The following is a 288,358-nucleotide window of genomic DNA, read 5'->3' on the forward strand; positions in this document are numbered from 1 at the left end:
CCGTAACACCAGTAAATATCGCGTCTCAGATAGCAATTCTTCCTCGTTGCGTTTTCGAGTGGAACAGAAAAGGAAATGGCTTGTGGAGTATATATGTAAATGTAGATGTAGAGAGAGAAAGTAAGCTCACGTAAAACGTCGAAACCGACACACTCTAACAAATATTAAAGTAAGGCAACATGAGTAATCATAATATGAGGTTACGAAGCATTTGAAATACAGCGGTTGGCAGATCATATACTTGAAAAGAGGAATAACATGGTTAGGGCGTAGCACACAAACCTTTGTTTGTTCTTTTATTGTAGGTAGGTGTCCAGCCCCACATGTATCTTCAGTGTTTTCATCACACTTCTCTAATTACCACTTAAAATGAAGGTTAGGTTCCCAACTGGACATTGAGATTCACCTCTGTAGGCACATTAAACATAAGTGTTTGAAATGACCCAGACTGGAACTCTTCTGCCTCAGGAGATGCAGGATATTTGTTCCTCCCACAGAGGGAGGCACCACGTCTGTCAAAGGGCATGTGTGTGTTATTCTTAGAAATTACTCGAGTGACCTTTAGTGACTGCGAACAGGTTTGTACGCCATGCTTTGACGAACTCAGGTTTATTTTACACTTCCAGCCAGTCATTTTCCCATTGACGCACAACTTTTCTGTTGAGCGGAAAGGTAATGATGTCATGCGGGAAGGCACACCGTGCCAGTTTGCTACAATCAAGTATGCATTAACTCAGTAACAGCTTCCTCGTTTTATTTATTTTCTTGTTTCCTGCTAAACAGTAGAATGCCGTTTTCTTCCCTCACTCATGGTCGCATGTTACATTTCAATACCGCATGTTGCTGAAAAGGCTGTGCTTACATTAGATTCGTATAGATGCGTATACATTAGATGTGTCAACCGGACATAAATCCCATAATTTATCTAGTATTATAGGGTAAGGCGGTTGCACGAAAGGAGATTGTGTTGACAAATAAGGTTTTGTAGCCAAAACGTTGGGGAGTAATATGGTGTATTGGAACCACAATGAGTTGCATTAGTTATTGAACCCCTTGCACTACGCTCACGAGAAGGGTTCCATAGTTACAAATATGTTACTCTTTAACAGCAACACTACCATGTATTCCACTCAGTGCCAAGACCACAACTCAAATGGTATTGTGCGGCGCACGCACAAGCAACAAAGTAAGGAGGGGTAAGGACTACACAGCTTTCCGTTGTGGCCGCGTTGTTCAACTTCAGAATATGATATTATACCATTTAAAAGTCGATGCAAGAACCATTACCTACATATTATACGATAGACAACACTCACTATTTATGAGAATTTTACGTAATGGAACGAAAATTTTGCTCCGGCTGTTGAAGGTATGCCTGAATTCATAAAGGAAAGAATTACTTACGTCAAACTTCATCGTTTTGGTAGCCTGATATCAGTATTTTAAGCAGAACCTTATATGACGTGGGCTTAAAAAATCTGTGAATGATCCAGAAAAAAAAACGAATTGTCACCGAGGTGCAGAAGACTCACGTAACTTACCACCTACGTAACACTGTATCTAACAGAACTTATGGCTACGATTACAGAAACATTTATCCATCCCAAAGGGTTGCACGTCGTATGGGGCATTGTCCGAACGACAGTGATGTTTGTTTACTTCGTAATTTTGTTCATATATGAAATCCGGGAAACAAATACAGCAACCAGTCATTAGTACTCCAGTTTTGTTATACATATTGCAGTCAACTGTCTGTGCGATATGGAGCAGAGCTTAAGACGTGGATGCCTGTTGCAAGTAATGGAATCATATTGTCCTTCACGACTTCCTAATTCACACATCCGATGTTTCTCTAGGTACTCGTACTTACAGAAAAAATTGGGTATAATTTCTTAAATGGGCCACGGGCTTTTTCTGCCACATTGTTCTACAAACATTGTAAGGGGAACCTTCCACGTGAAAATTATTGAACGATTCCAGGACGAATGACGCAGTTCATCTTTATTGTCTGCAACGTCCTACATTATTTCGTCTGATAAGGATCACTCAAAAAGCACTAGATCACTCAGAAAACACATGAGGAATATTTCAGCTACAGCGGGCTAATTTATCTGGGGCATAGTGGGCATGATAAGATATGTTACCAGTTGTAACCAGATAGAGGACAATTGCATACTCAACAGGTGAAAATGCAACTACAGCAAAGTTATCGTTGAGGACTCAGCAGAAACCAGAGTTACATAGCTACGAGAAATCCATCGTAGAACTACTGACACGTTTTAATATCAATATGTAACCAAAGCGTTTAAGCACTGCAACTCCCAAAGAATTGGAATTCACCATTTTTTAAGAAAACTTTAGTGATGTGGGGTCAGCAGGTCTTAAAATTCCATTGGGGAGAGTTTTCTATTGACTGCATCGTGGCGTATTTAGAACCAAGCAAATGTTTATCAATTTTATCGTCGTTGATATGTTTAACATGACAATGCTTTCGGCTGATTATATTCTCACAGAAAACCTCAAGTGTTTAGAAAGATCGTAAGTGAATCACTAGTGAGTTTAAAAACGTCTCTAGAGGAAGTCATATGAAGCAAGTTTCTAAGTGTCTTTCAAAAAATTGAAATATCTTAGCAGTGGCTAAAGAAAAACGTTTACATACACAGACACGGCAGCATGAGACCAGCTTTGCTGCCGCTGGCGATACACTATCTTGCCTTTCACTTTCTCATCGTGATGAGTGTCACAACTGTAAAACATCCATTCTTGACAGTTGTGATGTCAGCCTTTCCTCGCCTGTCGTACTATTTCTCTACTCTTTAAATGGATCAGCCGGTCGAACGCATGTTATTAGCTAATCGTTTGTGCTCGCACAGCACCTCCATCTGTCACAGAAATCGCTCACCGGGGGAGATCGTGCCTCAATGACGTGTATCGTAACGAAAAAACGGTTTCCATACCATTACGCGTACGTCATTGGTACAAACTTAGTGTTTCACCGTAAACGCTAAAGATCTCCGCTCCTAGCAATAGGTGTGTGGTTTTCCCCATCCTCAACTCGCCAACCTCAAATGAACAACAGCTTTCAATTTTTTTTATTTTCCCTCGTACGAGGGGCGTTAAGTAAGTATGTAACATTCAAATAACTTCCGGGAATTCAGCCAGGTGGCTGAATTCCCGGAAGTTATTTGAAAGTTGTATACGCCATGAGAAACTCAGGTATCACAAGTATGTAACACTTTTTTTTCTGGAAGGAGATTGGTTTTATTCAGGATTCCAATATACCATAATATTCCCCACTCTTTTGGCTACAAAACCCCGTTTTTTAACATAATCTCCGTTTAATGCTTTACTCCACTTTACTGGCGGGGGGAGGGGGGAGGGAAGAAGGCGGCGGGAGGGCTGTATGTCTGCATAGCATCACTCGACGTCGGAACCAACGTATTGCTGCATCAGTAACCTCCCACGCATCCACGTACTGCTTCCTGCGGAGTGCATTCTTCATTGGGCCAAACAGATGGAATTCGGATGGTGCGAGATCCGGGTTGTAGGGAGGATGACGAAAAGCGGTCCAGTGAGTTTTGTGAGTCCGTGTCGAGTGCGCAGACTTGTATGAGGCCTTGCGTTCTCATGGAGCGAGAGAAGTTCGTTTGTATTTTTGTGGCGCCGAACGCACTGAAACCGTTTTTTTCTCCATTTCCTCAAAGAGACACAGTACACTTCAGAGTTGATGGTTTCACCATGAGGGAGGGCCCGCATCCCGTGGTCGTGCGGTAGCGTTCTCGCTTCCCACGCCCGGGTTCCCGGGTTCGATTCCGGGCGGGGTCAGGGATTTTCTCTGCCTCGTGATGGCTGGGTGTTGTGTGATGTCCTTAGGTTAGTTAGGTTTAAGTAGTTCTAAGTTCTAGGGGACTGATGACCATGGATGTTAAGTCCCATAGTGCTCAGAGCCACCATGAGGGAGGACATCAAACAGAATAACCCATTCAGAGTCCCAGAAGACGGTCGCCACGACCTTGCCGGCTGAGGGTGCTGCTTTGAAATTTTTCTTCGCAGGAGAGGTGGTGTGGCGCCACTCCATGGAGTGCCGTTTTGTTTCCGGTTCGAAGCGATGAACCCATGTTTCCATGGTCTTCTGTTAGACGGCGAGGAAACCAGAAGGCACACTGGTGGACGAGTGTGTCAATACTGCTGAGACGTCCAGTCGAGCAGCGAGGTTTTCGTGATAAGTCGATCACCTCGAATGAGAGCGTCCGCACTTTCCAACAATACTGGAGTCATATTGTGTACAGCCGTCCGGTCCGCTGGAGATCGGACAGTTTTGTTGCCATGATGGCAGATGCCTCGCTCAACGGCTCACCGTGCTTTTGTTCTCTGCCAGGACTCCTTAGACATTCTGCAAGCACCTGTGAATACCTGCGATGCTCTGATTTTCCGCCAAATGGAACTCCATGACAGCTCTCTGCTTGGTACGCTTCTCCGTTACAGTTCGAAGGCTACGAAACTTCGTGTAACTATAGGTGCTAAAGTGGGAATTTTCCACGATGTCCCATAACAAATTCCTGATTTTTTTCAACCGAAATTGGCCGAGAAAAGAATATATTGCATTACTTACTGAATGCCCCTTGTGCAAGCAATGGGGGAAGCTGAAAACTCAGCTGATAAAGCAAAGATCACAACGGAAAAATTTGCAGTGACATGCTCTCGAAGAGCATGAAAGGGCAGTAAGCACAGAAAATCCCCCTTCCCCTTTACTAACTTTAAACTAGCCAGCGTGTCCTATGACGGCTTTTGTGAACTCGCCGCCTCCGTAAGCTCGGAGACTGACTCTCGACGCTCCACCGCCGCCCGTTTAACTGAAAACTCGTCACTTGAGCCTGTTGTTCGGTATAACTGGACTGTGTCAGGGTAGAGAGGAGAGCGAGTGGACGAGTCCGCAATAATAACTGTGGATTCTCGTTATTGTCGCTACTTACGCTAAATTTGAGCATGACCATTATTATACAGAGGGGTCCAAAAAAATGTATCCACTGTTTAAAAGTCCATAACTGGCAAACTAATTTGGTAGTGTAATAGTTTGTAGTTCCGGCAATCTCCACACAAGCGTTGTATTACGTTGTTTTGTTTTGTCAGATGACAGTCGCCAGATAGTCAGTGTTTTGTTCGTACTTCCACCTAGTTACTCGAGTAAACATGGCTGGCGCAAGGCTTACATTCGATTAAAGGAAGTCAGTTTTGAACTGGTATTTTAAGTACGAAAACATTAATGAGGTTAGACGGCAATGGCGAAATGAGTATCAAACAGAGCCACCGACACGTTTAACGATTCGTCGCATTCGAGACAAATTTGAAGCCGAAGGCTGTGTTAAAGATGTACACAAACAACTATCTGGACGACGTGTAACAGTAAGAAGTCTAGCTAACTCCCGTCGTGTGTTACTACAATTCACTCGCTCACCAGAGAAGTCTGTGGGACAGTGTGCCCGTGAAACTGAAATGAGTCGCTCAAGCGTTCGGCGAATTTTGAAGACAGCAAAGTGGAAGTGCTACATCCCACGATTGCTACACGCAATGAACGAAGACGACCCAGATCGTAAAATGGAGTACTGCGAGTGGTTTACTAACATGGTGCGAAACGATGAAGAGTTTGCAGAGATGATTGTGTGGTCTGATGAGGCACAGTTCAAACTCAGTGGTACAGAAAATCACCACAATTGCATCTACTGTGCCGCCGAAAATCCGAACGTCCGTGTAGACAAAGCCGTGAATTTGCCAGCAGTAAATGTGTGGAGTGGGTTGTCATACCGGGGCTTGATTGGGCCGTTCTTCTTTGACGTCACATTTACCGGTGAGGTGTACCTTCAGAAGCTTCAAACGTCCATTTTACCTGCCATCCGAGACTTGTATGGAGACGGAAGAGTGTACTTTCAACAAGATGGTGCCCCAGGTGTTAGGGCGTATCTCGACGAAAATCTACCAGGAAGATGGTTAGGCCGTAGAGGTGCTATGGAGTATCCTCCACGTTCCTCAGACCTAACTCCTCTGGACTTTTACCTGTGGGGAACACTAAAGGGCGTCGTTTATCGACAAAAGCCTCGCATATTGGATGAACTTCGAGAATCCATCGTACATTCGTGTGCAAATATCCAACTGAACACATTGCAGCCAGTAGTTCGTGCTGCAGTTCGGCGGCGCCGTTTGTGTGTGGATGTTAATGGCGACCATTTCGAACACCTACAGTGATATCTTTAAGTTAGACTTTAAGCTACACTTTCACCAAAAATGAGACAACTCCGTCAATTAGTTTGCAAGTTATGGACTTTTAAACAGTGGATACATTTTTTTGGACCCCTCTGTATAATGACTGATTTGTTAGCATGGAATATTGCTCTTGTAATATATAGATTTATAAAGATGAATGTGTATGTATGTACTTATGTATGTATATGTATGCGTCTATGTATATGTATACATTCGTTTGTGAACGTGTTACTTTTGTGTGTGTGTGTATAAGACCTTCTTGAAAACTGCTGTAAATTTATTTTAATATGTAATCTCTGTTCAGAGAATGTCTAACAATTACGTTAACATACACACACCTTCAAAAAGTTATCGAGTCTGCGACGACAGTAGAACAAAACAGGACACGAGAATGAAGTATATTCTCTAAATGGTTATTATTTTTTAAATTAATCTGTAGGAATCCTAGAAATAGTTACGGGAAATTACTGGTTGGCTACACAACTTACTATTAGCCCATAAAGGTGGGTTGCCACGGCTGAAGGATTACACAAACTGTTTGCACTGAGAGAAGAGTGTGTTGCTCTGTGCCTAGTTCTCATCTGACTGAGCACATATGTTTTCCTTCCTACGGTGCAGGTGGAATGAACAAGCATGTAACCATTTTCTTGTCATTGGACGAACTTTGTATCCTTTTCGTCAGATGCATGGACCACAGCATCGAAGTCTACCTCTAGTGGAGCACATTTGCAGTTGAGTACAATACGTCACTGAATTTTATGCATTACACAAAGAACAGTTTCGTTAGAGTCCATCTGATCGCGACAGTCGGTCATTTCGCTCTGTCACTTCTACTTTCAAACAGCAAGATTGTACCCTCAATATCCATACGACTAGTTTCATTCGAGCACGCCTCAGTAAGAGAGAAAGAATCGACGAAGAAGTCACCGTAGCGCAGGTGTTCTCATTTTCGTCATACCTGCGGAACAATGCGGGAAGGAAGGAAGCCGATATAGCACCGGATTGACAGTGGAACCTTGATTTCTAATGTACGCAGCCGTCAACATTAGATTCGTAGTTGCTCCGTTTCTGGTTTCTAGAATACATGTGGAAGTACTGTAGAAAGAATAGACGACCTATCAAAATTATTTACTCGATCTTTTAATCGTGAAGCATGTTCAAGAATTAGGAAAATTTATACACAAATCACAGAGAACAAAGTTTTACCACTTGCAGGAGATTACTACCAGGTTACAAAAGAAGGCGTCAGAGAATCAAATTGGTTCTAGCAACTCGTATTCGGAAGGACCAACTTTCAAAACCCTAGCCAGCCAATCAGGATTAGGTTGCCTGTGGTTTCTCTAGATCAATTAAGACAAGTGCCGGAGTGCTTCATTTGACAATGACATGGCTGATTACGTCTGTCCCCGTCTTTCCTGAGTCAGACCCCGTACTGATCTCGTTACCTTGTCATCGATTAGTTGTTAAGCGCTAACTGTCCTTCCTTCTTGCATATCGAAACAAGAGACCATTTCTGGATAAGTGATGTCTGGGGACTGACTGTGCCAGCCATAGAAACGCTTCTTGACGGCAGAAGAAGTCGCGTCCCCAGTGAGGCAGAGCCCTTGCTGAGGGGGTTATTTAACATCTCGCTTTCAAGGAAAACGGCCTTCCTGCATAGTCAACCTAACTGCACTGTTTTTAGCAATGTGATTTCTTGAGTAAGTTGCCTGACACTAGCTTCATATAACGGCCAGAAACTATTCTGTGGCGCTTCTCCATTGTATTAATGCACGAAGGAGCGTTTAACAGCTCAAAGGGCTCCCTTATAGCTAGAAGCACCATCTTGGGCAAAACTACCATTCTCTGCATTAGCTGAAACTACGGCCAGCAAAATTTACTGGCAATACCTCTGCAACGTGACATGATTGCGTATTTGGTATCTTTCGTTCGCCCTCGCAACAAATGTAAATTCACTAATCGAAATAATTTATATCATTGTTAGTATCAAAGACTTGTTAATCTCTAATTAGTATAATTCTGATATGGTGATAATACCTTGCAACCCATGGAGAATGTGGCATCGCAGTCTCCATGACATTAGCTTTCAATGACATAACCCAAGTCCGGATGTTTCCGGCTCTGTCCTCACCTACCTCAACACAGAGGGTGGTCGACAGGTCCAAGCCAGCACGTTCTCCAAATCTCTCATCCACTGAAAACAAATGAATATAGACTGCCGAGTGTCTGGCACACCACCACTCGTAAACTACTACCATCTAAGACTATTAGCGTCGAGATGAAGCAGTCTGGAATAACGTAAGAGCATCTACAGGGTGTTTCAAAAATGACCGGTATATTTGAAACGGCAATAAAAACTAAACGAGCAGCGATAGAAATACACCGTTTGTTGCAATATGCTTGGGACAACAGTACATTTTCAGGCAGACAAACTTTCAAAATTACAGTAGTTACAATTTTCAACAACAGATGGCGCTGCGGTCTGGGAAACTCTATAGTACGATATTTTCCACATATCCACCATGCGTAGAAATAATATGGCGTAGTCTCTGAATGAAATTACCCGAAACCTTTGACAACGTGTCTGGCGGAATGGCTTCACATGCAGATGAGATGTACTGCTTCAGCTGTTCAATTGTTTCTCGATTCTGGCGGTACACCTGGTCTTTCAAGTGTCCCCACAGAAAGAAGTCACAGGGGTTCATGTCTGGCGAATAGGGAGGCCAATCCACGCCGCCTCCTGTATGTTTCGGATAGCCCAAAGCAATCACACGATCATCGAAATATTCATTCAGGAAATTAAAGACGTCGGCCGTGCGATGTGGCCGGGCACCATCTTGCATAAACCACGAGGTGTTCGCAGTGTTGTCTAAGGCAGTTTGTACCGCCACAAATTCACGAAGAATGTCCAGATAGCGTGATGCAGTAATCGTTTCGGATCTGAAAAATGGGCCAATGATTCCTTTGGAAGACATGGCGGCCCAGACCAGTACTTTTTGAGGATGCAGGGACGATGGGACTGCAACATGGGGCTTTTCGGTTCTGTTTATTGACGAAGCCGTCCAGGTAAAAATAAGCTCCGTCAGTAAACCAAATGCTGCCCACATGCATATCGCCGTCATCAATCCTGTGCACTATATCGTTAGCGAATGTCTCTCGTGCAACAATAGTAGCGGCGCTGAGGGGTTGCCGCGTTTGAATTTTGTATGGATAGAGGTGTAAACTCTGGCGCATGAGACGATACGTGGACGTTGGCGTCATTTGGACCGCAGCTGCAACACGGCGAACGGAAACCCGAGGCTGCTGTTGGATCACCTGCTGCACTAGCTGCGCGTTGCCCTCTGTGGTTGCCATACGCGGTCGCCCTACCTTTCCAGCACGTTCATCCGTCACGTTCCCAGTCCGTTGAAATTTTTCAAACAGATCCTTTATTGTATCGCTTTTCGGTCCTTTGGTTACATTAAACCTCCGTTGAAAACTTCGTCTTGTTGCAACAACACTGTGTTCTAGGCGGTGGAATTCCAACACCAGAAAAATCCTCTGTTCTAAGGAATAAACCATGTTGTCTACAGCACACTTGCACGTTGTGAACAGCACACGCTTACAGTAGAAAGACGACGTACAGAATGGCGCACCCACAGACTGCGTTGTCTTCTATATCTTTCACATCACTTGCAGCGCCATCTGTTGTTGAAAATTGTAACTACTGTAATTTCGAAAGTTTGTCCGCCTGAAAATGTACTGTTGTCCCAAGCATATTGCAACAAACGGTCTATTTCTATCGCTGCTCGTTTAGTTGTTATTGCCGTTTCAAATATACCGGTCATTTTTGAAACACCCTGTATCAACAAACCTCAGTCCGAACTTATGTTTATTTGGGTTAGAGCCATGGTTGCAAAGTGAAATTCCTGTAGCTCCGTGTAGTAAATTCCCACCTTGTATACCGCTAATCACCTCGTGATTAATGATGTATTCTTTCTAATACACGTAAGCACACAATAAGTAAAGCCTCATTATTTCGTAACATTCACTGATGCAATTTTAATGAGGAACCATTTAGTTCAGAACTTCTATGGCTAGAGGTTGAAATAGATTCTGTACCAACTTTTTAAGTAAAGAAAGTTTAAATAGATGTTCATCTTGCACCTTCTTAACATAGCAACTAAGATATGTGAATTTATGGATACAGTGAATAGTATCATATCAGTGAAGAAAACACTCATCTTTTCGAATCCTTTTATGGAAGTCGTCTTCAGGATTATTTGTGTGGTCCTTGGGTGGTAGTAATAGCGAAAGAGAAACCTATTAATTAATCTTTTTGAGAATTTATTGAGATGAGAAAGTGAAGACATTGTCATAATAGTTACTCCCGCTATTTCACATCACCTCTTTCCAAAGCACTTCCACAGCTTTCCAATCACGATAACAATTGCGTAACAAAGAGCGTATACATGTTTTCGCTAGGATAAATGTGAAAGACGTTGGAAATCTACATGAAGACTATCTTTGGGGCCGAGCGCTAGTATTTATAATGAATTTCATTGTTCTAAAATATTCTGGGATAATGCTATCAAATTAATTTACATATTTAATATCTGGTACTTACAAACATTGAAGAGAAATGAACAAAGTGCATTGCTGGTTCTCAAACAGTCCGCAAACCATACTTGATATGATAAAAAGTGCAAAAAACGTTAGAATAGCAATTAAAGTGTCCAAAATACTTGCCTCGGAAAATATTTTTACTTTCGACAAAATTACATTTTTTATGCCTATCACGATTTTGTGTGAAGTCATATACGGTGTTACTATCAGGTGATCAAACGTTAACTAGTGAATAATTAAATGCTGATGAATGCATTATGGAACAGATTTGGCGAATTCATAAGTACACTTGCTTTCCTTGAAATAGATCATTATCAAACTGAAATTAAATTACATATTTTTGGTATTGTAATGTATTTCAAAATTATGTTTTCGGACCTTTTTAGTGAATAATTTATAGGATGGTTATTGTCTTGAGACTTTCTGTCAACTTCATAAACAAACCTGAAATTTTTGTAATTTGGCAATTTAGCTCTGTAGATCAAGTACCTCATTAGCAATCTGGTATAGAACTGACATCGTACGCTTCATTATATCAGTTTCCCCCGATTGTGATTTGCTGTTAATGCCTAAAAGATGAAAACTTGAGACTTATGATTTAGAGTACATTAACATCACGAACAAGACTAACATTCCATTTTTAGGTCGTATTAAGAAACACTTTTGCTTGTGGAATAGAAGAATTAGATAAAAATGTAAATCAAGAATTAGCGGTGAGGAGAAGTGTTACCTGAGGCAATGTTATGCTACCACACCAAAAGTGCGAAACAGGTCTGATGAAATTAAACAAAGACGATTTAACTGAATAGAGAAATATCAGAAGTTTTGGTACGGCTACATGAGAAAGCTACATGGAGAAAGAGGGCAACAAAATGGAATGGAACGAGGTACCTGCGCGACGAGAACCAGAAAAAGACAATACAATGGGTAAATCTACTAAAACAGATGTAAAGAAAAGAATGTGGAGAAAAAGAGTACAAATATATAAAAGGAATTATAGGAACGGAAAACAGCGAATAGAATAGTAAAGTCATTGTTATTGTTGTTGTTGTTGTGGTCTTCAGTCCATAGACTGGTTTGATGCAGCTCTCCATGCTACTCTATCCTGTACAAGGTTCTTCATCTCCCAGTACTTACTGCAACCTACATCCTTCTGAATCTGTTTAGTGTATTCATATCTTGGTCTCCCTCTACGATTTTTACCCTCCACGCTGCCCTCCAATACTAAATTGGTGATCCCTTGATGCCCTACCAACCGATCCCTTCTTCTAGTCTAGTTGTGCCACAAATTTCTCTTCTCCCCAATTCTATTCAATACCTCCTCATTAGTTATGTGATCTACCCATCTAATCTTCAGCATTCTTCTGTAGCACCACATTTCGACAGCTTCTATTCTCTTCTTGTCCAAACTATTTATCGTTCATGTTTTACTTCCATACATGGCTACACCCCATACAAATACTTTCAGAAACGACTTCCTGACACTTAAATCTATACTCGATGTTAACAAATGTCTCTTCTTCAGAAACGCTTTCCTTGCCATTGCCAGTCTAAATTTTATATCCTCTCTACTTCGACCATCATCAGTTATTTTGCTCCCCAAATAGTAAAACTCATTTACTACTTTAAGTGTCTCTTTTCCTAATCTAATTCCCGCAGCATCACCCGATTTAATTCGACTACAATTCATTATCCTCGTTTTGCTTTTGTTGATGTTCATCTTATATCCTCCTTTCAAGACACTGTCCATTCTGTTCAGCTGCCCTCCAGGTACTTTGCTGTCTCTGACAGAATTACAATGTCATCGGCGAACGTCAAAGTTTTTATTTCTTCTCCATGAATTTTAATCCCAATTCTGAATTTTTCTTTTGTTTCCTTTACTGCTTGCTCAATGTACAGATTGAATAACATCGGGGAGAGGTTACAACCCTGTCTCACTCCCTTCCCAACCACTGCTTCCCTTTCATTAGAGGATGAAAATCTAAATATGCTTATTACTCCATGTTCGAACCACCATTGATCACTTTACATATTACTACAGTACGTGAAGGAACACAGTTGATTCAGGTGTCTCTCGTTTATCGCCGAATTTCATGATGGGAGAATAGTTGTTAAAGCTATCTTGACGCAATTGCAGTTCAACCATCTCTCTTTTTCATTGATTCGACATATTGAGAAAGACTAACAATGAGTCAGTCGTTGGCAATTTCAATGTGCAAGTTTGATGGTGCCCTTTTTCACAAGTCTTTCTGTACTTGTCTAAAGAATGGTTGTGCCAGTGACCCGAGAAGTACCTCATATAAATTCACTGCCTGAAAGCCTACTTTCTTCCGCTTCTGTTGCCACACTCTGGTGCAAAAGCCTTGCCAGTTTCGCTTGCCCTGAATCGTCGCAGATATCCGTTTCTCAGCGCCTGCTTCCGCCTGTACCGCCGCCAACAGGTGCGTCCGCAATTTTCCGGGGATTTCCTGCTGCCTCGTGGCCTCTAAGGTGCAAGATATCCTCACTCAGACGACGCATGGGAGAAGAAGCGTCAGTGCAGCGGCGGGAGAGACGTCAGTAACACCGTGTCAGCAACATCAGTGACGTCAATAACTCCACGTAGGCAACAGTGACGCTCCAGCACCCCAGGTCGGCTCACATCTGATGGGAGCCTACGCCTGCTCTCGCTTCCCGCATCTGTCAGTGGGAAGGAGTGGGGGGAAGGAGTGGCCGTGCGGATGGTGGGAGTAATTCGCGGAACCGCAGGAGTCCGGGTTCATCTCGCCGGTGCCTCGCCGGGGAACCTCAGTAGCCCACCGACCGCCCGCCTCCTCGTAGCCCACGTGCTCGGCTGCGTCTGGACCACCTTGATAAAAGCGCTACAGGTCCCTCGTTGCGCTGCGTGATCCCGGGTCACTGGTGTGGCTTACCCTGTCCACTGAGAACGGTGAAGCTTAGGTTTTATCTGGTAAGTGTTACCACTCACAAATACATCATTTCATGAGACTGTCGATGAAATACTGAGGGCCTTGGGGCGCACACGATTTTCATTGTTTCTGTAGATATTTATTTTTTATTTTTTTATTGAAAATTATATACTTGTTACCTGATGCTTAAAACAGGTCGTACATCTTACAATTTTCGTTTTTCATCTTTTTAGAGTTTTCTTTGGTTTTGTTTTATCTACAACATTTACGAAGAATGATACTTTTCAAAATAATAATAATTTAAGGTTGAAATACAAATAAATTTCGTTGTTTTTAAGAAGAATGTAAAAATAAGGTAGGATAGAGGAGAGATTTGTTAGTACCATCACCGAATGTGACTGACGGTGAATACCTCGGAATGGTTTCTTCGAGCCGTTGACCGCCAGTCACACACACACACACACACACACACAAATGGTTGTTAGTAGAGAAATAAAGTTGCTTATCCTCTTTATTACTAATCCTATGTATTAACTACTTTAGGTGCCCATCCATGTACAGCATTTGGTAATTTCTTGGCTAGATCGCCAGCACCTTATGCTTATTTACTGTCACGTCTCAGCTTCCTCCTCCTGTTCCTCCTCATTTTGTAGATAACTGAAAGTCGTATCGGACTGTTGCCACATGTACTTTCGACTCGAGTTGAATTAGAGCTGTGTCTCTGTTCAGGATGATTCAATGGCCACAGAATATTTTGTTTCATATGTTTCACTATACATAACATAACAATACTTTTACTTGTAAATAGTGTCGTATTACAAATGCAAAACACAGTAGCGAAAACGAAACGTTAAATTGAGACAAGCGCTATGTTTTATTGTAAAATAATTTCACTGAAAATGTGAAACAACTTTGGTGCTGCTATTATCTCTTTTCTGGTTCTTGATACCTTTACACTTATTCAGCTACGACTTTGTCGCTAATTCTGGAAGTGTAGGAGAACGTGAGTGAAGATAGAGTAAGACAATTTTTTATATACTTCGCTACTTGCGGACTAGCAGGTTATCGTAGCAATTGAATACTGTGACACAATATTTCATAAGAAATTTACCGAAAACGGCCTTGCCGCAGTGGTAACAACCGTTACCGTCAGATCACAGAGCTGTAGGGCTTAGCTAGTACTTGGATGGGTGACTGCACGGGTCTGCCGAGCGGTGTTGGCAAGCGGGGTGCTCTCAGCCCTTGTGAGTTCAATTGAGGAGCTACTTAAATGAGAGGTAACGGCTCCGACCAAGAAAAATGACAACGACCGGTGTTGGAGGGAGGGGGTTGGAAGGGGGCCAGTGTGCTGAACACATGCCCCTCCTTATCCGCATCCAGTGGCGCCTATCGGCTGACGATGACACGGCAGTCTGTAGGTACTGTTGGATCTTCCGAGGACTGTTCGTACTGGGTTTCGTTTATACATAAAAAGGAGGGACCCAGAGTAACTTTCAGTGAACCAAAATATGTAACAGGTGGAGGAATACAAGTATTACAATGTATTACTTTCTAAAGAGGGACGTAATATGAAAGAAATCTCTCTAAGGACACCTCAGGAAAAATTAAATCAAATTCAAATGAGTTCTGTTTTACTGTCGTAAACAATTACGAAGGCGACAAAGAAAAGATTGAAATGGAGTATCATTCAAAGTATGTTACACTGTGAAGGATAAATATTGACAATGACGCAAAAGGAGCCACGAAGATTGGCAGCTGTATAAACCGATTTAATGACAAGAAGTTGCCGATTGTCGAGACTGCAAAAGAAGACAAATTGACGAAAAAGGGTGGTGAGAATGTAATACGGTACGGTGGAAGAAACAGAGAACCGGAAGCTGAAGTGAAGTGGCCGTATAAGGAGACTGGCCTAAAATTACCCCCCCCCCTTTTGGTAAAGAATCTGTGTACCCAATCTGTCCATCTGTCTGCACCTAATGCAGACCACATATTGACGTGTGGTAACATTTTCGAATTATTTGCTTACTTTATATCCGAGGTGGGGACGTGAGAACCAGACCATTATTTACGTAGAAGAATGTGGGAAACCACCAAAAATTACATACAGGTTAGCTAGCTCTCCAGCCCTTGTTGTTAATAAGAGAGGCGGATTCCACTCGGGGCTGGATCGACTCCCCGTATCCCGGAAGCGAGTGCTTATCGGTGTCGTCTATCCCAGTGGTTCCTCTATGGCTATAACTGTTAGTACGAGAAGAAAATTGTTGTTTTATCTACCAGACAAAGCCGTACACAGTAGTCAAATAACGGAACAAAGAGTTGATTGTAAACCAGTTTAAGTTAAATAATGGCATGGCTGGTACGCGTGCTTCCAAACAGCGAACGACTGTTACAAATTGCAGAGCTCTGCAAGTGTGCGCTGTAGGGCACGAGTAAATATAATTCATTGATTTTACGAAGTATCTGAGAGGAAGAAACTACGTTACACACTGAGGTGGCGAAAGTCAAGGGACAGCGATATGCTCATATGCAGATGGCGGCAGCATCGCGTGCACATGGTACAAAAGGAGTTGCCATTTGTCCTCAATTAATTCGAGTGGAATGGTTTCCTACGTGAGTATGGCTGCACGACGTGAATTAACAGCCTTTGAACGTGCAATGGTAATTGGAAAAAGAAGGACGGGACGTTTCACTTCAGAAACCGTTAAGGAAATCAGTATTCCGAGATCCGCAGCGTTAAGAGAATGCCGAGAATACGACATTTCAGGCGTTACCTCTAACCTGAACAACGCATTGCCTAATGGTCTACGCTGAACGACCGAGAACAGCAGCGTTTGCGTAGAGTTCTCAGTGCTAAGAGACAAGTAATATTGTGTGAAATACCTGCAGAAATCAATATGGGACGTACGACGAACCTCTGTGAAGTTTCGAAGGTAGGAGACGAGGTACTGGCAGAACTGAAGCTGTGAGGACTGATCGTGCGTCGTGCTCCGGTAGCTGTCAGTAGAGCACTTACCCGAGAAAGGCAAAGGTCCTGAGTTCGAGTCTCTGGCTGGTGCACAGTTTTAATCTGTTAGGAGGTTTCGCATCAGCTCACACTCCGCTGCAGAGTGAAAATTTCATTCTGATAATTTCACTTGTGCGTGGACAGTATAGAAGAAAGAATACATTATTAAATTTGTAGACGATATGAAGATAAAAAGGGGCACCATTTAGTACACAGGTATGGCAGCAACAACGGCTCCAATCCGTCTGGAATTCTAGTTGGAGTGAGCTTGGAGGACAGATACGGGTACGTCATCCCATTCTACTGCAACTTTATGCCAAGAGTTCGTGAATCATACAGCCTGGTGAGTGGCGGCAGGCCAGTCCCTCAGCAACCCACGACCAATTGCTTTAATGGGTCAAGGATCTGCAGATCATGGAAGCCAGTTCGCCAGTGGAACATCTCCTGTATCCAGATTGATCAGAACAGCTGAGACAACATGCGGTCTGGCGTTATTTTGTTCAAATACACTGAAGGAACAAAATCGCAACACCAGGAAGGGGTTGTGCGACATCTGAAAGATGATGTCTACTCCACTTTCCTGTAAGAGTGACACTAGTAGCGCCACTATGAGAATCCAAATCAGGTTTGCTTTAAATACGCGCTGTAACGGTCATGGGCGTTAGCTATCGTTCAGATTGGAGATGGTGAGTTGATGTCAATCAAGAATGCCTTTAAGGCGACAAAGTCGCCGCTATCAAGCCTTCACTGAGTCTGATCGAGGTCGTGTAATAGGGCTACAAGAAATTGGATGCACCTCTGGCGATATTGCCGAAACACATTTCAGGAATGTAACCACTGTACATGGTTGCTGGCAGCCGTGGTGACCAGAATTTACAGTCGCAGGAAGATCGGGATGAAGAAGGTCTTGTCTCACTACCGAGTGGAAAGATCATCGTGTTCGGCATATGGCTCTGACGCATCGTACTGCACGTGCAGAAGCAATTTGAGCAGCAGCTGGCACCACCGTGACGCAACGAACTGTTGCAAATCATTTACTTCAAAGACAGCTCCGATTCAGATGCCCTGTAGTGTGCATATCACTGACGATAAATAACCGCCTTTTGCGACTTCAGTGGTTTCAAGCGAGAGCTCATTGGAGATCAGGGTGGACGTCTGTTGTGTTTTCTGATTAAAGCTGATTCTGCATCGGTTCCAGTGATGGCCGTGTGTTCGTTGGACACACCGTCTCCGTGCTGGTCACACTGTACCTACCATATGTTACCTAGAGAAATGTATTCCCTAAATGTCACTACTCTACATCAATTATATTTTGGTACTACGATTTTTTCCCGTTTGTGTATATCAGGGAGACATCGCAGATTGGGCACAGCCGCCGGCCTTAACGTGTCAGAAGGGTAACAGTTACTGTCTAAATTACCAGCTACTAGAACCAGAGAAGATCGTCTTGTGTACAAAATGGCACTTCGTTCCTTTGTACCAGGTGGCGGTCCCGTTTGGCAATGTTCGTTCTCATCGGATCCTCTACACACGGCTGTGTCTATCGTGACGCTGAACCCAGGATACGGACTCGTCTACTAAAACGACGGTGGTCCGTCGTGGCATTTATTACATCAGAAATGGAAAACCTTGGGGAACCACTCTGAACTATGATTATTTAATAGTCGCCATTAGTTCACTATGAGAGTTTGAAGCTGTGCCGAAGGGTCGTTTTTCTTACATCTATCTACATGGATACTCTGCAAATCACATTTAACTGCCTGGCAGAAGGTTCATCGAACCACCTTCACAGTTCGCTATTATTACAATCTAGTACGAGGTGCGGCTAGAAAAAAACCGGACTGATGCTGGAAAAAACATTTATTTACAATTATTTACAATTTCATGTTATCTCCTTCAATGTACTCTCCTCCTCGGTCTCTACACCGCTCCATACGAATTTTCCACTGTTCATAGCAATGCTGCAGATCATTTTCGGTAAGTCCATACATTACTTCCGTCGCTTTTTCTTTTACTGCTTCAACAGTCTCAAATCTAGTTCCTTTCAAAGCTGACTTGACTTTAGGGAAAAGAAAAAAGTCACAGGGGGCCAAATCAGGTGAGTAGGGTGGATGATCTAAGATGGGAATGTTGTGTTTTGCCAAAAACGTCTTCACTGACAACGCACTGTGAGCTGGGGCATTGTCTTGGTGAAGGATCCATGACTTTTTTCTCCACAAATCGTTCCGTTTTCTCCGTACTCGCTCACGTAGGGTAGCCAGGACGCTAATGTAGTAATGCTGATTCACTGTTCGTCCCTCTGGTACCCAATCAATGTGCACAATCCCTTTGATGTCAAAAAAAAAACAATCATCATTGCCTTGAATTTCGATTTTGACATTCGTGCTTTTTTTTTGTCGTGGAACCAGGAGTTTTCCAATGCATCGATTGGCGTTTAGTTTCGGGATCGTAAGTAAAAAACCACGATTCATCGCAAGTAATAACATTTTGTAAGAAGGTGGGATCACTTTCAATGTTTTCCAGGATGTCAGAACAAATCATTCTTCGGCGTTCCTTCTGTTCAATTGTGAGACACTTTGGAACCATTTTTGAACACACTTTGTTCATGTTGAAACTTTCATGAAGAATCTGCCTAACACTTTCCTTGTCAACTCCTGTTAACTCAGACACTGCTCTGATTGTTAAAAGGCGATCTTGTCGAACAAGTTTACCGACTTTTTCGATGTTTGCATCAGTTTTTGCTGACAATGGTCTGCCAGTGCGAGTGTCATCACTGGTGTCTTCGCGGCCATCTTTAAATCGTTTAAACCACTCAAACACTTGTGTTCGCGATAAGCAATCATCGCCGTACACTTGTTGTAACATTACAAACGTTTCACTTGCAGATTTTCCTAGTTTGAAACAAAATTTGATGTTAACACGCTGTTCTTTCTGTACACTCAACATTTTCCGACGCACAGACAAAACGTCAACTACTTAAAACAGACGCCACGGGCAGACTGAGTGCAGGAGGCAGATGAAACTCGAGCAGTAGGCGGAGCGAGAGTCACGTGACAGGCCACGCGACTTTCAGCCTTATTGCATTCGTTTTATTGTTTCACCAGTACTAGTCCGGTTTTTTTCTAGCCACACCTCGTATAGCACGCGGAAAGAACGACCACCTATATCTTTCTGTACGAGCTCTGATTTCCCTTATTTTATCGTGGTGATTGTTTCGCCCTATGTAGGTCGGTGTCAACAAAATATTTTCGCATTCGGAGGAGAAAATTGGTGAGTGGAATTTCGTGAGAATATTACGTCGCAACGAAAAACGCCTTTTTTTTAAAATGATGTCCAGCCCAAATTCTGTATCATTTCTGTGACACTCTCTCCCATATTTCGCTATAATACAAAACGTGCTGCCCTTCTTTGAACTTTTTCGATGTACTCCGTCAGTACTATCTGGTAAGGATGCCACACCACGCAGCTGAATTCTAAATGAGGACGGACAAGCGAAGTGTAGGCAGTCTCCTTACTAGATATTGGTGCATGGTTTCCTAGATATGCTCAGTTTGAGTCACGTGTAGTTGGCTGTGATGAGCCGCCGAAGCACGCTCATTTCAATGGGAAAGTTCCTCGAGCCATTGTAACTCAATTCAAAACCGATTGACGGCACAAGTCGCATCCAGATTCCCTTCGATGAACGAACTGCCGGTTGCGGTGGTAGATAGTTCTTGATTTCCCGCTGCTAGTAAGGGAATGAGGTCACGGTGGTTGGAAGTGGGTAAGTGTGAGTGGCAAAAACCGTTTTCTCACACACTGTGTTTATGAACAACGTCTAAAAATTGTTTTAGAATTTTCTAGCAAGTTCCAAAATTTAATCTCGCAGAAAATTCTAAAATATTCAAAAAGTTTTATATTTCCGTCCTCGACTATGTGTAAGACTAAATTCTCGCAAAATTTCTTCAAGTTCCGAGATCGAATAAGTTCAAATGTTTTACTGCAGAATCTAGATTCGCCGAAACTGTGTAACGGAACAATGCTCTGCAGAATAATATCATCGAAGCCTAATGACTGGCAAAGAAAAAGAGCAGACGATATTTACACTGCCCTTCAGTTTAAGGAGATAGCAATTTCCAGTATAGTTGGCTTACAGGACGACTATCATCGAAACACATGGCCAGACACTCCGATATTGAGGCGTTAACCTAAAGGAATCATGTTTTTCGCACGACCCGTTGTACATCGCGTTCTCACTTGTTGGATCACCTCAAAATTTATTCATTTATAGTTCGAAAAATACAATTATAAATGTTGTGTATAAGCAAGTGCTCTGAAAAAATTAAAATATAATACGTGCATACAATAAAAATAAAATTTCTTATTAAATTAAGTAACATTTTCATTTTGACATGTTTTATTTAAATAATAATACTCGTATTTATCGTATCGTTGGTTAATTAATTTTTTATACGGTACACTAGTTAGTTAGTTGGTTGCGTGTTCCATTGATCAATCGCACGGTACGGTGGCGGTTATGATGTAGAACGTGTCAAGTGCACAAGAAATGCACATATGAAACAAGATTTTTTTAATATTATATATTACAGTACAGTGTTAAAGATTAATATTTCTGTTATTTAACCCATTCCCTTAAATGGCACACATGCATACACTATATTTATAGATTTATTTATTCCTCTTCAAGAATTCATCTATGGTATGCAAATAGTTGTCAAGGAGATAAGATTTTAATTTATTTTTGAAGCTATTACTGCTGTCTGTCAAACATATTATTTCATCTGGTAATTTGTCAAAAAATTTTATAGCAGCATACTTTACCCCTTTCTGTGCCAAAGATAGATTGAGTGAAGGATAGTGTAAGTCTTTCTTTTTTCTGGTAGTATAATCTTGAACGCCACTGTTATTTTTAAACTGGTCCATGTTGTTGAGAACAAATTTCATTAGTGAGTAAATGTACTGTGAGGCTATTGTAAGAATTCCCAATTTTTAAAAAAGATGCCTACAAGATGTGCGACTATGAACCCCACACATTATTCTATCCACTTTCTTTTGAGCAGAGAGTGAAAGTATGCAAAGTATGCCAAGTATGTTAGCTTACTAATTTCTATATCCTCAAAATTGGTAATTATTCTGATTTCAAAAATTGCTGAACCTAGTCTCTTTAGAAGGCCCAAAGCATGAATTTTCCAATTAAGATTCTCATCTATATGTACACCCAAAAACTTCGTATGCACTACCCTGTCTACTGACTTCTTTTGATGTGTTATATTTATTGAAGGAACTTTACTTTTTGCAGCAAAAAATTGGATGTACTGTGTTTTTTCAAAGTTTGAAGCAAGCCCATTTGCAGAAAACTAATTAATGACTTTTCCAAAGACCTTATATGTATCATTTTCAGTTGGAGTTAAAGAAACTACTGGATTAATAATGGTATCATCAGCAAACAGTGTCAGATCACATATATCAAGAACGGAAGGGGACCCATGATTGAACCCTGTGGAACACCTAATGTAATTTCACCCCAGTTAGATGAAGTGGAAAACTTATTCAAATCACTTGACCCATACAAAGAAACTTTTTGTTTCCTGTTCTGTAGGTATGACTTAAACCACTCATATGCTATTCCATTTACACCATAGAATTGTAATTTCTGTAACATAATGTCATGGTTCACACTATCAAATGCTTTGGACAAGTCACAGAAAATTCCTATTGGTGACATTTTACTATTTAAAGACTGTGTTATGTGGACAGTGAAATTGTATATTGCTGCCTCAGTGGAACAGCATTTCTGAAATTCGAACTGTGATTTACTAAGTATCCCATTACTGCTGAGATGGCTAACCACTCTTGAGTACATTACTTTCTCAAAGATTTTTGAAAATGCTGTAAGCAAGGCGTCCTCTTTTTGTAGAGAGTCCTGACAATGGCATATTTTAACCTGTCTGCGTGCATCGTCCGTTTAATTGAATATGCGTCTGTATGTGTTATCTGGAAGGGAGAATGGTCCCACCCTATCAACCGTGCGACCTATTCTGATCGAGACAACACCATAAATTGCAGCTAGTATAGAAATAAAATGTACGTACTGCAAATCACTGCAGTTAATCTTGCGACATTTTTAGTTGTCGAGCAAGGAAACGCAGTCTCTCGCCATCATTCTGCAGATGTCTGAACACCATTCAGAACGTAAGTTTGATGGTAACAATACATCTATAGTGTAAGTAGGCTGTTTAGGTTTTTATGTTGGTAACGCCACGTAGCGCTCTGTATGAAAGTCACTGACTGTGCTGTGTGCAGTCTGTGGCTGGTTTGCATTGTTAGAATATTTGCTATTGTAGTGTTGGGCAGTTGGATGAGAACAGCGCGTAGCGTTGCGCAGTTGGAGGTGAGCCGCCAGCAGTGGTGGATGTGGGGGGAGAGATGGCAGAAGTTTGAGAGCGGACGATCTGGTCGTGTGTCCATCAGAAAGAGTAAATTTGTAATACTGTATATCATGAACTGATATATATATATATATATATATATATATATATATATATATATATATATATATATATATATGATGACTTTTGAATATTATTAAGGTAAATACACTGTTTGTTCTCTATCAAAATCTTTCATTTGCAAACTATGCCTATCTGTAGTTAGTGCCTTCAGTAGTTAGAATCCTTTATTCAGCTGGCAGTATTGGCGCTCGCTGTACTGCAACAGTTCTAGTAACGAAGATTTTTGTGAGGTAAGTGGTTCATGAAAGGTATAAGTTATTGTTAGCCACGGCCATTCTCTTGTAGGCATTATGGAAAGTCAGATTGCGTTGCTCTAAAAAATATTGTGTGTCATTTTAGTGACGATCAGAATAGGTAAAGAGAGAAATGTCTGAGTACGTTCAGTTCTGCTCAACTGTTTGAAAATCAAATAACGTAAGGGGTTTACCAGCACAGTAATTCATAAATTTTTATAAGGGGAGGTTTCAACAGCCGTTAAAATGTTCAACTGTATCGCATTTACCAAAGAACTAATCAATTGTTGCATGATGAATTCGACAGAGCAACGTCATGTTTAAGCTTAAATACTGCAAAAACACATTGATGAGAACAAAACAGTATGGCCACCCGCTTGACGGAGTGTTGATCCACTTTTCGAACGCAATACATTAATGGCTTTGCGTGCCGAGGATTCGACAATCCTTGGTAGTTTTGCAGTAGCATTCATCTACACCAGAGTTCTCGCAGTTTCCGTAAATTATAGTCCAGGGGTAAGTGGAAGCGGAGCTGGGGCACAATAATGTCCCATATGTGTTCCATAGGATACAGGTCAGGTGAACGTGGTGGCCAAGACATCAATGTGAGTTCACTTTCATGTTCTTAAACCACTTAGCGTGATTCTGATCTTGTTACACGATTAACCTGTTTCCCCTGTCGGAGAAAGCATCAAGCATAAAAGGAGCCTCACTTAGACCCCAGTTTCTCCCGGCGTATACAGTGTTAAAGTAACTTTCAGGAATATAGCCGGGTGGCGTCGTCGACAACCGCCGATATTTTGCCAGGAGCACTACACCCTTTATTTTCTAGGTCTAACTGCAGCAAGTAAGCGCTGTGCAAGGGAATAAATCCTCGGTTAATAGAGAAATTACGGAAAGATAACACTCACAGATACTGTAAACACTAGCGCCATCGCAAACCAAAGACGATCGACATCAGAAGTTGTCGATAGTAAAATTAGTAACAACGGGAAAGGTAGCATTAACTCTGTGACTCTTTTTTTGAGAAGGGAGAGAACAGGATTCCATGTAGAACTAAAACAAAAACCACTTTCTCTTTTTGTAAGGTTACTTGCTAATTTAATTTCGGCAACTTCCTTAATAACAATGACGCCAACAGCTGTAAGTGCATGCCAGAATCTCCGTGTTAGCCGGCCGCTGTGACCGAGCGGTTCTAGGCGCTTCAGTCCGGAACCGCGCTGCTGCTGCGGTCGTAGGTTCGAATCCTGCCTCGGGCTAGGATGTGTGTGATGTCCGTAGGTTAGTTAGCTTTAAGTAGTTCTAAGTCTTGGGGACTGATGACCTCAGATGTTAAGTCCCATAGTGTTTAGAGCCATTTGAACCATTTCCGTGTTGTAATATTCCAAAGGATAACCGGTGACAAGACAATGTTTTGCAATGTGCGGATTTGCTCGGCTGTTGTAAGTGTGTGTAACGTTTATGCTCAGTACATCGGTCCTCCACAGTCCTGATAGTCTGATCAATATATGGTACGCCACAACTGCAAGGGATACGGTAGCCACCCGTCTTACAAAAATCGAGGTCATCTTTTATGGAACCTAGGATCCTGATCTTAGATGGTTGTCGAAAAACACACTTCACATCATATTTCCGCAAAATACTACCAATCCTATTCGAAATGCTCCCTGCGTAAGGCAGAAAGGCTGTAGACTTCGGTGACAACAGATATTATCATCACTCACCCAGTGTGCATTTGATCGATAGCTCAACGCACGTCTAATCTGTCTTTCACTGTAAGCATTAAGCCGAAATGTGACTTCGAGATGGGATAACTCAGCTGGCAAACTCTCAGAGTTCGAGATGACAAGGGTCCTGTGACCTTAGGTACGAAGTTCCCCTCAACGTTGAGTCAGATGGTGAAAACTATCAGCCTGTAGATACAAGTCAATGTGAGGGGGCTTCCCAGAAACGGCAAGTCCCAACGTGCCGTCAGCCTTCCTCCTGACAAACACATCAAGGAAGCGAAGACAGCCATCCTTTCCCACTGTCACTGTGAAGTAAATATTCGTTTGGATTGAGTTCAGGTGTTCTAAAAAGTCGTTCAGATTCTCACTCCCATGAGGCCAATTTACTAAAGTTGTTGTTGTTGTTGTCTTCAGTCTTAAGACTGGTTTGATGCAGCTCTCCATGCTACTCTATCCTGTGTAAGTCTCTTCATCTCCGAGTAACTACCGCAGCCTACATACATCTGAATCTGCTTAGTGTATTCATCTCTTAGTTTCCCTCTACGATTTTTACGCTTCCCTCCAGTATTAAATTGGTGATCCCTCAGAACGTGTCCCACAAACAGATTTCTTCTAGTCAGTCTGTGCCATAAATTCCTCTTCTTCTCAGTTATATTCAGTACCTCCTCATTAGTTACGTGATCTGCCCATCTTATCTTCAGCATTCCTTTGTAGCACAAATCGAAATCCTCTGTTCTCTTCTTTTCTAAACCGTTTATCTTCCATGTTTCACATTCAAACATGGCTACACTCCATTTAAATACTTCAGAATAGACGTCATGACACTTAAACTTCGACCACACTCCAAATAACGAACTCATGTCCTACTTTAAGTGTCTCATTTCCTAATCTAATTCCCTCAGCATCACCTGATTTAATACGACTACATTTCATTGTCCTCGTTTTGCTTTTGTTGGTGTTCATCTAATGTCCCCCTCTCAAGACACTGTCCATTCCGTTCAACTGTTCTTCCAAGTTCTTTGCTGTGTCTGACAGAATTACAATGTCACCGGCAAATCTCACAGTTTTTATTTCTTCTCCCTGGATTTTAATTCCTATTCCAAATTTTTCTTTGGTTTCCTTTACTGCTTGTTCAGTGTACAGATTGAATAACATTAGGGATAGGCTAAAACACTGTCTCGCTCCCTTCTCAAGCACTGTTTCCCTTTCGTGACTCTCGAATCTTATAACTGCCTTCTAAAGTATCATCTACATATCTCAAAAAACACAGTTTCATGTTTCAAAGATGACGATTGCAAGGCACGTTCCTCGAAGTCTTCCAGAAAGAAACTAGCAATAATAGGTGACAACGGAGTTGCCGTCGCAACCCCATCTGTCTGCTCATAGTACCGAGCAGTGAATAAAAAGTAATTGGAAGTCAGTATACGTCGAAATAGGTTCGTTAATTCAACGTCTAACCAATCAGACAAGGGAATCGAGTGAAGAGAGTGAGACCACATCACAACTTACTAGAATACCTACATCTACATTTATACTCCGCAAGCCACAAAACGGTGTGTGGCGGAGGGCACCTTACGTGCGACTGTCATTACCTCCCTTTTCTGTTCCAGTCGCGTATGGTTCGCGGAAAGAACGACTGTCGGAAAGCCTCCGTACGCTCTCGAATCTCTCTAATTTCACATTCGTGATCTCCTCAGGAGGTATAAGTAGGGGGAAGCAATATATTCGATACATCATCCAGAAACGCACCCTCTCGAAACCTGGCGATCAAGCTACACCGCGATGCAGAGCACCTCTCTTGCAGAGTCTGCCACTTGAGTTTGCTAAACATCTCCGTAACGCTATCACGGTTACCAAATAACCCTGTGACGAAACGCGCCGCTCCTCTTTGGATCTTCTCTATCTCCTCCGTCAACCCGATCTGGTACGGATCCCACACTGATGAGCAATACTCAAGTATAGGTCGAGCGAGTGTTTTGTAAGCCACCTCCTTTGTTGATGGACTACATTTTCTAAGGACTCTCCCAATGAATCTCAACCTGGTACCCGCCTTACCAACAATTAATTTTATATGATCATTCCACTTCAAATCGTTCCGTACGCATACTCCCAGATATTTTACAGAAGTAACTGCTACCAGTGTTTGTTCCGCTATCATATAATCATACAATAAAGGATCCTTCTTTCTATGTATTCGCAGTACATAACATTTGTCTATGTTAAGGGACAGTTGCCACTCCCTGCACCAAGTGCCTATCCGCTGCAGATCTTCCTGCATTTCGCTACAATTTTCTAATGCTGCAACTTCTCTGTATACTACAGCATCATCCGCGAAAAGCCGCATGGAACTTCCGACACTATCTACTAGGTCATTTATATATATTGTGAAAAACAATGGTCCCATAACACTGCCCTGTGGCACGCCAGAGGTTACTTCAACGTCTGTAGACGTCTCTCCATTGATAACAACATGCTGTGTTCTGTTTGCTAAAAACTCTTCAATCCAGCCACACAGCTGGTCTGATATTCCGTAAGGTCTTACTTTGTTTATCAGGCAACAGTGCGGAACTGTATCGAACGCCTTCCGGAAGTCAAGGAAAATAGCATCTACCTGGGAGCCTGTACCTAATATTTTCTGGGTCTCATGAACAAATAAAGCGAGTTGGGTCTCACACGATCGCTGTTTCCGGAATCCATGTTGATTCCTACAGAGTAGATTCTGGGTTTCCAAAAACGACATGATACGCGAGCAAAAAACATGTTCTAAAACTCTACAACAGATCGACGTCAGAGATATAGGTCTATAGTTTTGCGCATATGCTCGACGACCCTTCTTGAAGACTGGGACTACCTGTGCTCTTTTCCAATCATTTGGAACCTTCCGTTCCTCTAAAGACTTGCGGTACAAGGGTGTTAGAAGGGGGGCAAGTTCTTTTGCGTACTCTGTGTAGAATCGAATTGGTATCCTGTCAGGTCCAGTGGACTTTCCTCTGTTGAGTGAATCCAGTTGCTTTTCTATTCCTTGTACACTTATTTCGATGTCAGCCATTTTTTCGTTAGTGCGAGGATTTAGAGAAGGAACTGCAGTGCGGTCTTCCTCTGTGAAACAGCTTTGGAAAAAGGTGTTCAGTATTTCAGCTTTACGCGTGTCATCCTCTGTTTCAATGCCATCATCATCCCGGAGTGTCTGGATATGCTGTTTCGAGCCACTTACTGATTTAACGTAAGATCAGAACTTCCTAGGATTTTCTGTCAAGTCGGTACATAGAATTTCACTTTAGAATTCACTGAACGCTTCACGCATAGCTCTCCTTACGCTAACTTTGACATCGTTTAGCTTCTGTTTGTCTGAGAGGGTTTGGCTGCGTTTAAACTTGGAGTGAAGCTCTCTTTGCTTTCGCAGTAGTTGTTGTATCACGGTGGGTTTTTCCCGTCTCTCACAGTTTTACTCGGCACGTACCTGTCTAAAACGCATTTTACGATTGCCTTGAACTTTTTCCATAAACACTCAACATTGTCAGTGTCGGAACAGAAATTTTCGTTTTGATCTGTTAGGTAGTCTGAAATCTGCCTTCTATTACTCTTGCTAAACAGATAAACCTTCCTCCCTTTCTTTATATTCCTGTTAACTTCCATATTAAGGGATGCTGCAACGGCCTTATGATCACTGATTCCCTATTCTGCACTTACAGAGTCGAAAAGTTCGGGTCTGTTTGTTATCAGTAGGTCCAAGATGTTATCTCCACGAGTCGGTTCTCTGTTTAATTGCTCGAGGTAATTTTCGGATAGTGCACTCAGTATAATGTCACTCGATGCTCTGTCCCTACCACCCGTCCTAAACATCTGAGTGTCCCAGTCTATATCCGGTAAATTGAAATCTCCACCTAAGACTATAACATGCTGAGAAAATTTATGTGAAATGTATTCCAAATTTTCTCTCACTTGTTCTGCCACTAATGCTGCTGAGTCGGGAGGTCGGTAAAAGGAGCCAATTATTAACCTAGCTCGGTTGTTGAGTGTAACCTCCACCCATAATAATTCACAGGAACTATCCACTTCTACTTCACTACAGGATAAACTACTACTAACAGCGACAAACACGCCACCACCGGTTGCATGCAATCTATCCTTTCTAAACACCGTCTGTGGCTTTGTAAAAATTTCGGCAGAGTTTATCTCTGGCTTCAGCCAGCTTTCTGTACCTATAACGATTTCAGCTTCGGTGCTTTCAATCAGCGCTTGAAGTTCCGGTACTTTACCAATGCAGCTTCGACAGTTTACAATTACAATACCGATTGCTGCTTGGCCCCCGCATGTCCTTACTTTGCCCCGCACCCTTTGAGGCTGTTGCCCTTTCTGTACTTGCCCGAGGCCATCTAACCTAAAAAACCGCCCAGTCCACGCCACACAACGCCTGCTACCCGTGTAGCCGTTTGCTGCGTGTAGTGACTACTGACCTATCCAGCGGAACCCGAAATCCCACCACCGTATGGTGCAAGTCGACGAATCTGCAGCCCACACGGTCGCAGAACCGTCTCAGCCTCTGATTCATCGGGGTCATTCAAACGCATTTCTTGTAATCGACGTAACTTACTTACTGCAGTTATTCCATGAAAATTGAAGGGTATGCTCCTTTCCAAATATCGGCGGTTGGCGTTTCTCGAACAATGCTCGGGTAGTTCGTGGCTTTCATGGTGCCATGGATTACTATTACATATTTCATGGCAGCCTCACGTCATAAAACTGCCCCACTGGCATGCGCCCATGGCACAGTGCATGTTTCGAAGCTGTTCGCCTGGATGATGGCGTATAACGATACGACATTTGACATTGTGTAACGATAAGTATGATTTATCCCGTCAATGAACCCTCTTTCATTGATCCAAGGTTTGGTCTCAATGATGCCGTCCGTACCCTCCGCAGTGGTAATTGATGCTGTTGTTGGGTGAACATGGGAACACGTAGCGGTCGACAGAGGCGGATGCGTATGTTCCACAATGTGCGTTGAACGGTGAGTTCCGAAACAGTTGTACCTAACCAGCTTTGTACTCTGTTAGCAGATCTGCCATATGTCGCCGACTGTCGCGCTTTACAGAGTGGGAAAGTCTCCGACCTCCACGTTTTGTGATTATGCCTGTACAACAATTTACTTGCCGCCTATTTGTAGTTTCATCGTCCACCAGTCACTCTCTATATATGCTGGCGACAGTAGCACGCAGGCAGCCAGAAGCTGCCCCATAACCAACTGCCCCGTTATTTTCAGGCTGTATCGACATTAGAATGGTTCCCCGTTCGTCTCACCTCCGCATGGTATTGTTTCCTTACCGCGACACGTGCACGCAACGCAACCAGTCCCGCTGTGGCCAGTAGTCATAACGTTTTGGATCATCAGTGAGTTTCTCACTGAAAAAGAAAATAGACTGTCTGCAATAGAACTTTCACAATTTAATTTCAGTTGATTAATTGAAGAGGTGTTTAACATCTATATTGACAGACTTGAGGAAGAAGCCTTGAATAAGTAGACGGAATAAAAGGAGAGAGGGAGACACAGAGAAAATAAATAAATGTGCTAGTATAGAAAGTGAAGAAAATGAGAAAATAATGAAGGCTTTAAGACAAACTGGTGAAACGTTCAGATGCGTACGAATGTGTCCAAGATAAGCATTGAAAATACGCTAGGAGCACAAAGCAACACGTAAAACAAGGAACTATATGTGTACAATTGATAGTTACGCCGAAGAAATAAGGAGAATGACGTCAGGGAAAAGGAAGACGTCATAAGAATACAAGGAATACTGATAACCTAAGCAGTGAGATTAGATGTAAGAAGAATATTTATAGAATGCCTTTTTGCAGTTTCATTATTCAGTGCTAAAAACTGAACTCCACCCGAACAGGTCATGAACGCCCAACGGTACCGACCGGCTGCCGTATCACCGTAAGCCCACAGGCGTCACTGCACGCGGATAGAAGAGAGACGCAGTCAGCACACCGCTCTCCCTGCCGTATGTCAGTTTACGAGACAGGAATCACTACTTCTCAATCAAGTAGCTCCTCAGTTTGCCTCACAAGGGCTGAGTGCACCCCGCTTATCAACAGCGCTCGGCAGACCGGATGGTCACCTATCCAAGTGCTAGCTGAGCGCGAAGGCGCTTAAATTGGCTAGCTGACGGGAATCGGTGTTACCACTGCGGAAAGGCCGTTTGCAATCATTCAACGCTGCTCGGGCAATAATGTAGAACGTGGAGATACAGGTGAAAATTAAGCGGGTAGCCCGGGCAAAGAATAATTGGTTGAAAGAGTGAAGGCAACAGTAACTTTCCTGAAGAGACTAAAGTACACTGGCTTTGCACATTCTAAAGAAAAAGATTGCAGAAATTATCACTGGAGGAAAAATGAGCAGACGTAGGAGAAAATATGGAATTAGGGCTGAAGGGAAGTGCCAATAATAAGTCAGGGAATACAAACTCCAGCAGAAACCTGATTTTTGACAAATTTAAATATGATGACAAGCAATGCGATTTTAATTTGGGATTTATCAAAAAACAATAACCTTCTACAAATTCTTCAGACTTCAGTCAGCTTGCCTCATCGATGAAAGTGGACAAAAAGTTAAAGAAAATGTCAATACGTAAAACGACTATTTCGGCTATGTGAGGTACACTGCAGTGCAGATCGAGAAAATTATCAATCCTCACTTTAACACCAACAAACAGCTACAAGCGCACCCACTAGGGTGTGCAGTTTTGTGTGAAACCCCATTTCCCCCAACAACGGTTTAGAAATTGTTGCAATTTCCATCCCGATCAAGGTTTTCCAGAGGTTTTCTTGGTTGTAAGACAAATTCCAGTTGTTACCAACTGGGAATCTCCCCACTCCCTGCTTCATAGCCAGCTCTCTGGAACTGCACAGAAAAATTATTGTCTGAACCCAGTATTCATTCCCTTCATTTTCTTAAATATTTCAGCCTCTGGAACCAGTTGAACTATTTTGTTGTTCCTTAAATTAGATTTGCAGTGCAGTTCGTGTGCGTTTGGCTGTGTATAATTTAACAGTATGCGTAAAAACATTATTTGTGTGTTTACGTTGGTAGCGGTAAGCTGTATGTTGTCCAGATACATTTTCCTAGTTGTTAAGCAGCGTTCCGCACTTAGCTGTACACCTTCTGAGTGGTTGCCGTGTCTAGCTGGGACCTCGTCGGGATGGGGGTGTAGAAATGAAGTAAAAAATTTATTTAATATAATTACTTTTTATTTGGAACACAATTACACGGAACATGTTGAGGCAGAAGTAGATGGTACACGATAATTTTCGGAAGATTTCACCTTTTTCGCCCGCATCTCGTGGTCGTGCGGTAGCGTTCTCGCTTCCCACGCCCGGGTTCCCGGGTTCGATTCCCGGCGGGGTCAGGGATTTTCTCTGCCTCGTGATGGCTGGGTGTTGTGTGCTGTCCTTAGGTTAGTTAGGTTTAAGTAGTTCTAAGTTCTAGAGGACTGATGACCATAGATGTTAAGTCCCATAGTGCTCAGAGCCATTTGAACCATTTTTTTTCACCTTTTTCAACAAGTTATTTTCCCTTTCACGTAGTTATAAAACTCCATGCAAGTCAGCTTGTAGTTAAACTGGCACTGTAAGATTGATTCCACAGTCCCTGGTAGCAGTCAGTTTCTTTTACTAGTTCACTGGGCCGACGTCAGTGAAAATACTCTTTCGACAGTGGCGTTGTGCACGCATATAGAAAACAGATGCATAGTTTTACCAGTTGGCATTCACGTTCAGGATTTTTGGTTTCCTTAAGAAAGTAAAGCCACCTTTCTTCCACGGAGTATTTGGACTTCCATTCTTTCGACTCATGCTTAGTTTCTAAAAAGCTCTTCAATTCACATATCCCTGAAAACAAATATCGCCTGAAATCTTCAAACCATATTTAGTCAGGTATACAACAGCGTTTTCAACCAGGGTTTCAAATAGCGTCATCGAATAAAATACTTGGTATTTATTAACATAAATAGCACATTTCTCTAAGTAATCAAATAGAGTAGTATAGAAAGTCATTGTCTCTTCCTCATATTTCGAAATGAAATTATTTCTTCGTTAGGATTCTCTTTCTTTAATTTGTTCAAATTCATCTTGGTTTGCATGCCAATAAAACTGGCACTCTTCCTTCCATTCAGACATCTTTGAGTGTCGCTTATTCTTTATTTCATTTATCGAGACTTTATTCTTCTCCATGCTTTTTAAGTTTTTTATTTTCAAACAGAGCCAATTTTGGCTGCGGAAACGTGAAGTAAATTTCACTGACAGGATTACCGAAAAAATCTGAAATTATTTTAAGTGGCCTGTTCATAATCGTCTTGGTTTACATGCCAATAAAACTGGTAGTCTTCCTTCCATTCAGTCGTCTTTGAGAGTCGATTATTTCATGTTTCATTTATCGAGAATTTATTCTTCTCCATATTTTTAATATTGTTTGCAAACAGAGCCAAGTTTGACTGCAGAAACATGAAGTAAATTTCACTAATAGCACTACTGAGAAAGTCTGAAATTGTTTTAGGTGGCCTGGTTTCGGCGTCAAAAATTTGTTTTAATTTAATTCGAAGCATAAGAATTCTCTCAACTGCGGGCATAACGACAGCCACCCTGTTTTTGAGTGAGACAGAAGAGTCTGGTTATTGACATCAACCTACAAGCAGAATTCTTTCAGCTTCTCTGTCCTTACAGCGTATATTGAAAATGATTAAATATTTTCATGGCGCTTATTTCAATGACGACAGTTAAGACTCCGGCAGCGCTTGATACAGTATTGTGGAGAATATTGGCAGAGCACGAATTCCTTCTACATTTTTTTTCCTAGTTCTCCTTTAATTTGGGGCTGGCCGCACAAAAATCGATTAATTTATCTAATAGAATTTCCGGTTGTCTTAAAGCATCTAGACAAAACTTTGCAACTGTCTCCAATGTTTCATTATTCAGCGAATCAAACTTCAACAGCTTCTGTTGGATTTCGTCAATTTCAGAAAAGCATTGAACAACTAGAGGAAAGAGCTTCTCATCCTTATGGTTCGATGTGTCTGTGCTTCTGCTGTAAAATGAAATTCCTAGCAACTGTTTTATGCGTTCGGACACGGAATATGATGCGAGAATTTTTTTTTTAAACAATCGCTGTATCTTTGGTCCTGGCTATAGATCGCTTTGCGACGACTTTGGAGTCAGGATACACCGCGGCCTTCAGTTTTACGGTATAATCAAGTGAAATGAAGGACTGATGATACTTGACAACTTTATAAGCTGTTGGTAGTTGACCGGCCGCTGTGGCCGAGCGGTTCTAGGCGCTTCAGTCCGGAGCCGCGCTGCCTCGAACATGGCTGTGAGTGATGTCCTTAGGTTAGTTAGTTTTAAGTAGTTCTAAGTCGAGGGGACTGATGACCTCAGGTGTTAATTCCCGTAGTGTTTAGAGCCATTTGGTAGTTCTGCAGCAGCAACGAGCAATTCTTCTTCGATATTTTCTTTAGTCATGAATGTAGAAATAGGTTTTGATATCGATGCTACCGCGAATCTCTTTGTAAGACTCTTCGTAGAAATGTGATGCCTGACATCTGCCTTGCCTCCATGAGTTACTGAAACAGCTACAAATCTGACACTACGCTTCCTGGCCGGCCGCGGTGGTCTAGCGGTTCTAGGCGCTCAGTCCGGAACCGCGCGACTGCTACGGTCGCAGGTTCGAATCCTGCCTCGGGCATGGATGTGTGTGATGTCCTTAGGTTAGTTAGGTTTAAGTAGTTCTAAGTTCTAGGGGACTGATGACCACAGATGTTAAGTCCAATAGTGCTCAGAGCCATTTGAACCATTTTTGAACTACGCTTCCTGGTCCGTACATCCTTTTTACACTCTTTTGTGTAATCATCCGAAAAGTGACACTTTCATCTACATCTACACAGATACTTCGCGAGCCACCATACGGTGCGTGGTGGAGGGTACCCTGTACTACTACTAGTCATTTCCTTTCCTGTTCTACTCGAAAATGGGGCGAGGGAAAAACGACTATCTATGTGATTTTGTGTAACCCTCAATTTCTCGAATCTTATCTTCATGATCCTTACTCGCAATGTATGTTGGTGGCAGTAGAATCGTTCAGCAGTCAGCTTCAAATGCCGGTTCTTTAAATTTTCTCAATAGTATTTATCGAACAGAACGTCACCATCCCTTCGGAGATTCCCATATGAGCTCGCGAACGTCTCCGTAACACGTGTTGTTCGAACCTACCGTAACAAATCTAGCAACCAGCCTCAGAATTGCTTCGATATCTTCCTTCCATCCGACCTGATGAGGATCCCAAACACTCGAGCAGTACTCAAAAATAGGCCGCCCTACGGTCCTGTATGCGTTCTCTTTTACAAGTGAACCACTGTTTCCTAATATTCTCCCAATAAACCGAAGTCGACCATTCGCCTCCTCTAGCATAGTTCTCACACGCTCGTTCCATTTCATATACCTCCACAACGTTACTCCCAGATATTTAAAAGACTTGAGTGTGTCAAGCAGGACACCAGTAATAGTGTAACCGAACATTACAGGTTTGTTCTTCCTATTCACCAGCATTAACGTATATTTTTCCACATTTGTAGCTAGCTGCCATTCATCATACCAACTAACAATTTTGTCTAAGTCACTCAACTTCGGCACCTTATAGTGCACCACAGCATCACCAGTAAACAGCCACAGATTGCTGCCCACTCTGTCCGCTAAATCGTTTATGTATGTAGAGAACAATAGCGGTCCTACCACACTTCCCTGGAACACTCCTGACGATACTCTTGTGTCTGATGAACACTCGCCGTCGAGGACAACATACTGGGTTCTATTACTTAAGAAGTCTTCGAGCCGCTCTCATATCTGTGAACTTATTCCATACGCTCGTACCTTCGTTAACAGCCTGCAATGGGACACCGTGTCAAATGGTTTCCGGAAATCTCTTCCCATCCTTAAGCATTTTCGCAAGCTGTGATAAAATAAGTGTATTAGACGGTAAACAGTCGACAGTAACATTTTAGTCTTCGAAGTACACGTCACTTATACACTTCACGCTCTATACACTTCAAACGTTTCTAACTTGCACCCGTAGTTCGTATTACGTTTAGAAAATATGTTCGTCTTTTTAAACCGCTGTTCAAATGGGAACTGCCCGATTCTTCCGCGTTGCGGTGCTTAAGTAGCTCCAGCCCCGTTCTATCAGAGAAATCTGGTTCAAATGGCTCTGACAAGGGAACCTCCCCATCGCACCCCCCTCAGATTTAGTTATAAGTTGGCACAGTGGATAGGCCTTGAAAAACTGAACACAGATCAATCAAGAAAACAGGAAGAAGTTGTGTGGAACTATGAAAAAAAATAAGCAAAATATAAAAACTGAGTGGACCATGCGCAAGATAGGGAACACCAATGATAGTGCAAGCCCACGAGCGCCGTGGTCTCGTGGTTAGCTGCGGAACGAGAGGTCCTTGGTTCAAGTTTTCCCTCTAGTGAAAAGTTTAATTTTTTATTTTCAGACAATTATTATCTGTCCGTCCGTCCGTCCGATGCGAGGTAACTGCACCGTAGTATGGGGACGGTACACGTAAACGGAAAAATTTGAAAACGTTAAAAACATATGTTTTGACAGAGCACAGGGAAAACTGTGCGACTGTGAAACTGTTGCATTCATGTGTTGCAGTTTATGTGACAAACTCTTATTTTCATCACTTTTTTGGGAGTGATTATCACATCCATAAGAAAACCTAAATCGGGCAAGGTGGAAGATTCTTTTTACCCATTCGCGAAGCGTACAAGTTAGGTGGGTCGACAACATATTCCTGTCATGTGACGCACATGCCGTCACCAGTGTCGTATAGAATATATCAGACGTGTTTTCCTGTGGAGGAATCGGTTGACCTATGACCCTGCGATCAAATGTTTTCGGTTCCCATTGGAGAGGCACGTCCTTTCGTCTATTAATCGCACGGTTTTGCGCTGCGGTCGTAAAACACAGACACTAAACTTCTTACAGTGAACAGAGACGTCAATGAACGAACGGACAGATCATAACTTTGCGAAAATTAAAAATTAAAGTTTTCACTCGAGGGTAGACTTGAACAAAGGACCTATCGTGCCGTAGCTGCACGCGCTAACCACGGGACCACGGCGCTCATGGGCCCAGAATATCCTTGATGTTGCATATCTTGCACATGGACTACTCAGTTTGTATATTTTGCTTATTTTTTCATAGTTCCACACAACTTCTTCCTGTTTTCTCGATTGATCAATGTTCACTTTTTCAAAGCTTATCCACTGTGCCAACTTATAACTAAATCTGAGGGGGGTGCGATGGGGAGGTTCCCTTGTGAGCACTATGGGACTTCACATCTATGGTCATCAGTCCCCTAGAACTTAGAACTACTTAAACCTAACTAACCTAAGGACATCACACAACACCCAGTCATCACGAGGCAGAGAAAATCCCTGACTCCGCCGGGAATCGAACCCGGGATCCGGGCGTGGGAAGAAATCTGGTATTTTCTCGAATGATAACGCTGGATCTAGAAGGTCCATGCACATTCGATAAAAAGTACGCAACATGCAACGCCATCTGTGAGGCGACCTTGTCAACATAAACTTGTTGACGTAAATAAAAATAACAGAGGCTGAATTTACATGTTGCGCTAATTCAGTACTTGAGTCAAGTTAGTAAAAGTATTCTACAAAATATGGGCAAAATTGGGTCTTGTAGAGATGGCGGGAGAAGGAGGTCCATAACGGTGATGGTCCCAATACATCGGGACGGATGGCAACCGTGCTTGATGACGAATTGCCTCTCAAGGTTAGGCCATACCACGAGGTCTGGCGCTGAATGTAGCGAGCTCGGCTAAACAATGCAGTCGCTACTTAGCTCATGCAGAACTGTTTCACGTGCTCTGTACGTTACGTAACGGCGCTTCTAAATGTTTACAGAGCTCTGTGCCTGTAACATTCTCAGACGGCTTTGAGGGAAATGCTGGTACCATCATATAGTGAACCTGTGGCCGGAAAAATCCTGGGTCCTTAGTCACATTTCGGATACACACAACAGTCATTGATGTTAGGGTTAATAGGCAATTCACTTTAATAGTAATGATGGTTTGTTACCTTTTATTTATGCTTGAGCATGAAGAATTGAGTTAACGCATCTTCATGGCACTTTTATAGAAAATGCAATTCCAGAACGAAGTTTATTGGGCTTCCAGCTGTGTCAAGTGGTTATATAGTCACAAGCTTTTGGGCGAATGCTCCTCAGCCATTGACAATGGCTTAGGAGCACTTAGCCGAAAGCTAGTGGATATTTAACACACTGGAATGGCTGGCACCCGAGTAGATTTTATTCAGTCACACAGCTGCGAGACCATACGTTCATACACAAAGTTTTATAAGCTACGCCGGCCGGGGTGGCTGAGCGGTTCTAGGCACTATAGTCTGGAACCGTGCGACCGCTACGGTCGCAGGTTCGAATCCGGCTTGGGGCTTGGATGTGTGTGATGTCCTTGGGTTAGTTAGGTTTAAGTAGTTCCAAGTTCTAGGGGACCGATGACTTCAGAAATTAAGTCCCATAGTGCTCAGAGCCATTTGAACCATTTTATAAGCTACACAAGTATAAATAACGAATTTTTTATCTGTTTACTTAGCTCTTTTTACAGACACTAAGGCAAATGAGAAAACTAGAAGTGACAGCATTGTTGATAACAGCCCAAAAGATTTGTGATTTCTAACCAAAAATCAGAAGACAGATGGTGTCGCTTTTCTAATTGTCTTCCTCTTTATTTAGCCAAATCTGATGAGGCTTTCCAGTCTTTTAATATCGAACTATGAAAAGTATTTCTCAGATTTTTCAAACATTAATGTGATCCAGATTCTCATCCTTAACTCAATCTATTCACAAAACCTATATAATGAGCTAAGAATTAATGAATGTGATACGTGCAGTGCAGGAATAATAATTTTTCCAATAAATAAGTAATCAAATTCGTAACCTCTAATTTTTGGAAAGAAACGTAGGTAACGAACATGTAATAGTTAAAAAAAAAAGAACGTCTGTAACGTTTGTGGAATAGTAAATAAAACCAATAACAAAATTTTTAAACGTTTTAAGCAGTATTACTAGCACAGTGACAACTAGAGATCGTAAACCTACACTGAGAACAGTTATGACACAGACTGTAAGAAGTCGGAGGACAAATTCAGGATATGTACAAAATGCGTATTTGAACATCAGATGCTTTTATTTTAAAGCCAAATATCAACCGGTTTCAGTCTTGGACCATCTTCACGGATAAGTGTTAAAATGGTTTAAGCCACCACATTACATTACTTGTTACTTAAATAATGTGTAGTGCATGCTATGAACATCAATATACGACGCAGGACTTTTAGAAGTACACATACGAATAGTAAACGTACATAGAACAGTACTAAAGAGAAGATCAGGACTATCAGTATAACCACGATTGGGGGTTACTTATATTCCTGATCTTCTCTTCAGTAGTGCTCTGTGTACATTTATTATTCGTATGTTTACTTCTAAAAGTCCTGTGTCGTATATTGAAGTTCATAGCATGCACTACACATTATTTAAGTAACAAGTAATGTAATGTGGTGGCTTAAACCATTTTAACACTTATCCGTGAAGATGGTCCAAGACTGAAAGCGGTTGATATTTGGCTTTAAAATAAAAGCAGCTGATGGTCAAATACGCATTTTATACATTACTTGACGGCTGTTGACAGTAACCTTCCAAAAATGTTTAAATTCAGGAGATAACGACTGTTATGGGAAGGTTTCTAAAGGCGAAAAGATGTATATAACGCAAAATGTAGGGTAAAACAATTCCAGAATTAGGTCAGCTTAACATGGAGGGATGGCGACAACACTTTTTTCCTCGATCCATATCTAAGAGCGACATAACAGGGGGGGGGGGGGGGGGGGCACCCTCCGATGAAACTGTTTGCTGCACAAGTATTTTGATTACATGCTCACGAGAATAAATTCAATAATGCATAATTAGGTGATGAGCTAGAATGAAATTTTCGCTCTACAGCGGAGTGTACGCTGATACGAAACTTCCTGGCAGATTAAAACTGTGAGCCGGACCGAGACTCGAACTCGGGACCTGTGCCTTTCACGGGCATGAGCTCTACCAACTTTTTTTTTTTTTTTTTTTTTTTAAGGAAGGTAGGAGAAACAGAAACCTATATTACTAGTACCTCCTTATACATTATAACTGTCCTGGAAGGAACCTCGGTGCCGTCCTACCCTGCAGCGTGAAATAACAACAAGGTCAGAGTGGGGCCACCTCCGGCACCCGAAGGAAAAGTATTTATAGACATGAAAACAAAATTTGAAGCACATTCATTGCTAACTGGGAAAGCGTTAGTTTTTCCTAGGTCGCATTCTCGCATAGTTGTTCTTAGCTGATCACTTTACTTGGTCGGCTTCACAACAACAGCACGGCCGCTCATCTTTGCGCACCCGGCACACCCCAAGTATATGGCGGGTCCGCAAAAACCGTTACTAGGAAATTGGCATACCAATCCTTGTACTTTTGTAGCCGTAACAGTTTTGTATGTCCATCTTGCAAGTATTGCCAGTAATCCAGTACGTTCCGTAAGTTCAGACGCGTGTCTCTATAGATGTAATTGACCGTTACACCTGTGATCCACGCCACTGCGTTCGTCTTATGACGCGGAAAAGACGATTCCTCTGGAAGAAATATTATGTGTGAAAAGACTGCTGTATAGATAGTGCGCCGCATGAACGTTATTATCTTCCTTGCGAGAGTCCAGGCAGCCAATGCCTCGCCGCAGACCAGCCGATGGCCGTCCGTATCCAGCACGCCGCATTGTTGACACATGGGCGAATCCGCCAAACGTATTGCGTACTTTTTATCATTCGTAGGGTATTTTCGATTCACTACAATGTACCATGTTGATCTGGCTGTTGTAGGGAGGTGGGGGTGGTGTACCGTGCGCCACACCATGTGCCAATTAACTGCTGGATGTTTCCGCTCCACCCTATTCCGGGCGATCTGTCGAAGAAGCAGATGATACACGTCCTTCGATGTCGACTGTCGGGTCGTCGGTAAACGCTCTAGAACGTAACTGTGTTCCACGATGAACGTGCGCACATACGCTAACGGGGGCGATATATGGCCGACGGCTGAGCTACCCAAGCACGACTCACGCCGCGTCCTCACATGTTTCCGAGTTCGAGTCTCGGTCCGGCACACAGTTTTAATCTGCCAGGAAATTTCAGATCAGCGCACACTCCGCTGTAGAGTGAAAATTTCATTCTGAAAACATCCCCCAGGCTGTGGCTAAGCCATGTCTCCGCAATATCCTTTCTTTCAGGAGTGCTAATTCTACAAGATTCGCAGGAGAGCTTCTGTGAAGTTTGGAAGGTAGGAGGCGAGGTACTAGCGGAACTGAAGCTGTGAGGACGGGGCGTGAGTCGTGCTTGGGAAGCTCAGTTGCTAGAGCACTTGCCCACGAAAGGCAAAGGTCCCGAGTTCGAGTCTCGGTCCGGCACACAGTTTCAATCTGCCAGGAAGTTTCAGGTTCAAAAATGGTCTGAGCACTACGGGACTTAACTTCTGAGGTCATCAGTCCCCTAGAACTACTTAAACGTAACTAACCGAAGGACATCACACACATCCATGGCCGAGGCAGGATTCGAACCTGCGACCGTAGCGAAAATGGCTCTGAGCACTATGAGACTTAACATCTAAGGTCATCAGTCCACTAGAACTCAGAACTAATTAAACCTAACTAACCTAAGGACATCACACACATCCATGCCCCAGGCAGGATTCGAGCCTGCGACCATAGCGGTTGCGCGGTTCCAGACTGTAGAGCCTAGAACCGCTCGGCCACACCGGCCGGCGAGTTTCAGGTGTTGAGCGTTGTTCACACAAGAACCGGATGGGAAACGGTTGTGAGCGGAGTTGGTGTGGTACATCGGTCACGAGCACGTCTAAAACGGCTATCCGCCCATTGTGATGTGCCACGGAAGACCGAGACGGTGCGAGAAAAGACGAGAAACCAACATCGTTGCTCTGTTGGCATCTGTCAAAGCGCCTCCACTACTCGGCGTCCTACCACTTGCTGAGTGCTCGCCGAATGTGACATGTCTGACGCCGCCTTTATAGCTCTCCAGGGAGCCTACCGTGACCAGGGCTTTCCCATTCCAAAATAGAAAATATCCCTGATCAACATCAGAAAATTTTGTTAGTGGAGTTAGGGTTCACGCTAACAAAAGCAGCGGCGGCGGCCCTCGCCCAGGAGATGCCGACGGCCGGACTTCGGCCCCTGTTGACTCAGACGTCGGAGTCGCGCGGCGCAGTCGCCGCTGCTCGGTATCTGGGCCGCGCGCGCTGTTATCGCTCAGTGGCCCGCGACAGCTGACAAACGTTAGCAGCTGCCAGCACCGCTGACAGCCCCGCGATATGCTGTAAGTACCATCCCAGCTCCTTTGTCGTTTCTCTCTGTTGGGCCGCTACGTATGTTGGTGCTCACATGTGATACCTCTGCGTACACATCCGTATTCTTACCACTGGCTTGCGAGTCCTATCTCAATGCATTCGATCTTACGCGTGGTAAAAGACACCTGCATGAGCTATCTCTTTACCGCGCACCCACTGTACCGAGCCATTCCGCGATTATGAGCTCCTCATTAAGTTAAAGGGGAGAGTAAGTTAATCTCGTCAGCATCGTTGTCATTAGTAATGGAATGTGCGACCATCGACCTCGGAAGTTTGGATTTTAGGTAATTTTCATTTTGAGTCTGATCACGTTCTTTTGCTGATATTTTCATGGCAACTCCGAAATAATTGATATTAACTTCACCATGGTGAGGAAATTTTCTCCCATCTTCCCCACGTGTGCGTGGTAGTTCCGTCTACTACTGCGCTCGCGAGGGTCAGATTTCGGTTGCAAGAGAAAGGATGTTTTTGTTCGCTCTGAAAATTATAGACCACTCCAGTGGTCGCATCTCAGTATTTGGAAAGTGGTTGGATTGCTACAGGGTATTAATTATTGCCTTGGGTGTTGTGAGAAGTTTAACCCTGTCTGGCGGGTCAAAGCGAGGCTACCGACCCTCGGTTCCGCCAAGTTTTCTATTAAAGGCGCAGAGCAAAGCTTTGCACAGTTTGTCCCGCATGCCTCGCATCTTCCAGTTCTTGGATTCGGGCCGTGACCGTCAGCATGCTACGCCAAGGAATATTCGAGGTATGGGTGGCGCAACTGCAGTCTGACACGGGATGTAACGGGTGCTTCGGAAATGTCTAACAATTTTTTTTCTAATTTTTTACGTCCTCTATCCCAAGGTAGGGCGGCATGTTTGAATTCACCTCTGCTGTAGATCTCGATTCATTTCAGTTAAGCGCAGTGAACTAGCAGATTTATTCTGATTGGGAATACATGTTCCGGCATGTGGCCTTACAACCAACGGAAACCTCTTAGTAGGCTTGGTCAGAAACACCGAGCGAGTTAGCGCATTGCTAAGACACTGGACTCGTATTCCAAAGGACGGGGACTCAAACACCTGTCAGACCATCCAGGCAAACGCCTGGACGATTCCTTTGGAAGGGCAAGGTCGATTTCATTACCCCGTCCTTCGCCAATATGATCTTGTGCATCTTTTCTAGTGACCTTATCGTTGACGGGACATTAAAACCTAATCTTCCTTTCTTTTCTTCGTCTGATCCTGGGAATTGGAGCTGTTGTTAGTGGACAAAACGCCATAGACATATGAACGCCAGGTGTATTCTGTGCGTCTGCGAGTGACGGTAAACTGAGGGAATTTAAAAATTACGTGGGTGCTTTCATTCGCGAAAGTAACAGGGAATGGGGCAGGTCAAGATTTCGGAACTTAGATGTAATACATGCTATAAAGTCGTGTGTTAGACTTTAGGCATGATAATAACGCTAGTTTTGTGGAATTATCGTGGCAAGATACATGTGAGAGATATAAAACGTTAATAATATCTCAACAATAAAGTTATTGTTGTAATTAATCCAAAAAAATATCAAATTGAAATGCTTCAACACATGATTTCTTTTTCCTTCTGTTCCTCTTCACATCTGACAAGAATCACTGAAACAATCAGTTGAAATACAAGAAATCCTTCAAGGATTCGAAGAATTATTTTCCTAAAATAGCAAAAAAGAAAAAAAGGAAAATCGACACATCTGGATTAGAATCGACCGAGAATTCCTCCCGTTTCGAAGGTTCAGCCGCCATCACGGCAACAGCAGCTGTTTACATAGCGGCATGCCTCCACTGCTGGACGATTCCATCCCGTTGCGATATCTGTTTCAGTCACTTGACGCGCTTTCTTGTCTTTGTGGAAGAGGACTGCGACGCAATAACAAGATTTACCAGAGGAGATTAACTGATATCGTGTACCTCTTATTTCCTTCAGAGTACACAATTACTATTAGGAAAACGATACTTTCAAAATTAACTTTTACTTTGAGGACAATTTTCTAAACGAATTAAAGAGGTTTCACTGTTGTTGTTGTTGTTGTGAATATTACGAATCTGTAACACAAAACTTTTTTAACGGAATATTTTCTGTTTCTCCATTTCATCAGACCTTTTGCCATATTCTTGAACATGAGCACAAATCTGTTTCTTAGAACTGCTGCGAATTGCAACGCCTGCTTTCTCGTACGAAATCGTCTGCTGCAGATGTGTTTTACGTGAATATTTCGCATAACTTTTGCTTATTCTTTACAGATAAATGATATTTTCGTCAAGGGCTTGTGTCTCTGCGATCAGAAATGTAAGATGATGCTATCCTTAATTGTGCAGATTTGAGTTTTGACAATATTAAGTTGAGGGTTAAAAGTAAAACAACTGAAAAATTGTATCTTATCGCATTATTTTTCTAAATATTGGCAATGTTAGCGCTACAGCCAGTAAAACACATATTTCTATTTTTTTGTCATTTGAATTAAAACACAAACTTTTGTAATGCATAATACACCCTTTCTTTCATGAATTGTTCAAGAAATCAAAATGTCAAATGGTACGACGCAGAAGTATACGTAATTCTGTTGTATGTTTAGCCCTTCTTGAATCAGCAAGATACTGAAGCAAGTAGTTGTTCATTGCGGCCAACCTCGACTCTGGCTTCTGTACAAGCTGCAAATAGCATTTCATTCCCTTTGTTTTGCACCTGTTACCTTGAGAATTTCAAAGTGAGTATTCCAGTCAACATTGCCATAAGCTTTCTCTACCACAAATGCTGTAAACATAGATTTGCCTTCCCTTAACCCAGGGGCGGGCAGGAATCCTGCACGTGTGCGGTGCACTTGCACGCGTGCAGTAACAGGTGTTCTGCGTGCACACAGGGGCAAGTTGGCCACCCGCTTATCTCCCCTCCCCACCATACATTCTGTCCGCTCCTTCCTCTGAAATGCGTTTTGTTTCCTAGCTTGCTTTATTGAATGAAGGAATAAGATAAGTAGGAGTGCTTGAAAGATATCGTGGTTTGAAAGAGTACCTATTACCTACGATACGTTTTATTTAATTATCACAGGTGGAGTGCAACAAAATAAGGTTAGTAGGAGTGCTTGAAAGATGTCGTGTTTTGAAAGAGTACCTATTACCTACGATACGTTTTATTTAATTATCACAGGTGAACTGGAACAAAATTTCTACATACAGACAAACACAAACAGTTACTTAAATTTTCATCACTGATGTTTGCTGTTAACCGACACTTACTAATTCAGCAAATGGTTTTCCAGCTCTCGATATATTAAGCGCAATCTTATAACTTGCACGTACCGCTGGGCTATTATTGTTGTCGTCCTGAAAAATTGAAAACAGTGCTCCATAAAATGTTAAATCAGTCAGATGAGAGACATGACGAAAGGAAGTCGCAGATCTCTCGTGACCACAGCAACTACGACAGATTCATCTAGTATCGTCAGATCGCTCTTCTTAAGCTCAGTCGATTTCCCCATCCGCTCAGAATCCGACAATAAATTGTACTCGTCCTTGTGAAATTTGTTATAATGGCTTTCAATACTAAACTTCCGCTGACCAGCGAGAATACTGCCACATATTAAACATTTCGAATTTTCACGTTTTTGCACAGAGAAAAAAATGATTCTCCCATTACTTTTTAAAAGATAGCAAATCTCCACTTCTCCGTTTCCTTGTTTCACTCTGTATTTTCCGGTTCTTGAAATACAACGTTCACTACGTAGTGATCGCTACGCATCAACGTCCGCAGCTTTTAGCCTGGACCCGCATCTCGTGGTCGTGCGGTAGCGTTCTCGCTTCCCACGCCCGGGTTCCCGGGTTCGATTCCCGGCGGGGTCAGGGATTTTCTCTGCCTCGTGATGGCTGGGTGTTGTGTGATGTCCTTAGGTTAGTTAGGTTTAACTAGTTCTAAGTTCTAGGGGACTGATGACCATAGCTGTTAAGTCCCATAGTGCTCAGAGCCATTTTTTTTTTTTTTTTTTTTTTTTTTTTTTTTTTTTTTTTTTTTTTTAGCCTGGCCCTACACTGCCGCAACCTGCCTGCTGTCGCCACTGCCCCAGCCGACGATTGCACGCGAGCAGCACAAGTTCAGCGCTGTGCGCTCATGAGCCGCGTGCAACGTTTGCCCGCCCCTGCCTTAACCTATGTTTTAGGATAAGCCGTATTGTCAGTATTGCATCGCGTATTCCTGCATTTCTCTGGAATGGAAACGGATCTTCCCTGATGTCGGCTTCGTACAAAATTTATATGCCAACTAGCGTCGCAACGTTGTTATATACCACAAAAAGACAGGACGACGGCCGGCCGCGGTGGTCTCGCGGTTCTAGGCGCGCAGTCCGGAAACGTGCGACTGCTACGGTCGCAGGTTCGAATCCTGCCTCAGTCATGGATGTGTGTGATGTCCTTAGGTTAGTTAGGTTTAAGTAGTTCTAAGTTCTAGGGGACTTATGACCACAGCAGTTGAGTCCCATAGTGCTCAGAGCCATTTTGAACAGGACGACGCCGATATCGTAAAACGTATTTCATCTTGGTCCCACTTCATACGGCCTAGACACAAAGTCAACCACAAATCTTGTATTCTTGTAAACGGGGCTATATGCTGACTTCTAGCATATTATAAGAGACTTCGTAAAACTACTTCCTAAGTGAGTATGTTCTTGTGCTGAAGCGAACAGATTTCGTGAAAGCGCGTAAGCACACGAAAGACTGCATACAACGACATAGTCGTGCGTGAGAGACATACTACGCGGTGGTCACAACGCAGTGAACGAGTCCGCCCACCTTTCCTATCAGTTTTAGTGCATTTCTGGGATTTTGCAAAAAGTTTCAAACTTTCAACGTCACCGCTAACGAGCGTTATCACTGTAATAGACTCATCTCGAGTTTTCGAATGCCGTTTCTTGAAGTGAATAAGTCTAACGAACGGAAGTGTTTCAGGTTTCAAAGGTATTCTCAAAAAGATGCATTGCTCGTAATGTATATTTGTAGCATAATTGAAACTGGCACCAATAAACTTCCACTTTCGTTGCAGTGTCTTTTGTTAACAATGCTACCTGTTTCGCAGGACTGATCTTGCTTACCCAGGCCAGTAAACGTAAACATTAACATGTCTCGAAGTGAAGGAGCAAAAAGTTAAAGTACATAAATATGAAATGAACATTCCTAACGAACGGAAGTGTTTCAAGGTTTAAAGGCATTCTCAAAAAGACGCATTGCTCGTAATGTACTCTGTAACTATAACTGGCACCAATAAAATTCCACCTTTGTGTCAGTGTCTCTTATTAACAATGCTATAAATTTTGGAAGATTAACCCTCCATATCCAGGCTAGTAAACGGTAAAATGCCTCAAAATGAAGGAGTAATGCTCCGAAGTTTGTAAAGGACGTTGCGGCGTAAGTACACAGGGACAGCGGTTATCGCTGAAACAATAGGTTTTCGGTTACACCGGCTTTTTCATCTCAGGTTAACCAGATTGTTAAAACCGCTCACAATAACCAGTTTCTGAAATAACCGATTTTCGGTTTCTTATTGCTGGTATATCTAGTTGTAGAAAGTTTTTCGAGTTAAATTGTGCTTTCCAAGGCCTACAAGAAGATGAAGGCCCTTTATGCAGACACGAGCGGCAGATGAGCTACTTTCTCTTTTTAGTCTATACTATGAATGAATTATTAAGTTTTCACTTTATTACTAATTTCCTTTCCCTTTTATTATTTCATAGAAATGGTAGACCAATAGTAAGCTTTTGTGTAATATTTGTAGCGTTCATTTTCTATTAAAAGACTCGTTTTATAGTCAACTATTTTTATTTATGACGAATTTGAGTACGACTGACTTCAAATTAAAATGTTCTATCAAAAAATTCAATTCAGGAGTTTAGATAGTTAGTTAAATATAACACTTACCAGCAACAGTTACACGACAGTAGATAAAATTTCAATAATGACATAATCCATTGGCCATTATTTATTGTCCAATCTTGTAAAGTACAGGGAACATTTTACTTCATTGCTACCTAAGTTCATAAAATACTTCAAGATCAGGGATGAAGTCATTCTGAAACGAAAACACCGTCCGGCGACGGCAGAGAGAAGCTACTGTATAGACCAGGTGGGAACAAGTCTACAAAACTGCACGGACACGTGCATCGTATAATAGCCTACACCACAATGCAACACATACGTTATGGTTTCAGCAACGTGGTACCGATTCTTATGTCTTAATTGCTCATTTCTAATTGTTGGTGTTGTTATTAAAACAGCACTGATCGCTTTTTCCGTTTTCAATAATAACACAATATTTCAAAGCAATGGCAATAAAAATTGCTCCTCTTTTTTTTTAAAAAAAAAAGTTTTACTTAAAACGCCAAAATTTTAGCATATTTTATGGCAGTTTGGTATATTGGGTTTGGCAAGTTATTAATAAATAATAAATCAAATCTTGTTATATCCGAAACCAAAGTAATACTGTATCGAAAAACAGCTGTTATTCAGGATTAAGATACCGGTATTAGTTTCAACTGCAACCCAGGGAACGTTGGTAATGTACTTCCGGTGACTCATTAATCACGCATTTTACGATCCGATCTCTCAGTGCCTTAGAACCAAACTACGTGGTGGCATATCTGCCATCGTATGTGGTTATGTGGACCCAGTAACTATTGGGTTGGTGCATAAGTTCGTAGCGTTTCACCATAAGTTTCAGATACAGAAATAAAAGACTTTGGTCATCAATAAATATTCTCCTTCATTATTTGTAACAGTCTGCCAATAATGGGGTAACTTTTCGAGTCAGTGATTGTAGAAATCACGTAGTTTTAAAGAGAAGAACTCGTCAAGCCATGTTCTGAACACATTTTCATCCGGATATGAAGTTCCTTGAACGTTATTAAATAGAGACTGGAAAAGGTGAAAATCTGAGGGCTCAAGATCAGATGTACAAGATGGGTGTGGAACGACTCCCCAGTCACACTTCTGTACAGACTTTTTTTTTTTGTCAGTCTAGGAGAATGCAGACGGGCGTTATTGTGGAATAGCATCGCTTCACGCAGTCTTCCTTGTCGTTGCTCTGCTAGACGTCTCGGTCGGTCAGCAGTGATGGTTACACCTCACACCCCGGGATAAGGAATTAGTGGTACACCACACCGTTGCTGTTCCACCAGATGCGTAACATTATGTTTTGTGGATGCATGCAGGTCTTTGTAAGGGGTGTTGCTGCTTTGTTTGGGCTCAACCACTCCTTTCTTTTCCTTGTGTTAGCGGAGACTCACCATTTCTCGTGAGCAGTAACGATACAGGACAGGAATGGTCAGTGTTGTTCACAAGCCAATTGATGACGAAAAAGCAGAGATGCACAAGTGCCTTCCCGCCGATTTTTGTGATTTTGGCTTAGAGCATGCTGAGTCCACAAACCACTGTAAGAAGCTTTGTTAGTGTCACGTAAATCAACTCAAATTTCGAGGAAATACATGATAGTTTTACCTCCAACAGGTGAATGACTATTAAAACACAATGATGTTCAAGCCTACCTTTTAGATTGATGACAACTTAGTTTCGACTAGCTTTCAGTTCTTACATAATCCTATTAAAATTTATGCTGCATCTTCATTCACGCGGTTTACAACGGACTATGGCGTAATCATATATGTATCGTTTCTTTATCTGATGAGTAGACGCTTGTTGCCATCGCAAGCAAAATTCGTCAGTGTAGATCGACTGCGACGCCATTATAAGAACCATTAACTTATTAGGTAGTGCTCTAGAGTAATACAAAATATGGCCCACATGGCACAGTGTTTCACTAGAAACCTATTTTGTATCCGAAATACTTTGCCACAAATTACAACTTAGGCGAAGTCAAAAATAAAAATTTGCAAGGTACACCAACTTGTGTGTTCTGCAGGTGACTAAAACCTCCCAAAAAGATCTGCGATACAGGACAAGAATGGTCAGTGTTTTTCACGAACCAATTGATGACGAGCAAGATGCAGAATTCCGCTGAAGATTCAACAAAAGCACTGATTATTATCGCGTGATTTTTTTAACCTTTTGTAACTTTCAGGGAAATGTCATGAGTGGCGAATTTGGATTAAATCGTCGATTTTTCTCGTTGCCAAGTTAAAATTTGTTTCTTTTGCCAAAACACAGTAGAGTTTACACAATGTCACCTCACTAAAATGTTGTGCAGTCGCAGTTGCGAGAGAATTGGGAAAAAGTGGCTCACGAAGTAAGGTCAATAGCTTATGAAAGAACACAACATCGGTACAAAAATAAATATGCAATGTCTTCACTTATTTTGTTCAAAAACACACACTATTTCTCACTTGACCAGCTATCAATGGTCCTTAAAAATTACATTCTTCCGTATAAAGACTACGGTTAGTGAAATAACATAACAGATAATGAAGTTTCGCGTAATGACAATTTGGCAAAATACTCTCCTCTTTGCGTGTTATCATTTGCCAAAATTTCATCTCAATATCTCAAACCCTTCGTGAGATACGCAGAATGTTACGAATATTTCATTCTGGCTTCATCGCGCTCGTAAATGAGCCAGCTAAATAAGGTCAGTTTTCTCAAGATTGGTGTCAGAGACCTCAACACAAGTATAAAGAAAAAATCTGTATTTTAACTAAATTTCATATGCAGCAACATACTGTGTAATATGCACCAAATGCAACCCTATTTTTCATTGAAAACTTTTTCGAATTTCACGCAGTGTGTTACTTAAATTAAAATATCACAATCACTACGACCATTAACGAAATGATGGGCACTTCATCATGAAGCTAACATACAAAAGAAATAAGTAATGCGAAAATGATATTTTTTGCCGAATAGTTTCTGTAAAACTGTTTGAGAAAGACTGCAGGGCGGGCGCCTCGATTCTTTCATCGGATCTGCCAAATGCGGGCAAACAACGTCGGCCTTCCCTTCCGAACAAGCGAATGAAGCTTCCCAGCGCTTCTGACGTAAGTTATTGGTCATTGCGCACCGGCTACAGTATTCTGCGTTCACGCTCCGGCCGGGGGGGAAGGGGGTGGGGGGGCCAATGCTTCGTCGTGAAGATGGTTGCAGTCACTACGCCCAGAACGACCCAGCATCGTGGCGACCTCGCGTGGACGTCATTCCTGAACGGCGGCTGCGGAACTGTGTGAAGTGCAGTTACGGCGATCTGGCGCGGCTACGCTTCCGCGAAGGTGTGCTTCTGCTGTGGTGATGTCCGGGTATGAAATCCAGCCTTCAGCGGACGCCCTGCTGATCAAGTATTAAAACAGCCTCAGTTCGACCCGTCACCCACTGTTGCTGCTGTTGGGCTCTTTGCATGGCAGACGGAGATAACTGCTCCAGTGGATGGCAGGTGAGCATCGACCGTCTCGACGCTAGCCCAGTCTGCAGCGGTCGACTATTCGATGCCACTTGCTGGTTGGACAGCTAGTGTTACGCATTATGGTGGGCTTCTTGTTGAAATGACGCCCCAGGTGTCACGTACTTCACTTTCCACAAGGCCACCGAAGCATCCCGGGTTGCGGTAGTGCTGTTGGTCAGTGAGCAAGTGGTTGTGTCAGCGTACTGGGACCAGCGTGGTGGGTAAATGCTGTGTTAGCTGATCACAGTGCGCAACACAATTACAAGAACGAACACTTGCACAGACCCACACCGCTAAAGTCTTCCTCTGTAGATAATTCAGCCCTCAGAATCTGCTGCTGCGATTATACCTGTAATTGGCCTATTTTTCACACATTTCGTACTAGACAGATTTTCATTCAGCTTTTGGCTCACACTACGGAAAATTCAGATACACACGCTTGTAGCTTCCCAGCATCGTGAGTGCCGACATTGATTCATGCACGTGAAAGGAAAGTAAGGGCGGAGTCTGGGCGACTTTGCACAAACTAGTCCATGCTGATCCCTTTTGTGGTACTGCCTTTTATGCCTAAACGGTTGTTCCATTCAAATCCGACCGTTCTGGGTGGCTAGCATATGGTAACAGGAACGCGAGAAGTGTCAGGCCAAAGGTAGCGTTCAGGTAGGTCAGGTGTTCAATAGGAATGGTTTTGGAAAGAAAGTTTAGTAATGCAAGAGATAATCCTCAGCATAATGGAACTCCTCGTGATTTTAGGGCATACAGGTAGGCAGTCGCATCTGCAGAGGCATTTCGCTGAGCGTTACCCTCTCCCTCAGTACTGCCCCACTCCATGAGAGCTGCTGGCAACTAAAACAAAACTTCACGAGCGCCCTTAAGTGACGAACTGGCGCCATGATAGCTGTCATATTTTTAATCATTTAGTATGGTGACCAGATGTCCCCATTCTCTGAAGACAGTCCTCAGTTATCACACTTTGTCCTCAGTTTCCTAAAACTGATTGAGGGCAACAAATGTCCTCAATTTCTAATTTTTTCTTCTGTTTTTGAAATTTCCCAAAAATCTTGACATAGGAAGAATGTACTGGACATTTTAAACTAGAGTTCAATTGAATATACCAGTGCAAACCAAATTTCATATCAATTACTAATTTTATTTAATTACCAGAAAAGGGACTAACAAAGATGTGGATCTATTTTCGAGCGTGAATTAACTTCTCCATGAATTTAGAAATTATTCTGTTCTGGTTGGAGACGTGCTGAAGCATCAAAATGGGTCATCTGCACAATCGTGGTGTTATTTAGTTTCTGTTGTAATTGAAATATTTTTAGGATAAGGAATAAATCTCATCTTTTTCGGCATTCACTTTCCTGTGATTAAATAAATAAATGACGCCTTGTTTGAATTTTTTGTTCAGAGTTCTTTGTAGTGGCAAAGTGGTCGAAGCGGTTGGCTTCTGATCATTCATTCAACATGGGTCCGTGTTCGAAACCTGGTGACGCATGGATATTGAGTATGCCTAAAGGCACTGGCTCTTTCCTTCCATTTTGCCGACTCTACAATTTTGCCGGGCTAGACGGCCACCTAGTCTTGCCTAATGATAGAAACGGCCCTGAATGCAAGTAATATCATTCCTCACAAATTCACAATAATGTTCTCGATAAGCATTACACCTTGATGTTCATTTTCGTTTACGATAAAGAAACCACATATTGTAGTGAACACCAAGAATTTCACGAGTGGACGAGTGTACTTGGTAACAGTAGCACTATCATAAAAAATAGAGTTATTGTTGAAAAAAAGGTGCTGCTTTCTTCGACTGAGAGTTTCTCGAACGTATCTGAAAATTCCAAGTAAGAGTACAACTGTTATACAGTACCAGTTTAGCACCGCCTACAGTTTTCCCATTAACTAAAACAAAATTGATCCTCAACGTTCTCAAATCTCATCGAAGGGCTGGGTTTGTGGTAAGGTACCTTGTGATTTCAAAAGAAACAGTTTAGTATTCTTAGGGTGCTAATGTAGAGCCCTCGCATCTACATTTGCGTGCGGTACTACATATGCACCAGATCCCCGTGCATGCTCACGTGCGAGCTGAACGTTTCCGCGCTGAGTCATTCGGCCATTGAGGAAAAACCTGCTCGCGAAGACCGGTGAGTGTGGAGCGCAGCAGCCGCCGGGGAACCCCGTCTCCTTGAGGTCGGCCGGCAGCCCGGCAGCTCAAGGACGAGGCGACTGCACATTTATCAGCCATGTGCTTCTGGCACCAATCCCTATTCCCGTTACGCGGTTTCTTGGCATTTATCACATACTTCAGTTGTCTGTTTTCTATTTTGCTTGTATCCTGCTCCTTCATCGGTGGTTCAATGTGCGCAAGTTTACTGAGAAGAAGGATTTTCCTTCTGTCTGCTGGATTCTGATTGGTTTTTTTGCCAATTTAAACAAAGTGATGCAGAGCCTAACTTTTCTGCTTGTGGCGCTATATGCATTCACTGTTGTGCTCATTACACAGATATTTTTGTACGTAATAGAAAGCGAAAAATAAGTCGAATAGCACTAAATTCTACAAATGAGTCATTTCGTCTATTGCTTCTTGTGTTTTGTTGGTTTCCTAAGACAGCGAATTTCTCACAGATATCAGCTGAATATACCTGAACTGAATATTTAATACTGTTATCGAGGTTCTAGGTACAAAAGAAGTGAATTTTAATAGTTGAAAGAAAATGAAGGCTTTGGTTTTGGAGCAGTGATGCCACTAGCTGTCTGCAATAATATATCAGTGTAAACAAATCAAAGCTGTGAAGAAGAATTCGAAGCATTTAGTCCGCATCAACCATACGGTAAAAGAACTTGAGGAAAGGCGAGTAAATCACACACTAATGACCCAAAACATTATGACCACCTGCTTAATATACTACTGGCCATTAAAATAGCTACACCAAGAAGAAATGCAGATGATAAACGGGTGTTCATTGGACAAATATATTATACTAGAAGTGACATGTGATTAGATTTTCACGCAATTTGGGTGCACAGATCCCGAGAAATCAGTACCCAGAACACCCACCTCTGGCCGTAACAACGGCCTTCATACGCCTGAGCATTGAGTCAGAGCTTGGATGACGTGTACAGGTAAAGCTGCCCATGCAGCTTCAACACGATACCACAGTTCATCAAGAGTGACTGGCGTATTGTCACGACCAGTTGCTCGGCCACCATTGACCAGCAGTTTCAATTGATGAGAGCTATGGAGAATGTGCTGGCTAGGGCAGCAGTCGAACATTTTCTGTATCCAGAAAGGCCCGTACAGGACCTGCAACATGCGGTCGAACATTATCCTGCTGAAACGTAGGGTTTCGCAGGGATCGAATGAAGTGTAGAGCCACGGGTCGTAACACATCTGAAATGTAACGTCCACTGTTCAAAGTGCTGTCAATGCGAACAAGAAGTGACCGAGACGTCCACGCCGGGTGCTACGCCGCGTTCACCGCGATGTCGCCAAACACGGATGCGACCATCATGATGCTGTAAACAGAACCTGGATTCATTCAAAAAGAAGACGTTTTGCCATTCGTGCACCCAGGTTCGTCGTTGAGTACACCATCGCAGGCACTCCTGTCTGTGATGCAGCGTCAAGGGTAACCGCAGCCGTGGTCTCCGGGCTGATAGTCCATGCTGCTGCAAACGTCGTCGAACTGTTCGTGCAGATGGTTGTTGTCTTGCAAACGTCCCCATCTGGTGACTCAGGGATCGAGACGTGGCTGCACGATCCGTTACAGCCATGCGGATAAGATGCCTGTCATCTCGACTGCTAGTGATACGAGGCCGTTGGGATCCAGCACGGCGTTCCGTATTACCCTCCTGAACCCACCGATTCCATATTCTGCTTACAGTCATTGGATCTCGACCAACGAGAGCAGCAATGTCGCGATACGATATACCGCAATCGCGATAGGCTACGATCCGACCTTTATCAAAGCCGGAAACGTGATGGTACTCATTTCTCCTCCTTACACGAGGCATCACAACAACGTTTCACCAGGCAACGCCGGTCAACTGCTGTTTGTGTATGAGAAATCGGTTGGAAACTTCCCTCATGTCAGCACGTTGTAGGTGTCGCCACCGGCGCCAACCTTGTGTGAATGGTCTGAAAAGCTAATCATTTAAATATCACAGCATCTTCTTCCTGTCGGTTAAATTTCGCGTCTGTAGGACGTCATCTTCGTGTTGTTGCAATTTTAATGGCCAGTAGTGTAGCTTGTTTGTCCATCTATGAAATGAAATACATCACTGATTCTGCGCATCAGGTATCCGACAGTTTGTTGGTAGGTTTATGGAGGTATGCGGCAATTAGATGTCTACTCACAGAAAGTGTAATCCTCGTAAATAATGGGGCGCTGATTCGCGTACGCCGTGATGGCTCCCGATAGCGACCCAGATAGGTTTCATAGATTTAGGTCAGGTAAATTTGGTCACCGAGACATCAACGTGCGTTCGCTATAATGCTCCTCAATCCACTGTTGCGCCGGTCTGGCTCTGAGACACGGGCAATTATACTTCTCAAAGATGGCATCGCCGACGGGGAAGACATTGCGCTTGAAGGGACGCAGGTGGTTCGCAGCTGTCAGCATGACTTCGATTACTACCACAGGCCCCATGCAAGTGCACGAGAATGTCTTCAGATCACAATACTGGTCCCATCAGCCTGCGTCCGTGGCGCGCTGCACGTTCAGAGCTGCCGTTCACCTCGATGACGTCGTTTGTGGAGGCAGCCATTGACCTAGCCAAAACGTCATTCACCCGAAAAGCTGAACCGTTTCCACTGATCGACGGTCGAATCCCTATGGTCCCTTGCCCACTATTTCGTGGCATGTGAACACATTGGGGTGGTCTGCTGCGGAGCTCCTTATTCAACCATGTACGAAGAACGCTGTTCTCCGAAACACTTGTGCGTGCACCAGCATTGTGCTCTTTCGGCAATGACGCTGTAGATCACTGTCTATCCTACTTTACTGAGCAGATAAGCCTCAGAACTCCACGTTTTGTGAGGAGTCGTGGACGTCCAACTACTTAGCGCCTAGTGATAGTTTCACTGTCCTTCTTTCCCTTTCCGCAGACCCTCATCACAGTAGCACGTGAACATTCCACCAGCTTCGTCGTTTGCGAGATACTCGTTACGGGCTCTGCTTAATACACACATTAAAAAAAAGTTTGCCGCCTGCGGTAACTGCGCGGTCTGAGGCGCCTTGTCACGGTCCGTGCAGCTCCCCGCGTCGGAGGTTCGAGTCCTCACTCGGGCATGGGTGTGTGTCGATGACCTAAAAAGTTTGGTCCCATAAGACCTTAGCGCAAATTTCCAAAAATAATTTTGCATTACCTCGGTTCCGAGAGTTCCGGAACCTGTACAGAAAATTGGAGTAGTGATCAACATAAACATAATTTTCGCCCTTTTTATTGCTCATGAAAACCACACACTGCATGTTGTATCACCACGCAGCGAGACCTTCTGAGATGGTGGTCCAAATTGCTGTACACACCGGTACCTCTAATACCCAGTAGCACGTCCTCTTGCATTCATGGATGCCTATATTCGTCGTGGCGTACTATCCACAAGTGGATCAAGGCACTGTTGGTCCAGAGTGTCCCATTCCTCAACGGCGATTTGACGTAGATCCCTCAGAGTGGGTCACGTCGTCCATTAACAGCCCTTTTTAATCTACCCCAGGCATGTTCGATAGGGTTCATGTCTGGAGAACATTGTGGCCACCCTAGTCGAGCGATGTCATTATCCTGAAGGAAGTCATTCACAAGATGTGCACGATGGGTGCGCGAATTGTCGTCCTTGAAGACGAATGCCTTGCCAGAATCCTGCCGATGTGGTTGCACTGTCGGTCGTAGGATGGCTTTTACGTATCGCACAGTCGTTACGGCGCCTTCCATGACCACCAGCTCACGATAGGCACTGATGGCGAAGGGCATGGCTCACATTGTAGTGGTGTCACATGAGTCCATCAACAGAACAGGTTTCACCAGGCAAGGCCTACAACTCAATAGGTATGGGGAGGGGAGGTTGGAAAAGCTTGAAGGTCAGAGTGTGGTTGGCAGTGCCGGGATCATTCATGGGAAAACCCCTGTAGTAGTTGGTATTACAGCTACACCCCTTTTAGATTGAAGTCAGCTGATATGCATCCCTGTTTGAAGGAAGCTTCTTTAACAAAGCAACCAGTTCAGAGAAAGTCAGATACCCAAGTAGTGAAGGAATTAGCAAATTTCATCAAAATATAAGAGGTATTAAAGTTAGTGAACTGCTTATGGATATTAACTGACATTATTGGTTTACCAGAGCACCACTTAAATAATGTGGCAGTTCAGAGGCTTCCTTTACCAGGATACAGATTAGCTGGCTGTTTTTCAAGGATTTCTTTGTGGAGTGGGGGTATGGCAATGTACATAAAAAACAGTATTCTTTTTCAGATCGTAGATCTATCAAAGCACTATGCTGAAATGATATTTGAATGTTGCGCAGGGGCAGTGGAACTAAGTGAAACTAAACTTTTAATTTAGTTATTTATAGGTTCCCTAATTCTGACTTCAAAGAATTTCATCACAAGCTAGGGATGATTCTTGGTTCACTTTGTAGGAAGTACCACAAATTAGTTGTATGTGATGACTTCAGTATTAATTTTGGACTGATTGTGCAAGAAAAAGGATGTTGGAAGATCTAAGTTCATAAGATCTGATGCAGACTATATTTTTTCCAGTTAGGGTGCAGGGTAGCATTAACACAACAATAGACAATATTTTTATTGATTCTTCATTACTAGATGGGTATTCTCTTACAAGGATGGATGGCCCTTCAGTCCATGATGCACGAATTTTAGCACAAAAAGGGTTTTGGACTCAAACAAATGTTATGTATAATTACAAACTACGTAGAAAAGCTAATCCAACGGCAATAGAGAGTTTCTGAAACCTCGTTAAGGAGCAAGAATGGCACGATGTTTGTCGTATTACTAACCTAGATGACAAATGTAATTATTTCCTTCACACATTTCTCATGCTTTTTGAATGTTGCTTTCCATTAGTTCAAAACTAGGCAGCCTGTGTGGCTGACTAGTGGGAAAGGATATTATTTAGAACAAAACCGGAATTATATCAAAATGTGAAAAGGTATCACAATCGAGCTACAGTAGCGCATTACGAATTGTACTGCAAGGTGCTTGAAAATGTTATTAGGAAGGCAAAGAGTGTGTGCGTTACGCAAATAAAACAGCTAACCCATAGGATAAAGTTATAATCATTTGACCATTCGTGAAGGAAGTGTCTAATCAGCAGCGCAAGGTCGAGGAAATAAAGGCAGTAGGCAGTAAAAATGTTTGTTACTGGTGAATCAGATGTAAGTACACTTTCTGAACATACAGGAGAGAGGAAAAATGTCAGCAGTGGTACTAATGGGATGGTTGTGTTTGACGGTCAACAATGCAGGTAAGGTACGTGTCGCGCTGGACTGTGCGTGTTCAGTACGGACTAGGCATCAGTGCAGGTTGTTTACCAGTAGTGCACACTTCGTATTACCATTCAGAGGCCGAGGTTGGCGTGCAATGAAAGACCTAATACAGTTCCAAAGAGAGCAGATTATAGCGGCCCGATTAGCTTGAGCATCGGTAACCAAGACAGCCAACTTATGAGTGTTTCAAGACCAACTGTTTCAACACTCATGACAGCCTACACAAAACATGGAAAGACACCATCATGTAAACGTAACAGTGGGCCCAAATCAAATCTAAATGATAGAGATCGTCGTACGCTAACACGTATTGTGTCAAAACAACACTGAGGCATCTAAAGTGACTGCAGAGCTGCATAGCCATCTTCTAGACGCCGTCTCTGTGGAGACTGTCTGCCGAGAACTCCATAAATCGAATATTCACGGACGAGCTGCTATACCGAAACCATTAGTGGCGACAACCAATGCAGAGAAGCGTAAAACATGGCATTAGGAGCGTAATCCTGGACGGCTGATCAGTGGAAAAATGTCGTAGGGTTCGACGACTCAACGTTTTCTTTATTTCCAGCAATGGGCCGGGTTTACGCTGTAGGTAGCCAAAAGAAGCCTGCAATACTGATTGCTTGATTCCAATGGTTAAACATGGAGGGGGAAGTGTGATAGTGTGGGAAGCCAAATCATGGTATTCTACTGGTCCGATCATTACTCTCAAAGGCCGTGTTACCGCCAAAGATTATGTGAACATTTTAGATCAGCTGCACCCCATTATTCAAATGTTGTCCTCCAACAATGATGACATATTTCAGGACGATAACGCATCCATTCACACAGCCAGTACAGTGTAATCGTTGTATGAGGAGCATGTAACTGAACTGCAGCGTCTTCCCTGGCCAGCACAGTCCTTTGTGGGTGGTATTGGGGCTCAGACTGCGGGGCAGATTTCCGCCTCCCTCGCCGCTTCAGGAGTTTGAAGAGAACCTCGAAGAACGGCATAACATTCCACTGGAGACTATACAATCATTATATGCCAGTATTCCAAGAAGAATCGCAGCTGTATTACGGGCAGATGGGGGCCCAACAACTTATTAATAAACCATTTCCAAGTAAGTACTGGTGTTCACATTATTTTGGCTATCCCATGTAGTTGGTGAACTAAATAAAAACTTAGTTTCTACAGTGAACTATATAACTCCCTTGGAAAATGGCTTTCCGATAATGATACCTGAAATTCCTCCTTGATAACGACAAGGGGGAGATTGAGTCAATGATAAAATCAATGAAGACTAAGGACTATCATAGATATGTTGGAGTATCTAGTAGAACAGTGAAATACTGTGCTGCACATATTGGCCCTTTACTTAGCCATACTTGTAATTTTTCCTTAAGGAATGGTCAATTTCCTGAACCACGAAAGAACTCATTAGTAAAGCCGCTTTATAAAAAGAGGGAAAGGGGTAATTCAGACAATTTTGGACCTATTTCTATGCCATCAATGTTTGCTAAAGTTATTGAAAAGGCTGTGTATGTAAGAATAACTGATCCTTTCATTTCACATAACTTGCTGTCAAATGTACAGTTTTGTTTCAGAAGTGGTTTAATAACTGAAAATGCTATTAATTTTTCTCTGTGAGGTGCTGGATGGATTTAACGGGAGGCTTAGAACGCTAGGCGGTTTTTTTTATTTAACTTAGGCGTTTGATTGTGTTGATCACAAAATATTGGTCCAGAAGTTGGGCCATTATGGAATGTGGGAGTAGCTCACAATTGGTTCACCTCATATTTTAAGAACAAACAGCGTAAATGTGAGTCTCCATAGTATTGAGACTGGCTATGATGTGGGGTTCAACTGGGGCACGGTTAATTGGGCGGGGGCTGTCCCAGGGGACCACTCATGTTCCTTATTTATACAAATGTATACTTCTAGTATTATAGATGATTCCAAAATATCTGTTTGCTGATGGCACTAACTTGGTAGTAAAGGACGTTGGGACGTTGTGTTCAACCTTGGCATGTTTGAAATAGTGCAGTTCAAGTTCACGGCTTGTAGAAAATAAAACTAACGCTAAATCACAGTAGAACTACGTTTTTACAGTTTCTAAGACACAAGTCGACAAAACCTGACGTTCTAATGACACATAATTGGCATATGATTACTGGGACTGAATATTTCAAACTTCTAGATGTACAGATAGATAGCAAACGGTCATGGAAAGCCCATGTGCTGGATCTTGTTCAAAAAGTTGATCTGCCATTTTTACTGTTAGAGCAGTATTTGAAGTAACTGATAGTTTGACATGAAAAATAGTCTAGTTTGCTTATTTCCATTCGCTTATGACGTACTACATTATATTTTGGGCTAACTCTTCCCATTCTCAAATGGTATTATTGGCTCAGAAGTCACATTCTAGTGTTCAGGGCGTTGTTCTTTCTCTACAATACGTTTTATTAGTTTAAATATCGTCTGACTGCTGATGTTTGAATGATCATTTATTATGTGTTTCTGGTCTATTATTGATTTTTGAATTTGTAAGATCTCTTGTAGGTTCAGAGATGTTTCTTCTTTCTCAATATAACTATTTTCATGTCCTTTTCTATTGTGGTGGGGGTGGTGGTTTCCTTGCCTGAGGTGTTCTGAAAACGTTGAATATTTGGTGCCATATTTCCACGCTCTTTTGTATCCCTTCTTTAAAAAGTACTACCCGTCTGTCCTTTTTGGTACATATCTATGTGATCTTCATTTTATAAACATTTCTATATAGAGTTGTTTTTGCATGCCTTTTTTATTCCTTGTTTCTTAAAGATGTTCCCAGTTCTGTGCGTCAGTTTGTTTTCGTGTATGTATGTGTACCAGCTTGCCAATTGAGTTTCTGTGTTAGAATATGTATGGAAAAATATAGATGAACAAGACGTATAGCCAGTGGTTCAAATGGCTCTGAGCACTATGGGACTTAACATCTGAGGTCATCAGTCCCCCTACTTAAACCTAGCTAACCTAAGGACATCACACACATCCAGGGCCGAGGCAGGATTCGAACTTACGACCGTAGCGGTCGCACGGTTCCAGACTGAAGGGCCTAGAACCGCTCGGCCACGTCGGCCGGCGTATAGCCAGTGTATTGGGTAGTTAATATGAAAAAAAGATCTAGAGGACGATCTGACGAATGTTACTCTGGAACCACTTAAGTGCATGGCTGAGGGTACATCCCGTTTTACTAGTTATTATGGTTTCTTCCCGTTCGATACATGTATAGAATAAAGATGTAATATAATCTTGTCCTCACCATCCCTTCGGTAGCGATACATAGGTGAATCTAGTACATTCTTAGAGTCCTCATTTAAAGCTGGCTCTTGAAAGTTTGTAAGTAGGCTTTCTGGGGACAGTTTGCGACTATTTTCAAGTGCCTGCCAGTTCAGTATCTTCAGCAACTCTCATAGGTGAGCAGTCGTATAATCATTCGTGCTGTCCTTCGCTGTACGTGTATAATATCCTCTGTTAGTCCAAAACTAAGGTGAAAGAGAGAGATAGAGAGAGAGAGAGGGAGGGAGAGAGATAGAAGGCATGGAATAGCGATATGCACATATGCACATACACAGATTGCGGTAGTATCATGTACACAAAGTATGAAAGGGCAGTGCATCGGCCGAGCTGTCATTTGTACTCGGGTGGTTCATGTGAACAGGTGTCCAAGGTGATAATGGCCGCACGACGGGAACTAACAGACTATGAAGGCAGAATGGTAGTTGGAGCTAGACGCACGGGTAATCGCCAGGGAATTTAATACGCTGAGAAATTTAATATTCTGAGATCCACAGTGTCAAAAGTGTGCAAGAATGCTAAATTTCAAGCATTGTCTCTCACCATGGACAACGTTGTGGCAGATGGTCTTCATTTAACGACCGAGAGCAGCAGCGTCTGCGTAGAGTTATCAATGCCGACAAGGAAACAATACTGCGTGAAATAATCGCAGAAAGCAATGTGAGACGTACGAGGAATATATCCGTTAGGACAGGGCAGCGACATTTGACGTTAATGAGCTATGAAAGCAGTCGACCGACGAGAGTGCCTTCGCTGACAGCACAACATCGCCTGCAGCGTCTCTCCTGGGCTCAGGACCAAATCCGTTGGTACCTAGACGAATGGAAAACCGTGGTCTGCTCAGATGAGTCCCGATTTCAGTTGGTAAGAGCTGATGGTAGGATTCGAGTGTGGCGCAGACTCTAAGGAGCCATGAGCCCAAGTTGTCAACAAAGCACTGTGCAGGCTTGTGATGGCTCCATAATGGTGTTGTCTGTGTTTACGTGGAATGTATTGGGCCCTCCGGTCCAACTGAACCGATCATTCACTGAAGTGGTAATGTTCGGCTACTTGGAGACCATCTGCAGCCATTTATGGACTTCATGTTCCCAAACAACGGCTGAGATTTTATGGATGACAATGCGCCATGGCACCGGGCCACAGTTGTTCGCGATTGATTCGAAGAATATTCTGGGCAATTCGAGTGAATGATCTGGCCACCTAGATCGCCAGATACGAATCCCATCGACCATTTGTGGGAGATAATCGAGACCTCAGGTCGTGCAGAAAATCCTGCACCGCCAACACTTTAGCAGTTATGGACGGCTATAGAGGCAGCATTGCTCAGTATTTCTGCGGGGGACTTTCAGCGCAAAAGCAGGTCCAATACGCTACTGGGAGGTATCCGTTGACTTTTGTCACCTCAGAGTATTTGAAACGGGTACCAAGCACTGGAGCAGTATTCTAGGAAGGGTTGCACGAGTGATTTGCAAGCAGTCATTTTTGTAAGCTGACTGCGTTTCCCTAGCATTCTGCTACCAAACCTTGGTCTGCCATTTTCTGTACCTACGACTGAGCTTACGTGACCTTTCTATGTCATGTTCTTACCAAGTGTTAGTTTCAGATATTTGTAGGAGCTGTCCGATTCCAGCTTTGACCTGTTGATGCTATAGTGTTAGGATACTGCGATATTTCGTACCGCGAATGCACTATTTTACATTTTTGAACATTTCAAGTAAGTTGCCATTCTTTGCACCACCTCCAAATTTTATCAAGATCTTACAATATTTGTGCAGCTTCTGTCTGACTTCGTTACAAAAAACTGGATCATCTGCGAAAAGTCTGAAGTTACTATTAATGGTGCCTGCACAGTCATTAACACACAACAACGACAGGGGTCTTAACAGAACTCCCTGGAGCACAGCCGATGACTCTCCATAAAAGAAAACGTTAAGATCATGTTCTATATCTTCCCCACCGAAAAATGTTTAATCCAGTCATAAATTTCGATTGATACCTCTACGATTATACTTTTGATAATCAGAGTAGGAGTGGTACTGAGTCAAATGCTTTTCGGAAATTGAGAAATGGTGCATCTACTCCAGTGCCTTGATTGATGGCTTTAGGGATGTCATGTGAGGAAAGTGCGAGTTGGGTTTCACATTATCAATGTTTTCGGAATATATAGAGGAAGCCCTTCTGTTCGTGGTGATACATCAGGAAACATGCAGGAGCGTCCGTGATGCTCATACTTAATGTCCATAAAGCTGGAGAAATCTGATGGCGGCATTTATGCAGCATTTATCCGGCATTTGTTTCCATCATGATGATGATCATAATGAGGACAGAATTGCTTACGGGAGAAAATTAGTAAAAGCAAGCGAATTGTCGATATAACCGAACGGAGTGCCATTTGCGATCTACATAAACGATAGCTCAACAGTTATTTCCCGATCAAGAAGGAAGAAAGTATTTTCTGTTCTCAGCTACTAGTCATTCCTCTGAAATTAAATATTTCTTACAACGCCGGAAAAAAATTATCGTCAGTGATCAAAATGACGTTGGAGACTAATAAGAACTTCAGTCTCTACGTCTGAACACGCAGCTGTGCCCCACCACTCCTCACACGCTGTTAGCATGTTTGCCGCTTTGAGCCGTTGCGCTTTCGAGGAAACCTGCTCCACGATAAACCGGAGTAGGTATGCTGGAGCACAGTGGATGTCGGGGAAGTCCAGTTTCCCCGAGGCATTGCGAGGTTCGTGCTGTACCTCCTCAAGGACGTGCTAACCGCTGACAGTACTTATCAGATCTGCTCCCGCTATTGGAATCCGAGCTGCACGCCACGGCTGTTTCCCTTCGCATGCATACACATGCAATATACACGGTCTGTCTTTGGTGGTTTCAAGGTGCATCTATATCTACATCGATACACCACAAAACGTAGTGAAGTTTATACACACATCAAAAAAAGTTTTGCATCACTTCGGTTCCGAGAGTTCCGGAACCTGTACAGAAAATTGGAACAGAGATCAACATAAACATCTCCGCCCTTTTTATTGCTCATGAAATCCACACATTGTTGTACCACCATACAGCGGCAACTTCAGAGGTGGTGGTCCAGATTTCTGTACACGCTGGTACCTCTAATACCCAGTAGCATGTCCTCTTGCATTGATGCCTGCCTGTATTCGTCGTGGCGTACTATCCACAAGTTCATCAAGGCACTGTTGGTCCTGGTTGTCCCACTCCTCAACGGCGGTTCGACGTAGATCCCTCAGAGTGGTTGGTGGGTCACGTCGTCCATAAACAGCCCTTTTAAATCTATCCCAGGCATGTTCGATAGGGTTCATGTTTGGAGAACATGAAGGCCACTCTAGTCGAGCGATGTTATCCTGAAGGAAGTCGTTCACAAGATGTGCATGATAGGAGCGCGAACCGTCGCCCATGAAGACGAATGCCTCGCCAATATGATGCCGATATGGTTGCACTATCGGTCGCAGGATGGCATTCACGTAAGGTACAGACATTACGACGCCTTCCATGACCACCAGCGGCGTACGTCGGCCCCATATAATGCCACCCCAAAACGACAGGGAACCTCCACGTTGCTGCACTCGCTTGACAGTGTGTGTAAGGCGTTCAACCGGACTGGGTTGCCTCCAGACACGTCTCCGACAATTGTCTAGTTGAAGACATATGCGACATTCATTGGTGAAGGGAACGTGATTCCAAACCTGAGAGGTCCATTCAGCATGTTGTTGGGCCCATCTGTACCGCGTTGCATGGTTTCGTTGTTGCAAAGATGGACCTTGCCATGGACGTAAGGAGTGAAATGGTTCAAATGGCTCTGAGCACTATGGGACTCAACAACTTAGGTCATAAGTCCCCTAGAACTTAGAACTACTTAAACCTAACTAACCTAAGGACATCACACGCACCCATGCCCGAGGCAGGATTCGAACCTGCGACCGTAGCAGTCCCGCGGTTCCGGAATGCAGCGCCAGAACCGCACGGCCACTGCGGCCGGCCGTAAGGAGTGAAGTTGCGCATCATGCAGCCTATTGTGCACAGTTTGAATCGTAACACGACGTTCTGTGGCTGCACGAAAAGCATTATTCAACATGTGGCGTTGCTGTCAGGGTTCCTCCGAGCCATAATCCGTAGGTAGCGGTCGTCCACTGCAATGACTGGGTGTTGTGTGCTGTCCTTAGGTTAGTTAGGTTTAAGTAGTTATAAGTTCTAGGGGACTGATGACCATAGCTGTTAAGTCCCATAGTGCTCAGAGCCATTTGAACCATTTTTTTCGTCCACTGCAGTAGTAGCCCCCGAGCGGCCTGAGCGAGGCGTGTCATCGAAAGTTCTTGTCTCTCTGTACCTTTTCCCATGTCCGAAAAACGTCGCTTTGGTTCACTCCGAGACGCCTGGACACTTTCCTTGTTATGAGCTCTTCGTGGCTCAAAGTAACGATGCGGACGCGATCGCACCGCAGTATTTACCGTCTAGGCATGGTTGAACTACCGACAACACGCGAGCCCTGTACCTCCTTCCTGGTGGAACTGATCGGCTGTCGCACCCCTTCCGTCTAATAGGCGCTGCTCATGCATGGTTGTGTACATCCTTGGACGGGTTTAGTGACATCTCTGAAAAGTGAAAGGGCCTGTGTCCGTGATGTAATATCCACAGTCATCGCCTATCCTCGGGAGTTCTGTGAACCGGGGTGATGCAAAACTTTTTTTGATGTGTGTAGAAGAGGACACATAACTTTGTACCGCGTATTCCAGTTCCACTCGCGTATAGAGTGCGGCTTCATTAACTGCATAAATATTAATGAACACGCAGAGATCTTGTCTTCACTGTCACTACGGGAGCAATCTATGGGAGCGGTGCTGTAGTATATTATATGACTCCTGACTTCATACTGTTTCTTGTGACTAATCTTTCACGGCACTGATGGTGTCCATCTGAAAGCGTCTGCCATTCCGGTTTTCTCAGCATCTCCAGGCCGCTACCTCATCAGTCAAATCTGTGACAGTTTGCGCTGCCCCTGTCTTTGATACAGGTCTCACACACTTTAACATTATTCTAAGACTGGTCGCACGAGCGTTTAGTAAGCCATCTCCTTTGCAGACCGACTCAGTTTTCTAAGTATTCTACCAATGAATTATAGTCTGCCACTTGTTTTGCCTACGACTGAGCATTTGTGATCACTGCATATTATACACCCACAAACTGTTACACCCGGGAATTATTATCAGTTGACTTAATCCAGTTGTGATTTAGTGATATTGTATTCAACGGAAGCTACGTTTTCTAACACTGTAAAGAGCAAAATTGTACGTTTCTGAACATTTAAAGCAAGTTGCCAATCTTCGCACAACTGAAATCTTATCACGATCTCACAGTTTTTTTTCCGTTTTTTTTTTTTCACTCAGCACTTCATTATAGATAATTGATAAGTTTGATGTTACTGTTAAATATTGTCTGGCAGGTCATTAATATACGACATGAACAGCAAGATAGTCAAATTAATCGTCTGAGACACGCTTGAATTTCTGGATCGATCGATGACTTTCTAACCAAGATAAAATGCTGTCCCCTTCCTGCAAATAAATCCTCAATCCAATCACAAATATCATTTAACCCTCAAAAACTGAGCTGAAAGATAGAAAGTCATGGGATGGCGATATGCACGTATCCGGATGGCGGTGGAAACGAGATATAAAAGGGCAGTCCAATGGCGGTGGTGTCATTTGTACTCAGGCGATTCACGTGAAAAGGTTTTCGACCTGATTATGGCCGCACCACGGGAAGTCAAAGATTGAACGCAGATCGGAAGTTGGAGCTAGACGCATGGGACATTCCATCCCGTAAATAGGGAATTCAGTATTTCGAGATCCAAAGTGTCACAGTGTGCCGAGAATACCAAATTTCAGGTATTATCACTCACCATGGACAAAGCAATGGGCGACGGCCTTCACTTAACGACCAACAGCAGCGGCTTTTGTGTAGAAGTGTCAGTGCTAACAGACAAGCAACACAGCGTGAAATAACTGCGGAAATGAATGTAGGACGTGCGATGAACATAAGTGTTAGAACGACGCAAAAATTTGGTGTTAATGGGCTGTGGCAGCAGAGGACCGACGCGATTGCCTTTGTTAGCAGCACGACGTCGCCTTCAGCGCCTCTCCTGGTCTCGTGACCATATCGGATGGGCCCTAGACGACTGGAAAACCATGGCCTGGTCAGATGAGCCCCGATTTCAGTTGGTAACAGTTGATGGTAGGGTTCAAGTGTGGCGCTGACCCAACGAAGCCATTGACGCAAGTTGTCAACAAGGTTGGTGGTGGCTCCATAATAATGTGCGCTGTATTTCTATGGAAGGACTGGATCCTCTAGTCCAACCGAACCGATCATTAATTGGAACAGGTTACGTTCGGATAGTTGGAGACTATTTGCAGCCATGGACTACCTGTTTCCAAATAGCAACGTCATGTCGCCGGCCACTATTGTTCGCGATTGGTTCGATGAACATTGTGACTACTGGAGTGAATGATTTGGTCACCCAAACCGCCCGACGTGTATCCCATCGAACATATATGGGACATCTAGAGGTCGGTTCGTGCACAAAATCCTGCAACACTCAATTACCGACATCTGTAGAGGCAGCATTTCTCAATGCTTCTGCAGGGGACTTACAACGACTTGTTGAGTCCATGCGACGTTGAGTTGCTGCACTACGCCGACACGACTTTTGTAACTTCGGTTATGATTGTACTCACGCTAATAAGTGTTGGGGTTGTACCGAGCGATAGGGTTTTCAGAACTCAAAAAAATGCTGCTTGTACGTGACTCTCGCTATGTGGCTTTAAGGATGTCGTGTGAGAAATGCGCGATTGGAGTTTCGCATGACCGATATTTTCGGGATCCATACTGTTGGCGTGGAGAAAGCCGTTGTGCTTAAGATATCTCATTAGGTTAGAATACGATCTGAGATTCTATAGTTTCTAGAAATTTGATGTGAACGTGCACTCAATAATTGTTGTTTTGATTATTAATTGCAAAAGAGATAATTATGGTGATAAATAATAAATTTTTGAAATAATAGTAATGGTGACTCATCTGTATGAACAGTAGCCCATGCGTTAAATTTCGAGTATCTGTTCAGTAGTTCTCTGTAGTTCATAGGAGAAGAATATTTTGTTTCTTTTGGCCTTTTCGTGTGGCAGATGAGTACTGACCGAACACTTTCAGCTCTCAGGAACCCTACTTCGCTTCCACCTACAACTTCTGATTCCTCTTATTGTTATTCAAGGTCATCTTCACAATAATCTCCGCAGAACATCAACTTCCGAGGCACCAAGAATAAAGAGGTTAGGGCTCGACGCATTAGACTGAGACTACCAAATCCCTTTATCAGTGAACACTCGGTCGTTGCTAAGCTTTGTACTGTCGCTGTTTGCTTTACGTCACACGCTTTGCAAATCTCACTGAAAATTCGCTGTTGCTATGCTGATTCTGACTGGAGCAATTATCAGGCACTGAGGAGAGAAAAAGGAACGCGTGAAGAAAAGTACGTTAAGGAGAGGTGTGTCCCACCAACCATCTGTTCCAAAAGACAGTAATGTTACAGACGTTACCCCCACGTGTTTGTCATAATTATTGCTGTTTATTGTGATTAGCAGTCTCCGCCTCAGAATATATATCGAATATGACATGGCCGGCCGCGGTGGTCTAGCGGTTCTGGCGCTGCAGTCCGGAACCGCGGGACTGCTACGGTCGCAGGTTCGAATCCTGCCTCGGGCATGGGTGTGTGTGATGTCCTTAGGTTGGTTAGGTTTAAGTAGTTCTAAGTTCTAGGGGACTTATGACCTAAGATGTTGAGTCCCATAGCGCTCAGATCCATTTGAACCATTTTTTTGAATATGACATGTTTATTTTCAGTAAAATAATTTCAATTTCAATCAAGAAAATTCCTGAGTTTTTGTTTCCATGAGACTCAAGTTGGGTGTAGTTATGGCCGCACATGTAGCATATCTTGCCATTCGTACATAAATTATTAATTTTATTTTTATTTAGAATGTTACACTTTGATAAGTTTACAGAAAGTTCACTAATGTATAGGTACACGACGACAGTTTTTCACTTAGCACTTGTTGACTATGTTTACGGTTTCCTGGAACTTTAAAAGAGTATACTCATGGAGATGATAGAAACAATTTTTCGACTGGTTTTGTAAAAGTTGGAAATGTATATGTTTTGAGATAATACGGGCATAATCTTCAAAAGGAATTAACACTATCAAACATTGAAGTGCCCTTCATGAAAGCCTACGTTGCGTGTTCAGCCGATTAAAAGGAAAGGAGAAAGATTTGTGTAACGTCCCGTCTACGAGGACATCAGAGACAGAGCACAAACTCCGATTACGGTAGGATGGGAAATGAAATCGACTGTACCCTTTTAAAAGGAACCATCCCAGCATTTGCCTTAGACGGTTGAGGGAAATCACGAAAAACCTAAGCCTGAATCGTCGGACGCGGATTTGAACCGTCGTCCTCTCGTATGCTAGTCCATTGTGTAAACCACTGCGCCTCCTTGAGCGGTGATTCAGCCAAGTAATAGTTTCTGTGTAGTATATTGCATATGGAACCGCCCATGAACATTTAGTGCTTTTATGAGCTGCCTAAGGACCATCCTAGATCACACCCAACACAAAAGAACCGATTTTCTCAATTTACCTGGTCTAGAGGAAGTGTGTAATGTTTAAGTGTTGACCCAGCATCTACATGAAGAACGCCCGTTCTTCCGATAGGTATACAAATAGTCGTTAGGCCGAGATCCATCCAAAACACTTGATCCCTTATCTCTGTAATCAATAGAACCCGACGTATGACCCCCTGAAAAACCACACTTTCGCGCTAGAACCACTCTTTCACGCTTAGGTTGTCGGGTTGTTTTTGGGGAATGAGGCCAGACAGCGAGGTCATCGGTCTCATTGGATTAGGGAAGGACGAGGAAGGAAGTCGGCCGTGCCCTTTCAAAGAACCATCCCGGCATTTGCCTGGAGCGTTTTAGGGAAATCACGGAAAACTTAAATCAGGATGGCCGGACGTGGGATTTTACCGTCGTCCTCCCGAATGCGAGTCCAGTGTGCTAACCACTGCGCCACCTCGCTCGGTCTTTCAAGCTTGGCTTATATATACAGGGTGTCACATTTATGTTGACCATCCTAAATAACTGTTTGGCCGGATGTAAATTACAAAATGTTAAAAGTAAATGTTCTTTGGCCATCAGGGGGACATCAATCAACATGATTGCCTTCTTTGTAGATTTGTTTTTTACAAAGATACGAACAGCGGTATGACTTTTTTTTAAATGGCACCCTGTATTTTTTATTCGGTAATTCATTTCCCCTCCTAAAGACCTATTCAAAAATGTATCACAGTGTACCATTCACCGAAACACAACGTTATTAATTACATAACACAACACTGACGTTGACGCTGCCAGCGCTTAGTGCAGGTACACGGGGTAATGGAACACATCCACGTGCTGACGTTGACTGAGGACAAATGTAAACATAAGTAGAATGTACACCCATCATTCCGTCAACCATCGTCAGTTGAAGAGTTGTGTGAGTAGAATGTACACCAATGAAGAGAAGGTAGAAATGGTACTTATCTGTGGGGAATATAAGTTAGCAGAACAGTAACTCCAATACTGTTTTCTTATCTACGGGTACATTTAGTACAACAGTTTAGTCCTTTTAAATACTGTTGTGTAGAGTAGGCATACAGTAAAGTCCGTCCTTTCTACAAACTGCATCGACGTATCATTTCTTTTATTATTGTTGTTGAAGGTAGGCGAACTGCTATGCAGGCAGCGGAACTGTACAGAGAATGATATCCTGAAAACAATTACCTTCCCAACGAATGTTTTCTCGTCTTGTTGCGACGCTTCAGAAAACGGGAAGTTTCAGCCCACAACAACGTAACCGTCGTAGCACTCGCACAGACAAAGCTGGCGAAGTTACTTTTCTCACTTCCGATACTATAAATCCACATGTGAACACATGGCAGCTTGAACACGAGATTGGCATTCCTAAAACCAGTGTACATCGCATTCTTACACGTCACCGGTTCCATCCTTACCACGTACACATACATCAAGAATACCTTGGGAATGATTTCTAGAATCGTGTACAGTTCTGTCAGTGGGCACAGCAGCCAATCCTCGCCAACCCGAACTCCTTCTCCAACGTTCTATCTACTGATGAATGTTCCTTCTCAAACAAAGAACAGGAAAACACAAGGAACATGCATTATTGGTCCAGCGACAACCCACGATGGCTTAGACAGGTAGAACATCAGCGTCAATGGAGATTTAACGTCTGATGTGGGATGCTGCACTACAATTATTGGCCCTTATTTCATCAATGGTAGTCTAACCGGCACAGCGTATGCCAACTTCCTCAGGCGAATTCTTCCTCCTCTTCTGGAAGAAGTGCCGCTAAGAACCAGAATCCTTATGTGGTATCGACACGATGGATGTCCAGCACATAATGCCTTGCGTGCACGTCGTGTTCTGAACCGAAGGTATCCTGCTAGGCCTCCTGATTAAAATGCTCTGGACTTTTTCTTTGGGGCTGTATTAAAAACATTGTCTATCGCGATATTCCAAAAACTCCAAAGGACATGCAGGAACGTATCGTGCTTGCTTGTAAGTCTCTTCAGCAGGCAACACTGGAAGCAGTAAATATTTGTTTCATTCAACGAGTGGACCAGTGTATCGGTGTCCAGGGCCACCACTTTGAACACCTTTGAATGTTCTACTCCTGGGCAGTGATACAGGAGAATCAAAGTCAATTTTGTGTTGTTTTTACTTGGTTTTCATTTGTTTTCTGACAATTCCAGCAAGTGGACGAGATTGTGATTCTGGGCTCAAAGTCAGTGTTGTGTTATGTAATTAATAACGTTGTGTTTCAGTGAAGGGTATACTGTGATACATTTTTGAATAGGTCTTTAGGAGAGGAAGTGAATTACAGAATAAAAAATATAGGGCGCCATTTAAAAAAGTCATACCGCTGTTCATAACTAAGCTACAACGAAGGCAATCATGCTGATTGATGTCTCGCTGACGGCTAAAGAACATTTGCTTGAAACATTTTGTAATTTGCAACTGGACAAACAGTTACTTAGGGTGCTCAAGATAAATGGGACACCCTGTATATATATGCTAATGTCCGCGCCGCAGTGGTAACACCGGTTCCCGTCAGACCACCGAAGCTAAGCGCTGTCGGACTTGCCTAATACTTGAATGTATGACCGTCACTCTACCGAGCGATGTTGACAATCAGGATGCACTCAGCGCTTGTGGGGTAAATTAAGGAGCTACTTGATTGAAAAATGGCGACCAGGAGAGCGGTGTGTGTACCTCACGCCCCAATGCATGCTTATCCAGTGACGTCTAAAGGCTGAGGATGACACGGCGGTCAGTCCGTACTGGTAGGGTCTTCCGAGACCTGTTCGGACGGTATTGAGGGAGGTTCGTGTTCATTATTTATAAGTACTTCCTGCAAATTGGATGAATTTATCTCTTGAGAACTTTCCTGGTGTGTGTTGCGTAAGTCTCTTAAATTATGCGAAAGTTACCAGAGCTTGGAGTTGATATTCAGTTAGTTAATGTTGTTCACTGAATTTTTTTAATGGTGTTCTACTGAGTGACCCCTAAACAACATTACCGCTACGCCAGGCAAATCGTCCGCTCATGGACACGTAGCGCTTCCAGTGTGAAGCGGAGCGGGTCAAAAAAGAATGGTTCAAATGGCTCTGAGCACTATGGGACTTAACATCTATGGTCATCATTCCCCTAGAACTTAGAACTACTTAAACCTAACTAACCTAAGGACATCACATAACACCCAGTCATCACGAGGCAGAGAAAATCCCTGACCCCGCCGGGAATCGAACCCGGGAACCCGGACGCGGGAAGCGAGAACGCTACCGCGCGACCACGAGCTGCGGACACGGGGCGGGTCGATAGTATGTATACAATATTTATTTTATTTCATAACCTCACACGTGTTGTTCATAACATGTGCTCAGAATGGTTGCCCTGTTCTGTAGCCCATGCAGGAACTCGATTTATCATGTCTGAGTACAGTCTGACACTGACGTTTTTAATGGCTCTGAGCACTATGGGACTTAACATCTATGGTCATCAGTCCCCTAGACCTTAGAGCTACTTAAACCTAACTAACCTAAGGACATCACACAACACCCAGTCATCACGAGGCAGAGAAAATCCCTGACCCCGCCGAGAATCGAACCCGGGAACCCGGGCGCGGGAAGCGAGAATGCTACCGCACGACCACGAGCTGCGGACTGACGTTTTTAATCTGCATTGTTATGTTAATATTTAGTTTCTCCAGTGTGTGTGGCATGTTTTATAGACCCTTTTAAAGCATCCACACGGGAACAAGTCTATAGACGTTAAATGTGTGGGACATAATCTTTAAGACTCTATCACCGTAAAAGTCGTATAAGAAATGAATTGTTTGATTTCATTTGTGAGAATTGGCACCGTTTTTGCAGCCAACAATAACATTCACCAGTCTCGAGACTGTACAGTGTAGCGATGTTTTAGTACACAATACAGTTTCAAAGAGACAAGGGCCCCATTATTCGACGATGTGATACGCACATGACGTTCCAATTTTCTAGAAGTACAGGGCAATTTTTGAGACATGTTCATTTTCGGTAGACCAAATTCTTGTGTTTTGACTATACACGTATCCAGTAAGATGAAACCACTCATCATTAGTAAGGAAAACACAGCTGACACTGAAACTTGCACAGAACATCTTTGTTGAGACCGGTTAAAATCAAACAAATGGATTTGGATAACCTGGATATGATGCTCACTGTTATACTGGAATCTTCATTATTAAACGGTAGATTGCCTTCTGAAAGTGATGACTAAAGTATAAAATATAAATAACAGACAACATATTCTTGTCTTCTTTCAAGTTACCGGCTGTGGATCTCTTGCCATTTCACTGTCCACCATGCCCTATTCCAATTGCACAGTATTATTGCTGCGAGTGACATGTCCAGTAAATTTCCACTCTGTTCTACTTGTCATTCGATCTCCCTTCAAAATATGCAGCTATGCTACACCAGAAATACGCCGTTGGCCATTAAAATTGCGGCAAGTAATCAAACTTTAATTGTTGTTTAAATACAGTATGGTAGAAAGAATAAAGATATTTAGTACCTAGAGCTGTCACCTCTAGCATCAACAAAAGGCTTTAACTCGGCTCGGCATCAAGCCAAACTGATTTTACATCATTCAGTTTCACTTTAACTCCATCCCATGTTCATCTAATGTTGTGGCTGGTGCGTTGTGGTGTGCTGATCCCTGACCAGATGTTTTCAGTGGGAATACATCTGTAGAACGTGTTGGTCGTGGTAACAGCTGAACACAGTCTGTATCAAGTTAGAGAGAAAGCAGAGAGCTCGAAGTTAAAACACAGCCGCTAGTTTCTGTACTTTAGAAATATAAAGGCTGCTGTCCAATTTAATGCCGATGCAAAACAGAGGCGCTTGTGTTGTGTACCCAGTGGCACTCTATACCATCACAACAGGTGTAGGACCCATAAGATGGTAAAGAATGCAATATGGCTACGTCTGTTCTCCGTGGAGCCTCCGCACACGGGTGCTTCCTTTATGATATGCATAGGTGACTGGTGATTATTTGCTAGTAAATATCGCACTATATTTACACAATTTCTCTTCAAATGTGAGCTGGAAATCGGATTAGAATTACGTTATTTCTCTTCGAATGCATGCTGGTATGCAAACAAAATGGACGAAAACATCATTTGTAGAACCCTTTCTGCAATAACTAAGAAACACAGTGATGAGTTCTGAAAAGATTTCAGTCGCATTACAATTGACTCAGAGAAGAGGTGCAGCTGTCTGTGTGTGAGCATGCTCTGATGGGATGTCATCCCTGCTGGCACCTGGCACTAACTGTACTAGAATCGTCTCAGCGCTACATCAGCAGAGCAGCAATGAAAATAACACGAATCCTAGCAAAGTCCCCACCACAGTGTCTGAGCTCTAACCAGGGGACCAATGGAAAGTCATAAGTGGAAGACCAACCGAAAAATGCTGTGTTCCACCCATTTTCAAGTTTGTATTACTAATGTCGTTTCTGGCACACTGTAGATTTATCACAAACACGTGACCCTTCTTACGATTTCTCATAATTAAATGTCGATTAATGATGCATTAGCGGTAAAAGCCTTCAGCAGCTTCTTATATAAATAATTATATTGTTCAATGTTGCATGTGTCCAGCATGGCCGTGTGGTTAGAGACGTCGATTTACGGAACCAAAGGAAGCAGGTTTGCACCCTGTTGTATTCTTCCTTGTCTCAAATATTTGGCCGTTTTATTAGAATTTGTCGTGAATTCCCGGGATGATTAGGCAGAAGAACTGAAGAATATGGTAGCCTACGCTGAGGGCTTTAGCTCCAAAGTTATAGCTAAATTCTACAACAGAAAACAGCGACATATGGATTATAGTTTTCGTAACTGGGTGAGGACTACTTTTCATTTTAATATACCTTTTTGTGAATTTGCTTTCTATTTATTTTCGTAATACTGTAGCACACTGGTAAACTTTTGAGCAAACCGCTACTAGTGACATAGTAAACAGAACAGGGACTCAATCTGAAGACATTATGTGAGGCTACTACTGTGTCCAATATTGTCGCTGGGCGCTCCACTTTTGGCTGTGTCAAAGGGAGCTATAACAAGGGTCACCACATGACAATGTTTCTCCCTCTTACGAGAGGCACAACATGATCTTCTCGCAAATAAACACTGAAAGCGATTTCTGAGTAGTAAACCCAGTGCATAATCATTCCTTATAATACTGAATGAAGATGGCATTACTCCTACCTGCTTTCATGGTTGCGCTGAAATTCTGATCATTTGCATATCCAAGCGTGTAGTACACTTCATGCCAATCTGACGTCCGTTGCATTCCACATCGATCGTGTTGCAGTTGTAATGGATAGGAGTGTATAAACACCTAGTACAAAAAATTACTCATCCCCAGGACACATCACCGTGTGCTTCAGTAAAGGCATCAGTTTGGCGAGAAGAGAGTCCATATCCGCTTGAAACCATCCATTGATGATTAGAATCCGTAGAGCTACGAGGTAGGTCGGTTGTTGATTGCTACGATCCATCCACTGTTCCACACAGACCCAGAAATTTTCCGTGGGATTAAAATCGGTTGGTTTAGCAACACTGTCAAGGTGCCATACGGCGCTTGACTGGTCGCCAAGGACGTAAAGTATGTAAGTAGCTCTGCGAACATGACTGTCGTCATATTGGGAGAGTGGAGCTCCACAACATAAGATATAGAAGAAGTTATAGAAGAAATGCAAACACTTAGTCAATGGAACTGTTGAACTGAACATCCTGGTTCATGATTACGATATCCTAAAAGTATCGCCCTCAAATCATCACAGAGTCCCCTCCGGCCGGAACTACACCCTACACACGCTGAGGGTTAACCACATTATTGTAGCGTCTCTTGCACTCAACGCCTCGCATCATTTGAAAAGAGGCGAAATCGTGACTCGTCGGACCACATTACAAGCCTCCATTTATGTGCCATATGGTCGATTTAGGGTGTGCAATTTCATGTACCGCCGTGAGCAATGGCCTTACCCATTGTCGTTTACGAGACGACACTCGCCTCTGATAGCTGATCTTGGAGCTCGATTCTTACACCGTGTTACATGGCTGAGAGTATTATAGTTGGACACGTTCAATAATCCGCGTTGATACATCAACAAATCGGGATACTTGATTCACGGTGTGGTTATGGGCACGTGAAACACGACACGCCTCTCTGTCATTCTGTTGCAATCCATCATACTTACTCTGATTCCGACTGACACACAGAACTTCACTGCCGTAGCTTACGTCAGGAGTGACGGGTCAAATAGCCGTCTGTTACCAGTTCTACACCATCCACATCGGCCCAAAGTGACGAGTGTGCTCTTTCTAGCGACTGGCCAATACGATGGCGTGCTCAAAAAGTAATGCCTCCATATGATTGATTCTGTTCTAAATATCATTTTATGTAGTACATGCCACGCATATCATTCTGTCGAGTTTCGCGAGTTGCTGCAACACTCTGACGCTAGAGGTCTCGAAATTGTAGCGTGTAACATGGCGGTGCGCAACATAATTATGTTCGAGTGTACTGTAATCGATTCCTAACCGCAGAAGAGTTCATCCATCCATGGAGTACCATCTCCTTCAAGCATGCAATACTGGGTACAGTGTCATCGATGATCCTACACTGAAGAGCTAAAGAAACTGGTACACCTGCGTTTGCAACACAACGTGGCATGGACTCGACTAATGTCTGAAGTAGTGTTGGTGGGATTTGACATCATGAATCCTGCAGACTGTTGATAAAACCGTAAGAGTACGTGGTGGTGGAGATCCCTTCTGAACAGCACGTTGCAAAGCGTCCCAGATATGCTCAATAATGTTCACGTCTGGAGAGTCTGGTGACCAGCGCAACTGTTTAAGCTAAGAACGGTTTTCCTGGAGCCACTCTGTAGCAATTCTGGACGTGTCGGGTGTCGCGTTGTCCTGCTGGAACTGCCCAAGTCCGTCGGAATGCACAATGGACATGAATGGATGCAGGTGATCAGGCAGGATGCTTACGTACGTGTCACCTATCAGAGACGTATCTAGACGTATCAGGGGTCTCATATCACTGCAACTGCACACGCTCGACACCATTACAGGGCCTCCACCAGCTAGAATAACTCCCTGCTGATATGCAGGGTCCACGAATTCATGAGGTTGTCTCCATATCCGTATACGTCCATCCGCTCAATACAATTTGAAACGAGTCTCGTCCGACCAGGCAACATGTTTCCCGTCGTCAACAGTCCAATGTCGGTGTTGTCGGGCCCAGGCGAAGTTCAAATGGTTCAAATGGCTCTGAGCACTATGGGACTCAACTGCTGTGGTCATAAGTCCCCTAGAACTTAGAACTACCTAAACCTAACTAACCTAAGGACAGCACACAACACCCAGCCATCACGAGGCAGAGAAAATCCCTGACCCCGCCGGGAATCGAACCCGGGAACCCGGGCGTGGGAAGCGAGAACGCTACCGCACGACCACGAGATGCGGGCTCCAGGCGAAGTGTAAAGCTTCATGTCGAGCAGTCATCAAGGGTACATGAGGGGGCCTTCGGCTCCGAAAGCCAATATGGATGACATTACCTTGAATGGTTCGCACGCTGACACTTGCTGATGGCCCAGCATTGAAATCTGCAGCAACTTGCGGAAGGGTTGCACTTCTGTCACTATGAACGATTCTCTTCAGTCGTCGTTGGTCTCATTCTTGCAGAATATTTTTCCGGCAGCAGCGATCTCGGAGATTTGATGTTTTACCGGATTCCTGATATCCACGGTACAGTCGTGAAATGGTCGTACGGGAAAATCCCCACTTCATCGCTACTTCGGAGATGCTGTGTCCCATCGTTCGTGCGCCTACTATAATACCACTTAAATCTTGATAACTTGCGATTGTAGTAGCAGTAAACGATCTAACAAGTGCGCAAGACACTTGTTGTCCTACATAGGCGTTGCTGATCGCAGCCCGAGTTCTGCCTGTTTCCATATATCTGTATTTGAATACGCGTGCCTATAACATTTCCTTTGGCTCTTCAGTGTATATATGGAGTTTCGATTTGGCCCCATCCGATTCTCATCCTTCCAGACATTAAAGAACACCTTCAAGTACTTCATTTTGATAGTGAAGAAGTGGTGCAAGCAGAGGTGAGGTTGCGGCTGTGTCAAAAAAGCAGTGTTTCCGGTTACGATTTTGGTTTTACCCTGGTTTCTTCGAAATTATCCCTAAAATATCCTAAAAATCTTAAAAATTCCTAGATTTTGGGCCGTATACTTATAATAATGAGCAACATATGATATGCCGAATTTAACAGCATAAAATACCTATAGTACAGTACACAAAACATTCACAGATAAACGGGATCAGAAGCTGAAACATTACTTTTACATGTTTTCGCTGCGTTTAGCATGCCACTGTTGGGTTCCAAAATTGATCAATTGATTACTGACAGTCCCAGTTTTGTATAAAGCAACCCGATAAGTGTTTCGATGTTAAGTCTATTTTTACATTTTTGAGAACACTGAATAATTTTTATACCTCAGTATTTGAAGATGAAACTAGTAGTATAAATGAAATACCCACTTTGAGATTTTCGTAAATAAAATTGCCACTACGACCTTAGAAGTTTCTTGCATAAAATTTGTTCATTTCTCCTACTGGTGCTTTTGTCTTTAAATCTTCCAGTATCGCATGTTCTTCCAGTACAACATAAATATGGCCGTTACTTAGGTGAATTTCTGTTTTAGTGACATCCAATATCATAAGGCTGTTTAAAACTGATCTAGGGCTCAAGTACACTTTTTTGACAAAGCTGAAGATAACAGTTTACAACTTCTTCCGAACCACCCCAGACAGTATATAAAATTGTGATGATTATGACTGAAGAAAGGTATTAAAATTGTTGGTTGCAGAGGGCACCTAACTCGTGAAGTGCAGTGCCAAACGAGTTCTTAAGACTGTTTAAGATAGTCTTGAATATGTGGGTATTAGAAGAATCGTCAGAAACTGCTTTCGTGAAAAATAACTTCAGGTTATCGTCCTGCTCTAGTACCCTATCGATACAAACTTTAAATGACAGCCGTCTCGTATTAGACGCAGAAAGTAAATTATGATCATCAATCCTCAGAAAATCATGAAACTGCTTTGACTATTCTGTTCCCTTTGGCCTCATATGGAAGTATGCAGGTATTTTACGACACAAATCTTCTAAATTAGATAGTCTGTGGAAGGCATGTGATGTCGCAAGCTGAATTAAATGATATGAGCGCCTTACAAGGGCAAGATGTGGCATTTCATTTTTATTAAGGCCTGAACCGAATTGTACTTTTCCATCATAACGTTCATTGTATCCGTTGTGTATATGAAGACGTGAAGAAGTTCAAAAATGGTTCAAATGGCTCTGAGCACTATGGGACTTAACATCTATGGTCATCAGTCCCCTAGAACTTAGAACTACTGAAACCTAACTAACCTAAGGACAGCACACAACACCCAGCCATCACGAGGCAGAGAAAATCCCTGACCCCGCTGGGAATCGAACCCGGGAACCCGGGCGTGGGAAGCGAGAACGCTACCGCACGACCACGAGATGCGGGCCGTGAAGAAGTGGTATTTCTTGTTTTGCAGATTCACCTTTTATTGTCTGGAAGATGCCTTTTGCCCTCCCGTCAATTACGTCGATTATATCAAAAAAATTGCATTACACTTTTCTTGTCACACCGTTAAAGAATGTTCTAATGACTGGGTACTGTTTTTCCGCAGCCTGACCTGTTGTCTTATCTGTTGTAAATGAGAGTAATGGTTATTCATAAAATCAACAATTTCTTGTTTATAGGTCGATCCTGTGATTTGACGTAAAATATTTGTTACTTTTTGCTTTCCTAGATTTACATCTTCTAAACATTTAGACTTTGGAAACAAGTTTCGTATTAGTGCGATGCCACAAAGTCATCAGCTAATGAAATAGGTAGATCCTATTACGGAAGAAATCCTCATATTTTTAATTCTACTTCTGATACCTTAGTGGCATGAGGCAGATTTTTGGTTAAAATGTTGATTTATTCCCACATTCTGATATAACATCCATCTCTTTGGAGTTTTTGGCACTTTTTTGTGTCTTAATAATTCAGTCATTCCACACACAAGATCACTAGCACAAATTTTACTACAAGCTTTTATTGTCAGATCCCTTCAGCCAAGTCTTAAAATCAGAATGCTCCAACCAAGAAGTTGTAAATTTGTCACCATTTTTTTCTTTATTTACTGTGATCCGGAATCTTGAGACGATGTAGGTGCATGGTCGTCATTTTCTTCAAATTTTAATTATAACAGCACTCAAACGAATGAGTAATCGAATATTATATTGCTATTGTTTCGCGATGCAGAATTAAAATCAAACTAATTCTTACAATACCCGCACGAGAAGTTGGCCAACTTCGCAAAGAAACTGTCACATGCTGAACCACTTCGAGACGACAACTTTTCTGCCCATGGCAGCCAACGTCAACGACCTTACTGTTGTAGCATTACCAATAGCATAGTATTACAACAGCTTTATTTTAATTTAATATTCGTTCCTACAGATGAGTACCACGTTTGAAGATGAGAGTCTGTATAATCCACATTCACGAATCCTTGTTACTTACATGTGCTATTTGTTGTGTCCAGTTCATACAGTCTAGACACAATGAGGTAGCTAGGTGCACGCTAAACTAACGCAGACGGGCTTGAAGTTCTGGAACATGAGACTTATTAATGAATAAGAAGAAAAGTACGTAGCGTTTTAATACTTATCTTTAATTCTCTTGTTGGAATACATCTCTCTTGAATATTAGTAAGCTATTAGCACTGATACAATTGGCGCCTTGCTAGGTAGTAGCTATGGACTAAACTGAAGGCTATTCTATCTGTCTCTCGGCAAATGAGAGGAAAGCTTCGTACGTCTGGTCGCAAGCTATGTCTTCCGTACAACTGGGGCGAGGTCTATTCCGTGTCTTGTGACCTGCCATGTGGTGGCGCTAGGTTTGCGCTTACACAGTGGCGACACGCGGGTCCGACATGTACTACAGGACCGCGGCCGATTTAAGTTACCACCTAGCAAGTGTGGTGTCTGGCGGTGACACCACATTCCTCCCCCGCAAATCGGCGAACGGTCGTGAGATAAGGCTTCCGCCCGCCGTGGGGAGGACCCCATGTTGACGTATGCGATGAGGTGGGGAGCCTAACAACAGGCGAGGCTGTGCCACCCGCACCCGGCCATTCGGTCCGAGGGGAGCTAGGAAACGCCTGCAAACCTAGTCCAGGGTGCACGTCAACATGAGGTGTATGCGCACGTAATGAGACAAGAGGGGCCGAAGGGTCGACCTCCATGTGGTCGGAGCACCCGACGGGCGAAGACGACATCTGGTCCGGAGCGGGCAAGAGGTCCATGGCGGAGGACGGCTGGTCACGGGAAGCGAGCGGCGGCGCGTGACCCAGGGAGGCGCCAGGCGGCTGCAGCGAAGCGTCCGCTGCGGGCGGCGCCGGCGGCGGCGGCTGCGGCGGCGGCGCGACGCCATGAGGCAAAATGGAAGGCAGCGTCGGTAACACCTGGGGATGAGGCGAGCCAGTAGATGGGTCCCCAAGGCGCCGACCTGACGGCACCGTCGCTGAAAGCAGACGGGGAGCGGCAGAACCCAGGCGACGACAGAGGCGCAGCTGATTGAGATGCCGACGCACCTCACCAGAGGCCCCCAATACCAAATACATCGCGCGGCCGAGGCAGCGAAGAATGCGCCCTGCGAGCCAACGCCGTGAACCGCGATAGGTGCGATAATAGACAACGTCGCCAGGAGCAAAAGCAGGAGTCTGCCGCTGCACAGGAACCTGATGTGGCGGATGCAGCAAAGACATCAAGGTGCGATGAGAACGACCATGGAGCAACTCAGCCGGCGAGCGACCATCGCGGGGCTGAGAGCGATACGAAGACAAAAAGAGCAATAATGCGTCCTCCCGAGAATGCGACTCTTTCAATTTCAACATCTGGGACTTGAAAGTCCGGACCAATCGTTCAGCGGCACCGTTTGACTGAGGCGAAAACGGCGCGGAAGTCAGATGTTGAATACCATTGGCTTTGCAGAATGACTGAAATTCTGCGGACATGAATTGTGGTCTGTGATGATGGTAAAGTGACGACCATACAAGAAGTCATGGAACTTGGTAACACCAAACACGAGAGCTAAAGCTTCTTTCTCTATTTGTGAATAATTTCTTTGCGCAGATGAGAGCAATTTTGACGCAAAGGCAATAGGGCGATCATGCGAGCCATCTTTGTGCACAAGCACAGCACCGATCCCGAAATCCGATGCATCTACCATCAACAAAAGGGGTTTCTGGGGATCGAATGGCGTAAGGCAAGTATTTGAAAGTAACGCCGATTTCAACTGGCGAAAGGCGCGTTCGCATTCCGTCGTCCAGACGAACGGAACACCTTTACGGCGTAAGCTATGAAGCGGAGCTGAAATGGAAGAAGCATTGCGCACAAACTTTGCATAATAATTAATTTTACCCAGCACACTCTGTAGCTGTTTCAAATTCTGCGGAGCAGGTAAATCCTGTATGGCCCGGAGGTGCTCTGGACTCGGATGTATACCTTGGGCATTTATGACATGCCCCAGGTAAGGTAAGTCCCGAGCAAAAAACACACATTTGTCCTTCCTCAAGCGAAGACCATTCTGACGCAATACCTGAAATAATGTTCGGAGATTTTGCAAATGTTCGGCTTCTGTCGTTCCTGAGATCACAATATCGTCCAGATAGTTCGCAGCAGTAGGGACCGACGCACACACAGTTTGTAAATATTGCTGAAACAAAGCAGGTGCGGATGCACACCCGAATGGCAGTCTTTTGAAGCGATACAAGCCAAGATGCGTGTTTACCACCAAGACGCGCTGGGATTCTTCGTCCACAGGTATCTGCAAGTACGCATCTGCGAGGTCCAATTTGGAAAAATATTTTCCCGGGCACAGTTTGTCAAAAAGATCTTCCGGGCGGGGCAAAGGAAAAGTTGCAGTCACAAGTTGTGGATTCACAGTGGCCTTGAAGTCCACACAAAGTCTCAGTTTTCCGGAAGGTTTTGGCAATATTACTAAGGGTGAGGCCCAGAGAGAAGCCTGCACACGTTCAATTACACCTTGAGATTCTAAATCGTGCAATGTTCTTGCGACCTCATCACGCAATGCGTGGGGAACATTGCGCGCTCTGAAAAATTTCGGTTGCGCGTTGTCTTCCAATTCCAAATGTGCTGCATAGTTCTTAGCGCAACCAAGGCCCGGTGCAAAAATGTCTGCAAATTCTTCACAAAGACTAGAAACACTGGCGGAAGGCACAGTCTGATTCACTGAAAGGACCTGATTTACTATAGACAAATTAAACAATTGAAACAAATCTAAACCAAACAAGTTCACTGCAGTAGAAGAACGAAGAACGTAAAATGACACAAGTTTCGTTTGTCCCTTGTATGTTGCAAGAAGGCTGCACTGTCCTAACACAGGGATCTGTTGTCCTGAGTAACTAGTTAACTTAACATTTGCGGCACGCAACGGCGGGGCACCCAGTTGTTTGTACGTGTCGTGATTGAGCAATGAAACTGCAGCTCCGGTATCGAGCTGGAAGGGGATCACTTTGCCTTCAAAGTCTAAGTCCACAAAAAGTTTATTGTCCTGCGGACGACAAGAGCGACTGTCACGTGCAATTTGAACTGATACATGTACAGAAGCACTTGCGACTTTACGGGATTTCCTGCGACGTCGACGCACACTGTTTGTGGGACGAACACAGTCACTGTTAGCTAAAGTGTCACTGGACGGGTGGGAATGAACCACATGAATGTCCATGGGCGAAGGTCCACGAGCCTGATTGTCCTGGGGTCGATTCCGGCGCGAAGCAAAAGGCCTGGAATTTGTGTGATTGCCTGATCGAAGCTTTTTCTGGCAAACACTTTGAACATGTCCTTTCTTTTGACAGTAAAAGCAAATAGCTTGGCGTGACGGGCAATTTTCACGCGAATGTCTAGTTGCACACCTCGGGCATGATTTCACTGCAGTTGCTTGCTTACGCGGCGCACGTGTTTGCGAGCTAGGCTGCCGCTGCTGTGCGGACGGGCGCGAGGGCCGTGTAGCGTCCCGGGCAGCGCGGCCGGCGGGCCGGTTAATGTGACACACGGCTGGCGAAGTTTCAAATGATTCCTGAGCAAAGTCAAGTGTGTCTTGCCTATCCAATATGTCTATCACTTGTTGAAGGGAGGGATTTACGAGTTTCAAAATCTGTTCCCTTATGCGAACATCAGAAACGTACTGTGCTATTGCATCACGCACCATTGTATCTGAATAAGGAAGTCCACATTCGCATTCAAAGGCACACTCCCGAGTAAGTCCTTGCAAAGTTGCTACCCACTCCCGATTAGTCTGACCGGCCGTACGTTTTGTACGAAAGAACGTATACCGTTTTGCAACTACATTTACTGTTTCTTTGAAATAGGCATCTAAAGCAGACAAAATTTCTTCGTAGGACAGAGTTGCTACGTCGCGTCGGGGAAACAATTTCACAATCACACGGTAGGTAGACACATCGACACAAGAAAGCAAAAACGGCTGTAGGCTGCTAGATGAAAGTTGAACTGGCGAGACCACTCGTGCCAGGTCTCTTCGGCCGCCACGTATGGCCGAAAGGGAGGTGCAACAGCGTTTTGTGGTAGCGGGAGCGAAGAAGCGGCGGCTGCCGCATCGTTTTGCAGCGCACGTTGACCCTGGACGAGCTGTCCAAGGGCTTCCAATAACGCCTGCGTCTGCTGATTCTGCAAGCGAAAAAAGTCGGACAGTACATCTGGAGATTGTGGCGAAGCCATGACACAAGAAAATTAATACAAACTCTTTTACTCGTCGCCAATAATGTTGTGTCCAGTTCATACAGTCTAGACACAATGAGGTAGCTAGGTGCACGCTAAACTAACGCAGACGGGCTTGAAGTTCTGGAACATGAGACTTATTAATGAATAAGAAGAAAAGTACGTAGCGTTTTAATACTTATCTTTAATTCTCTTGTTGGAATACATCTCTCTTGAATATTAGTAAGCTATTAGCACTGATACAATTGGCGCCTTGCTAGGTAGTAGCTATGGACTAAACTGAAGGCTATTCTATCTGTCTCTCGGCAAATGAGAGGAAAGCTTCGTACGTCTGGTCGCAAGCTATGTCTTCCGTACAACTGGGGCGAGGTCTATTCCGTGTCTTGTGACCTGCCATGTGGTGGCGCTAGGTTTGCGCTTACACAGTGGCGACACGCGGGTCCGACATGTACTACAGGACCGCGGCCGATTTAAGTTACCACCTAGCAAGTGTGGTGTCTGGCGGTGACACCACACTATTTTTCCCATTCTAGATGATCGGAAAGAGACGCGCATGGCTGTGGGTTGTCAGCCTTGAAGATAAACACGAAAACATTTCCCTTGCCGCCTCCCGACATCACGCTGCGGCGTATCGGGTTTTCCTTTATACTTTACACACCCGGTGTAATCGGTCTGCGTTTCGTGCGATTACCGTAGGTATAATACAATTGAAGTCTGATCTCGCCCTTAACAACCGTGATAGTACAATAAATACAATAAGATAAAATTAGACAGATTACATTCAATAAGAATTTGAGGGAATCCTCTTTAATAAGTCGGTGAGGCCATAAAACATACATCGATTGGTACATGTGATAAATAATAGTGTTACCATTTTAAGTTCAATTTTGCCCGAAATTTCCCCAAATCTCTGTCAAAATAAAACAGCCTTAACCACGTTTAATATAAAACGTTTTGTCGCAAAAAAGTGGAAACATTGTAACAAAACCGGTGTGAGGCGCCTTGCCACGGTTCGCTCGGTTCCGCCCGTCGGAGGTTCGAGTCGTGTGTGTGTGTGTGTGTGTTGTCCTTGGCGTTAGTTTAAGTTACATTATGTAGTACGTGAGCCTAAGGAGCGATGACATCAGCAGTTTGGTCCCATAGGAACTTACTACAAATTTCCAAAATCATTCTACAATGTCGATATCAACAAACTGGTCTTTCGTTGGGAGAAATGTGTTCGTCGTCAGGGTAACTGTGTTGAGAAATAAATATGTAGACATAAAGAATAACGATGTAGAATTTTAATAACATTTGTAGTCACACTGGACGCGCATTTGGGAGGGCGAAGGTTCAAACCCGCGTCCGCTCATCCTGATTTAGGTTTTCCGTGATTTCCCTAAATCGCTTCAGTCAAATGTCGGGATAGTTCCTTTGAAAGGGCACAGCCGACTTCCTTCCCCGTCCTCCCTTAATCCGATGGGACCGATGACCTCGCTGTTTGGTCCCCTCCACCAGACCAACCAACCAACCAACATTTGTTTTATTTAAAATGCTTTAAGAGTTTTCAGGTAACAAATTCGAAGTTATTACTTTTCAGCACCCCCTCGAATGTTTTACGACGAGTTTCTACGTTATCCATGTAGTAGAGTACCCTTAAAGTGCCAATGTGTATCTATAACATATACAAATCCAAATCCCACCATTGTCTGTGGGTAAGATTCGAACCGATGGCAGTATGATCACCGATCACTCAGTTCAGTGATCAAAGGCAATGGTACCTAAGAAACATTGCAGTATAGTCAGATTTATATGGAAGAATTCATTGTTTGAAGGGCAGTATTTGTCGCTGAAAAGATGCAGTGTATAACTCGTAAGAGCTGTTGCGAACTATCCCGATATGCATAGCCACGTGTACGAACTCCCGATATGGTTGCCTAGTATCACTGACGTCCCTGTACAGTGTCACACCATTCGGTACAATATGCGCCAAAATAAAGACAGTGTTGCGGAAGAAGCACGATGGTGTATTGATGACAGAGGACGGTAAGTGGCAAAATGAAAGTGTAGAGTTGTGCACTGTCCACCGACGCCTGACCCGTTGGCGGGTGGCAGAGCAAGCTGCCTCTCGCGCGCGGCAAACGTGAATGGGTCGGGGCGTAACTCCCGCCGTGGCGGCTGATTGGCCGTGTGGAGAGGCGCGAGGAAGAACCCCATCAGCAGCGTTACGAGAACAGAGGCACGCACGTGGACGCAATCAGCTAACTGCGTGCTGTGCTGGCGTGACGCGTTTAGGTGGAGGGGGCATGGGCTGACTCAACCTATTAAGACTGAGCTAGTGGCTCCTACGTAACTCACTGTATCACTCAGAAATGTTTATTGGGTTACTCAGAATAATAGGGTATTCAATCATAAAGGTGACTCAAGAGGCCAATCACATGAGGCACGCCACAATGGAGTTCTATGCGATAAGAAGACGTAGAACGAGCAGTATCTCTAGATGAATACGCAGCAAGTGTGGCGGAATGTACTTCTGATGTCATTTATCTAATAGTCCCTTCACGGTTCCATTAGCGTAAGGCGCTTGGGAAGAATTATTGTCGTTAAACCTCTGTATTAACTCTCTTCAATGTTATACAACGACTACCGGTATTCTAATCAAGACTGCAGGAGCATGCAGTTCATCAAATGTACCCTATCACCTCCCACTGGAGTCTGATCCTGTAACCGTGGAATTATTCGTAATCCTCAGTACTGTAGGGATCTGTGGTCCAAGTCATTTCATTTGCTGCATATGAAATCCTGTGACGTTTGCGTCATGCATTCAGAAGTTGCTTAAACTTCAGAATGGGTAAATGAACTTCTTAATTTCGTTCTTTAAACTGGAACTGTAAACTCCAGAGTTGGTGCATTTTGTTCGAAATCCGCCGGCAAGACAGTGAGGAGACCTCCCCCCTCATATCCGCCATAGGAGGCGGACATAGGAGGTACACTGTGGTAATATCACCTCTCACCTTGCTACGACAGCGTAATAAGTTCGAGGAATAAAAAGTCATCAGTATTTTGAATTAGTCTATCTTCCGTAGAATACAAAGACTATATGAAGACGTATCCTCTGTCCTCCTTACGACATTGCATTATTATTCTTTCGTTTACAAAGGAGTACGAATGTATTTTGTTCTTTAACGCTTTCCAGAAACAAATGGAGACTTCAGAAGCAGTTCTTAATTTTTGTCATACCCCGCAATAATTTTGAAATTCGATCTTCGAGTTCTGTTTCATTATGTGTCAGATCTCCTACACACAATGTTGCTACGAGGACTATCCAGAAAGTAATAGTCGATTTTTACGAAAAAATTAACAATATTTATTATATAAGTTTTAAAGTTACACTCTTAAGCTATTTTTCTACTGACTGCTATTCAAATTGAGGCACTTATCATACCATGGCACAAGGTTTTCAGTACAGTCTCCGTAGAAATAAGTCGCCTACGATTGGAACCACTGGTTTATACCGGCATTCAGTTCGGCGTCAGTATCAAAGCGTTGTTTAGCGAGCCATGTCTTCATTGCTGGGAGGAGGTGGTAGTCGCTTAGCGCCAAATTCCATCTGTATGGTGGATAATCAAACACCTCCTATCCAAAACCCCGTAGAAGCTCTCAGATGCGATTGGCCGCGTGTGGACGTACCTTGTCACGAAAAAAACAAAACGTTCACGCTATTTTTTCCCTGACACTTGTTTTGTATGGCCCGCCTTAAGTATGCCTGTGTTTCGCAATACCTCTCTGAGTTAACTGTTGTGCCACGTTCGAGTAAACGAACGAGAATCACTCTCTTAGTCCCAAAACACAATAGCCATGATCTTTCTTGCTGACATTATTTGCAAACGTTTCCTCGGTTTCTTGGGAGAATTTGTATCCCCATTCCATTGACTGCCTTTTTGTTTCACAGTTGACATGCTTCACCCAGTTACGATCGAGCAATTTTATTAGCATTCTTCTCGTATGTCAGTCCTGCAGCCAGTCTCGGTTCTTTGTGGTCTTCCGTCAGGGTTTTGGGAACCTACTTAGCACAAAAATTGTGGTAAACCAAACTTCTCCGTCACAGTTTCATGTACCAAACTCCGTGAAATTCGGTAAAAATGTTTCGAAAGTTCCGTAATCGTGAAGTGACGATTTTCACGAATTTTGATGCAGATTTTCATCGCCAGTTCCTCAGTCACAAGGCTAGGCCTACCAGTGAGGTCCTCGTAGTGAACATTGGTACGGCCTTCTCTAAACTGAATGAACCACTGCATCACTCGTCTTTCACTCATTATTCCTTTTCCGTACACATCACAAAGATCGCAATAAATTTGGCTCTGAGCACTATGGGACTTGACATCTATGGTCATCAGTCCCCTAGAACTTAGAACTACTTAAACCTAACTAACCTAAGGACATCACACAACACCCAGCCATCACGAGGCAGAGAAAATCCCTGACCCCGCCGGGAATCGAACCCGGGAACCCGGGCGTGGGAAGCGAGAACGCTACCGCACGACCACGAGATGCGGGCGCAATAAATTTCAACCGGTCTGTAGTCTTTTGCCAACAAAAACTGTAATCACAGAGCACACTTCATAAGTGGCGGGATTTTCTAATGAAACACACATTTTAACACTTCAGACGAAAAGTAGCAGAGACACAGACCACACGCTACCACCGCTGGATGCGTACCGAGTGTAGGTACATTAGGGCACCAAGACGGGGGCTGTACTCCTGTAAACCGCTGTGATGGACCGAAACGTCTGTTACTTTCTGGATAACCTCCGTATTTAAACTTTTCTGTGAGTCCCCTGGCAACATCGGAAAGTCTGTACAGGATAAGAACAGTGATGCGGCTTCTGTCGCAGCTGATTTTATCTCAGATTTGATTTGTCCTACACAGATTGCCTTCTATACAGCTTCGAGATCTTTCCTCCCGTTGTTCTAGTTTATTTAATTTCCCCGGGACCCGCCATTTCTAGGGAGCATTTTCGTATCTGCCACATGGGAAGACGCCAGATGGGAAACTAGCAAACTCCGAACGAAAACCATAAAACTGAGAAATGGAAATGCCTGAATGAAAAACTCGGACAATCTTATTACCGTCTTCAAATAGCCGCCTAGAGTGTATGGGTAGCAGACTGTTGAAAAGCATCTTCCCGAAAAATAGTAATTGAATTATTGAATTCGACCACTAATGATTTTCGAGACGTATGGGCTAAGTATTGGTTTCGTGTTTCATGCTCTCACTTCATTTCTATGTAACGTAACACTGCAACATTAATTGACTCAGTCCCTTGTACTGTGTCCCTCACTGTATAGGTACCATTCTGCCACATTGTGCTTGCGAACCGCGGGAAGCTAACAGAGGTTGCCTGCAGCGGAGCCCTGCTGCAGTGCAGTATGAATGTTCCTACCTCATCAACATATACAGCCACTGAACGCCTTAATTCGTTTATGCAGCCGTACAAATACCAGTTGCATAATTTCACCAATCAAGAAATTAGAAAATAGCCAGACAGTAGTCACCAGGACTTAAAAAGTCTCTTCGAGACATTGGCTGGTAGTAAACACGACCGACATCTGTGCCGCTTGTGACGTTTTACAGCGACGATATACGCGGCAGCAGTGCTGGCATCGACCCAAAAGGAACATCGGAAATAACGTGGTTCTGTGTCTTGAGCACCTCAGGGGTCACTAGGCTGGTGGCATCTGTCGACTTAGCTACTCTTTGTCTCACTTGAGTTACTTTTTAATGACGGGGCTCTTCAAAGCATTGCGCATTGCGAAATATCTTGGGATGACGACGGCATAGATTCAGCTGCGCCTATTTCGCGGACTCACGGGCTGATTCCGCAAGAGCGTGACATTTGATATTGAGTCACACATCTAATGTAAAAAAAGGAGAAACGTTCCTTTTCAGTTCCTCCTTCTCCAACAAGGAAACATCACCAACTTGACCTCATATTTTAAAGAGGAAAAGGCAGCACTGCAAGATACCAACTGTATAAATATAGATTGCTACTCACTGTAAAGATGACACGTTGAGTTGCAAGCAGACACAACGAAAAGACTGATATATATTTAGCTTTCTGCCAAAGACTTCTTCAGAAAACGAAACACTCACACGATCATTGACACAAGCACGCATACTTCTCACGCACATTACCGCCATGTCTGACATTGGTCTGCAATTCAGCGTGTCACCTCCTACGGTGAGTAGCAATCTGTCTTTTTCCTTACGTTGTTGATACTGAAGCCTGTAGTTACACTTACAAGACATCAGCGACAGAAATCGATCCCAAGCGAAAATTTGGGCCAAAATTTAGCATCTACTTTACGCGAACAAGAGGTAAGTAATAGGCGTACATAATATATCAACTTCATATACGGTATAAACCTAAGCAACAGTGTCAGCTTTACAATCCAAAGAAAATAACACACGACAGCGATGTTAATAACTATATAGCGCTACGCTACATTTTTAATGACGCACTCATTCTAAATGGTTCAAATCACTCTGAGCACTATGGGACTTAACATCTGAGGTCATCTGTCCCGTAGACTTAGAACTACTTAAAACCGCTAACCTAATGACATCACACACATCCATCCCCGAGGTAGGATTCGAACCTGCGACCGTAGCAGCAGCGCGGTTCCGGACTGAAGCGCCTAAATCCGCTCGGCCACAGCGGCCGGCAAGGAATTACAGACTTTGGCCACAATTGAGCAGTAATTTAAATCAATGGGTAAGGTTGAATATTTGTGCCACACTCGTGTTCCAAACCTGGTCTCCTACTTACTAAGCAGATGCACTGACCAATGCGCCATCCGGACACAGTGGTCATTGCGAATACACGGACTGCACGCCTTCTGTCAGACCCAAATTGTCAACCTATCCACACATTACGTATGTACTCGTAATGCATATTGCCCATTACCCTCATTACTTGCAGCATTTGACCGATTCCCGTAAGCGATAGGCTTGCTGTGCAGCTGTAGAGAAGAGATCATTGGCAGTCTCGGCATTGTTGCTTGTCCTTCACCGATATTATGAACACAAGCCTTTTACTCACCCCATTATACAGTATTTCGCACTCGACATTATGCAGCAACTGTGGGCGGAGCGAATGACAAACTACCGAAGTTTGTGAGAAATTAAAACCTGTGATTTCAGGTCACAAGGTGCACTATCAGAATTATGGCCTAAATTTTCACACGGGATCGATTGCTGAGGCTGACATCTTGCAAGTGGCCTTTTTTCCCCTCTCCTTAATATGTGACACCAAATTGGTGATGTTTTCTTGTAAGACATAATATGCCAGTTCTGATTTTGCTAGGGAATGATAAAGGGCCTCATGTTTTCGACGTATCAAGATCAAATACACTACTGGCCATTAAAATTGCTACGCCACGAACGTGACGTGCTACAGAATGCGAAATTTAATCCACAGGAAGAAGATGCTGTGATATGCAAATGATTAGCTTTTCAGAGCATTTACACAAGGTTGGCGCCGGTGGCGTCACATATAACGTGCTGACATGAGGAAAGTTTCCAACCGATTTCTCATACACAAACAGCAGTTGACCGGCGTTGCCTGGTGAAACGCTGTTGTGATGCCTCGTGTAAGGAGGAGAAATGCGTACCATCACGTTACCGACTTTGATAAGGGTCGGATTGTGGCCTATCGCGATTGCGGTTTATCGTATCGCGACATTGCTGCTCGCGTTGGTCGAGATCCAATGACTGTTGGCAGAATATGGAATCGGTGGGTTCGGGAGGGTAATACGGAACGCCGTGCTGGATCCCAACGGCCTCGTGTCACTAGCAGTCGAGATAACAGGCATCTTATCCGCATGGCTGTAACGGATCGTGCAGCCACGTCTCGATCCCTGAGTCAACAAACTGGGACGTTTGCACGACAACAACCATCTGCACGAACAGTTCGACGATGTTTGCAGCAGCATGGACTATCAGCTCGGAGAACATGGCTGCGGTTACCTTTGACGCTGCATCACAGACAGGAGCGAATGCGATGGTGTACTCAACGACGAACCTGGGTGCACGAATGGCCAAACTTCATTTTTTCGGATGAATCCAGGTTGTGTTTACAGCATCATGATGGTGGCATCCGTGTTTGGCGACATCGCGGTTGGAAGCGTGTATTCGTCACCGCCATACTGGCTTATCACCTGGCGTGATGGTATGGGGTGCCACTGATTACACGTCTCGGTCACCTCTTGTTCGCACTGACGGCACTTTTAACAGTGGACGTTAAATTTCAGATGTGTTACGACCCGTGGCTCTGCCCTTCATTCGATCCCTGCGAAACCCTACATTTCAGCAGGATAATGCACGACCACATGTTGCAGGTCCTTTCTGGGCCTTTCTGGATACAGAAAATGTTCGATTGCTGCCCTGGCCAGCACATTCTCCAGATCTCTCACCAATTGAAAACGTCTGGTCAATGGTGGCCGAGCATCTGGGTCGGCACAATACGCCAGTCACTACTCTTGATGAACTGTGGTATCGTGTTGAAGCTGCATGGGCAGCTGTACCTGTACACGCCATCCAAGCTCTGTTTGACTCAATGCCCAGACGTATAAAGGTGGTTGTTCTGGGTAGTGATTTCTCAGGATCTATGCACCCAAATTGCGTGAAAATGTAATCACATGTCAGTTCTAGTATAATATATTTGTCCAATGAATACCCGTTTATCTGCATTTCTTCTTGGTGTAGCAATTTTAATGGCCAGTAGTGTACTAACACGTGCCACTTGTCATTATCTCGTGTCTAAAAAGAAACGTTGGACTAAGTAATAAACTCTTCAGTCACCAGCCCTAAGAGTGTGTAAAGAATCAGTGTGTTTAGGGAAATCCGACCATGAGCAGCGTCGGCAGCTGCTGGTGAGGATGACGCAGTTGGAAATGGTGGCTTCGCGGGGGATTCCCCAGAACGGCTGCGTGCGCAGCCTGCTGCGCGAAGAGGCGGCCAACCTGACCACAGATGACGCCCCGGAGGAGAAGGCGCTGCTGGCGCAAGACGACGTCAGGGTAAGATCGCACTCGTTTTCTTTTGCTTTGGTGATAAGTTATTTACGAGAGCCGATTTTACGTCTCAAAGTGTGCAGTACTGTTGTTGTTGTTATGGTCTTCAGTTCTGAGACTGGTTTGATGCAGTTCTCCATGCTACTCTATCCTGTGCAAGATTCTTCATCTCCCAGTACCTACTGCAACCTACATCCTTCTGAATCTGCTTAGTGTATTCATCTCTTGGTCTCCCTCTACGATTTTTACCCTCCACGCTGCCCTCCAATACTAAATTGGTGATCCCTTGATGCCTCAGAACATGCCCTACCAACCGATCCCTTCTTCTGGTCAAGCTGCGCCACAAACTTCTCCCCAATCCTATTCATTACTTCCTCATTAGTTATGTGATCTGCCCATCTAATCTTCAGCATTCTTCTGTAGCACCACATTTCGAAAGCTTCTATTCTCTTCTTGTCCAAACTATTTATCGTCCATGTTTCACTTGCATACATGGCTACACTACATACAAATACTTTCAGAAATGACTTCCTGACACTTAAATCTATACTCGATGTTAACAAATTTCTCTTCTTCAGAAACGCTTTCCTTGCCATTGCCAGTCTGCATTTTATATCCTCTCTACTTCGACCATCATCAGTTATTTTCCTCCCCAAATAGCAAAACTCCTTTACTACTTTAAGTGTCTCATTTCCTAATCTAATTCCCTCAGCATCACCCGACTTAATTCGACTACATTCCATCATCCTCGTTTTGTTTACTATCTTGTGCAGTACTATCGACGGAAATTCTCAAAATAAGCGCTTTCTGAAATAAACAATTATCGAAATATAAGCTCTCGGCCTACAAGGCCCTTGTCGAAAACAGACGACACACACACACACAAATGCAACTCACACAAACAGGACTGCAACCTCTGGCAGCTGAAGCCACAATGAAGGCCTTATTGGCCGAAAGCTTTGTTGTGCCTATCTGCGACCAAGCACCTCCAATATATGGTGAGTAGCTACTTTCCTTTCAAAATATTGTTACTTTCCATCCTGGATTTTCCACTGTTTGATAACCAATTATCGGTTTTTAATTTCTGTTATTTACAGCAATAAACGTAGACATCGAACAAAGGTTGAACAATTTCGCGTTATATGTTGAAGCAAACGTAGAATCAAAATATCAGCATAAATAGGTAACTAAAAAAGAACTTAGTCCGTCCACTGTTCGCTGCTTTGCTCGAAAAGTATTGAGGGGTTGAGAACTACAAAAAAGTTCTCTAGTATTCTCCCACTGTTTCTAATTTTTTATATTTCTGTTCAAAAACCATGTTGCAATCGAGGATCATACCACTTACTGGTATTGTGAATGGTCAGTGCTAAAGCGTAAAACTGAGACTGCAGAACGGTATTTTTCGCGTTAAATTGTCTATTTTTAAGGGCTACAAGCAGATAAAGGCACATTTTGGAAACACAGGCAGCTACTTTCTGTTTTTATTAAGCTATGAATGAGTTGTTCAGTTTTTCGTTTGTCACTGTTCTCATAAATCCCTTTCTCTTTCATTATATCACAAAAATGAGAGAATAATACTATGTTTTTGAATAAAATTTTTGGCGTTGTTTCTGTTTAATTATTTCAACTGAAGAAGTAGTTTTTAATGAAATATATATTTTTACTTTTTAATGGGAATTTAATTTCAATTGACTTTTTACTGACTAAACCAAAAATGCTTTTTCAAAAAAGTAAAGTGAACAATTAGACAGTAAGCAAAATATACCATTTATTAAGAACAATTACAAGGCATTAGTTAAAATTTCAATAATGAATTAATCCACTGACCAACATTTACTGCCGAATCTGTTCATAAACACTTGTGTCGATATACACTCCTGGAAATGGAAAAAAGAACACATTGACACCGGTGTGTCAGACCCACCATACTTGCTCCGGACACTGCGAGAGGGCTGTACAAGCAATGATCACACGCACGGCACAGCGGACACACCAGGAACCGCGGTGTTGGCCGTCGAATGGTGCTAGCTGCGCAGCATTTGTGCACCGCCGCCGTCAGTGTCAGCCAGTTTGCCGTGGCATACGGAGCTCCATCGCAGTCTTTAACACTGGTAGCATGCCGCGACAGCGTGGACGTGAACCGTATGTGCAGTTGACGGACTTTGAGCGAGGGCGTATAGTGGGCATGCGGGAGGCCGGGTGGACGTACCGCCGAATTGCTCAACACGTGGGGCGGGAGGTCTCCACAGTACATCGATGTTGTCGCCAGTGGTCGGCGGAAGGTGCACGTGCCCGTCGACCTGGGACCGGACCGCAGCGACGCACGGATGCACGCCAAGACCGTAGGATCCTACGCAGTGCCGTAGGGGACCGCACCGCCACTTCCCAGCAAATTAGGGACACTGTTGCTCCTGGGGTATCGGCGAGGACCATTCGCAACCGTCTCCATGAAGCTGGGCTACGGTCCCGCACACCGTTAGGCCGTCTTCCGCTCACGCCCCAACATCGTGCAGCCCGCCTCCAGTGGTGTCGCGACAGGCGTGAATGGAGGGACGAATGGAGACGTGTCGTCTTCAGCGATGAGAGTCGCTTCTGCCTTGGTGCCAATGATGGTCGTATGCGTGTTTGGCGCCGTGCAGGTGAGCGCCACAATCAGGACTGCATACGACCGAGGCACACAGGGCCAACACCCGGCATCATGGTGTGGGGAGCGATCTCCTACACTGGCCGTACACCACTGGTGATCGTCGAGGGGACACTGAATAGTGCACGGTACATCCAAACCGTCATCGAACCCATCGTTCTACCATTCCTAGACCGGCAAGGGAACTTGCTGTTCCAACAGGACAATGCACGTCCGCATGTATCCCGTGCCACCCAACGTGCTCTAGAAGGTGTAAGTCAACTACCCTGGCCAGCAAGATCTCCGGATCTGTCCCCCATTGAGCATGTTTGGGACTGGATGAAGCGTCGTCTCACGCGGTCTGCACGTCCAGCACGAACGCTGGTCCAACTGAGGCGCCAGGTGGAAATGGCATGGCAAGCCGTTCCACAGGACTACATCCAGCATCTCTACGATCGTCTCCATGGGAGAATAGCAGCCTGCATTGCTGCGAAAGGTGGATATACACTGTACTAGTGCCGACATTGTGCATGCTCTGTTGCCTGTGTCTATGTGCCTGTGGTTCTGTCAGTGTGATCATGTGATTATCTGACCCCAGGAATGTGTCAATAAAGTTTCCCCTTCCTGGGACAATGAATTCACGGTGTTCTTATTTCAATTTCCAGGAGTGTATAAGTACATTCCTTTCATCTGAAACGATGTCATTCAAAGGCAGTAGTAATCCCTCAGAAGCCACAGAACCACCTACCAAGCCAAAAAAATTGTGTTTAGAAACTGTTATCAGGAGAAATAAAAGTAGCTGTTATAATCGTAGCCAAACAAAAATCGAAAAATATTGGTTATACTAGTATCGATTTTAATTGGTTGGTTTTTTCCATCCCCACTTCATTCCTCTTCATTGTCAAAAAGAATATGCATCAATATTATATGCTTCAAGGAAAATGTGCGTACATTTATTAAAAAAAAAAGTCATTTCACAGATATATTGGCCACCCTATGGTAGCGTACAATACAGTTACTCTTACGAAGAGCTTATGTTTGGGGCAAATCTGTGGGAATAAAAAATTTTGAAACATCCAGCACTACTCTAGTTCCAAACTGTCTGAAGGAGAAATTTGGAAAGCGAATTAAAGCTCAGGGGGAAAATCTTTAGGATTTCCACTGACGTAATAGTGTCACAGACGGCAAACGACTTTCGAGAGTACTTTAACGGAATGGACAGCGTCTAGAAAAGACGTTGTAAGATGAACATCAACAAAAATAAAACAATGGTAACGGTACATACTCGAATTGAATCAGGCAATGCTGATATAAATCATTTGGGATATGGGGCACTGAAGTTTGTTGATGTGTTTCCGTATTTGCACTGCAGAATAACTGACGATAGCCGAAGTAGAGGGTATATAAAATGCAGACTGGCAATTGCTAGAAAGGCGTATCTGGAAATGTAAAATTTATTAGCATGGAATAGGAATTTTAAAAAAATTGTTCAAATGGTTCTGAGCACTATGGACTTAACATCTGAGGTCATCAGTCCCCTAGAACATGAATTTAAGTGTTACGAAGTCTTTTCTTAAGGTATTGGAGTGGAACGTAACCTAGCACGGAAGTGAAACGCGGGCAGTGACCAGTTCAGAGGCTTTTGAGATGTATTGGTACAGAAGAATGCTGAAAATTAGGTGGGTGAGCCGAGTAACTGATGAAGAACCATTGAATCGAACTGGGTGAAAAAGAAATTCGCAATCTCACGAAAAGACAGGGTCAGTTAATAGTGCATACCTAAGGCATCAAGGAATTGCAGTGTGGTAATGGAAAGTGGGGGGGGGGGGGGGGGGAGGACGTGTAAAATTTGTAGAGGGTGACCAGGGCTTAAATACAGTGAACAGGTTCAAATGTATACACATTGCAATAGTTACGTGGAGATAAATAGGCTTGCACAGCATAGATTAGCGTGGATAGATGTATCAAACTGAAAACCACAACTGTAAGGTACATTGCAGTTTACTCATTGTTATTTGATTTTAATCTCCTAAGTATTACCGTCTTCTATCCCCATTAATTCCGTAGGCGACAACTATTTACATCAAATTTTAAGAGAGGGCGGAATATTGCAGTTTAACACTCAGCTGACAACCTAGAGATTAAAAACGGAACACTGGCTCAACTTGGACAAGAACAAGGAAAGGGATCGGCTGTCTTTTTCAAAGTATCTATCTCTCAATCTGACTTAAGGAAAACACATACAACGATAGTATGAGTGACCGGAGAGGATACGAACCCTTCTCCTCTCAAATGCGAGTCCAGGGCCATTAACCAATGCGCCATCTCGCTTAGTCATTTCGTTTTATGTTTCGAAGCGAATTTCTGCTTCTAAAAGTTGCAAAGACAAAGTGGCCTATTTACTTTGTAGTAGGTAATGAATTATAGTACTATATTGAAGATTTGTGCACCATTTAATATTGGTGCAACACTTTTCAAATGTGTCCTTTTCCAATGAGATAAATATACTTTAGTAAAATCTCCACACAAGAAAGTAGAAAAAGAGTTTGCCAATAATGGGAGTTCGTAGTAATTGTCATACGTATTCTCAGAGAGAGATGGCGCAAGGCATTATACTCGTATACGGAAGACTGCTTGTTCGAATTCCCTTTCAGCCATCCACATTTTGGTTTTCCGTAATTTACCTAATCACTTATGGCGAATGCCAGCATGTTTTTTTGAAAGGAACGATTAGTTTCGTTCCCCATCGTTTCCACTTTATTGTGCTCCGACTTTCTGACCTCGTAGAATTTTTTCATACACTTCCTCTATTATGGGTTCTCTATATTATATTTTTCCAACCGGGTTTCGTGAGATATTGTCTTGCAAAGATTTCTGTTTAAGTTCTCTGAGGACCTCTCTTACACAAATAAGTTATATTGACGTATTACGATCCTATTAGTACTCCTCTGAATTTGTTTGTTTTTCGCTATCTTGCCTACTTGCCGATTCCAAACGATAGAGCCGATCTAAGTGTCTGAAGTAGACACTAAACTTTCGTACGATTGTACGAGTAATGCCGTCAGTCAGTACTGTTACTCTTGAAATGAATCTTAAGGTCAGGGCCTTTGAATCATTCTGGCCTGTTACTCTTCGTCGACTAGCCACTAATGACCTGGATGCAGTTAGCGTTTGCCGGCTAAATACTCCACTGACGTGTACAGAGCGTCATGGATGATGCGACTTTTGTCTGCTTGAGCTTCTACGACAGACAAGTTGGGTACTGTGAAGTCCACATCTCAACTCGTGGTGGTATCATGTACTGTGTCGTTAGTATGACATCGGTCCTAGACAGCGCCCTCAGTCGCGAACGACGTCAGCAGATGGTGAGTCTAATTGAAGTATAACACTAAAGCGATCTAAATGGCGTGGTGATTCACACACAGGTACTGCCAGAATGGGTTCTAACATTTAGAATGTGGATGAGCTTCCGACTAATTTGCTTCAGACTCTAAGTAATTGTACGCTAAAAAGTCCCCATTTGCAAATGGGGAATACTTAATCGTTTTAGTTACGTTAAGTAAGCTGAAAACTAGTCTTCGGATAACAGTATGACATATATTTCAGAAATCCGTTACTGAATTAAGCAAAACTAAACTAAAATTTTGTTTTCAATATGTTGTTATTGTCGTTGTGGCCGTCAGTCCGCTGGTTTGATGTATCTCTGCACGTTAGTCTATCCTATCTTCAATTCCGTATAACTATTGCTACCCACATCCGTATGATCTGCTAACTGCATACATCCCTTGATCTCCGTTTGCAATTTTTACCTCCCAACACTTCTTACTATTACAAAATCGACGATTCCTTGGTAGCATAGAATGTGTCCTACCGACTGATTCCTTCTGTTACAGAAGTTCTACAAATTACTTTTCTCCCAAATTCGAGTCAACTAGATCTGCCCATCTAATCATCAGTATTCTTCTGCAACCTCACATTTCAAAACCTCGTAGTCTCTTCTACTATCAACTGATTACTGTCCACGTTTCACTGACGTACAGGGCTACACTCCAGACAAATACATTCAGAGAAGACTTCCAAACACTTCGATTTATGTTCGATGCTAATAAATTCCTCTTTTGAAGATATTATTTCCCCGCCATAGCCAGTTTGCATTTGATAACCTCTCTACTTCGACCACCGTGAAGTATTTTGCTCCCCAAATAGCAAAACTCACGCGCCAGGTACATGTTCGGTAATCTGCGTCCGCGAGCCCGACTTTACTCCACCATCAGCAATGGAGGTAAAGCATTGACAATGCCAGCAACTCATACTGGCGAAATATCGAAAAAATCATGAAACAAACGTCGGCCGAAGAACCCGAGACAGAAGCCAACGGCCAATTTGTCAACAAGTGGCCACGAAAGCCTTAACAATTTAGTTTCTCTTTCATATCCTTGGACTGCTATAACTACAGTCTGGTTTCTGTACAGATTGTAGATAAGTTTTCGATTTCTACATTTTCTCTCTGTTAACTTCAGAAATCAAACAGTGTGTTCCGTTAAAATTTCTAAATCTACGAATACTATAAATTTAAGTCTTCCTTTCTTCAGTCTAACTTGTAAGGTACTTCGTAAGGTCAATATTGCCTCGCATGTTCCCTGGAACCGAAGCTATCTTCCCTTTGATCGGCTTGAATCAGTTTTTCACTTTTATGTAAGTAATTTGTGTCAATAGTTTACCCTCATGACTTATTAAATTGATAGTGCGGAGTGCGGTAAGATTTACAACTTTCAGTACCGCCTTTTTTTTTTTTTTAATTGGGTTTATAACATTCTTCCTGAAGTATGGGGATATTTCTTTTGTCTCACATATCTTGCACAACTGGTGGGATAATTTCGACATACAGTCCAGAATCATGACATGTATCTCTGATTTCGAGTAGCACGACGAATAGATATTGGTCGTATACAAACAGTATAAATACATTTGTAATTTAAGTCTAGGAAAAACGTACCTAATATTGTTCCTGAATGGCCTGTACTTTCTGAAGTCAATCAGGCGCCTGGTTTGTTATTAATTTAAGATGCTGACATGGGACTGCATGAAATTCAAAAGAGTTGTATTTTATAGGAGAAGTGAAAACCGTTTGTGAACGTATTAGACAGGAGTTTAATTTGTATAAACTCTTTGCGGAATGAACAAAACTCATGTGAGCTAATTACTCTCACGTAAAATGAATTAAGCAGGTTCACTGTGTGAATTATAAGAAGATGAATAAAAAATTTAACGAAAAGTTTTAGCTGCATCGGCGAAATTGAATAACGGAAGTCTGTGTGTAATACGTTGTATTTTTCATCCAAAACTTCAAAAATGATAGATCTTTCATTTTAGGTTCGCTAGCAGATGTTCTGGCCTTGAGAGATTGAAGAGGTTTCATATCAAAGATGTTGTCAAAGGAATAACTATGTAATGTTGATCCTTCTGTCTAAGAGAATTTAAAGCGTACTATTATGAAGGGAAAATCAGTTTTTGACATCGCGACCCAAGAGTGGGTGTTGGTAGTTGTTTTATTTACGTATGGTCACTTGCATTTGCCACATCCTTGTAATCTTAAGGCTCCATCGCGACAACTCTGAATATCTGTACATGCTTTCTTAGATTCATATCTGTCTTCTAGAAATTTCAGATTTCGGATCATTACTGGAAAAAGGTGTATTAGCCCGAAAACAAATGCTTGATATTTCCACGTTTGTTTCCTAACCTCACCATATAGTTTACGTCAATTGAGTCCTTTTAGGCGTAGGACACTTGCAGAAGATGCTCTCTTGAGGAGCCCAGCCACGACGACTGTTACCTCATACGACTATAAGAATGATATAAAAATTAAAACTAATGAAGTTGCTCTTGGTAGCATAGTTTTCTCTATGCCAAAGCCTTCACATTTTCCATTAATACTATATTTGGAGTGCTGAAGTTATTCCATCAAGCGACTTGCCGGCTTTACCATCTGTTGCCAAGAGTCCTTGCTGTGTTATCCGCCAAAAAAATTTTCATTTCGTGACTTACTTGGTTACTGAAGCATCAGTTGTTTCATAAAAGTGTAAAATCCCCACAAAATTAATGAATCTCTTTCCCAGCGTTGAGCTTCGGAAATAAGATCGGATTCTTACTCACTCTTGCCAATGAACTTCTGTAGAAAGCTATTACCTTTTTCGTTATTGTAATGAAATTATAAATGTGTATCCTACGCATGGATGACAGTCACGTGTGTGTGGGTGTGTGCAGAATCGTGACGAGTTTTTATTGTTATGGTCGTTTCTGAGAGACAAAAGAGCGATCTGATAAAATCCTGTGCCAGCACAAAGGCTACAACACTGAGTAACATCAGTGGAGTCGCCGCCGTCAATGTCTTCATCCCGTCCGACGGACGGTATGAGAAAGCCGACGGTTTAATTAAGGGGCTGTCGATATGGACAATGCGCGACCTAATTATTTGTCGGATTGACTGGTCGTGTTGTCTAACAGATTGGTCCTGCACCGTTGCTTCAAAGCCCGTGCACACAATACATAACTGTTTCTCAAACCTTACTTAATAAGCAGACACGTTAAAGAAAAAATAAAGAAACATAATAACCAAAAATTTAAAAAAAATGGGTAAAATAGTTGTATAAAATTCTATAGGATAATGATGCAGACTGAATCAAATAGTTTAAAACTAAAGCCAATGGATGTTCCTGACAAAATTTCCGTATACAGTGCCTGAAAACAAATCGCAACACAAAAAAATGATTAATGTAGAGCAATTAAATTTCGGAAATACTGTTATCTAGGTAACATACTTAACTGATTCATGCTGCAATATCGCAGGTTAATGTAAGCGTGAGGTAAACCATTGCAAATGTGAAATCCTGGTACGTTAATAAAAAGTGTAACCGCCAGAATCTGGAATGCCAGCGTGCAAGCGTCCATGCATTGTATTCTAACCGTGCTGGATGTCAGTTTGTACGATGGAGTTGCAGGCCTGTTTCACTTGGTCAATACAGGGACGGTTAATGCCGTTTGTGTATGAAGCTGTAGCAGCCGTCCGATGATGTCCCATATGTGAGCGACTGGAGACATATCTGGTGATCGAGCAGGCCAAAGCAACGTGTCGACACTCTGTAGAGCATGTTGGGTTACAAAAGCGGTGTATGGGCGAGTGTTATCCTGGAATGATGCTCTTGAGTGGCAGAGGATGAAACACCAGACTGACCTACAGATCTGTAGACATGCAGTCCGGGTGCGTGGGATAACCACTACAGTGTTTCTGCTATCATACGAAATCGCGTCCTCATGCATAATTCCTATTTTTTTAACCCTTTACTCACCTGGCCAGAGATCCTGTTCTTCCTGCCACACTACTTTACAAATCGCACTACATCTGACCTCAACCTATCCATGTACCTTTTTAAATTCTTTAACCTCCCTACCCGATTAATGGATCTACATTCCACGCCCCGATCCATAAAATGCGAGGTTCGTTTTTCCTGATGACGATATCTTCCTGAATAGAATGAGATTTTCACTCTGCAGCGGAGTGTGCGCTGATATAAAACTTCCTGGCAGATTAAAACTGTGTGCCAGGCCGAGACTCGAACTCGGGACCTTTGCCTTTCGCGGGCAAGTGCTCTGGTAGAGCACTTGCCCGCGAAAGGCATATCAGCGCACACTCCGCTGCAGAGTGAAAATCTCATTCTGGAAACATCCCCCAGGCTGTGGCTAAGCCATGTCTCCGCTATATCCTTTCTTTCAGGAGTGCTAGTTCTGCAAGGTTCGCAGGAGAGCTTCTGTAAAGTTTGGAAGGTAGGAGACGAGGTACTGGCAGAAGTAAAGCTGTGAGGACGGGGCGTGAGTCGTGCTTGGGTAGCTCATGGTAGAGCACTTGCCCGCGAAAGGCAAAGGTCCCGAGTTCGAGTCTCAGCCTGGCACACAGTTTTAATCTGCCAGGAAGTTTCTTCCTGAATAGTTCCCGCCTGGAGATCCGTACGGGGGACTATTATAACTAAGTAATATTTTACCCAGTACGAGATCACTATCATTTGGCCACACAGAAGATTTGCATACCCTTGAGCAAAATAATGGCTGTAGTCTCCCCTTCCTTTACGTCGTTCGCAGTACAAGCACAGAAAGACCATGTCGACTAACATTACAACATCAGATCAGTCATCCATACTGTTGTTCCTGCAACTACTGAAAAGATTGTTGTCCCTCTTCAGGAATCATATGCTTGTGTGGACTCCCCACAGATGCCCCTCTGTCGTCATTGCACTTTCGGGTCATATACCTGTATCATTGACGCATGACGTCAACTAACCCCGGCAAGGGGGACTATACATTTATACGAGTAAATTAAAATCCCGTACAGCGTTTGTGTCTCTGTATGTAAAGGTTAATCTCAGGAACTTCTGTAGGTCTTTTGTTGCAGTTTTCACTAGCAGATAGACGAATTCACGAGAAAGATTTATGTAATTTATTACCGCTGCACCAGGCAAGTCGCCCAGCTGCAGTTTCTTAGTGCTACTTGTGTCTAATTCGGGGTGACCGCTTCGGTAGATTCTAATTGCATGTACTACAAATTATCGCACCGTGCACTGCAGCTACTCGTCTCATAAAGATACCGTACGTATAGGTACCTAAAATTCGCGGGGATCTACATCTACACTCCAAAAGTCACAATACGGTGTGTGGAGGAGGGTACTTTGTGCACCACTGTCACTTACCCGCTTTCCTGTTCCGGTCACGAATGGCTCGTGAGAAGAACGAATGTTGGCAAGCTCCCATGTGAACTCGAATATCTCTAATTTTATCCTCTTTGTCTTTTTGTGAGGTACAGGTAGGAGGAAGAAATATGTTGGTGAACTCTTCTAGGAAGAACTTTAAGAGTAAATCACATCGTGATGCAGAGCGCCTCTCTTCAGGATGTGACACTGGAATTCGCTGGGTTTTTTCATGACCTATAACGAAACGCATTACTCTTCTTTGAATCTTCTCTCCTTTCCCTATCAACCTTACGTGGTACGGATTTCAGACAGACGAGAGATACTCAGGTATTGCTCGAACGAGGATTTTGTAAGCTACGTCATTTATGGGTGGAGTAAGTCATAAGGCACCCATATCCATCTCGACTGTACCTCATTTTTTCTCAACAATGTCTGCGTTACGAGATATTTAGCATAAGCCAAAAACCCTCATGTCTTTAAAGTAGAAATATTTTGACACATTTCCGTAGCTAGTTAATGGTATACCTACTTTCTGTCAAGGGCTGGAAATTGGTAGGAAAAGAACGGCGGCATAAGCTCTGCCGAAGATCTTGCATCGTTTGCTTCTAAGGGATGACCAGACATCCCATGTGACCCTATTCCATCCATTGTAAGCTTTCCTCACATTGGCACACATGTTTCTGAAGCACTCGTACTCGACCATCTTTGTGTACCAACATGAGCGAAGACTTTTTTTCCAGACGACGTGTGCCCATTCTTCTAACGGCGAATAGCGACATTCTTGAACCCATGACAACCCCTATAACCAGTGAACTATAATTAGCACGAGTATTCGTACAGAAAGTTATTCCCTGAACCCCAGAGCGACAGCTGAACAGGTGTTGTTGACATAACCCTAAGTAGGAAATGAACTGATGAACAGTTCCTCGCTCATCGTTGTTATGATTCGAGATGGACGATAACGATTCCTCTAGTCGACAAGCTATTCACGTTGGTAATAGAGGCTGGTAGTAATCAATTACCCAGAACTGAAGTACTAAAGGCAAGATTTCAGTTGACGATAAGGAAAAGAGAATTAAGGGAATATGGTGACAAAAGAGTGGTAGAATTTATTGACTTAAACCGAACCATTCACAATCTTTTACATGTTGATGACAGTAGTTTTAGTGTATCACATGAGAGTAAACTGAAGCATGACCAAAATAAAGTAGGTACTTACGCTTGGTAGGTGTCACGTAATACCTGTCAGGATTTCGGACGTTTATCGTCCGGATACCAGGTGTTTCACTGACACTGAGATATCAAGCAGCCTACAGCGAGGATTGCTCCGCAGGAATCCTAAAAATTCTGCAGTTCTTCCCTCGCTAGGACTTTTAGAAGATGAACATCACAATAATATGTGTGATAAATTTACGTGAGCATTCTGCGCCACTTCCATTCGCTGTCGTGTAGCTGAGGCGGATACAAAGTTGATGGTCTTCGCAGCGTGCGCTTTCTGAGAGTCGATTAGCGCCACTTGCCAGAAGTGCTTCAAGTGGTGACCTTTCCACGAGGTATATGACCTACGCGATACCACCGGCTAACGACGGATGATCGTACGGATGCCTCTAATGACCAATTAGCAAAAGATCGCAGACCAACGGCTTCCTGTGAAGTGCTGACCAGGAACATCTATTTCCGCTGCTAGACTGTAACAATAGGTACTATGTTCACAAGAATTTCCCTGCATTCCTCTGTATAAAATGTGCGCCTAGCCTGTTCACAGAATCTTTAACAGCCAATTTTCATTATTTTCCATTTACAGAAAAAGACTGTTTACAAACCCTGTGTGCGTCGCGAAATGAATCGGGTTTGCTTTCTGCAAATTTTAAATTTTTGAATTCTGTCTTTAGAGTTACCGCCCTACTATTCCTCAAGACAAAGAAGTATTTGGTAAATAGTGTACTTTCCTGATTTCTTTTTTTATCTCATCAAAAGTGGAAAAAAGATTTCGTGAAGAGTTTTTGTTCGGGGCGTGACAACAAGTAGATCAGATATCTGGATCTTCCTGAAGGAGGAAAGAAGCGATTAAAGCAACGCCAGCCGGCCGGAGTGGCCGAGCGGTTCTAGGCTCTACAGTCTGGAACCGCGCGACCGCTACGGTCGCAGGTTCCAATCCTGCCTCGGCCATGGATGTGTGTGATGTCCTTAGGTTAGTTAGGTTTAAGTAGTTCTAAGTTCTAGGGGACTGATGACCTCAGAAGTTAAGTCCCATAGTGCTCAGAGCCATTTGAATCATTTTGAAAGCAACGCCAAAGGTGGTGCTGAAACTCAATGCTTTCGTTCTCTGGGCAAGTAGAAGAACGTATGAAGAGATATGGAGAAACGCAGAAAAAGACTAACCTTTAATGGCAATAACTGAAGAGCGTCACAGCAGTTATATCGGAAATTTCTTACTTCACTCGTCTTGGTGGGAAAGTGTGAGAGTAAAAGGAATGCTATTATCATAATTCGTAGAGGACGTCAGAAGATAAAATTCATATCAGCAAACAGCAACACGATTAGTCGGGGAACGTTAAAACACAATGCTGCCTGTCAGTTGTAGGGACAAGGAGAAAGAGAAGAAGAAGAAGACCTTTTGAGGGTGATCCAAAGTCGTGCTCATAAAGACTTACACAGAATGCCACTTAGTTTCGGAACTTCAGATTCGTAGCATCCCTCTTGTGCAGAAAGCTTACGCTTGCGCTTGAGTCTCCGTCACGTGTTCTCATGTACAACTCCAAAAGATGTTCTTCGTATCCTACTTGTTTTGCGCCCAAACAGCCTTCCTCTTCAAATTCCTCCAAGAAATTTCTTGATGAACAACAAGGCATCTGTTGCGTTGAAGCGTTAATACTACGCACGCAACTATTGGTGAACAAATGTCCACATGCGCACTGTGAATCTTGATAATATCTCGTACGGACGTCTCGGCGTAACACAACTTTCAGCTTCGTAGCGCAAGTTAAATGCAAGAAATCCAGTTTCATTAAGCACTGCAACATTGTTTCATGAGTGACAGATCAATGTCAGCAGTCGCTCGCTGCATGACGAACAAAGCCGAAATATATAGGATAGCCAGAAAAATCTGAGAAATTGTGTGTTGGAGGGTAGGCTGTGTTCAGAATAATTGTTAAGAAGACTTTCGATACGTTGCACCGTTTCTGAGTTAAATAGCATAGAAGTTACTTAATCAGGCCATAGCGCGAACAAATTCAAGCGGCCCGCCAAGGATTGTGTCGACAAACGTGTTCTTCTTTTGGTTTTCTAAAACCCTTCAAGAGAGAGATACAAAAACTGGACATGAGATCGAGCTCGACCAAAAGGCTGAGCAGTCTCGTGCGCTATCATCTACGATTCTACGGTAGGAGAGCAACTGACGCTAACTGTATCTGGCGGGGCGCTTGAATTCGCACACACAACGGCCTGATTGGCTGGCTTCAGTGCTAATAAACTCGGAAACGACACAACACTTCGATCTTTTTTCTTAACATTGACTTCTCAGCACAACCAACCCTGCAACACCATTAGAAGCTTCTCAGATTGTTTCTGACCACCCCGTATATTTAAACAGCAACAGACAAAAGTCCTGTGACCCCAGAGGATCAGCTGCTGGTAAGAAATAAAACTCGTATGGCAGCATCTTCCCTTATTAAATTAGTCACGTAGCATACTTATGTTGAATAAGCTTCGGGCTACTAAAGTAATAACTTTACACAATCTTTTTCACAAGGAAGAAGCCAAAATAACGAGTATTATAGGATTACACGCTTCGCCCTTCACTGTTCTCTTACACATTATTGATCCTCCACAGTATTCACTTTTCGTAACGTTTCTCACGTTGATGGAATCATATTTTACAAAAGTACAAAGTTACGCCACGTTGTGTCTCCTGTGATTTTTATTCACCATTTCTGTACCCAGAAATCGAAGGCTGCTGGTATTTCTCTGTGCGAAGGGGAGCATTGTTATGATGGAGGCGCCAATTGTTGATCGCCACAACGCAGACCGTTGTCTTTCACAGTGCCTCAGGCAATCTCTTTAGCATGTGAAAGTGTTAACACTGGTAAAATATGTAACCTAGGAAGACAAATTCATAGTTTCTGCACCCTTCAGGTTGAAAATGAAAATCAATATCGTTTTACATTGTTTCTCGCCTACTTGACATTGTTTGATAGAGCGAGGAGCATTGCTCCATAGTGTCAGTTGTTTCTTCGTTTCTGGGTAAAACTCATGGCACCATGACACGTATCCGGCAACCATTACCGTTGAAACGCGCATTCGAAGCCGATGTTGGTAACATACGCCTGTGCTGTAGTGCACGACTCGCAGGTGGCCATTCCGATTCCTGAAGCAGGAAGGAATTTTCACCATCAGTATTTTGCCGCCAGGGGAAGGAGAGGTGACGGTGTAAACATCCTGATCACTATATTTTACGCCAATGTTCTGAACTAAATTTCAAGCCCCTCCGCAGTGTCACACGAAGTGAAGGTATATGACACTATGGTGATCAGTCCATCGCATTGGGACGTTGATCTCAGCGGTCCCCCCTGCTGCTACTGGAGAGCAGTAGGCTGTGTATCAGCACCAAGTACAACACCTTCCCTTCTTTCATCATTCAGCACAAACACTACACTATACACCCAAAAGATATAGACTGCTCTCAAAGGGAACACGGTGAGCGGAGGAAGCGGAAATTCATACCATCAACGGCTGACCGGCCGTGGCTCGGTAGCTGTGTTAGAAATTTGCTACGAAAGGAAACAGATTTAGTTGCAACGCCAGGAAGTCGTAGCGAAATCTAGGATGAACAGCAGAAGGTCTGCAATTGGTGCATGGACAAGCAGTTGACCCTGAACACAATTAAATACACTGAGGTGACAAAAGTCGTGGGATATCTCCTAATATCGTATCTCTGTTGGTCCAACATGGACAGGGGACCGGCTGGTTAAGTAATTGGCAATGTCAATGAATTTCTCCAACAGCCGTGTAACTTAAGATGCTATTTTATTTTATTTTGAAGACTAACCATTTAAGCATTTCATTGTGCCGTGTTCAGACCCCATATGCATCTCTCAAAATAAACAATAATGCCATACAGTGCTATATATCCCTGGATTTCGTGAATTCAAATCGTTTCATAAGTGCTTCATTCGAAGACGAGGTAGGAACTCTGAGTTGTTATCAAGTCTTCGAATGAAGCACTTTAGGACTAAAACAGTAGAATACTAAAGCACTAAAAACGTTAATGTAGAGTAATGAAATTTCTGGAATACATTTGCCCAGATAACATATTTGAGTGATTAAAATTACAAGATCACAGGTTAATGCAAGCGTGAAATAATCCATTGTAACTGTGAAATATTGGTACATTAATAACCGGTGTTACCGCCAGAATGTTGAATGCAAGCATGCAAAAGTCCATTGATTCGTAAAGGTGCCAGATGTCAGTTTGTGGAATGGACTTCCAAGCATTTTCCTTTTGGTGGATCGATCGATATAGGGACGGTTAATGCTGCTTGTGGACGACGCTGAAATTGTCGCCCTTTGATATCCTATATGTGCTCTATAGGAGACAGGTCTGGTGATGGAGTAGGCCAATGCAATATGTCAACACTTAACAGAGCATGCTGAGTTTCGCCAGCGGTATGTTGACGACCGTTATCCTGTTGAAAAATGCCCCCTGGAATGTTGTTCATGGATGGCAGCACAACACCAAACTGACGTACAAATTTGCAATGACGGCACATGGTGTCATACGAAATTACACCCCAGACCATATCTCCAGGTGTAGGTCCAGTGCTTCTAAGACGTATACAGTTACAGCGTGTCCGGCTCGGAACTGTTAACCGACTTGTAACAGTTCGTTGTGTCACTGTGGTGCAGACTGCGGCTCAAATTTCTGCTGCAGATGCAATACGTTGCGCTAGAGTCATATGCCGAACACGATGGTCTTCCCTCTCAGTAGTGCCACGTGGCCGTCTGGAGCCCGGTGTTCCCGCGACCGCCACAATTTCCAGGAATCATGTACACTGGCTACATTGCTGCCAAGTCTTTCAACAATGTTTCAGGAGAAACATACAGCTTCTCGTAGCCGTAAACACGTCCTCATTCAAACTCAGTGAGTTGCTGGGGACGTCTTTGTCGCCTTAATGGTATTCTTGACTAACATCAATTCACCAAGTGCCGTCTCAAAGGCAGCTAACGCTGACGATCGTTACAGCATGTATTAAAAGCAAACCTGATTTGTATCCTCTCAGTGGTGCTACTAGCGCCACTCTTAAGCGACTGGTGCGAAATTTGGATTCAGATGTAGAAGCACGCCTACCAACTTTTGTTTGTACCACACAATTCCTTCCTGGCGTTGCAATTTTTTTTTCCATCAGTGTAGTCCATCCCCAGTAGATGCTACAATTTACTAAGGTAAGTATGCACCGAGGTGGCCAAAGAACAGTCGAACTTTATTAGTCTTCTGAACAAATATCGTAAAGTATTCTTAGAAGATATGAGCTGTATCGTTTATGTTAGTTGTAATCATTGCCTTCCATTGGTCTGTCCTAATAGAGCGTCACTTACATATCCAGAAAGTGCTTGTACGTTGACATAGTCCACGATTGAGGCACTCACAATGACTCAGTGGTTTGGAAGTGGCAAGTGAGGCAGTGCTCTCCGATTGGTGGGCTACAGATGTGGCCTGTGTAAAGCCTGGAGTGTATTGCACGCTCAGTAAAGAAACTCCGATTGAGGGACCACATGATTCTGTCTCCATTAAACCCAGAGAACCGTGAATTGTGAACTCCCAATGTCTACTGATCAGAGAGCGGCCGGGTGGTTCGCTATAAAGCCATCGGGCAGAAGGATACCGAGAAAGCCTGGTGATGGTATCTATCCCGTGGAGGCGAGATAGTGCCAACAATAGCAGCGCTGAAAATAGCGAACGTAGTGCCACCTGGTTGTGAGGCAGCTGTTGGACGTGTGATATCCTATGGCTGTGTTGCTGGCATACTAGAAAAGCGGCAACCCGCAATACACAACTGTGTGGCTGGGGGCTGCGCCACAGGCGACAGCTGAAGCTACAGCATCTGTTTTTCCTAATGCTGCATGGCCAGCGGCTGTGACGTAAGACATAGGTGACAACCATGGATACAGCAAAATATAACTTAGAAAAAACACTAGGTTTTGATCATACCAAATTACATTTAAGAAAACAAGGCAGGAAACTAATGTAAGGAGTCGTAAGCTGCACGCCACTCGATTCAGCTATCGGTAACCCACTGTTAGTTTCACATTTGTTTGTTTGGTAGACGGTGGGTGGTAGTTACCACGTAAATCAAGAGACTGTTGGAATCCTCCAATACAGAGAGATGGAGAAAGCTGACTTGCTCATCTGAGCAGAGGCTGGAAGTGAAGTTAAAAGATTTATTTAAGTGGTAAAATGGCAATCATTCGGTGGTGCATATGTGTTTATGTCACACACTTGCAGAACAGTATATTTCAGTGCACCACTTAAGACAATTTGTGCATGTTGCGACTTAAATTCGTATACATTAGTCAAGTTTTATTAACTGAGCAATGTGTTTGAACGGTGAACTTTATCATAGGAATTAACTATGGAAACACTGTGCTGTGTATTATACGTGCACTGTGATTGGATTATTTTGATATTTAGAAACGAATTAAGTGATTATCACGATAGGAGGAACTTGTTACCGCTCATGAAAAAGCAATTGATAGTCTTGTATGGTTTAGCTCTAAAAGTGATCCCACTTTATGTACTGGGATAATGTGTGAACAGTGCAATACTGTGAAAGAAAAGCTTTCACAATATAACTGATACTATCATAACTGTGATAACTTATCTCGTATAGCAGCACCCATTTGTTGCCCTTCATATTGAACTTTTGTACTGTGTTGAAACATTTCAGCATTTCTACGAATGACATTGTAATGGAAGAAGAAGCAACCCATGGTGAAACTTCAGGTTAACGAACTTTTCTATCACCCACCTTCTTCCATATGCTTCCAGTTGTAAGCCTACAAAGTACATCAACATGATAAGATTTGGAGCTTTGTAAGCAAACCAAGTGGCTCAAGTACAAAAGTTGGAAAAAGGTTTTTTTAAAGTTTATGCTATGTTTTCACCCTTTACATACATTAATCAATGGTACTTTTTACTAGTCGTTTTTCTTGATATCCGTATTACTACTACAGTCGTTCTCATTTCTTTTTATATTTCAAATTTTTATTTTTCAGCAACCGTTAACATTAATGATTAATCAGTGAAACTATCTTTCGTGGATATTTCCTAGCTTTATTTTCCAATTCGACAGATAACTCTGCATTTATTTACTGAAGGATGTAATTTAGCATCATTAAGTCAAGAGCTATGTAATCCATTATTATATAAATAATATGTAAGAATCTGTTTTGCACACCCTAATAAAATATACTTGTCTTGAAGCTATCAAAAAACTACTGAGTGGACAACTATCTCTCATTTGAGAAGCAGTGAATTTTCTCTATACCCATCATAACATAGTTCTTGGGCTGATTCAGTTATGTGCATTGCCTGACAAAAATGGACATGGTCAGATCTCAACATAAATTCATACACGTGCACACCATCGCTGGATATGTAAATGATCAGCGATGCAATTCTCTTTGACGCAGAGAATGGCCACCACAGGAGTGCATTAAAGCTGTTCATGTTTAGTGTTGTTTGAGTAGGTGGGGTACATAAAGGGTGTGAACAGCATCAGATGTTGAGTGATGACTGTGAAGGACAAGGAGATGCTGCGTATTAGTGTGAAACGGCATTGTCTGCATTTGACAGAGTTTGAAATGGGCATCATTGTGGGTCTCCATTTGGCCAGCTGATTGAATCATACATTGTTCACATTCATGGGGCATTCGGTTGTGACAGTGGCGCAATGTTGGACTGCATGGGAACGTGAGGGCAGGAATGACGTTGTCAAGATTCCAGTCGACCACGTCTGACCACAACAAGGGAGGATTCTGCACCAAGTACGTCATAATACCTTAACATCTCCACCCGCCATCCGAGAACGCGAAATGGATTCCCTGCAATATTCTGTATCATTCCGCACCATTCGTCTAAGACTAGTAGCAGTCAGGCTAGGGAGGTACGGTCCCATGTGTAGCCTGCCGTTAACACCCAACACAAACAGCTGCGTCTGCAGGGATGCTATGACTAGGAAGTATGAACTGTGAATGAACGGCGTTGCACTGTGTTCAGAAAATTGGAGTTCTGCACTACTCTGAATGACCATCGCTGGCGAGTATGAGGGTGACCTGGCCAGAGGCTCCATTCTTCCAATGTTTGGGAGAGACACAGTGGAGCTGTTTGTGACGTCATGGTGTAGCCAAATATTGTATGACGTCAGGGTAACAGCTCATAGTGATTTAGGTAAACCTGACGGCACAACAGAACGTCAGGGACATATTCCATCCTGATGTGTTATCTCTCATGAGATAGCATCGTCGTGCCATTTTTCAACAGGTGAAATCTCATCCACACGTGTCACATATCAGGATGACCTGTGTGTGATGTTGTATCCCTATGGCCAGCAAGGTCCCCCGATCTGTACCCAACAGAATATTTGAGGGACTAGGTCAGACGTCAACTCCATCCATGATATCAAGGATCAGTTATAACAGTTTGGGCAAGCTTGCCTCAGGAGAGGTTATATAATGGCTTTATGACACTGCTACCAACCAAATCAGCGCTTGCATCCAGGCAACATCGTACTGATAAATGGCCTCGTACTGGCAAGTTCTTCATAAATATGATTCGATTGCGTAATCACTGAAACAACATCACATACCCTTTCAGCCAGTGCAGTTTCATTCGTTTTCTCGTCCACTTGTTGGTGCTTCACATTGTTTGCCACGCAGTGGAAAAGAGTGGCGATTTAGAGAACCCCATCCTCCCTGGGACGACATATCTACTTACGCCCATAATTGGGAGAGAATTCATAGCTGCCTCTCCCTCGGAAGTGGAGGATTTCTTGTTTCTTTTAGGTCCCCCCTCATAATAGATTAAATAAATGTACACGAAGATTAACACTATTGCAGAATTTAATATGTTTCTCGTAGCGTTAAGTTGACGTAGCTTAGTTGACAGCTGAACCGCAGTACCTTGAAGCAGCTGCAGTGTGAGTTGATACGCTACCTGTTGTTAGGTGAGGATAGAGACTACGGCGGCGGACCTGTGCAGCAGCACTGGGGTGGTCTCCACCTCTTGTGGCCTGGGATCGTGGGCGCCGCGCTGGTTGCAGCCGCTCGCCAGCGATAAGGCCTATGCTGTGCTACACGGCTTGCTCGGCATGTCCTCCTTCGTGCTCGGCTCGTACTTCGTCGGCACCATCAGCACGCTAGAGAAGAGGTTCAACATCCCCAGCAGGACCACAGGTAAGCAAACAGATACACACACACACACACACACACACACACACACACACACACACACACACACAATGGACAACAATACCTGTTATCAAGGAAAAAAAAAGCATAGTAGGCCATGACCAAAACCCAATTAGCAGGATTATGAGAAGATGTAAGTAGTGGGGCAGTACCAGTTCAACCACAAAACCTGTTATATACAGTTTCTCATCTCAACGTCACGGATAAGACATCAGGGGGGAGAGGAGATCTTGTTACACCTGAAGCAATTTGTGAGGTATAGTCAAAGTCAAGTCAGCTACCTCTGCTCCTTCCCTCCCCCCCCCCCCCCCCCCCGCCAGCCTGTCCACCCACCCGAGACGATTAGGATTGTTATCCTCAGGGTGAGGATGTAACTCGATACCCTGCCCATACCTGTTGGGCATTTGTGTGTGTACAGTAAGGGTCAGTATGTAACCTGATACCCCACACCCCACCCACACATCTTTGGCGATAGCATGACACAAAATTGGTGGGAAAATGTAGGTCATATTCGCCCTACCCCCTTTTCCACTGAGCCAATGGTAAGACATTAAAATGGCGGAACCCCCCACTCGCCTCCTGTATGAGCATCATGATACGAGATCTCTTCACCTTAGTGATAGCAACAAATAATAATAAATTAATATCTGAATTATTGGAAATAATTTCCGACTTTTTGTCTCTCCAGCATAGCTGCATGAGCGTAGTGCACTCTGAAGTGAAGGGGTTAGGTCCTTTTCCAAATAATACTTCATGGTTTATTGACAGAATTTTTTTCTTTTTGTTATTATTTTTTACATATATTCAATAACAATATTTTTTTTAAATTTATCGTTAGTTATAAAATAAATGCAAAGCTATTTTTCACAAAAGTTTTTTTGTACTTTGAAAAATTGTTTGTACATACATATACACCTTTTTTAATAAACCAATACTATCAGATACAGCGGAATTATCTGTACACGTTAAAATTAGCAAGGAAGAATAAGAACCAGTATACTACATTTCCCATACGATTATTACTTTATAATTGGGATTTTTATGCAATTTAATTTTATTTTATATATAGAAGTTTCTTTGTATTATTGAATATTTGCAGTGCACAGGTAATATCCACTTGCAGCAGCAGGTAAAGAAAACCACACAAACAGCCTTACACCCTAAGCGAAGAAAACGACGCACCACAAAGGAATTATCCGAAAGGGACGCAAATCGGTAGACGTAATGAACATTTGCAGGCAAACAAATGATTACAGCTTCAGAGAAATTGGATTATTTAGTCAAGAGAAAGAGCTTCATAAACTGAACATGTCAATAACGCGGCGGTCCACGTCTGGCCCTTATGCAAGCAACTGTTCTGCTTAGCATTGATTGATAGAGTTGTTGGATGTCCTGCTGATGGATATCGTGCCAATTTCTGTCCCACTGGCGTGTTAGAGTGTCAAATTCCCGATCAGGTTGGAAGGCCCCGTCCATGCTCCAAACGTTCTGTATTGGGAAGGGACCTGGCGACTTTGCTGGCCGATGTAGGTAGGGTTTCGCAATTAAGAGGACAAGCAATAGAAACTCTCTCTGTGCATGGGCAGCATTGTCTTGTCGAAATATAAGCCCAGGATGGCTTGCCTCGAAGGGTAACAAAACGGGACGTAGAATACCATCGACCTACGACTGCGCTGTAAAGATGCCACGGATGACAACCAAAGGGGTCCTACTATGAAAACGAGTGACATCCCAAACCATCACTCCTGGTTGTCGGGCAGTATGGTGGGTGACAGTCAGGTTGGTTCTCCGTTGATTTCCTGGGCGTCTCCAGACACGTATCCAAGCTGGAATCTGATTGGAGAAGAATTGGCTTCAGTGATGAACCCCGCTGACGAGTATCTGTAGATGCCCCGGACATTGGTGGATATCAACACGACTGTTGCCCGTCGTGCGGCCCGAAAACCAGGAGTGATGGTCTGAAGAGCCATTTCTTTTCAAAGTAGGACACATGCAGCACAGCGTTATGTCGACGATGTTCTACGCCCCTTTGGTTGGCCTCCATGGCACGCCACCCTGGGCTTCTATTTCAGCAAGAAAATGCCCACCCGCACACGACAACAGTTTCCACTGCTTTTCTTCGTGCTTTTCAAACCCTACCTCAACCAGCAAGGTAGCAGGATCTCCCCCTAATTGATAAAGTTTGGAGAAATATAGGCAGGGTCCGGGATTTTGACAACTAATGCACCAATTGAGCAGGATTTAGCAGGGTACCCCTCAGGAGGACATTAAACAACTCTGACGATCAGTGCCAAACGGAAGAACTGCTTCCATAAAGGCGAGAGATGGACCAACGAATTATTGACTTGCCAAATTTGTGAAGGTCTTTCTCTTGAATAAATCGTACAGATTTCTGAAATTGTTATCATTTGTTTGCACGTGTAGATTAGATCTACGGATTTCCGCCCATTCAGATAATTCCTTCGCGGTGCATCGTTTATTTGTATATACAATATCTGTGTCTGTCGCCTCTCTGTATTCTGGGGTCTCACTGGTCGCCTTGTCCGCCACATATCTCATGCTTCTGTGTTAGGCAACCTTCCGCCTGGTTGTGTGTGCTACAAACTATGTGCTGTTGCATGCCTTCACCCCCTCCAGCCCCCATAGAGTAACATTCTTGGTAGCTGCTTTTCGACCGACATATTTACGTAACGTATTTACAGTATTGCTTGTTTCAGAATATTGTGGAAACACCATGTGACAAAATCTTCTCGGGTTGACCGCCGAGTCAATGTGTTGTTTTCCAGCAACGTTTCAGCAAGTTTCTTACTTTCCATCTTCAAAAAAGTGGTTCAAATGGCTCTGAGCACTATGGGACTTAACATCTGTGGTCATCAGTCCCCTAGAACTTAGAACTACTTAAACGTAACTAACCTAAGGACATCACACACATCCATGCCCGAAGCAGGATTCGAACCTGCGACCGTAGCGGTCACGCGGCTCCAGACTGAAGCACCTAGAACCGCACGGCCACAACGGCCGGCCGCCATCTTCAGGCGAAGTGTCGGGTTCATGTCTCGTCCGCATCTTTATAGCCGCTGGACCATGGGCTTCTCTGCATCCTCGGCGCCGGTCGGGCCAATCAGGCGCGAGCGGAATCGGCGCGTCGGGTCCTGGCGTCTCGTCTCGGTGCGGTCTTTTTATTCCATCCGCCGCCACCGACCTGCCTCCGTCGGTGCGCTCTCGTCTTATTCTTGACAATGCTGTGTTCCACGCGCTGCTGAGTTGGAAGCCACTATCCCGATTGACCAGGTTATCACTGACCCGTATCTCCTCTGCCTCTTTAATAATAGTCCCAGAAACCTTTCGCTTTACACAGTCTCTTGGTTTCTTCAAATTTAAACGTGTGTTCTTCACTGAGGCTGTGGTCCGCTACCGCGGACTTTTCTTTTTGTCCGAGGCGGACGCTTCTCAGATGTTCAGAGATGCGTTGTGTTATGCAACGCTGCTTCTGTCCGATATATTGTTTCCCATATTCACAGGAAATACTGTAAGAATCCGGACGAGACATGAACCCGACACTTGGCCTGAAGATGGCAAGTAAGAAACTTGCTGAAACGTTGCTGGAAAACAACACATTGACTCGGCTGTCAACCCGAGAAGATTTTATCAGCATGTACTTACTGTGTTTAAAATAAAACATTACAGTCCTATTTCGTTACTAAATTTAACACTTAAAGAGTTTACCAAATAACATAGAGAAGTGCCGTTTGAATCTGCCTCTGAAGTTTTCTACCAGTGACAGAGTTCATGTCCATTTACAGAGACACTCAGTCATCTACATCTACATCTACATACATATTCCGCAATCCAACATACGGTGCGTGGCGGGGGGTACCTCGTACCACAACTAGCATCTTCTCTCCCTGTTCTACTCCCAAACAGAACGAGGGAAAAATGCTGCCTATATGCCTCTGTACGACCCCTAATCTCTCTTATCTTATCTTTGTGGTCTTTCCGCGAAATATAAGTTGGCGGCAGTAAAATTGCACTGCAGTCAGCCTCAAATGCTGGTTCTCTAAATTTCCTCAGTAGCGATTCACGAAAAGAACGCCTCCTTTCCTCCAGAGACTCCAACCCGAGTTCCTAAAGCATTTCCGCAACACTCGCGTGATGATCAAACCAACCAGCAACAAATCTAGCAGCCCGCCTCTGAATTGCTTCTATGTCCTCCCTCAATCCGACCTGATAGGGATCCCAAACGCCCGAGCAGTACTCAAGAATAGGTCGTATTAGTGTTTTATAAGCGGTCTCCTTTACAGATGAACCACATCTTCCCAAAATTCTACCAATGAACCAAAGACGACTATCCGCCTTCCCCACAACTGCCATTACATGCTTGTCCCACTTCATATCACTCTGCAATGTTACGCCCAAATATTTAATCGACGTGACTGTGTCAAGCGCTACACTACTAATGGAGTATTCAAACATTACGGGATTCTTTTTCCTATTCATCTGCATTAATTTACGTTTATCTATATTTAGAGTTAGCTGCCGTTCTTTACAACAATCACAAATCCTGTCCAAGTCATCTTGTATCCTCCTACAATCACTCAACGACGACATCTTCCCGTACACCACAGCATCATCTGCAAACAGCAGCACATTGCTATCCACCCAATCCAAAAGATCATTTATGTAGATAGAAAACAATAGCGGACCTACCACACTTCCCTGGGGCACTGCAGATGATACCCTCACCTCCGATGAAAACTCACCATCGAGGACAACGTACTGGGTTCTATTACTTAAGAAGTCTTCGAGCCACTCATATATTTGGGAACCAATCCCATATGCTCGTACCTTAGTTAGGAGTCTGCAGTGGGGCACCGAGGCAAACGCTTTCTGGAAGTCAAGGAATACGGCATCCGTCTGATACCCTTCATACATGGTTCGCGAGGTATCGTGTGAAAAAAGGGCGAGTTGCGTTTCGCAGGAGCAAAGCTTTCTAAAGCCGTGCTGATGCATGGACAGTAACTTCTCTGTCTCAAGGAATTTCATTATATTCGAACTGAGAACATGTTCGAGAATCCTCCAACAAACCGATGTTAAGGATATCGGTCTGTAATTTTGAGGATCCTTCCTTCTATCCTTCTTATATACAGGCGTCAACTGCGCTTTTTTCCAGTCGCTCGGGACTTTACGTTGGGCAAGAGATTCGTGATAAATGCAAGCTAAGTAAGGAGGCAATGCAGTAGAGTAGTCTCATCTATGCCTTTGGCTCGTACAACAAAGATGTGAAGTCATCCGCCCTAGCACCCAGACTGCAGTATTGCAGCACTTTGTATCACTTTGAGAAAAAATGTTACACTAACATACAGTTTTAAAACAGTCACTATCTCGAGGCTAGAGAAAGCTCCCTTCCCCAAACAGCGAAAATCGGCTGTGGCGTCTGCAATAGCCAAGAGGACAAACCCGTGCGTTACTCGCCAGAAGCCACGAGATGGCTGCGGACGGAGGAGGCTGAGCGCTCGGGCTGCCGGCAGGTCTGATCTACGGCGCGTCCGAGATGGCCTCGACGGTGTCGGTGCTGGCGCTGAGCTACCTGGGCAGCCGCGGGCACCGGCCGCGCTGGGTGGCGGCCGGCACGCTGCTGGTGGCGCTCTCCTGCCTGCTGCGGCTGCTGCCGCACGCGCTCTACGGGCCCGGACACGACGCGCTGCGGCTCACCGTGGAGCACGGCTCGCCCGACGTCGTCGCCACCGCGCTGCACTCCGGAGGGGGCACCACCGCCGGTGAGTCACCGCGCCCAGCTGTCGCGCTCACAGGCTCGTGCTCACACCATTCGTACAGAACCAAGATCCACTACAGGATTATACAGTCAACTGGTTGCGCAGAACTCGTAGGTACATTGACCCACGTTTCGACACCTACTGGGGGAGTCTTCATCAGAATGAAATTTCGCTAAATGGTAAAATTACATTGCTAAAAAAGCAATGGTCAGATTTTAGAACAGCTATGCTCAAGTCAGCCAGCGGCCTTGCCGCAGTGGTAACACCGGTTCCCGTCAGATCACCGAAGTTAAGTGCTGTCGGGCTGAGCTAGCACTTGGATGGGTTACCGTCCGGTCTGCCGAGCGCTGTTGGCAATCGGGGTGCACTCAGCCCTTGTGAGGCAAACTGAGCAGCTAGTTGACTGAGCAGTAGCGGCTCCCGTCACGAAAACTGACAACGGCCGGGAGAACAGTGTGCTGACCACATGGCCCTCCGTATCTGCATCCAGTGATGCCCCTGGGCTGTGAGGATGACACGGAGGCCGGTCGGTACCGTTGGGCCTTCCAAGGCCTGTTCCGACGGAGATATGCTCAAGTCAAAAGTGAAATAAAACGTTATAGCCTTTCCCACGTCTGCCTAGCTGGGAACATCAGCTGCTCTAAATAATGAACGTTGCTTTTTAGCAATGTAATTTTACCATTTATCAAAATTTCATTCTGATGAAGACACTCCTAACAGGTGTCGAAACCTAGGTCAATGTACCTATCAATTATGTGCAACTGGTTGGCTGTATAGACCTATGTTGAAACTACACTCATGCCCATAATTAAGGATAATGCAGATACATGGTGAAACAACGCTCTGGTGGGCGGTTTGCGGGTTTAAATCACCTCAGGGTATGACAATGCGGTGCATTTGAACTGCGGTCGTTGCACATTGGCGCTGGCAGCAGTCCACATACGCAGAGGTCTGTTGGTGCATGTCAGAGTACGGTGCAGACGTTTTCAGACGTGCTAATGGTGACTGTGTGTTGAAAATGGCTCAAAGAACACACATTGATGACGTTATGAGTGGTAGAATACTAGGGCGACTGGAAGCTGGTCAAACACAGCAGGTCGTAGCACGGGCCCTCCGTGTGCCACAAAGTGTGATCTCACGATTATGGCAACGATACCAGCAGATAGAAAAAGTGTCCAGGCGCTACAGTACGGGACGTCCACAGTGCACAACACCACAAGAACACCGATATCTCACCATCAGTGCCCGCAGACGGCCACGGAGTACTGCAGGTAGCCTTGCTCGGGACCTTACCGCAGCCACTGGAACAATTGTCTCCGGACACACAGTCTACAGACGACTGAACAGACGTGGCTTATTCGCCCGGAGGCCTACAAGGTGCATTCCACTGGCCCCTGGTCACAGCAGAGCCCGTAAACCTTGGTGTCAAGAACACGGTACATGCTCATTGGAAAAGTGGTCCCAGGTTATGTTCTCGGACGAGTCCAGATATAAGTGATTCTCACCGGGTTTTCATCTGGCGTGAACCAGGAACCAGATACCAACCCCTTAATGTGCTTGAAAGGGACCTGTATGGTGGTCGTGGTTTGATGGTGTGGGGTGGGACTATGATTGGTGCACATACACCCCTGCATTTCTTTGACAGAGGAACTGTAACAGGTCAAGTGTATCGGGATGTCATTTCGCACCAGTATGTCCGCCTTTTCATGGGTGCAGTGGGTCCCACCTTCCTCCTGATGGATGATAACGTAGGGCCCCACCGAGTTGCCATCATGAAACAGAAGATGTCAGGCGAGTGGAGTGGCCTGCCTGTTCTCCATACCTAAATCCCATCTAGCACGTCTGGGATGCTCTCGGTCGGCGTATCGCTGCACGTCTTCAAATCCCTACATTTCAGGAGCTCCGACAGGCACTGGTGCAAGAATGGGTGGCTATACCCTAGCAGCTGCTCGATCATATCATCCAGAGTATGCCAACCCGTTGTGCGGCCTGTGTACGTGTGCATGGTTATCATATTCCATATTGACGTCGGGGTACATGCGCAAGGAACAGTGGCGTTTTGTAGCACATGTGTTTCACCAATACCGTGGACTTAACAGATCTGTGTCGTGTATGTCCCATATGTGCCTATACTATTAGCGCCAGTTTTGTATAGTGCCACGTTTTGTGGCACCACATTCTGCAGTTATCCTTAATTTATGAGCATGAGTGTATTATACGAGTGCTGAGTAACAGCCATGTTGAAAACTGTAAGAATCAAAATCTTTTATGGTCAAACCTCAATTCACAAGCATTGAATGTGATACATTGCGGTATAGCAATGTTATACATACATTTTCATTAAAATAACTTCGTGATTGACCTTTGTCAATTAAAGTGCTGGTTGCCACGCGCCAGCCAACCGCATTTCTTTGACGTACACCACGCACTTGCTGTGTTGCTTGTTTCAAGCTGTGTATGCACTTCGTAACCAACGCGCAGACTAGGTGTTCGTGGGCGCCTTGTAAGCCATCCCTCGATACTATTTATCGATTTATACTTCTTGTTACTTGCTGTGGTCTGTCTCGTAGAAAAATGAGGCATCAGTTATTCAAAAGTAGCCAGTTTTGAGGGCAAACTTACTCCCAAGGTACATGTGCCGATAAAGTTCTGACTGTAATCCTAGAACACATGCCCTACCTATTATCCTATGCTGTTTACAGCTCAGTCCCTTCCAAAATTTTCTAATGATAGTGAAAAGATTGCAATATGTCAACACTTCTGTATGATACAGTTAATTTATTTCACTTAAATTTCCAATATGGCGTCCCTACTTGTTCTGATCGCACTCATCATTACAATCACTTATTTGCCACGAGCTCATTTGAGTTTTATGTAAGTCTGCAGGTATTCCTCGCCTTTGTCACTAAAGTTAAATTCTGGGTTGTTAGACCGCGTCATATTTCCTTCTAAAGTAATCGACGTTTCGACCTCTCTGTTGGGATCTTCTTCAGGATGTTTCGGTGTTCACTATTGTTCGAGCGGTGGCAGACGCCACTTGACGTATGTAGCCGCGGGAGGCGAGACTCAGCGAGTGTGCACCATTGGGTCCGCCGGATCCCACACAACTGCTGTCGGCGTCTGATGGAAACTTGCAATTCCGTTGTCAGCTTTGAGACGCTGGTAGGGTGGTTTTGGTACGTGATACCACAGAGTTTACCACTGCTGATTCTTTTTTAATTATACAACAGCTTCCCGAGACGAAATTAATCCTGTGTTTCAAAATTATTAATTTAATCGCAATCGTTTTTGTCACATACATACGCGTCCTACTCGCCTAATAGCCCTCGCGTGACTGACTCATCTCTCTGCGCCAAACGATCTCCAGGCGCCAGGCTATCCCTTCTGGAACAATGGGACATCCCCGTTAGCGATGCCGCTACGCTGTAGCAAAGAAGCGTAAAGCTAGATTCGATACATCAAGACAGGTCGATATCTGTACGCTTACCAGATCTGGGAAAACACACGCACACACCCACGAGAGGACGCCCGCGTGCAAACTTATGTGGGAACAATTGAACATCGATAATGACTGGACTTACAGCGGCAACATTAATTATGTGTTTTGTGAAGTGGGAAAGAGTCATTTATGAATGAAATGCCGCGAAATATAAGTAGTGCTTATGTGTGCAACTCAGCAATAGCTGAGAGTCCAGATGAGAAAGAATTTTCGGAAGCTATCTGTAAGCAATCGGCAAACACATCTGCAAAACATTTTCGCACAACGAAATTACGTTCAGAGATAAAATGATATATTAACTCACCAACCAGACTTGCAGTAATATCATTTAAATGCAAATGACAAGTTACTAGTATTCATTATTGCGCAGAGGATCCTACACAAACCAAGAATGTAAAAAATTAATGAAAACAAGAGACAAAAACTGTCTTTAGGTCTAATTTCATTAGAATAATTATCGCTTACAACATTATTACATTTTACAGAATTGGATAAAGAATAGACAATAAGTATGGATCGAAGATGCTGAACGTGTTAGAGTTCTATGTCAACAAACAGTTGTTTGCTTAGCAGGTGGACCTGCAGTAATTTTGTTTGCAAAAACGATTGCTGCAAGAGTTATTAAACTAAATAAACGAAATGATGAATAACTAAAAATAAATGTTTCTGATTTTAAAAAAGCACACACAAATCCTCCATCGAAGACAGCATTTCTCATGCAGCCACGTATGGTGTTAAAACTCTCTGGGGTGTCTACCACCACCAGACTCTCTTGGAGTACAGGACACTGCACTATAGTTTATTTCGATGTTTTTCCTTGTTGCTTCAAACATTTTTGTCCCATCCCGTGCAAATGCTTGTCAATCGACATCAGTTTCATAGCTGAGCTTCTTAATATGCTTACGTTTTAGTACTGTGTCCTTTCCTATTTGTTTTGGCTTAATGGATCACTATTTGTTCAACGTCCCGATTCTTCAGTTTTCTCTGACTTATGCAATCAGGAGGTTCATTAAAAGTTTACGTGGCAGGTCGTAAGTGCTGTAATATGAGCAGGAGCATTTTCAGTTTCGGTATAGGCCGTAACGAGAAGAAGATCTGAATTTTTCGGCACAGCAAATTGACATTCGTTAAACACAAAACAGTCATAAAGTTGGATCTCACTTTCTGCGAACTCATTAACGACTGTAACTGTAAGAAGCATAGCTTATTACATGACAAGGCCGACATCTGGACCCATTCAACTTCCGTGTCGCCTTATGTTAAACGTTTTTGATTTTTGGAATAGGATTAAAGGAAACATGAATATACAGTGACTGTGAAACGCATACTGTCTGCGGTAGTAATCTACAGCAGAGCGTAACCAAGTATCCTACACGTTGTATCACAAGATCTCATGTAATATCTTGAGACTTGTACCATCAGACAACACACTGGAACGCAGGCAGCGGCTTCACTGTGCAAGTTGTTAGTCTCTCATCGTGTTAAAGTGTAAAAGTGTTAAAAGCATCCGTATGGCACATGAGTTCCAAAAGAAATCCGTTGGAATACGATTACTCGATAAATAGTACAATTGTCAAGGCTGTCAATTCAACTAAGTACCTGGGTGTTAAAATTACGAACAACTTCAGTTGGAAAGACCACATAGATGATATTATGGGGAAGGCGAGCCAAAGGTTGCGTTTCATTGGCAGGACACTTATAAGATGCAACAAGTCCACTAAAGAGACAGCTTACACTACACTCGTTCGTCCTCTGTTAGAATATTGCTGCGCGGTGTGGGATCCTTACCAGGTGGGATTGACGGAGGACATCGAAAGGGTGCAAAAAAGGGCAGCTCGTTTTGTATTATCACGTAATAGGGGAGAGAGTGTGGCAGATATGATACGCGAGTTGGGATGGAAGTCATTAAAGCAAAGACGTTTTTCGTCGCGGCGAGATCTATTTACGAAATTTCAGTCACTAACTTTCTCTTCCGAATGCGAAAATATTTTGTTGACCCCAACCTACATAGGTAGGAATGATCACCAAAATAAAATAAGAGGAATCAGAGCTCGAACAGAAAGGTTTAGGTGTTCGTTTTTCCCGCGCGCTGTTCGGGAGTGGAATGGTAGAGAGATAGTATGATTGTGGTTCGATGAACCCTCTGCCAAGCACTTAAATGTGAATTGCAGAGTAATCATGTAGATATAGATGTAGATTTAGATTACGTAGAAATATGAATTACGTTATTACTCAAGCTGTCCCGCTCTTCAGTTTGTCCCAACATCTCCTACATAGTTTAAGGTATATGTCTTTTCTTACTAGCACTGCACGCCACATCAAGTGTATTCTGCTTTCAGCTGGTCTCGAGCGGCAGATTCGTAAACTACTATCACCTGTTCGAATCAGGCCCTCGAATGATGCACTACACGCATAAACTTCTGACATTCACCTGTTCCTCTGGAAGAGTAGTAAGCGGTTGAACCCTGAAGAAACGTAACGCTAATAACTTTTGTGGCTGTCCAACGGAGTCAGACACTTGATGTTTCTAAGCGACCAGTTGCTTCTTGCGTTCTGTCTGAGATCACTTGTCACTCAGTATCGATAAAGTGGTCGACACATTGGTATCTGGCGTGAATCCAGCTGAATGAGGAAATTTTCATCATCAGTACTATCAGACGACGAGAGTAGAAATACGAGGGCTATCCACAAAGTACATTACATTTTGGAATTAAAAATAAATGAAGTATTGGAAATTTTTTTTATTATATACAGATGAAAGCCACCCTTAAATACTACTTTTGTACATAGTTGCCATTTAAATTAAGGCACTTATCGTAGCCATGGACGAGCTTGGAAATTCCTTCGTCGTAAAATTCGGCCGCCTGCGCCTTCAACCACGTAATGACTGTCTTTTGGGACAGAAAAGGTGTGATTTTAGTGGATTTCCTGGAAAGAGGCACTACAATAAACTCTCAAAGGTATTTCCAAACTCTGCACAACCTCAGAACAGCAATACAAAACAAGCGCAGGGGAAAGTTGGGCTCAAAGATCTTGCTGATTCACGACAACGCCCGGGCCCACACGGCAAATGCCACTCGTGAAGTTCTCGAATCTTTTAAGTGGGAGTTGTTTCCTCATCCGCCGTACAGTCCCGACCTGCCACCGAGCGACTCGCACTTATTCCCAGCAATGAAGAAGTGGTTGGCTATGCAGCGTTCTGATGACGACGCACAGCTTCAAGAAGAGGTAACCACGTGGTTGAAGGCGCAGGCGGCCGAATTTTACGACGAAGGAATTTCCAAGCTCGTCCATCGCTACGATAAGTGCCTTAATTTAAATGGCAACTATGTACAAAAGTAGTATTTAAGTGTGGCTTTCATCTGTATATAATAAAAAATTTCCAATACTTTATTTATTTTTAATTCCAAAACGTAATGTACTTTGTGGATAGCCCTCGTAGCACTGGTCATGACAATCCGCCTCTGCACCGCTGTTTTGCATCAAATATGAAGCACCTCTGCCGTGTCTCATGAAGACACGGCAGGTGATCCGCCATCGGATAACAATAATTTCAGCCAATTAAGTGCTCGCTAATTGAGTAGAGTATGCTATGTATGGCCTTCTATAATATAAAATGAAGACATATACAATTAACTTTATTTCCTCATTGTTTCAACGAATGTCGCGAAAAGCCATAAAAATTAATCGCCAAAGTTTAATACGAACTAATGGTTAAGCGCCAGGTGCATCTTACCAAGTGCGTCAAGTAACAGAAACGGAATAACTTCTCTTCACGTATCTAAATGTACATCTACGTGACTACACTGCATTCACAGTAAAGTGCCAGGGTAGGGATTCACCGAACCACATGCAGACTCTGCCGTTCCGCTCTCGAACAGTGCTCAGGAGAAACGAACACTTAATTCTTTCCGCGAGAGCTCTGATTTCTCTTACGATGATCATTTCTTCCTTGTAGGTGGCTGTCAACAAAATATTTTTTCAGGAGGAGAAAGTAGGTGATTGAAATTTTGCTAAAATATCTCGCCGCAGCAGAAAACGCCTTTGTCTTCGTGACTACTGCCCCAATTCGCAAATCATAACCGTGTCACTCTGTTCCCTACTCCGCGATGTTACGAAAAGAACTGCTCTTCTTTGAAATTTTTCGATGCTCTAAAATAAAGGAAAATACATGAATTGTTAACTTGCGTTGCTGTTGTTATCATTTAGTTCTAAAATATCCTGCCCTTATGAAATTGACGATTCCTTGATGCCTCACGATGTACCCTATCAACCGACCCCTTTTTTTTAGTGAAGCTGTGACATAAATTCATTTTTCCACAATTATATTAAGTGCCACCTCATTAATTACTCGATCTATCCAATTGATTTTCAGCATTCTTCTGTAGCACCACATTTCAGTTTATCATTCAAACAAGTAGATGTAAAAAGACTTGTTAGCAGTCAAATGTATATTAGACGTTAAAAAATTTGTAGTTTTTTTAGGAACGCTTTTCTCGCTATTGCCAGTGTGCTTTTTATATCCTGACTACTTTGACCATCTTCAAATATTTTCCTGCCGAAATAGAATTCGTCTGTTACATTTCGTGCCTGATTTTGTAATCTAATTCTCTCAGCATCTCCTGGTTTCATTGGACTTCGTTCCAACACCCTTCTATTGCTTTTGTTGATATTCATGTTATCACCTCTTTTCGAAACATAATAGCGTAAGGTAAGGCAATTTCGTGGTATAGGTAATTCAGCTGTATTTTGTTAAAAGTTGGCTGCGATGATCTCATTCAGAGTAGTTTTCCTGGTTTTTCCGGCAGATGGCATGAAAATGTGTTCAATAGTAGCACTACGGCTGCGCTCTCCCGCGATCAGAAGTATGCGCTGACAAAACAACTTACTGTCGTGTGGCACATTTGACGCTTGAGCAGAGTAACAAATCGAAATTTCGCGCCGTTGTCCTCTAAGTTAGTAAGCATGCTACAAACAGCGTGCAGAATGGCCTGTAGGTGGCAGCATAGTGCAGATGCACACATACCGTCGCAGTATCAGTATAAAGATGGCCGCCCCACTTTCGACTTGGACCAGGGAAGAACAGCGTTCTGTTATTCGGTTTTTGCGTAGTGAAGATGTGAAACCTACTGAAATTCATCGACGAATGAAGGTTCAGTATGGTGATGCATGTTTGTCACAGCAGCAAGTCTACAAATGGAACAGGAAGTTCGTAAATGGTGTGACTTCAGTGGAAGATGCTCCTCGTCCAGGTCAGGCACAACGAGTTGTGACTCCACAGAACATTGCAGCAGTGACACTGAATGACATTACAGCATGTTTACAGATTGGTCATGGGTCAGCACACCACACTGTGCATGAGGTGCTCCAGTTTCACAAAGTGTCTGCAAGATGGGTGTCACAGCAGCTGACTCCTGAAATGAGAGAACGACGTGTGAAGAACTTCTTCGGCGCTTTGAACAAGAAGGTGAAGCCTTCCTTGCAAGAACCGTTACTGGGGAAGAAACCTAGGTTCACTTCCACCAACCGGAAACGATGAGAGCGAGCAAGAAATGGCGCCATTCCTCATCACCAAAACCAAAGAGGTTTCGAAAAAACCATGCTGACTCTCTTTTGGGACGAAAAAGGGATCATTTTGGAGCATTACACGCCTAGAGGGACCACTGTCACCAGTGCATCATACACAGATCTCCTAAAAAATCATCTGCAGCCTGCAATCAAATCAAAGCGACATGGATTGCTGTCAGCAGGTGTCCTTTTGCAACATGACAATGCAAGGCCCCACACTGCCTGTGCAACAGTTGAATTTTGAGTGTCTTTCTCATCCACCATACCCACAAAACCTTGCCCCGAGTGATTTCCATATATTTGGACCACTCAAAGACGCAATGGGAAGAAAGAAGTTTCGTTCTGATGAAGAGGTAAGCCGCGTGGTGCATGAGTGGTTGTGCGGACTACCAAAAGACTTTTTTTCTAAAGGAATTTGTGCACGTTGTAAGTGCTGGAGGACTTGCATTGAGCGTGGGGGAGATTATGTTGAAAAGTGATACCGCTTGTTACCACTTCTGCACAATAAATAATATTTTAAAAAAATTAATGTTTTCATTTGACTCACCCTCGTACATTTTATTGGACACAATAGGTGCAGTGAGGGCTATGGTGATGTATAAATAATTTGGCTTACTTATTTTGTGAAGTATTGGCGACAGGGACCTTAGGAAGTCAACGCTTAGCGTTACGACAGTCGAACTCCATCTTGGGTTACTCATTTGGACGACTGTAAACGATACTCCTACGTCAGTGCTAGACTTTTATGTAAGATGTTTATAGCAAATATTGGTGGAGACAAGTATTTCAAAAAAATGGTTCAAATGGCTCTGAGCACTATGGGACTTAACTGCTGTGGTCATTAGTCCCCTAGAACTTAGAACTACTTAAACCTAACTAACCTAAGCACGCCACACACATCCATGCCCGAGGCAGGATTCGAACCTGCGACCGTAGCGGTCGCGCGGTTCCAGACTGTAGCTCCTAGAACCGCTTGGCCACTCCGGCCGGCCAAGTATTTCACACGCGTAACTGACATGAAGAGAGAAACAGGTGCATGATGGAGACAGTGCTCTTTTTGCTTCGTACCCTGCCATGGCAGCTGCCAAAACAAAACAAAAAAAAAAAAAGAAAACGACTAAGGAAGGTGTTTACTTGTGTGACAATTGTTGTGAACATTCAAGTTCTGAAGATGAGGACTGATGCAATAGGATGAATGAAACTTTGTGTTGCTAAGTTACCTTACCGCTACTGCCGAATGACCTTACCTACTGCAAAATTACATTCCTGTGTATGCTTGAAGGTTGCGATTATGAGCAGTGCCGATAACAAGAAGAGTGTAATACATTTATAAAATGAGGCTCATGTAAGCAGTTACTTAATAAAATTAATTAAAACGTTTTTTGTTATTTTTCTCTAATAAAACAATACGTCTCTTCGAAAATATTGCCAAATTACTGCACCTTACTCTACATTCCGTTTAACTGATTTTACATTCCTTTGGCATCGCTGATAGAAGTGCAATGGCATCTCCTAACCTTACTAAAAATATTATTTTAGGTAACTGAATTCTGTAGCTCGTTATTTGCAAATTTACCGTGCCATGGAGATAAGAGAGCAGGCATGATTGCAGCTACGAAGACGAGCCTCTGCGGTGCGGTGGGCGAGGGCAGCGACGCGGAGTCGTGCGGGCAGCGCGGAGGCGCGGCGTCGCTGGCGCCGGCCGCCATCTTGTTCCTGGCCAACGCGCTCACCGGCGTCGGCAACTCTCTCTACTACACGCTGGGGATCGCCTACATGGACGACAACGCGCGCAGGAGCCAGTCGCCCATACTGCTCGGTAAGGAAACGCACCCTGCCACTTCTTGTGTCCTTTGCCTAGGCCAGTGAACAATCTCTCTTAATTCAGGGAGCCTTAAATTCGGTGTCAGTATGGTGTGCCAGTAGTAAGGGAGCATCATGGAAGAGAAGGTCCCTTGACGGTGGCAGTTTGGTTGGCGGGGCTGCTTCGGGAGATCGCCTCAACCAATCATGTAATGATATTTTGTATACGTCTCCATGGCAACACATCAGTCTTTCTGCGGCTCTATAGGTGGCAATAGTTATCGTCTGCAGCCATTTCCTCTTCGTAGTTGAAAGCTGGCAACAGAGCTGCCAGCTGTATGGGATAATCCTTCACCAATTCTGCTACAGCTCAGGTTGGGTGCGATGAGAAAAGGAATTGGCTGTGTCCATGTTAATTAAATAAACATGTCCATATACGAGTAATACCAGGTCTATTCTGAAAGTAAGGTCCTATCGGTGCGGAATGGAAACCACAGCGAAAATCCGATAAAGCTTTGCACAGATGTGTTGTGTAGTGTCTTAAGTATGCCTGTGACGTCGCTCTTTTCACGCACATTGAGAACGTAATCATACCTAAAAAACAGTGTCTTCCACCAAGCATGAGCACCCGGTGGGAGATTTCGCCCGTTGTCCCACTCCCTGCGCAACGTACCAACTGTCATAGTTTCCTTCTTCATAACAATTCTCTGCTGCACTCTGAAGGGCAATTAAGATGCTCCTGCAGCGTTTTCGACGGGAAGTGTTTGATCACCCACAATAGAGCTCGTAACTGACTCCCCCATAGTAACTCCAGGTGGCTGCCTTCAATGAGGAGGGTATTGGGCGGTTGGTACAACGCTACGACAGATGTCTAAGTTGGAACAGTGAGTGTGTAGAGAAGTAGCTGGGAGATGTAACTAACTGTTGCAAATAAAACATTTTCGATTTTCACAGTTGTTCCCATTTGTGAGTGATGGGACCTTACTTCCCAAAAAACTCCCGTAGTTTAGGGAAAGTCCAAAAACACCTAAATCTGGATGGATAGACTGAAGTTTGAACTTCGCTGCCCCAAATGACAATTTTCCTTCCCACCCCCCAGTCAGATACTACAAATGGAATAAGATTTTTCTTTATTTTCATCCTTGCTTTACATGGAGCAACTGAAATGCGGTTGGGAAGTGGAAGTGCAGCAGTGGATTCTGTTCAGGTGTGGGTTCTGTACCTAGTATCGATTTCACCATTAGTTTGCAATAGATGGCAGTGAAAATAATGCTGGCCAAAGTATGTAACATAGCATAGTACAGAATCAGTACAGTTTATTGAGATGGTGCATTGAAACGTTTTAGGATGTAATTTTTTGAGCAGGGAGTTGGAAGATGCTGTATTGGAACTGCAGTAACCTATGACATAGAGGTACCTAATAGAAACGGTAGTCTTAGACAGCTCTTAATGGATAACAAAAAAATATAGTTCGGAAGATTTCAATCAAATCTGAGTTTATAACTTAATGAAGACATTTGGGACCTTAGTTAACCTTGAATCTAATCATGCCTCGGCATTAGTGGTTATGCTGTATTGTGTTTGCGATACTTCAGGTGCCAAGTTTACAATATCACGTTAAAACAAACATTAAATACCAATTTTTTGTTAGCAGTTCAACAAGGTTCTAACTACACAGTTCACAGAAAGACATTATTTCTACATTATTAAAGCAAAATACGGCAATTCTAACTCCACAACGCATATGATATCATCCATAACATACTGCAAGAAAGATGAAGTATTTGTAAAGCCACTGGATTCGTATTCAGCGATGATTCAAGTCTAAAATCCTGGCTATCTATTTTCTCTACGGTCTCCGCATTCATCCTCAAAAACTTTACGTTAAAGGTGGAACGGTATCTTTGGCAAGCACACAGCAGATTCCCTTCCCCATCTTTGTCAAATTCTAGCTTGAGATCCATTGTCGCGAGAATATTAAACCCTCATTTCTTTCTTCTTTCCTTTGGTAAGGTACTCAAGCACAAGTTTTCAATGGATCTGTTGTAAATTCAAGTACACTAACAGCAGATTTACGGAGATACGAATGCTCGTGCATTATATATATACGCAAAATTACACAGTGCTAGTATCGTGTCGTGGTGGGAGGGAGGGTGGGAGGGAGAGGGGGAAGGGCAGAACTATCCTCATATTCGGAGAAAAGTGTTTTAAATTCCCGACCGACTATTTAAAATATCCATGGGTTCTGTGAATTGCTCCAACCAAATGCAAGGAGTTCCCCTTTAATAAGACCATGCCCGATTCACCTCTCTGTGCTCATCAGACTTATAGGTGGGTCTCGGGAAAAGATAGAAGGTCAGAAATTAAAATATTTTTCTATATCTTTTATTTCCTGACCTGTCTGTTTATCCCCGCCCCCAGCTCTACTACGTATAACGCACTTACCTTTCCACTCTTGCTTTGCGCAACATGTTGTTAGTAATCCCTATGTTGCTTATTACTATATCTTCCACCTTCAAACTTTCAGGTTTTCAAACACCGTCAGGTGCAGTGCCCAACTCTCAGTCTTTCCTTCTTACCCCGGCCGGTATGTCTCCCCCGACCCAGGATTCTGGGCGACTTTTCCATATTTCTCCCCATTTGCTAAACCTCGCCAGTCATTTTCCTTCATCCCTTTTTCTTCCCCCTTCAGCCCTTCTGCTAGAAGAGGAAACCACTGGCTCCGGAAGTTTGCGCATTTCCTTAACTTTTATACGTGTTTCTCCCGTCGTCGCTTGGTAAGATTTTTTGAGTATCCAATTATATTTTCAAAAACGATTATTCTCGTTGATACATTAACAAATTCTGTGTGTGTGATGCCTACACTACAATGCCGTCTAATCGCAGTTAATCCTCCCTTCCTTCTTTTTGAGATGTTGACAGACATAGAAAGATAGTGAGTCTAACTCGTCATCTCTGTACGATAGAATCTGCAAGTTAGTGTGTTCAATAATACCAGTTCAGAAAAAGTAAATCAATAATTCTACACTGTAGCTACTGATAACGGAACAACTGAATTGTGTGTTTAATTTTATTTATTAGTCTAAGATAATAATTGAATATGATATACAAAATCAAAAGTAGCGTGACGACGTTTCTAAAAATCTGTAATTCTGAAGCAAAATGAATTTACTGGAAAAGTCATGGAAATGACAAAGAATTTTGAGAGACTCTAGGGAACTTGAACTTTTGATTCATGGAAAGAAGTGTTCTGAGTCAATTTGTTGCAGACTGCTTTGAGATTCTGCTTCGGAGTAAGTCGGTGGTGGAGTCGATTAAGGAAAAAATTGTTCAAATGGCTCTGAGCACTATGGGGCTTAACTTCTGAGGTCATCAATCCCCTATAACTTAGAGCTACTTAAACCTAACTAAACTAAGGACATCACAAACATCCATGCCCGAGGCAGGATTCGAACCTGCGACCGTAGAGGTCGCGCGGTTCCAGACTGTAGCGCCTAGAACCGCTCGGCCACCGCGGCCGGCTCGATTAAGGGAAGCTTGAAAAAGCATTATGAATTGTTGTATTATTTGGGTGATTGATTTGGAGGAAGAGAGCAGACAGCGAGGTCATCGGTCCAATTGGACTAGGGAAGGATAGGGAAGTCGGCCGTATCCTTTCAAAGGAACCATCCAGGCATTTGCCTGAAGCGATATAGAGAAATAACGGAAAACCTAAATCAGGATGGCTGGACGCGGGATTGAACCATCGTCCTCCCAAATGCGAGTCCAGTGTGCTAACCACTGAGCCACCTCGCTCGGTTTGTAATATTTCTCGCTCGATCGTGGCCACCCAAGCTAGCTCACATCGGGAACGTTGGTCATTGTGCGTAGGTTCGCGGGCTCCAGGTACATTTCCTATTATGCGATATTTTAGGCCCACGGATTGTAAAGTGCGTGTGAGAATATTGTATAGGTGCGAATTTATCATTCGCATAAGAGCGAAGGTTTTTTTTTTAATTTTAGAAAAAAATACGGATCGTACCTGAATATGCATGTTTTATAATCGCTGTATATTCAGACTTCGGGTCTTTTTTACTTAATTCGATGGAAGGAAGTACTTTGCCGGCTTTCTCGCTGTTCCTTGCTGTAAGTCAACGATGAGTCTGAATATTGTTAACACATTTCAGCAACGAAAGTTCGAAGCGTGTTACTGAGACGATTTCTGGTATACCTGAGGTTATTGCACAATTTCATGGCATGGCACAGAATGGTAATTGACAACAGTAACGAATGAATTTCCAAGGGCGGCATGAGCTTATAAATTAAAGAATTACTGACAAAACTGTAAATCCAACCTCAACTCGGAATAATCACTGGTAAGTGCACCGTTATTCAAAAAAATTATTTGTTATCATGAAAACTAGAACAGTACAACTTCCTCTTACGTGCATTAGAAATTTATTCAGAGATATTTGGCATTTAAACCTGCAAAAACCAGGAGAGCTGTGGAAAATATTTTGATGGAACGAAGTCGCCACTCTGAAGAGAAAATACCAAAAGGCGGAGGGGTGTTAGTAGGGTTTTAGGCTAGACTGCCTAACTACTATGTTATGATACTTACACATAATCCATCATTTCTTATGGAAATAAGAATATAAGAAGTAACCAATTTTGATTCCATCGGGAACCGTTGTGCACAGCGACCGTAGAATGCTAGGAAGGAGAAGCACACAGCAGTCACAGTCCCATTAGTTTTTATTATGCTTGTAAATCTAAATTTCGTCTGTAAATAGCCAAATTGAGTGCACTTTCGTTACAATTCAATAGACTCGTGGCAGTACACGTCTCCATACGTTCTTACAGGTGTACAGGCAGAAGTACAATCGTGCCTATACAGCTGTAAGAATATGTGGAGACATGAACTGCCGCAAGTCTATTAAATTGTAACGAAAATGCACTGATGACGGCTATTCATAGCCGAAATCTAGATTCGCAAGCTTAATAAAAGCTAATGGGACTGCGACTGACTGCTGTGTGCGTCTCCTCCAATACAAGCAGTAAAATGCTCTTGTCCTAATCACTAAAAGATTTCCGAACGTAATCTGATGTTTACTAAATTATCACTTTACGCATGTTAACCAGACGTAGATGCAAACACTAATACAATAAGCTTCTCTAAATTAGTAATTCTAATATGCTTACTGGAGTACAAATGTGTCCGCCGACGCACAGCTACAGCTATTATTATGGTGTACAAATATTCAGTTAGATGAAGAACAGGACTATGAACTAGAATGTACGTATGTGAATAATTTGGTACAGTAAAAAGCAAAATTCTTTTTTTTTTTTTTGTGGTGTGATACAGTTTGTTTGGTACTAAAAAGATACGAAACATCCACGGATCAAGGACCTTTCAATAACTCTCTGTGATGCTTACAGGCAGCATTGCATCATTTTGTGATTTTTCAGATAAATTAAAGATTTTTGAAGCGGGCATTTCGATTACATGCGGCAGACTGAAACTGTATGCTGGACTGAACTCTAATGCATTCCCACTCGTTCCCGTAGAGTTCTCTGCCGATACACACGTCACGGAGCGATTTTCACATTCAACTTTCCATTACTTCCTCTACACTCCTTAGAAACTCTCGGTCCCAGAGATACGCCCACCTGGTTCCACACGTACAAGAGTAAACTCACAAAGGATATCTTCAGATTTCAAAAAAATGGTTCAAATGGCTCTGAGCACTATGGGACTCAACTGCTGAGGTCATAAGTCCCCTAGAACTTAGAACTACTTAAACCTAACTAACCTAAGGACAACACACACATCCATGCCCGAGGCAGGATTCGAACCTGCGACCGTAGCGGTCGCGCGGTTCCAGACTGTAGCGCCAGAACCGCTCGGCCACCAGCGGCCGGCTCAGATTTCAGTGGCAGTCATTGAAACAGTTTTGTCACAGATGATCAACGCAATGCTTACTCCACCTAAGCAGTGGTTTGTTTGGCGACATTATTTGTTCACTAGGCAACTGCCTTGCCGCAGTGGGTACACCGGATCCCGTGTGATCACCTAAGTTTAGCGCTATCGGGCGTGGTCGGCACTTGGATGGGTGACCATCCACGCCGCCAGGCGCTGTTGCCATTTTTCGGGTTGTACTCAGCCTCGTGATGCCAATTGAGGAGCTACTCGACCGAATAGTAGCGGCTTCGGTCAAGAATACCATCACAACGACCGGTAGAGCGGAGTGCTGACCCCACGCCCCTCCTATCCGCATCCTCCACCGAGGATGACACGGCGGTCAGATGGTCTCGGTAGCCACTCGTGGCCTAAAGATGGAGTGCTTTTTTTGTCTGTTCACTAGAATGAGTAACTCTTTTTGTTTTTGTTCTATACAATTTACATCTGTATCATCAAGAAGGTAACAGATTATGATCTGCCTGCAGCGGTGTCGCAGTGCCTGCGCATGCTGGGCCCCACGCTCGGCTACGTGCTGGCGTCCTACGCGCTGCGCCAGTACGTCGCCCCGGACCTGACGCCCCTCATCGACAGCAACGACCCGCGCTGGATCGGCGCCTGGTGGCTCGGTGAGTTATCCCGGCTTGTACAAACTAGCAAGCTGTTCACTGACATCCACAGAGCCTAGGACACTATGCTGAGGATGTAACCCATTAAATTAATTGATTATTGAAAGTCATATGGAACTATCACTAGCTCCAATGATTAGACAAGAAGAAGAGACAGGATGATAGGACATCCATTAAGACATCAGCGAATAACTTCCATGGTACTAGACGGAGCTGTGGAGGGTAAAAACTATAGAGGAAGACTGAGACTGGAATTATTCTTGTTTTTGTCGTCTTCAGTCCAGAGACTGGTTTGTTGCAGCTCTCCATGCTACCCTATCCTGTGCAAGCTTCTTCATCTTCCAGTACCTACTGCAACCTACATCCTTCTGAATTTGCTTAGTGTATTCATCTCTTGATCTCCCTCTACGATTTTTACCCTCCACGCAGCCCTCCAATACTAAATTGGTGATCCCTTCATGCCTCGGAACATGTCATACCAACCGATCCCTTCCTCTACCCACGTTGTGCCACAAATTTCTCTTCTCCCCAATTCTATTCAATACCTCCTCATTAGTTATGTGATCTACCCATCTAATCTTCAGCATTCTTCTGTAGCACCACATTTCGAAAACTTCTATTCTCTTCTTGTCCAAACTATTTATCGTCCACGTTTCACTTCCATACATGGCTACACTCCGTACAAATACTTTCAGAAACGACTTCCTGACACTTAAATCTATACTCGATGTTAACAAATTTCTCTTCTTCAGAAACGCTCTCCTTGCCACTGCCAGTCTACATTTTATATTCTCTCTACTTCGACCATCATCAGTTATTTTGATCCCCAAATAGCAAAACTCCTTTACTACTTTAAGTGTCTCATTTCCTAATCTAATTCCCCCAGCATCACCCGATTTAATTTGACTACATTCCATTATCCTCGTTTTGCTTTTGTTGATGTCATCTTATATCCTCCTTTCAAGACACAGCCCATTCCGTTCAACTCCTCTTCCAGGTCCTTTGCTGTCTCTGACAGAATTACAATGTCATCGGTGAACTTCAAAGTTTTTATTTCTTCTCCGTGGATTTTAATTCCTACTCCAAATTTTTCTTTTGTTTCCTGTACTGCTTGCTCAATATACAGATTGAATAAAATCGGGGATAGACTACAACCATGTCTCACTCCCTTCCTAACCACTACTTCCCTTTCATGACCCTCGACTCTTGTAACTGGTTTCTGTACAAATTGAAAATAGCCTGTCGCTTCCTGTATTTTACCCCTGCCACCTTCAGAATTTGAAAGAGAGTATTCCAGTCAACATTTTCAAAAGCCTACAAATGCTAGAAACGCAGGTTTGACTTTCCTTAATCTGTCTTCTAAGTTAAGTCGTAGGGTCAGTATTGCCTCACGTGTTCCAGTATTTCTATGGAATCCAAACTGATCTTCCCCGATGTCGGTTTCTACCAGTTTTCCATTCGTCTGTAAAGAATTCGTATTAGTATTCTGCACCCGTGACTTATTAAACTGATAGTTCGGTAATTTTCACATCTGTCAACACCTGCTTTCTTTGGGATTGGAATTATTATATTCTTCTTGAAGTCTGAGGGTATTTCGCCTGTCTCATACATCTTGCTCACCAGATGGTAGAGTTTTGTCAGGGCTGGCTCTCCCAAGGCTATCAGTAGTTCTAATGGAATGTTGTCTACTCCTGGGGCCTTGTTTAGACTTAGGTCTTTCAGTGCTCTGTCAAACTCTTCATGCAGTATTATATCTCCCGTTTCATCTTCATCTACATCCTCTTCCATTTCCATAATATTTTCCTCAAGTACATCGCCCATGTATAGACCCTCTATATATTCCTTCCACCTTTCTGCTTTCCCTTCTTTGCTTAGAACTGGGTTTCTGTCTGAGCTCTTGATATTCATACAAGTGGTTCTCTTTTCTCCAGAGGTCTCTTTAATTTTCCTGTAGGCAATACCTGTCTTACCTCTAGTGAAATATGCCTCTAGCTCCTTACATTTGTCCTCTAGCCATTACTGCTAGAATACATCTAGCAAATAATTGAGGACGTAGGTCGCAAGTGCTACTCTGAGATGCACGGTTGCACAGGAGAGGAATTCGTGGCGGGCCGCATCAAAACAGTCAGAAGACTGATGACTCAAAAAAAAAAACTGCAACTTCACTAGGGCTCGGTACCAAGAATGAAAAATTAATCGCCATCAGCATCAATTTGTAGCTACCTAATCACTAATGGGCGAGTACACGACCTTAGATCTGAATATGGCTAATCTGATCGAAGGGGGTTCTGTCACGCACGGAGGTGTACAAACTCTCCTTCCAGCAGCCTGCCTGCCCCTGTCTCCAACGTAAGCACTGAAGTAGTTCAGAATGCCGCAGAGTACACGTGAGCTGAAGCACAGTGATTAAAGCAGGCCAGCATGGGTTTTAGAAAGCCTGGCAAGTTTTCGGGACCCGTTCAGCTTGATGCACCTGACAATAGGTTGCGCTATCAATCTACTGTGATTCCAGAACAGCCAGGTATTTGTCTGCGTAGGTTGTTTCACTGCAGCTGATTTATCATAGCGGTGTGAGCAGCAATATGAACAAATTAAACTTAAAAGAGATTGAGGAGAGTTTAAGATTTGGGAAATATGTACCAGTCAGGTGACAGAGGCCAAGTCCAGGAGCGGAAATGTTATCGTGGGTTTATGAGGCAGTTTCAAATAAATTGGTAGGTGTCTCGCAATGCAAACTGTGTAAAACGTTACTAAACACTCACTCGTGAACCTCGTGTACGTTACGGTAAGGTTGTAAATTTGACTATCAGTTTCCTCACTTCATAACTATTTTGGAAGAAGACTTAGTAGCTGACAGGTGTTTGGAAATGTGTGCTAAGGACTCGAGACCATTTAAAAGTATATGGGATTTCTGAATTTAGGGTAAACATTGACTTAAACAGGAAAAAAATACGGCCCAGTGGATATTAAAAACCACTTTCCTGTGGTACGAAACGTAGTGCAAAGAAAGTTTAATATGAAAGAAAGGCTTCTTCTTTCAAACATATAGTTTTTAGATTAATGTAATATGAAAACTGAACTACGAGTTTACTAAAATGCATTTCGGGAATTCAGAATGTACTATTTTGGCCATTTAGAATGAGTACAGCGAACCTGCAATACAATACTAGAAAAAGTAATTAAATGGTTATAATTGAACTCATATTTGACTGAAGCAAGCTAAGGTTATGGAAATTAGACTTCCAAAACCTTACTTAAGTTGGTGTTGCAGTGTAACAGACATCTTCATGTTCCTAGGTGCAAAGGATCTCGACTTTCAGAGATGATTCTCAGTACTACATAAAACATAATTTAGAAGCGACCTGAATACGGATCGATCGAAATAAATAAGCAAGCCCGAAATATGCAAAAAAAATGGTTCAAATGGCTCTGAGCACTATGGGACTCAACATCTTAGGTCATAAGTCCCCTAGAACTTAGAACTACTTAAACCTAACTAACCTAAGGACATCACACACACCCATGCCCGAGGCAGGATTCGAACCTGCGACCGTAGCAGTCCCGCGGTTCCGGACTGCAGCGCCAGAACCGCTAGACCACCGCGGCCGGCTATGCAAAAAAGATCAGATAAAATCTGCCATTTTCTGGCCTACAATTACTCAGAATGAATATATATTTCATGTAAGTCTGCAGGCTTTCGTGGCCGCTGTCACTGAAGTTAAAATCTTCTGGGTTATTGGGCTGCGTCATATTTCTTCTAAAATGATCGACGTTTCGACTCCTCTTCTGCGATATTCCTCAGGATCTTCTGGTGCCCACTACTGCTAGAACACTGTCAGAGACTAGTGTCATATATATATATATATATATATATATATATATATATATATATATATATACACATATATATATATATATATAAACAAAGATGATGTGACTTACCGAACGAAAGCGCTGGCAGGTCGATAGACACACAAACAAACACAAACACACACAAAATTCAAGCTTTCGCAACAAACTGTTGCCTATTTCATTGAGCTTCGTCTAGTGATACCCATGTAAAAAAGGACTTCCCATTAAATTCCGAAAGCACTACAATGAAAGCATACAGAATAAACTGAAGGCCCCTTCAGCCTGATTGAGTTGGGCACAGCTTGGTTTGGATGGGAGCAGCCTGCCCGTTCTGCTGATTACGTGCGGCAGCTTGCCTGCCTGGCTAACAGGCAAATATGGGCAGGCTAAAAGCGGACTCTGTACTCCTCTGGTCACGCACTCTTTCTTTAACTCCTCATAGAAGCATGCGTCATTCATGAACTACTTTAATTTAGCAATGACAAAACAGCGAAGTAATTTTACAAATTAGTAACTGGATTATGATTATTATCAGGAACAAACATCATGATGATGATACCGTAGGATGTTTACGTGGGCTACAACCAAATGATTACTCAGATAACATAGAAATTTATTCTGAAATGTGGACTGACAAGAGTTGTTGCTGAAGATAATATATACACAAGAGGCAGTGCAAGCAGAGAGTTCGTACGCAGTAATAAATGTTAAGAAAAGGCATAGTAATACACTTGGCAAATTTGTCCAGTGCTGATGCAGGGAACATGACTAAGTGTCCGTCCCAAGCAAACTGCTGTAATAACCTTCACAAGCAAGCATATCTTAAGTTTCTCAGCGAGGGGTAATGAATTATCAAGAGATGAACCTGGATGCTGTCATTGACGCCTCATGTAAGGGGTTTATGCTCCAAGGTGAAAGATTTTTTTATGAGCTCTAGAAGAGTCTGTCGAAAAAACTGTGGTTTAAAGCCCAGGAGCACATCCGGGTATAGGCCGCTGTAAAAAGACCTACGATAATTTGTGAGATTACAGTGTGATGGAACGAGGTAGCTGCTAAGTAGCTTGGCAAGGTGCAGAGATTGGTCTTCTTAGCCACAAGAGGCAGAATTAGCAGCACACCAACTGGTGGGATGGAAAGCATGCCGGATATATCCCCGTTAAAACCATAGATTACAATGGAGCCAGCGGCAGGGGAATACTGGTGAAAAACTGGAAATAACTGGATACCTTTAGGGTATCGGGAATCCCACACCAATATAGGGAATGTGGTAAATATAGGAATGGTCTGGAAAATGCCAGCTGACCATTTAATAACTTTCAGCTGCTTCAGTAAGACTTTCAGTGTAACAATTGAAAGAAGCGAACAGTGAAAGGATGGACCACGACACTGTGCAGGGGACATAGTACACTAGGATCGAAAACAGACGAATGCGCTGGTACCGGCGTTTACCGTAAATAACATAGATCAGAGATAGCGATCTCCCTAGAGACGATGGCCATGGCACTCCATGTGGATATACCCGCTATCAGGGTGTGCGCGGTGGAGAATTTTCGTAAGCGCTAAAAAGACGTAGCTTATAAAACTATTCGGATAGCCAGTACCTCTGAAATCAGTTTCATCCCTGCAAAGTCATAAATGATAACTGCAAAATTGGAAAAATTTTCCGACACTCCTGACAGGAAATATCACCTTCTAGAAAGGTTCCAGTAGTGGAAGCACGAAATTGCAATTACTTCACCACGGTTTCCGTCTGTAGGTGAATGTTAATCTCAGCAATTACTGTAGATATTTTGATGTGGTTTACAATGGCAGATAGACTGATTCGTAAGGTAGGTTTGTGTACACAATTTCTTACTGCAAAGTAATAACGAGCGTATAATACACGTATTGATAACTATTGCATATTCAAATGGTGTTTGGAGTGACGTGTCGTGCCAATGATGGGATCTAGAGATTGGCATCTACACAGGAGGTGGTATCTGGCGGGGAGAGCAATAAGCAGCCGCCGAAACTGCAAACATAAGGGAAGCTTGACAAAAATCTTTGCCGGTCTGGCGGTCTAGCGGTAAAGGGCGTGTCTGGAAGTTGAAAAAATGGTTCAAATGGCTCTAGGCGCTATGGGACTTAACATCTGAGGTCATCAGTTCCCTTGACTTAGAACTACTTAAACCTAACTAACCTAAGGACATCACATATATCGATGCCTGAGGCAGGATTCGAACCTGCGACCGTAGCAGGCGCGCGGTTCCGGACTGAAGCGCCAGAACCGCTCGGCCACAGCGGCCGGCGGAAGTTGAAAGATCGCAGGTTCGAATCCCGGACAGACTGTGGATTTTTAAATTGCTTCATAACCTAGCATTTGCCTTTCAATAAAGTGGGTCGTATTTCACATTAAACTATAGTTCTCTTTCCGGTACTTAGGTAAGTGGGGTAGGTTAGGGACACACGAATCACCGAAGTGACGCCCAATTGAAAGACCTGCACCGAATCACTGAGGCATATGAAATCACTAATACCAGAATCTGTACATCAGTACGTACGGTAATTTCTTCCTTGTGTTGTTTTTGTTGTGTTCCTTAGTCCAAAGACTGGTTCGATGCACCTCTCCATGCTACAATATCCTGTGCAAGCCTCTTCATCTCCAAATACCTACTGCAACCTACATCCTTCTGAATTTGCTTAATGTATTCATATCTTGGTCTCCCTCTACAATTTTTACCCAACGGTTCCCTCCAATACTAAATACCTGATACCTTGACGCCTTTGAACGTGTCCTACTAATCGATCCCTTCTCCATTTTACACTTCCCGTCGACCTCATTTTTCAGATGTTTACACTCCTTTTCGCCAGCTTCATTTACTGCAATTTAATATTTTCTCCTTTCATCAATTGACATAGATCTCTCTTGTCTTACCCATTACACATATTATAAATTAAAGTCACCTGTCACAGTTTCCTTCTGTACGTGAAGGCTAATCTGAGGAACTAATGTAGCGATTTTGGTACGGTCTTCACTAACAGACTGATTCAGGGGCAGAGTTTGCGTGTATAACTTATTACCGCTACCCCAGACAAGTGACCGGTCGTAGAAGCTTAGTGTCATCCGTGCAGAGCCGGGGATGTTCGCTAGTGTGAAATAATTTCGTGGAGCAGCATTGAGCTGACGAAATCGTAAAGTCAGCCGTCAGTAGCAGTAGCAGGGTTGAGGTGACAATATATGGGACCATGTACGACAAATTTGGTGTTGATCCTTGGGAGCCGATGGTCCTTCGTGACCAACAAAATTACTTTTAAAATACGGAAACACTACAAGAAAGTGCATTCCCGTGTACGGGCGTGAAAATCCGTTTAGTCCCTTTCTGTCTTTCTAGGCAACTGTTGCTATTTTTAGTGAGAGTGCAAATGCTGGGTAGGAAGTAGCATATTGAACTAGAGCCTGGAGCCACTGGCTAGCTGGAGGTACTGTTCACTGAACGAAGCGTATAAATTCCATGCATCTCGTGGAAATATTAGCAGAGTCTTTCTGCATATCTTTTCACCTATTGATGTTGAATTGTATTCCTGTTTTGTTATTGTGGAGGTTATCGTCAGAAGTTGCTAATAAACAGTTGCAGATGGTGTATGAACCGTCGGAGGTGTACATACTCGACTGCAGTGGTCAGATCTCGGAATCATCCAGAGATAAGTTAGATAGTTACAGTACTTCAATTATTGACTTTGGAGGACTGAGAAGCTTAAACCCGCGTCGCTGGTCAAAGTGAGGCTGCAGACTACTATTTAGATTAATTTTAAACGAACAGCAGTGCAGAAAATTAATCTGGGTCCACCATTAAACGTTTCGAAGTAAATTGGCGGTACTATATGACGCTTAAGTGGTCTTGCATCACGCCCAGTGCTGGTAGTACGTGTATTCTGGTTGCAGTAGCAAGTGGGACTACGCTTTACGCCACGGAAGCTCTGGCGATGGACGCTGTGTACGACACAGGCATCAGCAAGAAAGCAGCAGCTCAGATGAGATGCCTAGGACGAGCTGCTCGTGAAGAGAGTGATCAGATTGTCCACATACCGAAATAGTGCGTTTTATGAATATATTTCATGAAAGATTGCACGAGGCGCAGTGGTTAGTAACAACAAACGTGGCCAATGTCATCTTTACTTACCGTTCCATTTGTGACTCTGTTGCACAACACTTGACACTTTGCTACCTTTGTGAGACAAGAATCGGAGAAGCAGGATACAGGCAGTCCTAGTTAGTGATGATAGATGAACTACACTATACGAGGTGTGGCTAGAAAAAAACCGGACTAGTACTGGTGAAACAATAAAACGAATGCAATAAGGCTGAAAGTCGCGTGGCCTGTCACGTGACTCTCGCTCCGCCTACTGCTCGAGTTTCATCTGCCTCCTGCACTCAGTCTGCCCGTGGCGTCTGTTTTAAGTAGTTGACGTTTTGTCTGTGCGTCGGAAAATGTTGAGTGTACAGAAAGAACAGCGTGTTAACATCAAATTTTGTTTCAAACTAGGAAAATCTGCAAGTGAAACGTTTGTAATGTTACAACAAGTGTACGGCGATGATTGTTTATCGCGAACACAAGTGTTTGAGTGGTTTAAACGATTTAAAGATGGCCGCGAAGACACCAGTGATGACACTCGCACTGGCAGACCATTGTCAGCAAAAACTGATGCAAACATTGAAAAAATCGGTAAACTTGTTCGACAAGATCGCCGGGGTGGGATCACTTTCAATGTTTTCCAGGATGTCAGAACAAATCATTCTTCGGCGTTCCTTCTGTTCAATTGTGAGACACTTTGGAACCATTTTTGAACACACTTTGTTCATGTTGAAACTTTCATGAAGAATCTGCCTAACACTTTCCTTGTCAACTCCTGTTAACTCAGACACTGCTCTGATTGTTAAACGGCGATCTTGTCGAACAAGTTTACCGATTTTTTCAATGTTTGCATCAGTTTTTGCTGACAATGGTCTGCCAGTGCGAGTGTCATCACTGGTGTCTTCGCGGCCATCTTTAAAACGTTTAAACCACTCAAACACTTGTGTTCGCGATAAACAATCATCGCCGTACACTTGTTGTAACATTACAAACGTTTCACTTGCAGATTTTCCTAGTTTGAAACAAAATTTGATGTTAACACGCTGTTCTTTCTGTACACTCAACATTTTCCGACGCACAGACAAAACGTCAACTACTTAAAACAGACGCCACGGGCAGACTGAGTGCAGGAGGCAGATGAAACTCGAGCAGTAGGCGGAGCGAGAGTCACGTGACAGGCCACGCGACTTTCAGCCTTATTGCATTCGTTTTATTGTTTCACCAGTACTAGTCCGGTTTTTTTCTAGCCACACCTCGTATGTTGACAAAAATTTCATATAGCTTTGCAAAAAAATTTGTCTCGCAGCTAGACAGCGCCGTTTTACTGTAACAACAGCATAGCCTACTTATTAATCAATAGCAAACACGACCAAGAACCTTTGGAACAGAACAGCGTGTATATCATCTGCAAGCACTGTAGCAAAGTACATGATGGTCAGTCAGGTAGAGCTCTGGCAATTATGTTATCAAACATGAGAGAAGTTGGAGACGAGAGAAGACTGATTCGAGCTTCGTGAAACGTCCTTTAATACGAAATAACCCATATATGTACACGCTAACGTCCTACATACAATTAATAAGGAAAGATGACATTATTGGCAATGCACCGATGAAAAAAATCGCAGCACTAACAAGGAGATACGTGACAAAAAAAAATGGCTCTCAGTACTATGGGACTTAACATTTGAGGCCACCAGTCCCCTAGAACTTAGAACTACTTAAACCTAACTAACCTAAGGACTTCACACACATCCATGTCCGAGGCAGGATTCGAACCTGCGACCGTAGCGGTCGCGCGGTTCCAGACTGAAGCGCCTAGAACCGCTCGACCACACGGGCCGGCGAGATACGTGACATAAATGAAAATTCTATATCTGAAAGGTGATGGCTATTGAATTTCGCGCCAGTTTATAAGAATGTCGCTAGTAGTGCCACTGTGAGTATGCAAATCAGGTTTGCTTTACATACACGCTGTAACGGTCGTGAGCGTTAGGTACTTTGAGACTGGACGTGGTGAGTTGATTTTAGTCAAAAACGCCTTTAAGGCGACAAAGACGCCATTATCAGCACCTCACTGAGTTTGAACGAGGTCGTGTAACAGGGCTAGGAGAAGCTGGATGTTCGTTCTGCGATATTGCAGAAAGACTTGGCAGGAATATAGCCACGGGACATGACTGCTGGCAACGGGGGTGACGAGAATGTACGGTCGCAAGAAGATCGTATTCTGGACGGTTATGTGGCACTACTGAGGGGGAAGACCATCGTGTTCGGCGTATGGCTCTGGCGCATTGTACAGCTTCTGCAGCAGCAATTTGAGCAGCAGTTGACAGCACAGTGACACATTGAACTGTTACAAATTCGGTTACTTCAAGGAGAGTTCCGAGCCAGATGCCCTGTAGCGTGCATTCCACTCACGCCAAACCAGCGCCATTTCAGAGTTCAGTGGTGACGAGAACTCATTGGAGGGCAGGGTAGAGGTCTGTTGTGTTTCCTGATGAAAGCTGGTTCTGCTTCGATCCTAGTGATGGACGTGTGTAGGTTAGAAGGAGGCTAGTTCAGGGCCAGCAACCACCTTGTCTGCGTGCTAGACACACTGGACCTAAACCTGGAGCTGTGACCTGGGCTGCGATTTCATATGACAGCAGGAGCACTCTCATGGTTACTCCACGCACCCTGACTGGAAAGATGCACGTCACTCTCGTGATTCGACCTGTTGTGCTGCCATTCATGAACAGCTTTCCAGGGATGTTTTCCAACAGAATAACGCTCGGCTACATGCCACTGTAGTAACCCAGCATGCTCCACAGAGTGTCGACATGTTGCCTTGGCCTACTCGATCACCAGATCTGTCTCCAGTCGAGCACGTAAGGAACATCATCGGACTACAAATACAGTGTCATCCACAAACAGCATTATCCGTCAACGTATTGACCGACCATGTGCAACCAGCATAGTACTCCATTCCTCAGACATCCAGCACCTGTATGACACAGTGCAGACACGTTTGCACGTTCACATTCAACATTCTGGCGGTTACACCGGTTATTAATGTACCAGCATTTCACATTTCCAGTGACTTATCTCGCTCTTATATTAACCTGTGGCCGGCCGCGGTGGTCTAGCGGTTCTGGCGGTGCAGTCCGGAACCGCGGGACTGCTGCGGTCGCAGGTTCGAATCCTGCCTCGGGCATGGGTGTGTGTGATGTCCTTAGGTTAGTTAGGTTTAAGTAGTTCTAAGTTCTAGGGGACTTATGACCTAAGATGTTGAGTCCCATAGTGCTCAGAGTCATTTAACACCTATATTAACCTGTGACCTTGCTATGTTAATCACTTAAATAGATTACCTACAGAAATGTATTCCTGAAATTTCATTACTGTACACTATTTCCAAGTGTTGAGATATTTTTCTGTCAGTGTACTTTCGCTCTCTTGGTTATTGCTCGCGTAACAACTAATATTGATAAATGGATGAGTTAAAATAAGCTGCTACGAAAAGAGCCCTGAAATACTTTTTAGGGATGCTGTGCTGTGACTTTCTTTGGATCACTCATTTTCAACAAAACAAAATATATTATGTTTTTTGTGTTAGCCGAAGAGCCAACACCGTGTTACGAGTGGAGGCCGAAATGCACGCGTTTTAGCTCACGCAGGCTGGCGTGAGGGAAGAACTATACTGACGTGAGGTCTGGAACATGACAAGGAATGAGAATTCAGAAAGCGGACGTAATGAGTTTGATACTTAACTTTAATCCATTAATGAAGAACGTCGCTCTTGACGGTACATGATTCACAATATTATCTGTTCAGAATACATTGTTGAAGATAGTAATTACAGTAACTGAATATGGCGCCTTGCTAGGTCGTAGCAAATGACGTAGCTGAAGGCTATGCTAAACTGTCGTCTCTGCAAATGAGAGCGTATGTGGACAGTGAACTATCGCTAGCCAAGTCCGCTGTACAAATGGGGCGAGTGCTAGGAAGTCTCTCTAGACTATACCTGCCGTGTGGTGGCGCTCGGTCTGCAATCACTGAGAGTGGCGACACGCGGGTCTGACGTATACTAACGGACCGCGGCCGATTTAAAGGCTACCACCTAGCAAGTGTGGTGTCTGGCGGTGACACCACAACGTTCTTATTATTCTGGATCTGGCTTTCTATAAAAATAACATTGTTTCGTTACTGTAACTCGCTATAAATTTCAACAGATCTTTCTTACTTTACAGTTATTGAAAAGGTTACTGAAAATTATTTCGTTATCAATATTGATGTTACAGTACGCAACATAAAAATTTTGCAGTGGATTTTTGTTAACATTAAAACGTCAATAAGTACCACGAATAACACGATAACATGAGAGTACTATCAAAGAAAAAATGTTTTTACTATAATGTTTGCCAGACCCGAACTACGCACAGCAATATTTCTTTTACGTAATGAAGGTAAATTATCTTTTTGCTCTGTTAATAATATATCATCATCCGCAGCTCGCGTTCACCTGTAAAACACATAGTAAAATCTGCTTCTCTGCCCTGCAATCCCGAAAGCTGAAAGAAATAGCGGCTCGTTCGTTCCTAGCGAAGCTCTGCACCACGAATAATATTTAAATAGCTGAAAATGTCTTAAAAGGATGGGATAAAATACCAGGCAAGCTTATTACAAATCATAATGCAAGTTTTCACTGAGTAGTTTTAATCAAAACACTTAGATTAAATTCGTACACACCTTTACAAATCAATGCCTAATGGCGTCCTTCTCTCAATCTTGACAAAAGAATGCTACACAAGCATACCACATAACGTCACAGGCTCTTCCTACTCACGTAGCTCCAAGAAGACGACATAGAAATTAATGCTCGGTCACTACTATTTATGCTCGATTTAATACATTTATATCTTTGTTTGATATTTAATAAGTATCGTCTGTGGCGGTTCCAGTACTCGCCGACACAGGTATTGTCTTTAAAAATCGATACATAATTCTATATAAGTATAAAACATGACACATAATGGTTTCTATTTATTGCATAAAGTTCACACAATCATTTTTTTTTCTTTTTTTGCCACATATAATATATGTTTTGGCAGGAGACGTTACAGTACTTGGAAGCATGTACACATAATGCGAGCTTAGTTTCAAATGACATAATATATTTCCTTTATTCATTCAATCAAGTAAAGTGTCAGTCATGCAAATATCAGATTAAAATAATAAATTCAATTTTACTTTTCATATTTTCTTAAATATAACAAATTCCACGTAAGGAAAAAAAACATATCTTTCATTTTACGTTAAGCTTTGCGGGCTTTTAAATAGAAATATGTGATGAACGACCCTTAACTACGTACCCTCTGACTCAGAGTTGAAATATTGAAAGTTATGGCTGGTTTCGTTGTCTAGGGGCTGGGATACGTAGTTGCCGCATTACAAGCCAAATTCTGAGTCTACAGTATGCAATATGAATATACACATGAATCGAATGGTCGAAGGCTCCTATCACTCGGCAATTGCGAATTTTGAACGTATTAAAGACATTTATAAATGAAAGATTGCAATTAAATAAAGTCTGCAGGTAGTATTCTAACGACTTTAAATTACGAGTACGATAGCAGAAGTACCTATAAGAATGCCTTTATTACTGTAAAACACTTATTGGTGTTACTTCACGTAATTAGTTATGAACAACAACATAGCTCGCGAGATATTCACTTCTACTCGCACACTACATCTTCACTTCAGAAGCCATGGAAATCTTACAAGTGCACAAGTCGGATCTACGAAATATTTCTATCTCCCGCGACCACGCGCAAACTGCTCCACTCTCCAAGTCTTTCCCACGACCGTGCGTCTGTCGCGGCGTACTGTCCCGGACACTCTCATGTCCTCTCCCGTACTGTCTAGAACGCCCCTGTCCTCTCTCGAAACGATCCTCCTCCCCACCTCCATGTAGTCTCTCCACGTGTCGTTTTTGGAACGATCGCTGTGATTGTCTAGAGCGCTCCCGCTCTGTCTCCATGTCAACGCACACTCACAAACATAATGAAAACACATTCTAAATACTGGATTTACATTTAAATAACTTGAAATTAAATAAATATTCCTACGGCTGGACCATAAACACGCTCTAACGCACTTTGTAAAATACATAATCAAATCAAATAAAAATATATCAAAAGAATAGAAACAAAAGATGGGCCAGTAGCCTAATGTCTCTGTGCTTTCTAAAACACATTAAATATTTAACCAATTTCTTCACGAACAGTATATATCGGATATAAACAAAGACCTAGATGAATAAGAATATTTATAAGCATGCTGCTGCCGTTTTTTCGTGTAACTGTGGAGTACGTATGGCCTGACACGATTAATAGTAATCGCCACTTTGACCTGCAATAACTCATGTACTATTCAAGTTATATGCCTGTAATTCTTACCAATTTAGGTTTACACTAATAGCTTTCTAAAGGCACGTCGATCGACAAAATCGAATGAATCGTTTAGATTTTGTAAATTCGTTGCTGGTTGTTACTTGTATAATTTACAGTCGGATACTAAACTTTAAACTAATAAATGTACTGAAAATCTGATTACACCATTAGAATCGTATGGTGATGTACATGTTTTTTTTAAGGTATCATGATTCCTCTGGCTATTATTAACTTCTACATGAGCTGTGTAATGTCTGCGACTATGGTTTCACAAAGTCCGCCATCTTTGGCACTCCGTGGCATACAAATTTCCTGCAGCGACACAAAGCCCATTCTGCGACACAGCGTTAACATGGAATTCCCAGCCACGTGGTCGGTCTGAACCACGCGCTGGGGCTACCCCTCTTGCTCCGGCTAACTTACGGCACCGCGCGGTTGCTGACGAGCCCCGGCTTGCCGAGCGGCGCATGCGACCACGCCAACTCCGAACTTAGAATATTTTGAGGGCGCCACAACTCACCCGTTACCTCACAGCTTAAACGTTTATTCATACCACAAAAAGATACTACTTTCCTTCGTAAATACTCATTGTCTTTATTTTATTTATTTTTATTTATTTATTTATTGTTCCGTGGGACCAAATTAAGGAGAAGTCTCCATGGTCATGGAGCGAGTCAATACATGAAATTACAACACGATAGTAGAAACAGATAAAATGAAATATAAGTAACATATTCAGGCGACAATTCTTAAGTTTAAATAAAGAAAATCGACAATGTAACACTGGAATTTGCTTAATTTTTCAGCTCTTCCAGGAGCTCCACGAAAGAATAGAAGGAGTGAGCCATGAGGGAACACTTCAGTTTAGACTTAAAAGCGTTTGCGCTACTGCTAAGATTTTTGAGTTCTTGTGGTAGCTTCTTTCTGCACAAGAGTCAAGGAAGTGCATTCCACATGCAGATTGGATTTCTGCCTAGTATTAACTGAGTGAAAGCTGCTAACTCTTGGGAATAAGCTAATATTGCTAACAACAAACGATGTTAAAGAAAATATATACTGTGAGGGCAATGTCAGAATTCCCAGACTATTGAATAGGGGTCGACAAGAGGTTCTCGAACTTACACCTCACATAGCTCTAACAGCCCGTTTTTGAGCCAAAAATATCCTTTTTGAATCAGAAGAATTACCCCAAAAAATAATACCATATGACATAAGCGTATGAAAATATGCGAGGTAGACTACTTTTCGTGTTGAACTGTCAGTTATTTCAGATACTGTCTCGCTTACAATATGCCCATTCTGTCTGATCAAAATATCGGTTCTTGTTGAATTGTGAGGTATAAACTGTATAAACTGAGTCTTACTGTGATTTAGCATCAAATTATTTTCCACAAGCCACCAACTTATTTCATGAACTACATTTTTGATACTGTTTTAATATTACACACAAGATCCTTCACTGCCAAGCTGGTGTCATCAGCAAACAGAAATATTTTTGAATCACCTGTAATACTAGAAGGCATATCATTTTTATCAATAAGAAACAGCAATGGCCCCAGCACCGACCGTTGGGGAACGCCCCACTTAACAGTGCCCCACTGGGACTGAACATCACTACCACTCTCAATATTGCGGAGAATTATCTTCTGCTTTCTGTTCCTAAAGTAAGAGGCGAACCAATTGTAAGCTACTCCCCTTACTCCATAATGGTCCAACTTCTGCAATAATATTTTGTGGTCAACACAGTCAAAAGACTTCGTTAAATCAAATCTCATCATTTTATGCATCTTCTGCGTGTAAGTCCCATGTCATTTTATATGTGCTTGCGACATTCAGGAGTTGCATGACGCTGGACTAAGAATCTGAAATTCACTTCATGAACAAATAAATAACACTTTCCAGAACACAAGCAGAAGGCTTCCTATTTCATGTTAATGGTAACTGAGGTGAAGGCGTCATTTTCGAGTAGTCCCTTTCTTCCATAGTGCTAGTGAATGCTCGTAGAAGCACGTGAGCTAACTGGGATGCTGCAAAGTGGTGTCAGACACGTACCATTCTCGTGGTTACAGCGTGGGCGCCGATGGGCGTGGTGGAGCTTGCGCTTGCCGCCGCGCTGTGCCTGTTCCCGCGTCAGCTGCCCGCCACGGCCCGCCGCAAAGCCAGGGCGCCCACCCCTCCACACCTCCAGCAGCAGCAGCAACAGCAACTGCCCAAGACCTCATTCAAAGGTAAGCTCCACATGCTGAGGCGTACTTCTTGTTTATTTTAACTGCCACTAGATAATGTAAATCCACAACATCCAGTAGAGTAAGAGTTCTGTCCCAGACTCCCACAGTCGTCACGAGAGAGCCGAACGGGATAGGGTGGTGATCACCTACACTACTGGCCGTTAAAATTGCTACACCAAGAAGTGCAGATGATAAACGGGTATTCATTGGACAAATTTATTATACCAGAACTGGCATGTGATTACATTTACACGCAATTTGGGTGCATAGATCCTGAGAAATCAGTACCCAGAACAACCACCTCTGGCCGTAATAACGGCCTTGATACGCCTGGGCATTGAGTCAAACAGAGCTTGGATGGCGTGCACAAGTACAGCTGCCCATGCAGCGTCAACACGATGCCGCAGTTCGTCAAGAGTAGTGACTGGTGTGTTGTGACGAGCCAGTTGCTCGGCCACCATTGACCAGACGTTTTCAGTTGATGACAGATCTGGGGAATGTGCTGGCCAGGGTAGCGGTCGAACATTTTCTGTACCCAGAAATGCCCGTGCAGGACCTGCAAAATGCGGTCGTGCATTATCCTGCTGAAGTGTAGGGTTTCGCAGGGATCGAATGAAGGGTAGAGCCACGGGTCGAAACACATCTGAAATGTAACGTCCACTGTTAGAAGTGCCGTCAATGAGAACAAGAGGAGACAGAGACGTGTAACCACTGGCACCCCATACCATCACGCCGGGTGATACACCACTATGGCGATGACGAATACACGCTTCCAATGTGAGTTCACTGCGATGTCGCCAAACGCGGATGCGACCATCGTGATGGTGTAAACAGAACCTGGTTTCATCCGAAAAAATGACGTTTTGCCATTCGTGCACCCAGGTTAGTTGCTGAGTACACCATCGCAGGCGCTCCTGTCTTTGATACAGCGTCAAGGATAACCGCAGCCATGGTCTTCGAACTGATAGTCCATGCTGCTGCAAACGTCGTCGAACTGTTCGTACAGATGGTTGTTGTCTTGCAAACGTCCCCATTTGTTGACTCAGAGATCGAAACGTGGCTGCACGATCCGTTACAGCCATGCGGATAAGATGCCTGTCATCTCGACTGCTAGTGATACGAGGCCGTTGGGATCCAGCACGGTTTACCGTATTACCCTCCTCAACCCAACGATTCCATATTCTGCTAACAGTCATTGGATCTCGACCAACGCGAGAAGCAGTCTCGCAATTCGATAAACCGCAATCGCGGTAGGCTACAATTCGACCTTCCTCAAAGTCGGAAACGTGATGGTACGCATTTCTCCTCCTTACACGAGGCATCACAACAACGTTTCACCAGGCGACGCCGGTCAACTGCTGTTTGTGTATGAGAAATCGGTTGGAAACTTTCTTCATGTCAGCACGTCGTAGGTGTCGCCACCCGCGCCAGCCTTGTGTGAATGCCCTGAAAAGCTAATCATTTGCATATCACAGCGTCATCTGCCTGTCGGTTAAATTTCGCGTCTGTAGCACGTCATCTTCGTGGTGTAGCAGACATAATTGACAATAACACATTTATTAGGCAGTAATACAGGATTACCTTCCAAAGCGCCACTCCACAGCCGGGCCAGTAAGCAGCACCACGTCAGCAGCGTAATGCCGGCATGCGCTCGACCCGCAGTACAGCCGACACAGTTAGACATTTGGTAGTGGCTGTTGCGTCATGGGGCAGCCGTCGAGCCGCTGCTGCCAGCTCCACAAATCGATATCCAAAGTGCACTGGTTGACGTCCAAGATTGGCACCCACGATTTACGCCCCAGGACCACCTGAAGTAATTGCTGGCTCGCAGGGGTCGGCTCTCAGCCTCCAGCAGACCTGCAGGGTGACGACGGCCTTCGTCCCCCATCAGCGTTCCATCGCAAGTTGGCAATGCGGCTGGCAGCCATGGGGCATGCCCTGGGGCGACCTCCATAGCGTCCCCTCACCCTGGATAGCTACAACTGACACTAGAGCTGAGAGACCACACACTTGGCAGTCGGCAATCAGCACTCAGCTATCAGCCATTTCCAGTCTGTTCTGCAACGGTGGGGATGCTATGACATAATGTGTCCTGATTTTCCTTCGCTCTCGGCTCTTATAGTGACTTCGAACTTTCGCAACTTCACCTTTCAGATGCTCTTTTCTGCCGATTCAGCACCTGAACACTCATTGTTGCATTGTAACTAGCCTTCCTTACGAGACTCTGCTTTGCCACTAGTATGACGGTATCTCTCGGCTTCCATGCTATCATTATGCTTTGCTTGCTGACCTGGATCCTCGGTCGTTCCCTGTGGTATGATAGCTTCCGTGCTTGCCGCAACTCGCTTAGCATTTCCCCGGAGCTGCCAATCTACTGGTTATTGATACAGGCGGTTCGCCTTCTATGAGCTGCCAAGGTAGAACTTGGACGAATTTTTAGTTCCGCCAGGGATACTATCTTGCGGTGTAACAAAATACTTAGCTTGCAGTAGTTGCTTCGCCAGGGTGCAGGTCGACAGCTACATGTGTATGTTTATAAGTAATAAACACTTCAAATAATCTTCGTTTACTGTTGTTCCATTCACATACAACATGACATTGATGCACTGAAGGATTGAAGTATATTGCTATTCTCTGAGACTCAGTATTACCACCTTCACCCTAGGCTAAACAACATAAGATCATCTTGTAAAAATGTGCACATCTGCTGTCTGCTAAGACGTATGCCAAGAGCCTCACCACAACTGCCCATGAAAGTGCTGCCGAAAAAAGTCCAAAAACACCCCCCCCCAAAAAAAAAAAGTTCAAAGGGCTCTGGGCACTATGGGATTTAACATCTGAGGTCATCAGTGCCCTAGAACCTAGAACTACTTAAACCTCACTATCCTAAGAACAACACATACATCCGTGCCCGAGGCAGCATTCGAACCTGCGACCGTAGCCGTCACACGGTTCCTGACTGAAGCGCCTAGAACCGCTCGCCCACCCCGGCCGGCAATACCCTCCCCCCATGCCACTTTCTGGTGAGGTTGCTGCTTTTAGTCTAATGGCTTGTGACATCATTCCAATTGCGTTACACAAGCCCTACTTCAGAATTACTATCTGTCCTATGAATCAAATTAAGTTACATATAAATTTAAATTATGTTGAAGGCTAATAGTACAAATACTTCACTACCTCCTAATCACACTGCGAATTCTTCACAAATTGCCAGTTCTGGTTGCAAACATATTCTGCTTTTAACATTCTGAGCGAAATGTGTTGAAAACGTTGGAAAGGGCCGAAATCATTAAAAAAAATCACTATGAAAAGTCAAAATAAAAATTTAATAGAATGTTGTCACTCGGTACACAGAACGATTCCATTTGATCAGAGGATTGCGAAACTGTAATTGGATTTCGACTAGGCAGAGTATGATGAAACTTGTTGCTATCTATTTATCGAGGCTTTAATTAATTATGTAATATTATTTAAAATCGCCTCTTAACTGAAACTAGCTGGCAAAAGTGAGGTTTTTTCACCTCCTGCTTCGTCTGAAATACATCAATTGCTTCAAAAGGCTTTTCTGAAAACGTGTCAAAATGAAGATGAGCATTATTCTCATACCAGAATAAGTTGATGGAAGCCATCCCACCCCCACCTCCCATCAAACTTATTACGTCACTGCGAATAAGAGATGTTTCTGGCCCCCACTACATGTTAGGAGCACAGGGGACAATTCCTAAAACACAAACCAAGTACAAAAACTTGAAACATACGAACAAAGCTGATAAAGTAAATTAAGAGAAAGATTGTTATGGAAAGGGACGGATATTAAAAGCACTTCTCGTTCATAAACTGTATCGTCTTCATTTTACTGCTTTTCACTGTTTTTGTTTTGGATCTCGACAAGCTGACGGCGATGTTTGTCACTGAAACTGCATGAACTGGTCGCTACTGAACATATACACAGCGTAGTATTGACTGCCGGGCAAGAAATTTCTTCAGAAAAATGCACTTTCGCGGTTTTTAGCTAGGAAGTTAGTGAATATTACGACAAAATTCTGTCATATAACCACTGAACTTCATAAACTGATAAAACACACTGTCTGACAAAAAAGTAACGCACACAGAAAGCGAGGAGGAAACGAAATGGAACTTCACGGGTTGGGAGGCCGTGTGATGCTATTTCAGTGACTGCGAAATCGTGTCAGATTCGCAAAGAACTTGGCGATAAGAACCCACTTGTCATTACAGACGTTGCACGCCGTCGGGCCTCGGCGCATGCTCTGATTAGGTCAGGATGGGTTTCATAAAGCTGCTGCATCCTCTCCTCAGGCAAGATGGACCACTTCCGTTGTGACTTGTCCTTGATACCCCACATACTGGCACTGGGGTGGAGTTGACCTCCTGGCTCGTCCCACACGTTTTGTATCGGGAACACATCTGGGGAGCTTGCTGGCCGTGGGAGTATCACAACATCAAGTAGACAGTTAATAGTGACAAGTAAGATATGTGGACTTGCATTATCTTGTTGAAAAATGGCACCACGATCTGTCGCATAGCGCTAACACATGAGAACTCAGGCTGTGCGTGATGTAACGCTGTTCCGCCTGAGTTCGCTAAATCACTACTAGCCGTGACCTGAAGTCAAAACCGTGTGGCTCCCCACAATCCTAAAGCCAGGTGAAACACCGCTGCGCCTCTCCAAAACACTAAAAGAGTGAGACCTCCCGCCCGGTGTCCGTCATACTCGCCGACAACGCTCATCCAGGGCAGTGCGGAACCACAATTCATCGCTTTACACAATGTGATCCCGTTCATCAGCATTCCATGCTTGCCGTTCACGACACCAATCTTGGTGCTAACGGCAGCTTGCTCATGTGACAGTAGTTCGCTAGTCCGGCTGCTGTTCATCTTTGACTGTTGGAGTGGGATACAGAACGTTGCAGGGAGTCCACTATTTTCAAAATTAGAATTATAGATTAATACCTCCAGCTGCTGACGGGCGTTGATGTATATCAACGGGGACAGGTGAAAATGTGTGCTTCGACCGGTACTCGAACCCGGTATCTCCTGCTTACATGGCAGACGCTCTATCCATCTGAGCCACCGATGGCACAGAGGATAGTGCGACTGCAGGGACTATCTCGCGTACGCCTCCCGCGAGACCCACGTTCTCACCTTATATGTCGACACTCTACGTTCATAGTGCCCCTACCCAACACACTCATTACTCGTGGAAGACTTTCTTACCAAGTCCCGTAAGAGTTCGGGTAATATGTGTGCATCCGCACAGAAGAAGAAGGTCATGGCCGGTATTGCGAGAACTATGTGCTTAAAAGGATATGGTGTCTGTTCTTTCGGACATGACCAACTTCTTCTGTGCGGATGCATAAACAGTGCCCGAACTCTTACGGGAATCGGCAAAAAGCCGCGAGTGATGAGTATAATGGGCAGGGGCACTATGAATATAGTGCGGGACAATAAATTGGGAATGTGGGTCTCGCGGGAGGCGTGCCAGAAATAGTCCCTTCAGCCGCACTATCCTCTGTGCCCTCGGTGGCTCAGATGGATAGAGCGTCTGCCATGTAAGCAGGGGATCCCAGGTTGGAGTCCCGGTCGGAGCACACATTTTCACCTGTCCTCGTTGATACACAGCAACGCTCGTCAGCAGCTGAATGTATTAACATGTAATTCTACTTTCGTTCTAGACGGCTGCAGGTAATAAATGGTGTCTGTTATTTCGTACATGTCCGAAAGAACAGACGCCATATCCATATAAGTTGTTGTTGTTCTGGTCTTCAGTCCTGAGACTGGTTTGATGCAGCTCTCCATGCTACTCTATTCTGTGCAAGCTTCTTCATCTCCCAGTACCTATTGCAACCTACATCCTTCTGAATTTGCTTAGTGTATTCATCTCTTGGTCTCCCTCTACGATTTTTACCCTCCACGCTGCCCTCCAATACTAAATTGGTGATCCCTTGATGCCTCAGAACATGTCCTACCAACCGATCCCTTCTTCTAGTCAAGTTGTGCCACAAACTTCTCATTCTCCCCAATCCTATTCAATACCTCCTCATTAGTTATGTGATTTACCCATCTAATCTTCAGCATTCTTCTGTAGCACCACATTTCGAAAGCTTCTATTCTCTTCTTGTCCAAACTAGTTATCGTCCATGTTTCACTTCCATACATGGCAACGCTCCATACAAATACTTTCAGAAACGACTTCCTGACACTTAAATCTATACTCGATGTTAACATATTTCTCTTCTTCAGAAACGCTTTCCTTGCCATTGCCAGTCTACATTTTATATCCTCTCTACTTCGACCATCATCAGTTATTTTGCTCCCCAAATAGCAAAACTCCTTTACTACTTTAAGTGTCTCATTTCCTAATCTAATTCCCTCAGCATCACCCGACTTAATTCGACTACATTCCATTTTCCTCGTTTTGCTTTTGTTGATGTTCATCTTATACTCTCCTTTCATGACACTGTCCATTCCGTTCAACTGCTCTTCCAAGTCCTTTGCTGTCTCTGACAGAATTACAATGTCATCCGTGAGCCTCAACGTTTTTATTTCTTCTCCATGGATTTTAATACCTACTCCGAATTTTTCTTTTGTTTCCTTCACTGCTTGCTTAGTATACAGATTGAATAACATCAGGGATAGGCTACAACCCTGTCTCACTCCCTTCCCAACCACTGCTTCTCTTTCATGCCCCTCGACTCTTATAACTGCCATCTGGTTTCTGTACAAATTGTAAATAACCTTTCGCTCCCTGTATTTTACCCCCGCCACCTTCAGAATTTGAAAGAGAGTATTCCAGTCAACATTGTCAAAAGCTTTCTCTAAGTCTACAAATGCTAGAAACGTAGGTTTGCCTTTCCTTAATCTAGCTTCTAAGATAAGTCGTAGGGTCAGTATTGCCTCACGTGTTCCAATATTTCTACGGAATCCAAACTGATCTTCCCCGAGGTCGGCTTCTACCAGTTTTTCCATTCGTCTGTAGAGAATTCGCGTTAGTATTTTGCATCCGTGACTTATTAAACTGATTCTTCGGTAATTTTCACATCTGTCAGCGCCTGCTTTCTTTGGGATTGGAATTATTATATTCTTCTTGAAGTATTGCATATAAGTATATCCACTATTTTCTGTCGGATAGGAGGCACAGATAAGAAGAGGTTACGATGTGCATGGCGTACAATACGACAATCCTCCATCGTGGTGGTCAGACGTGATTGACCGAAACGTTGACGTTATGCCTGGCCTCACGTTCTCATGAAGTCCAACATCAGGGCAGTGTCACATCCGAATGCCCCACATATCTGGGTATTACACTATTCGACCAGCCGTCCAAATGGAGACCCACAATCAAGTAGTTTTAAACTCCGTCAGTTGCTGATTACGCTGCCTGGTTTTCCATGTTCTTCATAGTGATAATTGAACATCTGACGCTTCTCACGCTGCTCATAGATCCCGTCAAGCTTGGTAAAAGCACTAAAGTCGTACAGCACTAATGCAATCTAGCGGCTGCTCTACCTCTCACAGAGAATTGCATCTCTATTCTTTTACATACCAGCCAATGGTGTGTGCGTGTACGGAGTCACATTGACATCAGACCGACCATGTTTTCTGGGAAGGGGAGACCGGGGTACATTTATGTGGATTCCTTTTCCACGTTTTTCGAATTTTTTTAGTTAGATTTATTTTGTTTATAATGGTTTAGTCTTATAACATTGTTACTAAAGAATAGCTTGGTACATACTACACTCCTGGAAATTGAAATAAGAACACCGTGAATTCATTGTCCCAGGAAGGGGAAACTTTATTGACACATTCCTGGGGTCAGATACATCACATGATCACACTGACAGAACCACAGGCACATAGACACAGGCAACAGAGCATGCACAATGTCGGCACTAGTACAGTGTATATCCACCTTTCGCAGCAATGCAGGCTGCTATTCTCCTATGGAGACGATCGTAGAGATGCTGGATCTAGTCCTGTGGAACGGCTTGCCATGCCATTTCCACCTGGCGCCTCAGTTGGACCAGCGTTCGTGCTGGACGTGCAGACCGCGTGAGACGACGCTTCATCCAGTCCCAAACATGCTCAATGGGGGACAGATCCGGAGATCTTGCTGGCCAGGGTAGTTGACTTACACCTTCTAAAGCACGTTGGGTGGCACGGGATACATGCGGACGTGCATTGTCCTGTTGGAACAGCAAGTTTCCTTGCCGGACTAGGAATGGTAGAAGGATGGGTTCGATGACGGTTTGGATGTACCGTGCACTATTCAGTGTCCCCTCGACGATCACCAGTGGTGTACGGCCAGTGTAGGAGATCGCTCCCCACACCATGATGCCGGGTGTTGGCCCTGTGTGCCTCGGTCTATGCAGTCCTGATTGTGGCGCTCACCTGCAAGGCGCCAAACACGCATACGACCATCATTGGCACCAAGGCAGAAGCGACTCTCATCGCTGAAGACGACACGTCTCCATTCGTCCCTCCATTCACGCCTGTCGCGACACCACTGGAGGCGGGCTGCACGATGTTGGGGCGTGAGCGGAAGACGGCCTAACGGTGTGCGGGACCGTAGCCCAGCTTCATGGAGACGGTTGCGAATGGTCCTCGCCGATACCCCAGGAGCAACAGTGTCCCTAATTTGCTGGGAAGTGGCGGTGCGGTCCCCTACGGCACTGCGTAGGATCCTACGGTCTTGGCGTGCATCCGTGCGTCGCTGCGGTCCGGTCCCAGGTCGACGGGCACGTGCACCTTCCGCCGACCACTGGCGACAACATCGATGTACTGTGGAGACCTCACGCCCCACGTGTTGAGCAATTAGGCGGTACGTCCACCCGGCCTCCCGCATGCCCACTATACACCCTCGCTCAAAGTCCGTCAACTGCACATACGGTTCACGTCCACGCTGTCGCGGCATGCTACCAGTGTTAAAGACTGCGATGGAGCTCCGTATGCCACGGCAAACTGGCTGACACTGACGGCGGCGGTGCACAAATGCTGCGCAGCTAGCGCCATTCGACGGCCAACACCGCGGTTCCTGGTGTGTCCGCTGTGCCGTGCGTGTGATCATTGCTTGTACAGCCCTCTCGCAGTGTCCGGAGCAAGTATGGTGGGTCTGACACACCGGTATCAGTGTGTTCTTTTTTCCATTTCCAGGAGTGTATATTTAAGAGTGCAAAGTAGTTTTCTATAGATTCAAGACGAGTGTATAACGTGCCCCAGGTATAGAGTTTTACTGGCAATAAACAAATTTTCCGACGAACTTCCGCCTGTTAAGGTAGTATGTCCTACACAGAAGTTTGAACGTTGAGTAAAGACCTATTTATCATCACTGTCCGAGTTGCAGTTTATGCACAGTAAAAATAATGTTTCCTGTGGCACGATCGTCGTCAGTCCACCCTTAACGTCTAAGGCACTGATCCCATTCTTGATTTCTTTTTGATCGGTTTTACCGTTTCAAGGAACAAATACAAAGGTAATTTTCATCATTTACATTGGACTGCTGCAGGTTTTAAGAGAAAGGAAGAAGAAGTGGCTGGGACATTCATTGCAACGGTGAGTGCTTGCTAACAGTCGCTTTGGACGGGCTAATTTTCGAGAGAAGATTGTGAGTCAGGTGGAGATACGAGATCACAGATGACATAAAGGGAAGAGGGAGAGGATGCCAGAAGACAGGAGAGCATGGAGGGTCACCGTGCGAAAACCTGCTTTTGAGCAGAACAATAAAGATAACGTGAGAAGTAGGCCTATCCACATTTCTCCTTGTTCTATCTTTTAGCAATTTCTTCCGATTTTTAGTCATTGCTGTCGTTGCATTAATTTTATATGTTTGAGATTCATTGGGTTCAAACATCTTTTTTTAGCAATTTCTACCTTTTATTGTCCTGTGCTTTTATTTTTCTACATTGCGTTTCCAGCTGTCGTTGGCTTAAAATTTCTTTGAATGGGGTGTGAAGGTACGTTTACATATTTGGTTTATATCGGCACATGTATGCGCGACATGTACAGGGTGTTTCAAAAATGACCGGTATATTTGAAACGGCAATAAAAACTAAACGAGCAGCGATAGAAATACACCGTTTGTTGCAATATGCTTGGGACAACAGTACATTTTCAGGCGGAAAAACTTTCGAAATTACAGTAGTTACAATTTTCAACAACAGATGGCGCTGCAAGTGATGTGAAAGATATAGAAGACAACGCAGTCTGTGGGTGCGCCATTCTGTACGTCGTCTTTCTGCTGTAAGCGTGTATTGTTCACAACGTGCAAGTGTGCTGTAGACAACATGGTTTATTCCTTAGAACAGAGGATTTTTCTGGTGTTGGAATTCCACCGCCTAGAACACAGTGTTGTTGCAACAAGACGAAGGTTTCAACGGAGGTTTAATGTAACCAAAGGACCGAAAAGCGATACAATAAAGGATCTGTTTGAAAAATTTCAACGGACGGGGAACGTGACGGATGAACGTGCTGGAAAGGTAGGGCGACCGCGTACGGCAACCACAGAGGGCAACGCGCAGCTAGTGCAGCAGGTGATCCAACAGCGGCCTCGGGTTTCCGTTCGCCGTGTTGCAGCTGCGGTCCAAATGACGCCAACGTCCACGTATCGTCTCATGCGCTAGAGTTTACACCTCTATCCATACAAAATTCAAAAGCGGCAACCCCTCAGCGCCGCTACCATTGCTGCACGAGAGACATTCGCGAACGATATAGTGCACAGGATTGATGACGGCGATATGCATGTGGGCAGCATTTGGTTTACTGACGAAGCTTATTTTTACCTGGACGGCTTCGTCAATAAACAGAACTGGCGCATATGGGGCACCGAAAAGCCCCATGTTGCAGTCCCATCGTCCCTGCATCCTCAAAAAGTACTGGTCTGGGCCGCCATTTCTTCCAAAGGAATCATTGGCCTATTTTTCAGATCCGAAACGATTACTGCATCACGCTATCTGGACATTCTTGGTGAATTTGTAGCGGTACAAACTGCCTTAGACGACACTGCGAACACCTCGTGGTTTATGCAAGATGGTGCCCGGCCACATCGCACGGCCGACGTCTTTAATTTCCTGAATGAATATTTCGATGATCGTGTGATTGCTTTGGGCTATCCGAAACATACAGGAGGCGGCGTGGATTGGCCTCCCTATTCGCCAGACATGAACCCCTGTGACTTCTTTCTGTGGGGACACTTGAAAGACCAGGTGTACCGCCAGAATCCAGAAACAATTGAACAGCTGAAGCAGTACATCTCATCTGCATGTGAAGCCATTCCGCCAGACACGTTGTCGAAGGTTTCGGGTAATTTCATTCAGAGACTACGCCATATTATTGCTACGCATGGTGGATATGTGGAAAATATCGTACTATAGAGTTTCCCAGACCGCAGCGCCATCTGTTGTTGAAAATTGTAACTACTGTAATTTCGAAAGTTTGTCCGCCTGAAAATGTACTGTTGTCCCAAGCATATTGCAACAAACGGTGTATTTCTATCGCTGCTCGTTTAGTTTTTATTGCCGTTGCAAATATACCGGTCATTTTTGAAACACCCTGTATATATGTCTCTAGGACGTGTATCGCGACTTGTGTGAGGGCGCTACTTCCAAGTCATACAAGTGTGACCGTACGTTTACATCTGGCAATTTGTATCAGTGCATTTAGTGATGCAGACCTGTTCGGAATTCGCGATGGCTTCCCAAAACGATGTTGAAGACTTTACTGTTTTATGTGCTGGCTGGAAAGAACGGCACAACACCACAAAACGCAATAAATACATCAATGGACTCCACGGAACACTCAAGATCAAATAGGCAGTTGTAAACAAACATGGCGGTGTGGCACCAAGAAAGACTGGTACTGCGCATGCGCAGCGTCTGTGACTTGACGGGTATATCGCAAGAAAGCTATATATAAAACACATATGACACATATATACTCGGGAAGGTCCAGTGAACCTTTATATGACATGGTGTATCGCGACATGTCAGATAGATATGACCCTCATACAAATTGCGATACATATAACCCACTGTAACCATACCTTTAGAATGGCAATGCGAAATAGTGCGTAAACCTGCCCCAACAGAAACGCAAAAACGTGCCCCATCGCCATGTTTGAAATAGATTCAGAAATAAAGTAGCAACTTTCAGGCTTTCAGCACAAGTGTAAAAAACCCTCTTTATTAACTGATGACTAGTTTTCAGTCCATTTTCAAATTCTCCAAGTAAGACATAGAACGACATCCTTAACTGCTGACACCGTTTCTGGCCGGTACATGCTTAAATTCTCCGTCGTAGCAAGCTGGTTTGTTCTTACTTTCTTCAAATTCATTAACAGCCACATAACGAGTGCAGCTTCTATTGAACGCATGCTGCAAAATATCATATAGACAGATCTCCGCGTTCTGTTTCGTGGTTCTTAGGTGCAGTTCTATACAATGCAGCTATTTTTTCAATCAAAATTCAGTACCACTTTGCCCTACAAATTCGAACATAATCGTTGCCAGGTATACAAAAACGCCGCTCCAACTTTGGGGTCTACTTCCTCAGTTTGTGCAGCTCATCATGAAACTGCATCGCTTATAGGTAGCAGTAATCCGATATGTATCTGTAATTTGTTACATGCAAGACAAGATCACGTTTTAGATCGTGATGTAAATGCACAGGGCATGATATGTTTCTCTTGCTGGTTGGTTAACCAACCAACCAACCAACCCAGCGCGTACATGGAGCTAACATTCACTTTCACTTAAAATACTATCCACTGGACGGCTCTTAGCTCAGCAGTTAAGTATAACCTGCGAAATGAAAAATCCTAGATAAATATACACTATCCCAGTGACTGGACACTATCAAAACCTTTCTCTATTGCCAAGGAGAGGAGTCTTGTACTAACAAAGAAATGCACATTTAATGGGTAACTCCTGCTGTTTTAGGTTCTGTACTTCAATTTTGTCAAACATACGAAGAACACACTTCATCAATTCCAACAGTTATCCCATTACTAAGTAATAAGAGTCGTTGTCAGTCGTGTCTTAACGGTGGTAGCTGAGTTATTTTGCTGCCATCTGCAACGAAACGATAAGTGACGGTTGCGCATACTGCTGTAGCACGGCGCTTGTTATCTCTTTCAAGGTTAGTTACACATCTGAAACACAGATGGCATCACAATGATATTTCCTGGGTAGTCTGACCTTCATCTACAGACATATCCCGTATGAGTCATGGGATTATTTTCAGGGAAGCGAGAACCCTAAAGAACAACTTTGTCCTCATAGATGGATAATACACGCAAGGAACACGGGAAAGGTTTATTGTTAAGACAGGCACGTTGCAATAAAGACCGGAATGAAGTGAGCACTTCATCGAACAAGCTGCGGAGACAACACAGCGTTGAATGGTGTACCGTCTCGATCAAGCCTCGACCAAGAAACCGAGAAAACCTCGCCTAGGGTTATTGCCAGAAAGGATTTGGCTGCCGTAATATGGAACGTGAAAAGACAATCAAATATGAAACCTAAGTGAGACATAAAGAACACTAAACACAGTCATTCAAAAAAAAGAAAGAAGAAGAGGAAGACGAAATTACTTCACTGACGGAGTCGTTTCGTAACACAGCAACGCTTGGAGACATTCTGCCTATCAAACACACAAGCAAGATGATTTTTGACATTTGTAATATTTGAAAATGGCCTAAGGCTGAAGTCTAGATCGTGCAATAAAAGCATGTCATGCAGTCAAATGGTGGTTATGTCTTCCGATAAAAATCAAACAGCTGTTGCGTCTCTTCATATGAGACATCTTTGAACATATGCCGCACAACCCAGACTTGCTCCAAGTGATTTTCTTATTCCCCTTTGCATCAAAAAGTTGCTTGGATCTCAAAACTTAAGCTCCGACGAAGAAATTCGAGATGCTGTTACGGGCTGGGTCTCTCGGGCGGTAAATTATTATGCCAAGGGAATTTGTCATTTCATTCATATACGATATGATAAATGTGGAAAAGAAAATTAAAGATGGGTTAGATAACAATCAGTTTGGTTTTAGGAAAGGTAAGGGTACCAGAGAGGCCGTTCTGACGCTGCGGCTGATAATGGAAGCAAGACTGAAGAAAAATAAAAAAGAAATCGAGACATGCTCATAAGATTTGTCGATCTACAAAAAGCGTTCGACAATGTCAGATAGCCCGCATCTCGTGGTCGTGCGGTAGCGTTCTCGCTTCCCACGCCCGGGTTCCCGGGTTCGATTCCCGGCGGGGTCAGGGATTTTCTCTGCCTCGTGATGGCTGGGTGTTGTGTGCTGTCCTTAGGTTAGTTAGGTTTAAGTAGTTCTAAGTTCTAGGGGACTTATGACCACAGCAGTTGAGTCCCATAGTGCTCAGAGCCATTTCAATGTCAGATGGTGCAAGATGTTCGAAATTCTGAGAAAAATAGGGGTAAGCTATAGGGAAAGACGGGTAATATACAATATGTACAAGAACCAAGAGGATACGATAAGATTAGAAGACGAAGAACGAAGTGCTCGGATTAAAAAGGATGTAAGACAGGGATGTAATCTTTCGCCCGTACTGTTCAATATATACATCGATGAAGCAATGACAGAAGTATAAGAGAGGTTCAAGAGTAGAATTAGAATTAAAATTCAAGGCGAGAGGATATCAACGATAAGATTCGCTGATGACATTGCTATCCTCAATGAAAGTGAAGAAGAATTACAGCCTCTCTTGAAGTGAATGAACAGTCTAATGGGTACAAAATATGAACAGAGAGTATACCGAAAAAGTAATGAGAAGTAGGAGAAATGTGAACATCGAGGAACTTAACATCAGAACTGTGGATCACGAAGTAGATGATTCTGCTATCTAGGAAGACTAGCACTGGCAAACACGGCATTCCTGGCCAAGAGAAAGCTACTAGTATCAAACTTAATTTAAGGAAGAAATTTCTGAAAAAGTACGTTTGAAGCTTAGTATTGTATGGTAGTTAAACATGGATTATGGGAAAACTACAAAAGAAGAGAATCGAAGAATTTGAAATGTTCTGTTACAGAATAATGTTGTAAATTAGGTGGACCGATAAGATAAAGAATGAAGAGGTTATTCGCAGAATCGGCGAAGAAAGAAATAGATGGAAACCACTGACAAGAAGAAGGGACAGGATGATAGGACATCTGTTAAGACATCAGGGAATAACTTCCGTAGTACTAGGGGAAGTGGGAGAGGGTAAAAACTGTAGAGGGAAACAAAGAATGGAAGACATCCAGCAGATAATTGAGGGCGTAGGTCGCAAGTGCTACTCTGAGGTGAAGAGTTTGGCACAGGAGAGGAATTCGTGACAGGCCGCATCAGACCAGTCAGAAGACAACTTAAAAAACGAAAAGAAAATATATATTGGCTTTTCATGCTGTCTTGGTATTTCTATTACACTTATATCTCACCAGTTTTCCCCTGGATGCCATAGTGTACGTACTACAATATTTCTTCGAAACAACTGTCCGACATCTTCATGTGGTTACAGTAGCTGCTGCCGTAAAGCGCGACTGGCAGCATTAAGTTAACGTGATCCACTGAAGATATCAGACGTTGTTTCAAAGAGATGTTGTGGGATCTAACACAGTGTCAGCCGGGGGCAAACCCAAGAAGGGTATTTTCAATATGAAAAAATTCGGATAATTGTGATTAGGACTCGCGGACCGAGTGTTCCGTACGAACGTAATTAAGTTTGCAGATGACTCATCCATCCAGGAAACACAGAATCCCGACGCTTTTTTCCTGTTATTTATCGATAGAGGCAATGTATAGGTCTACCCATTCCTGAAAAAAGAGGGCCTTAACTGATGGACGGACAGACAGTTGGATAAAAAATTACAAAAGGTTTTTATTTGTGTGATATAGTTACAAATTACCAATTTTCAGATTTTTTCCTTGCTTGTAGTGAGAAACTGGCCACATTTCTTGAGTCTAGATCAACGGGAAGAATCCTATAGGTTTTGACTGAGTTTGCGAGTATCGAAATATGTGACATGAATGGTCGTATCTTTCGATTGCATTGGGCTGGACCCCTCAATTTATTTACGCCACCAAGAGACCGTAGACCTTAACACGTGACATAAATGTCAGTTTGATACGTCAATCCATTCCTGAAAAAAAATGATCTTTACAGACTGACAGGCAGACGGGCAGTCGGATAACGAATGACCAAAAAATTCAAAAAATGTCATGACAAGAAGTCTACTTATCTTACGCAACGTTTAAAGTTAAGACAATTATACTTACTGAATCATTATATCGGCACAATTCTGCAAGAATATGTTACGAAGATTGTTGGCAGTGTCACTTGATGATTTTTTTTTTTTGACTGAAACCGGTCGCGACGCGATCAGTGTACCTTACTACAGCTATGGTCATATAGATTTGGAACATAAATCATTTGTTAGTGTTGTGACCCGACGAAACTATTTACGTCTGGCTGTAACTGTGGGTTCTTGGGTTGCTGTGGGAGAAGGCTCAACAAACTAGAACAGATGGAATATTAGTTCACTTTATTACCTAACTAAATAAAGGTTTAGTTAACTTTGACACAGTTCTTTGCCACAAGATTGCTTGATAATTTACGTCATTGACTATGAAAGCATCACTTGGTGCACAGATTAATAAAGTGTTGTCTCGCAGTCCAAAATGCAACATTTACGAAAGTACCGGGTGATCAAAAAGTCAGTATAAATTTGAAAACTGAATAAATCACAGAATAATGTAGATAGACAGATACAAATTGACACACATGCTTGGAATGACATGGGGTTTTATTAGAACCAAAAAATACAAACGTTCAAAAAATTTCAGATAGATGGCGCTTCATCTGATCAGAAAATCAATAATTAACATAACAAAGTAAGACAAAGCAAAGATGATGTTCTTTACAAGAAATGCTCAATATGTCCACCATCATTCCTCAACAATAGCTGTAGTCGAGGAATAATGTTGTGAACAGCACTGTAAAGCATGTCCGGCGTTATGATGAGGCATTGGCGTCGTATGTTGTCTTTCAGCATCCCTAGAGATGTCGGTCGATCACGATACACTTGCGACTTCAGGTAACCCCAAAGCCAATAATCGCACGGACTGGGGTCTGGGGACCTGGGAGGCCAAGCATGACGAAAGCGGCGGCTGAGCACATCATCATCACCAAACGACGCGCGCAAGAGATCTTTCACGCGGCTAACAATATGGGGTGGAGCGCCATCCTGCATAAACATCGTACGTTCCAGCAGGTGTTTATCAGCCAGGCTGGTGATGATGCGATTCTGTAACATTTTTTGTTTTTTTTTTTTTGTTCTAATAAAACCCCATGTCATTCCAAGCATGTGTGTCAATTTTTACCTCTCTATCTACATTATTCCGTGGTTTATTAAGTTTTTAAGTTTTCAAATTTATACTGACTTTTTGATCACCCGGTATATTTCACTTTTCTACATGCAGATATTGACTGCTGTAGCTGAGATGACGAACTGGGACTCAGTTCTTACATCCTTAACATTATATTGACTTCAGCGTGAGGGCGCTTCTATGCTGAAAGGGAGACGTGGTCTTCTGGAGTGCCTCCCATTGGTTGTCGCGGATTGCAGCGAGCCTTTCCTAATGTTTGCGGTATCGATTCGTGTTTCAGACTTTGTGTGGCATCGCGATCTCTGAGCGATTCCACCGTCAGCATCTTCTTGTTTTATGTGCAATAAACATTGTACCATCTTTGTAGAAGCTAACGTTTTACTTTGCTGTTTTATTAGCTGCTACATAAGCGTAATAATAACAGTGACGATGATGGTAATGGTGTTGATGGATTTTGTGTGCAGACTTCCGACAAGCTGTGCTGCGGCTGCTGCGGAACAAGGTGCTGATGCTGAACACGATCAGTTCGGTGTGCTTCATGTTCGGCTACGTGGGCTACTGGACCTTCATGCCTAAGTACATGGAGACGCAGTTCCGGCAGTCCGCCTCCAGGGCCAGCCTCATCACAGGTCAGTTCGCCAGCTCATACGTCTGTTTAAGGAAACTCTTCCTGTCTGCACGACTTCTGAATACAAAGCACGTCTAAAAATTCGGCGTATGAAATTCGTGTTAAAAACGTTTGCGGGGGCATTCATATGGAGAAACACATTGAGAATCGCCGCATAGTGTCTCACACTAAATCGCAGTAAATTCAGCTGCAGCGTTTAGCAGGGCGAAACTGGTATAAAGATTCTGGAATGTCTTTACCGGCCGAAAACACTGGCACCAACGCTAGCTGTAACGGGCCGAAGAGTGAAGAATCACGACAGACAGTATCGATAGAGTGTCAGGAACTGGTCTCCCACCTGAAAATTTTAAGAAATTTAGGGAAACTACGGCAAAACCAATTCTTGATTGCAGAACAGGGCTGGTTGCTTACAAATGGACTCTGAAGATTTTCTTGCCTTCTCTCAGCTTGTTCCCGTATCTAATGACTTTCGTCCACGCCATATTGAACCCTGATCTTTCTTCCTTTCCTAATTTTGCTTACTCTACATGAAAATATTTAACTATATCTAACATTCTGCGTGGTGTCTGTCTGTTCTATATCGTGTCTCCCTACCACTTTCGCGCAACGACGCTCAGAGCGTGTTTTTTAGGGAATTGACTAGTTTGAACCTGGGACCTGTTGCTGGTAAGGAGACGTCAGATCATACATGACATGTAGAGTTCAGAAGAGTTCAGTGAGGCTAGCGATGATATAACCAAATACTTAATGATTTCAGCGTCAGCTCCACTGCACTCCCTGTAAAAGAATCTTAATACTAACTAAATTTAGTGGAAGGGGTTCAAGGCTTTCCTATTTTTAGTTAGCTGGTAAAATAACGTCGAAAAAGCAGTTAAGTTTACCATTGGAAATTTTATTCTACTCACAAAACATTGTTTATAAATTGCACTATTGATAAAGGGAAATGTTTTAATACAGGATGGTAAAAACCAACTGCGTTCAACAAAAATGTGAACGAATATTCCCTGAATGGGTTTCCAAGTTCTACAATGGATCGAAGGATGACCTATGCCATATCACATCTATAATCTAGGTTTAAATTAAGTTTCACAAAAGAGAAAACTATCAAAATGGTCTACAGTGACCCTCAATTATCTTTAATTACTTATCTAACTTGTCGTAAATTTCAGTGGCTGATGTGGCTTCTCAATAACTATACAACAGGAAAATCATCGCGTTTCAGATTTTTACTTCAAGTGGCAAATGTGAACACCATGAGCTTTAATTGACGATCGACACTAGTATTACGCAAAAAGGGGGTGTAACAGATGAGACTTCTGCAGTTCTGAGTGAAGCTTTATGCGCTGTTATGCGGCATCGCGTGCGTTCATTACCTTGTCGGCGTTCGTCAGTGGTCGGCGGGCAGCACAGCTCCGCTCACCTCGCCGTCTCGGAAGCAACTCTCCCCTAACTTCTCCTTACTACAATTTACCGAAGTTGGTCTAAAAAAACTATCTGGCTGTGTTTTCATCTGACCAATCAGGGTCTCAATGTTAACCTTAAGCTCCGCCTACAAAAATTCTGTCTATCCAATGAGAAACGTTATACTTTTCGTGTTGGGGCAATGTTTTTAAAGTTTGCAACGTAACAGAGACGCGAAAAAGTCTCACGCTAAAACTTGCGGGTGGTGTGACCCTTTTTGTGTTATCGTAAGATCTATACTGTTCTTCTGGAGGGCTCTAGCTTTTAATGTGGGCTGGGGGGGGGGGGGGTGGTCCTAGCGGTTAGCTGGCGACGTGAGTGTCCATCCCTTATCGTAGGGCCTTTTAGCTTAACACGGTTCTGCTCTCGGCTTCTGTTCTCGTTTCTCCCCTCGGAACTGCGTCTGTCTCACGGTGGGAAGGTATGACATGCATTTAGGCATTCTTGTGTTAGTCTGTGGTATTCCATTTGCTCACTCGTTACTCGTATTACTTTGGTTAATTTAATGACACGATTTATTCGGAGCTATGTGACATACTACTGGATTTGCTTATCATGTCAGGGTTTTCATGGAAGGTGTTGGATTTGCCTGACACCTTACATATATATTTAAAAAAAGAAATACGTTACGCTGCTCGCATGTGTATAATTGTAATAGTTTTAAAAGTGTACGATAAGAAATATCGAAATTCCAGAATCTGCAGCGGAGTGTGCGATGATGTGAAACTTCCCAAAAGATTAAAATTGTGTGCCGGACCGAGATTCGAACTTACGACCTTTTCCTTTGACGGGAAAGTGCTGTGCCATCAAGTTTTTTAATCACATTTTGTTCTATATTGTTGGTTGAATTTGTTCGGGGCGGACGTCCGATGACACCCTTTAAGTTCTTTGTTGATCCATTCACTCAGTTCTTTTGTTACAGAGGGTAGCTATCCCGTGCCTGACTGGTATTCGGACACAGGCCTCCCGTTTACTAGGCAGACACGCTAACCGTTACGCCATCTTTTATATTTAAAAAAAAAGCGCTCCGTCTTCAGGCCACGAGTGGCTTACCGGGACCATCTGACCGCCGTGTCATCCTCGGTGGAGGATGTGATAAGAGGGGCGTGGGGTCAGCACATCACTCTCCCGGTCATAAGATGGTATTCTTGACCGAAGCCGCTACTGTTCGGTCGAGTAGCTCCTCAATTGGCATCACGAGGCTGAGTGCACCCCGAAAAAAATATATATATAATTTTGTTCGGTATTATTCGTTTAGTTTTGTCTGGGCGGACGTCACATGACATCCGTTCAAGTTGATCGTTGATTCTTTTACTCAGTATTTTTATTACAGAGGACCTCTGACCGAACACGCTGAGCTACCGTGCCGGCACCATATGAGCTACCGAAGCACGACTCACGACCCGTCCTCACGGCTTGGGTAGCTTAGATGGTAGACCACTTCCCCGCAAAAGGCAAAGGTCCAAGAGTTCGAGTCTCGGTCCGCACACAGTTTTAACATGACAGGAAGTTTCACATCAGCGCACACTCCGCTGCAGAGTGAAAATTTCATTCTGGACTTTCCATATTTCTTGTCGTATACATTTAAAACTATTACATGCGAGCTGCGTAACGTATTTATTTTTTAAAAAAGTATATAGTTAAATACTTTCACGTAGAGTAAGCAAAATGAGGAAAGGAAGAAAGACCAGGGTTCAATATGGAGTCGATGAAAGTCATTAGATACGGGAACAAGCTGAGACAAGGAAAGAAAATCTACCGAGCCCACTTGTAAGCAACCCGCTATTGTTCGTCAATCAAGTATTGGTTTTGCCGTAGTTCCCCTAAATTTCTTAAAATTTCCTGGAGAGAGACCAGTTCTTGATTGCCGAACAATATATGGAACCATCATCATACGAATGCTTGTTCAGTGTCTCGTTGTAAGCAAAATGAGCACATACGTGCGGGAACTTGTAACAAGATATTCCATCAAAAGCTGTCTGTGATTATATTCATATAACAACGATACAAAACTTTATTCCTGTATTGCTTTGTTGCTTTTAAGAGTCCTTTCGCACGTCGCTTAGCTTATCTTTAAATAACTTTGCTTCCGTGCAATCGCTGCATTACTTACCTGGGTCATTGAACTGTTTTTATCGACGTAAACGTTACTATAGTGAACAGCAATCCTGCAGCAATAACATCTCATAGCTGGCGTGCGGGGGGGTGTCCATCATTCAAATGTGCTGTAATTTGTCGGTGTTTATGTGACGCAGAGGATCGTTCTACATCCGTTACATATCGGCCATCAGCTCCTTGATCGATCAGCTAAAAGTATAATTTCCAATAATAGTCTCACATGGAGCCTTCTATTCTCAGTTTTTGTGCCTGCAAGTCTTCTCGTTCTAAATTTAAGCTATAACCTGCATGTTGGCTTCCTTGGATGCTATATGCTTCATCTATTAGCATACTTTGCTACATCGCGTTTGACGTTGCATGAAGTTTAATGTAATCATCTCCTGCCCCATCTTCAGCCAATAGCAGCATTTCCAACACCCTGTCTAAAAGTCCTTGCAACGACCTGAAATTTGTCTGTCTTCGTTTGTTACGCCTTGGTTCGGAAAATATATTATTATCTCATAACTAGTTTCGAGACGAGAGATCTCATTCTCAAATTCCCTCCACTGTACTTTCCACAACAGAAGTGTTATAACAAGCAGTCGTTACAATATGCTCACAGCGCCACAAACATTTCGTTACACACATACTTCGCTGATGTTCCAAGGAAAACGGAACTTGTTGCTATAGTCTACCTCTGTGGTCCAGAATCAGCATATAAGTTTCTCCCTGTGAAGAAGGGAGACTGATCAGTTGACACATGGTTCGCACATTTGACTCGCATTGTTACCGTAAGGTACTATAAACAATAATCATCACACTAATATTAGCGATTCATATCGATACCACAGAAGTTAGTGAGTGCTCACTGTAACCTGCAATGACGAATGGGAGATGCTCCAGAACACCATTGCTCTCCCCCAGCACTGCAGCACCCTCGTACTGAGGTCAATATCTTCATCTACCCGTGCTTGAATCACGGCCAGACCCAAACTTCCATATGTCACAACCTGCACTCGTACACTGCTTATATTCCCGTCCAGCAAGCACATATTTATACTGAGAGTTGAGGTTCTCGTGTCGGCGAATAAATGTGAAATAGCGGTGCCTTTATTAAGAAGTAACATTCAATGTTCTTTCGGGGAGGCGTGCATAGCCGAAGCGGTGAAGGCGACCGCTCGCGTAAATCCAAGTTCGAGTCGCAGTCCGCCACAAATGTTCATTGTCGTCATTCCAGTGTACAGCCGATTGCAGCTAATGTTCGCAATTGCGAATACATTTCCTGTATTTCATTCGGGGAGCCTGGTGGTTCTGAAGACCGTCCGATCATCGATGCTTAGGTTTAAAGGCAAACAGTGGGGTAGCTAATTTGAGCCGCGCGTGATTAGCCGAGCGGTCTGAGGCGCTGCAGTCATGGACTGTGCGGCTGGTCCGGGCGGAGGTTCAAGTCCTCCCACGGGCATGGGTGTGTGTGTTTGTCCCTAGGATAATTTAGGTTAAGTAGTGTGTAAGCTTAGGGACTGATAACCTTAGCAGTTAAGTCCCATAAGATTTCACACGCATTTTTTAGCTAATTTGAAAAGTGCGCGGCCTACACCGTTAGTTCAAAAAGTTTTTCATTGGATTAATAAAAATAATATAATAGTTAAGATGGCGGTTTTATGCTTCAGATGTTCAACATAGTCTCCCCTCACTTGAGTACAATGCACAGAACGTTCGTTTAACCCGGTGAAACTGTCAGAGGAGTCCTTCTTTGGGATGTTGTTCAACTCGCGTGTCACACTGACTTGAGTGTCTGTTATGTAGTCCAGGCGTTGACTTTTTATATGAATTTCTGCACTTTGTCGTTTTATGCTAGGTTCGTAGTGATAACACCAAATCTCTTCACCCGTGATGATTTTTTGCAAAAAAGAATTATCCGCGTTTTGCGTATCAATCGAGTCGCGGCGGGTGTCCACACATCGCTATTTCTGATCGGGACTCAAAGTGTGCTGGACAAACTTTGGACACACTTTTCTCTTCTTCAGAACATTTTGGAGAACTGAACACTTGAGTCACAGATGTTAGTCCATTGCGATTTAGGACACGACGACGTCGACACGCTACGTTCGCACATTAGCTGCTTAAAACTGCCTGCTCGCAACTGACTGGTCGACTGTTGTTTACAGTTGTTAGTTCAGGTTGTCACCGTAGTTACTGCGGTGACGTCACTTATACTCCACGAATAAAATCAGTCTCGTAACTTTTTGGGTGGACGATGTATTTCCTTTCCCATCCTTCCCCCAGTCCGACATCGTGTTACGTCGCTAATGACCTCGTCGCAATCCGTAATCTTCCTTCCTTTTTCTTCTTCTTTTTTATGTCTTTTTCCCGCGTCTTTTCGGGGTAGGTGTGGTTATTGCTGGATGTGGGATTATTAGTTTTTAAGGGGTGGCCGGATGCCCTTCCTGTCGGTAACCCTTTACCCCCCCCCCCCCCCCCCCCGCCTCCTACACCCGCACACCGGTATGGAGTATGTGTGCCCCAAAGTCTCTGCGTGCAGTGTTAGCCATATGAAAATGTAGCGCCACTTCAACACCCACGGCTATCCGAGAGGATCTTCCTTCTTTTCTTCACCAAAAGAGGAATGCTAAGGTGACCAGCCACTCGCTTCGCCCCTGATAGTTACCTGAGCACTGATGTGACATAAGTCAGCGATATCTCCTAATACCGTGTCGGACCTTCTTTTGTACGGGGTAAAGCAGCAACTCGACGTGGCATGGACTTAACAAGTCGTCGGAAGACCGCTACAGAAATATTGAGCCATGCTGCCTCTTCAGCCGTCCATAATTACGAAAGTGTTGTCGTTGCAGGATTTTGTGCACGAACTGACCTCTTCGATTATGCGCCATAAAAGTTCAATGGGGTTTATGTTGGGCGATCCGCGCTCTAATTGTCCAGAATGTTGTGACATGGCGCATTGTCACCCGTTAAAATTTCTTCGTTGTTTAGTAAAGTGAAGTTCATAAATGGCTGTAAATGGTTTCTAAGTAGCCGAACATAACCATTTCCTGTCAATGATCGGTTCAGTTGGACCAGAGGACCCAGTCTATTCGATATTAACACAGCCCACGCATCGGGACTCATCCCACCAGGCCACGATTTTCCAGGTGTCTAGGGTCCAATCGATATAGTAAAGAGTCGAGGAGACCCGCTGCAGGCGATGTCGTGCTGTTAGCAAAGGCACTCGTCTCGGTCATGAGCTGCCACAGCCCATTAACGCCAAATGTCGCCGCACTGTCCCAACGGATACGTTCGCTGTACATCTCAGACTGATTTCTGCGGCTGTTTCGCGCAGTGTTGCTTCTCTGTTCGCACTGACAACTCTACGCAATCGCCGCGGCTCTCGGTCGTTAAGTGAAGGCCACCGGCCACTGCGTTGTCCGTTGTGAGAGATAACGCCTGAAATTTGGTATTCGGCACACGCACACTGTGGACACTGTGATCGTGGAAGATTGGATTCCCTAACGATTTCGGAAATGGAATATCCCGTCTAGCTGCGACCACCATTCCGCGTTCGAAGTTTGTTAATTTCCGTCTGCGGCCATAATCACGACGGAGACCTTTTCACATGAATCGCCTGAGTACAAATGACGGCTCCGCCAACGCACTGCCTTTTTATAGCTTGTGTACGCGGTACTGGAGCCATCTGCATATCGCTATCCCATCACCTGAGTGTATAACGTGAGTGTTGGTGGACTTCCGCAGGCTCTGTGGGGCTGGGCTTCACGGCTGCGGGCCTGGTGCTGTCGTCAGTGTACATCTCGCGGGCCAAGCCGTCTGCGCGCGCGCTGGCCGCCTGGAACGTCGCCGTCGAGCTGCTGGATGTGGCCGTCCACCTGGCCAAGCCGTTCCTCGGCTGCCCCAGCGACGACCTGCGAGGCGCCTGGGACCCCGCGCACCACTCGTGAGTCAGCCGCCACCTGCTGCTGAAAGAGACACTACAGTCTCAACTCGTCACGCAGATTAGAAAAGAAAGCTTACAATAATTGTTAAAAGAATCTTTGCAAGAGTTTTATTTATTTACTGATGAGTAGTTTTGGGTATCCTGTCCGTTATCAAATCCCATCCAGAATGAAATTTTCACTCTGCAGCGGAGTGTGCGCTGATATGAAACCTCCTGGCAGATTAAAACTGTGTGCCGGCCCGAGACTCGAACTCGGGACCTTTGCCTTTCGCGGGCTAGTGCTCTATCATTTTTTTTTTTACCCCAGAGAGTTGCCTATATACCAGGGGAAATATGGGAAGTCAAGGTTAGGGCTATCCTTACAAACAAAACAAAATCTTCCTTTTTCTAAATTTTATTGTTATTTTTATTTTTTTGTGTTTATTTTTGTTGTGAAATTGATCAGAGGCCTTCTGCACCCCGCTGCGAATATCTTGAGTCACGTCTTCTTGAAATTGATGTGTTCCGTTCAGTTGTTCAGAAATGTTCATTGGTTCAAACAGGAAACCTTCTTCTCTCTTGGCTTAACACATTCCAGCTGCGAGGCGGGTCGTGGAAAGCACTCCCAAGGAAGTTCCAGAAAAATTGTCTGTATTTTGGATGACGGACAACGACATAATGACGGTCATTGAGGTATGTCCAAAAATCGAGTACAGAAACTACAGTTTGTCCAAATAGGTAGTGAATGGCATGTCCGCGAATCCAATTCACAGCGTTGGTCTTTGTCCGAGGATAATAGTCACGTTCCGGAAATAATAATGAAAGGGGAGTAATCCGATCCGGAATGTCCCGCGTTAGAAAAGCCACAATACGAGGAATCAATTGCCAAACCTCCGCCGCAGGTCCACAAACGAACCGATGTTCGTCATTGTCTGGCACTCCACACGTGGAAGATAGTGATTGGGCGAGGTGGATACGATGAAGGCGAGATTGGTTGGTTTGCTTACCATTGACAGTTAGGTACCAGACAGATTGAACATTCGTGTCAAGGTAACAGGCGAACACCGCGCGCCATACATGACGCCAGTCAACCTGGGGAACTTTTGTTCAGTCGGGTTAAGGTGGACGACCTAATTGGAGCACATTGCATACTGCCCTTGTCTTGAGTAAAAACTGTCTTGGTAAAGTGAGGCGTAGATAACTGAGTTCAAGAAAGAAGTATCTTATATAATGGAACTGATCCGGAACATCCGAGATCATCACTGGGGCTGACAGTGAGATCGGCGAATATGCCGACAGGAGGAGACCAGTGTGGCTCGTTGGGCAACGTGTCTATACCGTCATCCGGGAGCTGACAAATAGGGCGGGATCTCTATTCGGCACGTGAAACAGACCTATCCCACCTCGTTCACGCGAAAGAGTAAGGGTTGCATAGTTAACTTTGAACAACAGCCCAGAGCTGACAAAAGATGCCATCGGGGCTGCCAACATGCGACGTGCCACAGTAAGCGGGAAAGGTAGAACTTGTGCTACATGGGGAACTCGGGATGCGATATATATAGTGACATATCGAGCTCGTTGGAGAATATCTAGGGATCGAAGCCGATGGTCCATAAGACCTGCTCTGATCATTAAAAGGAGGCGTCGGCAGTTGATGGTGGCTGAACGCCGGAGATCAGACGAAAAATCTATTCCCAAACAGCGAATGGTATCAACGATGGTGAGAGGTGTAACGCACTCCACGGGAAGTACCGTGCCAATGAACATAACTTGTGACTTACGAACGTTTAAGGAGCTACCCGACGCCTCACCATAAGTCGCTACCCACGTCAAAACAGCTCGAACATCGTCGGTCGGCATTACGTAAACAGATGACTACATCGTCAGCATAGGCCGTGCAACAGAATAGGGAATGATCTATGGACAACCATACCAAACGTTGTCTTAGTCCACATAGCAAGGATTCCAAGGAAAAGGCGTACAAAATCGCTGATAGAGGGCAACCTTGACACCATCCGAGCTACCCAAGCACATAGTTTTAATATGCCAGGAAGTTTCATATCAGCGCACACTCCGCTGCAGAGTGAAAATTTCATTCTGGAAACATCCACTAGGCTGTGGCTAAGCCATGTCTCCGCAATATCCTTTCTTGCAGGAGTGCTAGTTCTGCTGGGTTCGCAGGAGAGCTTCTGTGAAGTTTGGAAGGTAGGAGACGAAATATTGGCAGAAGTAAAACTGTGAGGACGAGGCGTGAGTCGTGCTTAGGTAGTTCAGATGGTAGAGCACTAGCCCGCCTCTGTAATAAAAAAACTGAGTTAATCGATCAACAACGAACTTCAACGGATGTCTTATGACGTCCGCCCCGAGCAGATGCAACGAACAAAAGGGAACAAAAATGAGATTAAAAAAAAAAACTGCGAAAGGCAAAGGTCCCGAGTTCGAGTCTCGGTCCGGCACACAGTTTTAATCTGCCAGGAAGTTTCATAGGGACGTAATAATTGAAATTTAAGTGAAATAAATTAACTGTGTCATACAGAAGTGTTGACATATTGCAATCTTTTCATTATCATTAGCAATTTTTGGAAGGGACTGAGCTGTAGAATAGCATAGGAGAATAGGTAGGGCATGTGTTCTAGGATCACGGTCAGAACTTTATCGGCACATGTACCTTGGGAGTAAGTTTGCCCTCAAAACTGGCTACTTTTGAATAACTGATGCCTTATTTTTCAACGAGACAGACCACAGCAAGTAATAATGGAGTATAAATCGATTAAATAGTACCAGGGGATGGCTTACAAGATGCCCACGAACACCTAGTGTGCACGTTGGTTACAAAGTTCATACACACCTTGAAACAAGCAACACAGCAAGTGCGTGGTGTACGACAAAGAACTGCGGTTGGCTGGCGCGTGGCAACCAGCACTTTAATTGACAAAGGTCAATCACGAAGTTATTTTAATGAAAATGTATGTATAACATTGTTTTACTGCAATGTATCACATTCAATGTTTGTCAAATGAGGTTTGACCGTGTTTTAACCTAATGGGCAGAGGGTACCGAGCAGTATTTTCGTTTCTATGGCAGTTAACAGAAAGACTAACAGACTGAGTTTTGGAGATAATGGAAGTAATAAAATGCATACAAATGAAATAATCGACGGTCGCCTGCCTAATTAGGCATAATACTTTGAAAGATTAAGTTTAAAGAAAAATGAACATTGACTGCTGAAGTTACTTTCGTTCCAGGTGGTGGTGGTGACAGTGATGTTGATGTTGATGTTGGCGTTAGTGGTGGTTATGATGAAGGGGGTGATAAAAGTGGTGATGCTAATGGTGGTGGCAGTGATAGTGATGGTGATGATTGATGATGATGATGAGGACGATGATGGCGATGATGATGCCTTATGATGCCTTATGATACCTTATGATGACCGAATACACTTGAAAATTATTAATATATGCAGGGTATGGAGTCTGGGGCGCGTGCCCTGACCATTATTCCTGTAGGGATGCACTTTAGTCACAGACGAATTTTTTGGTACGAACGATAGTTATTGTTGGTCACAATAAAGAGTGAACAAGTAGTCAGAAACAAAGACTAAACGAAAAATGGGGAATGCTGACTGCGACAGAAGGGGGCAGTCACAAAGTAATACTTCGTCCTGGTAAAAGTCGCCCTGCTGAAGATTTGTGCTTTGAAGCCGATTGCTGCATATGAAATAATAACATAAGGATAGTAAGTTATTTATCAGATAACTTCACACATCACATTGCGTAAGAGTAAGACATCGCACAGAGCAACAAAGGACGTAACAAGCACAAATCACGACTGATCAGGTACATGCCACAGTTGTCGTTCGACGCTGACTCCGGTCACCAGCGCTTGAGATAACTGAGCGATATGACGCTGAGGAACGGAACAGAAACCGTGGCCAAACTCATTTTCTGACTGTTTACTGCTAGCTGTCAGCCACTTTGCTACGCTGACGCAGGTATAACCAAACACAGTTTAAAAATTTTGACGCTGCATTGAGTTGGTTGGATTGTTTGGGGGAGGAGACCAGACAGCAAGGTCATCGGTCTCATAGGATTAGGGAAGGATGGGGAAGGAAGTCGGTCGTGCCCTTTCAAAGGAACCATCCCGGCATATGCCTCGAGGGATTTAGGGATATCACGAAAAACCTAAATCAGGATGACTGGACGCGGGATTGAACCGTCTTCCTCCCCATTGCATTGAAACAGAGCAATGAGTATAGACAATAATTATGCCTGAAATGCATAGAATTTCAGACAGCGTTAAACTCTGTTTCAGTTATGTCCATGTCACACTCCTAGAGAAATAACGCACTGTATGCCACCTGGGGGATAGTAGATGTACTGACAATGGTTTCAGCGTCGTCCGCCAACAGATAGGGTAATGGCATAGCTACCAGGGCGTTGTATGTGCCTATCCTTTAATAGGGAACGCTCACAGCCGGGAGACTAAGTGTAGTGCTGACGTGTGAAGTAAGCAGAAAACGATGCCACGGAGACTCATTCGTGCTTCTTACAGCCAAATGAGCGATTTTGGTAGGGGTCGAATTGTAGCCTTCCGAGTGGCTGGACGGTACTTTCTTAGAATTGCCACACACGTCTGATGTGTTGCGTCAGTTGCGCAACGGTGCAGGTATTAATATTTAGTGAAGAACTTCACACCCGTAGATGAGGTTATGGCCGTCCATTCAGCACAGACGCCTACGAGGATCGTCGTATTTGTAGGGTAGCGGCGTCAGATAGTACAGCTACCACAGCACAGATAAGAGGGCTTGTGAGTCCAGACGTGTCAACACGAACTGTAGCGAACCGATTATTAGCAGTGGGACTTCGGTCACACACAGCTGACGCGCGGGATTAGCCGAGCGGTCTAGGACGCTGCAGTCATGGACTGTGCAGCTGGTCCCGGCGGAGGTTCGAGTCCTCCCTGGGGCATGGGTGTATGTGTTTCTCCTTAGGACAATTTAGGTTAAGTAGTGTGTAAGCTTAGGGACTGATGACCTTAGCAGTTAACTCCCATAAGATTTCACACATATTTTGAACACACACAGCTGTAGCCCGTCTTCCAGTCACGCCACAGCATCGCCGTGCACGGCTCGACTGGTGCCGTCAGAGGACCACTTGGAAGATGGAATGTCACGCAGTGGTCTTCAGCGATGAAAGGAGATTCTGACGCGCACAAGTAATGGCCGTTTGCGCGTACTGTGCAAAGCTGATGAGCGTTGTCACGTAGAGTGCTTTCGTCTAAGACACTGGCCCCATCCCAGGCCTTATGGTGCGGGGTTGCGATAAGCTACAACCCTCGTTATACTTTGGTGTTTCTGGAGGTGTCGCTAACCAGCGTTTGGTATGCGCAAAATGTGGTTGGACCCTTTATTTTGCCGCTCTTGCAAAGAAAATGACATGTTGTTCCAACAGGATAATTCTCGCGCACGCACCACCCGTGAAACAACGTGCTCTACAAGACGCGCAGCAACTTTCCTGGCCAGTAAAATCTCCGGACTTATCCCAGTCGAGCACGTGTGGGATATGATGGGATGAAATGTGTCTCTTGCAACTCGTCATTCAACAACTCTTCCAGAACTACATGAACAGGTGAAACACACCTGGCATAACGTACCCCAAGACAGAATTTGCCATCTGTACGATCGACTGGATGCCGGAGTCATCGCCTGCATTGCAGCCCGTGGACGCTAAACCACGTGTTTCAGCGTGTTCGCTCATAACCGCTTGTGTTATTGATCTGTAAATGCAAACATTTCATTTACTTCATATGCACTGTTGCAACGACGCTGTCGTTTATCGACTAATAAAGTCATCAGAAGATCAAAACAATCTGCAAAACGATTTAGAAAAGATATCTGAATGGTGCGAAAAGTGGCAGTTGACCCTAAATAACGAAATGTGTGAGGTCAACCACATGAGTGCTAAAAGGAACTCGTTAAACCTCGGTTACACGATAAATCAGTCTAATCTAAAAGCCATAAATTCAACTAAATACCTAGGTATTACAATTACGAACAATTTAAATTGGAAGGAACACGTAGAAAATGTTGTGGGGAAGGCTAACCAGAGACTGAGTTTTATTGGCACGACATTTAGAAAATGTAGCAGACTTACTAAGGAGACTGCCTACACTACGCTTCTCCGTCCTCTTTTAGAATACTGCTGCGCGGTGTGGGATCCTTACCAGCCAGGACTGGCGGAGTACATCGAAAAAGTTCAAAGAAATGCAGCACGTCTTGTATTATCGCGAAATATGGGCGGGAGTGTCACAGAAATAATACAGGATTTGGGCTGGACATCATTAAAAGAAAGGCGTTTTTCGTTGCGACGGAATCTTCTCACGAAATTCCTACCACCAACTTTCTCCTCCGAATGCGAAAATAATTTGTTGGCACCTACCTACATATGGAGGAACGATCACCATGATAAAATAAGGGAAATCAGAGCTCGTACGGAAAGATACAGGAGTTCATTCTTTCCGCGTGCTATTCGAGATTGGAATAATAGGGAATTGTGAAGGTGTTTCGATGAACCCTCTGCCAGGCACTTAAATGTGATTTGCAGAGCATCGATGTAGATGTATATGTAGAAATGGAACCCTGTAAAAGGGTGTACTAATTTTTTCCGGCAGTATATGCGGTACATTAAAGAATAAATACATATCTCAACGTCACACTGCCGGCCGCAGTGGCCGAGCGGTTCTAGGCGCTTCAGTCTGGAACCGCGCGACCGCTACGGTTGCAGGTTCGAATCCTGCCTTTGGCATGGATGTGTGTAAAAAAAAAAAGTTCAAATGTGTGTGAAATCTTATGGGACTTAACTGCTAAGGTCATCAGTCCCTAAGCTTACACACTACTTAACCTAAATTATCCTAAGGACAAACATACACACCCATGCCCGAAGGAGGACTCGAACCTCCGCCAGGACCAGCCGCGCAGTCCATGACTGCAGCGCCTAAGACTGCTCGGCTAATCCCGCGCGGCTTAGTTTTAAGTAGTTCTAAGTTCTAGGGAACTGATGACCTCAGATGTTAAGTCCCATAGTGCTCAGAGCAATTGTTTTTGAACGTTCCACTTTTCATTAGAGAGTATCGGAACCGTGAAAAAAGCACAAACAATGGAAATTCAGGCAAAAAACTTGTAAAAAAATATACATTTGTTAATGGAAACACTGTAATGTCTGCCTCCAGTGCTGACAAACTTGAGCAACTGATGAAAGATTTTAATGGAGAAAATTTAAATGTAATCCACGTCACGTGGTGTAAGCGTTGCTTTTACACGTACTGACTTCTATAGTCCAGCTTTAGAGACGTGCTGGTAGATGAATCTCCTTATCACACGAAGCGTAACATGATTTTCTTGCCAAAAAGAAACAAGATTCAAATGCGATTCCCGAATCAGATACGCGCTGCATAATTTTTCCACATATACAAAATACAGATGGTGACTATCTGTTTCTTGTGGTTCTGCAAAAATGCTGAGCAGCTGCATATCTAAGCAATTAGAACACTACTTTCCAATATGACATTTGTTGCATGCCGCCTTCTTGATGTTGCGCTTTTAATGGCTAGTAGTGTACTTTAAGATAGGTACTGTGCGGCATACTCGGCAGTTGCTCCTATAACCGCACAGGTACATTCTCTAATTCTTACATAGGTTGTCAGTAGAGTGCCCGTTGCTTATTTAAAAACAAAAACTGGAAACAATCGAGAGCCAGCAACTGATGATTGAAACGAGTGTTAGGTCATCTTCAACAACAGTTGCATGTGTTTACATGGTCACACTTCAACGTACAAACGTTTCCTTGTTAAATTCCAGCTACGTTTGCGTTGTTTGCCAGGTGGAACATGACGTCGGAGTGCAACGCGGGCTGCCTGTGCGGGCCCCACGTCAAGTACGCCCCCGTCTGCTCCGCGGACGGCGCCGCCACCTTCTTCTCCGCCTGCCACGCCGGCTGCCAGGACAGCGCCATCCTCAACGGCACGCTGGTAAGCATCACCCGACAAAGCGAACTGCTTACCTGGCCGGGGTGGCAGCATTGTCGTATTTACGACCGAGAAGCAGCGAGGAGAGATACGCGTACGCGTACTTGATCTTGGTCTTTTGAAGGTCTAATAGGAATAATTTCTTGTAAGTTTATCGCATTCCGATCGAAAAATTTTTTGTTTACCTTGTGCAACACATCATTAACGAGTACAAAACGAAGCCCCTGCAGGAAAACAAGTAAGTTTGTAAGAACCATCTGAAAATGGATTTGTAATAAATCTGTAATGGTTTGATTCAAACAAACTTTTATCAACCATACTTGTGGCTGGTTGCCGTTTAAATTACGGAACTTATACTAGTGCTCATCGCTTTTAGTTAGTAACGCCGAGGTCCTGGGTTTGTCTCCTAGGGACAACTTCATTTCTGACTGAAGTTAAAATTTTCTGGGTTATTATTCCGCGTCATATTTCTACTAAAATGATCGACGTTTCGACCCCTCTGCTGGGATCTTCCTCTGGATCTTATGGTGTCCACTACTGCTAGAACACTCTAGCAGTAGTGGACACCATAAGATCCCGAGGAAGATCCCAGCAGAGGGGTCTAAACGTCGATCATTTTAGTAGAAAAATGACGCGGCATAATAACCCAGAAGATTTTAACTTAAGTGACAACGGCCAAAAAAGCCTGCAGAACTAAGTAACTTCATTTTTTTTCTGGTGGAAAGGTATGGAAGGAGGTTCATTCACCCTTATGAGACCAAACAAGATGGTCACTGAAGATCAAGTCACCTAAGTAGCGTTTTACGTCTAAAGGCTTGCACCAGGCAAGGTAACACACGACGATTATTATTACCAAGAAAAGCATCAACTGAGCTTTTTTTTTTTTCTCTAGATTAGAGTGCGAGGTGCTTGACATATTACGACTACGGATCGTAGTTTTTCAAGATTTTACACCAATTCTATAGGATGTAAGTACTCAGGGAACCATTTTTGAAAACATTTTGCCGATGGGCCGGCCGGTGTGACCGTGCGGTTCTAAGCGCGTCAGTTTGGAACCGCGTGACCGCTACGGTCGCAGGTTCGAATCCTGCCTCGGGCATGGATGTGTGTGATGTCGTTAGGTTAGTTAGGTTTAAGTATTTCTAAGTTCTAGGGGACTGATGATCTCAGTAGTTAAGTCCCATAGTGCTCAGAGCCATTTTGCCGATGGAATGAAGAGGAGAATGCTAGTGTTCCTTAATTGATGCCAGAAGCTTGGCTTTCCTTGTCTCGGCATATTTTTAATTTTTTTCTGTCTATTTATGAATGATAGTCCGTCGTTTGCTGTTATAGCCACAGAGAAGAAGTGACCACGAAACGAATCTCTGCATTCACAATGAAACATTACTTGGCACTGTTGTTTGACAATATTTGTCAGAGACTATCACTTTACAACAGTTATTCACAGTGTAGTGTGTGTGAAAAATAAATGTGCCACTGTCTGCTTTAACTCTTATTTGAGGCACGTTTCGATGCCGATGATGATTTATCCAAGGAAGACACCATCTTCTTCTGCAACTTGTCCCAGAGGTTCTTCACACCCTATCGACATGTCACTGGTTTAGCTCAGTAGTCTGCTATCGGTGCACCCATTTTGCAGACACCTTGCAAAGTAGTATCACATCATGCACAATGTGGTGCGACGTTTCTTGACATATTTATAATTTTTGTAATTTACGTCCATCGTGGGTTATTTTGCTACCTAGCTAGCGGAATTCCATAACCTCGTATACTTAGGTGATCCAAATTTTTATGTAAGGCTCGTCGTTGTTCTAATTTCTGATACTTCTCATTACTTCGTCTTTATTCAATTTACTCTCAATCCATATTCTGTACTCATTAAACTGTTCATTCCATTGAACAATTCCTGTAATTTTTCTTCACTTTCACTGAGGACAGCAATGCCATCAGCAAATCTGATATCCTTTCATCTTGAATTTTAATCCCACTCTCGAACTTTTCTTTTATTTCCGTCATTGCTTCGTCGACGTATAGACTGAACAGTAGCGGTGAAATACTACATCTTGCAAATTACGACATAAAGAAAAGTATTATTTTCATACATAAAGAATACATGCGCTCAAAAATATGGCAGATCACACCTGTCAAAAATATATCCTAATATACACTGCTCAACAAAAGTTTGGAATACCATCGTAAAATGAAGTCTACGATACTAGAGGTCTCACTGACCTAGGCACTCCATGCATTATTCAGTAGAGCCCATACAGCGAAAGGTGTTTACCACTGGCATGCTTTGTGGCCGTTTACCAGTCATGTAACCATACCGCTGCCGTAGGGGCACACAGCGAGCAGTTCAGTTTCAACACAAGCTTCATTTAGTCTGTGTTCAGCACCGCGGTAACATGCCACATAGACGTATACAACACTTTGTTAGAGTCAGGATAGTGGCTTCACTTTCTACAGGTTATACCACTCGCTTGCTGTTACACAAATCAATGTTACCCTATGGGAGAATTTTTAATTCTGACCGCGCTTGTGTCTAGTGGATGAGGGTATAGGACAGTAATGTTGAATACATCGTAATTAATAGAAAAACTAAACAGGCTTTTACTTTGGGGACAATGAAAGTAGTAAAGTTCATACACGAATGAAAAATCGAACGGTCGCCAGCCCAATTAGGTACATTAATTTGAAAAAAAATGGTTCAAATGGTTCTGAGCACTATGGGACTTAACATCTGTGGTCATCAGTCCCCTAGAACTTAGAACTACTTAAACCTAACTAACCTAAGGACATCACACACATCCATGCCCGAGGCAGGATTCGAACCTGCGACCGTAGCAGTCGCGCGGTTCCGGACTGCGCGCCTAGAACCGCTAGACCACCGCGGCCGGCTTGAAACATTATGTTCAAGAATAATGAATATTAGTTGTTATAGTGACTTTCATTAAGGTTCCCTTTCTATAGCACACTGGGTAGCAGTAGTTATTATTATTGCACAAACCAGTAATCATAGAAAGTAAAATTGTACCTCACTCATAATAATAACAGTTACAATCACGATCATTGCGTGACTCAGCACTGAGATGTTACTGCAGGAGGCACTGAACTAAAGTTGGACATGAAGGGGCTTCTGACTTAACTGACATATAAATACCACAAATAAAATTAAACGATACCACAATTACACTGTTTATACTCCCATCTATAGAAATATATCAGATTTCTTTAGTAACGATAATATTCCAATTATCTTTCTAATGTGAGAAAAATATGGTGAGAACCCATAAACTGATACTGTCTCACTAGTCAAACTCTATGATTATTTCAATGGTAAGATTCAGTTCTACTAAATTTAATTCTTAGCCTCAATTGGAATAGTTTATTTTTATATTTTTCAAACTATATATTCAACACTGAGCTTGCGTAACTTAAAAAAAAGTCGTTCATGAGAGTAATCAGGGCTAAATTATGTTCCAAATAAGTTTATCTTATGTTCCGTTTTCATTACCTGTGGAGCAGGTATTTTACACAGTAACATTTACACAGTCTGGTAGTGAATGTTTTGCACATTTAATACACAGAAATAAATTACTAGTTCGTTATAAACAGAATACTCGGGTTTCTGAACACTTAGGAGGGGATCCTGCATAGGTTAATGACTAGGATAAAAGTTATGGTTCTAAACACAAATTTATAGCACTTGGATTATTTTTAAAAACACTCACACAAATTAACTGGTCCATGCTCTGATACGTATCTGTATACATGAAGTTAGTGGAGCAGTGGCGAAATAGTGGTGGCAAGCAACGTGGCGGCTACTGTACTCACGGCTCTTGATGTTTGAATGCTCTATACAATTTCTTCTTGGCGATGGATTTTTATTGTGTTAGAGCCATTCCTTTCTGCCGAGAGTACCACGCTTCAGCCAAATCCACACCTGAGGCAAAATTCCTTGGAAAGCGGCCTCCAAATGCCTCCCTTGGCACTCACGATGTGTACCGTGCAACGGCTATCCACTGACTGCCTACTGTTCCCACCAAGAAGCCGCCCAGTTCGACAGCCAAAACCACCTTTTACATCGCGCCAAGCCACTTCCGTTGCGGAGGGACTTCCCTACATCTTTCATGTTATACATGTGTCCTAAGCATGAACCAGCTTCCGATGGACAATGTTTTCTTTATAAACATACATGTATTATAAAATTTCATTATTTTAAACATTATTTAGTTTTTTCCATACATACATTACAAACTTTAAATTTCATATCACAAATCAATGACCTTAAGTAATGAAGAACAAACACTTCATAATCACAGATACCCAGGTACATAGTATAAACCTACTTTTAATCGATATAGGTGTTACCAGGTCATTCATAGCAAGATGTTTCCTATCGGTTACATGTCACTCAAAGCGATGTGACTAAGGTGTGGAGAAATTACAGAGAGACGGGAAATGTGAACGATAGACCTAGCAGTGGTCGTCCTCGTATGACAACACCGATGCAGGATCGTTTCCTCCAACTGATGGCTCGCAGGTGCCCTGCATCAGCTGCCAGAAATATTGGAAATGACTTCTCAGAGGAAACAAGGATTCGTATCTCAGACTGAACAGCGCAGAGTACTTCATCCTTGTCGATGACAATGCAAGATCGCACCGTACTCTAGCAGTCTCTCGGTATCTTCAAAAATACAACATTAGCCGAAAGTAATGGCCAGCACAGTCAAAAATGGTTCAAATGGCTCTGAGCACTATGGGACTTAACATCTATGGTCATCAGTCCCCTGGAACTTAGAACTACTTAAACCTAACTAACCTAAGGACAGCACACAACACCCAGCCATCGCGAGGCAGAGAAAATCTCTAACCCCGCCGGGAATCGAACACGGGAACCCGGCCGTGGGAAGCGAGAACGCTACCGCACGACCACGAGATGCGGGCGCCAGCACAGTCCCCGGACATGAATGCAATGGAGCATGCATGGGATATGACAATCCTCAGGACCTCACTGAAGCTGTCATTAGGACCTCATACCCCAAAATAAACTTGATGGTCTCATCCAGAGCATATATCGTAGAGTAAAAGAACTCATCCGTTTGCGGGGAGGACATATTCACTACTAAAGACTGATAATCACCATTATGAAATAATGACTTTCACTGCTTTGTTCCCAAAATCTACTCTTAAGACAGAGCTTTGTTTTGTAATGATTTTTCGCAACTAACAAAAATGGTTTTTGTTTTCAGAAGGAAAAAAATGGCTCTGAGCACTATGGGACTTAACTTCTGAGGTAATCAGTCCCCTAGAACTTAGAACTACTTAAACCTAACTAACCTAAGGATATCACACACATCCATGCCCGAGGCAGGATTCGAACCTGCGACCGTAGCGGTCGCGCTGTTCCAGAATGTAGCGCCTAGAACCGCTCGGCCACCCCGGCCGGCATTTTCAGAAGGAATCATGTTTATTTTGCTAATATGGAATCGTACAAACAACAATAGGTGTATTATAAGGAGTCCTTGTAGTAAACTCTGTGATATTCCAAATTTTTGTTGAGGTGTGTATTATTACAAATCGTACGTGTTAAGAATATATCCTAATACATTAACTGTTAAAAATACGAGATCCGACAATAAATTAATGAGACTGATGTGAAAAAAATGCTGCTTACCGTTTTAGTCAAGTTTAGTGTTGTCTCCTTCAAAGTATTTCTCTTCTGATTGCACACACTTTTTCCAGCGCTTCTGCCATTGATGGTAACATATCTGGATCTCATCTTCTGTAATATCCTCAAAGACCCTCGTCACAGCTTTTTAGACATCTTGTGTTGTTCGAAAATGGTGTCCCTTGACTGTCGTTTTGACTCTTGGAAACAGAAGAGAGTCGCACAGAGCGATATCTGGTGAATAAGGTGTCTGTGGTAGTACTGAAATTTGTTTTGATGTTAAAAATTGCTGTACTGACAGAGCAGTATGGGATTATCGTGATGCAGAATCCAATTATCATCAATGTTGGCACGGACATGAAGAACTCTTTCACAAAGTCTTTCTAAAATTTCTTTGTAGTAATAGTGGTTAACTGTCTGTCCAGGAGGCACCCACTCTTTATGAACATTTCCCTTGGAATCAAAGAAACACGCAAGCATGCATGGTTATCCACTGTGGTCTTCATTTTCAACATTCGTTCTGCTTTCACTTAACATTTTATACCAACGAAAAACTTGAGCTCTTGACATAACCTCTTCTCCAAAAGCCTTCTGAAGCTTACCGTAAGTTGTCGTCGCGTTTTCACTCAGTTTAACGCAAAAAGAAATGGCATACCTCTGCGCAATGTTATGCGCTTTCATTTCCGTGACGAGAGACACAAACATGTGTTAACTTATTACAGCACAACTCACGACTGAGCAGTTGCATCCATGTGCCGCTTGGACTAGACACAGCTTATAGACCAAAGTCAAAGATATTGTGGCTACACAAGCCTGGAGGGTTGCCACATCTTGCAAAGAAAATAAGTCTCATTACTTTATTGTCGCACCTCGTATATCCTAATATACTAAAAAGAGGGCGACATCGTCAAGAGAAACAAACAAAATCAGCAAGACGTCGTCGAACATAGATAAAAGTACGGTGGGATCTAGGCCACAGTGCCGGCAGTCGTGATGTGAACGGCATTGCTTTTCGTAACTGACGAGGGTACGGTTTCACCAACACACAATTATATAAAGTGCAATTATGTAAAGCATGTAATTAGGTAAAAACTATTCTGGAATTACAGGGTGATATTAGTTTTTATAATAATAAAGTGAAATACCGTAAAAACACAGATGAAATTAAATATTACAGTTGTTAAAAACGAAACGGGTAACTGAGAATGTTTTATTCTGAAACACTGTTGCTCTAATTTTAGATAACCACTGATAACATTCTCAAGCACAAGTTTAAGGAGTTAACAAAATTACACAATAATTTATAAGATGTTTGTTTACAGGATGTAGACTATCCATTAGCAGTACTTGGTTTCCCATTTTTTTTCTAAAGATCTGAAGATGGTTACCACAGACAGAAATGATGGTCTGGGAAGGAAAGTTTGAGATCATACACTCGAATAAATGAAACAAATCCGTTCGTAGGCTTGCTGCCTGAACCCACATTTATCACCCTTCTGGACGAATCTGAGTAGGTTTCACCGAGGCTAGACGGAAAGCGCGTAATAGTTGTTCTTCCGTGGTACAGTATGCTAATGGCTGGAGACTCCATTTTTTTACGCTTTGAATTAGATTCATTGAAATTAAATGAATGAATCTATGGGGATGAACTCCATAAAGGTGCAGAGACATGAAATAATTTCGGTACGATACTGAACTGCCTATGTTGCTCAGGAGTACGACGCAAAGCTTCTTCAGATATGCATGCATGTTCGAAAGAACAGAAACTGTGGCGACTACAGCCGTTATGAAATACATGAATGTATTCGTAGTTGCGAATATGGACAACCATCATTTTAGATGCACTGCGCGCAGTAGATGAGCTCTGAACTTGCCCTTTGGAGAGACCCTACAGCTATAGTTTTATAGCTACCTTTTGGAAACTTCTCACATCTTTGTTATTATAGAATATCTGCATTATACCTAAATCTAAACATCCTAGCTTTATCTAATCACTTAATCTATCTTGCTTCCATACTCTTAGTACACAAAAACAGAAAATCATGAATTTCAACCAAAATATTACTTTGTGAGATCCAGCATGCTGTTTCCATTAAATTACAATGAAAAAGGAATCCGAATATCAATTTTGAAGTTTCTAGCTCTTCCTGTTGCGCCGATGGTTTTTGCGTAAAACGTACAAACTTCGAAAACTCTTAGATTTACTAAACTGAAACTTAACACATTATCATTTTAGCATCAATCCTGACATGCTATTAACTTTTGAGATTATTTACTTTACTTTTAAGGTATTGCGCAACATTCGTGACGTCATAGCTAGTTACAGCGGACTAGGCTGGCACACAATGGAAAGCATATGAACTCTATATGGCGTGAGTAGGCTGCTACACTACAACTCGTTACAAGCAACTTGCTGTAATTGAATTCTCGGCTGCGGAAAAAGAAACCTTAGTGTACATCTTTAAAAGTTTATATACAGTTTACGGTAATGCTGCAGTTTATAGTAGTAATGTTGAGTGACGGGCAAAGAAAACTTAAAGCGTCAAGAAGTGCAGAAACGGGCTCCATGGTCAGCAACGTTCGAGACGTCCTGCCACAGACGCTGTTCCTGACACAATGAAAATCGCACGAGTGCAGTTTTTAGTACAGGTCGACGCATGAGAAACCGACAATGATGACAGCGTAATACATGTCGCGAAATCAAGCGTACGAGCACAGGACAGTAGCTTTTATCGACAAGGAATATAGGCTCTTAACAACGCTGGTGTAAAGCTGTGGAACGTGATGGAGACTGTGTAGAAAAATAGTACATGTAAAAGAAATTTTGACTGATATTGTCACCAAATACTAACTCTTACGAGTAAATATGTACTCAGAAAAAATTGTGGGGTATTATTTATTGAATGATTCTCCTACATGCATAGGTTTTTCGAAAATGACTTACAGTAACAGTCTTTGTACCTCATTTATTAATAAGAATGAGTCAGTGTACAGGGGATCTGCCATACTCCCCACAGACGTCAATACACAGCTTCCATCTTCCTGGCAACATCATTGATGGGTCCGGTGTTTGGGACACTACGTACCCATGCAGAGCTGCCTGCATTGTTCCCTTCTGCGTACCTCTTGTCTCACTGCGCGTCCGTCATGTTATTCACTAAAGCACAGTCAGATGGAGCGAAATGTGGTGAGAATGGTGGGTGTGGCACAACAATGAACCCGAGTGATGTTAGCTTTGCAGACGTGGCGTTGCTGGGGTGGGACCGCGCATTGTCGTGGGGGAGGAGCACTGCCTTCGGCCACTTTCTCTGTCGTCTTTTCTGAGTCTGTCGTCTCTTCTGAGTCTGTTGTTTTGACTCCTTCCACAGAACCCATGCGGTCCATCTTTGTAGACGATTGTTGCCTTTCATCTTGTCCATAGCTTTTTCTACTTGATAACGCATAAGTGCTGTCCTTTCACTATACACGACTGTCACCTAGCGGCTGCATGGTGTGTTAGAATCAGTTCATCGTCGTACGAGAGGACGTCCCTGTAGTTTAAACGGTACTCGTAAGACGGGACGAGGAGAAGGAAGGAGAGATTAGTGTTTAGCGCCCCGTCGACAACGAGGTCATTAGAGCCGGAACACAACCTCGGATTAGAGAAGAATGTGGAAGGGAGCCGGTCACGCTCTTTCAAAGGAACTATCCCAGCATTTGCACAAACGTTTTAGGAAAATGATAGAAAACCTAAATCAGGATAGCAGAACGCGGATCTGAACCGTCGTCCTCCCTCAGTACACTTGTAAAACATTTCCGAACGCACCTCGTATCTTGTCCATTCATTATCGTTATAAGACTTCTATTATTTGAAAACTATACAAGGTTGGTTTTCAACATTATCGTGATACCTTCTTTCTTTCACTTGCGCCGTTGTCCCGCAATGTTCGCAGGGTCGACGTGGTTACAGCGGATTTGGCAAGGTTAATTTAAAGGGGTGGCCGGATGCCCTTCCTGCGGCCACCCCATACTCCCCAGGATGGAATCAGTGTACCCCAGCTGTCTGCGTCTAGTGGAAACCATGAAATAGTGCGGAAGTGTTACAAATGTCTGCGTGTCGTGTAACTGAGGCGGGACGTGGCGATCAGCCCGGTATTCACCTAGCGGGATGTGGAAAACCGCTTAAAAACCACATCCAGACTGGCCGACACACCGGCCCACGTCGTTAATCCGCCGTCCGGATTCGATCCGGGGCCGGCGCGCCTACCCGAGTCCAGGAAGCAGCGCATTAGCGCTCTTTGTGTGTGTGTGTGTGTGTGTGTGTGTGTGTGTGTGTAGTAGGTCAGGGGGCAGAGTGGGCAGGGGTCGTACTTGGAGGCCTGGCCACAGTGTCCCCGTTTCCTGACAGGATAAGGGAGAGGGAGCGAGAAGGAAACATTGTACATTCATATAATTTTTTTTATTAGTAACAATTATATTTTATTTATTCATTTAATTTTAATGTCCCAAAATAAAAATCATATATGAAAAAGAAGGGAAAGAATTATAGGGCCGAAGTGACATCCTCGTCACTTCACAGGGAGTAAATCCTATCACTCGAAACAACGTAAACCTGGGACTCCCCAGCGCTTCGGGGGGTTATGAAACATGCTGCCTAGAAAGTTCGCAAAATGCGTTTTATATTTAGAGTGGCGGCGGATGATTTCGTGTTGTTCTAGTAGATAATGCCAATAGTCCATGCCCGATATCAAGGTCCGCGAGAGCACGTAGTGCGATGCGTGTCCTCCAATCCATCGGATTGCCGATGTTTTTTGTGAGGGGAAAAAGACAGCGTCAGGGAAAAATAAAGCGTCCGTCGTGATCGTGGATTCGTCGGTGCGTCGGAGGAGGGCCATGATGCGTTGCGTCAGCCGCCAAACATCCTCGTCGGTGTCCTGCATGCCACATATAAGGCAGAGCGGGGAATCCACCATGCGAATGTCGTACAATCGGTGGCGGTTCATTGTCTTGCGGTTGATTAATGTATACCATGACGATCACGCTGCTGTGGTAAGGAGAGGCGTATGGACAGCTCGCCAAATCTGTCGCCAGTCTCGCGTTGAGTATTTAAGTTCGACAACATTGCTGCCATGATGACGCCGCAAGTATCGATATATGTCACGGGTAGTGGGGAGTCGTGTAGAAGGTATCTGTAACTGAACATAACTAAAATTAACAAAGAATCGCGCGACGTGAGAAAAAGAGGGCTGATATTGTGCCTATCGCTACCGGCGGTTCAAAGGACGTGGGAAGAAGCACATCCAGGGTTGCCGACGTGATGGCGTGTTGCCGTTGGTTCCAAGTTCGTAGCGTCGCTCGCAGGTATAGAGCTAGAGCCTTGTTCCGCGCATTCGTGAGGTTAAGTCCTCCAGAATGGTATGGGACAGTTAAAGTCTCGTATTTGATCTTAAACAACATTCCTTGGCTGACATAGTATCCAAAGGCCGCCATTAATCTGTCAGCAATACCATGCGGCATTGGCAGTACCTGTGCCAGGTGGGGCAGTCGCGAGGCCAGGTGATCATTAGTGTAGTCCACCCTTTGGAGCAGGTCATGCGTTCGGAGTGAATTGTTGCGTATGTGCAGTCGGACGTGCTGGAGAAGACGTCGATAGCTCGCCGCCGCTGATTGCCGTAGCGATCGGGTGAATAATACACCTAAGCATCGCAAGATATCCACCGTCGTAAACGGACTTTGCAAAGCGTCCAGCCCTCGACCGATGTGCATAATCTTGGTTTTATTCATTTTGAACCTATTTCCCGCAGCTACTCCGTACGTAATAAGAAGGGTAACCACCTTACTTACTTCGTTCTCCGACTGGATGAGTATCATCAAGTCGTCGGCATATGCACGACACATGAATGAGCTCGCACGGAGTCGGACGCCTGTTAGAGTCCGTCGAAGAGTCTGCATCAATGGTTCGAGCGCTATTGTAAACAGTATCATGGACAGGGGACATCCTTGCCTAACGGAGCTGCTAACAGGAATCGTTCCTACCTCCCTACCATTGACTCTCACCGTCGAAGAAGCGCCGCGAAGGAGGCGCATGATGACGGTAATAAAATCCTGTGGTATCGCCATGCGTCGCATGGTCGAGTCAAGGAAATCATGATTGATCCTGTCAAAGACACGATCAGAATCCACCGATACGAACGCCGCTCGCATGCGACAAGCTTCCGTCAGGGAAATTACGTCACGGTATTCGCCTAGGATAGAATGTATGTTGCTCCGAACCCCTAGACAAGCCTGGTCTGGTGGTATTGTCTTGGATGTTACAGTCTTGAGCCTTGCCGCCAACATTCGCGCAGCGCTCTCGGCTAACCTGGCGGGTATTATCATGATACCTTATAAAGTTTAACTTCCTCATTCTTACACTTCAATTTGTGCACCCCAAGGGGCACGTACAGCGTGCGGTCAGTGTTGCATTTAAATCCACGTGCGCTCCACGCTATCGACGGCGACAAGATCAAATGCATTGCGAATGCGTGTATTCAGGTTACGAATGTCTGTAAACTGGGTGCGGTATAGCTGGTGAGGTCGTGCCTGCGGCTGTTGCAGACGTTCAGCCGGTGCAGCTGCATCCCGGGGCCCGGCGGCGGCCACGCCGTGGAGGGGGCGTGTCCCACCAGCTGCGCCGCCAGCTTCGGCGCCTTCCTGGCGCTGCACTGCCTCACCAGCTTCCTCGTCGCCACCGGCCGCGCCGGCAACCTGCTGCTGCAGTTCCGGTACGTCACTCATTACGCACTGCCTTCACGTTGCTTTCATAACATCTTCGCGGTCTTACTGCCTAATCTAATGCCCACAGAACCATTTGACTAAATTTTACTACACTCCATTTCCCTTGTTTTACTTTTCTTGAAGTTCATCTTACAACCTCTTCTCAACAATCTGCCCATACCGTGTAAAATGTAAACTTTCACGGCCTTAAATGTCACACACTAAAAATTTCAGGATATTACGCCGTGGTCGGAAGAATTTCCTGCTGAAACCTAACTTTTTGTCCCTATCTGTGGATATAATCTTCAAGGGAGGTTGAAGCTTTCTCGAAGGTCCGATGCACACCCTGCCATGCTGCTGATCGAAATAAAATAACATTCCCCTCACAGTCATCTAAAAACCCACCAGAAAATAGCAATATCTAAAATTGTGCAAGGATGCTCGAAAATCTTTGGAAAAGAAGGCATTTACAGGATATCGTGTAGCTGTGGAGACGTGAACATGGCTGTTACTACACTGAAGGGCCAAGGAAACTGCTACACCCGTCTAATACCGTATAGAGCCCCTGCGAGCACGCAGAAGTGCCCCAACAACCCGAGGCATGGACTCCACTAATGTCTGAGGCAGTGCTGGAGTGAACTGACACCATGAATCCTGCAGCGCTGTCCATAAATCCGTAAGAGTACGAGGGGCTGGAGATCTCTTCTGAACAGCATGTTGCAAAGCATCCCAGATATGCTCAATAATGTTAATAATGTTCGTGTCTGGGGAGTTTGGTGCCTAGCGGAAGAATTTAAACTCAGAAGAGTGTTCATGGATCCACTCTGTAGCAATTCTGGATGTGTGGGGTGTCGCGTTGTCTTGCTGGAATTGCCCAAGTCCGTCGGATTGCACAATGGGCAAAATGGTTCAAATGGCTCTAAGCACTATGGGAGTTAACATCTGAGGCCATCAGTCAACTAGACATAGAACTTCTTAAACCTAAATAACCTAAGGACATCACACACATCCATGCCCGAGGCAGGATTTGAACCTGCGACCGTAGCAGCAGCGCGGCTCCGGAATGAAGCGCCTAGAACCTCTCGGCCACAACGGCCGGCTCACAATGGAAATGAATGAGTACAGGTGATCAGGCCGGATGCTTAAGTACGTGTCACATGTCAGAGTCGAATGTAGACGTATCAGGGGTCCCATATCACTCCAATTGCACACGATCCACACCATTACAGAGCCTCCACCAGCTTGAACAGTCCCTCGCTGAAATGCAGGGTCCATGGATTCATGACGTTGTCTCCATACCCGTACGCGTCCATCCGCTCGATACCGTTTGAAACGAATTTCGTCCTACCAGGAAACATGTTTACAGTCATCAACAGTCCAATGACGGTGTTGATGGGACCAGGTGAGGCGTAATGTTTTGTGTCGTGCAATCATCAAGGGTACACGAGTGATCCTTCGGCTCCGAAAGCCCATATCGATGATGTTCCGTTGAATGGTTCGCACGCTGACACCTGTTGATGGTCCACCAATGAAATCTGCACAGTTTGCTGAAGGATTGCGCTTCTGTTAGTTTCAACGATTCTTTTCCGTCGTCGTTGGTCCCATTCGTGCACGATTTTTTTCCGGCAGTAGTAATGCCTGAGACTTGATGTTTTACCGGATTCCTGATATTCACGATTCATTCGTGAAATGGTCGTATGAGAAAATCCCCACTTCATCACTACTTTGGAGATGCTGTGTCCCATCGTTCGTGCGCCGCCTGTAACACCACGTTCAGACTCACTTAAATCTTGATAACCTGCCACAGTAGCAGCAGTAAACGATCTAACAGCTGCACCAGACACTTATCTTATATGGGCATTGCCGTCCGCAGTGCCATATTCTGCCGTTTACGTATCTCTGTATTTGAATACGCATGCCTATACCAGTTTCTTTGGCGCTTCAGTGTAAAAAATTTCTACAAAAACACAGGGGCAAATGTAAAAGGGGAGAAGTATACAGACTAACTGTTGCGGAACATGCTTTGCAATCAGGAGACCACTGGATTCGATTTTATAAGACTCAAGTATTGACAACCACAAGCGGATACTGCGAAGGACTATAGAGAGACACCATAATGATTACTAATTTCAATCAGAAGGGTTAAGGTGTGAAACTAAATGGTATCTGGATTTCGGTGCCCTGGGGTGATAGCAATAGCTGACGACAGCAACCGACAACTCCAATTCCGTTCGAGTTTTCCATCTTTCATCCGATCTTCCAACACTTTTGTCGCGTCTGACAGTATTACGATGTCACCGACAAACCTCAAACTTTTATTTTACATCCTGAACATTATTATCTTTTAAAAATTTCTCTTTGGTCTGCCTGCACAGTGCACAAATTGACCAACTATGCTGACAGGTTACTAGATGTGTCTGTCACTTCCTTTCATGTCTTGCGACAAAGAAGGAGCCTCCTAGAAGATTGTGAGCCTAAAGACTGAAGACAGGCACAATCGGGCGTACCCTGGAAACGGCTAATCCTTCTAACACCAGATCAAGTTAAAGTCCAAAACCAAATTAACATCAAGATGCAACGGCCTTTATCAAGACCACCCCTTGTGACGATCTCGATAAATATGGAGGGATTCTCTAGTCATAAGAGTGTTTCATTAGCAGACATGTGCCATAAGCATAAATGCGACCTATTGTTGGTGCAGGAAACACACCGGGGAGCCACCAGTCACAGACCTAAAACAGCAGGAATGGATTTGGCCATTGAAAGACCTCACGACAAGTATGGGAGTGCGATTTTCATCAGACCCGGGCTCAACGTAACATCAGCCGCAATGACAGAAGTAAATAACATTGAAGTACTTACCATTCGCGCCCAGAAGTTCTCTGTGACGTCTGTGTACAAACCACCAGATGTGGACTTTGTTTTCCACGAACCAAACAATTTTACATATGACCATATTAATTTTGTCATGGGAGATTTCAGCTGCCATGGTGAAGCATGGGGATATAATGAGACTGATGAGAATGGTGTACAGCTTGAATCCTGGGCTGACACTAATGACCTACAACTCATTCATGACCCAAAACAGCCAGCATCGTTCAACAGCAGAAGATGGAGAAGGGGATATAATCCTGACAACATCTTTGTGAGTAGGAAGTTGGCAGAACAGTGCATGAAGCTTATTGAAGAACCTATCCCAAGTACACAACACAGACCCGTCATTTTTGTTGTGTATGCCATGGTTAAACCAGAGGAGGTGCCTTTCCGAAGACAGTTTAATTTCAAAAAGGCAGACTGGCAGAAATTTAAAGAGCAATTGGACGAAGAGATTGAGAAAATCCCTCCTCGACCAGATGAGTATGGTAGATTTATCGATCTTGTGAAAGGGATCTCAAGGAAAAACATCCCAAGTGGTTGCCGTACCCAGTACATCCAGGGTCTGACCGGCAGCAGCATTGTCTTACTTGACAGGTACCAAAAGCTGTTCACTCAGGACCCCTTCAGCGAAGATACGATGGAGGCTGGGGAGGAACTAATGCAGGCTATTGCTGAGGATAAGAGATCACGGTGGTGCAAACTAGTCGAGAATCTTGACATGAAACAAAACAGCAGACGTCCGTGGAAATTACTGAAAAACTTAAGTGGAGACCCAACTGACCACCAGCAGAAGAACAACGGGGTAACAGCAAATCAGATTGCTAGCCAACTTCTGAAGAAAGGGAAAACCAAAGGGAAAAGAGAAAGGGAAAGAGTTATACCCAAGAACAAAAAGATTACGGACTCCTCAATGCTTCATTCACAGCAACCGAACTGGAAGACGCCATTCAGAGTATGAAATTGAATAAGGCCGCTGGAACTGATGATCTTAGAACGGAGCAGATAAAACAGTTTGGGCCCAAAGCTCGAAACTGGTTACTACAAATGATGAACACCTGTATTAAAGAGCTGAATATTCCAAAATTATGGCGGCAGGCGAGAGTGGTGGCTTTACTAAAACCTGGCAAGGAGATAAAGGACCCCAAAAATTACAGACCAGTGTCACTTCTATGCCATCTCTATAAGATACTGGAGCGGATGACTCTCAACCGGGTGGCAGAAACTATAGATGGAAAGCTCATAAAGGAACAAGCCGGTTTCAGACCAGGAAGATCTTGTTGTGGGTAAATACTTAATCTGAGGCAACATATAGAAGATGCGTTTGAAAAAAAAAATTAATAACTGGAGCAGTTTTCATAGATCTTACTTCTGCATACAACACGGTAAACCACAGAAAGCTGTTGCGCAAATTATATCACCTCACAGGGGTCTGTAGGTTGACGATGGTTATTGGTAGTCTTCTGTAGAATCGAAGATTTTATGTCTCCCTAAATGGTAAGAACAGCAGATGGCCACTGCAGAAGAATGGCTTACCACAAGGAAGTGTACTTTCTCCCATCCTTTATAATGTGTACACTAATGACCAACCTATACCTCAAGATGCAAGACTGTTCGTATATGCTGAGCTGTGGTGGTCCAGGGGTCCAATTTTGATGCAACATCTGGAAATCTCTCTAGAGCGCTTGAAGAACTGGCTCAATACTACGACGCCAGTCACCTCAAGCCAAACCCTGACAAAACTCAATTATGTGCTTTCCATCTGCGCAATAGAGATGCTGGAGTTGAGCTCGACGCTACATGGCAAGGTAAGTAGCTAAAGCACTGTCCAACACCTAAATACCTTGGGGTTGTACTTGACAGAACGCTTTCCTTCAAGCAGCATTGCCAAAACACTAAGGTTAAAGTCTGCTCCAGGAATAACATCATCCGCAGGCTGACAAACTATGAATGGGGAGCTCAACCATCAGTACTGAGAACATCAGCACTTGCTCCGTGTGTTTCTGCAGCAGACTATGCAGCGCCAGTATGGGAAGCATCTGCACATGCTAAACAGGTTTATGTAAGTGTCAATGAGACAATGCGATTTGTTACAGGCTGTCTCAGACCCACACCAACGGGTAATTTGTACCTACTTGCTGGAATTGCCCCATCCAAGATCAGAAGACAGGTGGCAGCAGACGCTGAGAGAACAAAGAAAGAAACAGACTCTCGACACCCACTGAATGGGCACGTCACTCAGACTCGGAGGCTGAGGTCTAGAAATAGCTTTATTGCAAGAACCAAGATCCTTGACGGCTCACAGGAAGATAATAGAGTCCGTAAATGGGAGAATGAACAAACCGCACTGCAGATAATACCAAAAGAGCAAATGGCACCTGGAAACAAACTTCCTTATACAGTGTCGAGAACACTAAATAGGCTGAGGGGTGGTGTGCCCAGATGCAAAACTAATCTGTGCAAGTGGGGACTGCTGACTAACGATGACGACGTTCTTTGCGGATGCGGAGAATTACAAGACGAGGCACATCTGCTCATGTGCCGACTACTGCCGGAGCCTTGCAGTTTTAGTGACCTGCTACATGCCAACGACAAAGCCGTAGCGGTGGCTAACTATTGGAAAAATAAAATTTGATCTGGACACGGAAAAGTAAAGTAAATGTCTTGCGACTCTCGTAACTGCAGTCTGTTTATGTGCGAATAGTACGTAACCTTTCGTTCTCTATATTTTATCCCTGCTATATTCACAATTTCAAGTTAACATTGTCGAAAGTTTCCCTGTGTCTACTTACGTATGCTTGTATGTATGTAACAAACATTCTGCAAACCTTGAAGTTCTCATAACGAAAATTGCGAACATAGAGAGGTCCGTATGCATCATTCTTTACCATCATAACAAAACACTCTGTAATAATATACATAAACTGGTGTTCTACGTGTAGTGGACCATCAAATTAAGAATTGCTAAAACGATAAAAATGACCGATTAAGGATCTTAACTCTTCTTGTCTCGCTTCACAGAGTTGTTCTCCCTTCCAGGTGTGTGAAAGAGGCGGACAAGGCGCTGTCCATCGGCTTCGCTGAGGTCCTGCTGTGCGCTCTCGCTTTCGCGCCAGGGCCCGTCGTGTACGGCGCTCTCCTCGGTAAGCTCAACCAATGCGGGCGTTTATCACTTTAAAAACTGACACAATACACACTCATTACAGACAATGTCTACTTTCTTTGTACATACACATTTTTCACTTACTAATTATCAAAATATTATACCTAAGCATGAACTTTGTGCCGGCCATTGTGGCCGAGCGGTTCTAGGCGCTTCAGTCCGGAACCGCGCTGCTGCTACGGTCGCAGGTCGAATCCTGCCTCGGGCATGGATGTGTGTGATGTCCTTAGGTTTAAGTAGTTCTAAGTGTAGGGGACTGATCAGATGTTAAGTCCCATAGTGCTCAGAGCCATTTGAACCATGAACGTTAAATCCAGTTTTTATTATAAAATTATTATAAAATAAATTCAAGATTGTAATCTTAAATTTGTCAGTGTTGCATGGGAATGGTTGAGGTCGGAGACCTACAACAAAGTTTATAAATTACTCTTTTCAGCTTCAGTCACGTTTTACTCCAATACTTACTGGCACGACCGGTTTCGGCTACATGCTTCCATGTATAGTCCATAAAATATCACGTCCGTGCATTCAATATTCCAAACATAGCATTATTCCGTATAATTTGATCTCCCGCTTCATTAAGCTCACTTCAACTTTAAAAAATCAACTTCGCTTAATGCACAATGTATTCCACTCAGACTCAATTCGTAATAATTATCTTCATATAAACTTTCCGACTGAACACTTCAAAATTAATAACTTCACTTTTTATCCACTTTATTACAGTGAAATCATACAGTTCTAAATAGCCATGTAGCAAACATTAACAACGTTGATGAGTAAGCACCTTTTATCCACTTTATTACAGTGAAATCATACAGTTCTAAATAGCCATGTAGCAAACATTAACAACGTTGATGAGTAAGTTTGGACCCATTCGAGACTAAAGCTGAACATGAACTCACGCGATCTTTACAGTATCAATTCCATACAAAATCTTTTTCAGTTTGTAACATTCTTCTTTTTTCCATTATTACAGTAAGGTTGGACGAGTCGCTTCGGGACGTCTTCTTTGGAACTCGACCATCATTGTCATGTTTCTGATGGTCGGTAACTCTATGTGACGACGGGAAGACCTTTCCTTCCGCCACTGCCACACCCCCGCTCGTATCATGAAACAGAAATAAACATAAACATTTCTTCCAGTATTACAGTTGTAATAACAAAATATAAAATTAATTTTCCCATATCTAAACATTATAACAAATCTACAGCTAATTACATTCCACGTGTTACGTGGCGGGAACAAATCGATGATACAGCCCTCCAAACACTGTATCATCAGAAAATGCCCAATACCTTTCTAAGCATTTTAAGATGAAAGATGTTTTGTCAGGTCATGATATTGTTAATGTTTTGGTGAAAATGAGCTATAAGTGTTATTCCTGTGCATAAATGGAAGGTTTCGCACTGAGAAGTGTAATAGCGAAGGAGAATGATATGGAGATACGGCATGTAGGGCGTGAACGGAATATGTATACTGGATACATAAACGGATTTTATGCGATTTTATTGTCAGAAAAAATGTAGCATATTGAAGTTGATACAGTACAAAAACGAAGTAGATATGTTTTGATATAGCATAGTGCTGGTGTTCTAAGGTTATGGAAACGAAGGAGATAGGAGCCTTAATTAGCGAATTAATGCGGTCGATTACATCTGATAGTAGTAATTAGATAGTATGAGTCAGTTAAATTCATACTTCGAGTGAAGGTCACAAAAGCTTCTGCAGAAATGTTGTACGACACATCCAGGAACATTGGCGGAACGGAAGCACATGACTAAATCTGTCTTTTGCTGTGTTGACAGATTCAGCATGCCTGGTGTGGGGAGAGACTTGCGGCGAGAGGGGCAGCTGCTGGCTGTATGACGGAAAGACGCTACGCTATCTGCTCAACTTCGCGGCAGCAGGTGAGGTCGCCGGATACTTCAAGCTGTTCTTTGTTCCTTTCTTACCTCGTGGCATAATTTTGATGTTTGTTGCAACCGTAGAGACAGCATGAAGCCAACGGGCATGAAACTAGTAATACTGGCACACTTTACACATTATGCTGTTAGAATGCCGAAGCTGCTTTTGGAAATATCAGCGAGGAAGAAAAGCATACAGCCACACTACAATATGATTCTGTCATTTACAGCAGCTCTTACATTATTTTCAAAGTCTATGCACCTTAATTACTCGAGGAAGAGTTTTACTTTGCACAATTCATCATAGAACTCTGCTTTGATGTTTAACATTCTGGACCATGCACCAGATGATATATATATATATATATATATATATATATATATATATATATATATATATATATATATATATATATGAGATAGAGATTAGGTCCAAGGGAAGCAGTAAAAAAGAAAATGGTGCATTAACTGTAATGCTTATAGAGTTATTGTTATGTCTCTTATGGCAAGGAGTCCAATTTCATTTAACTGCTGTAATGTGTGTTGGTAGAGAAAATATGTATACTGCCATAGTTTAGCTTTGTTAGCTCAACAAAAATAAATATTACCTTCCAAAAGAAATTAAAGGACCCTATTTTAAAATTAGCTTTTAAAAACGAAATAAAGTTTCTTCACAATCTGAATAATTAATTAAGAGTCTTTACAGTATTAGTCACCCCGATAAGTGTAGAAATATTGTGACACTGTACCACGTTGTTCTTTCGCACAAAAGATGAGCCATTTGAACCATTTTTGTCTGCCATGTTTTCATCAGTCTGGCTCACAGTTCAGCGTCTCATATACCAATGAAGCACCAATATACCATAATTTCTTGTTTCCTGTGAAATACAATGACGACATGTCGCAGAATATGACGCCGTAAAAAGTCAATAAAAGAAAGAAAACCACCCAAGTTCGGTTATTTTACATTTTAAACTCTCAAGTGTGCTGTTACCCACGAACGTAGAAATCAGTGAGTTTTTATGTTTGAGGAAGTTAATGTGTTACAAAGTGCTGTCAGGGTACCCACTCACAAATATGGCAAGACCGATTTTCCTCTCTTGAACATATGTTGATAAGGTTATCAGGTGTTGCACAGTGTCAAATTGAATGTTGTGCTTTTATCTAATTTTGATGAAAATCCACTATCACCACTATCACAGAACCAGTTAACACCATTCAAGAAAGATTCATTTATTTACCTTCGTCTTGAAGTATTTTGACTAGACTTTAGTGCAATTCCATCCCTAGTACAAAAAAAAGTTTATTTAACACGATGGTGTACTCAGTACCTTCTTGTTTTGTGTGCAATGCGAAGTAACAGGAGACACGATTTTGCAGGCTTCCTGATAGCGGGCACGTTGTTGGACGTGGGCGTGTGGTACCACGTGAAGGGCCTCCAGATCTACGACGAGGACTACCACGAGAAGAAGCGCAGCAAGTCCCACCAGTCCGAGGCGTCGGACAAGCCCCACGACGCCGTGGACGTCACGTAGCCACGCCCACACCACGCCCTCGCCGCATACAACTCGCCGCCGGTCAACTCAAGACCAATGCCGGCAACGCACTTCGCCGGCGCGCCTTTCGTACAGCTCAGCACGCCTCTAGTCTACGACAAAACACCCGGATTTTCCGCGCGATTTCATATTGCTGGATTCTGCAGCGTCTTTGGACGTCGGAACCTACGTGTCCACCACCTCCGTGGGTGGCATTTTTGCATCCTGTAGTGCATGGAAGTGCCGTGTGATATTATTTATAGAAGTTTGGACACGTGATAGTTCATTAATTTATTTAATAAAGTATAACACTATTTTTATACTTGACCGACGAACTAGCCGAATTCAGGCAACGAACAAAAAGGCGAAAATGTGAACGATCAGCTTGAAGGAGAAATGCGAATAAGTGTGATTCTATAAAAGAAGAACTTGTTTCAGTGATCTCCCAACTTCTGTTCACAGACGTTTAGCGAACACGTTTTAGAATGTGTAAGGGAACGAACTATTGTTTTTTTCCATCATGTTAATTAAGAATCCTAAGTTATTGTGAAATTCGTCCTCTTGTTTTGTGATAAACATTTTTCAAGTAACAAACTTCTTTGGTTGGATTTCTTTTTTACTTCTTTCAGATATAATGCAATTACCATAAAAATTTGTCTTTACTATAACATACTTGCTACATCGCATGCAGTGTAACTAACTTCTGATTTTTTTCGTTAACACAAAACCTGGCTTCAGAATCTTTCTGTCTCTATATTGATAGTAATGACGTAATATGCTTTTAAATAACGTCAGTTAACTACTAAATAACGACATATACCTTCTTTGTTCTACTTCAAATTCCAGGCCAAGAGCTTGACTTAGAAGACATTTTTTTATGATCGATATATTTACAACTAACATTTAGACACTATGTGAAACCGAAATTTTGTAGCAGTCGGTTGTTCAAATGTGAATATTCGTTTCCCATTAGGATAATTACATTCAAAACATCTCAGAAGTCCACTTGTTGGACTATTTATGTAAAAACAATGTGAGCAACGTTCTGTTGAAGAAACAATTTTTAGCTGTGTTGTCTTACATCTAAGAAATTGGTTTTGATCCCTGTGTACGATTCTTCAAAATTTACACCAATTACGGAGAAAACACATGACACTGGTGTAAGAAAGTGAATCAGTAATTTAAGTTACGAAAGTTCTGATGAATTTGAACTCGTCTAAACATTAAAAATATTTATTCCAATAGGCACAGTCCTGTGATAAAATGCGATTTCTGTACTATTTGTAGCGGAAGAAATTGAGCCTTATTTTTTTCAACAATTATTGTTTGACAGACAGCAGATTAATTTCGCGATACTGGGCAGTGAAAGAGATCATGAATCACAAAAAGCAACAATTAAAACTGTTGAAAATAAATTCGAGTATTAATGTCAATATGCGCGGTATAAATGGTATAAGAACAGATATTTTTATATGTGGTACCTCAATATGTACACACATCAGGGTGTCGTTTGTTTTTTCTCTGCGTCGAACATCACATAATGTACTAGCTGATGTTTTCTGCATAGGCATAACTGCACCATTAAGTGGACTACAACTGTCAGTACAGACAAACCGTCACCCACACCTCAACGCCTGCCACCCAGCAGTGCATAAGCGTTAACGGTTTGATTTTGTCACTTGTAGGTGGGAGATACTAGCCAACCTAAAAAATAAGACTTGTAATAGGTATAATTACTAGTCTACAAATTTGATGTTGTTCAGCACACCGTCCTTAGTCAACAAAAGATATATCTGCATTTACACCCATAGTTCCCTGTATAATAAGTGAGGTATGAGCTTATTCAGAAATATGTCGTGATCAACATACCCAGGATAACGAGATCTAAAAATACAGTTCGTAGATGAGTCTAGGGAACTATTGGGTACCAATACTGACAGTGGAAGGGCTGGGAGTTGTAACTATCTTCCCCTAAGCAACAAATTAATTACAGAAATTGGTCCATAGCCACAATTTCTTTACATATATTAAATATCTTTGGGTTTAAGATACAACAATAGTAAAAATAAAAATATTCTGAGAGGCAAAAATTCTGACACCGAAACTAACTGAGGTCTTCTGATTCCATGAATGCTGTGTTACTGGTGCTACACAACCCATCGTCCAGCATGTTCCATCCTTTGCTAGAGACGACCATCTTGACAGTTAATGATGGTCGCACTCCCAACACAATTAGACAAGTGTGCGGATCAGGCAGCTTAGTTGACCCAAGCACCAAATTGTTATTTAGCTCACGTTAATTCACCACCAGCTTTAATCTGCCAGAAGTCTTTGGCACCCCCGGTTTTGATTTACCAGAAGCTTTCAGTACAAAGAAAATAGGTGTTGCCTAGGGTGTTTTGGGAGAGTGAATGACGTCCTTTTGTAACTTTTTCTCTTCAAGCCTCTTCAATTCTTTCAAACAGGGAGCTGATTTTCTCGCCGGAACTGTATCTGTAAGCTCAGTCTTGTACTGAATCATATTCGTTAACCCCATTTTATTAGTCACAAGATCTGAATTCACCACGTAACAAAAATGGTTCCATGGGTCTTAACATCTGAGATCATCGGTCCCCTAGACTTAGATCTACTTAAACGTAAATAGCCTAAGGATATCACACACACCCATGCCCGAGGCAGGATTCGAACCTGTGACCGTAGCGGACGCGCGATTCCAGACTGAAGCGCCTAGAACCGCTCGGCCACAGCTGCCGGCACCACGTAACACTTGCAGCCATTTCTTCTCACACAATGGCAAATAATTCAGCTGAACACCATCAGCACCTTGCTTAACCTGGATAGAAGCTAACGGATATTCCATATGTACAAAAAACGAAAGGTGCGTTGTTGACAATACCTGTGAAGTAAAACATGCAAGCGTGTTCGCCCAAATCTCGAAACAGGAAGAGGCGGGGCTCCCCTGCAAGATACACCTGGAAACCCTATCAGGTCCCGGTGGTGCGCTGCGGCATCCTGGCCGCTTGGTCGGATTCGAGAGAGACGCAGTCGCCCAGCTTCAGGCAAGTAGAAGCGTCCAGGGCGACCATCCGTGCTCCCAAATGAGCTTGCCGCTGCCGGCAGAGACCCGGGAACGTGCTGTCGTTGCATCGCCTCCGGGAGGCAACACGCGGCCATCGGCGGTGATCGGCAGCCCCGACGCCAGCGCAACAGAGGGGCAAATCCTCAATAGGTTGCCGAAGCGGGCTCTCGAATACTTGGTGATGACGATAAGGTCGAAATTAGTCAACATCAAATTAAAAGTGTTGCTTAAATTTTCAGTCACAGTAGACTCCTGACTTCATTTAATTTAACATTAAGCAATGTCAGATGGCAGATCAGCAAAATCAGTGTAACCTGCAATAAAGCAGAGGTCTGTCTATTAAACGGAAGTGTTTCACATTGGCAGTCCTTAGCACAGGACACACAGCACATACGCATAGGTACTGCACGTACACTCCAGCCATAAGAATTCTGCAGGCTCCAGGGAAAAAACCGACCGGGGCAGTCCTGACGTAATTCCTCTGTGTAATTGGTGGCCCTTTCCCTGCGTTGTTCTCCCAGCACTCGACGTTAAATCCTCAGCTTTCTGGGTTCGCGGTTCGCAATGTTAGGGCACCAAGTACCTGGCACTGCTTGTAGATGTCACACTCAGAAAGGCAAAAAGCCCTGAATAACGAAAGTAGCCAACTTTTTATGTGTGAGCACAGCCATTGGTCAGCTGAACGTCACGTGGTACAAGGCAGCTATTTTAGAACCAACTAGTGCATGAAGGTAAGTGGGAGAATTGATCTGAGGTTATCTTACTATGTAGGGGTGTGTAAAACATATAGGCTCATTTTATATTAAATTACGAGTCTAACAAAATGTGTCTTCATCTAGATTTACATCTACATTGATACTCTGCAAAACACATTTAAGTGCCTGGCAGAGGGTTCATCGAACCACCTCCACAATTCTCTATTATTACAATCTCGAATAGCGCGCGGAAAGAACGAACACCTATATCTTTCCGTACGAGCTCCAATTTCCCTTATTTTATCGTGGTGATTGTTGCTCCCTATGTAGGTCGGTGTCAACAAAATATTTTCGCATTCGGAGGAGAAAGTAGGTGGTAGGAATTTCGTGAGAAGATTCCGTCGCAACGAAAAACCCCTTTCTTTTAATGATGTCCAGCCCAAATCCTGTATCATTTCAGTGATACTCTCCCCCCTATTTCACGATAATACAAGACGTGCTGCCCTTCTTTGAACTTTTTTGACGTACTCTGTCAGTACTAAGTGGTAAGGATCCTACATCGCGCAGCAGTACTCTAAAACAGGACGGACAAGCGTAGTGTAGGCAGCCTCCTCAGTAGATCTGTTACATTTTCTAAGTGTCCTGCCAATAAAACTCAGTCTTTGGTTAGCCTTCCCCCACAACTTTTTCTGTTTATTCATTCCAATTTAAGTTGTTCGTAATTGTAATTCCTAGGTATTTAGTTGAATTAACGGCCTTTATATTTGACTGATTTATCGTGTAACCGAAGTTTAACGAATTCCTTTTAGCACTCATGCGGATGACCTCATACTTTTCGTTACTTAGAGTCAGCTGCCAATTTTCGCACCATTCAGATATCTTTTCTAAATCATTTTGCAGTTTGTTTTGATCTTCTGATGACTTTATTAGTCGATAAACGACAGCGTCATCTGCAAACAACGTAACACGACTGCTCAGATTGTCTCCCAAATCGTTTATATATTCGTAGATAAGGAACAGCAAAGAGCCTAAAACACGAACTTGAGGAACGCCAGAAATCACTCCTGTTTTACTCGATGACTTTCCGTCAGTTACTACGAACTGTGACCTCTCTGACAGGAAGTTACAAATCCAGTCAAATAACTGAGACGATATTCCATAAGCACCCGATTTCACTATAAGCTGCTTGTGTGGTACAGTGTCAAAAACCTTCTGGAAATCCAGAAATTCGAAATGGATCTGAAATCCCTTGTCAATAGCACTCAACACTTCATGCGAATAAAGAGCTAGTTGTGTTTCACAAGAACGATGTTTTCTGAACACATGTTCACTGTGTGTCAATAGACCGTTTCCTTAGAGCCAGTTCATAATGTTCGAACACAATATATGTTCTAGAATCCTGCTGCATATCGACGTTAATGATATGGGCCTTTAATTAAGTGGATTACTCCTACTACCTTTCTTGAATATTGGTGTGACCTGTGCAACTTTCCAGTCTTAGGGTACGGATCTTTCGGCAAGCGAACGGTTGTATATGATTGTGAAGTATGGAGCTAATGCGTCAGCATACTCTGAAAGGAACATAATTGGTTCTGGACCAGAAGACTTGCTTTTATTAAGTTATTTAAGTTGTTTCACTACTCCGAGGATATTTACTTCTACGTTACTCATGTTGGCAGCTGTTCTTGTTCGGATTCTGGAATATTTACTTCGTCTTCTTTCGTGAAGGCATTTCGGAAGGCTGTGTTTAGTAAATCTGCTTTGGCAGCACTGTCTTCGATTGTATCTCCACTGTTATCGCGCAGAGAAGGCATTGACTGTTTCTTGCCGTTGACATATTCCACATACGACCAGAATCTCTTTGGATTTTCTGCCAGGTTTCGAGACAAAATTTCGTTGTGGAAACTGTTATAAGCCTATCGCACTGAAGTCCGCGCTAAATTTCGAGCTACTGTAAAAGGTCGCCAATCTTGGGAATTTTGCGTCTGTTTAAATTTGGCATGTTTGTTTCGTTGTTTTTGCAACAGTGTTCTGACACGTTTTGTGTACCAAGGATGATCAGCTCCGTCGTTTGTTAACTTATTTGGTATAAATCTCTCAATTGCTGCCGATACTATTGAAACGTCCCCTTACTTAGAACAATTATACATGACTGTGCTTAAACTGACACACAATATTTTTAGCGCAACACAATCTGACTTTCAAAAATCCCTATAAAAGAATGGCCCTGACTAATATTAACCTATACCTTTCACAAATCACTTACCTCACAAAAATCTTCGTTACTCGAACTACTGCAATACAGCGAGCGCCACTACTGCCAGCTAAATAAAAGATTCAAGCTACCGAAGGCACTAACTACTGATATGCGTAGTTAGCAAATGAAAGATTTTGATAGAGAACAAACAATGTATTTACCTTAATAGTGTTGAAAAATCATAGTATACATAGCAGTTCATGACATCCAGTCTTACAAATTTCAAAACTCCGCCATTTCTCTCCCCACATCCACCACTGCTGGCGGCTCACCTCCAACTGCTCAACGCTACGCGCTGTTCACATCCAGCTGCCCAACACTACAATGGCAGACAACAATGCAAACTAGCCACAGACTGCACACAGCACAGCCAGTGATTTTCATACAGAGCGCTACGTGGCGTTACCAATAAGAAAACATAAACAGCCTACTTACATAGCCCCCATGCTCCCCACAAAAAATTTTAGAAATTGTTTTGGGCAGTGGCCAATAATGATTTGATAAAATTCTTCATAATTACAATAACAAAGATATCAAATGCACACACTTATTGATACAATGTTGGTCAAATGCTACAATTTTCTCACAGTCCATAAAGACAGTCCTGATCATTCATCACAGTAAAATTGCAGTGTTTTTCTCAAAGTCTGAGCAGTAAAAGAAAATGCACACGGAAGTAGTGGATTTCCATGCAGTCTTGAAGAAGTAGTGTTGTCCCTCCAACGGAAAGACAGTGCTGACTCTTGACATGCAGATAGGTAATGGGCCACAACAGAGCAAACCCACCGCAGAGTCAGTCGAAGTTTTGAAGAATACTGGTAGGTAGGTCATCACAGAGTAGACCCACTGTAGTCCTGGTAGAGATTACGGTATTGGTGGGCCACCAGAGGTGCAGACCCACTGTAGTCCTGGTAGAGATTGTGGTATTGGTGGGCCACCAGAGGTTTAGACCCACTGCAGTCCTTGTAGAAATAATGGTATTAGTGGGTCATCAAAGATGCAGACCCACTGTAGTCCTTGTAGAGATGGCCAGCAGCCATCTGTTGTGACTGTGCAGGTGCACAATCACCATTGAAGGGTCTTGCGGATAATATAGCAAGTCCATAACCACCACTTGTGCACTCACAAAGTTTTTGGAATTGTCCTTAGAACCAGCAGTGCTGTTGTCCAGTCCCTTGCTGAATGATTAACACTCGTGCAAACACTAACAGTCCCTACTTCTCACATATTGTGCATATACTATGACCAACAGAAATGTGTGCAGTGAAATGAAGGCTTACAGGTTACTTGATTTGATGAACTGTTGTCAATTACAATTTTATAACATGAGAATACAATAACAAAGGTACAAAATACATCATTAAAGAACATAACAATACAAATAACATTTGTAGTACTGGCTTTACAAAAGAATCTAAATAACATATACATCAGTGTTACAGGAATTATGACATAAGTGAATATATAAAATAATGAGAATAGTTTTCGAAACATTAATTTCACACATGAGCATTAAAACAGAACAGAATAATGTCTAAACATCTTTACAAAGAAAATAACATAGTATTTGAAAAATTCTACAACATAAATCTTATTAGCTAAACACATAAAGACAGGAAAAAGACAAATACACAAGGATACATAAACACATAGCGGAATAATACGAAAGGAAAGACAGGGTTCGTTTTCAGGGTAACATTTGGTACTGCAGTCCAACCCAAAACTTCATTCCATAGATCTTACATCTTATTTCAACATTCGTTTCCACCAAAAAAATCCTATCCAAGCATGCTTTCTGTATTTATATGTTCACATATTTCTTACCTCATTATTTATTTTCCATTATCTTACCTCATCATTTATTTCCCAGAAAATCCTACCTAAACCTGTTGTCCCTAAACCCTACTTTTTTGTTCATATCCTCTTTCAAAATACTTTTTTGGCCAAACCATTTTCTTATAGCTTCTCAATGCATTTCTTCCAATTCATCACAACTCATTCTCTTACATAGTCTACCCCATCTTAAGCTAACTTAAATCTACTGAGCTCAGATGCTAAACTAAGGGACGAGGCAATGTAGCAGCACAAAACAATTAACACAAATAGCAATGACAGAAAAATGCAGAGTGCAAAGCAAGCAGCAGTAAATCTAAATTAACAGATAAAATGCAAAATTACAACTAATATGAGCCGATGTGCAGCAACAAGAAAAATAAATCAGTAGTAAAACTGGCTTAACAGAGTAATGTAAAGTGAAATTTAGTAGCACTATGCCTGGCAAACAGCAGCAGCAAATGCAATAACTCATATCTAAACATGACATAGTTTAAGCAAAAAAAAAAAATAGTACACTTAAGACAACAATGGTTCAAATGGTTCAAATGGCTCTGAGCACTATAGGACTCAACATCTTAGGTCATAAGTCCCCTAGAACTTAGAACTACTTAAACCTAACTAACCTAAGGACATCACACACACCCATGCCCGAGGCAGGATTCGAACCTGCGACCGTAGCAGTCCCGCGGTTCCGGACTGCAGCGCCAGAACCACTAGACCACCGCGGCCGGCTAAGACAACAATGCAAACAAGGGAAATGTATAATCACATCTTAATGTCTATGTAATTAAAGTGGTGCACCACAAGAAGTTATTCTACCAAAAAAATTACCAAGTAGTTGAAAAGAAAATTCCGTATGTAACTTCTGTGAAGGGAAATGTCTTTTTATGCTCCTTCGTTTTTTTGAATAGATCATAAAATTATTTACTGGATCTGTAGGCATAAAATATTTATATTAGTACTTCTATTAAATTTTATTTTAACCAATGCTGCAGTGCAGCTAGAAACTAGATCGTCCCCTTACTTAGAACAATTATACATGACTGTGCTTAAACTGACACACAATATTTTTAGCGCAACGCAATCTGACTTTCAAAAATCCCTACAAAAGAATGGCCCTGACTAACATTAACCTATACCTTTCACAAATCACTTACCTCACAAAAATCTTCGTTACTCGAACTACTGCAATACAGCGAGCGCCACTACTGCCAGCTAAATAAAAGATTCAAGCTACCGAAGGCACTAACTACTGATATGCATAGTTAGCAAATGAAAGATTTTGATAGAGAACAAACAATGTATTTACCTTAATTGTGTTGAAAAATCATAGTATACATAGCAGTTCATGACATCCAGTCTTACAAATTTCAAAACTCCGCCATTTCTCTCTCCACATCCACCACTGCTGGCGGCTCACCTCCAACTGCTCAACGCTACGCGCTGTTCACTTCCAGCTGCCCAACACTACAATGGCAGACAACAATGCAAACTAGCCACAGACTGCACACAGCACAGCCAGTGATTTTCATACAGAGCGCTACGTGGCGTTACCAATAAGAAAACATAAACAGGCTACTTACACTATTTCTCTGAATTCAAGCTACATCTGGTCTACACTTACATCATTAATTTGTAAGGAGTAGAGATTGTCTCTCAGGAAGGCGTCAAGTGAATTTTTATCTGTTTTTTTTTAATAAGTATACTTTCTGTTCATTTTTGGAAGATTTGGGGGTTACGATATTCAATCTCGCTACGACAACCCTGTGTTCACTAATCCCTGTATCCACTTTGATGCTCGTTATTAACTCAGGATTATTTGTTGCTAAGAGGTCAAGTGTGTTTTCACAACCGTTTACTATTCGCCTGGGCTCATGAACTAACTGCTCGAAATAATTTTTCGGAGAATGTGTTTAGCAGAATTTCGGATGTTGTTTTATGCGTACCTCCGGAATTAAACATTTATTTTTGCCAACATATCGAGGGTAAATTAAAGACACCACCAACTATAATCGTATGAGTCGGGTACGTGTTTGAAATCAAACTCAAGTTTTCTTTGAACCTTTCAGCAACTGTATCATGTGCATTGGGAGGTCGATAAAAGAATCCAATTATTATTTCATTCCGGTTTCCAACAATGACCTCTGGCCATACTAACTCACAGGAACTATCTACTTCAATTTCGCGACAAGGTAAACTAATTGTAACAGCAACAAACATGCCACCGCCAACCTTGTTTACCCTATCCTTTCGGAACACCGATAGGTTCTTCGCAAAATTTTCGGCTGAGATTATTTTCGGCTTTAGCCAGCTTTCAGAGCCTGTAACGATTTCAGCAACAGAGCTTTCTATTAGCGCTTGGAGCTCTGGTCAACTTGTCTGTGTTGAAGAATGCCGCAGTGTTGTGTAGAAAACTGTGATTCAATGGCAGACGGTGGTTGCAGGTTTTCTCGAATTCCACAAGGCGAAATGATTACGGGAAGTTGCAAAATTTGGCTGCATCGAATTTTAAGGAAAGATACATTTCCGTAGGAATCTGCTGGACTACGTGAAACAAATAAACATTTCCCTCATTCTGAATAACTTAACAATGAACTTATACAGGGCGTTCAGAAATACTAGGTTACAAATTTCTAGGACTTGTAGAGGGATGTGAATAAATAATATTTGGAATAGGAACACATATCCGGAAATGTCATCTAACGACGCTACAGAGCGTCACAGTTATAGACACCATCGCCTGTAAATACAGAGGGGCCCAAAAAAATGTATCCACTGTTTAAAAGTACATAACTTGCAAACTAATTGACGGAGTTGTCTCATTTTTGGTGAAAGTGTAGCTTAAAGTGCAACTTAAAGATATCACTGTACGTGTTCCAAATGGTCACCATTAACATCCACACACAAACGATGCCGCCGAACTGCAGCACGGACTACTGACGCAATGTGTTCAGTTGGATATTTGCACATGAATGTACGATGGATTCTCGAAGTTCATCCAATTTGCGTGGCTTTTGTCGATAAACGACGTCCTTTAGTGTTCCCCACAGGTAAAAGTCCAGAGGAGTTAGGCCTGGGGAACGTGGTGGATACTCCACAGCACCTCTACGGCCTATCCATCTTCCTGGTAGATGTTCGTCGAGTTACGCCCTAACACGATTTTGGTAGTGGGCTGGGGCACCATCTTGTTGACTCTTCAGTCTCCATACAAGTCTCGGATGGCAGGTAAAATGGATGTCTGAAGCTTCTGAAGATACACCTCACCAGTAACTGTGCCGTCAAAGAAGAATGCTCCAATCAAGCCCCGGTAAGACAACATACACCACACATTTACTCCTGGCAGATTCACGGCTTTGTCTACATGGACGTTCGGATTTTCGGCGGCCCAGTAGATGCAGTTGTGGCGATTTACTGTACCATTGAGTTTGAACTGTGCCTTATCAGACCACACAATCATGTCTGCAAACTCTTCATCGTTGCGCACCATGTTAGTAAAGCACTCGCAGTACTCCATTTTACGATCTGGGTCGTCCACGTTCACTGCGTGTGGCAATCGTGGGATGTAGCACTTCCACTTTGCTGCCTTCAAAATTCGCCGAACACTTGAGCGACTCACTCAAGTTTCACCGGCACACTGTCTCACAGACTTCTGTGGTGAGCGAGTGAATTGTCGTAACACACGACGGGAGTTAGCTGGACTTGTTACTGTCACAGGTCGTCCAGATCGTTGTTTGTATACACCTTTAACACAGCCTTCGGTTTCAAATTTGTCTCGAATGCGACGAATCGTTAAACGCGTCGGTGGCTCTGTTTGATACTCATTTCGCCTTTGCCGTTGAACCTCATTAATGTTTTCGTACTTAAAATACCATTTCAAAACTGACTTCCTTTCATCGAATGTAAGCCTTGCGCCAGCCATGTTACTCGAGTAACTCGGTGCAACTAAGAACAAAGCACTGACTATCTGGCGACTGTCATCTGACAAAACAAAACAACGCAATACAACGCTTGTGTGGCGATTGCCGGAACTACAAACTATCACACTACCAAATATGAGACAACTCCGTCAATTAGTTTGCCAGTTATGGACTTTTAAACAGTGGATACGTTTTTTGGTTCAAATGGCTCTGAGCACTATGGGACTCAACATCTGAGGTCATCAGTGCCCTAGAACTTAGAACTACTTAAACCTAACTAACCTAAGGACATCACACACATCCATGCCCGAGGCAGGATTCGAACCTGCGACCGTAGCAGTCACGCGGTTCCGGACGGAAGTGCCTAGAGCCGCACGGCCACCGCGGCCGGCTACATTTTTTTTATCCCTCTGTATATGTATATAAAGGGTGATTCCATGATGATATTATAAACTTTCAATTTGATGGAGACGGATAAATGTATCACTTTGAGGTAAGGGTCACTGGCTCGAAAGCGAACGAGTCGAAAACTACGAGCAAAAAATCATTCTGATACCTCTGAAAGTAACATACATGTACAGGTAGTGTTATTACTAAGAATGTATGGTATGCAACTTTCAGAAGTGGTAGTACGGACCAAAACAAGAAAAAATGTTCAGTAAATACGGGCTCTGAAACGCATACCTGAAGAGCCTATGAGCACTTGTTCATCTTCGCTAATGTGAAACACATCTCCTCTATTGAACATTTTAGAGCACACGTTCACCGGACATTTTTTATTGCTTTTATCCACGCTGCCACCTATGAAAGTTGCCTATCCTACAACATTAGCAGCAACAGTACAAGTATTCCACTGTCAGAGGTAACAGAACGCTTTTCGCTTGTAACTTTCGAGTCGTTCGTTTCCGGTTATTGCTGCAGCTTATTGCTGTCAAAGTATTTTCGTCCCAGTCGTGATGGCAATTATCAGACATAGAATACTTAATTCCTCATCGTCTACCCAGAACACAGGCGGACTTGTGATGAGTCACAAGGCAACAACGATTCAACTGTTCCTGTGAGTGAAAACTTGGACACAAGCGGCGTAGATAAGACTTCACACGAGGAAGAACAGTTTCAGAATTATCTATCCGGGAAAATTGGTAAACAAGTTAACCAGAAATACGTTTTATGTGATGTCTACTATGTACATCTTTCAGCAAGCGAGTAGCCTGAAAAAAGGAAAAGTTCGTACATTAATCGAACTCAAAATTACATGACCTACGACAACTTAGAATGTGTATCGGAAGCAGTGATAAACATTATTCAAATGGCAGCAACCGTTTTCCGTCTCAGTGAAAAACAAATTTTGGAATCGAAGTTGACGCTTCAAGTACTGGTTTCAAGTACTGGAGAGAGATGCATGTAAAGCAGCCTGAAACATCTCTCATAGCATTCCGTCTTGGTCACACTGTCACAGAGAAAATTGTATACATATTTTTGACAAAAGAGTGTATATTTTTCTGAGATACTATCGACAGCTCCAAGAATCAACACCGTAATTCTAAATTGTAAATTTTACGGGAAACGCTAGCGAATTCACCCCATTGGTTTTAGCCAATAGCGTGCGCGGGTTACCGATCACGTGTGTGAACGCTGGAGTGTTCTGCGGTGCCGAACACAGTTGCTTCTCTCTCTTGTAATCCAGACCTCGAGCAGAACAGACGTCTTTTCGGAAGGCAGAGCCTCTGGCTGTGCTTTTTACGACCGGCCACCGACGTAAGTTAACATGAACCGCTTCCCCTTCCGTTGCCCATTTCAATTAATTGTTCGACCTCCTATACTGGCCTAAACCTGTTAACTTCCGACTCTAGGCACGCCCCTTGTACACCGTACATTGAAATGCACTCTCTTTATTGTACCTAATCTCATGTTTTGTTATTTAACGGCAGCCCTGGACGCCCACTTTCAAATCCTGACCGCTCGACCTCTTGCACACTGCCCCCACGAGGCATATGCAACAACCGCCTCCCCTTCTAGTCCACTCCTCTTCTGCCACACCAACTACTCCTACCCCACCGCTGCTATGCACGAATCCACCATCCTTATACCATCACGTTCCTAACCTCCTCACCAGCCAAACTTTTCCCATGGCAGGTCCTTCCTGGTTCTAGTGACAGGAAAGTGCTTCTTTCAGACATCACTGTTTTGGCAACGTGTTTTAAATGTTTTATATGTGCGATTAATGTGTTTCATTTTACCTTCTATTACACTATTTTTAACTACCAGTGCAAGAAGTCATCTATCCTATATCCAAAAACTTGCATAATATTTTTCCATCTTTAAAAAATTTTAAATTCAGTGTAAGCATCTCCGCTACTTGTTTCCTGTTCCTTCGTCTAATTTAATTTCTTGCTGTCAATTGGATGAATAGCGGGTTGTCTGACAGGCCAAGCCCCACACCTCGCCGATATGAGGCGCGGGGAAATGAAATAACAGTAAAGAAAAAAAGAGAAAACTGCCTGCTGATTTTGGCACCACCGGCTGAGCGGGCCGGGATCTCCACGATTATCACAGCATATGTATCTTCCCTTATCGTTGTTATTATAGAAACCTCATTAGCTCACACCTAAACCACCTGTGATAACGTTAAACTTCTATAGAGCTACGTTTTTTTACGTAATGTGGTATTGCCTTTTTTTAGTTTGTACCGCAGTCTTTGTGCTTCACTTTGGCGCTGAACAGTAATGTTAACCTCCTAACGTGCCACCATCAGAGCGACGATTGCGAAGTGATGCTCGCGTGTGACGGACGAAACCGGATATAACATCAAACTGCGGCTGGTTTCTCTGTTCATTATTTATGAGAACAACGGTCGCTATGCCTCCTGCAAGCCATACCTGCGTTTGCTAATTCCAATGGGGAGAACATTAGTAGTACTATTAATGGTTCCAAACGGCCAAATACTTCGAAGGATAATACACTGCTGGCCACCGTAAATGCAACACCAAGAAAGACAAAAGGTAGCACAAAAAAATTTATTTTGTAGATAACATGTTTACCAAGTATCAAATGATTACGTTTACAGACGTCTGTGACATGTGGTTCCTGCCAGAATCAGTAGCCAGAGTAGCCGCCATTGTTGGAGATCACCGCTGCCACACGTCTCGGCATTGAGTCAAAGAGACGTTGGATGTGTTCCTGGGGTACAGCAGCCCAAGCAGCTTCCACACGTTGCCAAAGATCATCTGGTGTGGCAGCTGGGGATGTAATCTGGGTCACTCGTTGAGCAACCATGGACCACATGTTTTCTATCGGCGAAAGATCCGGAGAGCGAGCCAGCCAGGGAAGCAATTCAATCTGGTTATTGACGAAGAACCTTTGGACAATGCGTGCCACGTGTGGTCGCGCATTATCCTGTTGAAATATGGCTGTGGCCGAGCCCTGATGGTAAGGAAGGACAACTGGCTCCAGCACCTCGGATATGTAGCGCCGACTATTTAAAGTACCGGCAATGCGTACTAGAGGCGTGCGAGAGTAATATCCAATGCCGCCCCATACCATAATACCCGGTGCAAGACCAGTGTGGCGGTGCATAATGCAGCTGTCCAGCATCCTCTCTCCAAGGTGTCTCCACACTCGAATCCGACCATCGTGGTGCTGCAGACAGAAGCGTGCCTCGTCAGTAAAGACAATGTCATTCCATTCTGCCGTCCACATCCGTCTGTCATCACACCATTGGCGACGGAGACGTATGTGGTTCTGCGTCAATGGTAGACGAAGCAATGGACGTCTTGCGGACAGACCACTCTGCTGCAAACGGCGTCTAATGGTACGCGCAGACACTGGATGATGCGTTACAGACGCAATGTGCTGTGCTATGGTTCGGGATGTCACAGAGCGATCCGTCACTGCCATGCGCACAATTTGCCTATCAGCACGTGCAGTGGTGCACCGAGGTGAATGCGATCGACCACGTCGGTCCGTCGTACCCTCCTGCATCCAACGGTCACATATCCGCATTACAGTTGTTTGGTTTCGTCCAACACGACTAGCGATTTCTCTGTATGATAATCCACAATCTCGGTAAGCCACTGTCCTTCCTCTGTCGAACTCGGATACTTGATCAAAAGATGTTCGCTGTTGTCTACGAGGCATAACTGATCGTCTTGTGAAACAACCACAAGGTAAACACACGTGCCGAACGTACACTCGTCGAAATCGCCAAGCCTTAAATGGCGCTATGAGGTGGCGCCACAGGCGCGCGTGATGTGCGTCTGCGCTGAAATTCTAATCAGTTGCATATCTCATCGCTGCAAAACCATGGTGTAAATTTCACTTGATTCGGATGCTGCCTTCAGGGTGTTGCATTTACGGTGGCCAGCAGTGTATTACTTTGTACACTTGCAGCGTAATGACCGTGGCAGGTCTCTCGAGATTACTTTAGCGACGCATTGCGCTTGTGCCGTAAAAACAAAGCAAGTAAATTTCTCTGTTAGTAATAGAAGGTGAAAGGTTAAAACACCTTTTTCCTATCTGCACAGAGACGCCACAGTAGAATGTGTGTGTTGTACGTACTGAAAGCGAACATTGGCTTTGATCCGTGAAGTACACTGGTAACATTTTATTGCTCCTATGTTATTTTTTGGAATGTAGGTTGTAGTGGCTCTCTGATCTTTAGCGTAGCCCAAAGTCTAAGTAAGGCTGGAAGAAGACAGTTTGGTTGTTAGAATTCTCAGTTGTAGTGCCTTTGTCTGAGGTCTAGGTTAAATTGAAAGTCGTCAGTTCGGTAGATATTTGACGTAGCCAACAAATATTCTGTCATCTAAAATATTGTAATTCTTATTATGACCTGCATTTCATGCGGATTTGATTTCGAGCAGTGGTCTCTGTAGGTCATCTTGATGATGTTATGGGTCAATCATGGGCTAAAGCAGACGGATGACATCGATAGATTCAACACATAAAAGATGACATTAAAACGTGTTTTCGAAACTTTTTGCGGCCTGGTTCTTAACGGCACAATTGTTTTCCGCTTGTCGCCATAAACTGATCATGAAAATTTACTCAACCACCAGCTCTCGAACTTGCTATCTCTGAGCTGAAGATAACTACTTAGGCAAGTACTGTACTATATACTTACATTTGAAGGAAGATTTGAATTTTATGTCCTGTCGAGATCAAAATCATGAGAGCACTAGATACGTTGGAGGAGGAAACAACAATTTTGTTGTTAAAAAAAATAATTCAGCTCAAATTACTTTGCGGGAAACCTAAAACAGGTTGGCCAGTCTTAATTTTGAATACCGCTTCAAACAATCGTCTCCTATTTGGGAGAATCGAGTGTAAATTAGCCTACAACCAAACGAGATAGAAAAATAGTCTCAAGGGTACTATATGGATAATTTGTGACCTACGGATTAAATGTCGAACATACAAAGCATCTGAAAAAGAAAAAGATAGTTATTTGATCCTTGGACCCTTTTGCACGATATATCATTATGATGTGGAACGTCATTTTTGAAAGCTGACCACGTACAGATGAGTTCACATATTATTAACAGAAACAATATTTAGTCTAATAACACAGATAACAATGTATCACATTTTCACTAAATAATATGCAAGTTTCCAAATCAAAAATTTTCTAAGGAATGTAAGGAACTACCCAAAAGGAACTTTTTAGTTTACTTTCAAATTTAGCTTTACTACCTGCCAGGCAGTTAATATCAACCATTTTCTCTGTCTCATTATTCAGACATTTTTAAAGAAGTCATTTTTTATGAAGAGTAATAGACATTATTTATTCTTCTAGTATTTTGATTGTGGATGTCATTACTTACATACATTAGTTATGGATGTTATTACTTGTTTTGATCTCTTGTATTATTTACAACTTTCATGAGAGAAACTACTTACTGTGATGCTGTACGTAAAATACTCAATGTCTAAAGCAGTTTATCTACAAGCTGATCAAGATTGAGCATGAAATATTATTTCTATGGCACACTTTTCTGCAATGGAGAATAACAAGAGAATACAATTCAGTATGATATTACTGAATAAAGATAGCACAGGATGTAACCTACTAATTTGTCTCTCTCCAGGGCTACCAGTAACACAAAGTATTGACGTAGATGAACTGAGTTGTTAAGCAACTCTGATTTTTTTTACTTAAAATTCTCATGAATATGTATATCCAAAAACTGGAATATTCTACCTTTCGTAGTAACTACTTCTCATGCATAATATTTGCCACTGGTTTTATACTTTATATTCTTTGATGTGCAGAACTACACATGATACGTTTTCCTAAAATTAAGGGAGAGAAAATTTGCAGAAAAACATATCTGCAATAAAACATATTTGCAGACAAACCATAATGTTTCTAAACACATTAATTAGCATGTCCTCCGTTGCTGTATATCTACGATGACTGACTAAAAAAGATATGCCATTAGCAAAACATAATTAATTATTCTTTATGTTTATTAGTCATTTAACATAAAAGATAAGTAACAGAGGTACAAGTATTGAATCTTACGGAATTCAGTGACTTCCACCCAATCACAAATATATCCTCAGTCCAGAGTTGATGCATGTGACGTATTAATTTCTTTTGTCAAGAATGGGGCGTGCCATGTGTCAGCTATATCACTGGTTAAAACTTCTTTGTATATACAAAATGTCATCCCTCACTAATAAATTACAAAAAAAGGTTACTTTTGGGGTCCCTCGTGGAAAAAACGCTCGGAAGAATAAAAAGGGAAAAATTAAAATCGAAGTAGATCAAAAAGAAGGATTAAAAATTATATTTGTTCAAATAAATACTTACTTGTTTATTAAACTATTGAGAAAAGGAAATGGGTAAGGGTGTAGAGGAGGTTTCTATGTAAGTGACAAGTACAATGAAACCAAGTAAAATAAGAACCAGTTGTATTTCGTTGTCGCCTTGATAATTAATTAACAGCTGAGAAGCTTTTGTGGCTTTTCTATGTAAAACAGCTTATAAGTGCACTGGGTTTTGTTAAATTCTGAATACACGTAAGAATGTCTACAGAAAATTGCTTTAATTCTGATCTCTAGACTGTGAGTCGAGACTACCTTACTTTAAGAACAAATTAACACTGGGCTCACTTATTCTCCGCAACGGTAATCAGTGGACTTAAATAAATATTTAAATAAGCCTTAATGATCCAGTTTCCTATCAGTTAATCAAATTCAAATGGCTCTGAGCACTATGGGACTTAACATCTGAGGTCATCAGTCCCCTAGAACTTAGAACTACTTAAACCTAACTAACCTAAGGACATCACACACATCCATACCCAAGGCAGGATTTGAACCTGCGACCGCAGCGGTCGCGCGTTTCCAGACTGAAGCGCCTAGAACTGCTCGGCCACACTGGCCGGCTCAGTTAATTCATCACTGGCTTACGAGATGTATAAATGCTACACCAAGACGAAACATTTGCTACGAGCATGCTTGGCTCACAATCGTGTCTTAAATACTCTTCCACACAAAGACTGAAAATACTAAATAGTAGACGGACACTGAACGGACAGTGGGTATCAATAACTGCTCGGAAGAGACCTTGGTGTAATCCTGAGAGAACGCATCTAGCAATCTTTCTGAATAAATGAGTATCGACTGTGTAAGCAACTCTCAGTCAATTAATACGTTTCCTGACGGCAAACGATCATCGTGGAACCCCTAGTACCATACAATTTACGGAGAATGTGAACACATGGCTTGCTAAGTAGAATTGTTAAATGGATGCTGTCAGTTTAACAATGGAAAGGAGCGTAAATAAATTCAGAGCGACCGTGTGTAATTTACTGATTATTTCGTCTGAAAACACGGCTCATAGTACACGGAAGAACATAATTTTACATGAATCGCTTAGCATGCAACACCATTGCACATCAAAGAATTTACCCATTAAATATTCAAGAAACCAATGAAAATACTAATAACTGTTAGATGAAGAAGGGGTTTATATGGCTCGCCTATGGTTCAGATCAATAATATGCAGAAAACGAATTCTAGTCCACGTAAATTGAGACTGGATGAGCCACGGTGCAAAGCATCTTGAATAGTGTCAATCTAATGGACCGGTTCTGATGTGAATTCTTTGTCCTAATATAAAACGTCAAGCTGCGTTATGCGGTGCTTTACCTCGTAAGTTGTAGCTCATAAACAGAGCCCGTAGTAAGCAAATCTCATTCCAAGTGTTCACATACAAACAAGCTGCAATCGCTAGCCATCCTCTCCGTCTACATACATCGTGCGACCCACAGACGAAGACCCTTGGTTCCCAAACGAATACAGAACAAGCTGCCCTGGCACAGGCGGTGCTGTTTTCACTGTAGACATCGATTCATGGGCACAGATTATCTTAGGACAAATGCTCCGACTTAGCAGACGCTGAAAGTTGACATACAAGGAGTAGCTATAAAGTAACGGGACTAATGCCGTAAAACATCTTATTCCAGAAACGTAAATATTTAGGTATTGACACCCACAGTATTCTCCTCTTTTCTATCCCTACAATGCTCCAAGCGAATTTTCCATTGATGAAAACAGTGCTGGAAGTCCTCTTCTACGACCTCCTTGATGACGCATGGTGCTTTTACTTTCACTGCTTTAACGCACTGAAAAATTGTTCCTTTCAATTCAAATTTGACCTTGGAGAAGTAGATAAAAGTCACATGATGATAATTCAGGCGAATAAGGTGGTTAGTCTAAGACGGGAATGCTGTACTTTGCTAGAAAACTCTTACCACACAGTGCTGTATGAGCCGGTGCGTTGCCATAACGCAGAACCCATGATTTGTTCCTCTACAATCCGGGTCGTTTTTTCCTTATTTTCACACTGAGTTGAGCAAGATCATCAAGGTAGTAATGTTTATTAAGAGTTTGACCTTCAGGAACCCAGTTAAGATACACAATTCCATGAATGTCGAAGAAAACAATCATCATCGCTTCGAATCTTGATTTGTTCATACGAGCTTTTTTTGCCTCGGTGTAGTTGGGCCCTTCCATGTCACGTAATGGCCCTTAGTTTCTGTATCATAAGTGAAAAACCACGACTTGTCACATGTTGTCACTCTTTCCAAGAAAATAGGAGAGTTTCCATTGGCACTCAAAGTGTCAGTAGAAGCATTTTCACGAGCTTTTTCTTGTTCGATCGTAAGAATTTCCGGCACCAGCTTCGCACACACTTTTCTCGTGTTAAACTGTTGAAACTTCTTAGTAAAATATTTGCTTATACTGCTGAGTGAAATTGAATGCAAGTGGCACTTTGCTAGTCTTTATCCTTACAATGCTGACCTAATAAATTTGCCCTTGCAAACAGTTCTCAAACTTTTCTTATTCATTAATTACTCTCATTTCATTAAGCACTCACCTCACAAAAATCTTCATTACGCGAACTACTGCAATACAGCGAGCGTCAATATTGCCAGATAAATAAAAGATTCTAACTACTGAAGGCACCAACTTCTAATAGGGATGTGGTTAGCAAAGGAAAGATTTTGTTGCGGAGCGAACAATGTATTTACCTTAATAATGTGGCAACCAGTTCAAAAATCATATAATATATAAACGTGTGTGACATCCAGTTCCAAAAGATTATATAATCATCGGCAAATTACATTTCCATGACGGACACACGTCCAGATCGTCCGCTCGAGCTAACACTCCCCACATCCATCACTACCGGCTGTTCACCTCCACGAGCCCAACAGTATTTCCCTCACTGCTGGCGACTAACTTCCAACTGCCCAACACTACTGGCGATTAACTTCCTACAACGAGTCCAAATATGCACTGAGTCTCTTGCAAAGAAAGCGCAGTCAGAGATCCAATGCAAAGCGCTACACAGCGCTGCCAACACAGAAGCAGCGCTGGCCGGGGTGACCGAGCGGTTCTAGACGCTTCAGTCTGGAACCGCGCGACCGCTACGGACGCAGGTTCGAATCCTGCCTCGGGCGTGGATGTGTGTCATGTCCTTAGGTTAGTTAGGTTTAAGTAGTTCTAAGTTCTAGGGGACTGATGACCTCAGATGTTAAGTCCCATAGTGCTTAGAGCCATTAGAACCATTTTTTAACAGAAGCAGCCCACTTAGACTGGTTATGTAATATTTGCCTTACGCATTGTTTGCCAATTAGTACAGTTTCAGCAATAGATCGAATGAACCTACGCTCAAATTGAATCAGATTACCTGCTTTTTCGATATTTTTATTTGTTTTTGATGTTGAATAGCGTCCCGGGAGTGAATCATGTTCAACGTCATCTCGATCATCATGGAAACGCTTGAACCACTCAAAAACTCGTGTACGTTATAAGGAGGCTTCGTCATACTTTTCTTTTAGTGAAATATAGGTTCCAGCAGCAGGTTTTCCAAGTTTCTTGGGCAACATCACGACAATTCATTGCTAAATTATTACATTTATCATTTTTCTGGTAAAACAAAATAAGAGCTCTTACACAAAAGTAGGCCACGACCACGGTGGTCTGCAGACGCCAGAAATGCCGCCTTCGACTGAGAAGGCTTCACGCTTCGCAGTTATTGGTCGTTCATCTTTCGGCGCATGCGTACTTACTTTGTGACAAAATCAGTGCCGTTATTTTATAGTCACACCTCGTGTGTTGCAGGCAGCTTTCAAGACTTAGCAGACATAATAACATTCCTGGCAGTGTTCTTCAGAGACTCATAACCTACTAAAATTGACCTGGCAAATAATCTAAGCTTTTTGAATATTTATTCTACATAATTTGCCTTTTCAGTTTGTACATCTGAATCTAAATTGTAGCACACTATGTGGCTTACTTCCCCATACGACATTCAAACTGGCAACACAGTATCTTTCACACAGTCAATACGCGACGCTGAGCCTCCATTCCTCCTCCAACCGGTTCACCTTTGCAGCCGCTGAGCTGTTGCTGTGGATTGCCGAACACGCAGAAGTGGATTACACGCAACTATACTACCGGCGATACCAAGAACGCAGGGTAGATATCGTCGCAGCAGTTATCTGTGAGATAAGGAGTAAACTCTTTTATCTCCTGGAGTGTTCGATATGCCGGTCATCGGCCAGAGAGGTACGTGTTCGGAACTGCAGACAGCAGTAGTAGGGCGTTTCCTTGCGAGAACTCTGTGCCGTCGCCTTTCGGTGTGCCATTCACTGCAGTACGTTACAACGTGCTGCGAATAAAGTGCGACTGTGGTGTTTTCAGACGAGCTCTTGTGTTCCAGATGTGACCGTCGTCATTTCGAATAATGTGTTTTGATTAAGGTACGTTGAAATACTCATTTATTCTACGGCTACTGGCTATGTAGCCATCGTTCTAAGGAGTTCTGAATAACAGTTCACCGAGAAAAATGGGCCAATTTGCTTGTCTAGCATGAGTTTTCGTTTATTTGTTACACAGTTTCTGTTAGAGTGAACTCGTCACGGGAAATAGGCTAAGTTTGCGTGGAAACAGAAATGTCTAGAGTTTCCTACAGTAAAATATAGTTATTCTTTCCGAGAGCACTTTTACTTGTACGTCTGAGTGCAAGTGTATGTGAATGTGTGTGTGTGTGTGTGTGTGTGTGTCCGAGAGAGAGAGAGAGAGAGAACGCACTTACCCACATGAATTATTTTATGTAATTCGGCATTAGGTCTCGTTGTGTGAGACGTGTCACCTGTTTCTCCAGTACAATATCCGGCTCTTCCAGTCATTATTGCAACTTTACAGGCAGAAAAAATTATGTAGTAAACAGAAAACAAATTCTTGCAGTTATTACCGAATAGCCCGAATCTTTCAGCAAAGTATCTACAATTAAAACGGATCCATTCCTTGTCAGATGCAACGCAATTATTGCCCACAAACTTCGACGGTTGTTCTCATTCTCGCACGTAATAGCCACACATACTCGAGCGTTATCTCGCCGCTGTTCAAACGAAATTAATGATTAATAAAGTCCGGCGTGAAGCTGCACTCGAGATTACTGCTAGTGAATAGGTCACTTACTACAGACAGTACTCAGCTTCCTTATACACTAAAGTAACTGTGAGAAGAGTGTCCATTTTTGCAGTTCGAATGGCATGTCGCTGGAGATATTTTCGGTGCTCCTATCACGCCTTAGCTTGAGCCATTCAGACTCAGAGGCGTGAGTCACCTTTTTACGTACTTACTCCCTCCCTTTCCCCCTCTACACCTCGGGAACGTGTCAGGGACAGCGAGTGAGACATACAGTCGGAAGTCGGTGTAATGGAAAGATAACGTTTTTGTTCTGTAGTAGCTCTGATCGCTTTCGCGTTTCAACGGCTGAGCCATTTTCACTTTGTCTATATAGAGTGCGTTAGGACCTATCGGATCATGCATAGTATTATATTTTATCCTGTGGAGTTTCCAGGCAGCTCTCATTTTTTCCTCCACGGACTCATTTGCTTTATCCTGTCCACTTTGTCCCTCATCTGCTGGTGACGTCATTCTCCGGAAGTACTTCTATTTGCTAATTATTTGTCTGTATGAGTTTCTGATGATGATATCTGATGGGCTTTTATGTGCCTTTTCTAAATCCTTTTTGACCTGCTCGATCCAGAGCATGGTTTTCAGCTGTTCTATGTACATCAAATTTTTTGATTGAGCTACTCTTGTTATTAGTAGTTTGTGGATAGGCCCAAACAATTTCGATCGTCTTCTACTGATATCTACCACGAGTTTCGATACCTTTTCGGTTACTCTTCGGAACTGTAGTCTGTATCAATCTTATGTTCTTTTGCGGTCAACTATATTTTCTAGAATTTTGCGTTCTTCTATTAGAATATCTTCCACATCACCTTTTCGTTGGAGTGTGAGCCTTTCGCCAGCGTGCAAGCCTTTAGCCTTCGTAATTGTGTTACACTGCCTGATTTTCATGTGGACGATCATACATTTTTTGTTGTACATATTATAGGTTTTACCGGTACGCTTCTCCAATTTCTTGCATGAGAAATGTCTGTCCCATTTTACCACCGCCTGCACGTTCAAGGATTTCGCCTGAGTACTTGAAGTATATATTTTGTGATGCTGCGAACCGCACTTTCATTGTATTCCGTTCGTCCTACTTTTACTCTAAGGACAAATCAAACCCATGATTGACAAAGAAACTTTAGGTGACCTATATAAATCGTCCTCCTGCTTGGCCATGCTGCACCAACCTCAGTGATATATATTCAGTAAGAAAAACAGTCTGCGTTGCAACAAAAGTAGAAGCTTTATTGACGCATTTCGCCTTTCCGAGGCACCTTCTGAATTTATGTGAGGATGTGTTATCTGTTCTCTTGTACATGTCCGAAGAGCAGTCACAATGAGGAATCCGCAGCAGTGATACATATTATGTATTGTGTATCTCCCCCTCCACCTTCAATTTACTAAATCTTCAGAATTTGTAAATAGGAAAAATACATAAAAACAGATTAGGGGGTATGGTCTTATTTAGCAGAGAAGGTGGTAAAAAAATTTAAATACGGTATAACAGGACACTGTGTAAAAAAAAAAAATTACCACCTTCTCATGCTAGACAGTACCATACGCCTAATCTGTTTTAAGGTGTCTCAATTTTAATTCCATAACAAGTATCCCATCTTCCAAGATAACATTGCCCAATATCCGCCCGCTTAACTGGGTGGTAACGTGCTCGCCTCCCATGCAACAGGGCACGGGTTCGATTCCCGGTCGGGTTGGAGATTTTTCTCCACTTGGGGACTGCGTGTTGTGTTGTCCTCGCCGTTATTTCATCCTCATCACCGTCGCGCAAGTCGTCCAATGTGGCATCGACTGAAATAAGACCAGCATGTGGCGGCCGAACTTCCCCAGATGGGGCCTCCTGGCCAACGATGCCATACGCTCATTTCATTTTCCATTGCCCAATACACACTGCCAGCGACGTTGACCGACGTTATGATTACTGTATGCATGAACTCCACAGCCATCCTACTTGAAAATTTTTGAGAATTTCAGGTGGGTTGTAGGATTCCCCTCTCCATCGTAGCAGACGGAACGGATTGGTGAACCACATGAGACCGAACAGAGACCTGTGGGATAGATGCATCTATACATGAATGATCACATGTCATAAGAAGAGCTACGTGAGAGAAAAAAATGAAGCCATCGAATTCATCGGTTGTCCCTGGGCTTTAATAAATGTTACGGCAAAGCAGAGTTTTGTCAAAAAAATGCATGCGATTGAAACAGAATAGTGTGAAATTACGGGTCTCAACAGCGAGGTTATTAGTGCTCTGGAAACGGAATACACACTACTTCATCTCCTTACACGAATCTAAACCTTATTATATAATTTATAATTTCGTGATACACAGAGAACACCAAGTAGATAAATCGCAACTGGTAAAATTATGAATTTAAATTAGTAATCATAATAACCATCTTTAGCGTGATTACGACTTATTTTTAGGAAAGAGGTAATACAGTGACTACGAAAGATTGTTCTTACCTTTCCTCTGTCTCAAAAAAAAATCTGTGAGTGGTAAAGATATTAATCTTTCTTTAATAAATTACATCTTAGACAAATTAGTAGCTCTTTTTTGTAATAGCAGATTAGTTTTTTTATAGCAGTACTCAAATTTATTACAATTTTCTCAGCAGTTCGTAATAAGTCTTTCTCTCCTACAAGACACGTCTTTACATTTCAGCTGCTCTATACAAAATAACACATTATTAGGGCTGGGCATACGATATACACGTTGGAACGAGCTCGTGATTTTCCTATACGCTGCAGACTCCGATACAGTATCAAGAGGTTCTCGAACCATCATTTGACATTTTTCTCACTCGGCTCGAGAGCAAGTGATCGCGGAAAGGAAAAAATTGTTACAAGCTCAGGCTACAGCTCTGCTTGAAACTTGACAGTTTCGTGAAACTTAGGCGGAAATGGCAACAAATCCAACCACCGTTCAATTTCCTGTTGCATGTGAACATTCTCATACAGTATTTATGGATACTGTACATAAACAATTATGGATTTTTTTCGTGCAAAGGCGGAAGAATTACTCTTCAAAACTATTCACCAACTCTGCACCCAATGCAATATTTTATTTAGTTATTAGAGACCATAATAATTTACCAGATGAGTTACAAACGAGCATTTCGATCAAAAAATAAACCGTAGTCAGATAAAACAGGGAGAAAATTAATTGAGAATGGAATAATTAATAATCGAAATGAATCATATTGAAGTGATGGCAAATGCGATCGGAAGAATAAATAACAGTGGCAAAATCTGTTACGGAAATAGTACTAAAAGACGTCACTAGATCACAGGAGGAACTAAAGCTCGAGAATTAGATTGAATCGTGATTGTGATTATTTATTTATTTATTTATTTGTTTATTTGTGGTTGTGTTTAAATAGGACGTGCAATCTGTAAGATACCGCAACATGTGTTTCATGGTTATTTTTATGATTAAAAATAATAATGTATTATCGACGCTATGAAACATAACACAAAAAGGAGCAACAGAAGTTGCTAAACCGTACGACCGGAAGCTCTAGTAAAGCCCGAGATTTCTGGAGTTGTGACGTCAAATTTTCGAACAGTTCAAAGACGTGCTCCAGCATAGTAATGCAAACTACAATCTTCATCTACGATCTCGCCAAGAACCACCGAAAAAAGAAGCGAAACATTACAATGATTTAGATTGCCATTTATATCTTTGGCCTAGTAAATGCACGCGATTTTATCAGGGACGTAGTTCCCTCTAAACGTACTCGTACATTCTATATTAATTTTATTATCGTAATAACATTACAGAGCGGCAGTGGTTGTTGTGGATGTGGAGATGAGATCAATTCATGATTTAAAAATACATCCACTACACACTTTTATGTTTGTTTCATCGCATGGTACACAAAAAGTTTGAAGAAGGCAGTTTTACACAGTTTTCGTAGGATCGTGATTAGCAGCAAAATAATTGGCACTATTACTTGTATGTTAATTTTGTGATGAAGGAGCTTATAGCCAGTTAACGATTTTCAAAGATTTGACTGTGTAAATATTAGTGTATTCTTGCTTCACAATTCATTACTGAAACTAGAATGCCTCACAAAAACAGTGAAGCGCCCAGAAGACACGGTCAGATGTAAAGTAATGTTAGAGATGCTGTTCTCTGTGACAGAACTACCACCGGAATATGTTAGTGTTGTTCGCATTTAGTGTTGTTACCAGGTTTGTTATGGTATGTAAGAGGAATGAAAACAGTCAGAAGGTGAGTAATCACTGTAAACAAGGCGGAGACGCCACGTACTTGTGCAAGACAGCCTTATCACCACCTGGCAGTGAAAGGGGCCTCATCGTGGGTCTCCATTTGGCCGGTTGGTCGAATTGCGCAAAATTCAGATTTATTGGACATTCCGGATTTGGTGATGGTTCGATGTTGGAGTGCATGGGAAAGTGAGGGCACGCATACGCATCTTCAACGTCCCAATCGACACCATCTGACCATCATAAGGGAGTATCACCGTACAGTGCACCTAGCACGCCATAACCCCTTCAACTCTGCACCTGCTATCCGAAAAGAAGTAATAGATTACCTGCAATCTCTGCGTCCTCATGTGTTGACTCTCATGCGACAGTATCGTGGGCCCATTTTTCAACAGGTCAATGCTCGCGCACACATAGCACTTGTCTGTATGAACTGTCTGCATGATGTTGAAGTACTCCTGTGGCCGACTATATCCTCAGATCTACCCCTGGTGCAACATGTGTGGAAACAGCTAGGACATTAACTCCTTCCCAGTGCCTATATCCAGTATATCAAGAACCAGTTACAACAGTTGTAGCCTTGCTTGCCTCAAGAGAGGATATAAGGGCTTTGTAGACGAAGGAGTTTCCTTAACGGGTTCCAAGAAGTAAGGAGAGACCGACATAACGCAGTTGGAATACATCCAGAAGGAGCATGAACTTGTGTCGCTGAAGATCGTAAAGTGTCGAAAGGTTTGGAAGAAAAAAATGAGTATTAGTGTTTAATGTCCCGTCAATACCGAGGTCATTAGAGAGGAGCACAAGTGAAGACGGGGAAGGAATTCGGCTGTGCTCTGTCATAGGGACGATCCCCACACTAGCCTTAGGCGATTTAGAGAAATCACGGAAAATCGAAATCTTGTTGGGCATACAGGGATTTGAACCGACATCCCCACAAATGGGAGACCTGTGTGATAACCACTGTGCCACCTCAGTCGATAAAATTTAGAGGAGACCTATATCCAGCAGTAGACTTCATATCCAGCAGTTGATTTCAAAATAAGACGATAATGATTTTTGCTCCACTTGTTTAAGAACGTTCAGCAAAATATGCGCCGAAAATTTTGGTTGTCATTTCTGTCTCTAATATTTATAAGTAACTTTGAAACATAGGTAACATAAGACGCAGATGAGACTGTTCCACACTGCTTGCTGGTCGCTTATTTTTACTTCGTTTTTCGTTGTGAACCTCAATTTACTTTTCCACGGAATATAGCAGTCAATTAGTTTTCGAATTACTGATGAATGTTCAATACTTTGTCCATTCATTTACAAAGTGATTCACGTGATAACTGATATGACGACATGCATTCGGTATGTAGTCTAAGTATTAAATATCCTGCAGTAGTCTCGAAACCTCGTGGTGAAATCTTGTTGCGGGAAACTATATTGTTAAACACATGATTTTAAACTTTAGTCCAAAACCTAAATTGCGCTTTATACTAAATTGACAGGAGCTAATTTTCTATACAGTGCGTATCTTCTCTGTTCTACTTGTAATTTGTAACTTTCACTACTGTCAAGAAAAACTGCTATGATAATTTGAGAGTAGCATAGAGTCCTCACACAGCAAATCATTCATAAAGACAACATGTTCACCAGCACGCTTATGAGCGACACTAGGTGCCTTTGTAATGGTTCTGCCCCTAAATGGTGCCAGGGTATAGGCACGCTGCAGCGTTCATATCCAATGTGTTACCAATCATCCAGTCATCTCCGTGTGAAAGGGGGGGTAGATCGAGGTTGTAAAATATCCTTCTCTGGTTACACACACTCATTCTTAAGGTTTTCTTGTTGAAAATAATTCTATTAATTTAGTAGTGTTGGTAGCACACTTGGATAACAGGCCCTGCTGATTCAGTGAAATTTCGCTCTAGGGGCCAGTGCTTTCAATAAACAGATTCCTAGCATCACGGAGAAGTATCAGTGAACATTTTGACCAGCAGAAGTTGTTCCCTATGACATGATCTCATCTCTGGATGTTTGATGCAAAGACTCTGAAGCCTTTGCAAGCTCTGAAGCTATCATACTAGGTATGGAGACAAGTAATGCACGCAGCACCATCGTATCTCTCTTTTCGCGCTCTGGTCATGAATGGTGCACTGAAAGTAAGACCTTTTGTAAAGCCTGCATATGAGCTTGATTTCACCTTTATAGTCTTCTTGAGATATATTTTAAAAGTCGAATAACGATGAGAGTTATTGCTCAAAGAGAATTTGGGGTTTAAAATTTCAGGTTGGAAACCAAGATTTTAATTTTGCAGTATTTCCTAACGAAATTCTAAATAAATACAACCAAAAATCAACAACAAAGTTGAGCTATTTAAAAAACTTATAAAATTATAGTAAAGGAAATTTTTAATTTAATTAAAAAAAACAATTTTTTAAAAAATTTATTCAAATTCAATGACATGAATTGGACAATCTTCATTTGTGTTTTCTTTTCTACAATGAAAAATAAAATGTTATTTAACAGTTTTATCTAATTTATCATCATCATTTGTAAACGTTTTAGTATAATGTTCTTGAAGAGTAATTTTACATTTCTCATCTAAAAGTAATAAAATTTTATCACCAGATTTAGTTGGTAACATTTCAGCTTTTGAAATAACTTAAGATTTATGTTTCTCAAGTTCTGATAATTTAGTGAACACTTCTGAACAAACATTGTTAAATTCAGTTAATAGGTGTTCATGCTACCATTCATGTTCATATTTATTTATATAGAAAAAATTTAAGGAATCAAAAATTAAAAAGTTCTCCAAATGTTAGGCAACAGTTTTAATTTTTGAAAATCTTAACTTTTATATTTTTACCTTCTCTAGTTTTCTGGAAATATTTCAAAAGAAAATGAAAACATGAAGTTAAAAGTTCTTTAATTTTTTTCAAATTTTTCATTCATTTATGTAATTGAAAATTTTCAGTGAGCATTCTATGCTGTGAATCTGGGTTAAATTCTTTTTACCAGATATAATAATGTATGTAATTATACCATTTGGAATATTTTCATTAAAGAATGCACATAATTTCATTGTTGTTTTTGAGTAGTTAAAATGTTCTCATCTTCTAGTCATATTAATTATGTGAATAGGATAATTTTGAAGCAAATTGAAATCCCTACATTTACACCATTATTAAATTGGGGTATTCTTCTAGCATCTCTCAATGCATTGTAAGATTTTAAGAAGTTATTTGGTGGATCAAGATTTCATAATTCTTGATGAAAACCCCATTTCTTCCTTTTCTGGCATAAATACTTTGTAATTTAACCTGATCAATAAAGAAGTATGAAGTAATTGAGTATTTTTTGGCTACTTTAGAAAATAACAAAAATAAAGAAAGGCATATTAAATTCAGTAGAATTATAAGAAATAGTAATGTCTAGTTCAAAATTTCTTTTTCTGCATAAACCAGCAAACGCAGTTGTTAGGAGTTTGAAGAAACAAAGTGGAATATTTGGATTTTTAAGTATTGCTTGTTCACATTCAAGTGAATATTCTGGTTCATATTTAACAATAGGATCACGATTTCTATATTTTTAACAACAATTTCATCTTCTTTTGGATGTGTAGCATTATCTTTTCAGTAGTCCAACAAGGAACAGAATGTCTTGATCTCTTCTTGCACTCTAAATACAAATTACAATTAAATCACCTTCTAAAATAATTTATTTATAATCTTTAAAAATCCACCACATAATTCTAATGGACAGAGAGCTTAATTTTGTTTGGTTTTAATTATTCCATTGTTAATAATACATCCTTCCATATTTAATTCAGTCAAAAGAAATAAAAGGATATTCGATTCTAGATAAAGTTGATTTCCTTTTTTAATTGTAATAACACCAAACACTTTTAAAACATAATTATTCAGTAGTTTAATATTTCGTTTACCATCATATACAAAAAGATCAGTTCTGTCCGTAAGAATAACATCAGATGCCATTTAAAGTTTTGAACAATTTGGATGAATCCAGCCATCACCAATATTAATATTAATTTCAGTTTCATATTAGAACGATTTAAATTATTTTTTGTCTTATAATTAACCAGAAATGAGTAAAATTGGTAACTTTCGATTTCATTCATGATTTATTAAGGGAAAAATTTGATCATTCATTTCTAAAACAACTGTTACATAAGCACCTTTGAAGTCAATTAAATTACCATTTTCATCAGTTATAGGTATTTGTCAATTCTGAATAGTACCAGTATCAAATATTGAAAATATTTATAGGGTGATTTGGTTCATGAATTATTGGACCACCAAAATCAGAATAAGGTTTAAATGAAGCAATAATGTTACTTTCTCTATGAAAATGATCATTATGATTAACAAATATTCCATCAGCCAAATTAAAGTTTACATTAATTAATTCAAATGGAAAGATTTTAGCAACATCTTTAGCACAGTTGTTTCATTTGGTTCAATAGTTTGATTATTAAATCCTACCACATTTGCATAATATTTTCTTTTATAGCCATGTACAATTTTTTATCACATTTGATAACAAATCTATTTAAAATTTTATCTACTTTAATATTAATATTTTGAGTTTTCAAATTAATGAATACTTCTAAGGTTTTCAAACTATATCAACATTACGAATTTCTAGTGTTTCTCCATCACAGTACAGTTTATTATTATTCTATGTAATACTTTGAGTTCAGATAGTTGAATAAAAACCAACTAGTGAAACGCTTTTATAAGTTACTCTTATTGGAATAGTTAATCTTTTTTTCAGAACAGATGAATTATCACTCAATTGAAATAAGCTACTCATTAAATTAGTAAAACTTAGGTAAATAAATGACAGATTGGGAGCCAAAAATAAGAATTCCAGAAAAGAAATTAAAAAAATAAACATGTTAATTATTACCAAATTTTATTCAGTGTATATTAACAGGTCCTAGATGCTGTGGAAAAAGAACATTTATGACTGATAATTATATTTTGGCATCTGGATGTTTTCAAATGAATGGATGGTTAAATTTGGAAAAAATTAAGCATTTACATGTTTATTTAAAAAATTTAAATCTACCAAAATATCAAGAATTCATAAAAATATATGAAAAATTTAGGATATAATTAATGTAAAAATTGTTAGTTTTATTGAAAATGTGAAGATATTCAGTTGTAGTTTTTGATGACTTCATTCTTGAAAATCAAGATTTAGTTAGAGATTATTTTACAAGAGGAAAATACAAAGGAATAGATTGTTTTTATTTAAGTCAAACGTATTAAAAAATACCAAAACATTAGTTAGAGATAATTTTGATTTTTTTACTATTTTTAGACAAGATGATACAAATTAAAGTCATATTGAACATGAATTTGTTGGTGGTGATTTAAAGTTTGATCAATTTAAAGAAATATATAGTAAATGTTGGAATAAAGATAAATTTGTTTTTATTGCAATAGACATTAATGAAGATAAACACTGAGAAGGATGTAAAATTTTTGAATGTTGATGTTAAACATTGAACATAAACATTGAATGTAAATGTTAAACTTAAAAATATTGAACATAAATGATAAATATAAATGTTAAATGTAAAATAAAAAACCATTACTGTATTTTATCCTTAATAAATATTTGCAAAATGCGATACAGAAATTGTTAAAAATGCCAAATGAAGCAGAAAAGTAGAGGAACAATTAAAAGAAGAGTTTAAGAAATGGAAAAACAACCAAGAACAGAATGTGAAAATGTAAAAATGAAGATCGACCAATTATTGATACAGTTGATACAGGTAACTGAGGAAATAATGGATTAGGAGAAAAAGATTTAAAAGCAAATGATAATAATAGATAAGTTTAAAAACAAATGGCTCCTTATAATGGCATTATTTAGAAAACTTCAATGATATTCTATCAATTAAACAATTTGATGGTCATTATTCATTAAGTGTTCAAAAACTAAATAGTCTGTTAGAGAATTACGAAAAAGAAAGAAAATTAACATAAAAAATAGAAGTCATAGAACGTTAGAATTCGTTAACCATAGTGAAGATAAGGTTTTTGGATTTAGACCTGTTGGTCAATTTGTATATACTGGCAAACTACCAGTGGAATTCAGTGGTGATTAATTAAAAATTAATGAAAAAGAATACAAAGGAACAGATGGGTTAATGAAACTTTTAACCAGGAAACAAATAACTAGGCATGATTTAAATAGAGAATTTGATTGTCTTGATTTACAAAATTATCCATGGTTTTTATTCAGATCAAATGCTTATATAATGAAAGTAATGCAAATGAAATAAAATCAAGTAAAGGAAATAAATATAATAATGTGATTAAAGCAATTGTTGAAGAATATTTTTCTAATTTTTCAGAAAGAAGTTTTAATGATTCATCTGAAAAAGTTGTTCAAAGTTTGGTAAAAAAATATTTAAAAAAACGATCAAATATGTTTGAATGGATGATATTTATCAATTAATTGATAATTAACAGTAATTCATGGTGAAGAATTAGCTGGAAATAAAAATTATCATAATGAAATAGTAGGAATAACACAAATGTTAACAAATAAATTTAGTGATTTTATTATTAATGCACCAAAAGGAATTCCTTATTGAATTAGTTTTTTAATAATTTACTACATAAATTTTGGAAAAGTGAAAATAATGGAAACGATTAGTTGATACTTTAAATAACAAATTACCCTTTAAAATGCATTTACCTGGTAATAATTATTGTGGTCCAGAAACAAAACTAGAAGAAACATTAATTAGGTGAAGAATGTAAAAAGCATGATTTTTTACACAGATAATAAGGAATTAGAAAAAAGATACGAAGCAGATAAAAAACTTCAATTATCTGCAAACAAATGAATGCATGCAAGTAATTCTTCATTAGGATAAAAAACGAAAATTAGAAATGGCTTTAAATGTTGATAAAAATGGATATGGTTTATAAGAAATTGTGTATTATTTTTTAATCTATATAAATGAATAACTTTTCAGTTGATCATACTTTCATATTGTGAAAAAGATTATTGAGTATTTAACAAACAAAAAAGAAACAAAACAGGAAGGTGGATTTTTAACCATTATTATTAGCTGCATTACCATATTTAGCAACTATTGGTTCACTTGCTGGTGGTACTGCAGCAATTGCAAATGCAGTTATAAATAAGAAAAAAGGTGATAAGGAATTAGGAGAACAAAAAGACACAATTTATCAATGGAAAAGAAAGGAAAGCAGTACAAAAATTTCAAAGAAATAATCGAAAAATTTCATATCCTTTATCTGATTTTTGACATAGAAGAATTAGTTAATTAACTAAAACCTAAGCAGTTTGTGGCTTTTTAGTGAGTTATGAATTACCTATTGAACCCAAAAATTTAGAATGTGGGATAGTAAACCAAAATACTTCTGATGATATTGGTACTCACTGGATGTGTTATTATAAAAATAAAGATATAAAATTTGATTTTTTTTTTATTTTATTAAAACGTTTACAGTTAAACTGTACCTTTGAGATTTTTAATTTAAATTTCAATCGATAATATAGATAGGTAAGATTTGATGGTTTTCGTTTATAAACAATAGAGTTTATTAAATTTGTATGTGAAAATGAGAATATGGTGTTTTGTTATATGAAAATGAGATTTGATGGTTCTTATTTATAAAACAAAATTTATTATACTTGCAAATTTTTGCACGAGTAAATGAGAATTTGGTTATTTCATTATAGGCAAATGAGTTTTGATGGTTCTTATTTTCAAAAAAATTTAATTTATCAGATTTGTTAATTACAAATAAAAATTTCTGATTGTGGTTATAGATAAATTTTTTTGGTTGGTGAAAACTGAAAAATTAGATTCTTGGTTTGCACCATGGAATTTTTACTCTAAAATGCTCTTTGCGCCAGAATCGGCATAAAGATACTACTTCTGACGAAGTAATAATATGTCAGTTGATCCATCAACTTGGAATTTTAACAATAAATTCCATGACGCCTCTCTGTAGCATTTGCTTCCGGAGTAGAATGAGTACCTACGTGAAGTTTTCGCATTTGTTAGCTGAATCTATGACGATCGTTGCTGTTTGGGGCCTTCTCAATTTCCTGTCAATTTTACCTGGTGAATATCCTGGACTGAGTAGTAATACTCAGGTATCTATAGGATGCGTGTTTTGTAAGCTATCTCTTCATGAGTGGACTACACTTTCCGTGTGTTCTACCTGCTAAACTGCACCAAACACTCTTTCTTACACATGCAAATTCATAAAACCAGTCAGCTTTGGGTAGTCGTAATGTTGTAGACGCACACCAAGAGAAAAATCCAGGTAGTCTGCATCACTCAAGTACATAAGCGTTTATCTATTCGCAATACAAATAATGGTCAAAGTGAGATCCAACAAGCCGCCTATTTACGTAAGCACAGCATCAACGAAGTAGATTCTAGAGCACAGCACGATATGAGGTAAGTTCATGCTGGTAAGTTGGCCAGTTTCATTTCCTGCATGATGTCAGACGCCAGGCCCATGTGGCTGGTCAGGGACACCTCTTACCAGCTGCACAGGAAGTCTTTGATATCATATACTACATACTATCAGCTTCTCAATCTGAGCACACAGATATAGCAGCTGCCCCCCTCCTTTAACTGGGGGTCCAGTGTGTACCGTCAGTAGGAGCATCGCCGTGCTGGTAGGATGTGGGTGGGTTGGCCAGTTGGGCGTTTGATGTCCATCTCGATGTCAGCTCAGCTCTGCAGTTACGCTATATCCTCTGTTTGAGGCAGGGTCGTCGTCATAATGCTGGAGTCAGTTGGTGCTGGTGTTACAATCATCTCCATGTTCTCACAGACTTATTTGTGCTAGAGGTGAGGAGTCCCACTCCTTATTGGACCTGCTTCTTCGTCACAGGAACTCTGGTTCTCGTCCTGTCTCTGTGTGGCGTCTAAAATTGCACTGATCCCTCTCTAGGGCCGATGGTGGTTAGCTGCAGGTGGATCTCTCTGGCTGTGAGCGCAGCCATTTTGCATTCCATACTAGCAGGGAGCCATTGTCTTCCAACATCTGTCCTCCGCAGTCGCCTATAATAATGCCTGGTAGCCATCCTGGAACACTCACGAAGGTGCAAGCCCACAACTCTGTGCCCAAGTTCGTCGTCTGTGCAGCAGTTCTGTTTGAGTGCGTCCCTCGATTGGTGTGGTTTTATACAAGGCCAGGAAAGCGGATATGGGCATTGAGTGTGACTGACATAATGTCCCATAACTGCACCTTAATGGTGCGGACAAACCACTAGGCTTCACCATTGGAGGTTGTGTGGAACGTTGCTGTTACCAGGTACGTTACGCCATTTCGAGAGCAGCAATTCTGGAACATACTAGATGAGAATTGAAGACAACAGTTCGAAACGACTGTTTCTGGGACTCCTTAAACGACAAATATTTTCCGCAAGACATTTCTTCCTTCCTTTTCTATTGTATTCGGCATTCGAATGACAAATGGGAATTTGGCGTATGCGTCGATGAGCCAAACCTCTCGCAAGGTGTCTACATGTACGTACTCCAACGGGCGTTGTCGCTTTGGCTCCCTCCCTCACCCTAATCCCCGCATATGAAACCAAAGACAGCCTCCTCGTCATTGCTGCAGCTTCACAGCGGTGATATGGCTGTGTTCCCTTTTTGGAATCTGCAGTTAATCTAACCGTCTCATACTGCCCCACCTAAAACCATTCTGCTGTATTGTTGCACTGACCATTGGTAGACCTTGGATTCGTGTATATCAAACTAGGGTGTCTATACATGTAAAGCAGTTCGCGCTGGCAGATCACTGCTGCTGCGATATGATCCTGTCGGAATAATCGTCTCGACAGTTTTCACTTATCTGTATGCTACATTTCTCACGTAGTTCGCTTGGTACACGACATGGTATGAAAACGAAATGAGGTAAGAATACGAATACCTGAGGGAGGAGTGACTGTGTCGTTTGACCTCATGCTCCAATGCGCGAGAAAGAAAGAGAATGGGACAATTCTGAAACGTGAATGGGAAAAATACCAAGAAAAGCAATCAATCCAGGTAACTAACAATATATTCAGTTTCAGTAATGTGTGGATCCAGAAACACCTCCAAGATATTCGATTCAATACCATCACCACATTCTCAGTGAAGAGAAATTTCCTGGATGACTCTGTACGCGTGTTATATTGTCTTAGTTTGTTCTGAGGCGTAGTTAGAGGTAGATCTGTAATGCTAATGGTTCATGAAAACCATTTCTGCTTTATGATTCACTGTTTCGTTCTTGGAGCATCTTCAGGTTGCCAGTTTTAGTCTTTTCTGTTCATTTGCAAGGGCTGCTCGTTTTATCTGATCAGGCCGACAGAAAATAATATCGAGCAACCTTTGGCGTTTAATGGACAAGACTAGAACTGGTACAACGAGCAACCTAAAGATGTTCTAAGAACGAAACCGCTCGTCGCACAATAAGGGCTGCTCGAGATTATTTCCTGTCAGCCTGATCTGCTGAAACGGGCAGCCCTTGCAGCTCTACGGACAAGACTGAAACTGGCAACCTGAAGATGCTCTAAGAACGAAACATCCCATCACCCAATGAATGTATATTATAAAGCTGAAGTGGTTTTCATTAAGCATTCAAATCTATCAGCTGTGGTGCTCAACATGATCAAGATTATCTCTAAAGTGGTTCCCTGAAACTACAGTAGCTCCTCAGTTTTTCACGAGAACAGTGTCGTCTTCCGTTCACCGACTCACATTTCAGTTTCCTCTTCGCTAGTATAACATTTTCATATAGTCACAAGCTCATCCACAAGTCTTCTCGCACGACCGGTTGTCGAGCCTCTCAGACACTCGTACAGAACTTCTTAATAAGAGGGGCAGACTCCTACACGATCTTCTTTCCTCAGAATTTGTGTCAACTCACTGATTTCTCCTAATTATCATTCCTAAAATCGATTTTACCCCTCCGTGTTTTTTCATGTCTCTCCATAACAGCTTCTGCTGTATACTAAACCGATGTGACAGGAGCCGTGTCGCTAAGGGTACAGAGAAATTGTTTCTTTTTTTTCTTTAATACAGATTATATTACACAGATGCGCATTTAAGTCGAGTCCAAGTCTTTAAACCAAGTGGCATTTATCTCCAAGTCGAGTTACAGTTTTCTACAGCTACTCAGCAATGATACTTTTCTGTAGACAACCTTTCTATATAGTCTTCACGAATAATTTCGTACTGCCACACCTGTATTCAACATTGAAAATAAAAGCCTACTTGGCGATTTTTATGGTGTCGCTCTTTAAGTTTCTTCTTCAGTATTCTGTGTTCTGGCCTTCCTGCTGGGAGCTTCTCCAGGATTCTTATGAGCGTATGGCATTGTTGGCTGGGAGGCCCCATCCAGGGGAATTCGGCCGCCATATTTGCAAGTCCTTTTTAGTTGACGCCACTTCGGCGACTTGCGGGTCAATGATGATGGACACACAACACCCAGTCCCCTGCCGGGAATCGAACCCAGGCCCCCTGCGTGACAATCGGAAACGCTAGCGCTACGCTACGGAGGCGGACTCTGGCAGGGTGAAACACTGAGACGTCTCCAAATGAAACTTCCTTCCGTGCTATTCTTGTCTAGCCTCTGGGCACAGAGACTATAAAGAAATACGCCGCGAACCTCCAGTCAAACCCAAAAAGGTGTTGTGACGCTAATGTCAAAAAATATTTCTTGTTCATTTGAATCTAAATGTGTACACTCAGGAACATTCAAAAGCGATTTTTTTTGGGAGGGGGGAGGAGGGGGATTCAGATCCAAACAAAAGATACTCCATGTTTTGCAAAACTGCGTCGCCATTTGTAATAGTACATGTAGATTTCTATGAAGTATAGTTAAACGAAATCCGGGACAATCATTGCAGTGCCTGCGTTGTACCGAAGTACAATGCAATGTACATTCATGTGTGTCCAAAGGAACAGGCGCTGCGGTGACTACAGCCGTTATGATTTACTTGTATTCGCAAGTGCGTATATGGATAACCATCAGCTGTATAATGGAATGACGACAATTAAAATTGGTCGCAGACAGGGACTCGAACCCGGATTTCCAGTTTATCGCAAGCCGTTGCCTTGCCATTTGGCTATCCGAGCAGGACTCACTGCCAGACCAAAACTTCCATATGTCGTCAACCATGCATCTACAGCCTGTACTCGTAGATCCATTGTGTATATTCCAGTACAGGGGAGACATTTTATTTGAAAGTCGGTTGCCCGATGTCGGTGAATAAATACGATATCGCAATGCCTGTATTATTCCGAATTACGGTGCAATGTTCCTTTGGATACGCATGCAATTCCAAAGGAGCATTGCATCGTAATCGGAATAACACACTCACTGCGATATCGTATTCATTCGCCGACACCGGAGAAGCGATTCTCTTCAGTTCATGTTGTGGTTACGTCAGACGGAAACCAGAAGAGTAACTATTTAAAAAAGTATGTCACTTTCTCGTGCTATAATATCTGATGTTGATGTGTTACCACATTTGACCAACTGAACGGAGACTGGTAAAAGGAACAGTACGCAATATTTCTTCTTCAAATCTTTATCTGTCATCTTACGTAATCAGTATCATGTGTAAAGTGCCTGCACGCCTTATCGTAATAGCAGGACATTGATCAAATATACAGCTGCTACTGAACAAGGCAATCCTCTCTGATTAATGCAGTTAAACACTAGAGACATTCGTATCCTGCTGATTTCAGAATAAAAATGCTCCCACAGTTCATACAGTGCAAGTACTGAATGCTTGTAGATGACGTTTTGGATGTTTCATGAAGAAATATGCGGAAATTAAAGGATTATAACGAGTAAAAGACTTTATAAAATTCGAAGTAACGTTATAGGAAGGATCAGCAACTACCACATATTTCACAGTTATCTACATTTACCTCTACATACATACTCCGAAAGCCACCGTACGGTTCGTGTCCAAGGCTACCTTGCACCACCTACTAGTCATTTCCTCTCCTGCTCCACTCAAAAATAGAGAGAGGGAAAAACGGCTGTTTGTGTGCCTCCGTATGAGCCCTCTTTTCTTGTATCTTATCTTCGTCGTCCTTTCGCGAAATGTATGTTGGCGCCAATAGAATCTGTCTGCAATCAGCTTCAAAAGCCGGTTCTCTAAATTTGCTCAATAATATTCCTCGAAAAGAATGTCGCCTTCCCTCCAGGGATTCTCAATTGAGTACCCGAAGCATATCCGTAAAACTTACATGCTGTTCGAATCTACCAGTAACAAATCTACCAACCCACCTCTGAATTTCTTCTAAGTCTTCTTTTAATCCAACCTGGTACAGATCCCAAACACTCGAACAGTACTGAAGAACAGATCGCAGTAGCGTTCTATATGTGGTCTCCTTTACAGATGACCCACACTTTCCCAAAATTATCCCAATAAACCGAAGTCTACCATTTGCCTTCCGTACCACAATCCTCGCAAGTTTGTTCCATTTCATATCACTTTGCAACTTTACGCCCAGATATTTAAACGACGTGACTGTGTCAAGCAGCACAGTTCTAAAGCTGTATCCGAGCATTACGGGTTCGTTTTCCTACTCATCCACACTGACTTACATTTTTTCTACATTTAGAGCTAGCTGCCAATCATCATACCAACCAGCAATTTTGTCTAAGTCATCTTATATCCTCTCACAGACACTCAACTTCGACACCTTTCCGTACACCACAGCACAATCAGAAAACAACAGCATATTGCTGCCCACTCTGTCTGCCAGGTCATTTAAGTGTATAGAAAACAATAACGTTCCTATCACATTTGCCTGGGGCACTCCTGACGATACGCTCGTTTCTGTCAATTGAATACTCGCCGTCGAGGGCCGTTTACTGGCTTCTATTACTTAAGAAGTCTTCTAGTCCATCAGATATATCAGAAACTATTCCAATTGCTCGTACCTTCTTTAACAGCCTGCAATGGGGCACCGTGTCAAACGCTTTTCAGAACTCTAAAAATATGGAATCTGTCTGTTGTCCTTTATCTATAGTTCCCGACATACCAGGCGAGAAAAGGGCAAGTTGAGTTCCGCACGAACGAAGCTTTCTAAAACCGTGCTCATTCGTAGACATTTGCTTCTCCGTCTCAAGATAGTTTATTATATTCGAATCGAGAATATTTCGAAGGATTCTGCAGCAAACCAATGTTATGGTTACTGGTCTGTAATTTTTATCTCTTAGTTGCGCCCACGAGGAAATTTACTGGCGACTTCTTTCGAACACTGTGATTTTAAACCATTAACTGAATCTTAATCATGAGAACCATCACGAAGTAATTTATTTGAACTGTCGTGAAACGAATGGGTCAACTTACTTGCATAACGTACCGCACATCGCTCTACCTCAGGGAGCTGAGTTAGACTCGTATAAAATCCGCACGGGGGATTTATGAGCGCGATCTGGTACTCCGGTCAGACTGTGGTTTTTAGGTGGTTTCCCATACTCGTTTATGCAAATGCAAGGCTGGTCCTCAAATTCCTCTTCAGCAAATGCGATACACAATCAAATAAAATGCAATAACACATAGAATAAAGTTTACATCACTCACAGATAGGTGTTAATGCGACATTCCTCCCTTATGTTATCTTGGCGGTTCAGGAGACATCCGAACACAAAGTTAAAAATAATATAGAAATTATCAAATTTTCCCATACTAGATGGGATTAAGGTTGGAGAAAAGAAAGAAGGAGTGAGATGAATGAGTGCAGGGCACCTCATTAAGTTAAATATATGAAATATATAAATTTGAACTGTACATGACTATTCTGTTAAATTGGTTCACTACATTCACATAATTAAGGCCCAAGTAATGAGGATTTTTTTCGAAAATAGTCCCTAATACCTTCTTAGTGGAGTAAAAGAATGAAACCAAGGAAAAACTTAGTGAAAAGAAAGTAAAAAAAAAAGCAAAGTTGTGAAATAAACGTAAAACTGTTGGCACCATGTGATGTGCCCTCTAGCTGGTATGCTAGTTCACTTTTGGAGATCAGTTTTTGTGAGATGCATAGTGGAGAACCATCTAGGCTGTTTAATCGAAGTAAATAACTCCATAACACCCAGTTCTTCAATGACCACATTATCTGATACTAGTCACTAGATCCAGTAACAAGGTGTGAGTATCAATAAGTTTCTCTCCAGGTAAACAATATAAATCTCCTAAGAAAGTGTACCTCTACAAGGAGGTTCCTCATTCGACCAGTGACAGAATGTTGTTTGACAGTCTGCGACCCTACCAGTGTGAAGACTATAGATGTACAGTTGCAATGACGACCTCTGCACTAGGAACCACCACCTGTCACCCTGTCTCTTGACTTTTTACACTCACCCTCTAGGTCAATTGCCTTTTGTATAAATAGTGGTCCAGGATAATTTATTTCACTGGGAACCATACTGAGAAAATTTATTACCCAAGTAGGATAATTTATTACTCTGCTGCAACCATATTCTCATCTCCCTGCCTGATAGCTGAATTAATTGTGGCAAACCACTCACATTTCCCATAGACCTAACTGATGACCAAGCTACTATCTCCCCCTCACCCAAGAACAAAAGGACATCAATATAATGGCGAAGAAGGTATCCAAGACGGCGTCTGGTCAAAAGACCGCGGAACTATGATGTCACAATCCAAGATGGTGACCAAGGTGTCAGCTGGTCAAAAGATGTTGGCCTATATGATGCCACATGCCCACCCACTCTTGACAGTTCTAAAGGATTCCAACACGTTCCGGCTTTCCTCAAGAGGAAACACGGCTTGGAACACATCTGCACCTTACATTACGTGATACAATATGGAGGAGAGTCTAGAAAGCTTGTGTAGTGTCCATTATTATTACAGACTGGTGGATGGCAGTTCAAGCTCGCTTGTATGTGTGGGAGATGTTTTCAAACAAAGTACACTGGATTTGAGCTTTCGTCTGCTTTTGCCTACATTTTTATTTATGTGGTCACTCCTCTTAGCTCGCTTTTGTATGGTTACTTGCAGGTATTTTACAACTGCTACTGTTTCTAGCGATTTGTTTTCAGTAGCATAATCGTACAGTATTGCATTTATTGGCCTCTTTATGTGCAGTAGGTTACATTTACTTACATTCAGTACCAACACTCAGTTTCTGTACTAATTATCGATCCTCTGCAGGTCAGCTACCGTCTTCTGCAGTTGCTATCTTCTTCTAGACAAACATTCACGACCATCCTCTTTAAGCTTCCAATGTTATCCACCAGATCATTTATATTAGTACAGATGATTTGCGAGTATGCCACAACCAATCAGTCGCATAATGCAACATTATCAGTAGCAACAATGCATATTTTTTTTACTGCTACAGAACGATTAAGTTACAACTGCAGCGCCATGTGTGTTTTGTGCGCAAAATATTATGTCTTTTGATAAATATGATACAAAAAATTTAATTCTGACGCAGGATCGAATATTTTTGTACATGATCAGAGCTCTGTAATCAAATTTGTCTATTACAATAACCAATATATGTGTATTTTTTATACACTCTGCCAAAAGATACCTACCTGTGGAGGAAATTTAATGGTGTATATTTATTAAAATGAGATCTTCCCCAGTCACAGGTGTTTGCTAAAATGTAATGCCTCTGAACTCTTAAAGCTTTTTAAATTAACATTTTACATCTTTATTCTTCGTGACCACATACTATTTCTCACCGTAGTCATCCTGTCAACAAACACATTTTCCAGACTCTCAGCCAAACCTAGTGTAATTGGTTATATTACAAGGAAATTTGTTTAAAGAAATGAATGCCACATTTCCATAGTGTAACTTTACATAGGAAAAGTGTACACATGAATCACAACACCCTCAATGAGTGAGTGTTATATAGTAAGAGTGAACTTTGTTTATAAAAGTCTCTCACACATACATGTGAGCTGAATTTAGCATGCACTAGTCTATAATAATAACGAACAGCCCACAAGTGTGCTACACACCCCTCCATATTGTATCATGTAATAATAATAAATCGTGGACTCCAGTGTGAGGCAGGACCCGTTTCCTCTTGAGGAGAGGGAGAAGGGGTGGAATCCTTAGAACTGTCAAGGACAAGTGACGTCATACACGCCGCCATATTTTGACCAGTTGCCATCTTGGTTGTTTTCTTGGAATGTGACATCATATTGCCATTATCTTTTGAACTGACGCCATTTTTGATGCCTTATTGTTGCCATATTAATGATCCCTTAACCTTGGAGGAGGCGAGCCAGGATCTTAGTCATCAGTTAATTCACACATGTGTATGGCCAACATACTGTAGTTCGTCTATCATATAAGAACTCCACTTGGGCTACCATAATTAATCCAGCTATCAGCCAGAAACATGATTTGGCTGCATCAGGTAATAAATTATTCTGCTTGGGTAATAAGTTGTCCTGATAAGGATTTCAGGGCAATAAATAATCCTCGACCACTGTACACATGTATGGTAATTGGGCTAGAGGGGAGTGCGAGGGGAGAGTGTGAATGAGGGTCATAAAACAAGGGAGGGAGTGACAATGTGCAGTCCCTAGTGAACAGGTTTTAAATCATTGCACCAGGGTGTCCATAGTCCCTCTACTCCTACCAAGTTGGATTAAAGGAAGAAATGGAGTAGCTTCAAAGAACTGTCTACTTTGTCATGGGTTTGTTCAGTGACACAGTAATGCTTTGCAAATACCTCATCATGAGGCCCTAGAAGAAAACCGTTGTGCACTGAAGCGCTGTGGGAACTTCCAAAATTTCTAAAAGTCGTGTACCTAAAACGATTCAAGTAACATCTTGCTTTCTCAAATATACACTGTCTGAAAGAAACTGAAGCCTCGACTGTCATTGTTACTTCATACATGTACCACTGTTACTTCATACATGTATACATCAGAGATGGGTACGTAAATGGTTAGTGAACAGTAGAACAGCTAACAGAAGGCGTTAGTGTTGATCATGTTTAGATATGTTACCAGGACTGGTACGGTATATAAAGGGCGTGAAAGCTATGCGGTATTGAGTGATCACTGTGAAAGAAATGGAGATGGCCTCACAATCATGTGAGACAGTGTATTGGAAAGGATCTCATTGTGAGTCTCCATGTGGCCAGTAAATCTAATCGTGCAGTATCCAGATTTGTGGGCTATCCGAATGTTAGAGTGGCCCAGTGTTGCCCGTCATGGAAATGTCATACCCATTATCACGGTTCTGATCGACAGCGTCTAGACACACAAAGGAGGATCGCTGTATTGTGCACCAGGCACATCGTGACCGCTTTAAATCTACGCCAGCCATTCGATAACGAGTAATGGATTCCTTACACCATTCTACGTCCTTCGCTATTGGTCAGAGACTATTGGCAGCCGAACTAGAAAATGACCGTCCCATGTGTACACTGCTGTTAATACTACATTACAAACGACTGTGTTTGGTGTGGTGTCGTGACCAGGAAGCATGAACTGCTGATAAATAGCATCTCATTGTGGTCAGTGATGAATTCTGTCTCTGCACTACCCCACATGAAGATATTTGGCGTGTATGGGGCCGACCTGGGGAGAGGCCCCTTACTTACAATGTTTTGGAGAGGCACAGCGCTGTTACTGCTGGCATGATGGTGTGAGGAGCCATAAGATATGACTTAAGGTCACAACTGGTGATGACTGAGGGCACGACTATACATCACTGACGTCCTGCTTCTTCATGAGTTACCTCTCATTTTACTGTGTGGCGATGACATTTTTCAACAGGATAATGCTCGTCCACACTTGGCAGGTGTCTCTGTAAAGCGCTTGCGTAATTTTGTAGATATTTTGGTGGCCAGCAAGATCCCCAGATTTGTTCCACATACATCATATGTGAAACCAGCTCGAACGTCAACTATGTTCCAGTGTCAGTATCCAAGACATCAAGAGCCAGTTACAAGAGTTTGCCTGAGGAGAGGATACAATGGCTTTCTGACACTCTTCCCAACCAAATCAGGGCATGTATCCAGGACACAGGGGGTGCAATGTTATATTGACAAGTAGGTTCATACGGCAAAGTTCTTTGTAAATTTGACTTTTTACTGTAATCACTGAAATAACATCACAGACTCTCTCAGTCTTAGTAGTTTCATCCCCCCCATAGAGCACATGCAAATTGTTTGGGGGTAGTGGGAAAGTGATGACATTTGAAGACTATGCATCTACCGATGCATATGATCAGGCAGCCTGCAGAATACTAGACTAGGTATAGAAACCAAACTGCCTAGGCAGAGACTGCGTCTCATCTTAGACGAAAATGGAAATCTGAAATCCACAAATCAGCGGTCTATTCACGCTCTTTGTGCAGACTGTTCAGCAGCGATTATTTTTTAATTATTTCCTCTGAAGGTACTTATTTTTACTTTATGGTACGCCTTTTCTATTCTGAATGTTCTGCGTATATTACTTTATCAAAGCCAACAAAATACAGTTACATATCATTGAGTTGAAAAAAGATATTTAGACCAGCTGCCTATTCGCTTGCCTCTTCAACTGTACTTGCGAATCAGTTTTTATCTCGTATATAGAAAGATCTAGATTATGACCCTTATCGATTAACATAAATTATTATAATAATTATTATTGCAGTAACAACTGATCATAAAAAATATGAGGAAGGAAGACTCGCAGTTAATGTCCCATTCACGATTAAGTCATTAGAAAAAGATAATTTATAAAAACAACTACCAGCCATTAAGTTGGAAGCTTGTTAGTTGTGTTTAGAACATTTCTTTGAATACAATTGTGCAACGCTCAAATCAACCAGAACGATGGACACACAACACCTCATAATTTCATCTACTAACAAAATAGGTTTCACTGGAGAGAAATTGTAGCATAAATCCTCTCTGGCTGGTATATAATGTCACAAAACTAGGTTACCACGAGTCAACTGTCAATTGTAACCGTGTTCTCTCCGAATTATGGTGATATTAATGATGATCTTGGCCATCAGATTTATTTTCCATTTGTGCACCAGACATGACGTCGTGTCGTTCATACTGCCGTAATTGTTAAATTACCTAACTATTGGGAAGGCAAATTCTTAAATGGCTGCAGTGTCCTCAGTCGCTCACCGCATGGTTGTGGCTACCTATGATAAAAAATAAGAAAACAGAAAATTAAATAAACAGCTCTATTTTCCATCCTCTCACTTGCAGGATGATCATAAACTCGCTCCTCGCGGGTGACAGCTGACAGAAATGAAAGCGTCTGCTACCGGTATATCACACCACTGTGTAAGAATTTGTTCACACTGTTTTCTCATAAATCAATATTGCTGCTACCAAAAAATTTATATGTTTCTTGTAGTTAACTTTGGTTTAACATTCCAATTTATCATATTGAATACGTGAAAGAATAATGATTATTTCAGTCCAGATCGAACAGTGAACACCACACATGTGAAAACAACTTCGCCGGACAGCAACTCTCACTCTACGGAAAGAGTAGGCCTGTCCAGCATTAGTTAAGATTACAGTGATTAATAAATTTATTTGAATCAATATAAGAGCAGAACTTCGTTCTTGAACAAGGCCGTTTCAATAAAATAGAATTTACTGTGCCACAAATGGTTTCTTGAAACAGGCAGATGAACGAACGAAGTCGCTGTTGGTGTACGGTACCGGTTATTTGCTATCGATTGTATCCACATACTTATGATGTCTTCACACCTACATTTTCGTCGTGTGGACAGCTGCACAAAAACCCTCCTTGTGATCTATGTCAAATAATTTATTTAAGGAAAAAAAGAACAGTTCAGAAGGCAGCAGTGAAATTAATTTTCTTTTCTTTGTAGGTAGCACCGTTACTCGAACAACCCAATGAGAAATTTCAGAAACCGACCTCGGTGAAGACCAGTTTGGATTCCAGAGAAGTGTAGGAACACGAGAGGCAATACTGACCCTGTGACTTGTCTTAGAGGGTATGTTAATGAAAGGCAAACATATATTTATAGTATTGGTAGGCTTAGACAAATCTTTTGACAATACTAACTCAAACACTCTCTTCGAAATACTGAGCGTGGCAGGGGTAAAATAAGAGAACGAAAGGCAGTTATAAGTATCGAAGGGTTTGAAACGGAGGCAATGGTTGAGAAGGGAGTGAGACAGGGTTGTAACCTACCCACTATGTTATTTGATGTTTACGCTGAGCAAGCAATAAAGGAACCAAAAGAAAAATTTGGAGTAGGAGTTGAAGTCCATGCAAAAGAGGTAAAAACTCTGAGGTTTGCCGACAACATTGCAATTCTGTGAGAGACAGCAAAGGACTTGGAAGAGCAGATGAATGGAATGGACGGTATCTTGAAAGGGGGATATTACGTGAACATCAACAAAAGCAAAAAGAGGATAATGGAATGTATTCAGATTAAATCAGGTGATACTGAGCAAATTAGATTTGGAAACGAGACACAAAGTAGTAGAAGAATTTTGATTTTTGGGCAGCAATTTAACTAATGATGGCCGAAGTAGAGAGGATATAGAATATACACTTGCAATGACAAGAAAAGCGTTTCCAAGGAAGAGAGATCTCTTAACATCGAGTATAGATTTAAGTGTCAGGAAGTCTTTTCTGATAATATTTCTATGGAGTGTAGGCATGTATGGAAGTGAAATATGGAAGATAAACAGTTTAGACAAGAAGAGATAGAAGATTTTGAAATGTTGTGCTATAGAGGAATACTGAAGATTAAATGGGTAGGTCATGTAAGTAATGAGCAGCTACTGAACAGAATTGGTGAGCCAAGAAATTCGTGCCACAACGTGACTAGAAGAAGGAATCGGTTGCTAGGACACATTCTGAGACATCAAGGGATCATCAGTTTAGGATTGGAGGGAAGTGTATGTGTGTGTGGGGGGAGGGGGGTGGGGAAATCGTAGAGTGAGGCCAAGAGATGAATACACCAAGCAGATTCAGAAGAATGTAGGTTGCAGTAATTATTCGGAGATGAAGAGGTTAGCACAGGATAGAGTAGCATGGAGAGTTGCATCAAACCAGTCTTCGGACTGAAGACCACAACAACAACAAGGTATTACTGAAGGAGAGCCTGTTTCTGTCCTTTAAGATGGCCAATACTGTTCCACAGCCTCTCCTGGACTTATTCGCCTGTATTACCCCAAACTGCTGCATCATCTGCAAGTGCAAATGCATTGATGTCCTTATTATTGATCTGCTTTAGTTCTTTCATCACTTCATCCGTAACAGTGATAAAAGGTAATGGACAAAGGGAACTGCCTTGTTGAATCCCTATAGTTGTTTGCAACCAACTGGAATTATCATTCTCCATCTGCAAGCAACTGCAGCCAGTTTCGTAAAGCATTTTAACTTTCTGGATTAGCCTTGTGGGTACATTTATGTTTCTTACGCTTTTCCATAAGGGCTAAAAACTAAAACTAAAGAACTAAACTCCGTCCGAACAGGTCATGGAGACCCAACGGTACCGACCGCACTCCCTGTCATCCTCAGTCCACAGGCATCACTGGATGCTCATATGGAGTGACATGTGGTCAGCATACCGCTCTCCCGGCCGTATGTCGGGTTCCGAGACCAGAGCCGCTACTCAATCGAGATAGCTCCTCAGTTTGCTTCACAAGGGCTGAGTGCACCCCGCTTGCCAACAGCGCTCGGCAGACCGGATGGTCACCCATCCAAGTGCTAGCCCAGCCCTACAGCGGTTAACTTCGGTGATCTGACGGGAACCAGTGTTACCATTGCAGCAAGGCCGTTGGCCCCCTTAAGGGCTAGAAACAATAAATGCCCAATATGTAAATAAAAATAGATTCAAAGTGAGAAGAACAGCATAATCTTATTTCTGAAGGTACAAATCATACAAATTTATACGTCATCACTCACACACTATCACATACGATCTGAGTAAGTTGTAAGCGTGATAGTAACTTACTTACTTACTTACTGGTCACACCGGACTCGATAGTCCATTACCGCAGCAACGTATTTTCGCCATCTGTCCCTGTCTTGGGCTATTTCCTTCCGTTCACCTTCAATACCTAGGCTCCTCAAATCAGCCTTCACATTGTCCTCCCAGCTACGCCTCGGTCTCCACACAGGTCGTTTTCCCTCTAGGTGCCCTACCAGTACTCTGAGCGCTGCCCTGCCCTCATCCATTCGAGCTACGTGACCCGCCCATCGCAGCCTACGTGATTTAATAATACTGATTATGTCAGGGCTTGAATAGAGTTCGTGAACCTCTTCGTTATGCAGTTTCCGCCACTCTCCACTAATGCCATCCCTTTTTGTTCCGAAAATTTTCCTCAAAATTTTGTTTTCAAATACTCGAAACGGCTTTTCATTTTGCACAGTGAGAGACCAAGTCTCACGCCCATACAGCGTAACTGGTAGAATAATAGTTTTGTATATTCTAATCTTTAGATTCCTAGACAATATCCGTGATGAAAGTAATCTATTCAGTGAGAAGTAGCATGCATTTCCCGCCCGTAATCTCTTCTTCAGTTCGGATTCAATCTCATTTCTTGAAGTGATGTCCACGCCTAGATACTTAAATGTGTTCACTTTTTCAAACTGCATGTCTCCAACTCTTAACATTTCCCGATCTACTGCTGTTGGCATTCTAGTAGTAACCAGGTATTTAGTTTTGTCTTCACTTATCCTTAGACCTACATCTTCACTAGCCTTGATTAACGCATTCGCATTTGCTGTTACAGATTGTTTCCTATCGCTAACGATGTTTAGATCATCTGCATACCCTAATATCTTAATATTTCCATTTAACTCCACACCCTCTGAATTATCTGTTCCCATTCGTACAATATATTCTAGGACCAAATTAAAAAATAGCGGAGACAGGGCATCTCCCTGCTCAAGTCAGTTCTTTATTATAAATTCTTCTGACTCCAATTTCCCAACACATACTCTACCTTTTGTATTTTTCAAACTCGCTTCTATAAGTCTAACATACTTCTTTGGTATTCCAAGTTCCAAAAGCATTCTGTACAATTTTGACTGCAATACTGAATCATATGCTTTTGTAAAATCTATGAAAAGATTATGAACTGGTTTATTGTATTCCCATTTCTTTTCTAAAATTTGACGCAGGGTGAATATTTGGTCTATAGTTGATCTGTTCCTCCGAAAGCCGGCTTGGTAATCCCCCACAATTTCATCTGCATATGGTGTAAGCTTGCTTAGCAGAATATTCGAGAAAATTTTGGAACATACTGGTAATATCGATATACCTCTATAATTACTACAATCCATTTTGTCACCTTCATTAAAAATTGGGATCAGAATCGACTCCTGCCACTCTTCAGGTATCACCTCTGAGTTCCATACTTTAGTTATCACTTTGTGAACTACTTCCACCAATTTCTGTCCCCCATTTTTAACTAATTCTGAAGTTATGCAATCTGATCCTGGTGCTTTACGGTTTTTCAATTTGTTGATTGCATCTCTTACTTCCTTTAACGTTGGCTCAGGTATCTGGGGTTCTGCTGTATGTATTTCGTACGCCTGCTCATTTCCTGCTTCCTGGTGTACATTTAATAGATGCTCAAAATACGCCCTCCATTTGCTTAATATAGCACTGGGGTCTGTCAGTATTCCCCCAGCATTCCCTCGAAGTGCATTTGTCCTAGCCTTAAACCCCTTCCTATACCCATTTATGTCTAGGTAAAGTTCCCTAATGTTTTTTTGTTTTACTGTTTGTTTCCATTTTTGTAATTTTATTGTTCAAATAATCCCTCTTCTTTGCCCGTAGCCTACGACCAACTTCCCTTCTCAAGTTCAAGAACTCCTCTGGTTTTCTGTCTCCTATTCCATCCCAATCTAATCGCGCTTTTCTCCTTTCCTCTACCAATTTCTTGCATTCCTCATCAAACCACGGTTTTCTCCTGTTCTTCTTAATTGTACCTATTGTGACTTTCGCTGCCTCTTTGATATTTTTCCTCACAGTTATCCACTGTTTATTTACATACTCGTCTTGATCTTCGTGTGTCCTGAGAGCATCAAACCTATTTGAAATTTCTATCATGTACCTCCTTCTAAAGTTTTCATCATTTAGCTTGTCAGTGTCGAACCTAACAAGTTCTGCATTGTGACACCTTGATGTTCCTGTAGATAGCAGTTGGTGAACTTTGGCAACTACAAGAAAATGACCAGAATCGCAGTCTGCCCTCCTGAAAGTCCTAACATTTCTATACTAGTGTGCCATCTCCGATCTACAAGAACATGATCAATTTGGTTTCGGGTGTGTCCATCCGGAGAGACCCAAGTTGCTTTATGAATGTCCTTCCTTTTGAAATATGTGCTCTCAACAATCATGCCTTTTGAAATAGCAAAATTAACCACCCTTGTGCCATTATCATTCGAAATGTTATGCAAACTTTCTTTCCCAATTCTTGGCCGGAATGCTTCCTCCTTCCCTATCTTCGCATTGAAATCACCTATGATTAATTTTGTATCATACGAGGAGAACTCATCCCACAGTTGATCTAGTTCTTCATAAAAGCCGTCTTTAACAACCTCTTCAGTTTCCTGAGTTGGTGCGTGTACATTAATTACTACTAGTCTTTTCCACCTGCCGGACAACACTATAACTGATAGTCGGTCACTAATGAACCTTATATCTCTGATTGCGTGAAGCACTTTTCTCTATACTGCGAAACCTGTTCCGAAACTGTGAGCTTCCGTACTTCCATAGAAAAATGTATAGTTACCCCTCTTTATGCTACCCTCCCCCTGCCAACGAGTTTCTTGATTAGCTATAATGTCTACATCGTATCTATCTAATTCGTCTAATAATGTCTGGAATGTTCCTGGCCTGTTCAAACTTTTAACGTTCAATGTTCCCAACCTGAAAGTTCCTTTCGACCTGAATCTCTTCGAAGTAGGTTCCGCCCGGAGATCCGAATGGGAACCTAGTTTACCTCAGGAATATTTTACTTCAAAGGGACCCATGCCCATTAATGTTGCTGATTCTTGACGAATAGATTTGATAGTAAGAGAAGAAGAAACAGGGATGGTTCATCACGCCATTGCCTGCTCCCCACCGCCTGTCCGCGACTGCTTATTTTTTTTATTCGCAGCTACCCTTCATATCTGAAGGCCGTATCCCCTACCCGCAACCTGGGGACGCGCTGTGCCGTGGTGGTAGGGGCCCACGAGACAGAAGCGTGATAGTAAGCAATCAAAAATTAAAACCTCCTTGATGAGAATGAAACTGATATGAGGGAATATGATATGAAGTTAAGCTGGTTACTGAATCCATGTTGCAAATTATTTTATTATTCCTGACGTCGTGAATGGCAGTAATGGGACACATCAAAGCACTCGAATTTCTGGAATAAAGCCGAACAATGTGTGGAAAATATCCTTAAAAGCGACACTTACCGTAAATTAGAAGTTTTTTTACATAAGGACATAAAAATATATTATAAAAAATATATTTTGTAGGTGAGTATTTTGATATTTCATACAGTTCAGAGTTTTTAAAACAATTCCGGAAACTTTTCTGTGACAGCGACGAAAATGTTTCTCGTATTGGTAACCGGAAACATAGAAGGTATGACTCGCTGATTCATTCCATATACAGTTCTGCAGGAAGTGGTTCGCCTCCACTTTATCCTACTTGATTTACCTTGTTCGACCACTCGATAACGAAGACTCAAATGTTGACGGTTTAGTAACGTCCAACCCACCTTAAAACTGGCTTTTATGTGAGGTAGGAATCAACAAGTTATTGAACTCAGGCTCGGCTTTGAGCGTATCGGCTTGCGTCAATGAATTATTATGTTAATGGAAGGTGGAGGTGGAGAAAGCAAGGGAAAGGGAAGGAACTATTTATGGCAACTGCACGGGGACTTTATGCAGAATGAGCGGCGACCAGTGAAAATATGAACCGGACCGAGATTCGAACCCGGGGTTGCCTGCTTGTCAGCCAGTTACCTTAACCACAGCGGTATCCGCACGTAGTTCTCCATGATTGATTCTTTGAGATTAATGCAGAGGTTTAACGTACTTGTGCATCCGCACTGAAGAGGGTGGATTCATTGTCCATTAAGGAGATTCAGTTATATGAACGCATGGTGTCTCTTCTTTCGGAGTTGCCCGAAGTAACAGACACCACTCATTCATATAGTCAATGAATTGTCATATCTTGAGAAACAAGGAATGACAAAGACATTCTGAAAGGATTTCGAGAACGCCATGGCAAGGTTGCTATGAAGTGCAGTGTTATTTGGTTTTCAAACTTAACCAAAATATACGGTCCCAGTCATTCGTCTGTTGTAACTAAGTTGTGTTTGTGATATAATAAGTGAATTACCCCCATGTGCAGTGAACAGAAAAGCCCTGAAATATTAAGCTACGCGTTAAGCGCGAATCTTTAAACCGCAGAATGTAAATGGAAATAAATCTGACCCACAACAGTCAACAAAATAGTCACACAAACACACACTTATATAATTTATGCACACTGGAACTGGATTTTGCATGGATATCATTTGAATCCTAAGCAGTGCGTAATGATTCATCAAGAAACTCGTGGAAAATTAAATACTGTAAGTGTTTGTTTTCCGCTTATAGCACCCAGCAGTGCGCCCATAGGTGGCGGTCCCCTCTGACATCATTGGCTCTAAGCAAGAAAGAAATCCACTGTGTTCATAAATTAGATACATAAAAGTATACTTTAATTGTGAAAAGTGTAAATACGTAACTTACGGAAATGTTTGATGCAGCACTGAATGTAGAATTTATTCCCGCCTAACACTCTTAGTTCCCGACGTCCCCGCTAGGTGGCATGGTCGAATAATTTATTCCGATAGTCATCGTGGGGTCGTATAACTGTGCATAAAATGCGCGGTGGTGTTCATAGTTTCATGAAATACAAATCCGCTACTACAGTTCAGAGACAATTCAAGACTAAATATCGCAAGCCACCATATCAGAGACCAGCTATTATTAATTTATACAATCGTTTCACAGAAAATGGCTGTGTATCACATTGGAAGTTGGGTCAGGATCGACCAGGAGTTCCTTCCGCAGCAACTGAACTACATTCGTAGTTCGGGTAAATCAGAGAGACGCGCAAGTTGGGAACTACAAATGCGTGGTGTTAAGATTGGAAGGTATTGTGGTAACACCTGTCACTCAAATCCTACAAACTGGAACTGTTGCAAGCTTTGAAAGAAAGCGAGAAAGAAAAACGAAGTGATTTTTGAGTAGACATGTTTAACAAAATGCAGACTGAAGACGATTTTCTTAACAAAATTATGTTCATTGTTGAAGCCACCTTCCACACCTGCGCTAATGTCAATCGGTATAACGTCCGGATTTCGTGTGATCAGAAACCACGACACGTAATCGAACATGTACGAGACTCGCCTAAGGTAAATGTTTTTTGTGCTGTAAGCTGTAACAAGGTTTATGGTCCTTTTTTGCCGAGTCAGCTGTAACTGGCATATCGTATCTGGACGTGCTTGACCACTATCTAACGCAGCAGTTACAACAGGATAAGGGCACCGAATTTATTTTCGAGAAAGATGTCGCGCCACCACGTTATGATTGTGAGGCTGTCGCGTTTCTCCTTAGGAACGTGCCAGTTAGAATTGTACGTGGTGGAACAACATCCTGGTCATCACAATTACCTGATTTAATCCAAATGGACATCTACGTACGTGGTTTTCCTCGGTGTTACATTAAAGACAGTGTGTTTGTCCCTCAGATTCCGGGAAACGTCGACGAGCTGCGAAAACGGATAACACAGTCAGTTGTCCCCATACATCAAGACTTGTTTCATAGGACTTGACAGGGAATTGATTGCAAATGGGACATTTGTCGTGTTACAAAATGTAGCCATACTGAACATTTGTAAACAAGACTTGAAAGAATACTGCATTCAGTGCTGTGTTAAACATTTCTGTAAGTTATTTACCTTTTTCATAATTAAAGGTTACTTTTGTCTAACTAGCTTAATATATAAACACCCTGTGTTGCATCATCAAAAAAAAAAAATGCTTCAAATAGCTCTGAGCACTATGGGACTTAACATCTGAGGTCATCAGTCCCTTACTTAAACCTAACTAACCTAAGGACATCACACACATCCATGCCCGAGGCAGGATTCGAACCTTCGACCGTAGCAGTCACGCGGTTCCGGACTGAAGCGCCTAGAACCGCTCGGCCACAGTGGCCGGCTGCATCATCAAAAATTAACACGTAAATTATCAACAAGATTTCCATATAACATCTCAGTAAGGTGCACAGTTTTCTCTGTAACACATTTAGTGACCACGCAACAGCCGGCCGGAGTGGCCGAGTGGTTCTAGGCGCTACAGCCTGGAACCGCGGGACCGCTATGGTTGCAGCTTCTAAGCCTGCCTCGGGCAGGGATGTGTGTGATGTCCTTAGGTTAGTTAGATTTAAGTAGTTCTAGGTTCTAGGGGCCATTTGAACCATTTGACCACGCAAAGCAGGAACTCTAGCCTTAACCTATCTTTCAGCTTCTGAAATCTAACCTCCAACAAAAAGAAAATATGATTTGTGAGGTTGTGCACTTGCAACCTTACTTTAGTGAATAACCTCTGACATATCAGTGTCTTCAAGGGTAATAATTGTAATCAACATGTTGAAGGCACATGACCCCGTAGCAACAGGGCACCGTATCATATAAAAAAAAAAAAAAAAAAAAAAAAACAGGAGTTTATGCAGAAATAATTCAGAGAGAAGCTTATTAATATCTGCCTTCATATTATCAAAACTATGGAATTAATTTAAGAACCCAAATTCGTCCTCAAAGCAAGACAAACACGATTTCACAATGAGCAAACGGATGCTAAGTTCTCATTATACAACTTTTAATAAGATAGCATCTCTTAAAATTCAGGCTAGAGTGATAACTTCGACTTTACAGCACGACAAATTGAAAGGACAGTATCGTCACCGTTGTCAGCTTCCAGTTAATTAAAATTCAGCAACCTGTGGATCTCCATTTCGCCACGTGGATGAATACTGCCGCACGCCTGATCGCAAAGCAATAGCGAATACACTGTGCAGTAATTTAGCAAAAAAAATTCCAAGATTACCTATCTAATTCCCCTAAGCTTCATAACGGCAGCCAATTCAAATAGTTTCACCCAGTTTCTTCATTCATGAAGCACTTCGAAAACAGGTCAGATCGACACCAGACAAAACTAGTCTTCCGTCCAGACCAGGATTCTCTCAAACCAGCACAGGACACCGTACAGCACTAGAACAAGCACAGAGAGGAATAGAATGGCGGAAGGTCTTTCAAATAAGGCTACTTCGTCGTTCCTAAACCGCAAAGGCTTTCCATTGGTTAAAAGAGAAACTGGCCTTCTCAAGACGCGAAAGTATCTCAGCGGACATGCAAATACATTGCTCAAAGAGCTTATTCGCATTAGTCGAAGCTGAGTACAGTCGAGGTAACCAAAGTATTACAGAGATCTCCAAAATGAGATTTTCACTCTGCAGCGGAGTGTGCGCTGATATGAAACTCCCTGACAGATTAAAACTATGTGCTGGACCGAGACTCGAACACGGGACCTTTGCCTTTCAAGGGCAAGTGTTCCACCATCTGAGTTACCCAAGCACGACTTACACCCCGTCCTGACAGCTTTACTTCCGCCAGTACCTCGTCTCCTACCTTCCAAACTTCACAGAAGCTCTCCTGCGACCCTTGCAGAGCTAGCACTCCTGGAAGAAAGGATATTGCAGAGATGACGGTAGCGGTCTACTAAAACCAAAATATAGTAGGTAAAGATGAAATTGCGAATGAACAGGCAACTTTCAAAGCCATGAGGTAGAAAAATCGAGCACAAAAGAAAAGTAAGAGTTTAACATAGCTCTTATTCACATGAAAAAGTCGCGGAGAAAATATCGGCCGTGTCAAAGGCATCATCTAGTCATGTGTCCTCGATGACTTAGGGAAAGAACGGAAATTGGGAAACCTCGTTTGCTATAAAAATCTAGCTGCACGGATAACGTTGTTCCGGAAACAGTGAGATTACTCTTTTCCTGCTATCTGCAGAACTACATATTTTCCATTAGTTTGAAGGGGAGAGGGGGGGGGGATGCTTATCTCTTGTGGGAAGATACTTCCTAAATAGCGGATTTTCGCTATCGTTCGCAACTTACTAGAAGACAGCAAATTTCTGGTTCCATTACTGGGATTGATACGATGTGCAAACGTGAATGCTGAGATTTGCGTGGATTTAGATGAGCTATTTGTGTCATTGTGTGTCGTTGGCACACCGCCTATCTTGTCCGCAGCTCGTGGTCTTGCGGTAGCGTTCTCGCTTCCTGCGCACGGGGTCCCGGGTTCGATTCCCGGCGGGGTCAGGGATTTTTCTCTGCCTCGTGATGACTGGGTGTTGTGTGTTCATCATCATTTCATCATCATTGACTCGCAAGTCGCCGAAGTGGCGTCAACTAAAAAGGACTTGCAATACGGCGGCCGAACTTCCCCGCATGGGGCCTCCCGGCCAACAAAGCCATACGATCATCACCGCCTATCTTATCTACAGTTTTCTCTCATTCTTCATTTCACAGAAATAAATCTTCTGAAGAACTTGATACTAGTGCATGGTGCCTGACATCATCTCAGATGACAACAATCTGTTGGATGTGTGTTACGTATGACTGTTATGAAGCTGACTTAATTGTAGTTAAGGTTATTTGCTTGCTGTTGTGAAACAGACACTGTCGCCCTTCTAACGACAAAATATTGCCGAACTGATACTACGTGAGTCACATTTATGTAAAGAACTTTTCAAAAGTATACTGCTTAATTGTTGTCATACCGTCGCTTGCCTTAATTCGAGACGTCCACACTGAAATTGCTTATGTTCTGTCTATTGACAGAAAAACGTTTCATTGTTGCATTGTTTTCGTAGTATACATCTGTACTGAATGTTGTCAGCGAGGGCAACAATCTCGTAAGAGGTTTCCTGTGAAATGTTCTTGTTACCTATCTCGTGAGACGGTGCAGTGCTAAGATACTAAACTTAGAAGCTAAGGTTTCAAGTCGCCTGCGGCAAAACAGGTTTAGATTTCCCATGATTCCACTAAAGCAGCTAACGTTATAGCTGGATCGGATTAACATAGAGACTGAATTTGAGCACGCAAGAAGGGGATGGGAGGTAATGTTGTCGGTTCGCCGTAACGCGAATGGATGATACGGCTCGGGTAGCAGCAACTGTGCGGTTCCTACTGAGTACGTTCCCTGGTAACGCGCAGTATTGAGTTCCCTCTGCAGGATCATAATAGTCTCATCATTTTCCTAATCTATTTCACGATCAACGTCACTCTTCCGCGAAAACAGTACCACACTGAAAAACAAAGCGTATAAGAATAAAGTAGAATAGTCATGTTGCAAATCGCTAAATTTCGTCCGCATCTGACTGGTTCCCGGCAGCTGAGGTAGCAGAACGATATGACAGCTGTGCACAGGGCACAAGGTGTGACCAGAGTCTTGCTCTGAGCAGTTGTTGGTGTCGTACCTGTCCTGTAAACAACTACCTGTCAGGTACTTTGTTACTGTTCTCAAACAAGGCAAACGAACTACTCCTTTCCCCAGCCATGCTAGTTACGAACAAGCACTTCATCTGAACCGACCTCTCTCTCGCTGGGACGTTAAACTCCTACCCTCCTTTCTTTTGGAATGGTTTCTCTTACTTTAAACATAGCCTTTTCTGTGTTGAATAACTGCGAGAAATTAAAACTGTGTACCGGAATATGATCTGTAGCATTGTACAAAATGTTAGTATAAACTTTAAAAATGGCCAACAGCGTCCAAATTACTTATATTAAACAAAGAATTTTTACAAACATTAAAGTACCAGTGTAAATTTTGTCTTCACAAAAATGTATTTTGACTTCTTTTGCAGAAAATTTTCTCTCTTCTATGTTGATATACTGTCTGAAGTAGTTTTAAATGGAATTTGGAGAAATTACACAGCAGTATAGCAATAAGGGCAACAGACCATAAGTTTCCCAAAAATCAAAATCGTATATGTACTAGAAGGAAGTGAACACGTGGTACTTATGTCAGTGATATGAGTAATTTGTTCAAATTTGTTGTAAATGAAAGTTATTTGTCCAAATTATCTTAATATATCGGAATTATCAGCAACCAGTTGCATACAAGGAATTTTGTTTTGTTAGCAGGTTTCAGGCATTTAGTGCCCTTCTTCAGAAGGCTTTACAGAAAAATATACCACAAATAAGTAGAATTTGGATAGGATTATTAAAATCAAGAAAGAAAAGTTTAAAGATTTTTAAAAGCTAAAGATAAAATATGGTACATAGTTATAACTATCACATTATTTGCGAATGACAACAAAAAGACGCATACGGCGTACAGTTATGATCCCAAAAATATACAAAGGCAATAAGTAATACACTAATGAATACATTAATTAAAAGGAGCTCGTAAATACTTACAAAAATTTAATAAAGAAGCCAAATACCAAGGGTAAACATCATGCCAGAACCGCAACTAATCAACTAATGATGCGCATATCTTAACGTTGGTCTCAGGGTGAAGCCAAGTGTAGGATAAAATAATAAAACAAACACTTACACATCTACAGTTGTCATAAGGCATAAACTAAAATGTAAGTGCGAATAAGCAGAGTAGTAAGTAATACATAAAAACCTAATGATAAATAATATAAGTTAATACCAACGACAAGTGGCGCTATGGACGGGAAATTTGGGAACTAATTTCCAAACTGCTGTAGTGAGGTCAGTAGCAAGCTGTGAGGGAGCCTGCCAGCAAAAACGAAGTGCGAAGAGCATCAACGGCTGGAACTAGTGACTGGGGTAAGTGTAGAAACAATTCTCTACCACCGACTAATATTAAGTGTCGGAAACTGAATATAGAGGAAAACAAGCCTGGGCACAATTGTACCATAGTGACACAACTAGTACTGGAACATACGCAGGTCGTAAGTATGTGAAAGAATAGGGTATTTGACGGTTTTCTGGAAATCGTCTTAAATAGCTAATTACGTCATTTTATATTCATAACACGCTTTCTTCCTTCTTGAATTTCAGTATTCTTTTCTAAAAACGGAAATGAAATTGAAATAATTTGAAAGCCAGCTAAAACGCTCCATTCGAGTCTTGTGATGCCTGTGACGTCACTGGCTAGCTTGTTGCTCCTATTGTCATAAAGCTAATTCACCGTGGTGTCTCGTTTCGGAATTTACGTTTGGGAAATTGGATTGTAAATGCTGTGTAGTACCACACTCTTCAAATACATCCATAAAACTCTTGAAAAATTGTTTTTAAGTGTTTCATAGAATGAGAAGGAGAGTATAAGTTGGTTGCACTGCACCGGTAAAATGCCATCACGTCGATACCCAGTTTGCCTTGTTTAATTAAAAATGTCTTGCACTCTGAAGTTAACTTAATTTACCTCCGACATACGCGTTCCCACTGTTACAAAGAAGGATAGCGTCAGTCGATGAAATTAAACTCTTAGTAATAATTATCGTTATACCTGCTTCCTTGCACATCACTTTTAGCTCAGTTGGTAGAGGGGTGGACTGTCGAATATTAAAAGGTGAAAACCATTTACTGATTCGAATCTGCCTGCAATAATATTTTAGTTTCAAAATGGTTCAAATGGCTCTGAGCACTATGGGACTTAACATCTGAGGTCATAGTCCCCTAGAACTTAGAACTACTTAAACCTAACCAACCTAAGGACATCACACACATCCATGCCCGAGGCAGGCTTCGAACCTGCGACCGTAACGGTCGCGCGGTTCCAGACTGAAGCGCCTAGAACCGCTCGGCCACTCCGGCCGGCTATTTTAGTTTGTTCATAAAACAAATCCACATTCCTTCCATATGAAAACCAAATCACTATTGCAGTACTTAAGCACACCGATTAGAAAGAGAGTATTATTGTATTTTCCTTGAGGTTAACATACGCTTACATTTGCAATAGTTGTTAACACACGTCACGTTGAAAAAGACATTTTCTATTTACTATGATCAGATACTTTTACTTAATTAGAAACAATGTTTTCTTTACGTTCACCTACCGTGCAACTAGGATTCTTGTTGTTTGAGCTTTCGAAGTTTCATTGTTTTACATAAGCTGAAGTTAAGTCTGTTTCAGACACTGACGTTTGTTTACACTCACAAATGGTACAGTCCTCACGTTTATGCTACTGGCATGTTGTTGCGTGCTTTCAAAAACATAAATGAAATGGAATGAGGTGGTCCTTAACTACGTTCCCTCCGACTCAGAGTTGCAATATTAAAAGTTTTGGCTGGTTTCGTTGTCTACGGGTTGGGATACGTAGTTGCCGCATTACAGGCCAAATACTGCTGTGCCTACAGTATACAATTAGAATACACACATGAACCGAATGGTCGAAGGTTTCTATCACTCGGCAGTTGCGAATTATGAAAGTAACATATAAATTTATAAATGGAAGATTACAATTAAGTAAAATCTGCAAGTACTATCTTAACGACTTTAAATGATGAGTACGATAGTAGAAGTACTTTTGAGAATGTTGTATATTTCTGCAAAACACGTACTGGTATCGATGGCCGAGCAATTAAATAAAACAACAGTGAAGCAACAGATTCCTGCTACACGTAATTAGTTATGAACAACAACATAGCTCGCGAGTTATTCGCTTCTAAACGCACACCTCGCCTTCACTGTAGAAGCCACGGAAATCTCACAATTGGACAAGTCAGCACTAAGAAATATTTCTATCTGCCGCGACCACGCGCGAACTGCTCCACACTCTCCAAGTCTTTCCCGCGACCGTGCGCCCCTCGCGCCGTCGCGTCCAGCATTTCTCCCGTGTCCTGTGTGGTACTCTCCAGAACTACCTCGTGTCCTGGTCTCCCGAACTTCCATCCAGTCTTCCCAATCACGAGCGCTGTGATTGGCTAGAGCGCTCGCGCCATGTCTTCAATCCAACGTACACTCACAAACATATTTAAACACATACGAAATACTGGAGTTACATTTAAATAACTAGACATTAAATAAATATTCCTACGGCTGGACCATAAGCACGCTCTCACACACATTATCAGATAGATAAACAAACTAAATAAACATATATAAAAGGAATAGAACAAAGGGTAGGCCAGTAGCCTAATGTCTCTGTGCTTTCTAAAACAGAGTAAATATTTAACCAATTTCTTCATGAATAGTATATATCGGATATAAACAAAGACATAGATGAATAAATATATTTATAAGCATGCTGCTACCGTTTTTTTTTTTTTTTTTCGTGTAACTGTGGAGTACTTATGGCCTGACGCGATCGATAGTAATCGGCCACTTTGACCTCCAATAACTCCTGTAATTCATACCAAATTAGGTTCACACTAATAGCTTTCTAAAGATACGGCGATCAACAAAATCCGATGAAGCGTTTATATTTTGGAAATTCATTACTGGATTTTACTTGTATAATTCACCGTCAGATACTAAACTTTAAACTAATAAAGATATTGAAAATCTGATTACACCATCAGAATCGTCGTGCAAATAATAGTAATGTACATGTTTCTTTTTGAGGTACCACGATTCATCTGGCTACTATTGATTTCTATACGAACTGTGAAATGACTGCCATTAAGGTTTCACAAAGTCCGCCATCTTTGGCACTCCCGGTGTGTCTCCTTCACCGACTGAGCGTCACTATAGAATTCCCAGCCACGCGGCCGGTGGACAAAGTGGTTCGGCCGTGGTGCGGCATCACGCCGTTGCTAATGAGCCGCGGCTTGCCTAGCGGCCCGAGCGGTAGCCGCCAACTCTGAACTTAGAATATTTCCAGAGCGCCACAACTCGCCCATTACCTCACATTGTACACGCTTTATATCTCTCCACAAACAAAACCTCATCGTCCTACAACTCGTCGTACTGGGGGAGTATGGCGATATCTTCAGTACTAGCAACGCTAAAAAAAAAAAAAGTAATTGTTTGTAAGCAAAAAGCAAAGTAGGCAAAGTAGATGCATCTACCCTGTGTCGTGCAGTTCTCAGACTAAGATTAACGTGAAGCTACATACATTACATTCCACCACCGAAACAACTGCTACAATGAGTTCTTGCTAACGCTGTTTTCATATTTCGTGTAAAAATTTTAAAAATTTACGATTCTTCCAGGATTCAAATCTGTGCTTTTTCGTATCTGTAGTCACATGCGCTACTCGTTGCGCCACGGAGCACGTGGTGCTGGCAGTCTCTCTCCTGTGTATCTCGTATAGCGGAAATCAGCACTAAGATTTGCCGAGAATAACTTTATTGTGCCTTGGGTCGTACTTGTATAAGATACGGGCCCATTTGCCAAAATTACACAATTCCTTCGTTTTGAACGGGTTTAATGATGTTGCAGGTAACAAGGAAAAGAATGACCGTCCTTGCACATATCGCCGCTCTAAATGAGTGGAGGATAAACGCATCAGTGTTCGTAAGGTTTCCACTATCCGCGTTCAAAAAATTCCTTTCTATTGTTAATTAAAAGTTGTAAAAGCATTTTCCATCACTAAATAGCTAAACTATTTGCAGGAAAAGTACAGAAAAGCCTAGTGACTTCGACTAACACTCCTGTAACACATGTATAGCTTCGTCTGACTCCCAGTCTGTGACGTCTCCAGAGCTTCAGCGAAAAACAAAGCGTTTTCGATCACTTGACCAAATCCTGATTCTAAAAGACTTTTAACCTTTAATTACACAGCACTGGAGACCATCAACCAATAAGCCAGAGATCATACCGTGTGTCAGCAACGGAACGTCGAATAATTCGCAACGAGGTAGAGAAAATGATAAAGAATGTCACATTCAGCCTTCGCAGAGCCCATGGTCGTCACCAGTGGTCCTCGTCAGGAAGAAGGATGGCAGTTGCGTTGATTACAGGAAGCTTATAAGAAAACTAAAAAGGACGTTTATTCTCTTTCACGAATTGACGATTCACTAAATTGTCTGAAGGGAGCTAAGTTTTTCTCAACCATGGACATGTACTCGGGATACTGGCAAATTGAAGTAGATGAGGCTGATCGTGAGAAAACTACATTTATCACCCCTGAGGGCCTGTATGAGTTTAAGGTAATGCCGTTTGGTTTGTGTAATGCACCAGCAACTTTTGAACAGATTATGAATAATCTTCTAAGGCACCTGAAGTGGACGATGTGTCTTTGTTATTTAGATGACATTATAGTGCTCTCAGAGACATTTGATGAACTTATAAAAAGACTGAGGGCCGTTCTTAAGTGTCTCCAACGAGACGGACTGAAACTTAATCCAATAAAGTGTCTCTTTGGAGCAAACGAAATCAAAATACTTGGACACCTTGTGTTAAACGAAGATGTGCGGCCAGACCCAGAAAAGGTGAGATCTATGAAGGAATTTCCTATTCCTAAAAGTATGAGAGATGTGAGAAGCTTCCTCGGATTATGTTGTTATTACCGTTGTTTTATCAAAGACTTCTGTATCAAAGCCAGGCCACTCCAAGAGTTGTTAAAAGCTGATGCTAAATTTATCTGGTGTGGTGCTCAACAAGATTCTTTCGATGTGCTGCGAAAAGCTCTGAAGTCTGATCCTGTTCTTGGTCTGTATGATGAGAGAGAACCTACAGAACTACACACAGATGTCAGCTAGTAGGGGATCGGTGGTGTCCTGGTGAAAATTTCGGATGGAAAAGAGAAGGTTACAGCCTATGCTTCCAGGACACTTACAAAAGCTGAGAGAAACTACTCAACAACAGAAAGAGAATGTCTTCCTGTGATCTAGGCCATGTGCAGATTTCGACAGTATCTCTATCAAAGGCCATTCAAAGTTGTTACAGACCATCATTCACTTTGTTCTTTGACATGTCTTAAGGATCCAACAGGATGACTCGCCAGGTGGGCACTATGTCTTTAAGAGTATGAAATTATCATAGTATATAAAATTGGAAGAAAACACCAAGATGTCTCTCAAGAACGCTGTGTAAGACCATCAAGACTTTGATGAAGATAGTGACTGTCTCGCTGCAATCCAGGATCTCTCTGCTGAGCAGAAGAAGGACGCAAAGATATTTCAAATTATGCTTGCCTTAAATCGGTCAGAGGATGTGAAAGGACAGTTTCAGGTAGTTAATGGATTACTTTGCAGGAAAAACTTTGATCCGTTTCGAAAGAGGTGGCTACCAGTGATTCCTAAACATATGCGCTTAGACGTTCTACAGAAATTCCATGACACACCTGAGGCCAGACATTTAGAATTCATTAAGAAATACGATAGAATCCGCAAGAGGTTTTTCTGGCCAGGTTTATTTGTATTATTTTCAATTGGAGTCTATTTTACTGGATTAATAATGATGCTTGTATCATCAGCAAACAGTGCCAGTTCAGCTTCCTGTTTCAGATAGCAAGGGAGGTCGTTCACATGTATCAAGAACAGAAGGGCACCCATGATTGAACCCTGTGGAACACCTAATGTAATTTTACCCCAGTTAGATGAAGTGGCAAACTTATTTAAATCACGTGACCCATATAAGAAAACTTTTTGCTTCAGATTCTGTAGGTATGACTTAAATCACTCATATGCTATTCCGTTTATACCATTTAATTGTAATTTATGTAACATAATGTCATGGTTCACACCACGAAATGCTTTGGACAAGTCACAGAAAATTCCTGTTGGTGACATTTTACTATTTAAAGACTCTATTATGTGCACATTCAAATTGCATATTGCAGTCTCAGTGAAACAGCATTTTTGAAATCCAAACTGTGATTTACTAGATATACCATTGCTTCCTCAAAGATTTTTGAAAATGCTGTAAGCAAGGATACTGGCCGGTAATTATTGACATCTGAAGTGTCCCCCTTTTTGTAGAAAGGCCTGACAATGGCATATTTTAGCCTGTCTTGGAAAATACCTTGAGTTAGCGATGCATTACATATGTGACACAGAACATCAGCTGTCAATGCTCCACATTGTTTTAATATCTTATTAGAGATGTCATCTACTCCAACAGAACATTTATTTTTCAAAGATTTAATAATTTTACTTATTTCACAAGAGGTTGTTAGGAGAAACTTAATCTGACTAAATTTTTTGAAAACAGACTCCTCCATGTACTCCCTGGTTTTTTCTTTTGAACTGTTCTCACCAATTTTTTCTCCTACACTTAAGAAATGGTAGATACATTAGCTACTTGTGTACTGTTCGTTAGGATGGTCTCGTTCTCTTTAATAGTAATACTACCTACTCCAGTGGTTACTTTTCCTGTCTGCCTTCTAACAACATTCCATATTGATTTGATTTTATTGCTGGCGTTGTTAATTTCTTCTCTAAAAAACATATTTCTTGATTTCCTTACTACTTTTCTCAGTATGTTACAATAATATTTATAGTGTAAAACTACTTCTGAATCTTTACTAGTTCTTGCTGTCTCATACAGTTTTCTTTTTCATTCTGAAGACACTTTAATACCTGTAGTAATCCAAGGTTTCTTTGAAAAGTTTATGATATTACATTTAGTAATTTTCTTTGGGAAGCAATGTTCAAAAAGGGATAGAAATTTATCAAGAAATATGTTGCATATATCATTAGCATTTGGCTCATCTCCCCAATTAACATTTCTTAAGCTTTCTCTGAAGTGCTCTATAGATACCAAGTTGAGCGACACTTTTACTTAATGGTTTCCAAACTGTACATCCTGTTAGGTTTTGTAAGTTAATCAGTTGTGCATCATGGTCTGACAATCCATTTATCACAGGGTATGCACGTTGGAACCCTTGTTTACTGGACTATTTTTTATTGTTTTGCTCAATAGTGCCATCCCTCAAAAATGGAAAGCAATGATCTTGCAGTAGAAGAGGTACATTTCACAGTACCAAAGATGAAATGTTCTCTGCTCTTAAGGTATGTTCGGGTATTTTAAGAGTGCACGTTTACTATACTTCTTTGCTTCGAATGATCTTTCCTGTCATATCACTGAATACTGACCTTACGTCCTGGGCAACCTGTATATGTACAGAAAGTAAAGGCAATTGTTCTTGTTGTTTAATAGACAGAAAATTAAAAAACACTGATGATGCTGTAATTTCAGTGAAACATGACTGGGTATAAGAGGAGAGAATTGTTTTGCCCAAGGCAATACCATTTTGAGAGTGTCGCACCTTTGTTTCAGGAGCAGAGTGACGGCGAGCATGCGGTCTCGCCTGGCAGAGAGGACGGTGGCCGCGGGGCCGCTGCTGCTGCTGCTGGCTCTAGTGGGCCCAGCGGCGGCCTACTCGTGTCCCTCAGAGTGCAGCTGCCACCCGCCGGACGGCGCCCGCGTCGACTGCTCGTCGCAGTCGCTCACCGCCATACCGGAAGGCCTCGACCCAAATGTAAGCCACGCGCAGTTTCCACACAGTATGGAACCATTCAGAACTGGTTATAATATATCAATGAGCAATTATAACAATTACATAGCCATAAAGCGTGAGTAGGCTGACCACATTCAGTTGCAACAACCCTATCCGAGGCTGGATAACCCTCACGATATCGGAACACGACAGAGATCAATGTCGGAGTAGTCAATTACGCGGGGAAGTAGATGCAGATATCCTTCATCACCGTTCTAGGCGAAGCCCTAGTGGAGATGGTATACCATTGCCTCCCTTCGAGCTAAAAACTGTCCTGTGACTAGGGCCTGCCGTCGGGTAGACCGTTCGCCGGGTGCAAGTCTTTCGATTTGATGCCACTTCGGCGACTAGCGCGTCGATGGGGATGAAATGATGAAGATTAGGACAACGCAACACTCAGTCCCCGAGCGTAGGAAATCGCCGACCCAGCCGGGAATTGAACCCGAGCCCTTAGGATTGACATTCTGTCGCGCTCACCACTCAGCTACGGGGGACGGACTCCTTTCGAGCTGATACGAAGAGTCAAGTGTGTACCTATGTCGTTCATATGAGAACTTGTAGAATTTAGAACTGTGTTTCTGATGTTATGGTTGAAGGGAAGGGAGATGATGCAACCGCCACAAAGCCTATTCCTCGGAAATAGAACCGTCGAGCTTAACGTCCCCATCCAACGCGAACGAAACACCATCAGCGGTGCATGTAGCTTAACTTTCAGACGCTGCAGAATTGCACTGGAATTTAATTCATGACATTGACACAAAACTGGTGAGCAGGAACCTTACATTACCACCTCACCTTCCCTTGCCGGCCAGACACTGGTAGTGCAAATTCTCTTCCACCAGGATTCCAACCAGCTTATCTCCGAGTCGAGCTCCACCACACAGGCGTACGTTAGCCACTTCGCCTATACAGACGGTTGATGACAGAGGCGGTAAAGAGGCAAATAAACTAACGGGAAAAAATATTAGGCACGCCCTTAAAATACCACAATGATCGCTCTGGAGTGTTGTAAATGGAGCAGAACCGGTACCTGGAGGTTGTGTGACTGTCCAACTCTGACGTAAATCATGACAGTGAAGTGGTGTGTACACTCATGAGCCAAAACATTATTATCACTGCCCACAGCAAGGTCGAATGCCTCCTAGTGCTTTTGCGGGCACGTAATGCAGTAACAAAAGAGTGTAAGTGGAAGGAGACGAATCGGCAGTCATTATAGAGAAGATATGGGCTGCAAATGCAGAACTCCACTGACGTAAGCAGCTTTGACAAAGGGGACACTCTTCTGGCGCTGCGGCTGCAAACGAGAATCTCTGAAACAGTGATGCTGGTCGCCTGTTGGCGTACTACTGTCGTGAGCAAGTATGGAAAATGGTTGAAGGACGGTGAAATAACGAATAGGCCGTATGGTACTGGATGACCATTTCTCATCACAAAACTGATCAGAGGATCCCCCACTGTGTAATCCAGGATAAGAAGCGGTCTGTGGCAGATCTGACGACGAAGTACAATGCTGCTGCAAGCACAAGTGTTTCGGAGCACACCGTTCAGAGGACATTGTTGAGCAGAGAACTCCACATCACTTGACCTACGTGGTCCTGTGTTGATCCAACCACAGCGTCATATATGACTTACACGCCGTCATCCACGCGAATGGCTGCACGAAACAAGCACCGTGCCACACATGCAGGTCAGTAAGGGCAAAATTACGCTGTGAGGTATAAGAGTTGGGTTTCCATGGGACATGTGGTGCTAACAGAAAGCATCACGACAGCAGTGAGCTACGTGAACATTACTGCGGACCACCAGCATCGCTTCATGCTTGAAGTCTCCCCCTTTGGCGGTGAGATCTTCCAACAGGATAACTGTCCGTGTTGCAAGGTCAGAATCGTGCTGCGGTGGTTTGAGTGGCATTATAGTGAACTCCCATCGATGTCTTGGCCAACAAAATTGCCTGATATGTAGCCATTGAAAAACATATCGGGCGCCATTTGCCTGCCCATGAACCACCATCCCGTAATTTGTAGGAATTGCCTGTAGGTAGACATCTGATATCACATACTTCTGTAAAAGACTTGTAGAATGCATACCAAGTAGAATCTCTGTCCTACTGTGCTTGAAAAGTGGAATAATATGCTATTAAACAGGTAGTCATGATGTCTTTGCACAACAGTGTATATGACCTTGCCTTTAAGGAATCAGTGCAGCAACGCGGTTTGATTCGAATACGTGACAGAATGTCAGAACTCATTTCGTTAACCATGAAGAGCCAGAATGTATACTTCAGCATTCTCGGTGACCTTTCCTCAGTATCTTCATGAGGAGTATGCTGTGGACAGTTCCATCTTCCCAGGTAATAAAAGCCGTGTTCACATAGCTGCATGCACACGTTTCTGGTTTGATGAAAATTCGAGCTTCCCATGGCACTTCATTTGGTCCATTAAACAAAATGATCTTAATCCTGCAGAAAATATGTGGGACTTTTAATTCCTCTTTCACTTAAAAAAGGTTAAAAGTTAATTATTTAATTACTATCAAGAGGAGAATGTGAAATTATCTTAATGACGAGAGCTGAGCCGGCCGGAATGGCCGTGCAGTTCTAGGCGCTACAGTCTGGAACCGAGCGACCGCTACGGTCGCAGGTTCGAATCCTGCCTCGAGCATGGATGTGTGTGATGTCTTTAGGTTAGTTAGGTTTAATTAGTTCTAAGTTCTAGGCGACTGATGACCTCAGAAGCTATGTCGCATAGTGCTCAGAGCCATTTGAACCATTTGAACGAGAGCTGAGGAAGAAACAGGCGTAATCAGTGTTTGCTGATTTGCTCTAACAGGATGATACGTGACTGAATTGATATTTCAATGGCTGTATAGGCTTTGCAATGCAGTGATCCTTTTTAACACATCAGACTTCGTGTAACAAGTTTAGAATATATACAGGTTCTATTATTGACCATGTGATATCCATCTAATGCTACTGTAATGGTCAGTCAAAGATATCACCGTATTAGCACTGTCCAGCTTAACTCGTTGCTCACTATCACAAAACCTCGAAAAATATTTCAAAATCGATGTTGAGACAAGGAATCATGATAATATTAAATAAAAACATCAGCTCTCTCAAGACTGAATTATTAATCTAAGAAATACAAGAACTAGAATATCATCACCTAATATTAGCCATAATGATAGGAGGCGTGGGAAAAAGAGAGTGATATAGGAAGCTAAGTATTCTCTATCACTTGTTTTTTTAAAACAAAATGCCAAAGTTTATTTCACAAATGTTTATAATATTATCTGATGGGTTTTGAGCAGACATATGTAATTGACACATTCTTGAGGATGTATACAATGTATGATCACACAGACAGAGCCATACCCACGTGAGTACAATCAACAGAACGTACACAGTGTCAGCGCTAGGACTGTGTATACCCTCCTTCTGCAGCAATACAGGCTGCACTGCGCCCATGGAGACGATCGTAGAGGTGCTGAATGTAGTCTTGGGGAATTGCCTGCCATGCAGTTTCCACCTAGTCTCTCAGTTGGACAAGAGTTCGTGCCGGACGGGCAGACCACGCAAGATGACGTTTCATCCAGTCCCCAACACGCTCAATGGGGGACAGTTCAGGAGATCCTGCTGGCCAGGGTAGTTGACGTACACGTTCAAGAGCTCGTTGGGTGGCACGGGATACATGTGGACGTGCATTGTCCTGTTGGAAAAACACATCACCTTGCTGGTTCATGAACGGTAGCATGATGAGTTGGATGACGGTTTGAATCTACTGTGCACTGTTCAATGTTTCCTCGACGATCACCAGAGGAGTACGGCCAGTGTAGGGTATTGCTCCCCACACCACGGTGCCGGCTGTTGGCCCTTTCCGCCCCTGTCGCATACACTCCTGATTTTGGCGCTCACCTGCACAGTGCCACACACGCGTACGACCATCATTAGGACCAAGGCGGAGCAACTCTCATCACTGAAGACGACACGTCTCCATTCGCCCTTCCATAAACACGTATCGCTATACCACTGGAGGCGGACTGAACGATGTTGCGACGTGAGCGGCAGACGCCCTAACGGTACGCGGGACCGTAGCTCTGCTTCATGGAGACGGTTGCGAATGGTTCTCGCTGATACTCGTGTGCTAATGGCGTCCTTAAGTTGTTGTGCAGTGACTGTGCTGTCCAGTACGGCACTTCGTAGGATGCGACCGTCTTGGGGTGCATCTGTGCGTCTCAGCTGTCCGGATCCAGGTCGACGGGCATGTGCATCTTCTGCTGACAACTGGCGACAACATCGATGCACTGTTCAGACTTCACGCCCCACGTGTTGCGCAGTTCTGCGGTACATCCACCTGGCCTCGCGCAGGCCCACTATACGCTCTCGCTGACTCCATCACTTGCACAAACGGTTCACGTACGCGCTGTCGCAGCATGCTAACAATCTTGCAGACACAGACGGAGCTCCGTAGGCCACGGCAAACTGGCTGCCACTGGCCAGCTAGCAACATTCCACGGCCGATAACGCGCTTCCTGGTGTGTCCGAAGCGCTGCGCATTTGATCATCGCATGCACCGCCCGCTCGTAGCGTCCAGTGCAAGTATGGCAGATCTTACTCACTTACGTCAATGTGTTCGTTTTTCATTTTCCAGAGAGGCATTACGGGGGATTAGCGTGATGTCTCCTGGGGGTGTCTACTATCATTGTCCGGTACATTTTTTTTTTTGTATGAGTGTAAACTGTCAACATTATCCCGTAGAGATACTTGACAAATGAGTCTGCTTGGACCTTATCTTCTTCGCAGCTTGCTCCGTAGAGGGTTCTACATCAAGTGTACGTCACCTGTCATAGTATTTTGCGCTGGTATTTAGAGAACGGTTCTTGTGGCTTGAACATCAACGGGTGCAAAATATTCTACAAGAGGTGGAAAATCTGAAGCGATTATACGTGTATCTACTAGCCATTTTGACTGTTTCAGGTAAACATTAATACGCAGATGTCTTGTGCATCCACATAGATAAGTGACAGATTCAACTACACATCTGAAATAGAACGTCGTTCAGATCACTGTCTCAGAAAGTCACATGCAAATCCGTCTCTCCCCATATGTCTCCGCTGCGTTGTTATACACAAATGTGCATCTTATTAGCACTTACACTCCTGGAAATGGA

The 288,358-nt window shown here is 42.7% G+C and overlaps 2 protein-coding genes and 2 pseudogenes across 4 annotated transcripts in view; 3 read left to right on the forward strand and 1 right to left on the reverse strand.

The window, feature by feature from the left end:
- Positions 1–13,668: 13,668 nt before the first annotated feature.
- Positions 13,669–214,335, forward strand: LOC126245342 (solute carrier organic anion transporter family member 74D-like). Its single transcript, XM_049948306.1, has 14 exons — positions 13,669–13,813; positions 96,466–96,647; positions 118,226–118,454; positions 123,998–124,246; positions 134,923–135,129; positions 141,540–141,680; positions 158,139–158,297; positions 176,160–176,324; positions 183,629–183,827; positions 191,684–191,831; positions 204,076–204,242; positions 210,148–210,251; positions 212,081–212,182; positions 213,560–214,335. Exons 2-14 carry the CDS (start codon positions 96,507–96,509, stop codon positions 213,712–213,714), a joined length of 2,166 nt encoding a protein of 721 aa, XP_049804263.1. The 5' UTR covers positions 13,669–13,813; positions 96,466–96,506; the 3' UTR covers positions 213,715–214,335.
- LOC126206053 (5S ribosomal RNA) lies at positions 124,482–124,599 on the forward strand (annotated as a pseudogene).
- Positions 214,336–236,604: 22,269 nt separating the features above from the next.
- LOC126245358 (leucine-rich repeat-containing protein 15) overlaps positions 236,605–288,358 on the forward strand; it is a 142,756-nt gene continuing 91,002 nt past the window's right edge. Inside the window, exons 1-3 of one of the 3 annotated variants that reach the window (XM_049948309.1) lie at positions 236,605–236,777; positions 262,610–262,735; positions 282,974–283,172. In XM_049948309.1, coding sequence (XP_049804266.1) covers positions 282,990–283,172 — 183 coding nt within the window. In that variant the 5' untranslated portion in view covers positions 236,605–236,777; positions 262,610–262,735; positions 282,974–282,989. Of the gene's footprint in view, positions 236,778–262,609; positions 262,736–282,970; positions 283,173–288,358 lie in introns of all 3 variants that reach the window. The other 2 variants (XM_049948308.1, XM_049948307.1) reach the window with 2 other exon arrangements.
- Positions 264,423–264,540, reverse strand: LOC126206385 (5S ribosomal RNA; annotated as a pseudogene).

This window comes from Schistocerca nitens, chromosome 1 (assembly GCF_023898315.1).
Source record: "Schistocerca nitens isolate TAMUIC-IGC-003100 chromosome 1, iqSchNite1.1, whole genome shotgun sequence".
Taxonomy (NCBI): domain Eukaryota; kingdom Metazoa; phylum Arthropoda; class Insecta; order Orthoptera; family Acrididae; genus Schistocerca; species Schistocerca nitens.

What these genes read in the sequence shown, in the direction of transcription:
- LOC126245342 (XM_049948306.1), top strand. Translation starts at nt 96,507, where the DNA reads ATGACGCAGTTGGAAATGGTGGCTTCGCGGGGGATTCCCCAGAACGGC. An exon ending in CATCCCCAGCAGGACCACAG is followed by an intron (nt 118,455 to 123,997) that starts GTAAGCAAACAG and finishes GGCTGCCGGCAG; the next exon opens with GTCTGATCTACGGCGCGTCC. An exon ending in GCTCAACTTCGCGGCAGCAG is followed by an intron (nt 212,183 to 213,559) that starts GTGAGGTCGCCG and finishes ACGATTTTGCAG; the next exon opens with GCTTCCTGATAGCGGGCACG.